At 35.8% G+C, this 288,358-nt stretch overlaps 6 protein-coding genes and 1 long non-coding RNA gene across 7 annotated transcripts; 4 read left to right on the top strand and 3 right to left on the bottom strand.

Annotated features, from left to right (window-relative positions):
• The first annotated feature begins 149,041 nt into the window (after window positions 1-149,041).
• LOC128992923 (trichohyalin-like) lies at window positions 149,042-150,501 on the top strand. Its single transcript, XM_054416668.1, has 2 exons — window positions 149,042-150,262; window positions 150,442-150,501. Exons 1-2 carry the CDS (start codon window positions 149,042-149,044, stop codon window positions 150,499-150,501), a joined length of 1,281 nt encoding a protein of 426 aa, XP_054272643.1.
• A 118-nt stretch (window positions 150,502-150,619) lies between these two features.
• On the top strand, window positions 150,620-154,776 carry LOC128993294 (uncharacterized). The gene has a single exon (XM_054417089.1). The coding sequence runs from the start codon at window positions 150,620-150,622 to the stop codon at window positions 154,493-154,495; it is 3,876 nt and encodes a 1,291-aa protein (XP_054273064.1). The 3' UTR covers window positions 154,496-154,776.
• Window positions 154,777-168,031: 13,255 nt separating this feature from the next.
• Window positions 168,032-205,197, top strand: LOC128992417 (glutathione-specific gamma-glutamylcyclotransferase 1). Its single transcript, XM_054415984.1, has 3 exons — window positions 168,032-168,317; window positions 179,303-179,338; window positions 202,642-205,197. The coding sequence occupies exons 1-3, from the start codon at window positions 168,150-168,152 to the stop codon at window positions 203,170-203,172; spliced, it is 735 nt and encodes a 244-aa protein (XP_054271959.1). The 5' UTR covers window positions 168,032-168,149; the 3' UTR covers window positions 203,173-205,197.
• Window positions 205,198-224,728: 19,531 nt separating this feature from the next.
• Window positions 224,729-235,310, bottom strand: LOC128991532 (AP-3 complex subunit mu-1). The gene is made up of 10 exons (XM_054414497.1): window positions 234,998-235,310; window positions 233,352-233,536; window positions 232,772-232,884; window positions 232,538-232,659; window positions 231,243-231,402; window positions 229,457-229,570; window positions 228,474-228,644; window positions 226,731-226,889; window positions 225,813-225,863; window positions 224,729-224,969 (listed from the first exon to the last, which is right to left on the bottom strand). Exons 1-10 carry the CDS (start codon window positions 235,030-235,032, stop codon window positions 224,835-224,837), a joined length of 1,245 nt encoding a protein of 414 aa, XP_054270472.1. The 5' UTR covers window positions 235,033-235,310; the 3' UTR covers window positions 224,729-224,834.
• Window positions 235,311-237,804: 2,494 nt separating this feature from the next.
• LOC128992922 (aquaporin-like) lies at window positions 237,805-242,891 on the top strand. Its single transcript, XM_054416667.1, has 6 exons — window positions 237,805-237,946; window positions 239,368-239,648; window positions 240,315-240,458; window positions 240,789-241,007; window positions 241,642-241,722; window positions 242,883-242,891. Exons 1-6 carry the CDS (start codon window positions 237,805-237,807, stop codon window positions 242,889-242,891), a joined length of 876 nt encoding a protein of 291 aa, XP_054272642.1.
• A 939-nt stretch (window positions 242,892-243,830) lies between these two features.
• LOC128991944 (vang-like protein 2-B) lies at window positions 243,831-266,448 on the bottom strand. Its single transcript, XM_054415242.1, has 11 exons — window positions 265,722-266,448; window positions 259,418-259,532; window positions 258,070-258,277; window positions 257,184-257,441; window positions 256,778-256,929; window positions 254,923-255,008; window positions 254,383-254,503; window positions 252,207-252,381; window positions 251,548-251,756; window positions 249,038-249,160; window positions 243,831-248,693 (listed from the first exon to the last, which is right to left on the bottom strand). Exons 1-11 carry the CDS (start codon window positions 265,868-265,870, stop codon window positions 248,598-248,600), a joined length of 1,692 nt encoding a protein of 563 aa, XP_054271217.1. The 5' UTR covers window positions 265,871-266,448; the 3' UTR covers window positions 243,831-248,597.
• A 3,144-nt stretch (window positions 266,449-269,592) lies between these two features.
• LOC128991466 (uncharacterized) lies at window positions 269,593-284,599 on the bottom strand. The gene is made up of 3 exons (XR_008490654.1): window positions 284,502-284,599; window positions 273,210-273,448; window positions 269,593-269,684 (listed from the first exon to the last, which is right to left on the bottom strand). It is a non-coding gene; the product is annotated as an uncharacterized LOC128991466 (long non-coding RNA).
• Window positions 284,600-288,358: the final 3,759 nt, after the last annotated feature.

Genomic DNA, 288,358 nt, shown 5'->3' with positions numbered 1-288,358 from the left:
ATTGGAACGCGGGGAGCCGCTCGGCGACCATCTCGGCATTCAAATCGCCTTCAACACCGCTTGCTAGACTGTGCTGTCCTTGCTCATGAGAGGATCTATGAGTTATATAGGAATTCTTACTCAATGGCGGTTCTTGCATTCGGAACCCTGAATACTGGGAGTTCTTGAGTAGTTAGACTTTACAAATCAATAACTCCTATTCAACCAAAATAATAAATACACATTTGCATTAGTCATGTCAATCTCTTTACGACTAACATTTAAAATAAAATAATGGTGCTTCGACCAAACCAGATTAATGTCAACCTTTAAAACTAATCAAAACCATCATTATGTATTCTTAAAGGTCTTGCATGGGGGATCTTAAATACCTACTGACAGTTCTTGTCTAGCTAGAGTGCTTGCGAAGCTCCAGTTCTTCTACAATAAGGGTTCGTGTGTTCTCAGAGTTCTTGATGAAAGTACACTTAAATAAAGTTAGTTCTTGTATGGTTGCGGTTTTCGTTTGGTTAGTGCTCTTGTCCAGTAAGAGCTTATGTATTCTTAAAGTCATTGTACAATAATATTGTATGTATTCCGTTTGTGCATGGAGTTAGTGTATGAGAGAACTACTTATGTACTAGTAGTTCTTAGAAGACTGGAGATCTTGTGCAGTAAGGTTCTATACAATCAAAGTGCTTGCTCGAGAGTTCCTATGTACTGGGATTTCTCGTGTGGCAGACATTTATTTTATTTTTTCAGCTTATTTACGTAATAGTTGGCCTTTTATGATTTTATTTGAAATGAATGGTTCGTACCCTGGTCTTTTGACTATTTAACGTCAGATCTTCTTGTTAGTTAGCATAATTAACTGATAGTACAATGAAAAAAGGGAATCTGGATCTAAAATCAATCTTGGTACTAACGAAACAATGAACTTCATATTTAAAGGCGAGCACTTTATAACGTCTTATAAAACCACTCGTTTACCCAGACAGTATTCTTCTTGTATAACAAGATTTGTTTCACAGTAAAGATTCGTGTATTCTTCTATTGCATGGGACTTCCTATACACTGGCAGTAGTTACAGTGATGGTTTGTGTATAAATGTGTGTGTAATCGAAATCGTTGTATACTAGGACTTCGTATACAACCTCGACATTTACAGAGGCACAGTCGAGACAGTTCATGCATCAATGTCAGTGCGACATACAAAGGCCCCCTGCCGCCTTATATAGTATTTGAGTGTTAATATAAGTTAATACATTAGATTTCTTGCGTGCCGTGAGTTGATGTACAGTATGCTTAGTCACACCATATATTAAAGGAGTAGACAGCCTAAACTTGTATTAGGCCTATATACTATATATAGAAGAGTATTCTTGAAAGCTTGAATGTACAGTATTGTGTAAGGGATTGCATTTGTACTGGAATTTCATTCATAGGATGGATCTCAAATGAATAGTAAATGATGGGTTGCAATTTCGTTTATTCACTAAACTAATAGAACAGTTAATTTGAAGATACCATATAACTACTATTAACGTTGTTTATTCCAATATCCTTTTTAAATTTTGAAAAATTGTTATACAGGTACGTACACTGTGTAAATACTTAGTTTAATTACTGCCACTTTTCATACAGGTAATGACGTAATCAAAAGGAATAGAATAAACTTAAAAAAATACGTTTTAAAAACGTTCTTAAACCATTATCAATTGTTAATTACGACAACATAAGTGAAATAATATTCAGTAGGAACGTACATTACAAAACGTTTCCCCATTTCATCCAAGATTACTTCAATAATTCCTGTGGCAAAAACAGCGAAGAAAATGGTCCAATTTCGTCTGGTACACGTTAAAGATCTAATTTCCCAACGTATTGCTTTGAAGTTTCTTTTCGACTCTGGAGATTTAATCTGTTTTGTTTCATTGCACCACGGTTAAATATAACTCCAGACAACAATCCGACGCTATTTAAACACGTCTCCGCGTACAGTCCTTAGACATTCAGGAAACTCTGGATTGGTTCCGTTGCTGCTATCTTTGAACTTTACTGATACTGCGCTTTACAATGTCCAGCGTTGGGTTAGCTCACTACACTTGGATATGCTTCTAGTGCTTTCAACACTGACGACATGTATAATAAGCTAAGTTTAACGTAAGAATAACGTCAATAATAAGTAATAAGTTTAACGTCAATCATCCCTATCATGTAATGGCTCTGAAATTCTCCAATGAAGTAAATGTCCAATTCAACATAAAATTGTCCAGATTGTGGCGAAGAATGATGTTATTCTACGATTCTACTTAATAATTCAGCGATGTCTTATAGCTGTGAAAATAACTTAACGTTTGTCTCTCAGACAATATATTAGCACCACTACTTTTTGCTAATTATATACAAAAGTCATAAGTGGTTCACACATTACCATCTTTTTATTATGATCGCCATTTTTCCTGTCGTGTTCCAAATCCTTCATATTTTGACCTCTGTCCCCAGACCATCCAAGTTTGTATTTTAAGTTTTTGAAAATTATTTTATTGATTGATTTCCATAAAAAGTTAGTTATTGATGCCTACGAAAAGAATAACTGAAATCTTTACACTATGTTCTTTTTCTTAACTCGCACATTTCAGAATACTCTTGCTTAACACGCCGATACATAATTAATTGATTGATCCAATTAAAATAGAATATGGTTGTGGTTTCTTAGGGTTCACCAAAGAAGAAGACCACGAATCAGTGCCCGTGGAACTACACTCAGTAAGATTAAAATTTAATTCTTTATTAACCTTTTACCATGGAAAGTTAACTTGTTAATAGCAATCACACCTGTATAAGAAAATACTTATAATCTACAAGAATCATTGATAACACTAGCATCTACTATCACTAATTTCTGCTAGCTGGACTTGTTTGATGTGGTGTATCATAACCCGTTGAAATGTATGCGTATAAAGCTACTATTCGTCCCGCTAAAATGATCAGCTTATCGACTTATAGCAGAATCTATTGATTTTTCTCTTACTTTTCGAATCTGTTAGTTGTAGGTAGTAGCAGTAGTTAGTTACATGTTGTTATTCGTATTTGCTGTTACATGATAGATCTTAACTACTTTAATTGGACTCTTTGTTTGCAATATCACAAAATCTACCATCGACTTTGTTACAGTCAAAAACTACAAAAAGAAAAAAAGAAAAATGTTCCAAAATGTATGTACAAAAGTCTTTTAATAATATAGTACAGATTTTACTCGACTTTGAGCCAAAATATACTCGTTTATCATAAATTGAATGCTGTAAATACCCTTTAAAGAAACTATAAAGAGATTACTGTTGAAAAAACAATAATAAGTTTACTAGAGGAGAGGTTGGAAAAAGTAACGACCAAGTGAAAACAGATAAACTGTATAGTGATTGTATAACAACCTTCACCGAGGGAAGCCACAATGATCGTTCCCAAGACGGTGTTCATTTGACGATTGGTCCTGGCTAGCATTTCTGAGGGGCGGAGACCTACAGGATGAACGACTGCACGTGCGTTACTGATGTTGGTCCTGGGATCCTGAGGAGCCATTAGAGTGGACACAAATGTCCAAAGGTTACTTTATGACTGGAAATATGAAGCTTGAACCTGTAGTTAATATTGTATTTATTGCGTCCTTTGAGCAATCACAATCTCGAAAAAACAGTCTAGTACAACAACCTACTGATTCAGTCAGAAAACAGGCATGTCACGGGGAAGGAATAGAGTTTACTCAGTACTTCACTTAATAAATTGACTTTTGTTTCCCTAGTCTGTGGTTTCAGCTTCAATAGAAGAAGAATATAAAACAACGGATTTTTAAAAGTGGATGGTTAATGGTATTCAATAATAAGTTTTGTCCGATAATTTCTAAGACACCGATAAACAGGGAGTAGTTTGTAAATGATAAGTAATTGAGTAAATGAGTGTAACACCTTCCGTAGCTTTGATACTGTCTAAGTCCAGCTTTTATGGATAGGATGGTAATGGATATATATGGACATGCCAACTGGGTCTAATTTTAAATCGCAACAGCTTTCAGACTTTTCTCTGCAAGAACGCGGCTACAAAATTATTACTGTCTGCAACAATATATCGGTGTTAAAAGTGGAGATCAGTCAAGGAACTATGTCCTTGGTGTTCAGGAGCACTTACCATATTTCTGAGGGTGTAATTTAATTTTGTTTAACGAAAAACTAGATCAGATGTTGGCTTGTTTTTAGGTAACGTTTAGGTGCCGTTCTAGAAACGTTGCAATAAGGTTACTGAATTGTTTTCAAGGCAATTTTTACTATTTCACCAAACCAGTGGTGAACTAATCTGTTTGCCTGATCTGTTATATTGCAGTTGGATATATTAAGGAATATTGGTAAAGGATGCAGCTACTAGGACCACATTGGTTTCAATGGTTTGTGATGTTTAACATATCAACAGTAGTCAACAACAGTGCGGCACAGCGGACGACTGAGGAAATACAATTACAAATTGACAGAAACAAGAGGCCGCAAATTGAGGTGGGAAACGTGTGACGTCACTTCCGGGAACACTAAAACGTTAATTTCGCTTGCCAAATTCCAAATTTGCTAAGTGGGTCAAATGTACACAGAATTTGCGACTCATCACTGTGCTCTTAATCATAACCTAGTTTTAGGCAATTTAATACGTTCCAACGAAACTCAATCATTCAAAAGTACTTGATCAGAGTTAAATATATAGGCTAAAGATATTTTTGTTCGTTATTACTACAATACCGGTACTTAAACAGTTTTATTACATCTTTGTTACAACTTAATTTAATTAGTTTAGTATCCAGCCGTTATGATTCATAAAGTGTATTCATGAAGTTATTTAGAAAGATTGAGTTAAAATAATAATCAAAGCATTTTGAAATTGTTGAATTTTTCACTCCTCATTGTTTGATTTCTGTAATGTTTTACATATGTAAGTTCTTTAATGCAAGTTTTACGATACATTCACCTTTAATAACACCAAATATTCAAATATGTATAACCTTTTTTTGGACGCCTAAAACAAACTTACGCTTCATCCGCAGAATATATTCGATCATGCTTTAAAGTTCAATTTCAATCTCAAATTAAATCAGTCTGTAAACCTATATTACCCACCTGCAAGATGTATTAGCAATACTAACCAAGACCCGCGCGTTCCCACATTCTCCCGCGATTTTCGCAGACATCCTGAATTGCGCGGCATTCCGGGAGTTGTTGAGAGCGTCTGGAGCGAGATACTGTCCGTAAACTGCGATTTGAATGCTGCATGTAGTGCTCGTCGGCGCGGAACTGCACGCGCGCTGACGCTACTTCTTCTTCTTCAACTTTGGGGGCGTCGTTCGAAGTACTTGAGACGCCGAGGCAGAATATATAGAACCAAAGCTATCAGACGGGCTTTGTAATAGCCAGCACATACAGAGAAGATTATGTGGATAAAAATAGACATTGATTAACGCAATTGCTTCGATGATTATTCATTTGCATTTTATTCTATGCTATTGCATTGACAGTAAATTTTATTCGATATCAGAAAGTAGGAGAATATTGTCAACATTATTATTTCAATTAGAACTTTTGCTGTATGTAAAATCAAACTGATTGATCTGACGAACAGTTATCAAATGATTTTTCTTCTCTACGATGCTATAAGTTTCCCTTGTAGTCTACGTAGAATATATCCTACAACTCGATAATATTCAAAGCCATATTCAACCCCGATGTAGCTTTGAGTAAAACACAATTGATAAAAAGAATCAACCTTTCAAAATGGTACGTTCACCTGGTAGAAACAGGAATGAATTAGGCAAATTGTTTGGTCGGCGGCGGCAGGAGGCCTTTGTATGTCGCACTGACATTGATGCATGAACTGTCTCGACTGTGCCTCTGTAAATGTCGATACAGAACTGATCAGCTGATCAATCCGCTACCGTAATTACCGAACACAACGTTGTACTGGCTTGTCACCTGTCTCAGACCTCTTGAGACAATATAGTGGGGACGAGGGGACTTGGCATCACAGAACGCTTTACTGGCTTGAACAATTGCACATTTGCCGTCAGTACTACTAGTTCATTCTAATTTGAACGAAATACAAAACTGGGTACTTAACATGGACTTCCCCTCATCTCTCACGCACTTAACCGTTCAAAAACTTGCAAAGTTGTCTTATATTTCCTGCATTATGCAACAGTATACGAGGAAGTACTGAAATGCATTCTTATCACAATGATTCACAACCATATGTGCTTTACTTATCTGGTAGGCGTGCGATATCTTCTATAATGGCTTTATTGGCCATTATCCGATCACATAAATGCATATAGCTTTAGCAAGACACTGTTATCGTATTTAGTATTGCCATGTGTCATACAAAATACTGCAATATATACAGCTATGAGCACAATATGAGTTTGATCAAATTGAAATAGAAGTTTTCGAATATAATTTATGGTCTTGTTTGAAACTCTGGTTTTTAATCTGAAGGTTTGAAGGAAAACATATCTTCGTAAAATTATCACTTTGAGTGGTATTTATTTCAAATGAACGAATTTAGTCTAAATAAATTTGTCCACTCCATTAAATACTGCACTTTCAGCAAAGTGTTTTTCCATTGCAACACAAATAAGTTTGGTCAAACAAGTTACACTGAGATAAAGACTATAATTATCCTTAAAAGGGTTCAGGGATGAATGTGTTGTCCACTTTAGAAAGCAGGTGAGAGGAGCGCTTCATCATACAAATGAGACAAAGTTGTAGATGAGCCAACTCATTCATAGAGCGTCCCCAGCATGACCGCCTCTGTTGTTGACCACATTTATGATTGATGGCCGATTGTTTGCTCTCCACTGCTTTCGCCAATCCAAGTGGATGAGTAGCCACATTACCACATTATAGTGGCCGCAGTAGCCACTGGAAAATCACTAGGAAGTAGGAACATCGAATCCAGAATTACCACAGAGATATTAGGCGAAGAAAAAACTTATGCTGTAGTTCATTAGCAACAAAGACGGTAGCATAAACTGAAGAAGTAGTCTTTAAGGCAGCAACTGTAACATCACTGGTATAAGTTCGTACAGTAATTTTTTTTTTTTTGTCCTAGGACGCTAGGCACGAGCCTGGGATTGTTTTTCACATTACTTCAGGCTAGACCTAGGGGTTGCGGCATTATCACTTAGATAAAATCCATTGGTGACTTGGCGGGGATCGAACCCGGGACCTCACGGACCGAAGTCCCGCGCTCTAGCCACTACGCCAGCTCGCTCCCCAATAGTAATAGCACGCTTGATATTGTATCAGCCAAACATGTTTCATTTACTAGCATCATGAGTTATGAGTCTCGTCGTTAGTAGAATCAACACCAGCATCCTTAGAGACAGGGTCACAATCAATAGAATTAGAACAATTCTCAGTTTACTTGTTAGAGTTAGAAGGTTTTGCCTCTATTCTTCCTCTGGACTGTTTTTAGTATGGCTCTATATGTTATTAGCATAGTGTGCATGACACAAAATTATAAAGTCGTACACGTCCCGTGAAAATTCCCTCAAGTCACTAAAACTAAGAATCTCCAAGTCTAATCCAGTTTAAAATATAAGTCAGAGTGCAGCCAGTGTTGTCATTCACAGGCTTCACTTTTGAGGTGAATTGATGTACCTTTTACTATCTACTATTGTAGTATCAGTATTATCAACAATCGCAGCGGTTTCAGAAGTAGTACAGTAGTAGAATTAGCAGCATCGGATCCTCTGCCTACCTGGAGGCTCTGTCAAATAGGGCCGTTGTTGGTGAACTTGGTACTCTTTAAAATGTCGAAGACGACGTAAGGCGTAAACATCATCGTTACGATTTGTCCAGAGTATTCTACGCACCTAAAAAATAATCTTTGACTTGGATGACAAAATTCCAGATCCTGTGCGATAAAGGCTTTAATCACACTTTGATCTACCATGAAATACTTTGATAAAGATTCTAGACCATAACTGAGTGAAGGAGGTTTATTAATGAGTAGTCTGCTTAGCTAGAGATCGACACAAAATGTCCAGGCTATATACATCTACCACACATGCTGGCCAGCTGTATGCGTAGATGCATTTTTACTCATCGCCCTAAAATAAAATCAACAACAGCATCAGTTCCAGCAGTAGCAGAAGAATCGAAACTATCAGCGGTTTAAGCAATAACAGTACAATCATCACTATTTCTCGGCAGTAGCAGTAGGAACATCACTTCAGTATAAGCAGTTTAAGAACTTGCAGTAGCAGTAGCAGTGATCTCAGACCAAGCCAATCATTACAGAGTCGCCCAGTCAGAAAGCTCCCATCATCACTAATGTCTCTCTTTGTGTACACTGCCCTTCTTCTTCCATTGTTCCACGCCCGGGGAGTCAAACGTTTTCTTTCTACTGAAGACGTCTTTATGCATTTCCTCGCAGTTGCATAGCTTTGCGTTTACTGTTCACTGTTTGGTGTTTTTGCTATACAAGTTTAGATGAAAACACACACAGTGCAATCATTTGGAATCTTTGTCCTTAATACCCAAGTAGTAGAGTGCCTCAAAGATGTCATTGGATGATCTATTTGAATGAATTTACCATTCTGTTTGAATGCCATTTTTATTCATTTCCATACCTACATAAACACAGCTAGTCCAAAATATTAAATTGCTTGCATTTTCCAAAATTCTTAAATTGAAGGATTTGGGCAACTTGGAGCATAAAATCATCAGTTTATCTAAAAATATACGATATCCTTAAAATCGTATAGAAAACCCCCACTTAAGCGCTCCTCCGCTTTTAAATACCGAATTCATCACCTTAGAATCGATCCACTAACCCCAAAGACCACCAAATACCATTCATACCAAATTCCATTGCCAGCTTCACAGAGGGATTGGACCTTCCCGTGAACTTGACATACCAGAGGAGTTGTCAGGCAATCAGGTGATCGCGACATGTCGCTGTCAGGACTTAACGAGGCGACTAGGCAGGACTGCGTCATTCTGATCCTGTGATCCTGCCTGACTCATCCTGAACCGATTGATCATCTGATAGAGACGTTAACTCCGCTAATTGTAAGGTCATGCTCGAGGACGCGGCGCATCCTTCTTGAAAAGAGAATCAAGTGCTTGGCAACATTCCGATGAAGTAGTTTATGCTTTAGATATTCTTTAGAGTCCTTGGGGCCTAGACGTTACACTCATCAAACAGTTAGATAAGTAGGAAGATAAATTCTAATCCCACAGTGCACTATAATTTAAGCACCAAATTTGTGATTAATATCTAATATTTAAACTAACTATCAACAACTGTTCCTCGTTCATGCCTTATTGCCTACAAACTCATCTCGTTACTCAAAAAGTGACGAAACCCCCACCTCCAAACCCCGTCTGGTCCAATAAAGGACAGTTATAGCCGCGTCAAAGTAAATTGTTTTCCGGTGGCGAGGGTTGGAGTTTGGCCAGGTGCCATCACACTTGTTACATTGTTGCTTATCAGCTGATATTGTTGCAGCAACAATGCTCTATCAGGGGTCCAAGTGTGAGTGGATTGATCATTGTTGTAACAGAAGTTGTAAATATTTGGCATTTGAGTTTGTGAGTTTTTGGTGGACATTCGTTTTCAAGCGGTTTGTATTTGGAAAGGGAGAAGAAGTGAACACACGTGGACTGTTTTTATTTTCTAATCATCGTTCTATTGTTGTTTGTGATGTCAATAGTATTAAGCGAGCATCATACATTATGAAGTGGGATTCATCTCAGACGAAAAATAAATGCTTCATATAGTGTTTGTAGAAGTTAACTTTCTCAAAATATTCCAATTGGGTCTGTAGCATAGGTTTGATCCGTCTGCAAATACTTTCATAACAATATAATTGAATCTCAGTTCAATTTATCCTTATATTTTTTAACACTTATGTAATTTATTTGGGACAGGGAGGCAACTAAGGCGCATTTTAACCCGTGAAAGGAATATGAGTGTGTAATGAGTGAAATTCATATCTTTTTTTTTACTGACTACCATAAGCTGTTTCTTTATCCGTAACTATTTTATTAAATGCCCTTTAATTAAGGTCAGATGGGTTCAGTTGTGGACTATAAGGTAATGATTTTCTCTTGATTTGACTTTATTGAACGTTATAATTTTTGCCACATTATGATTTAAAACTGTACAAAGTTACTTAATTGTTCTACCAGAGTGAGGACACTGATGATTCACACTGTATCCATTGCCCATTCACAAGGGTGTGTAGCACAGCACCATCAGAGACATTGTATAATGAGGACTACTCCAGCACCTAATGGTCGTTTAGTGAAGAGCAAAGACGCTTTGTAAAGCTACACCAATTACTGTAGCTCTAAACATTTCAGATGGATACTTGGTAGTCATTAGTGATTTGGGCACACAGGGTACAGAGGGTTCTATGTCTATTGTTACACTTTGGCTAAGTTTTAAGTGTGCTAAAGTAGTTTGAAAAGATATTTAACTATATATCTTGTCAGACTTGGAGTTAGACGTTTGGTTGAGAGCTTTTGATAGAATATGAGAATTCGTATTTAAACATCTAAGACGTTTTTGGTTATTTAATTCAACGATATGAGCTCAAACTATTTTGTTCAACGTTTGAAAGTAAACATTTTTAATCCCTATACCTTTACTCTGTAATGTCACTTTATACCTTCGACTAGTAAGAAATAAATATGTAGTAGTGAATTAATATAGGTTTTAATTGACCCCACCAATTACCCAGTTGTTCTTGAGGAGTTATTGATGCACGATGGATATAAGGAACCGAACAATTTCTTGCCCCATTATTATTAGCATCAGAAAAAACTTCCATTTAATCATCCTTAATTCTATTAGGAAACTGTTGTATTTTACAATCCAAGCTGTAAAAAACAATATTAATATACGATAATTGTTGAGAACTGTATAACAAAATGTTCCTTGTGAGATTATGTTACTAATATTGTCTGCATAAACAAATGAATAAACTGTTTAATTTGATTTCAACGCACTCAGTGTTGTACCAGACGTAAACGTAACTTTCGTCCCCAGCCCATTCATAAATATTGGAAATTTATACAAAGAAATGTGTCTTAACAATAGTTTTATTGTAGTTTCTTATGTGAAAATTCGCAAATAGCCTAAATTATCCGTGGGCGCAGTAAAGCAGCAGGAATATTTTCAATCATAATTGTAAGAGACTAGCATGTCCCATTACAGTTTATGCCCGAGTTATAGCATGTTTCACCCTTTTCTCTCGCCAGTTCCCATCTGTTGGCTGAAGGAGTCCCCACAGCACAATGAGTCATTACAGTTTCAGCACAGTCCCAGCTGGCAGACACTGATACTCAATCCAATCCACTTCGGTTATTTTTACACCTTCGTCAATAGTAAATGGTCTGGAACCGATGCGATCTGATGTTCGCTTGCATTTATTCTATTTTGTAAATGTTGTCATCTATTTTTATTGGTGATCGCCCATTGTCGGAACTGTATCTACCTCTCTGTACAGGTCTTGTCGAATTTGCATTAACTAAGCTATATTATTATACTAAAAGATTAACAATTAATTACAAACTAATCTGATTCTTGACGAAATATTTTACTTTAAAAAAAGGACGAAGCTACAAACCATGTATAGAATAGCTACATAGCTTTTGTTTATTTTTCTATATCTGCACTTGATTGTTACTGACTATACGTTTTAAATGGCTCTCACGAGACTAAGTACGGCATTTACCTTCTCCAGCACTTAAAAAATTGACCTGATTGATTTATTGATTAATTTGAAAAAAAATTTATACTGGATTGATTTGATTTAAATTAAATGTGAATATTGGAGTTTTTATTATTGTTTTATTAAATTTCCCTTTTTGTACATCCTCTTATAAACAAGGCAAAAAATTGTGTGAATTGATGTTGAACAGCTTAAATTGTGTTGAACAGTTGATTGGTTTATTATACTTAAATTGGGAACAATCCAGATCCTCAATGTTTGAACAGTTGGTGTCATTGTTAGTGATAAATTAACACCACTTTTACGTTCGATATGTACTCTTGGTTCCATATCAAACTTAAAAAGTGTTAGTTCATCACTAAAAACGGAGTTCAGGAAAGATGAGGTCAATGTAAGTAAAGGGTTTTTGTAAACAATATCATAAACACTAATTTTCCTAACGCCGTAAGCCATAAAACAACAACTATTTGTTTCGTAACCTAAGTAAACCTCCTAAATAGAAAGTTACAACTATTAACTCTTAAACTACAGTAAACAGTAAAGCAGACGAAAAAGGTAAGCATTAATTTACTAAACGCTTTCGCTCCAAAAACATCAAATTTTACGAAACCAACATCGCTAGAGAAACTGTTAAACACTCTCTAATGGGCAATCTTTGTAATTCTTTTGTTTGTAAACGGTTAACGCAGTTTCTGGGATGTAAACGGTTGCAAACCATTGTTGTACTCGAGTAAACCACCCAGCTATAACTACTTGCTGGATGAGACTGAGATATCCGTGTGATTCACGTAGATCAGTGAGTTACTGTTGGGAACTGCACGTTGCAGTTCCAGATACCAAGCTGTTATTATTATCCGCTCCAATTGTTACAAATTATCTGCTAGTTATTTGAAACTACCTGCAGTTGTGTTTGTCGATTTCTGCTATAATTTTATAAGGTTTTGTAAGTTTTCTTCGTTAATTAATTCTATATTCGCGAAACCTTGGATCACTAAGAATTTCGATTGTAAATGTAATCGATTGTAAATGCAGATCGTGCATTGACAATTATGAATTTTAAAAGTTGTTCCGGCAGCAACGTCAAAAGTAGATGTTCATAAAGATGAAATAATTGATTTAACCATCACTTGGTCACAAGGCACATATCTACTTGAGTTTTTTAGAGTTGACATTATACCATTAGGGTAAAAAATAACCTTATATGGATCGTTCTCTGAAATAATGACGACTTGTAGAGGGTCATTATTTTATTCTGTTAAAAAAATTATGCCACTAACGTTATAAAAGGAAGTGAAGTAAGCAAACAAAAATGAAATAATTACCAATCGAAGGAAAACAGTCTACTCTCAACGGGCTTATCCCAACTCCGCGCAGTGGTCAGAAATCTGTCAAAACCGTCTGTCCAACTCGATCACTGATAAATTGCACCTCGACAGCTCTAAATATGCTCCATAACTCAAGTAAATTCTTAACAGTAATAAACGCAGAAAATCATTTACTTTAATTATTGTGGGGAAAAGTGTCCACACTCCACAACCACTTCCTTGCGCACAATCAAGGGGGAGTTTTTCACAAAGCGTTAACCGGTAAATTAGTTGTTCGCCGTGTTAGGGTGTAATGTTGTCTCAGGATATTGGAAACACGCTTCCGAAGTATTTACAGCAACACGAGACACGCGTGTCAGACGTGTCGGTGATCAGAGGCGCCGACCAAACAAACACCACGACTAATCGCTCACATTTACCCTATGTTTTAGTTGCGGGAAATAGTTTTGTATTGCGACAATGAATAGAAATACTATATGGTAACAAATTAGTTTAGTAAATAATTGTATAAGTACTTTGCAGAATAGTAACGAGTGATCGGATGTAAAAAAAATCCTCTAGGCTAATTGCTCTTGTATGTACGTAATGCAAACCTTAAACGATCAATATTATTGACAATATGATTGACTCAATAATATTGTCAAGCCAGACAAACTGAGCTGTCTACTTCTATATTGTTGTCAATATCCTCCTGTGAACTTCCCGTATTAATGGCTAGATTTTAAGATTTATAGATTTGCATCAATATCGGTCGTCAAACCATCAATCTCGGGGCGGTACTCTCAATAATATTGTCAATATTCTACAATATTGACAATAATATTGATTGTGCCTTTACGTTTCGGAATCAAAGTACCCTATTTGTGCCCTATGTTTTAGTTGCGGGAATAAATAATTTGACATTGTTATTTTGTGAGAGCATTTGTTTTCGTAATAAATAATCACCTCCAGTTAGTTGTACACAATGTATTAGTTGTGAGGGTAACAGTTTTGATTTAAGTGTTAGAACAAAATATACTTATTTTAAAATATTAACTGTAGTTAGTAGTAATTTGCAGAATAATATTTTTGAAGCCAGATACAGTTTAACATCTTGACTAATCTAATTTTTATTCACATTATTTACCTCCTGGATAGAAAATTTATACAAAATAAAAAAGTTATGCTACCTACCTTTTACAGTTCATCTGTTTACTGTCGTTTCTTATAGTTTCCCGGCGAATATGGTTTCAAGGCCAAATCTTCCATGTTTGCTGAACTCTTCAGTCTGTATTATCCAACCATTCGGATATTAACCACAATCTTTAACATGTAGCCTAGCTCACCTGTCACTGTTTATGTTTGTTTGATCCTTGTGGGAACCACCCCGGGACTAGGCTGCACGGAAAACAACTTTCACAGCCGCCTACAAACAATCGGCGGTGACCAATTTGTTTATTTATCTCATTAGTCGAAAGGTCGCCTAATTCATTTACATTCAATTATCGATTCAGCTGTGAAGGATGTTTGAATGGACGGGCTGGATCGGTGGGAATAACATGCATAAACCAAGGCGCTCCGGATCATAAAGGACTACTCTCTCCACATGAATTTAAATTGATTAGTTTTACGACTACGAGATACTACGGCCAGGCTGTTTGTGGTTTTGGTGAATTTGAATGGGAATATTTGGGTGGGAGCTTTTGTCTAGAAACTGTTTCTGTGTTAATTTAACATTCAGTAACATTGAACTAGCCTTTAAAATGTTTAAGAAAGTAACATGGTGATTTCTTTTGCTAATTTAAAATAACAACTAGTAACTTGAGGTATACCTAGACTAAATAATTTGAATAATGTTACAGTATCATTTTTGTAACCGTTGTTCTTGCCCGCAATATTACAAATAATTCAGTTTTTTAGTTCTTGTCACTGGGAAAATAAATAAAGGCTAGTTAAATAACATCGTAATAAATGTTTTACAATGCAGGGATAAGTCAGTAAAAATAACAATACTAATGTATGAATACAACCCCAGAGTAACAAGACGTACGTGGTTGTCGATTAGTTAACTATGAAAAGTATATGAACATTGATGTGTTGTAAAAAAAAAGACAAATCAATATTTCTCTGACAGGAGCACATAGAGCAACAAACACACACTGGAAATTTAATCTAATCTTTATATTAATAAGCAATAATGTTCCTATAAAACATTTTTTCTCAGGTCGTGTTCATCGCAGGAAAATTCTACGTATACTGTTAAAATATATATTTTTTGTAGATGTGCAGAATCCTTTATAAATTAAAATAGGCTCAAAAATAAGCACAAAAAATGGATCTAAAATTTAAAAAATTACATGGGCCCTATAGGTTGCCATGCTGTTGACAAAATAACAACGAATTATGAACAGAAAATCAAAACAAATAGAAGAAATTTCAATCACATTTTTTATTTACAGTGTGGGGTAAAAATAGACAAGTCTGTACATTACATAGGTTAAGAAACGGCCGTGTGGTCCTAACTTTGCCTGAATAATTAAAGAATCTTTTATTTAATTATGTTTTTTTTTCATTTCATTTCATTTACATATTTTTGGTCAAATTTTTAACCACTGGAAGACCTCTAGTTCATGTTGAATAGCTCGAAAATTGCCTTAAATAAACATCTACTGCAATAACAACAATGAGACTTCAAACAGCTGATCATAATGTAACAATGTATAATGAACTGCCTTATTGAACAATATGAGATAAACACATTGTTCAATGAAACAGTGCGAACATCAATTGCACTACATTTTGATGACTGTCTTTGAAAAAATAATTCCTATTAAAACCTATTTTGCTAGCGAACACAATACTAAAAAACCGTAGAGAAATAAAGAACGTCCTAAAAACCAAAAAAAGGGGATCTATATACTTACGAGTCCCTATTTTATCAATATCTCTCTACAGACTTCCAACTTCCTAAGTTTTTTGCTGCAAAATTCCAAAACATACAAATGCACTCCGACAGTTTTGCTTCCCATAATTCAATCAGCTGGCGGGAAGGGGAAGGGACTTTATCGTTGACACTGACAGGTCCTGAGGGACTCCCGGGACAGTGAGGAGTCCTGTGGGAATGGCAGATTTGTGGACGAGGGGAACACTTGGTCTCTCGGTGGTTAACACTTGGCTGGCGTTAACACGTTCAACTTGGAAACAACTCGTCTGTTACTGTCGTTGTAATGTTCTTTTAAGTGGTAGGCTTCCTAGGAAGTAACTACAGTAGTTATCTTGCAATCTGGTTTAGACATCTGTAAAATAAACATGTTAAGTAGTGACTTAAGTATTTTGGTAGGGCAACATTAGACCGTTTTGTATAATATATTTTCCTGTTTATTCTTTGTAGGAAACTACTATGTTGCTTACTAACAAAGTGCGATGTTCTTTTAAGTGGTATTTACTTCTTTGGATGTAAATATAGGGATTATTTGTACCTTATTTCTTTATTTCTGATTTAGTCATATATTATTTGCAGTAAAATAAACATTAACATAATTTTAGTATTTTGATTAATTATATGAACAATCTATATGAATTATCTTTAGGGATGATTATGATATCCCTATAGAAGAAGAGGTTTGTGATTTTTTTATAGATGCGACCAAATGCATTTTGAGGATTTTGATTCCTTTGGGTCACTCGTAAATTTTATTTCGTGGATATTGCTTATATGTGAAATATTATTGGGACGAGATAGGCCTCTGCTTACCATTTTGAAAAACTGGAAACTTACAAAAACTTTTTGGAACATGAATAAAAATGTATAGAATTGTCCAAAGTTAAGATTAGCTGAACAAGAGAGACCTGTATAAACTGCATCATAGTTTCTTGTTAATCATAATTAAGTTTTAATGATTTTGAAATTAACTCCTGTTTGATATGCAATAATTTTGTTTATTAACACAAGATATTAATTAAAAATAACTTCACAAATCGTTATAAATAAAAACTAACCCATAATATTAAACTCAATGTCCTAATGGAAATTCCATTGTAATCAAGAAGGGCCATTTCAACACACCGATCTAAATAAACCGCACGCACTCTTTTTAAATTAAAAACCTCATAAAGAGCGTGAAATTTACATAAATATACACATTTATTTGAGAGGAGACTTTGATTAGAACAGATACATACATGAACTGATTTTCACCCCAACTCTGTCACAATCCACAAAGTTAGCTTGACTAAACTGTATTTATCATTAAGAGAGCGGTTGCCGGATCTGTTGTGTTGATCTGTTGATTTTTTCCAAACGTGTCCAAATGTCTGTTTTGGGCGGAGGTCGCAGCTTCCTGGCAATTGGGCCCCTCCCTGGCGACTCCCAAAAACACGACTGACTTGTGAATGAAAAATACCAGAGTTTGAACTGAATATAGATTTTTCATGGATAGTGTTATGAGACAAAATTGGTCGGTGAATAGAAATTTCTTTAAAAAAGTAACACGATTGTCGTTTATTTTCATACAAATGGTAAATATGTATATGTATATAAATAATAAGATGGGTTGGTTTAAGTTGTAAATTACTTCCATTTAAGAAAAAGTTAATACCTACGGTTTACGGCTATACCACAGACATTCAGATACCATACTCATGTCATACGGGCCAAAAATCAAATACTGTAATAGTCATTCAAAGAATCTTATTACAAAATGCATTAAAAACAATACTGAAAACTACTAAAAAATATTTATATGTAATAAACAAAAGGATAATGAACAAATTGGTATACGAGGTGATTTAATTCATCGCCTTCGTAAAATTGAACAAATAAGTCATTTCCTTGTTTTGCATCAAACTGCAAAATTTTCTTTCAAATCTAACACGTCCTTTCACTCGAGATTCTATTTCGAAATGTTGTCATAAGAATAACTTCAAGTTTTCGAAATTCATAAAATCTTTTTTGGCTAAAGTTATTTTAACATTATTTCATCAGTTAAGCTCTTATTACCATTAAGCTAAACAATCATTCTAAAGACTATCGATTTACGGTACGATAAATCAGTCTACATACAAAAATAAAAAAAAAAACCCACCGGAGTGATTCGCCCTATCTTTGAGAGCAGGCGTAAACCAACCGTGGCTTGGGAACCGAGATCGGATCAGAACGGACGAGCAATGCTAATAAAAGAAATCTATTTAGACGTGGAGGGCTTTATTGATATGGCGCCTCGGCCACAGTTTGGGTAGAGATTCCTTGCGAGCCGAGGACGATTGATACCACAGACGAGGGAATGTGGCCACTAAACTCCGCCTCTAATTTGAATTTATCTTGCGCAAATACTTCACCGGCTTTTGACATCGACGGAGGCGGGGCGAGAACAGAAGTTATGGCCGATTTGGCGAATTTGTTGCTGAACCTCTTTGTGTTACTCCGGACATTTTCTTTCAGCGTGTTGAAAAATTGGTAAAATATCTTATTCTTGAAGTAGTTGAGTGGTCGGAATGTTTGTTTGTCAATCTAAAGCAATTTCTTAATGGTTAAATTGTTGATTGATCAACATTAAAACTTACAGCGTCGAAGCCTTTTGTTCAATTTTCATAGTTTTGGTGTTATTTAATAATTTCATGAGCGAGACATCCCCAAATTGCTTAAAGCGAAAGTCTGCAACCTTAACCTCCCATTACATGGAGAGGAGTTTGTTTTGTTCTAAATCTCAACACAGTAGAATGAACGGTAAACTGTGTACGTGTCTTAAAAGAAATAAATGAAAACGATATTCTTCTTTTTTTAATGTTTTTTTTTTTATTTTGGCAGCAATCTCCTGTTATGACAGATCATTCCAACCCTCGCATAGCGTAATCCTCATGAAAACCTTCCTCCGTGAGGTGGCGTAATTTCTGGATCCTCCCAGGTGCTTTCATCCAATTCACAACATTTTTGACCCTAAAAGAAAATAATCATAGCCTTAAAATTTCACATTCGTCCACTAGGTTTTTACAGGGATAGGAAAACATTTTTTTAAATCTGATCGTAACAATTAGATTGTCCGATAACGTTTACATGTGAATGCCATTTGACTATGTAAAGAGAGGAATACAATGGCAGAGGTTGTAGTAAAATACACTAGATTTAATCTACACACCGTATATTCAAGTAATAACATTAAAGAAGAATGCAAATGAAGATTACTCTCTGCATTAATTAGTAACGCTGCACTACGTTCGCCAATTGAGAGTGCTTCTTCTCTCCGGATCTCTCAAGTCACATCCTGGTGTTGGAGTGACGGGCGAAGATAAGTCTCTCTCTCTTTGTTTTGGTCTGTGGGAATAAAACAGATCTGGTATAATCTATGCAGGAGGATAAAGAGTGTGCAGCGTCATGTCCGATGACGTCATTGCATTCATTACTCCTACGAGCTGCTGCTTCTGACGGACAAAGAAGGTGCAGACTGGGTGTCGGGTCTAGAGGGATTAGAGGTAGCTTTGTACAAGGGGAAGTTTGGGCTTAAGAATTATAAACGGCTATTACAAATTCTGCCATATATCAAAAAGAGATCCCTCTTTACGCTTCTATTAGAATTGTTGCTGCATTTGGACAAAGAATGTGAAAATTGGATATTATGCACAGATAGATTCGGGGGTAGGAAGGTTAAGAGTTTCCTGAGGGAGATTTGGCCTATGAAATCACCAAGGTAAAGCTACAAATATATTACAAATTCAAAAAGGACCTATATTCATTATATGATTCTACGTCCGAAACGCGGCTGTCTGACGGACCAAAAAAAAGGAAATCTGTTGGGTATAGAGAGGGCAGAAGTACCTTCCTCTCTACGGAAGATCTTATAATCTAGATGCTATAAATTATACCTCAGACTGAGGAGAAATCCCTCTTGATTCTATCCATCTACATCCAGAGTGCCGATGTATGTATGGATAACAAGGTGCACCCAATCTGTGTGTTAGGTTACGTTAGATCATATGAGGCTAGCTGGGAAAAGCTGTGCTGAAAAACTCAATACTAAGACTGCTACAAATTCAACTACAGATTTCTCTTGGTTCTACGCTTCTTCGTCCGAAGAGCCGCTGAAGGAAAATGTAGTTGCAGATTAGGTTTTGTGTACAGGGATACACAGAGTTTAGAGATACTTTCTTTTCCAAGATTGCTGCCCTTATGAACTATACTTTATAAGACAAAAATTCATAACCTACTCCTTTAAAGGAGTAACATTTACTCCTTTGATGTTCTTTCATAGAGTAAAATTGAGAACAGAATCAGAACTTTATCACAACTCCTTTGCATATTCTGAAACCAATATTAGATTAGCATTAGACAAAATGAGTAAAAAACCCACACTGATGAAAACCCCCATATTGGTTGTAAGTATAAAACCCCGTGAAAATGAAAGTAGTTTGATTATTTTACCTCTGACATAAGGAGGAATTAAAAGCTTACCCTACTACCCTAAACTATCTTAATGGTTAGGTTAACAGATTGCATTTAAAAAGGAATATAATATATTGAATTGTAAAGTGAGGTTTAAAAACACTCGAGTAAAAAATCTACCAGCATGACAATGTCATACTTTACTTGTACGGTCTGCAATAAACATTGCAATTTTCACCACCCGCAAACCTCATACTGTCAGATACAGCCAAATTGTAATGGATTATTATCGATATGCCCTATTTAAAATCCATAGACCAACCAGGTTCTCCTATCCTCCTTTTTTAAATGGTCTAGTGAAAGCCCCATAGTGACACTAGATATTCCATGTTCTATGTAGAACTTCACCACCTTCGCCATCCTCGTAACTTTCTTTTCTTTCTTAGTCAGAGTTCCAGTAGGGGTGTTGCTGACCTGCTTCGCATATCATGTTCTAGGTAAAGTCTACTGTCCGACTCTTACGTAATGCAGTTATCTACTATTCTAATGATTTTTCCAAAAGATAGTCACTCTTCTTTTTATGCCTTTGCTTATGGACTTAAGTAGTCTATCCACTTTAATTACACAGCTTGTTGATCAGCTCCACTCATTTCTGAGATATATTATAGTTTCAATGGAAACGAGAAACCTACTGCTCTATCTTTTTCTATCAAATGTCTAGTACCAGAACCACAGGGACTTATACATATTTGCGTACATAAAGTCCGTTGCAGAACTTCACCACCCTACTTCCATAGTCAGATACCCAGTAGTATTTGCAGTGATACGCCCCGCAGCCTCAGGCCCTGTTCCCAGCGCATCTTCCAAACCGGTTGCTTCCTCCGTCCGCGCCTAAAGACCTACTTTCGGATTGCGCAAGCGGGCTTTTACGGTAAACGATTATTATTTGATTTACATCCATTCCTTATAAGCCAGGGACTTCTTCGCCGCTACTGTGACCTCAGTCGGACTCGGTGTTGCAACGTCGGTGACTTCAAACCGATCCTGATCAACAATTTTATAGCTCGATTACTGCGACAAGTGAGGGAAAGTAGAGTGTATTTATAAGCTTCAGTTTTATCCATTTACGCTTAATCTGAGAAGGAAGGACACAAACACTGCTCTACAAGCGGTTAGGAATGAGGCGATTCCTTTTGAGTTTCGTTGGACAATAATCTCGTTAAACATAGGCTGGCAATTAACATCTTTCACGGTTTCTTAGGAACGAGTGAGCGAGTTGTGCACAGTGAACGAGAGGGAACAACTGCTTTGGATGTTGGTTTTATGTAGGATGAAGTGTATAATAGTAGAAGATAAGACTCCAGGAGTAAGAATTTGTGGTAGTCATTGCAGGTTTAATTATGGTGAACAATTACGATGAACAACAATATGGAAACCAACATGAAAACCCAAGATAAACCCTTTTGTGTTTTGCCTTCACTTCGGCTGTCACGCCACTCACGGAAACCTCCCCGAAGAGCTGGCGCATTGCCACCAACCATGTTCACAACCATAATTTCTCAATGATAAATTTCAAACGCACTGATACAAAGAAACACAGTGATTAAACACAAAGAGGAATCTTAATTCACTTTCCCACTAAGTGCCAACCGTGAGACTAAAAATAAAATTGAAAAACCCCTCAGAACAAATAAGTTTAATGTCCTTCCAGGCGGGGAATTCTTTGCTCTCAAAAAACTACTTTGCCGATAAAAATATCGCGAGTATGTGGGACACATTTAACATTTGTGTCGGTCCCAGGCATTCTTGAGAACTCGCGTAATCACGATAATTAGCCACGATTAGCAAGTGGGTGGAAGGGGCGACTCCGCCCCTTGGTGGTGGTGGGGGAAATATACTGACATCCGTTTCACCTTTGTTGCGAAGAATGTCGGGAATCTCCCAGCATCCACAGCCACTTCTCCAGCGTTTGGTCGCCTCAAGGTCACCGCTTCATTCATCCGGAGAGTCGCCACTCGCAGAAGTCACTGGCTACGTGGTAGGGGAAGACGTTACTTCTCAGTTCACACTGAATAAAGTCCACTTTGCAATGTGGGAGACAAAGAAACGTATATGGGGATTAGTTATGTAAAAGTTTGCAAAACACTGGTAGTTACAAAGAGGGTATAGACTTGACTACGTAGCAAGGTGTTTGCTGCAATTTTATACGATGTTTGCCAGTGTGATCATAAAGGGGGTCTATTCGGTATACAGTTATCATTGGACAAACTATTTATAGATCTTCCTTTCTAAAGTTAAGCGTTAGGTAGTAACATTTGAACTGTTAAGAGTTCTTTTCCAGAGGAGATAATTTTTGAAAAGGAGATTGATCAGGTTATTTATTGTGTTTCATGTTTTCGATTTGTCATTTGTCCAGCTCTAGCCCAAAACAAAGCACTCTATTCATTCGGTGGCTCTGCTCTAACAATGAAACCTTATTCGGTACTAGAAGGTGTAGTGTATAAAATCCAAATACAAGTTTTTGAACATCAGGTCTAGTCAAACTTTTTTTAAATCTTGCTCACACCAGGGTGTTGTACTTTCAGATTGGCAGATGCCGTGGAAAAGATGAGAATCCTATCAATATAAAAAAGATTTTTTATCACTACCTCTTTTAGTTCATAGAAGATACCATTGTACATCATGTTTATATCTCATATTCTGGATAAAAACACTGCGTGTATAAGCACTACCCCCGAGTCGCCATGCCTTGTTGGTGTTTGTTTTTTAACCGGTCGCCCAAGGCCACCTTGATATCCAGGCGCATCAATGAACAGGTTTTTGCAGGTTGGAGCTCAATCGTTATTGGTTTCGACGGGACTCTACTGGAAACAGATTTCGAGTGGAATAAAGAGTTAAATCGGCATTTTTATTACAGGTAGATCTAAAACTGTGATATCTTGATGATTTATTTACGGCTATGGTTTGAACAATAAACTGTAGATAAGGTTGACAGCTAGCTGATTGAATGAGTATGTCTATTGGTATATGGTCGTGTAGACCAGGTGGTGTGGTGCAAACAAAGTTTTTTAAGATTAAAAAATTATGTGTTAAAACAAATAGTTTTTCAAAGAAGGATATAATGATTTGAAGTAATTTTAATGAAAGACTAAGTATTTGAATGAATAGTTATAGAAGAAGTATAAAATGAAAATATATTTTTAGGAAATGAAATGGTTGTGACTTGGGTTAACAATAATTTAAAGTACGACCATCTTTATTATAGTTATACCGTCTCTTGTTCAGCATGTAGAAAACTGAAAGTGACCACACAAACCATCATTTTTTATTAAAAACATATTTTTACCCTCTCCCCCCTATTTCATAGTATATGAAGAAATCATTGTTTTCGTAAAGAATGTCGAGATTGGTTTTTGAGTGGATATATTCGTTGTGGGTCCCTTGAACCCAAATAGTGTTTTTGAAGTGGTCTCTGTGAAAAAAAGGTTCTGAATATAATTGGAATATGACGATCCCTATAATTCTAATCAAAATCGTGCAACCCCCCAGATTGCTGTAAAAATTACAGTTCAAAAGTTATTGCAACTTTTGTGATTTTCTTTATAATATATCAAAGTTACTCCCACCGCATAACCAAGATAAATGTTGTTGACAAGCTAAAGGGAGAAAGTATGTGTCGGATTGATGACATCGTGTATTTATATTTGTAAATACAATTGAAGAGATTAACAGATAATACCTGTAACCGATGACAAATAACATTACTAATACCCCTTGGAAAATATTTACTGAACAAAGATTTCCTATGCCAATAAGCTTAGACGTCAATATCGAAAAGTCAATGACAGTATTGGATAATCTCTCTTGGATGTTTTCCTTATACCGCAGCACGTTCAAAGTTTTATTACACTACAAAAACAGTCTAATGTGCCTGCAAGTGCATTTCATTTATCCTGGCCTACATCTTGCTAGATTTACTGACCCTGCCGTAATGTTGGCGGCTTGGTCGGGTTTTTGCTGCGCGATGGATGCTCGGTGATCAAAGACTAATAAATCGCCGTACGTGGGAAATACACTAGAGAAGTCAAGCGCCGCCTTCTAGCAATACAGTTACTGACACACCGACCACTAAATGTAGAAATTACCATACTGTAGGTCCACACATCATTCTGTGTGTCCGCAGGCTGGTCTGTCCAGTAGCTCACCACCTACCTAGCGATACAGTTACTGACACACCGACCACTAAATGTAGACATCACCATACTGTGGGTCCGTCCACACATCATTCTGTGTGTCCGCAGGCTAGTCTGTCCAGTAGCTCACCACCTACCTATATAAAGTGATACAGTTACTGACACACCGACAACTAAATGTAGACATCACAATACTGTGGGTCCAGACATCATTCTGTGTGTCCGCAGGCTAGTCTCTCCAGTAGCTCACCACCTACCAACGATCACATCACCTACCTAGTGATACAGTTACTGACACACCGACCACTAAATGTAGACATCACCATACTGTGGGTCCACACATCATTCTGTGTGTCCGCAGGCTAGTCTGTCCAGTAGCTCACCACCTACCTAGTGATACAGTTACTGACACACCGACCACTGAATGTAGACATTTACCATACTGTGGGTTCACACATCATTCTGTGTGTTCGCAGGCTAGTCTGTCCAGTAGCTCACCACCTACCTAGCGATACAGTTACTGACACACCGACCACTAATGTAGACATCACCATACTGTGGGTCCACACATCATTCTGTGTCCGCAGGCTAGTCTGTCCAGTAGCTCACCACCTACCTAGCTAGCAATACAGTTACTGACACACCGACCACTAAATGTAGACATCACCATACTGTGGGTCCACACATCATTCTGTGTGTCCGCAGGCTAGTCTGTCCAGTAGCTCACCACCTACCTAGCGATACAGTTACTGACACACCGACCACTAATGTAGACATCACCATACTGTGGGTCCACACATCATTCTGTGTCCGCAGGCTAGTCTGTCCAGTAGCTCACCACCTACCTAGCTAGCAATACAGTTACTGACACACCGACCACTAAATGTAGACATCACCATACTGTGGGTCCACACATCATTCTGTGTGTCCGCAGGCTAGTCTGTCCAGTAGCTCACCACCTACCTAGTGATACAGTTACTGACACACCGACCACTAAATGTAGACATCACCATACTGTGGGTCCACACATCATTCTGTGTCCGCAGGCTAGTCTGTCCAGTAGCTCACCACCTACCTAGCGATACAGTTACTGACACACCGACCACTAAATGTAGACATCACCATACTGTGGGTCCACAAATCATTCTGTGTGTCCGCAGGCTAGTGTGTCCAGTAGCTCACCACCTACCTAGTGATACAGTTACTGACACACCGACCACTAAATGTAGACATCACCATACTGTGGGTCCACAAATCATTCTGTGTGTCCGCAGGCTAGTCTGTCCAGTAGCTCACCACCTACCTAGCGATACAGTTACTGACACACCGACCACTAAATGTAGACATCACCATACTGTGGGTCCACAAATCATTCTGTGGCCGCAGGCTAGTGTGTCCAGTAGCTCACCACCTACCTAGTGATACAGTTACTGACACACCGACCACTAATGTAGACATCACCATACTGTGGGTCCACACATCATTCTGTGTCCGCAGGCTAGTCTGTCCAGTAGCTCACCACCTATATACCTAGCGATACAGTTACTGACACACCGACCACTAAATGTAGACATCACCATACTGTGGGTCCACACATCATTCTGTGTCCGCAGGCTAGTCTGTCCAGTAGCTCACCACCTACCTAGTGATACAGTTACTGACACACCGACCACTAAATGTAGACATCACCATACTGTGGGTCCACACATCATTCTGTGTCCGCAGGCTAGTCTGTCCAGTAGCTCACCACCTACCTAGTGATATAATTACTGACGCATATGACAGAGTAATTTGATACTCTATTCCTACTGCTTTTTCTTTATTATGCTGCTTCCTCTAGTTATGAAAATGGTTTGGGCGGTTATTTCTGGGTACTTTCAAATGATATGTTCTACATTTTTTATTAATTTAAGATAGTCTTACAAGTTTTCTCTTTTCCCAAAGAATCGTTTTCAAACTATATATCTTTCAAATATTTGCTATCATATTGCTAAATCCATAAACTATAAAACAATACTATATCGGTGATTCGATGTGTTGAATTATTTGCTAATATAAGCTAGACTTTTGTGAATTCAACGAATACAAACAGTTCAAGTGCAGCCAACCTTACAGAGAGACATTGGGACTGGAAACTGGAGGTTGGTTGTTGGTAGGACTGTAACAGAAACAGACTGTATCATCTGTCGGATGGGTGCAAGTGCAGCCGTGAGAAGACAACGCCGCCGTGTCTCGCTCGACCTTGACACATTCCGCCCGCTCGGTTCAACAATGCCTGACCTTTATTCACCAGTTGATCGCTGTTTTCATTTAATCTGGCCGCTCAGTAATTGGGCAATCACCAAGGTATGGTGGCAGCCAGGCGGTCCTCACGAGCTCAAAGAGAGCAATGTCCGCCGCCCACTGTATCCACCCTTACCGCTGGGCAGCAACCTTCATCGCCTACCTTATAAAACCCTAAAACTTGTTTGAAAATTTTCGCCGACTACTGCAGCCACCCCTGCCACTGAGTCAGCAATGTTGCTGCTACACATCTCAGCTACCCTTGCTTCAAGGTTAGCAGCTATCCCCTCCTTCTGCACATCTAACTTTGCCATTGAGGCAAAAGTTTTCTCCACCATCTGCATCTACCTTTGCCATTGAGACAAAAGTTTCTTCCACCCGATACATCTTCACTTTCCACCGAGTCAAAAGTTTCCTCCAACACCCGCATCTACCCTTGCCACTGAGTTAAATGTTACTCCACTCGCTGCAACTACCCTTGACACAGAGTCAAAAGTTTCCTCTAACCCCCTCATCTACCTTTGCCCCTGAGTCGAAAGTTTCTTCCTCCAACCCCCGCATCTACCCTTGCCACTGAGTTAAAATGTTACACCACTCGCTGCAACTGCCCTTGACACAGAGTCAAAAGTTTCCTCTAACCCCCTCATCTACCTTTGCCCGTCGAAAGTTTCTTTCTCCAACGCCCGAATCTACCCTTGCCACAGAGTTAAAATGTTACTCCACTCGCTGCAACTACCCTTGCCACTGATTCAAAAGTTTCCTCCAACCCCCCCATCTACCCTTGCCACTGAGTTAAAATGTTACTCCACTCGCTGCAACTACCCTTGCCAATGATTCAAAAGTTTCCTCCAACCCCCGCATCTACCTTTGCCGCTGGGTCAGAAAATGTCTCCACACTGTAGCCACCCCTGCAACTGATATTATAAGAGAGAGATTAATCTACTATTCAAACTATTAGACAAAACCAATGTAATACTAGTAACCTCGTTGTAGGAGTGAATCTAATCACAAGCTAAACATGAATTAGCTCTACTTCCTCTACAATTTGCCGCAGAAAAGGAAGCTCTTATAAACCAGTTTGCCACTAATGCTGCTCCTGTGTTCTCAGCCGGTCTATGGGAAGTAGGGCCGGCGATCTTTTAATTTGCCATAAACGGGCGAACGGAAGCTCGGCGGATGATTACTTGATAAACAATTTCTGCAGATAATCGGCAGCAAAAACGCTAATTGTGTGGCTCCAGATATAATCAGGACCCGAGTGCTAATCGCTGCTACTGCAGATTACGTGTGAGTTTGTTTACCTTAGGGCTGATGTAGTTAATGTAATTTGTTTGGGAAACTGGTTTGACTAGGTTCGATGCTGGAATTTGAAATCATGAATCGAATAGCCAAGATGGTTAAGGTTAACATACGTAAGTTGTGCATAGTTAATCGGTAGTTATAAACTAGATCTCCTTCCCTGAACTAACAAAAATAAATACGAGGAACATGAAAACAATACACTTGTACTTGAAAAAATTAAACATAGAACCATACAAAAAATAACTGTGTATAAGCCTTTAATTGTAGGTAATGAAAAAATAAAGATTTGAAATAGTTCTATATACTGAGTAATGCATGCAAAAGGAGAAATATGCATCTTGCACACAACGTTTAAAGTTCCACTTCGTTTAAAATACTCACTCAAAGGCATAAAGCACACAAACCTAAGTACTATAATTTTAAGTCAGTGAAAGTCTTTTCAAAGCTATTTACCTGTAGAATTGGCAACCTGTTTACTCGTGGAAGTCACAATCGGCTGTTAAATCTCGCCTTATTCAGCGGCAAAACCGCAACTCGGGAGAAGTGGGTCCTCTCCATTAACAAGGCTATCACTGTGATAACAAGACTGACCTTGGTTAGAAGTCGTGGAAACAGGGTCACCAACTGCAGGAGGGAAGGGGTGCTGGAAAATGGAGTTTCAATTCGCCTTTTAAACGCTGAAATCGGTCGGCGGAACTGATGATGATTAAGATGAAAGAGCCTCCACCGTGCCTCGAGGATTGGAGTGGCACCTCGAACTAGGGTTTACATAGAATAATTTTACATCAAGTGTTAAATACAGTCTTTATTATCCATCCATAAAATTTTATTCGATAACGTAAACGTAGCGATTTTTAAGTATCAAGTGATGAGTCGGTTTTTCTTTTACTACAACACATCAAAGTGCAGAGACGAGGGAACTGTGAGTTTAGAATGGATATCAGTGATAAGTTGATCACCTGATTCTTAAATAATTAATTATAGTCAAAAGTTTAATGATTAGGGGTACTTAATGATTAGTACGGTGTATCTAGACTAACATCGCATCATCTAAATTAAAAGTTTCTCTTTAGTTGTAAATTGTTACATATACTGTAATCATAGTCTTGTTTAGTAATAAGTTATTTTAACTGTTTTTAGCTTCGAAACTGATAGTCAAGATAGACCTACAATACAAGAATTGCCCTTAATAAGATCTAAAATATACCGGTACGATTGAATAAGCTATGTATATTATATGATCTCCGTTAACCTTTGACACTTAATGTCCAAAATAATTAAATTATTTCTGCCAAAAGAAAAAAGAAAAAAATAACTTAATAAATCGTATCCTAGTTAAAATAAATGCGCCTTTACAGCGGAAATGGCAATTGCTTCCCCATTTTCTGAGCGCCGGCAAAGTAAGATAAAACAGATTTATTAACGGGAAGGAGGAAGGTAGACAAATAACGTATAAAGGACATAAAGGATCGCTAAGCCCTAGGGAAGGGTCTGATAGGATCATCCGCTTATAGTGGCAAATTCAAAGTATCGACTAACGGATCACCGAAATTTCACCATTTTGACGTCCCATAATCCTCTTAGGGCATTTTGTAACGAGTCAATCCCCCTTGCAAGTTCAGCGATGATAAAGGAGGGCGTCTAAATGATCGGTGGGGTTTCTTACTTTACTTTGCGAAAAGTTGTATGCTTAGTTTTAACAATGCGTACGTAGGTAATCAAAGGTTGGTGAAAATACTGTAGTATTTCGTTACGTGAAGAGTTGAAAAAAACTATTCCAAACTGAGCTGGATTATGTGTTAAGCTGGAATATTATGTTAAGTACATAATATTTGCCAGTGGTGATGCCATATTTTGGCAGCAGAAAAATAAAAATAAAAACTTTTCCAACTTAGTTTAATAGATTACCTAGAGTATATTCCATCCTACAGACATTGTATCTTAGATATAACGTCAGAGAACAATACGTTGCCTATTTATAATTTTTTCCTTTTTGATTTACACTATAGAAACAATTGAAATAAGACAAACTTTAAATTCTCCTTTGAAGCTTTGCCAACAAAATTGTCGTATTTCGGAAGTTGCTAACAAAAGATCAGGGGATATTTTCTCAAATATTTTCAAAATAAAGATATTGTATCGATTTCGTTAATGAACAAAAACACAAATAAAGGCGCTGTAAACAAATCGCTCCACTCAAAGTTAATCAATAGATCAAAATCGTCGTAGAAACATGAACATGAGTAACATTCAAGTCTAAAACTGTCACCCATCCATGACTATGATGGATACACTCCAATCAGTATCAAAAACCGATGGTGGTTCAAAAGACACAAAGAGAAAGATGGTTTCCACGCATTGACCACTCGTACAATTACAGAGATGGACAAGTGTATGTGAATGTTCAGAGGTTCAGAGTGAAAGGAGATAATGAGATGATGGTACACCATTAATCACGTGACTTGTCAGAGGTACAGAGCCGCTGTGATTGGACAGAAGATAACCTGGTCTTGGACCTGACGGGCTTAAAAGGGACAATTAGCAGGATCGTCACCAGTATGGGCGAGGGTGATTGGTTTATAAGTTATGACTACTTCAACACCTAGTAATCATAATGCAGCAATTTTTGGTTATAAATATACATATCCATACATATACATCTAGTATAAATTCCGTCAATTTGCTTAAATTTTGTAAGACATACAGAACCATTGTGAATGCAAGGGAGTGTTTAAAACGTAAATTGGAAAGATAATCACAAAACTGTTCACTCTTTTCAGTATGCAATATAATTAAAATAAGTGTCGTCAACTAGATAAGTAACTGAAGAATGAATCTATCAAAGGAATGTCAATATAAAAGTTCCATGCACTTATCTTGCATCTCAAAGTGTGAATACAATGTAAGAAAATTACGGTGTTGTGGGTAGATGATGGAAAAAGTAAAGTAAAAGATTATTTAGATATAAATAATATACTGACACGGACTAATTGTTAAACAATTAATATACATGCCTAACACGTTGAATTGTTCTAAATAAATAATACAAATTAATTACGTGTTACTTAATAGCTTTTTCAGCAAAAAATTAGGGTTATTCGTTAAACCCCGATGATCAAAGAACTGAGTCCAGTTTCATTGATGTGAGAGAGATATTTGTTAGGCAGGACTCTGTGGAGATAGGATTACTATTAGATCACCTTAAACCCCTACCTATTCATTACAGTTCTACGTCTTCTTCACTGTCTACTTCCACTAGCAGCGTGTCTTCTCTCAATTGTAGGAACAGCGATCTCGTCAGTCAGATTGTGACGTGAGAGCGAGTCTCGGTGACAATACAAATGGTCCCAGTTTACCTCCTTGAGGTGCTCCCGCTGCGCGCCTGCTCGCTTTTCGTAGCAAACGGACTCTAATCAGATTTCAATTGAAGCACCGTTAATGCTCTGTAATTGTGTCTGGGAACGCATTACTACCTGGGGCCCTAGTTATGGCACTTGCGGGACAAACCATTAGCAAACCGTGATGGGAAACGGACTGTTTTTGACCGTGACTAAACTCTGGAGGGTAAGATAATTGGCGAGTTTATTTAACAACCGTAAGTGTACATAGATACAAGATTTGTAATATATTTTGGATGGTTTTAATTGTATATAAGCTTTGTGGGAGACGAATGTGTACTTTTTCAGGTAAAGTATGTTTCCATAAGAAGGGTGAACGACACTGATCTAAAGATTTTATTTTGTTTTATGGAAAGGATTCTTCAGGAAATTGGGATTTATGTTTCGTGTCATAGTTGTATAATATCTCTTCAGGGTGACCGCTTATATTTGTATATATTTACCAGAAAATGTCCTGTGTCTGTCCTATCCTCATAGTTTTTGGCACAGTTTAAGCCGTTGTTTATAAGTAGGACAAACCTAAGTAGCCTATACAAATTCTACTTTGTCCTTTCTAAGTGTACACACCCAAAACGAACCCAAGGTAATAAGAATCAACACCGGAACATAACACTGGAAATCTATCACTCTCAACCCACCATCTATCACTTCGGAACACCTAGATGTCCCCAAGAAACTTGATACTCCGACACCCGCCCCTCCGGCATTTAATTCGTCCTTGGGGTTTGTAGGAACCGGTCACATGGGGCATGAGAACCAGTAAGTATAATTGAGCGGAGGTGGCGCATTCCGCACCTTTGTGGAGCTTCCGCCGGCGACTCGCGACAGAGAGATCCGGAGGCGCCGCGGACTTGCGTAAGTTGGAGGGTGGAAGTTGTAGAGAAGAAGAGAAGTAAAGCCTTAGAGACAGCTGAGGAGCAGCCAAAAGAGGTACCTTCAAACAAAGAGTGCTGGAGTTAAAGAGCAGCAATATACCTCACACCACAGAATATAGATACCTAAAGGTCAATAGGTATCTATATTCTGTGCTTAGACGCAGAAGATTTTCAAACTGTAAATGATGGCCGTGTCACTACAAGATAACCCCTACTGTACTCCAAAGTTTTGGCCTCCATTTTAAAGTACCATATTCAGGACGATTTGAATCCCACACAGTGAAGTACCATCCTGTTGAATTTGTGTTTAAGAATGTGACCGCGGAAACTTGTCGATGAAGATAGATACCTCTTGGCCCTTCATGATACATACCTCTATGATACCTTGGCCTTTAATACATCAAAATATGTTTTCTGGAAAATAGTGATCAGAGTGTTAAAAGAATACAAAATCTCTAACTTGGGTTCAAATATTAACTTTTATTAGCCAAAGACGTAGAGATGAGGAAACACGTGATGTACTAAACCAAACAACAGCCAAGCACATGTATTGCACTACGTTGGTCCATAGATTCTTCCCTTTGTACACATCACCTGTTACCTCCCAAATGAGCCTGGTAGATCGGTATATCCGAGACTACCAACTACCGTCTTCGGTGACGACTGTCCGTGTCGAATTGGTCACGTGTGCGGTAACGACCGTGACTCCAACATGGCTGCCGAGATCGGATTTAATTCTCTTTCGATTGAACTGTGCGTGACGATTCGTTTTGAATCGGACAAGAAAGGCGATTGTCGCCGAGTGACTGCCCCTGGGCGGTCGTCTCATCGTCTCATCTCGCGGTGGTCCTGCGTCTCATGTACAGTCGAGTGTCATCTCATGAAAATCTAGGAGAGGTGTGCAGCAACAGATGTGTTACGAGGTAACTGCTGGGAAAGGAGAAGAAACATTCATACAATCTTGTTTTGCCTGGAAACAGTGTGGGTTTGTATAAGAAACAATGTTTTAAACAACGATATATCTTTGTATTGTACGACGTTTATTTTTTTCAGTTCACATGAATTCTGGAAAATTTAGATATGCACCCATATAAGGCACTTAAGGCACCCATGGAAAAGATCCAAAGTTCTGATCATAATATAAATTAAATAATGAAACTGAAATACTGAGAGATTAGACAGACGTATTTGTAATTTAGAGATTTGTTTAAGAAACTAAAATAGTTGTAATAAATATAAGTCGATAGCGACACTAGGAGAACTTGTTTGAAATGGAACATCTTATTTCTTTAACAAACTGTATAAACTATATTTAAAAATACATGTTGAACGAATTTTAAGAACACTATCAAATCAACTAAAAAGCAGTAGATATTTATATTTATCTACCAACATAATGTATGATATAGTTTTAACAAAGGTTACAAAGCCAGTGACTGGCGTATTTTTTGCTCCTATGAGGTACATTTCACCTGATAGGACTAATATAATAAACGAATTTGACATTAGAATGAGTAGATAAATAAAACCCCTAATTAATAAAAAAAGTAGGGAAGGGTTGAAAGGTGAGTCATTTACCCATGAGTCATGTCTACTTCAGAAGCACCGCGGCCCCGATAATCCTGCCCAACATTCGTCTTTGTTAGGGGTGGAATAAATTGATTTGACATTATCAAAGATCCGCTGGTGACAAGGGTTGTCCCTGTTTTTTGTGGCCGAAGATCCGTTGAGAATGCCTCTCGGGTGGAACTGGTAGATTTAATTATCTTGTGTTTGTTTTTCACAATTCCAACTGCATAAATACCAACCTTAACGGCCGTTGGAAGGTCTTTTTTGCTTTTTTACCTGATAACGCAATAAAAAGATTACAGTAATTTGGCAATTTCAAACAGTGTTTCATAATTGATTAAAATGTTATCCATTTTATCCATCAGAAGATTATTTTCATTACATTATTAAATATTTTATTATATTTCTATTTACATTGTTGTGAATGACCTATCTACTTGAATATTTACTCTTAAACATCAACGACCACTCTTAGCAATTTTAACACATTTTTTATGATTTATAATCTAATTGTTGTCTAGTATATGTAGATGTTCCTTAAACTAGGTGGCGTTCGCAGAGGCATCCACAAAATTGAGCGGAGTCATCAAGGGTTCATATTATATTTTTTTTGTCTTACTGCAGTAAAAACAGTATTTTTTCATGCATGCGCTGCGGGTCTAAAGTAGCATTTTTAATATTTAGGGAGTAAAAATCGTTTTTAGCCTCTATGGAGTAAAAATCAGCTGTTGTCAACTCAGTTGTAAATTTCGATTGTAAACGATTGCATGTATCGAAAATATGTATCGATTTGTGCTTCGTAATCATTTTAACATATTACAGTCTACAGTCTCTTCCCGTAGCATTTTAGCATTGCAGATACATTAATCCATTCCCAAACTCAACACTGCTGACCTTTACTACTTCCTTCACCACACCCTACGTCGTGGACCTGTTTCCCTCTCTTCCCATAGCATTTTAGGATTGCAGATACATTAATGTAATTGCCAAAGACAGTTCCCACACTCTGCGATGTTAGCCTTACTACTTCCTTCACCATTTACTACGTCATTGGCCTGTTTCCTTCCTTTCTCATAGCATTTAAGTATTACAAATTCATTTATCCATCTGCTCAAACGGTTCCCCCACTCTGCACTGCCGCCAGCCTTTACTACTTCCTTCACCACTTACGTTGTGGACCTGTATTCATCACTTTCCATAGCATTTTAGTATTTTAGATACGTTAATCTAATTGCAACAAACATCCCCACTGTCCGTACTGCTAGAATTTACTACTTCTTTCACAATTTCCTATGTCTTGGGCATGCTTCCATCCCTTCTCATAGCATTTCAGCATTGCAGATACATTAAAACTGCTACAAACGGTTTCCAGTTCCCACACTCCACACTGCTCACCTTACTACTTCTTTCACCTGTTCCTACGTCGCGGATCTGTTTCCCTCTCTTCCCATAGCATTTTAAGATTGCAGATACCTGAATCTAATCGTCATAAACAGATCCCACACTCCGAACAGCTCGCCTTTACTACTTCCTTCGCCACTTCCCACATCGCGGACCTGTTTCCCTCCCTTTCCGTAGCATTTTAGGAATGTAGAGACCTTAATCTAATCGTCATAAACAGTTTCCATACTCCAGACTGTTCACCTTTACTACTTCCTTAACCTCTTCATACGTCACGAACCTCAAGCTAGTGTCGTCATTTGATTATAGTACCTGGGGACCGAGCTTTGCTCGGGGAAAATCATTAGTTCACTCTGAAAGCACCGTAGTATTGGTGATACATAAATCCACACATCTACATCCTACACAATTTCCTACGTCATGGATCTGTTTCCCTCCATTCCATTGCATTTAAAGATTGCAGATACCTTAATCTAATCGTCATAAACAGTTCCCACACTCCGGACTACTCGCCTTGACTACTTCCTTCACCACTTCCTACGTCGCGGACCTGTTTCGCTCCCTTCCCATAGCATTTTAGGATTGCAAATACCTTAATCTAATCGTCATAAACAGTTCCCACACTCCGGACAGCTCACCTTGACTACTTCCTTCATCACTTCCTACGTTGTGGACCTGTTTTTTTCCCTTCCCGTAGCATTTTAGGTTTGCTGATACCTTAATCTAATTGTTATAAACATTTCCAACACTCCGGACAACTCGCCTAGACTACTTCCTTCACCACTTCCTACGTCGCGGACCTATTTTCCTCCCTTTCCATAGCATTTTAGGATTGCAAATACCTTAATCTAATCATCATAAACAGTTCCCACGCTCCAGACAGCTCACCTTGACTACTTCCTTCACCACTTCTTACGTCACGGACCTGTTTCCCTCCCTTCCCATAGCATTTTAGGATTGCCCATACCCTTATCTAATCGCCATAAACAGTTCCCTCACTCCTGACAGCTCGCCTTGACTACTTCCTTCACCACTTCCTACGTCACGGACCTCTTTCCCTCCCTTCCCATAGCATTTTAGGATTGCCCATACCCTTATCTTATCGTCATAAACAGTTCCAACACTCCGGACAGCTCGCTTTGACTACTTCCTTCACCACTTCCTACGTCACGGGCCTGTTTCCCTCCCTTTCCCATAGCATTTTTGATTGCCCATACCCTTATCTAATCGTCATAATAGTTCCAACACTCCGGACAGCTCGCCTTGACTACTTCCTTCACCACTTCTTACGTCACGGACCTGTTTCCCTCCCTTCCCATAGCATTTTAGGATTGCCCATACCCTTATCTAATCGCCATAAACAGTTCCCTCACTCCTGACAGCTCGCCTTGACTACTTCCTTCACCACTTCCTACGTCACGGACCTCTTTCCCTCCCTTCCCATAGCATTTTAGGATTGCCCATACCCTTATCTTATCGTCATAAACAGTTCCAACACTCCGGACAGCTCGCTTTGACTACTTCCTTCACCACTTCCTACGTCACGGGCCTGTTTCCCTCCCTTTCCCATAGCATTTTTGATTGCCCATACCCTTATCTAATCGTCATAATAGTTCCAACACTCCGGACAGCTCGCCTTGACTACTTCCGTCACCACTTCCTACGTCGCGGACCTGTTTCCCTCCCTTCCTATTGCACTTAAAGATTGCAGATACCTTATTCTAATCGTCATAAACAGTTCCCGCACTCCGGACTACTCGCCTTGACTACTTCCTTCACCACTTCCTACGTCGCGGACCCGTTTTCCTCCCATCCCATAGCACTTTAGGATTGCAGATACCTTATTCTAATCGTCATAAACAGTTCCCGCACTCCGGACTACTCGCCTTGACTACTTCCTTCACCACTTCCTACGTCGCGGACCCGTTTTCCTCCCTTCCCATAGCATTTTAGGATTGCAGATACCCTAATCTTATCGTCATAAACAGTCCCCACACTCCGGACTGCTCGCATTTACTACTTCCTTCATCACTTCCTACGTCACGGACCTCTTTCCCTCTATTCCCATAGCATTTTATGATTGCCTATACTACTTCCTTCACTACTTCTTACGTCACGGACCTGTTTCCTTCCCTTCCCATAGCATTTTAGGATTGCAGATACCTTAATGTATACGTCATAAACAGATCCTAGACTTCGCACTGCTACCCTTGACTACAATGTATCGAGTAATCTTAAGTATAATCTTTGCTCAATATTAACAAGTGATGTTTTCCTTTTGTACTGTATTTGTAATTTCCTAGTATACTGTGGGTAGTTGGCTTATTATGAGCACATGCTAAAACTTCAAATCTTTTGTTTACTTTTTACTTGTTATTTAATTCAGCCAACATGGTTACCTAGCAACCCATAAGACTAATGTTAAAAAAATGTGATTTTCAGTTTCATTTTTCTACGGATTCCTGAGAGCTATTTTTAACGCCATATAGATGTTGGCACTCACCGATATGGTATTTATCACCATCCAAAATTTGAAAACGATTGATTCAGCCGTCTAGGAGGAGTTTGCGTATTACGAAATGCATAAAAGTCGACGTATAAGAGCTTCGCTCGCTTCGCTCGCTCCGCTCAAAAAAATACATCTCACTGATTACTTTCCGAATTGATTACTTTGCGAACTGATTATCTTTCTATTATAGTGAATCAAGCAAAAGGTGGTTTAATTATACATTGGATTTTAATATAATTGATGAAATATTACTCTCTATACTTGTTACACATCGTAATACTAACAGTTTATGTTTTTGGCTCACATTGTCTAAAGTTCTGACAGTTCTTAGCTATAATCAATCTCTCATTGAAGTACTATCTCCGAGTACTGAGAGCAATTATACAACGTGAATTCTTTAGTTAATAAACAAAGAAAATGCAATGGAGTAAACTCAAGACTTCAAATAAATTCTTCGCAGTCAAACACTGCAAAACTGCTAGCATATATCTTATTACTTTGCTATTGATCAAACTGATCTCACGGACCACTGAAGAGTCTACGATTGGAATTGTTCAATTATGATAACACTGGCGGCGATCTCTGTGTTCATATTTTACCATCAAACCTCGTAGAAACAATGAAGCAGATGAAGATAGGAGGGGCCAGTCTCGACTGACAATAAATAACACACAGAAGTCATGAGGTTGCAGTATCCCAGCCGAGCAACATTGTTGTATGCCAGGCAGTCTGGAACAGAAATGGAACAAATTAAACTCTATCCAAAGGAAGCGACAAAATATTGGATAGTCAGAATAAATGATACAGCAGTAACAATTCATTTGTAAACATACAAAATTGGAAATAACATTCGTATTTAGAATGTATATCTACCACTTACCATATAATATATCACTATTATAGCTATATCATAATTGATTAGTTTCCTTGATTTCTCCGCGTATAATGGTGAGTAAGCCTTATGTTTTCTAGACCAATGACATTTTTTACGTTTTGAAAGGCAATGTTCCAAATTATCCTGAAGCCTTGGTCTTTGGAGACTATCTTTCATTTAAAGTTTTGCAGATTTTCAGATTTGTATAGATTTTTTTACGAATAAATATACTGTAAAAAGTATCTATACTGTAAGACGAAAAAATCCTTAATTCAAACTTACTTTTTTACTACTATAAAACGATATATACAAAAATAGAATACAACGTTATTCCAAAAAGGTGATTTTAATATGTCGGTAAAACAATGTGTTCATGAAGAAATTTTCATGATCTAGGCATTTCTTGTCGCTCACTTAGTTTATTTAGTGCTACAAATATGGATCACGGTGTCGTCGAAGTCCCTGGTAGAATAAAGTGGCGAAGAGCACAAGATGGGCAGATCACGACCTCCAGGACATTTATTTGCCCATGGGCTGTGGGAGTGAGGGGAAGATCCCAGTAAACAAGGAGGTTTATGGCAACTCTACGGGGTACAAGCACTGTTCAAGTAGTTCTCAAGATCGTGAAATTCTTCTGCTTTAATCGGCTAATTTGAGCTTGATTGGTGTACAGACCGAATGTTGTAGCTAGCATTGATCGTATACCGGGTGAGAAAAAGGTTAAAAATGATAGTGCTATAAAACTTGACACGAAGTTACTGGGCTTTAAAATTGTGTTATCACATTATTTAGTGATTCATTAATAATCAGCATTACAACGTGTCCCTCATACACACATAAAACCGGACCGTCCCCCTGAGTAAATTGTAAATACCAATTACCAGTAAAAAAAACAATTGATTTTCTGAATTTTCTGAAAGACCACTTATTAAATGCCAACTGCACTTGACGTTCTCTGATTATAAAACAAAACAGAAATGGATGGCATTACATCCAGTTAATCCAAAGTCCTTGTCTCGTCATCGTCATATGGAAATGTTGTACCCTTTTCATCGATCAATACTATAGACTTATGAAACCAGCACAATATGCTGATCAAACCACTTTCTACAAAAATGTCTATTTGAGGTCACTTATTTCGCGTTTGAATTTATTCAAATATGAAAATACATACAATTATCCAACCCAGCTAGACAGGTCCGTTCTGCGTTTGTTACACTAACGAACAATACATTCACACGTTATTTCTGCATTGTTGTTATTGCAATTGCTGTTGTCTTGAGTGATGTCATGAACATCACATTAACACATTATTGTTATATTAGTTGTAATGGTTAATCATAGTTGTTTTGAAGGTGAAGGTAATTCTCCACTTTGCAGTCTTTGCTAATAGAATTACAGGCTGTAGGCCTAACGGGAACTTATTTATTCCTACAAAGCGTTGATTCATTTAATCCATTTGCCATATGTAATATTATGTACAAAAGGCATAAAGTCACCTTAGGGTAAATAACCAAGGTAAATATGAGTGTGTAATGGTATGACATAGTTTTGATAACTATAACACAATCAATGTATTGGAGCACCAATACAATATATGGTCAATCAAAGCAACATCATTAACCAAGAGGATAATATTTTAAGCACAGAATTAAAAACGATTAAAACTTGATAAATCAAACTCTCTGGGTAAAATACACATCCAATAACCTCCCAATACACGAACATTCTTGCTTGGTTATGTTACATGATAAAAGTTCATGATTTTATATAAACTCACTTTGGATGATAAAAAAAACTTCTTATCCTGTCCTAAGACCTTGAGTCTCTTTTGTCGTGCGTTTGGGGTCCAAACTAGCTGGATTGTTACTGTCCTTTTTTTAATTCATTTCATCAATTAATTTCTTATTTAAATTTACATAAGAAAAAAAGTAGGCAAGTAGATATAGTTTGTATAATTATTATTTGCAGTTAGTAAGCAAAAATAATAACAATAAAAAAGGTTACAAGGTAAAAACGTATTTTCCAAAAGACCAATAAGGTTGATAAATCAAAGAAGTTTGTTTATTCTATGGTATCAATGAAATATGATAAAACAGGTATCCATGACGTAGCCTCTTTAGGCCCTGATATCCAAGATGGCCGCAGGGGAATGCGAGGACCCCGGCTCGAGGCTCGTGAGCAGAGCTGCACATTACGATCACTGCAGCTTACATTCCGTTCCCACCCGTTCTTGTTCCTTTTGGCACCGATTATAGAATTAGCCTACGTTATCGGGTCATCTCGTGAATAACCGGGTTTTTGACAAACAGATAAAACCAAATTGCCCCGAGACGCGGCAAAATTGCACACTAATGTGGTAAAGAGTGTAAAGAGTCTTTGGTACCTTGGGTAAATGAGTCTTCAGAGAGATTTTATGTCACCCCACTAGATTCTAGGTCTCTAGTTTCTATCCTGGAACTGTTTACACATCACTTCAGGCTAGTCCTAGAGGGTTGAGGCATCATCACATTGTTAAAATCCATTTGTGATTGGCAGGATTTGAACCCGGGACCTTGCGCTCTACCACTAGACTCCAATTTTCAGGGAGTAGTGTGAGCTTGTTTGGGGTGTTGAGCCTACTTTAACTATGATACATTGCAATGGCAAGTTTTTATTAAATCATGTTTATTTTATTGGAATAAGTATCGACAAAGAGATTCGGCTTGTCCTGTATAGAGCACGTGATTTCGATCCTTGAGACCTGGGTACAAATCCTACCAATTAAAATTACCAATATATTTTATCTAGGTCCTGGTCCTGTATATAAAACAAACCACGAGAAGGATAATTCAAGTGAAGTCAACTTTATCCGTGTTAGGGAACTCAATTGTAATAATTAATTATTATTAGTGACACAAAAAAAATGGCCTTAGAGATACTCTGGATGTATCAATTATACCATTTTAGATTATAAAATTAGTTGTATAACCAATAGGGCTCCCTTCTGATTACATAATGCCAAAATTGTTGAAATTTCAAAGGCCCTATATAAATACAATTTTTTTACTAGATTTCCAATACCACTGCAATTAAATATTCTTTTAAGAAATTACTCATTTATTCGATGATGTGTAGTAAATAAGTCACACAACTAGCACAACAACGAGTGGACTTATGTACAAAGTGTGTCGTCGGTCCACTTGTATCCACATGATCGCTGAGTCTCTCTCAGCATTGCAGTTTTACATTTATTGCACCTTGCAAGCCGCGTGTCACACTTCCCAGTTTTACTACCCATAAACTGTGGATGACAATGTTTACTTTGACGTAAGTGAAACTTCACTTGGAGTCATCCAGACAAATTGGCTTTATGTAAATATCACTTTCCAGTCAGCAGGCACGGGATGAGTCGCTTGATGGCAACCGGTCTTAATTGGAAACTCCCTTTACCATGTATTATGTAATTAAACTTGATTAATTTTCCGGACGAAGTTCCCCTTGCAAAGTTAATTGCATTATGTCTTCAGCATATTGAAGCTTCATTTAATAATTTTGTGATTTCAGATTAATTATAAAATATATTCAGTGATGAAATATACACCTTTAATGAGTACCTTATGAAAATAAATTTCAAAATTATTAAGTTTACACTCACACAAATCTTAGTGAATTATGTATTATTTTAAAATAAGAAATATATAAATAACACGTTGCCTACCAGATGTCACACTCCTCTGTATGAAGGAAGACTCTTGTGTGACCTGCTAGTGGCAATGATAAACAAAATCTAATTAAATTACGAAAACGTGAAAAGGTTGGAGGTATTGAATTGAGGATTTCCAATAGTTATAAACTGTCATTCGAATTTTCTGGCATAATATAAAACTCATTAAGTTACATAATTGACCATCTATTAACTTTAAAACAATTTCTAGATCATGACCCTATCCTCAACTAACTACATAACAAACTCATATTCTAAAATGTTTTTAACTCAAAATATTGCTTAAAAAAGTTTCCATAAAAAGAGGGTGCCTATTTGGTTTGACGATTTATACGTATGTAAATTCCAATGAAAACCTCAAAGTGACAATGATTTCCGAGACAACTCACACACAAACAAACAAGTTTATAAAGGCCCAAGCTTGAGACATCAACAGATCACTTCCCGAGCATCTCTAGCCTCGAACCTGTCACGGTACGAGATATAGCCTCGATCAGTTACCCCAATCAACGGTCCTTCCCCCCACTCCCCCTGGTTATTTATTTAACCCTATTAATTACCCCACGAATGTGAAATATCCCAGTTGGACTCACGGAGAGCTCATCCTTCTTGTAGACATTTACAATTATCGACCGTTCGGTACCAGTTCTCTCCTGTACTCTTGCATCTTCTCCGGATACCTCCACTTCTCCTACCTCTTGTATTTTCTCTTTACAGTTCCAAGTTAAGACTTATAAATGACCGAACTATAGACATGTTTATAGTACTAAGCTGTATAACTATGCTTATAGTATTTTTTCTGTAGATTCAGTTAAGTGGAGTATGTACTGTATTACGTTCTCCTGGTACCTCCAGCTCTCTTCCGAACAGTATTTATGGTTCTTTCCTGCAATTTTGTATGTTCTCCTAATAGTTTTAGTTTTCACTTAAACTCCTGAATTTTCTTCTGATAGTTTCCAGATACCTCATGTTCTCCTTGTATCTTCTCCTGATACAGTATTTACAGCTTTATTTTACAATTTTGTATGTTCTCCTGATCTTTCTAGTTTTCATCTGAACTCCTGAGTCTTTTTCAAATAGTTCCAGTTTCCTACTGTTCTCTTGTATATTCTTCTGATTGCTAAAAAAAAAAAAACAAAAAAAAAACAATAAAGTGATTATACCTACACTGCATGATTAACATTATGTTTTTTGCCTACTCATTTAACACTTATTAACTGGTTCTAGTAACTATAATAGCATTTTCTTCAAATAATATAACTTCCACTATAAGCGTTGCTTCTTACTTAGGATTCAGACTTTTTCGCTGATATTAAACCGGTTCTCAAATCGTCTAAAGTATTAAGATTCGTATGATTTATTTTATTTCATGTATTTTGGAGTTGGATATTTGATATCTAATGACGCTGAGATAAATACAGTAATATGCTAAGGTAAAATCTACCAAATTAGGACTATACTGTCATTCTGTCAACGGTTTAAGATAAACTATTATAAATTGCTGATATGTAACAGAAAAACTCCTTCACGTAGTAATAAATATTTCCCAACCGTAACACCACAATCACTCCAGCAGACAATGATGATAAATGATGTACAGTAAATGATGGTGATGCATTTCTAAACAAATTCATTCTTTAAGTAATGTTTAATATTTATTTTTTGTTAGTTGTGGAAAGTCAATACTTCCATAATGCGTGATTCTTAACATTTTTTTCAGATCATAAGTGGGCTTACTAAACAAAACGAGCATGATCTTGTCAATATTTCCCCCCCAAAAACAGAAAAGACCAATTCTTCCAAACTGCACATGACTATTCCTCAGCGAGTCACTAAGTCTGTAAAATCCTCAAAATTTCGCAAAAATCATTGAACCCGGTGACGTAACGTGATGAAGTTGTGTTTCCCAACGTATTGACCGGATGCGCCGAAGTGGGCGATTCTTATACATTTTCGAAATACCAGAATGAAATGAGAGTTTTTCATTCTGTCCACAAGTTAGCGAGATAGTGTCTGGGCGAGACTGATTTACAACTTGTCCTCGACATCAACTTGTCCAGTTTTTGTCCACCTGACGGGTTTATACGCTGCCACTGTGTGAATTGACATTTAGCTTCACCTCTCGAATATCGTGTCCGATGTCTTCTCTTTTGTGTTTGATAAGTGTGTGAAAGGGACCTTTGTTGTCCTGTGGTGTGTATTTGTCTGCATAATTTATCGTAAGCATTTTTTACCATTGAACGTTTACATTTCATGTTAAATAGTCTTTGGATAATCTTGAGGTTGACTTGAGGTGGTCTAACGAATTAAATTTTGAAGTGCAGAAACCTTAATGTCTTGACTGATTCTTGGTACAATATTTGTAATCTATTTAATCATTTAAAAAAAATTAAGTAACTTTCAATAATTTTTTTAGCTTCGATACTGTAGTTTGTTTTAAGCAAAACCTAAAAAAAATATTCAAAAATAATTTTTTGAAATTGAGATTATGCAGTTCCTTCTGATCTGTGCTGAAGTGAGCGTGATTAAATAAAGCTCAATTTATCTAGTGGTTTGCGTTTTATAATAAATATTGAAATAAAATCCGTTAAATTTTCATTAAGTAGTTCTAAACTAAAATATAACTGTGTATAGCCAATTGAACACCTAATACACCATTGATGAATTTGAATTACTGTATATCATGTTGCCATGTACAACCTCGATTCCAACAGGCGAACCACGCTACCAGTTTGACTTTTAAGGATAGGTTTCGTTTATCTGATTGAAAAACACAAATTTAAAATCAAAAAAATTCAGAAAAACTATATTTGCACTAAGTATGGTGAAAAAATCTACATCGAAGAAATTGAATACATATAATGATTTTCCCAATGCAACCCTACTAACTATAACACGTTTTACAAAAAACTTTTTCTACATTTAGAAAAATTATACAGCCTAATTTATTATGTATTGGTTGTATTCCTGCAGTAATTTCATATAACATCGTCATAAACGTTTACTGCCTTAAACTTATTATACATTTTTCTTTAGAACACAGAGACAAGAAACAACACAATAAATGTGTTTGTTGAATCATGCATGATATTACCTAGTAACAAAAACAGAGATACGTACGTATATTGTATATATTCTAGCCACGGCAGACAGGCAGTTATAGCAGAGCTAGTGTTATTGCTCAGCCTGTATAAAGAGGTCGGACGTGACTGTAATGCTACGAGACTTGTACAAGACCTGCTTAGTGCTTGTAGTTCCTGTAGGACCTACAATACTGTACTATCAAATATATGTACAACGGTTAATCAATCAATCAATAAATATAATTTAACTGTTTGTTGTTACATTTTGTTGAAGTCCTCCCTCTGACCCTTTGACATCCTAGTTCTCTAGGCTCTGGCCTAGAATTTTTTCATTCACTTTAGGCTAGACCTAATAATCACAAAACCTATTATAAACACCTTTAGTGATTTGTTGGATTTGAACCTAGGACCTCAGTGGATCACCTGGAAGCCCTGCGCTTTACCACTAAACCTGCTCATTCCCACTAGCCGGTAAAGTAAATATTATTAACTAATACAAAAGTTGCTGTGTTACAGTGTACCAGCGTCAAGTCATGTACATTACAGAATGAAAAAGAAATATTATGCAAACATAAATGTATATTTACATGTTAAGAAATTTCCCTACACAGAGCTAAATCCAAGGTGGCTACAAAATGGGCTATGTATAAACCTGACTTTAAAAGATAAATAAAAAATAAGTTTTTTGCATTCTCTATGATAAAAAGTTTTAACATAGGTTGCAGCCTTAACGTTTTTTTATCCGACATATACGACACGTAAAATGGTAGCTATAAATCATTCATCTAAAATTCACTCTTAGGATATGAATTAACACTGTCGGAAGAAAATTAAATTTTATGCAGTCAAAAACTTTATATTCCATAGGATGTTGAGCATGCATCTTATAAATATATTAAAATGAATATACAAAAAATAAGCTGAAAAAGAAAACTAGTGTAATAATCTTATTGTATTTGAGTTATGTCAATATAGATGGACACTGAGAGCGTAAGTTATGTGGGATTGGACAGAAAACACTCAATTTAAAATTACTTTGGGATGACGGAAACGTTATAGTGTAAAACGCACCAAATAAACCAATTTGCCCCTTTCATCAAATAAAATTTGAATTTCAAATAATCAACAAACACTAAAGAGCAACTAATCATATTAGTCGGTATTGAATAATGAAAGGTTCAAATCAGTATTCAGAGCGATGCGATCGATAAACAGATCAATTAAACCCATTGATCCGACGCGGTGCGGTAATCAGCTGCTCCGGCAGTCAGCTGTTATTAGATCAGCTGTTTGTAGATCAGGTGTTGAGCGGTGTTATCACTCAGTTCTCACGGGTCTTATCTGCTTTCTCCGCATTAGTGATTTCACACTGAACGTGGAGACTGCGACGTTGGAGCGCACTGAAGTCGTCACTCTGCAGTAGTCGAGGTGTTTACTTTGTATGCTGGGTTGGAAATGTAACGAAATCCTTTGGTTAATTGGGGTTATTAGAAAGCTCAGTGCATTACCAAAATTAATACAATACAATATTAAAACAATAACTTTATTTGTTTGATTATAAATGGTTCTGTAAACATTATTTATTTTACTTAAAACTGAACATACAAAACTTCTATTTTTTTAATATCTTACAAAATTCATTTTTAAGTATTTTCATATTTTGAATACTTGGTGCAGTTGTTTAAAAAATATAGAAAATGGTATTTAAGCACAAATATACTAACTTAAATAGTATTTGCTGTCTTCTTTATTATAATTGTCAATTTATTGTTATGAGTGTTGTGTATGTATAGTATCCAAAAATAGTTAATTTCAAAGTTTGTATTCACCACACACCGTTTGTCGTGACAACATGAAACTACAATGTAATTGAGCTAAACAAGAAAATAGAATAAAAGTGACACTGTAATAACCATGTAAAAAAAAGAGTAAAAGTAAAAAAAAAAAGAATGTCGTTTTTTTATTTTAATCTTATTTCAATAATAAGCTAGCCTGTCTTGATCGGATCATCAACAATTATTTGAGCAATATTTTTAATAATTTTAAAAGCTCAAACTGTTATGACATGCACGGATATCTTTATTATTCTCTAGTCACTCATTTGTTTTAGATAAACAGAAGTACAATAGACAGCAGTTGTAAAAATAATCAGCAATTTGATTTAAGTGTTGTGCTATTGAGGATCTTTGTCTTTTAAAATCTTTGCACTTTAAGTGCTTTAGATGCAACTGGTCGTCATGAAAAATGTTACAATCTCTAGTCAAAACGCACTAGTTTTTTATTACGACCCAAAATAAATAGGAATATTGAGTGGTGTTCAACACAGTGCAAAGATTTTATAGGATCCTCAATAGCAGTGTAGCAGTATATCCTCAATAGTAATATTTTTAATTACTTTAACAGTTTCAACAGTTATGATATGCGCAAATATCTTTAACATACCCGCGTCACTCTTTTGTTTTAGATAAACAAACAATATAAATCAATTAATTGCAATACTTATCAGCCATTTAATTATAAATGCGTGCTATCGGATGCTAGGATCGGTACCTGTAATTTGATCTCACAACAAATATTTGCATTATTTCTATTAACGGTTCGGTACAACTATCGAGTGTAATTCTTAATCGACGTGATATTCATGTACAATCTCATCTTGTGTCAATAACGGTTACGGAACATCCAATTCAATTCATACAACCATGATTCTTATCCGATATTCCGGTTCGATAGATCGATAGTCGTATCTGCTCACGTCGTGGCTCATCTCCGCCTAATTGGTCCAGACAAAACGTCTCTTGACAATTTGCTGCGATGACGCTCGCCCGGCAATGCGCTCATTTGTTCATCGTTTCGTCTTATTTGGAAGTCGTTACTGCGCGGCGCGGCGGCGAGTTTTTGACGAATTTGTGCTGCATACGCTGCAACTTCTTGGGATGGGAATTCCTGAAATTAAGGTTATTTGTTAAGGTGACGAGGAGTTATTCAAAACAGAATTATGTTTGAAGACGGAAATTTTTAGATGTACAGTTATTTTAATTTTTCCAACTGATTCTGTTAGCGTATATACGTATGCAGTTAATCAAAATTCAGAGAAAATATCAATTAATAATTATTACAAAGATAATAAAAAATGATTATGTCTAATATAGAAAATATCATTCTAATGTGGATTGCATACGATTGCTTAGTTTTATATGTGTTCTCTCTTCTTTTTACTCTGATAGCAAAAGGGGGTTCTAACCATAGATGAAGTCTTCATCTATGGTTCTACCTTGAAAATAAAACACAGATAAAATCCATCTCAGAAACCGAGTGGCTAATCATAGTGGAGGTTTAAGGGACATAATGTAAATTACTAACCTCCCAAGGCAGATATTCGTGGACAGCAATCTGATGAGTTGATAAGACTTTATCGTACTCGTTACCTTAAGTACAAACTCTGCGTTGTATCTCAACTCTGTAAAAAACTGTAACGTACTCAAAGAATGGAATAATGATGATGTCAGGAGAATATGCATACAGTAGTTATAGAAAATAACTGGAACTATTAAGGGAAGGTACACAAACACAAGAGAGCTGTAGTTATCAGGAGATGGTATACAAATACCAAAAAATCTGGAAATACAGTATCAGGATGATTTGCAATATTACAGGAGGGAAGAAGAACTATCAGGAGATGGGACAAATGGGATGTTGAGAGATACCGAAAACCTACCTACCTATAACAAACGATACGAGGTGTCATACATTTGAAGCTAATGACTAAAACTACCAACGATATGTAAGTAAATGGTTTAGTCGAGCGATTGTGGGAGTGTGTGAGTGAGCCAAAGCTCTCACATGCCACATGTCAGACGTCACGGCCGCTCACCAAATGTATCGATCACGAACACTCGATTGGTAGCGTCTGTTAATCCAACCGTCGTTTACTAATGTCAGAATCGTGTCTGACTAACGAATCACCGACGACCGGCATCACCGCCGCCTCCCGCCAACCCGCGCCTTTCTAATCACCGCCCCCGCCAACTACGTGGAGATTAGGTGGTGTATGTGGAGTGTGCTGGGAACTTGCAAGATGATCTACAAACTTACAAACAAATACACATGTCTGTGTTGACTCAGACTATGGTGTAGAGGTGTATGAGTAGTAGCGCTCAAAGATTTTGCAAACATGAGTCAAAGCATATACAGTAAACGTTTTTGTTCGCACCCAAAAGAATCAGAAAATTAGGTGGTGTGAGTGCACAAGGTAACTTGCTAGATGATCTACAAAGTAATTCAAACAAATGCACATTATGGCTCGTGCGTAAGGTGAAGAATGTTAAATGTATGAGTGGATGGACGCTTAAAACGGAAACATGAGTCAAAACATAATAACAGTACAGCCTTTGTTCGCACTCAAAAGAACCAGAAAATTAGGTGTTCAGGTGTTGGTGGACGTTTCATAATCACACAAAAATAAGTAAAAACTATTACATGTTTTATTAGAATCCATCATTGAACATCCATGGTGTGATAAGACTAAGTGAGCTAAAGCTCCCACATACCACATATCCAAAGATAGAGAGGTGGATGTGTAGCATTAGTTGAATCTTAAAAAATGACAGGTCATAACAAAGCCATCACAAACACAAGTTATATAAGATCAAACATAACGCAAAGATTAGCTGACTGGTGATCTCAAAAAATATTTATTCAGAAGTCAACCCGTTTACAAGTTTTTGCGGTGGCGTTAGGTTGTACATTATTGACTGTTGGAAAGGGTTTGTGTACCGACAAACACTGGACCTGCCTTTGTTTGGTGTTTGCTCTCAGTTGTCAGGCGGAGAGCCCTACACACTGGACCCGTCAAGCAAACATGAATATATAACAGCGGCTTCGACAGCCACATAGACTTGCTGGACCGGCACAGTGCTAGTAACATTGTACAGGACAGTTGTGGTGGTTTCAGGAGGAAGGGAGGTGGATATAGGATACTAGACTTTACATGGATCACTAGTATTAGTACAACGTGGACTAAACTAATTAGATTAAGCTAAGAAAATATAATTACAGAAAGAGATAAGACCATGAAAATAATCAACTGTGATTAGACAAGTAGGCATATGGAAAATAAATATTCTGACGAATCAGATTTTGCTAGGCAAGGTAAGATAGTTACGGGGAATGATATACAAGACGTATGAAATAAGACGACCTTTTATCACAATAGCTTCTCAAATAATATTTTGCGATTTCACATTAAAGATCCTAATAAAACAGTTAACAACGTATAATTATGTGGAGTATAATTAACAACCAAGATAGTATTATAGTTAGCAAACAATATTAATTTAAAATTCTATAACCTTAATAATTGCACTTTTCTGGACATTACTTTATCATAGGTGCTCACCTTTAACTTAGGAATACTCAATACTGAAGGAATTATCAATACGTTTTTACATGAATAGGCTGATGATTATTGAACATACTCAAATTATTTTTTAGATAACTATTATCTTTATCGTATAGGTAAAGCTATAAGCTTCATTGGATTCCTCTGCAATCAATATAGTATACTTCAATCTTGAACTGTCAACAGGTTGTATGAGATATACATTTTTACACTATAAACAATCTATGCAGATTAGTAAGGCATACCTATCTCAGCAATGCATAATTTCTTAGGAAATCAAATACACACATGGAGTTTCTACCACGTGGATTAAAGAAACCTTGGATGAAACGTAAGTTATTCTCCACTTTCACGCATACAGATTGCCTTGTATCACACATCTACAGCATGTAGCATGTAACGTGCGGCATGTAGCGTGTATCGTGTAGCGTGTACAGTGTACATGCCGCCGCATACATAGGACCACCTGGAGGTTCATATCCATGTTCGCGGAAGCGCTCCCACACATTTGTCAAGGAACAGTCAACCTTTGTTTGACTTTGACACATTGTTTGCTACTGTTCAGCAGTTGACAATCTGCGGCATGGATTCGCTCCGCTACCGCACGACTCAAGACTCAAGGGACTCACGGGTGGTAAAGACTTGATTTGATTTACAGCTGTTGGAAGTGTCAAACGACATTGATGGATTGTTTTGGAAGTGACGTGGGTGTTAAAGGTTGAAATTTTGAATGGAATCCAGCCGGCTCTAGAGTATTGTAAAATAAAATTTCATCGCCATCCGATAGCTATCTGAATATTAACACTCGTTTATTGTTTCATGGACTCACATACAAAAACAGTACAATGAAGTTGGTTCTGTTACACCCTGGTAGTGGAAGTGATTCATACAACTGAAAGAACATCAGTGTTACATTTTTGCAGTATATCGCTCATAAAATTTAAGTCTTAGTAAGTAAGGATAGCTTTATGGTGGTTGGATTACAATTCTCTTGTATCGCCAATTTACTTAAAAAAAAATATTAAATTAAATTAAATTTATTTTATCTTAACCCTGTACAGCCCTCTATTACCAACACTCCTAAAAACTCTCCAGCAACCTTTACATGTGTTAATAACCAGCTACGGAGTTGCCACTACTCAAACAAACAATTCTCTCCTTCCATTTACACAACCAAATATAACCTCTAGCATCCCTACCAACCCAACAACATCCATACCCAGCAACAATTACATGTGTTAAAGACCAGTGATGCCACTGCTCAAACAAACAATTCTCTTCTTCCATTCACACAACCAAACCTCTAGCATCCCTACCAACCATCACTCCCAAAAACTACCCAGCAACAATTACTGTACATGTGTTTAAGACCAGTGTTGCCACTACTCAAACAAACAATTCCCTTCTTCCATTTACACAAACCAATGCAACCTCTGGCATCCCTACCAACCATCACTCCCAACAAACATCCATACCCAGCAACAATTACATGTGTTAAACACCAGTGTTGCCACTACTCAAACAAACAATTTCCCTGCGATTACACCCTAAACACTGTGATAGGTATGAGCTTTAATGAAATAGAATAATGAGGCATAAATTGACCGGGGTAATGGGAACGGTGAGTGAATGGTAACGGTAATTAAGATGGGTGATTTGCCGACAATGGTGAGTCCCACGGCCCCCGGGTGTGAGCCTAACACGCAGAAGCTACCTGGCTATCGCGACTCTATCAAGGTCAAACACCAAGTTGCCAGAAACTCTACTTTCGGAGGGTTTAAGGAAGGGTAGTAAAATAACTTACGGTAGTTGTATAGGTTAGGTTTTGTGGGATTGAGTTAGGTTATATAGGGGTTGCGTCAGTTGCTCAGTCGGTATTGCGATGGACTTCGAATCCAAAACAGTAATAATTTAAATTTTCCGAGACACCACTGATAATTAATTTATCATTGTACCTCATTCTTGTACTGTCCGTTATGCTTACTGTGCTTACTGTGTGTATGTTACTGTGCCTTTAATTTGCACAATTTATAATAAAAAATTATACCACTTTATGATACGTTACTTGTTGTTTGGTTATGTGAGGTTACGTTAGGTCAGATTATCTGACTGTGAGATTTTATCGACCCTAATGGCTTCTAAGGATTCTAAGCTTCTGTAGCTACTTGTGAAATCGTGTCCCTAGAACATAGCTTGGCTCCTTGGTAATCATTATTTAATCAATCATTATTAAGTCTAATTTCAAATTACTGTCTGATCTATTATAAACAGTATTGTAAACTTTCATAGACTGTTACTGTTACCATTCTTAAAAATATAATTTCTAACAGTCAACTTTGAGTATATCGTTCCACGAGCGACCACGAGTTGCAGGGTAATTGTTTGTTTAGGTAGTGGCAGCCCTGATCTTGACACAGCTGACAGCTGATTGTTGGGTCACGTGATGCTCTTGACTTTGACACCTATCCGCTAAACTGTTCATCACCACAGCCATCGTCACGTCAGCTCTAGTTTTGAATGGGGACAAACTGTTGCTCTATCAACAAACCCTCAGTTTCAAACTTCCAAATAAATTGCTCTATTAAGAATACCTGAGTTAACATAACTCTTTGAGCGGGGGTTTCTATTTTGTAATCTGGATGTATTTTGAAAATGTAAATTATATTTCCCGGTACTGATGTTGAAATATACATTTGCATATACTAAAGTTAATGTTTATCGTTACTTATAAAAAAATGATTAAACTATTTTAACAGTATACTAATTAATTATTAATTTTAAAAATGGATTATTTTCTTAATAACGTCACAGTTGCCAAATACATAGAAATCTCTAGAAATACCACAACTACTTATGTTTTCCGAAATCATTCTGTATCTTAAAGAATTTGATGTGCACAAGATACAGAAGCTAACTTAGTAAGCTTACTTATATTATTTATAAGTAATATTACTTAGTAATATTATTTATAGAACTTTTCTCCTAAAAATCCTTAGAAAGGTTGCTATGTTTTATGAAAGCTACTGATCATGGAAAATTTTCAAAACCGAATAATATTAATATCTATTCTCATCCAATGAATGATGTATGGAAATGAATTTCAATATTGGTTACTTATTTAAGAGACACTGTTAACAAGAACTATGACGAGAAGACTGATAAGGTAATCAGGAAACACTGTAGTATGCACAGGTGATTATTGCAACACCTTTTAATTTTTCTTATCATTCTTGAACGTTGATGCCATAAGTCCAATTTAACGTTAAACCCCTATCCTCTACAGTAACTCATATCTCTGCACCCCATGACGTCATCATGAACATGTCACCTACCGTGTCTCTGGAAGCACCGTGATCGTCTGATGATCAAGCGCATCACTTGCACTAACCGAGCACGACGCTCATAACAAGTGTGTTTTATGTGATATTTTCTATCTGCCGTTTAACCAATGGAGTATGTAACGACCTATATCAATAGGGAATTTACATATCTGATGCAGATGTAGCAGAGAAGCGCAATAGTGAAAGTGGCGCATACCGTGTCACCAAGGAATGCGGGACAGCAGGTCCCTGTAGCTGCGGGGCTGAATATACTGGCTTGATATTGGCATACAGAAAAGTGTAGAACACGTTAAATTATAAAAATATTTACTTGAAACTAATAGCGTGGATAGGATTCATAAAGTTATAGGAGAAGATGTGTGCATATCTAGAAGTCCTGGCAGGGGCGGAAGCTCAACAAAGAAATTTTTACATTTTTCAGAAACAATCTTAACTGTTTTAGGTATACATATAATTGAACAAAGCAAAACATAAGTTACGAAATAAACGGTAATTTCCAAGAATTTCCAACCAGTTTTGTCACACGATTTTGTATTCTAGACAACCTTTCAGGCTCAACAGTAAAGTTGAACAAATGTATTATTTACATAGCAAGAAGCTTATATAGTTTTGTAAATTAAATTCATGGCTAGTCGCTATATTCCTCTCAGAGTAGACATACAAAAATTCAAGCCAGTGACGCTAACTGATAATACAGACATATGCATAAGACATTCACGAAATGAGTTGATTTTGATAATCTTTTTGTACGAAAAGAATATTTTAAATCACAAGTCTTTTGTAGTCACATAAAGTAAAATCTTCAAAATTCTGGAAAAGATCTACACTTAGGAAAAGCTGCTTCTAGTTCGAATCAGTTAAATGTGTTTAGAAGCATGGTTGGTCAAAAGTACTGATGATTTTCGATAAACATAAGAGCAAGTGTTGGATGGTAACGTCTTTTAACTTGTAACTTGTTGCTAAGCCAGCAACACCATTTAATGGCAATGAATTGGTAAGAAATACATTCGTGTGTAATTGACTAAACAAATTAATACCGATTCTAATAACATAACCAACCAATTTTCTGACCACTTGATAGAAATTTTCGTGACAAAAAAATTGCAGTATCCTCAACTCATATGGTCAAGATTTTAAGTTTTTCTTCCTATTTTTAAATCCAACGTTCTATTCTGCAGGCTCCATAGTATATTTTGACACTTTTATGACACCTCAAAATATATTTAGACATTAATGATCTCTGTTAAAGGTCTTTAACGTCGAGACTTTTATGTCCAGTAAAAATAGCAAATGGAGACAAAGTTATTCTATAAATTCTCTGTGTAAAAATGTGTCATCGACTTTACACTAAAATTGTATACAAACCAATATTCATAATTCAGCAACATATTTGGCATTGGCGATTATGTTATCTTACGTGATTTGTTAGCTATTGTGTTTCTCTACGTGACTGTAAAAATCCTTTTAAATATTTTCCTACTGCATAAACCAACGAACAATACGAATAAACAATGGAAATCCTTCATACTCAAGGTCAGGGGTCCAGATATTAAATTCGGTTTAACCTTGGATTTACTCAAACATAATTCAACTTTTAACATAATTTTACTCGATATTACAATAATAATGATGTTTGCGCATTTTGTTATATAACATACCAACATACCGTAAGAAGTAGTATAACTACTTGTGTTCCACACACAAGCTAAAAACACGTGAGATTTCTAAAAGAAAGAAAATATATTGTCATACACTAAAAAAATTTCCAACTAGAAAGCTTTTCTTGAACTTAAATCTTTAATTTATCAAGACATCCAACGAAACAAAAATTATATCCTACAAATAAAAGGTTATTATTATGTTCTTCAAGTACGCACATCCTACCGATAAGTTTGCAAGTTATCCAATAATTTTCAAAGAATTTTATGGTCAACGAGAATTTTAGTTGGTTTTGCGCAGTATTGTTTAGTTTGCAGAATATCTCATAAGGTACTCGTATTATCATGGTATTAATAATGTGACAACAACCCCAACTAGGTGCGTATTTTAGGTATAATTTGAATTCAAGATGAGAGTATAATGATTGAAATAAAATATTCCGAGGTAGAAAGTGAGTCTTTGATCAATGTAGCTCTATTAATCACGTTTTTCTTTAGCCATATGAGTAATTCAAATAAAGTCCGATTTCTAAGGTCAGCTGTTGAAGGGCTGTTCCTCAGTTCCCCGTTATACTCACACATTTGCATGTCATTCTCCAGTTTTCAGTTATATCTCAATCTCGCAGGTTTCCAGTTTGTATATTGAGTGTGACTGTACAGGTCCGAAGTCCGAGGTTTGGGCCGCGCCGGTGCGAATCGCAGAGCATGTCCCGCAGATGCTATCGTCCGATTACGGCCAACCACGCTAATTATCGAAGAATGCAGCATCCTCCAACTGAAAATGCAGTTAACCTTTTCCCAGAGGTCTCACGAGCTCGACGGACCCGCAATTAAAACGTCGACCCTGACTGAAGGGTCCAGAGCACTGGCAGTGGTGAGGTGGCTTACCGGCTTTGGGAGGGCTTTTTATAAGGTATTTTTCGTTTTTTATTTTGACTGAATTAAAGAGAGAAAATTATTTGTGTTGTGAAGAATAACAATTCCTTTTCAATGACAACGAATCATAATCTATGCTTTATGGCTTTGGGATTTTTGTACAGTTTTGTTCTTCGAGGATGACGTCTACTCAGTCTTACAACTGGAGTACACGAAACAAATTTATATTTACTGATGACTATGACGTGGAAAAAATAAAGAGTGCAGTTTTGGAACCTTACTGAAAGCCAACAAGCATTGCAATCTCCGATAAGGACCTTCTTATGATTATATTGATCTAAAGAAAATCTTAATTTGAGTACTGTGTCATATGATGATACACATTACCTATATCACTTGAGGGATATGTGGCATGATAAGAAATACATTTTACCAAACAAGAAGAAATCCAAATCCTCATAATTCTTTATTTACATTAAAAACAATTGTCAGGTAGTATAAACCTTTCTCGTTCAGTGGAATACTCTCATTTTACTATTCGTTATCTCAAACAATACTGACGCCATGAATTATTAAGAAACAGATTCAATGAGGGAAATTAATACTCATCGTGAAGTATTTGTAGAGTACTAATAGAAATATCCATAAATCCGTTCCTATATTCTATACATCACTTAATTATCACATCATGAAGTCACAAAACTACGACGTGTCTTCATCACCGTTATCTGAGCATCACCTTCAACTTTGTCCCATGCCCGAGGGAAGCGCGGGTTACTGTTTAATTTTTACGATCCACTATAAACCTTTATAACAGCTCATAAGCAGCAGCTTTGCGCTGATGATTATCTTGACGACATCTTGATGGCGGTGGATTGTCGTCGTCGTAATCGTGAAGGCAATGGCATTGTTGTCATCACCTTCGCTACGCTGTCTTCAGGTTATATGCAGAAGCGACAACCGTTTTAACACTTCCCAGTAGTCTGAGGTCAAACTTCAACGAACTTCACTCGTGTTTTTAGCCGAGGGATCACTTCAAACAGTATTACTGCTCCGTAGGTGGTAACTGCATACAATTTGTACATAAAGATTAGGTAACTTTAAAATAACTTCCAAAGCTATGTTTGTATTATTTTTGGAATTTTAGAACGTAATTGGAAAAATGAAACTAATAAAAGTAGTTTTGATTCAATATCATCAAGCTACAAGTTAGTGTGATTTCTTTATGATTTACTATGACAATAAAGGAAAGGATGGTTTTAGGTGGGTAAGTTAGGGATGGGATTTTAAATCACAAATCACATACGATGGACTCAAGTGGAATAATTCATGACAATCTTGAATATGGAAGCATTCTGTCAGCTAAGAGGGAAACGCTTACAGAGTTGATGGTTCAACATACCGCTACAACTAAAAGCTTCATGAATATCTTTGCCATTACTTAGTCATCACTAACCTTTGCATTGTGTTACTTAGTTGCTTCTCCTGTGATGGTGATCGATTCTCTATCCTTGTCGGCTCACTGATTTATTTCCTCGTTTTTAGCGACTATGAATAGTAAAACACATGTGCAGTGAGTTGGTATAAAACTGTGATGGAAAAGTCAAGATAATAGGTTTGTAGGTAAAATTTGTTCTAATAAAACGTTCTAAGAATAAACCTGAGTTAAGTAAAGATCTTTTGAAAACCTTGCCTAGAAAATAGATTCTCCATTGATAGTCTTTATCCACGACTCCTCTTTTCGTCATAAACTGGTCTTTGTTATCCCTCAGTGTTTTTGGAATGGTGAGTTGATAATGTTAAATAGCTCTCTGAAAGAATCGTAAATACAACCAGAAATGAGTCATTAAACAATTTTGAAAGTATAAAGTAATGTGGAATTATACCTTTTTTAGTAAAAATAAACATATCAATATAAGATAATTATTTACATTTTTCATTGGCTTGATGCCGAAAAGTACATTTTTCTAGTGGCAGGCACAACTAATTCATTTGCAAATTGTTTTAGATGTGTTCTGTAATAAACCTTCTATAAATAAATCCATCTACCAATTTATCAAACTGAAGTCAACACACACTTTACCAAAGTAAAAACTAAGCCACCTTTTAAACTCCTACCTCGGCCACTTCGGGACCTTGAAACAAGCCTTGGAATCGTACAATAATCACAGGTCGATGAGAAAAACAAGAGGTGCACAAGAGACATTCCAGAAGCCATTGTGACTGTCGGACTGTAGAGCTAAAACAATTTTGGACCGGGTACAATGGTCTCGTCACGGTGGGACTGCCCTCTCAGCACCGAATCATCCCGACCATTTCTTTATATTCTTGTCACTCGTAGATCCGTGTCGAGCGTGAACGTGCGGTCATCCATCATCCTTCATACTTCAACTCTCCAGGATCTTCATCCAGAGAGTCTGAAAAGGTTCCAAACTACGTTTTCAGTTTGGTGGTAAATCACAGTTTTTATATGTATCATCTTAGGCAGCAAGCTTGAATGGCTTTTAAAATCATGTTATTCCTCATGTCATCCTTTAACTCTCCTTCATACTTAAACTCTCGAGGATCTTCATTCAAAGATTCATCTTTAGAAAGATAAAAGGCTACAAATTATGCTGGTTTTCAGTTTAGTGGTAAATCGCAGTTTTCATGTGCATCATCTTAGAAAGCAAGCTTGTAGCCTATGGCTTTTTAAACCAGAATCCTTCAATATATAATTGTTTACGTGGAAAATGTAGAAGGTTCCAAATCGTTCAAACTGTGTATGTCTCAATAAATATTTGATGGGCGGAGATTCAATTGATAACAGAACTGGTAGGGTGCAAACATATTCAAGTTTTCGAAGGTCTTGAATTATTTAAAAGAGCTTTATGTTGAAGTTTAGACACTGAACCTAACGCCACTAGGTTGGATAACTCTTTGATCCTGAGCGAATCTTATCTTTGACGATAAATACACTACCTTGAATTCGGCCTTCTATTCCAGTGTTAAACGTGTTTTTCAATTAAAAGAACATAATTCGATCTTGCCACAGACTGAGTGTGCTAATCCCTTTACAACCCTAATAATCCTTTATTTTCTATACTCATACGGTTTAATCATACGAGACGTGCTCATAGTTTTCTGTAAATAATAACATATTTTGTGCCACTGTATACGTTCGTAGTATGAGATCCTTAAGTAGAAAGTATAACTTCAAAGGTATAGGCTTTAGAACACTAGACAAGAAGCTCATTCATTTGTTGATGTACTAGAAAATGGTGACGGCTGGTTTATATACTGTTGGCATGTCTATACTTCCGTATCTATGTGGACACAGTATAATACTTACTTAAATGCAACATCTTCGACGAACTTTGTCATTTAGTAAAGCTATATTCTATAATCAAAATAAAAAAAAAATAAAAACACAGATGACGTTATACCTGAGGGTAAAGATTCTATACCGGTAATCACGATTTTGCTAGGTGAATTGCGCAAACTATTTCCTTACCGGTCCTTGATATGTTGAAGGTGTGAAACCTAGGAATAATCGTGATACCAAAATCTCCGAAACGTTATCAAATCCCGAACGTACCTAGGAAGAATACTGATATGCCGCGAGGTCGAACCATTCGCCGACGACAGTTAGAGATTTGCATTAAGTCACGACCGAGTCTATCCCTGCATTCCCGACACTTCTACTTCCGGGTCATCCCCTACTCGGAGCATCTTGCTCCAGTTGTAACGGGGGCGTTGGAATCACAGTTTTAAATTTAAATATTTCATTTATAAACCAGACAGTTTCATGAAAGAGGAACTCTTCAGTTGTATGAGGTATAGACCCATGGTATAGACCTGCACTGTGATGACATGTCCACTGGCACGTTACGAAAGAGGCTTTCATGTTCAAAAGATGAATAAGGGGTCACATGCATACACTTTACGTAACTCCTACCAAGGCTTTCGTCATCTCGCCCATGCAAACCGTACCAAGCTACAACCTCCATTACGCATTGATCTCTAAATTATGCGTCACATCCATCTTCTTATCAAAGTTTAGGTTATTTCATTTCTATACATATAAGCTTAGAATAAGTTTGGCTGGAGTAACAATGCTATTTTCATTGAACAATACATTGTTGTTAAATCCTAATTCTTCGATGTTTTTAGTTGCGTGTTTACGCCATTGGTAATTTTCTCACGTTTGTTTAGTGGTTCAGTCCAAACCCTGGACTATCTAACGTAAAATGGTATCTGGGTCGAGATACGATCATGATTGGAATAGAACCAGAGATCTTTCAGATTTTAAGGTAGGCACTGTAACTAATTACAATTTAAAGTAGTTTAGTTTAGGAGGTACGTATTGAGATCAACGGGTGGTACCAACACCTCGTACCGACGTAGAACCCAAAGCAACATGTTATCTAAATCCATTATCCTTCATCCAAGAAATGCTCCTGTGCCACATTATCTATGCAAAATTAAATCAAAGACCTGAACAACCAGTAGATTCTTAATATGAATTACAGAGCCGTAATCTACGGCAAAAAATTAAAATGTATACCAATACGTTAACAACTGCTTCGAGATTGAATTAACTCGTAGATCGAAGAGATCAGTATGTTTAATCTATATGAAGGAATAATAGATTATTTTTATCTGGAGTTTCACGATGACTTCTCCTAAGGCCTACTCACAATGTTGTGAAGCAGAGTTGACCAGCCGCGAAGGCCGTTCTTGTTTTGATAGCCCAAAATCTCGCCCCCTACCTGCCCCCCTTCACCCCCCGCAAGGGTGTAAGATGACCAGCTTCCGGCCTCTTCTGCACGGACTTCCGCCCTGCCTTTGTAGTGCTACCCCCTCCCGGTCCTTCCTTACACCCACACTTATATCACGATAGACCCCCTTTATTAGCTGGGATTTAGAAAATCCTGTTGAATTGAATAGTTCAAAAGTAAACCTGAAATTTTCTAACGATGAACCTTACTCAAGTTATAGCACGCATGATTGATGAGTTCGATGCGTCATATGGAAGGGACTATAAGATAGGGTACCGGGAACTAAAGTCTAACTTAAACACAGTCATGACTGTAGTACAATCTTAAAACGTAGCTTTGACTTAGGATGTTCTAACGTTCTGCTAGTTAGTTCTACTAGTTGAGGTATACTGTTTAATATACATACAATATTACTATGTATCTCGAGAAGATTATACCGTTTATACAACCCTGTTAACGTCTGTGAGACAAAGAGCTAGTTGTTCCGTCGTAGGCGATGTTTCAACATGTGACCTTGTGATGAGCAGACTGTAGGAAGTACGTGAGTCAAGCTGATCTTTGAACTCTGCAGCTGTGACTCAGCCGCGCTGAACGGCCGACGCAGCACCGCAGACGTTATCAGCAGCCTCAGCAGCAGCAGGTGTCGGGAATACCTCTGAGATTTATGTTGAATCTGTGAAAGTAATGAATCATCATTGATGACGCAGGAAGGTGAAATATGACTAGTGTGGGAAACGCAGAGTTTTAACATGAATCATATTTTGATTCAAAAACATTTCAGAGGGGAAAATTTTGGGGCGGAATAGAAAATGTGGAGTAAGAGATTGTGGCGGTATTGCATTGCATGTATTTTCTGATAAGTTACTACCAATCTGTTGAACCTTGTTTTTGTTGTATAGGGTGTAATGCAGAACGCAATGTAGATTCTTTGTTTGAAGATCATTGTTCAAAGAGCTTTTTGGCATAATCATTACTAGAGAAGGTTGATGTGATTTTGATGAAGCTTAAAGCATTTTCAAAATGTGTTTTATTAATTATTTTGCTTCGGAATTTAATGAAGATTATTCTACTACACTGTAACAAATTCGCAATTTATTTGCAAAGCTCTTGGTGATAGCTCTAAGGTTTTTGTAAGTATTTTTACCCAAACTGTGGCAGTGCAAAATTAATAGATGAAACCACGCATATCCCAGCAACAAAACAAAAAACACCTTCATCCTTCCATCACGACTACTTTATGGTAATGAACACACAGTATAAAAACTGCTACTGTAAAGTGGTTCACATAATCTTTTAGCTGCAAAAAGCCCACGACCTCGTCCAATTCTCCGACCAGCTCTTATCAAAACCACTACTGAAATGGAGAGCGACGAAATGCTTGTAAAATGTCATAAAGTCGTCTCGGAGGCATTACAGCCAACTAATAGCCGCCATAGTGATCTCCGGTTAGTCGAGACTAATCTTCTCCATTAACAGACTAATTACCGGGGTGTAAGGCTAACTCGCGGTCAGCCGTTAGCCGCTCTCGCCACGGCCAGACTAATTGGCAATGTTTTTGGCTGAATGATGATTAAAGCGTCTACAGCTCATTGTGATGTTGATTAAACCATTTGTCGTCGACGTTAATCATCACTCATTCACAAAAAGTGATTCATTCATGAAAGTTTGACTATTGTTTATCACTGTTGGCTTTCTTGGGATTGATGAAACAATTGTGGCGGGATTGTCTTTGTGTTTAATTTTTAACGTTTTGAAGGTACAAAATTATTCGTTAGTTTATACACTGGTGTTGCGAGTTAGTAAAGAGTTACCACAAAGACACAATTTGATTTGAAGGAATCTGTGCAACTCAGCAAAACCACATGAGTAACTATGATGTAAGGGCATAGACGTACGATTGTGACTTTAAATCCAATTTAAGATACAACACTCATTAGTTTAACAGACCCGACGTTTCGATCATTAACGAGAGGAACCTAGAACATTACAAGATTAGTATGGCATTTAAAAGGGCAAACAATTAATAAAACTGTTAAACCAAATCATTTTGCACTAATATGAAACCAACATGCCCTTATTAAAAAATTGCATCTTTTGGTTTATGAATATTTTTCACTTTTTAATTTTTTTAACTAACTACAGGTAGATTTTGGTTTTTAAATTATAATGATGTTAGACATGCAATGCCCTTTAAAAATTACTTGCCTCATTGTACAAAATCTAACTGGTCAAAGTCTTCTGAGAGGATTAAACAGGCGACTGCGTCGTTTAACGAGACACGCTGATTATGCACAGTTTACACATCATTATACTGCATTACATGGAATCGAGACAGGATAAGTCAACAGTGTTGTGACACACGATTACATGAATCGTGGTAATTGGAATCAAAGCAATTTTCAGAGTGTACATATATAATATTTCTTTTAACATATCCTTCGTAAACAAAATACATTCGTATTTTTTAACGAATGCGTATTTACTGTAGTAAACACTTTTTAGACGATTTATAATAGAATACTTTCTCAATTCAGACTAGATAAAGAAATCAGATACCCGAAATGCAGTTTTCAGTATGGATAATGTAAAACTGAAGACATAAGTTAGCGTACTATGTCGTAATAAGGGTTTTTATACACTATCACTCAAAAACTCTTTCAGAATGAAAATGGCTTAGTTGGTTATGAATAACGACATTTACTCCTTATCTTTTGGGTAGGACTATTTTAATTCAAATATCTAAAAAAAATCCGGAAACCCTATTTGAGAAATCAAAGATGGTGGACTAAGGAGATCGTACTTCTGAGATACCCTTAAGGTTCGATTACACCGGGTTATCAGTTATCACCTCGTTAAATATAATAGCCCTATGTTTTCGCCACACTCTTTCGATAATTACTATTTAAAAAACTCTGATAATTGCAGTCCTGTCTGCAAATTTCATCACCATTTATCGGGTTTGGATTTTGAGCGCACTTCAATACAAAAATATCCAAGTCCACTAATAATTGTGCATAAGCGACAAATAGATTATTCTTGATTATAGTGGAGGTTAATAGTTGTACATGTCGTAAGTCTGGTTATTTACTCGCTGGCAAGTAGCTTGTATACTCTGTGTAATCTAGTTATAAACGAGCTATATCTAGTACAGTATTCTTTTTAGGAGGGCTGTTTTCAATAGCCAGTTGAAGAAAATTCGATTTTACTATTATTTTTCTCATTCCCTAGAAAACGTTAATTATTTGGGGGCATGGATTCTCCAATTGCCGCAAACTTACAGGCGAGAGGGTAGGTCAGGGAAAAATGTAATGTTAGCAAAGTAGAACAAAGAAAGTAAATTCTGTTGTTGTCACTATGCCACTAGGTAATTCAACTAAACTGTTTATATTTTGAAATTTGTAAAAATAATTTAAAACCATGGAAACCATGCATTACAGCTACATCTTATTTATGGCGATGAGTATGGGCTGCATACAGACTGATCCGCGGTCAGAGGGTAGTTTTGGATCATTCAAACTGACCCGGGGGTCTGGTAGGTAGATAATAGGGTCGCTTGAAACATGTGATCTGACCCGCGAGTCGTTGAGGGAGGACGGGAAATTCTTCAGGCTTCTACGGCGAAAATAAGTTGAGCAACAGACAAAGTCTTTCCTTGTACAACCAGTAATATGATTTAGCCTAAAAGCTTATTTTAGCAATTTAGTTCATTTGGCTTAAATATTGCTATCGTTTTTTTTTTAATCTTTCACTTAGTAAAAACTAATTGTTATTTAGTACAAACCAACAGAAATACATCAGTAATAACTTACATTGCTATAGGGTTCTATTGAGTGATTATAACTTACGCTAAGTTTTAAACGAATTTTGAAGGTTTTTTGTCATTTTAATCTTTGTAAGCTGAGCTCAGTGTGTGGTGAATGCTTCGCCCCATAGCCAGGCTTAAAGCGCCTATGTTAATCCTATAGAATGCTGACACTTAGATTATTACTCCATTTGTTACAGGGTTCTTTATACTATCCTTAAAAAAAATACATCGTTTGTTGTAAATTATCATTGGTGCCATTTGTTTTGTTTGATGTTGCTTTCTAAAATTTAAAAATATAGGCCTAGTTTTTTTTATTTAAGTTTAGGATATGGTTATGTATTTCTAAGTTCTTGTAAGCTTTTTATGATAACAATATATTTGTTATTAAATTGGTACGTTTGATACTTCCAGAAAGTAATTTGATAATAATGATGGAAACAATTAGTAATATGATTTATATTTAATTATTAATACACAAGTTATCGTATTACTTTGTAATCATAAAAAACTAATTCTATTAAATCCCTTGCGCACAATGAAAGTGATGTTTTTACGTACAAATATTTAGTGCGAATTCCTGTTTCTTGATTCGTAATTCGAAAAATAGGTTTACTACAAAGTACAGAGTTGGCTTGTGTCTTTGACTATTAATAATACAAAAAATCAAGTAAAAAATAGTTAGTCGCTAGCGCATTATGTGGCTGGCTCACACAACTACGTTATTTTTTAACAAAACACTGGCTACAGAGCTAGTCCATCCAGATGGGATGTCTACTTCAGTATCCAATAGTCAATGCTTGTAAAAATTTGAGTCATATTACGTAAAATATATTAAATCTATCAATTTAATTCCGTAAGCGAATCGGTCCCCATTAAATATCCCGAGCTACGTAAAAGGTAGAATGGATGTTGAGGATTCATTTTAAAACTCAAGGTCCAAGGACTGTGGGAACAAATTATATCAGAATATCAAATATATCAGAAGTGTCAAAAACTACCCATGCTCTACACCACAGGCCGTCAGAGATTCAGTAATTTTCTAATGGAATGGTAATCTGTGCTACTACAGTTTTTCGATAAGCTGTTTTAAACATACCAGCTGAAAACATTACGTATTTGTGTTTATTGTTTTTAGTGTTCTTTTTTTAGGTTAAAATGTTAATGCGGTGTTTAAATGTATCGTATTGGGCGAAGACTGCGACTAAATGTGTAAAAAAGTGTGCATTTATTTTAAATTTGTACACATAACTATAAAGCAGTAAGTAATTGCTGCTATAGTAATACCAGAAACAAAAGAACCCTCGGCCGTTTCGAGCCGCGCAGGTTTCAATGGTACGGCCCACCTACCTGCGCGAACCACGTGATCTTTTCGTTTCTGCGCAGGTTGTTTTGTTCGTGGTATATCTATATGGACCCCTAGTTGTCTATATTGTATTGACAATATGTTTAAAAGACTAGCGGCGAACTACGCGATACCCATATCAAAATACAATGGCGATTATAAAGTGATTAGTAGTGGGAGGAATATTTAATTCTATTCAAGACCTTCATACCAACATTGTTTGGTGTGTATATTAATAAAAAAACAATCCTGAATGATAAAATGCTGTAAGATAATCTATAATTTTAATACAATCTAAACAAAGCTGGGATATTCTTTCTAGAGCATTCCAGATTAACTACTATCACGCACTTCCATAGTTAATTCATAAAGCTATAAGACCTCCTAGAATATTCCAGATAATTTTAGAAAACCATGAAATAATGAATAAAATATAATATTTTCATGTACACGCATATTGTAGGTCTACGTTGCCTTGTCCAAAACACTTTTTTTTACCCAAACCATGTGATAGGATGATTTATATAGGAAGAGGTCATACACAGGTACACTCACCGTATAAGGAATTTGACGTCTTCTCTGTAAAAATGTCTTGCGTAACGATGTCTATTTGGGTGAAAATTCCGAAGACTCGACCCGGTCGAGACGATGTATGCAGTTTGAAAAAACTTGATATTGCTGTAAGATGTTGACTTGAGTGTGAATATTAGGATATAATAGTATTAATTTTATGTGTTAATCATTTGTATAGTTACTTGTACTCTAAACCGTATTGAACGCTCATAGTCATAGCACTAAGAAAGACTTAAGGAATTTCGTAGCAACTCTCAGTAAATATTTGCAGTAAAATTGAATATTTTAAAAGTAAACATTTGTAGCCAGAGATCAACTTCTCTCTAAAGGTGCGTTACGATTGCAAGGATGGTTTAGTAACGTGTATACGAGATGCTGACAGACAAACGGATATACATACGATTTATTTTATATTTTATTTTACGATTTATTTCTATTTAGCCTATTTTATTTTATGATGATAAGATTATACGTGATCCAGAACTGTTTACTTTTTGAACGCAAACCAAATTGCAATTAAGAAAATTAATTTAATTCCGAAATGCTATCCTCATTGAATACAAAACAATTAACTGGCAACCTTGATACAAATTTAATATGTTAACTTTTTGCCAATTGTAGAAACCGTTTGATATCGAAACTTATAGAATATTTGGACGGAATTGAATACACACAATAAACTAAATAAAATAACAAACTAGGCTAGCTATATTAAGCCAAATCAATTAAATTGCTAAAATGAGCTAATATGCTAAATCATATTAGTGAGTATATAAGAAAATACTAAGTCTATTACTCAACTAATTTTCCCGTAGAGGACGGGGAGAATTCCCATGCCTCCCTCAACGACTCGCGGATCAGATCACAGGTTTCAAGCGACGCTATTATCTACCTGCCAGACCCCCGGGTCAGTTTGAATGATCCAAAACTACCCTCTGACCGCGGATCAATTCGAGCACACGCTGAGTATGAACATATTCAACTCAGGGTGAAAAGTGAGTAACATTCTTAAAACAATATCTAGCGTAGGTTTCTAGAGTATGATATCCTAAAAACCTCATTGTGTAGTAACTGTATGAAGTATTGTACTATTATTGTTACCAACCGTAATTTCATTAAATGAAAATGGTTAAAATAGACGGGCAGTGTAACTGTCAACTATTTAGGAATCATATTTAATTTCAGTGTCATGATAATCAAGACGTTTGTTGACAAAACGTTATTTTGGTATCTTTTAAGTTGTAGGGAAAATGCCTGAATCAGTGATGTAGTCTGTGAGACGTGCACGTGACTAATAGAGTTTATGAACCAGTCATGTATTTTTCTACCCTCGTAATAAATAGGAGATTAGTTCATGGTTCCTTATTTGCACGAGTCGAACCGAGGCGCGTCTCGATCCTACCCTTGCGAATTCTTCGGACATGGGGTTGACAGTTGCTTTTCTGTCCGTTTCCCTTCCACCATCATGTGAAATGGTTTTCAAGTTGGCATATTATTATCCTCTCACTTCCCTGAGGAAGTTTGAGGATTTCAGACAATTCAGTAAAGGATTAAGCCTCCAGTTGCACACAAAGAATAACAAAAATAATAACAAATATGTATTGATGAGAGTTCATGTTCAATAATGAGATCTAAGAACTTGATTTTCATACTTTCAGTAGTTTTATATGTATACTGATCATAGATGTTTTGCAACCTGGTTGTAAGCTAATTTGGAAATTTTTTTAAATGATTGTCGATGCAAATTACCCAATAAATATTATTAGAAATCATCTCAGTTTAGACCACAAATATAAAACTGTAAGATTTGAGTTGTTTGAACAAAAACTCTGCAGAGTGTGCTCATATCAACAAGAATTGTTTAACATCTGGTAGACATAAATGAAAAGTAGCATTACCAAAACAAATATTAAGACTCTGACTATAAAAATGTTCAAATGTTCAAATAAAATTTTAAAGAAAATCTTTAACGTTATAAACAGAAACTTTAATGAGATTTACTTACTCTATACTGTAATCCTTAGTAGTCGGGGGAAATATTGAGATATGTTACAGTACTGAATCTGGTGTATTTAGTTGTTGATGTTTGCTCATCTTTTACCAACTTTGAAATAATAGTAATTGAACTGAACACTTTATATGGAATTTATTGCTTTTGTAATTTGATACCATAACCAAAGAGAAAATAATGCTGTGACATTTCCTTTATAATAGAGAAACAAAGCTATAAGTGACTTTTTTTATTAAGATTACAGGGACGCCTTTATGCATATGGGAACCAAGTGCCAAATTATAAAAAAATTAGCTGGTGCTGCCATCTTGAAGAACATACCAGAATCTATACCCAGAAAAATTCCCATAGTTGTATGACTTTTGACAGAATTATAAAAAATAATATAAACAAATCGTGTTTCTCTATGTGGGATAGACTATTTTGCAATACGGAACCAAGCGCCAACAATTTTCATCATCCATCATATTAAAGGCGGCCTATAATATTCCTTTCTCTGTGTGGGATAATCTATTTTGCATTAGAGAACCATATGTCAAAATTCTATTCACTACAATTTGTAAACACAACCTAAAATAACCAATAATTTCTATTATGCATAAAGGAACCAAGGAACCATGCATGAGGAACCAAGCGCCATTTGGGCTGTATCATTGTATGTAACTATTGAAACATTCACAAATAAGCGTAAAAGAACCAAGCGCCATTTTTCCTTATATCAGCAACAAAAACATAAATAATTTGTAGTTCTCTTGATAAATAATTACATATATCATAACTACACACATCTAAACCATTTTTGATGGGTTTGGGTTTTTTTATAATTTAGGACCCATGTTAAACTTTGACTCTTAATTTCTCATTTTCACATCTGCGTCGCTTGGTTCCCTTATGCATAAAGGCGTCCACAGTAAAACTAGCTAATTTGACTAAACTATATTTTTCCCCAATCGAAACTGATCCTACAGTATATTGAAATAAAGAACAAAATTACATATTGCTTTATTATTGAAAAAATAATTTTACAATATAATTTTGTGTTTTTGTTTCATCACTTCACATCAATAAATGGAGTGCACGAATCTCTGCCCATAACAAAAGGAAAATGTTAGTGCTGAAATTGTATAGAAGAAAATTACGAGAAGCAAGAGAAGTGAGGTGTTGGAAATACTGGAACAGTACAACAAATGGAGAAAATTATGAGCAAAGGCTAGAAAACCCAAAGAATGTGTCAAGGCAAATACAATAACTAAACCTTACTAAAAACCATGAGACCGTGATTTTGCAATAAACTTTCAACCGTTTTATTGTTTGGTTACTTACAGTATCCTTTAGGTTTTAAGTTTCATGATGATTGTTGTTACATGAGTTTTTACCTTAGTTCTACTGTAGTACTGTATAGTGTAGTTTGCTGGCTCCCCACAAGCAGCTTCCTCTGTCCGCGACCTGGTTCTCACCAGAAGTGGGCGACCACTTCGTCGCAAATTTGAAAACCAAGGTAACAAGAATGCGGTGAGCACCGAGCTCTGAGGAGCTGCGGTGCAGTGAAAGTCCGACCTTTCCTCGCATTTCCATACGCCACCTACACAGCCAGTTATTATAATGCGCGGTTATTATGGATGTTTTTCATTTAATAATGCATTAGGCGAAATCAATCCACGAAAAGGTTACGGCGCTTTTGACAAATGTGACAACGCTTTGCGAACGTCACGGTGTACGCGTTAGTGAGTTGGTGAGTTGGTGAGCTCCTTAGATTCATTATTATTTTTAGAAGATTAATTCGTAACAAAATTTTTAATTTTCGGTCAGAGTACTCTGGTTTATTATTGATTGCAAATGAGTGAATCTAAATAGGTAAACTTTTGATAACTGTTCCGTATAGTAGTTATGTTATCGCTTACTTTCAAATATTAGAATTTTAACCTCAATTTTTTTTAATACTGTTATGACAAATTATACATATAAAATGATTAAATGAAGGCTCAATAAAGCAATGGGGGAATTGCGGCACCATATTCTAACTGAATGCATCGAATTTTGCACCTTGTTCCTCGAAGCCTAAGCGAAACTGCTCGAATGATGGAAAGCTGGCTTTGGATCCTTAACCATCCAATAATTTGGGAGTATGGTTTTCTCCATTTAAAAGCCAGGGTATCGCTGTTCTCCTCTGAAACGCTTCATATTCTTTGTTGGGGACTCCTTCCGTGGAACATATTAACGGTGTGAAGCTTCCTTATATTGTATTGAATCGATACAGAGTTGTATCGATGTTTAGTCAGAGAACAACTCGTAGGTGACATCAGTAGTCCCAGACCAGACTCCCAGGACATGTTGCGACAGAGGCTCGTCTCCCAGGATCTGGGCCAGGACCAGGACAGGTGGAGGTAATTATCACAGGACGTGACTGGCAGCCGTGAGCCGAGGATGGGATACAGCAGAGTGTGGTACACATCTGGACATTGGCGAGATGTTAAACAAAGCCTGAGGATGCAGAGATATACCGTGCATTGAATTTATTGAAAATCATAGGGTGCAACTGTTTTGTGAGAAGCTTGTTCTCAAAGGTTAAGTAAACTTGTACAAACTCTGATAACAAGTTGTTCAAAGGTTTATTGCGGACATTTTCCATCACGATGGTAAAAAACAATAAACAACGTTTCGGGATCTGGAATCTGATCCCGTCCTTAGGTGAAAAAACTTAACTAACACATTAAAACTAACAATTCACAAACGCCCAACCTAAGTTGGAATAAATAATGACTAAATAAATAAATGACTTATGACTTATCAAAACTTATGACTTATGACTTACACTACAGAGGGTAGCAGCAAAAAATATGTACTTCTAAAAAATATGCACTGTTTATTATGAAGTATGATAACATATCGTAACAAAATTAATTGTTGCAACAATGTAATATCTGTGAGCTAATCAAATGTTATAACCACTACGTGTAACCAATACTTATCAAATGTTATACCTATACGGATATTCAGTATGGCCTTTGAAGAACCACTATTTCGTTTCTACAAAAAAATACCGATTAACTGATAGATTGTCAGTCATATTACATTGGGATTCTATTCTTTATAGTTGTAAATGCATTATGTCATGCTATGTATGCTCAAATTTGTTGACAATTTGTAACAACTTTCTCAAAAAGGTTTATTACGGAACAAAAGCACAAATAGCTTATCCGATTTCTCGTCTCATGAAGCTTTAAAATCAATTTAACATAAATGTTAAGATTTTTTATGATATCTTAATAAATTAAAATTTGTCTGGATAAAATCTGCACAATTTTAATAAATTGATTTTTAGGTGATACCTGTATACTTGTGCATTTTGCTGTTGCCGTTACTTCTCTGTGAATGTTGTTATTCAAACGATATTTTCTTTCGAAATTTGTATGCATGATCATCGTGAAACCATTTTAATTCTGAAAATTCAAGTTTGCTATGGAGATTGACCAATGGATTAAATGAATGAATAAGTTACTAAAGTACTAAAGTATAATTTTGCAAATTATTTTTTTGTATGAAGTACCTTTAACCACCGTTTTTTCTCAGAGACACCCCCCAAAAGTAAACAAATGTACATAAGATTTTGCCTTTCTCTAGTTGTTAGAGACTGTTAATTCCTACGTGTCCTATGTTCATTAAACTCAGTGTGATAATTTTAGTAAATTTAAATCTTCTAATTAACTTACGAACATAACCCAAAAGGCTCGAGTGTTAGTAAATAAAACAGTTTAAACAAACAGCAACACGGTGACTAAGAATGGTCAACATCCGAAGAATCTCCCTACAATGATGGCAACTCTCCAAGCCTACAATGGCAATAGTGCTGAGTTGTGGGATCTTTAGCAAATTGCTACTATCTACATACATGACTTCACTACGGAACTGAATAAGTCTGCAAGATAGGGAGTTTCGTGCCTTTATGGGCCATTGGGTTCTATGGGAACTGTCTAAGATGCAAATTTAGTGGTCATCTTTGAATGGCAAAGGATAAGTGTGGGTACTGTTCGTCACTGCGAAAACCTACCATTTGCTAGTGATCATTAGTGTCTAGTCTTTAGTTCTTACTGTTCTTAAGGAGTTTGTTGTGTTATGTAATTGTATTTTTGAGTTAGTTTTCAATTTGGTTAGGACTTTGGTAAAATAAAAATTAAAAGTAGGGTAATGACATTTTTTGCAAAAGCCTCAGGCAGTGCTTTAATTTTTAGAAGTTTGTACTGTATAGAGTACTTGTATTTTAGCGAATTTCCCTATAGGGAAGTAGCTATTACCGTAGGTGGCACGGTAAGACCTAGACCCGGGACCGATTTACTTTTTCATTTTGATGTCCCCAGAGGCCAAAAACACCATTCGTTCAAATTTTTATATATGTATATATACGTCCGTGAACGCGATAACTTGAGTAATTTTTGTCCGATTTTGATGAAATTTGGTTTAAAGGTGTAAAGCGGGATAAACTTGAATGAGTTCGCGAACCAGCACGATCGGACCATGGGAACGGGGCTTTACGGGGGGTTTTATAGGGTAAAAATTGGTTTTTCTCACTTTTGACCCTCAAAACACAAAATTTCCCGATTTCTCTTTAGACCTTTTTAAAGAGCTTAAAAAAACAAATAATTTAGTATGTAAAAGTATTTTTGTTTGATTGTTAGTAACGGAGAAAATTAAAAAAATTGTAAATTTAAAATTCCCATGTTATTCTTATGGAGAATATTGTCAAATGTTGTAGTTTGCTTGTTTATGGATATATTTTGATCAAACTTGGCAAATTTATTTATTTTGTACTAAGCTATCAATATTTTACTCAAAAACACACTTTATTAGTTTTCTTGTAGCAGCAAACCTAGGTACTCGTTAAACCTAATGTTTTTAAAATATATTTAACTGAAAATCAATTCAGACAAATGGAAATTCGCTTAGTCGGCAGGTTTGCTGCGGCGGGGGTATTTTATTTTAAAAAGGATCCATTACCATAATATACGATTATTTATCAAAAATCTATGGTTAAATCTCCCAAAAGCTCTGTAATGTTTTACATCGCAGCACAGAAAAAGGACGGATCTTTCTTGAGATATCAGATTGATCTACTTCACCTCAAGATCAATCTGATTACCTTTGAATTGCCAAAAGATTACTTTTAGGCTACCACTCTGATGTTAACAAATGTATCCCTAATTCCTTCAAGAAAGAAGAAGCAAGAAATCTCAGTGATAATGTACTGTTAACCCTGAAGATCGTAAAGCTATAGAGGATGAACTTTCCACACATACCTCACAACAATGTTCGCCTATCACCCTTGACATCGCCTGAGCAAGACGATCAGGAGCGCTGCCAACATGCATGTGCTGAGCGCTCATAGCATTGTTTTATGGCAGAGATAAGCGTAGTTAAAGTATGGCGCTTTTACCCGCGCAACATGGTCTTGATGAAGCGTTTCCTGCAGTCAGCAGCTTCGACTGATTGATGGCCACGGTGTGGGGTCCGCAAGATTTGTACCCACTTGGCCGATGTACTCATTTGTTGACACGGGGAATACTAGCTGGGGAAGATAGTGGAGACGCATTGCAACTCGGGATTGGAGAAAGGTAATACAAGTTGTATGCAGATAACCGAGGACTCCTCGACACTTGATCTTGACTAATGCATAGAGACGGGGGTGCTCACTGGGCTAATGTGCACTAAGGGAAATTTCGTATGCATACAATTGCGGTTATGACTGTTAAACTTTATCATTACCAGGGGTAAACGGGATTTGATGCAGTACAGTATGAGGTCTTTGCATTGCAAGGAAGGGCTTACTGAATAAAAAGCAACACAAAATGGAGTTAGGGAATTGAGGCGGAGAGAGAGAGACGATAAAGTAAGTCAGTTCGGAGGTGCTAACTCCTTGAATCACAGAGCCAGTCAGATAATGGTTACATGCGCAAGTTTAGAAACTGATAGAGCAAGATTGTAGGAATGGTCGGTAAAAGAACTAAAGCTGATGGAGAATGGAGCGATACAGTTCCACGAATTCGCTGCTTTATTAGTCTTTGATGACTAATGAGCTATGAGTCTACTATGAGTTGGAGCAAACTAGGAGAGGAACGGTCAGTAGAGGATAACTCTGGAGCGGATGGAGGATGGGACGATACAGCTCCATGAATCACAGGAGCTGCTTTATGAGTGTATGAGTCTAATGAGCTATGAGTCTACTGACTGTTGAAGCAAACTAGTAGAGGAACGGTCAGTAGAGGATAACTCTGGAGCGGATAGAGTATGGGACGATACAGCTCCATGAATCACAGGAGCTGCTTTATGAGTCTTTGATGACTAATGAGCTATGAGTCTACTGACTGGTGGAGCAAACTAGGAGAAACGGTCAGTAGAGGATAACTCTGGAGCGGATGGAGGATGGGACGATACAGCTCCATGAATCACAGGAGCTGCATTATGCGTCTTTGATGACTAATGAGCTATGAGTCTAGTGACTGTTGGGGCAAACTAGGAGAGGAACGGCCAGTAGAGGATAACTCTGGAGCGGATGGAGGATGGGACGATACAGCTCCATGAATCACAGGAGCTGTTTAATGAACGATTACATGTTGGCCGTGAACCTAAGGCCGGGTACGTGTCGGAACGCGGCTGGGTTTCCAATTAAGATTGTTATTTGTTATCGTCTCCTCCCCCACGATCGGCCGAGGTTCGCGCAACACTTGTTCTTTCGCGGACTAAATATAGAAGATGATCCTGCTCGGTGCAGCGTACAGGCATAGTGAAGTCGTGAAGTCACTGATGACTGTAGGCACAGGTTGACGGATGACACAGATTAGTCATGAGATCCTGAAAATTCCTGGCGAGAATATGTTAATTCATGAGCTATTGTATTTACTTGTCGTTCTATTAATTTATGTTTGAAGTTTGTGTATCTATTTATTGTAGTTACGTTTGAATAATTTTCATTTAGTAGTAAAAACAACGAAATGTTGCAGAATCATATGTGGACGATTACGTTCAAAGTAATGAGTGAAAGAATATGTTAAGAGACCAATATCATAGATTAACCATACTCAAGTATGCACGTTTCTATTCTTCAAAATGAAGAACTCAATTCTTAAAACTTTTATTCAGCAAAACTCAATATTATCATTATACCTTATTGTATTCAATCTCCAAGCTGGAACAAGATTAAAACCATATCCTACCAGCAAGTTATCATTGGGAAACTCTAAGAAAATATATAGCGTGGTTAAATGCATCCCTGATCAAACATTATCTTGTCTTAACTCACAGAAAAAACACGTTCCCCTTTTATTTATTTATTTATTTGTTAACGGATGCACCATTTTTACATGTAAATACAATAATCTTATATCAGAAGCAGAAAAAAAATCACAGGTCAGTACAAAAGTAGTAAAAAAAAACTGGAAAACAAAACTTCAATAACAAGACATAAAAAGATAAATAACAACTATAAATAACAAACTATAAATAACTAACTATGAATAACAAACTATAAGTAACAACTATGTTTTACTAGTTTTACTAGTTTTGGTTCTATTGGGGGATTCCCATATCTGATTAAGAATAATTGAGATTCCCGTGGGGTGAAATAAAATGAATTTAAAAAATATAATTCCTTTTTGGATTCACTAGCTATATGGAAACACTAGAGCAAATAATACTAACAAACTTTACTTCTACTCAACAAAAATGGGCATTCGCGAATGGCGGAAAATTTCCATAATCGTGAATAGAACAACTTGGAGTTGTTACAAACAAACTGAAATAAAATCTTATATTTGTTCTACATATGGAATGGCTTGGAACTTGTCGAGATCCGCCCTTGAGTGTCATAACTGTGATCCTGGGAAAGTAAAAGTCCTGCATAAGTCATCGAATGCATTCAACCCAAGTAAGGAAGAGACTATTGTCGGCTGCACGGCCTCATCGACTCGACCTTTATCATACCATTACGGTGTAATTGTTATGTTTTATTCAACCGGTCAATATTGTTATCAGTTACTTATTGTCCAGATTTCCCGCGCAATTAGCATAATTGGCGCGTATAACAATGAGGCTGTTACCCGAAAGTGGTTCACCCACGACGAAGGTTATCCGTTTCATTTTCGTTTGTTTAAAGGTTATTCGTGAATAAAACCTAGTTACGTAATGTGATTGATTTTTAAATTGTTTGATTAGCATTTAGTTTTAGACGAGGGAAAGTTGTGGGCGCGGCATTCGGCCTGAATTTGAAATTTCGGTTTTGCATCCCTTTGTATAATTTAGATTTATGAGTTTCATGCTCCATTAATAATGTTGGGCAAGGCTCTTGTGATTTCGAAAGGTAAAACTCCACGCATGTAACGTGTTAGGCGAATATTGATTTGAAAGAGTCATACTCTCAGTATGATACGATAATTAACGATAAGAACATGTAGTAGATCAAGTATGTTAGGCTAAGAACTATAGACTTAATTTTTCATAAAAAATATTAAAATGTAATTAAAACTGTAGTATGCTGTTGACATGAAGAACTTTGTCATAGTGACAAAGTAATTTTGTCTACAATATAAATAGCTGTTCATAAATAAATGTACATTCGTAAATAAATGTATACCACTATTAGGCTGATCCATGATGTCTCAGATACAAGTACTTCAACAACTGGAACTTTCCAAGTGTTAATTAAAATCATTGCAAACCTATCAATTTCCAACAGAGCAAGAAATCCAGCGCATTTTTTCTGCGTGGTGCATGAACTTATCAATTTTGTTTGACAGTTCATTAACTGTGGTTCACAAAAACTAGATTAACACCAGTTGCCTGGTAAATAACCGGCATAGCTGAGGTGCAGGTTCAGCTCTGCGCAATAGACATAGTAGTGCAGTTATAGCGCAATAGTCATTGCTTATAGTCGGTATGTAGTAATTAATCACTTGTTAATCGTAACACACATTTATCAACATTTCTCCCAGTTGCGAAATGGCATTGGGTGGAAATGCTAGGTTAACATGGGCATATTGTTGAAACCCAAGGTATTAATGCAAATCAATAATTGAATCTTATCAGAGGTTTTTGACGATATAGCTTTGTAATCGATTCATCAGAATTCGTTACTGTATCTTAATATGTTAAATAAGGACAACTTTTCCGAAAGTTTCCCTTGAAATTAAACGAGTATAGCTCTTGATCCCGATTAAATGTAAGATACGCTTCAACATCTAAAAGATTAAGATCTTGATGGCATTGTTGTTTTTGATTTGTTTTTGTTGACAAAACCTAACCCTTGACTCAAAAACAGTTTAAATCTGATCATATCCAAACAAAATCATGGCTTTAACTATCTGTGTTGTAATATCAATCAAACTTTTAAAACATATAAATTCCATAATCTGTTTCACATTTCTACAAAAATATTTACGTGTTAATTTAAAATCTTAGTTTTATCATAGAATGAAACATCACTCTCTTCCTTAGATGGGATGACCACATACAATATTTATCTAATAAATCAATAATTTTCTCTACGCTAGAATACATGGCCCCTGGTCAGAATTTTTTAACGCCTTCTTTACTGAGCACACGAAGCCCTCATTAGAAAAATCCAAATTAACTTAATTTAAAACAAACTTTTGCAACATACTAACTCCATAAATCAAACAAATCCACCAAATTCAAAGGTGCGAAGGGTTTCGAGAAGCTGTTTGCTCATACAAGGAAACTGTTGAAAAGGACACGTGCCGCGTCAGTCCTCTGATGAGATGCACGCTCAGGTCCCAGCTCAGGGATAGAATGCGCCGCGGCGCCCCTTGGTCACGTGTGAAGTGCTGGAGTACAGCTGATGGAAACTCATTGTTGCTGGAGTTGAAGTTCAGAGTGGAGTACAGAGTACAGCCGATTGAATGTAATGGTTGCGAGATTTGGAGTACAACTAATGGGAATTAATTGTTGCTGGAGTTGGAGTACAGCTGATGGAAGCTCATTGTTGCTGGAGTTCAGAGTGGAGTACAGCTGATTGAATGTCATGGTTGCGAGATTTGGAGTACAACTAATGGGAATTAATTGTTGCTGGAGTTGGAGTACAACTTATGGGAGTTTATTGTTGTTGGAGATGGACTACAACTTATGGAAGCTCGTTGTTGGTAAGATGGAGAAAAGGGTGGAGTATGGAAGCTCTTAGTGTAGAGTAAAACAACTGACTTAAGATTAATTGTTGCTAGAGTTGGAGTGTAAAGAAAAGCTCAACTGATGGAAACTTACGAGTAAAGGATGGGCATGGAAGCTAATTAATTGATGCTAGTGGTGAAGTATAAATTACAACTGACTAAAGATTATTGCTACTAAAGTTGGAGTGTTGAGTGGAGTACATCCACAACTGATGGAAGCTCATTATTGAAGTAAAGTGTGGATCAAGGAATCTCATGGTTGGTAGAGTTGAAGTATAAAGTACAACTGACTAAAGATTACTGCTGCTAGAGTTGGAGTGTAGAATGGAGTACAACTGATGGAAGCTCATTGTTGAAGTAAAGTATAGAGAAAGGAAGCTCATGGTTGCTAGAGTTGAAGTATAAAGTACAACTGACTAAAGATTATTCCTGCTAGAGTTGGAGTGTTGATAGGAGTAAAGGTGACGGAAGCTTCTCGTTGCTAGAGTTGAAGTAAAAGAGTATGGAAGCTTATTGTTGCTAGAGTTAAAGTCTAGAGTAAAGTATACTGTACAACTGACTAAAGATTATTGCTGCTAGAGTTGGAGTGTAGAGTGTAGTAAAGCTGATGGAAGCTCGTTGTTGGAGTATTGGAGTAAAGGATGGAGCAAGGAAGCTCATTGTTGGAGTAAAGAATAGAGCAAGGAAGCTCATGGTTGCTAGAGTCGAAGTGTAGAGTAAAGTACAACTGAGTTAAGATTGTTGCTGCTAGAGTTGGAGTGTAGAATGGAGTACAACTGACGGAAGCTCATTGTTGGAGTAAAGGAAGGAGCAAGGAAGCTCATTGTTACTAGAGTTTGAGTGTAGAGTAAAGTAAAACTGACTAAAGATTATTCCTGCTAGAGTTGGAGTGTAGAGTGGAGTACAACTGATGGAAGCTCATTGTTTCGTAAACCGTTACCTGCGGTCACTCTCCATCTGCTCCACTGCATTTCCAATCTGACTGGTGATTGGATCATCTGCAACTCGACCGCATTTGTGGCGACAGCACACTAGCCAGCATAATGTGTGGGGATTTACTGTGCTATGCAGCCTGCTACAAAATGATGTAATGAATCACAGATTTTGTCAACTTTGTCGAATGGTCATGTCTGAGTAAGACTACCATGTGCAGCTTTAGTTACTAATTGTCTACAGAGTCAACTTTAGTAAGAGATGTTCTAAAAGGAGAACCATTATTCAAAGGTCTGATGATGAAAGTAGAAAAGAAGTTTGAGGGTCACGCGGTTTCGTGTTTACGCTTTTACTCAAATGTGTGCAATGTGCATAGGTTAAAACACTCTCTTGTCTTTACTGAAATAGAAAGATTTACAGGGAAGAGAAGCGAAATAGAACACAGAAATAAAAGAATAGATTTTCTAATCTATTCTTTTATTTCTGTGTTCTATTTCTATGTTTCTATGTTCTATGTTTCTACATGGAAGCACAATTTATTCGGAAAATTATTATTTTTTAAGTGAAATGCTTACAAGTTTTAATGGAGGGACTCAATTAACTAAATGCACACCGGTTATATTCCCACATTACATAAAAGTGTTATGAAAGCTTTGGCTATTACTGTACTTTCATAAACAATCAAGAAGATATTATTGAACATGCACACTTCCAGTCAACCTTGCAAGTTCTGTAAATAGATTGTCTGGTTTTAGACACTGTTCGACATTTTGTCAAAATTTGTTTTCTTGCAATAATTTGATTGGAGATAATTTATCTGATGCTAAGAGTGGTTTGATGTGTTGGAGATTTAATCTAAAACTGAAAATAGTTATAATGGGAACCTATTAACAATGACTTTTCCATGGCACTGTATTTTGAATAGTAGCCAAGCAAATTATGCAAGACTAACTTGACATCTATTTATCTTTTTAATCTGAATTTAAAGAGTATCCAATTAACTAGATTATCGTCTCACGATTTTTTAAAGAGATCTCCAGCTCATTAACAGCCCACTCACTAAAGAGACCTTTTATTACTTGTTAAATGAACCTGAGAGACAAATTGTCAGGGTTTGCTGTGATTGCCAGGGTTTGAACGTGACCTTATAATTGCAAGCGCTGCGATAGCATTCCTGGTTGGTCTATGAATATTTTAGGGAATAAAGAATACTGGAAATCAGTGTAAAACCTCTTCTATGGTTCTACAATAGCATGTGCTTATCAAACCAACTTACAATCAAATTTGATTTAAATACAGTAATGAAAATATCTTAGATATTCCTAGCAATAATGTAAAGTAACCTATGTACCAACGTTACTAATACAACGTTTATATAACCTTTGTGGTTTGCAAATTGTTGGAATTTTTTTGCAATGCAGATATTTGAAGCAAGTTATTAGAACAACACCTGAGAATATAACTACCCCCGCCGCCGCAAACATGCAAACCTGCAGGGTTTATAGGGGGTTTTATGGGGTAAAAATAGATTTTTTCCATTTTTGACCCTAAAACACAAAATTTCATAATTTCTCTATAAACCATTTTGTATAGCTTAAAAAATTAAATAATTATGTACATTGAAGCGTTGTTGTATGCCCAACGGTTACGGAGATAATTTAACAAATTGTAAATTTAAAATTCCCATGTTATTTTTATGGAGAACAAATAAACTGTTTTAGTTTGCTTGTTTAAGGATATATTTTAACATTTGGAAATTTTTTTATTTAATACTAAGCTCTCAACATTGCAATAAAAAATCCACCTCAATATCTTCCCTGTAGCAGCAAACCTTGGCGCTCAATAAATTAATGTTATTTAAATAGGAAATAAATCTGACAATTTTTAGGGAATATTTTGGTAGAAATCCAGCCAGGTAAATGGAAATTCGCTTAGTCTGCAGGTTTGCTGCGGCGGGGGTATTTATATTTTGGAAGTACAGATTTAATTGAGTTACCTGTGGTCGCACTCACATTAGAGTTGGAGTTGAACACTCCTGCAAGCGTCGTAAGGCCAACTCTAAACACCGTAAGCTAGGTTTGTAAACACTGAACGTTTGAAGCGAGACTGTGTTTATCTTTAGTTGTTTGTCTGCAGATGTCAATGTATGGGAAGTGAAGTGAAGAGCTTTCTCACACCTTAATCGGACTGTTCGTGTTTATAAACTTTCAGTAATTCTCATTGCAACATTGATTGTTTCTGTATTTGTTTACATTGAGTTAGGCCTACATTTCTATTCTATGTAAATTTGTAATTACTTAGATACAAAGTTATGGTTCCGTTAAAGTTTCCGCATCAACATTATGGAAGATTTATTTCTGTTTGGGTATTGGGATATTCGTACTCAGTTAATAGTTTTAAAACGCATTAAGATTAACCCAACCGAAAGAAAACAGCTTACAACTGTGGGAAGGGCTTAGTTATTTATATCCTTACGAAATACTTTTCTCAGCATAAACTTAGCATAAAAGATAATATTAACCTGGATTGATGGGTCTTAAACTTGTATTTACTTATATCTCTGGAAATGACTAGCCATTGTATTGTGGACTTAAGTTGTAGCTACTTTTAGAATAAAACTTCCGACAGAGTGCGAATATGTAAATACCTCATACCTGTACTATCTTCTTTCAAATACACCAAATGTTTCACAATCCGAACGGACAGTTTATTGTAAGCTATAGCATTTTATACCACATCAAGAAAGTAATCACAGTGCCAACTGAGGGAGAAATAGAATGTCGTACCCTTGCACATCCTGTAGGTAGCTCATTCACCGTGTTACGGTATTTTTTAAGAAATTAGTTAAATAAGTTATACAGCTATATGGTGGAATGTAGCACTTCAGAATCTAAATGTCAATCCTTATACACATGAAGTAATGGGATAAACTTTTAAAAGGCTATGCTGGCTGTATCACTTTTGTTCCGCGGTTGAAGACTAATTTCTTCACATCACTTTTGTTCCGGGGGTCAGCAGGTAGATTTCGGGACCGGCCGAAACATCACTTTTGTTCCGCGGACATCTCTCTTGTTCCGCGAGTGATGGGGCTTTCCTCTCCCTCCCCCAAATCCTCTCTTTCGCACTCCTCCTAGCTATTTCTTTTATGCCGGCTTTAAAACCCGTTATTATCATTTTTTTCCCAAAGATATGAATAATTTAATCCAACCGAACCTAACCTAACCTAAGAAAAAGAATTAGGAGGACAGCGAAAGAAAGGATTTGGGGGAGGGAGAGTGCAGGGCTCTCTCTCGCGGAACAACAGAGATGTCCGTGGAACAAAAGCGATGTTTCGGCCGGACCCGAAATCTACCTGCTGACCCCAGATCAAAAGTGATGTGAAGAAATTAGCCTTCAACCGCGGAACAAAAGTGACACACGTGCTAGGGCCTGGTAAAACGGCCCCTGGCTAGAGCCTTCATAGGATGTGAAGGTGAGACATAAAGTACCCAGTACTTCAGTACTATATGACTCAGTGAAACCAAACATCCACACAAGGTTAACGCTTCCAAACATCCTCCTCGAACATCCTGATCGTGTATCATGTATCCTGTATCCTTCAGGATACTTTCACATCAGATCGTCAGCTGTTGGTAGTCAGCAGACATCAGCTGATGTGTCTGCTATCGTGTGGGCGACGTCACGATCACGTGACGAGACATCCTGTAACTTGAGGACCAGGAAGACATAGTACTTGACCTTTGCAACTTGTATACTATGTGTCTCATGACTATCAGTAGTGGAGCAGTTTTATATCAGGAATGGAAAAGATCCTGAAGCTTACAGTCAAGAGAACACAATCCGTATGAGCCAAATCGTGTAATAAAACCTGCATACACACTTATTGAAAAATAATGTATACGAAAATCCCTATTTGCTTTGATTTGGGTGTTGAGGAACATTTATACAATTTTAATAGTCGAACACCATCAACTAACTATAAGCTATGCGAGTTTCCATTTTTTATGGAATTGTATTCAACATGTTCATATTACAAGGAATGTTTCACGTAGGAATATTACACAATAATTGGGAACGTTTCTGCTAAGGGGAACAAATTAACTAATATGGACGAAAAAACATTATGTATAATCTTTGCCATATGATAGTGAAGTGATTTTATAAGCTATATCCAATATCAACCCACCTTCAGTAATCAGTTTATCCGATTATTAGTTTGTACGGTCTTATAAAAAACTAGTGGCTTGTAGGGACATAAGTCCCTAAAAAGCTCAAATGTAAAACAACTTTTTGCAATACCGGTATTTAAACAAACTCAGAATAACATTATCTATGTGTCAGAATAGGCATCCCTACACCATATCTTTTGTGTAAAAACCAGTTTGTTGTTCTTCTTTGTTTGCTTTTGTTGATGTCATTTTCAATAAATAATTGGAATCACTCCAGTGGTTTAACATGAAAAGGCAGCAAACATATCATTGTTTGTGAATAAATACTGGTTTACTAAGGTAGCTTTGGTCTTGTGGTTAATGAGGATAAATAAAAGCCTCCCTGTTTGGAATTTTAAAAATTCATTGGAGGTTCGCCTTCAGATGAATTGAAGACGCCTGCAATTTCATCTGCAGTAGGCTTATTATACCTACGACGATCCATATTTATCCTGTCTACAAACCTAAGTTCTAATTCACTGTCACCTTGTACAACCATTTCTTCCGAAGCTCTTTTGTAAATTTGTGCAAATGGATTTTCTAATAGAATTTCAGCTAGTTTTGACAATATTTCAGGTTTTTAGTCACTATTTTCTCGACGCCTATGACGAATTTCTGTTGTTGTTGATGTGTCAATAATGTACAATTGGCCATACACGGGGTCTTCATCATGTTGAGGTAGCAAATCTGAGATTGAACGATAAATCTATCCTTGAATTTTGAAACAGTATGGTCCTTTTCCTGGAATATCTTTCTTACTGACTGAAAAATAAGCAAAAGCCATCGCACTGTTGCATTGTCGAATGAATTTATACAGTTGTGGGCTCTCTTCAAACAAACTTTTAAGTTCTACATTAGTTTTTGACTGAGGAAGGTTAATAAGTCCGTTATGGCAACATGTCATAAAATGATTATTCGTTAGTTCTTCTCTAAAATGAAGAGCACTACATTGAATGCACTCTTGGTCCAGTAATCCTGCATCATGGATCTTTACATTTCTCTCGTCTACCATGGGTCTCCTAAAAAGGGGTTGTAACATATTTTGATTAAGTTCGTCATTATCTACTCTTGCTCTCCTACGCGCACTGTCATTCCTATGAACAGTTCCCCGCCTTTGCGGTATTCCCCTGGCGTTCATATTAATTACAGTACTTATAATGAAAAGAATATATATCCAGCAGCCTACATACCAAAACATCTTGAATCCCTAATGATTTTATAAAAAGTATGATCGAATATGATTACTCTACGTTGTATATTCACTGCACTAAAAAAATTTACTTACGAAGGAATGTAAATACACCATTTTAGAACCAATAACATTTATAGGTTATTTTAGTTGTATATATTTACACAACCTTAACCTTAAAATGTGTAACATCATTTAAAATAAACTTGAACATATGATTTAAAAATAAAAACAAAACAGAAGTTAGATTTAATTTAGACTCTTTGATTATTTATACAGAATATTTATTCTATGTCGTTTATTCCATTAACACGACAATAACGTAAAAGCATGAAAAAATGAAACTTGAGTATATGATTTAAATATAAACAAAATGAATTTTCCGACTAATCTTCAATATTTCAGTTTTATTATAGTATACATTTCATAGTTGACTGGCTAAAAGTAAACCAAATGCGTGTATTGATCACTGTTTTCAAATCTGTGGCACAGCTGTTTTAATTTCAAAAGATGTAAACAAATTAAACCCCATGTTGTTTTAATGGGAAAAGTTTTATTCTGTTGCGAATTTATGGTAAAAAAATAAGAAAAATGAATAGTTTTCCCTCAAAATTCACGTCAAGACCTTTAAAATAAGACCCCTCCCATCCTTCTACGGCCATCCAGTCACTCACAATTTCTTTACAAAAATTTGACTTACGGAATTATATATATAGATACTACGGTAATGTAATCGCTATAGGGAAATTCCCCCAAAAAATAGGTATTTACTCAGGGGAGGTATAGAAGAGGCTACGATGACAGCTGTGGGCTTCTCATTAGCTGAGGGAACGCCATTACCGTAACAAAACGGTCGGTAACCGTCGGCCTCGGTGGTCTAATGGTTAGAGTACCGGGCTGATATAATGAAGGTCCCGGGTTCGAATCCTGCTGGTAGCATTAACTTTTTGTCCAAGATTTTTTTATTATCAGCAAGTTTGGTTGGTTTGGTTCAGTTATTACAGTTTTATTAAGTCATTATAAAATTTTAATTGAGCAAATTCTAGTTTTATTTAATAAACAGAATTATTTTTCCGATTACTAAACTTTTGTTATATTATTTCTTTATCAGCAAGTTTGGTTAGTTCGGTTAGGTTATGATAGTTTAATTTTATAATTAAAAAAATATAAAATTGAATTTGAGACATTTATAATTTTATTTTATGAACAGAACTATTTTTGCGATTAGTAAACCTTCATTGCCAAAGTGCTCTCTACTACAGCGCTGTTCACGGAGGAATTTTGAACTAAATGCCTCATTCGTACCTCCCCTAAGTCAGACCCCAAAAAATGTGTTTTACGATTTTGTGAAAAAAAACAGATTATAAATCTTAAACAAATTTTTGTCATTTTTTGTAACTGAAGTACAATTTTGAAGAACTCTGAAAATCTGGAAAACAAGGAATCCCTTAATCTAGATATATGATTTAACTATGGTTTTTATAATTGCGTAGAATATTTGGTTAAAATCACACATATTTGGCTTAATCCTAATATGTGTTACAGTTTGTAAAAATCAACCGAATTAGTAAATATCTATGAAACAAATCTCTTAGTTCTAGAAGGTGTCCCATAGCCAGGATGAATGCCCTTGCCATAATCATCTTATTTATGAAACCAAAACTCACCATAACCCAACATACTCTTAGTTATGAATTGATTCAAAATTATACACATTTCATCATACTATTCCAACAGTTAATAAACATCCAGCCCTGATAACAAATGTTAACAAATAGTAATGTTTAAATTGTATTCAATGCACTTCAAAACTATTTGTTGTCCTTCTGCAATTCAAAATTCCCAAATTCCTATCAGATTGTAATGTTGTTCTTAGTTCTGGAATTGCCACATCTGGAGACTCGTGAGATCTGTCCAGTTTGAGGAAACTCCAGATCGTATCTCAGGATTACACTGACTGAGTCACAGAAATAGCGCCTCGGGACAGGGTAATCCAAGACTGGAGGTCGGCCAAGGGAAATAAACATCTGCGAGTCGAGGGTAGGGGTTGGGAAACAACGTAACAATACACGTGACTGTTAGATAAGAAGTCATTTCAACGGTAAGATCCCGTAGGAACCTTTAAAAGGTAGACTTGATAAGGCATTGAAAAGATTTATCTGGAGAAATTTTTACTATTTTGTTACACCTCTACATCCTACAACCCTTACAACCCCCCCCCCCAACCAACCTTACAACACCCTACAACCTCACAAACCCCCCCCCCCCTTACAACCTTTACAAAGGCCCTAGGATCTAGCTCGGAACTGTTTTACACATACTTCAGGCTAGTACTAGAGCAACGTGGCATTATCATACGGATACAATCCATTGGTGATGGGTGGGATTTTAACCCGAGACCTTGGGCTCCAAAGCTCCTAGCTCTACAACTAGACCAGCTCGCTCCCTACAATAGCTCGATTTTATCTGAAGGAATAAAATCGACAAGCTTATTTTACACTCAGGTACTATACGAAGCCACAGAGAAGTACCTCTCTGACGAAACCTAATTGAGCCTTCCCCTTGTGGACGTTCTTACGAAATGGGGTGAAATGTTCTTTCTCTTTTATTTGGAAATATTTAATTGAAATTACTGCAATACGAAGTGCTACTGAGATACGAAATACATTGACAATACTCCATGTTAGGGTCTTACAACTAATGTTTGTGGGCAGACTTGATCATTGGTGCATTTGGAACGAGAACAAATAGGGAAAGGTGATTTAAATTTACTGGTTTCCTGTAAATTATTTTAAGGTATTTAGTACCTGATGAATTTTTTTTTGTGTGGAGAAAAGTGAGTAAACTAATGCATACGTAATTAATTTATGTGTTTATTTATATATTTTTATCGTCATCAGTGATCGTTTTCTCGCAAAAACGTTCGAGTTGTCTGACACAAAGAATTGTTTAATAGACTTGTACAGGGAATCATTGATAAAATTAAGATAACTGGTTTATTAGTCTACGTTTAAGATTAAATTATGGTTGGATTTATAAAGGCGACCAATAATATTTTAGTTAGTGTAATTAAACTACAGTACCGAGAATACCACTGCGTTTCTTTAGCTGAGGATTTGTGATTGCGATTTTGAGTAACAACTAACAACCTTTTTACATATTAATCAACGTTTTTGACATCCCACGCACCCTCTATAATCCATACAGTGTTGTGACACACATTTCGACAGATGCTAAGTAGCGACACAAGTTATGTTCACCATTTGTCCAAGTCGTCATTCACACGCGTGAGTGAGAAAGAAGACAAGGTCACAAGAAATGAGATCTTCACTCAGCTGTTCCTTTCACCCAGATCGGCGATAAGACATCACCCGATCGTCCCTGCATTTTGATTGGCCGAGATCAACAAACATGTTTGCTGTTGCAGTTTGATGAAACTTCGTTACAATTGTCGCAGATGTTATCAATTTGATCGTACAATTTTGCTTCGCCTCGAGGTTGAAAAATAAGTGAAAGGATTTAGAACGGTATTCCACCTGCGAGAGGATGACCACTGCTTGTATAACTGCGACCTGGATGTAGGCAGGTGATGATAGTGGTTTGCGACTCACCTACAATTACGCTTTATAGAGGGATAAATCAACGTAAATAACGGCGACATGTCATCACCGCGTAGAAAGTACGCGGGACGTCGTGCGCTGCCACGGTACATGTGTTTACAAGCAAAAACTAACGTTGCAACTGACTAAAGAAACAGTGCTAGATGGAGTATTACTCTTGAGACAATAGTGAGTTTTTCAGGAAAGTAACAAATACATATTATAATTGCTAGGTGAGATCATACGATTTCATATATACGAATTATTTTATAGGTTCATATATGGCTAAGATAATTTTTTTAGACAGTTTTGTGTAGAAAATAAATAATAATAGGTATCACTGTGACATTAATCGGCAGAATCATTTTAACAAATGAATTGAAATTCAATCTACATATTTTTCTGCTAAATCAATTTGCAATTATTTAGAATACATTTTAGTGATAAAAATCTGTGAATGTTCATAACGACGAGGTTGCAAAAATAGTATACATTTTTTTCACAAATGTGCACACTGAGAATGACCACGGATAAATTAGCAAAATAGGCAAGGCAAAAATATGAAAGCTTCTTAACACCACAGTTATTTGGCTTAATTATCGTACTTCATTATAAAAAACATGAAAGTATTACACTACCTTCCCCTCTTAAGAATGCATCTTGTAAACAAAAATAATTACACTAGCTGGAAGTAAGTGCAAAATGAAAACTCCCAGGATGTGTCAAATGAAGTGGTAATAAACACGACAACAACGTGTATGAAGTGTTCCTCTCTGATCACTGTGATTTGTACTTCGTGACTGTCCCGGTATCGGTACCATCACCGTCACCTCTGAGACACTTATACTTCTACTTTTACCTTCTACACCTGCATATGGTACCCAGGATGTGTCAAATGAAGTGGAAATTGACACGACAACCACGTGTATGAAGTGTTCCTCTCTGATCACTGTGATTTGTACTTCGTGACTGCCCCGGTATCGGTACCATCACCGTCACCTCTGAGACACTTCTACTTCTACCTTCTACACTTGCATATGGTACCCAGGATGTGTCAAATGAAGTGGTAATTGACACGACAAACACGAGTGGTACTCTCTGATCACCATGATTTTTACTTCGTGACTGTCTCGGTATTGGCAGGCCTACTATCAGCGTCACCTCTGAGACACTTCTACTTCTACACCTGCATATGGTACCCAGGATGTGTCAAATGAAGTGGTAATCGACACGACAACAACGTATATGAAGTGTTACTCTCTGATCACAGTGATTTGTACCTCGTGGACTGCCCCGGTATCGGCATTATCACCGTCACCTCTGAGACAATTCTACTTCAACCTTTTACACCTGCATTTGGGGCCCAGTATAGTATGTGTCCTTGACATTCTGGAATCTTCAATTTTCTCTTATTATTTGAAGTATGGCTATGAAATTAACATTATTAAGTCCGGAGTTTGATTTCCACCACCAGACTTATTTTATCGTCTACATATCCAAAACAGAATTTTACCATTAAAAACCTTCGACTTATTTTAAAATTTACTTTTTCTTTGTTTGGGTACAATTATTAACAAAATCTAATATTTTACCCATATTTTTATCTTTCTTCGCCCTACTTTTTACCTTTTGCACCCTCTTGTTTATCCATTTCTTTCATTATTTTGCTGTGTAATTTTTTTCAGATGGACTTCCATCAAGATCTGCTACAGTACTCCGTCTTCCCCGGCATGCCATGCACTGTGGGAGCGACTCCCAGGTCATCATGGCGATGCCAGGTGTCAAGTCGTGGGGAAGGTGGACTTTCTCTGTAATTCGCCAATATGAGTATGAGGTGCAACTCTACGTGACGCCGGCGTGAAGTAGGTTGGATCTAAATTATCGACCAATCTATTTTTTGCATCGGAACTTTTCGAACGTGTTACTTTGATCTATTGAAGTTTCGAAAAATAATGTGTACATAGATCTAATTCATTATTTCCTACAATTTTCGTCACGTTTACAACTAATTAGTTAACTCGGGGTATAACATTTCGAACTCTATTATTTACGAGTATTATCCACAAAAGGCGAAAATAGTTTCCCGCCATTACCGCATTCCCTACACGACAGCTCCTTGTTACTCCGTGTTTTACGCGGGTCGCACAGGGTGGTAACACTGATCACTCACGATCAGCTGATCGCTGGCAGTAATGGCGGGATTGTTGTCGCAGCTGACAGCCGAGGGAGGAAAAACAGCGGACAAGTGGTAAATTGAAAGCGCTACAAGATAATGACGGAGTGGGAGAGATAATGATGTAGCAAGTTAATGATCAATTATGGGATCCAGTTGACAGGCGTGATTGCACGATTAGTCGTAATGAATGGTTAATTACTGGACCCATAACGGCCGTCTTCTCGCCTCGGAGATGGTGCAGATTATGATAGCTTGTTGGGATGCCCACAATTAGTTGACACTGAATGTAAATTGTGTGGTTTCAATGTTGTTAATAAGCAAGTTAAAATAATAGTTAAGTTTGTGATTGGTTGAAATTTTTTTAAAACCTGTATCGATCCCTAATAAAATTGACTCAAATTGTTTATATTTATTTTGTGTTGTAAACCCTTCTAGTCTGTTAGCAGGTTATGTCTTGGTCTCATGCTGTTAAAATAGTTTGGAAAATTACTTTTATCGTTAAAATCTTAGTTTGTTGTGAAAACATCAATCATGTAATCATCTTTTCATAACAATATTTACCGAATTCGCCTGGCTTTTAGTCGATGAAAGGGCCAACAACACAACGATAAATCTCAGACTGGATAGATTAGACGAACAATAAAATCTATTAGATAGCAATTATGGATTTGGAATTAGGAGTAAAGGAACGTTTCCTTTGGTCTTAAGAGATCACTTCACGTTCTTAGACATAAATGCCCATTTCTGTAAATCCCCAATACAGAAGATCGTGTGTTTCACGATTCAGCCCACAGTGGGATTTTCTTTGGTCAATATTTTACGATTTGGAAACATATACTCGGTGCTTAACAAGAACACCTTGGCACCAAGTTCCTCTTCGCCAGTCCAGTTGCCAGTTGGACCTGTACAAGGAAACGTTCCTATTTTATGCAAACCCCGATTGCCATCTGTCCCTTCATTTGCTCGGTCCTCGCACCGCTAACAGTGGTTTCCCCACAAATAACGAACCGCGGTGAGGTCTCTCATTAGGAGAAACATCTGTTTGTACCCATCTGATTCCGCGGACACCTCGAGCTTTCACCAGCGTGACGCTCTGTGACGCTAACATAACGCTTACGTCACGCGGGTGTCCATCCGTCATCCAGATAGAGATATTCATGCGACAAGTGGAAAGTGTAAAGCCTGGCTATCGGGATGTGGCAACAGTGGGAGGTGTAAAACATACGTTCAAGGGGAATACACAGTTGGGGAATTGGAATTCTGGAGAAGCCAAGACAAGCAGTAAGAATATGAGGTGTAAATACGGATGCTAAATATAAATACAAAGTTGAGAAATTTGGAGTCTTTAGACCCCTAGATGAGAATACTGGTAGAATAGAAGAGTAAACTCAACAAATTAAAACTATGAATGTATAGCTTAGGAATTTGAAATCTGCCTACACCAAAAAGAACAATAGTCGAGGAAAAGTGAGAGGATAGACTGTGAAATGTATGAATGTTAAAAATTGAAAATTTGGAGAGACCAAGACGAGCTATTATTTAAGAATTGGAATCGAGATACACAAAAACCGGCAATAGTTGAGGAAGAGGAGGTGCAAACATACGAAGGTAAAAGATAAGTTGACAGTTGAGCTATTGAAATTTGCAAGATACGAATGCGGTCGAGAAAATGGCTAAGCAAAGAGTTGTAGAGGAGATTCGTAGTTTCTGCTGATAAACCTATCATTATTGTACCTGCAAAGATGAAATTTAACGATTCCATTTAGGTAGGCCTATAATTTTTTACGTTACGTAAATGGAAATTTTTCTAATAGGCAAATCATGCCAGGATAGTAATGTAATACTGTTTTATCTATAGTAGACTTTCGTTTTAATCTCAACATGATTGGTATAAGAAGGTGGTTTAAGTGAGTGAAAATTGATCTGTTATATTTTCGTTTTAGTCATGTAACTGTCTTTGAATTGTGTTTCGATTAATTTACCACACTCAACGATTATTTATATCATTCTATAAAAATTTGGGACTTCTGTATTGAATAAGGCTATGTACCAATTTTGATATGTCATAGATTGAATAAACAGGTTTTTAATAGAGTTGTATTTTTATGATGAGCACGAAAAAAAACCTTTGTATTTTTTTAATTCTAAAATATCTGCAATATTCTTTCTTGTTCCTTTACAAAACTATGTTATCTTTAATATTTTTCGAAAAAAATACTAATCTACAGTAAAAATACTAGGAACTTGGCTCAAAATTGTCATTTGATGCGAAGTTCCGTCACAAGTGTTATTCGTTATTATGTTTTACAACTATTTCTTAACAATATTAGTGTCTTGGTAGATTAAGACCACGTTACACAAGAGAGAAAGTATAGAAGATACCAAATCAGCTTAGATGTAACCGGAGCATCGGTAATCCCTCCGTAATAAACTCGTTGCGAGATAATGTAGGTACTGTACCACTAGAGACTGAGACGTCACTTCCACGACTGTGATCAGCTAGCTATCAGCTGTGACTGTGAGGTCTAGTTACTCTCAGCCTGTATTGGCCTACTTTGTAAGATAACACATTTGCTGATGTCATCATACGGTTCTTATTTTGTTTGAACGACTTACACCTTGTGGGGTCTAATGATGAAAACAGCTCTCTGATTAATTTTGTTCAATTTGCCTTTTCATTGCCATGCGCTTACGTCGATTTTATCTTACTATGTAGCCTGCTCTATTGCAAAACGCACCTTCTCTGATTAAATTAGGTAAATTTATCCTTTAAAGTGTAATAATATAAGTGTGTTACATATTATTATGTGAGTACATGTTATGCATTATAGTTGTCCAACTCGAAGGACCAAAGTATTGGTTGATCACCTATTTAAAAAATGTTAAATATCTTAATAATAAGATGTTTAGATTTTGGTACATAGTTCACGAATAATGATAAGAAGTCAGTATAGGGCCTTTTTTAGAGGGGCGTTCGGCAATTAATATTACAAATAATATTAGATAGGATTGTATTTACCAGTTATGCCATTCAACAAAAGAATATTCACGTGTACGATGGTATTTTACTTTTACTCTATGCCTATTAATACATTCTTTAATAGTATAAAATATATTATATCTAGTTTGCTAGTCTTGAAACCTGAATTTTGGCCCGAGGGAATTTTTGTAAAAGAGTTTGAAGAACGTCGTTCAGGCAGACAAAATAACGTAATTAGGGAATACATTAGGGAATTCACTCCTAGAAAACCTGGTCCTACACATGTGAAGCCTTTTTTAGGTCAATAGTTTGCAAAGATCGTGTTGAGTCTACTGATTCTGAAATAGACTGTGTCAGGCTTAACCTATGTTTGATTAATGTTCAGTGTTTGCGGAATAAGACAATCGAACTTGAATTATTATGCTCTGACAATCAAGTAGATTTCCTTATGGTCTGTGAACATCAGTTGCTTGAAGATGAAATTGAATACTATAAAAGTATTGGGAAGTTGGAACTAATTAGTAGTTTTTGTCGTACGTCTGCAACTGGAGGCGTGGCTCTGTACTTCAATAATAGACTAAATTACTCTGTCAAGCCTCTTGACCTCTCAATGTACAGTGTAGAAAAAGAGGTTGAATTTTCTGCTTCAATTATTACAGACTTGTCATTGGTGGTTGTAACTATGTACCGATCACCAAGCGGTAAAATGGGTAATTTCTTTGATATACTGGAAAAATGTTTAGTATTTTTGTTGACATTAGGGAGGTATGTGATAATAGGTACCGATCATAATGTGAACCCTGTCTATTTCCCCAGTGATGCCAAGGACTTCGAGAACCTATTGCGAAGCTTTGATTTGTACGGTGTGATATCCGAGGCCACTCGTGGTGTTGCTCCTCTAGACAATATATTTACTAACATGTGTAAGACTGATTTTAAAGCAGGTGTAAGCAGAGATCAGGTGGCTGATCACAAACATGTATTTATGTACATAAACCTTCACCGTGTACATAAAAATAGTCTTTGTTCTGGAGACAAGTTTGTTGATTTCAGATCTTTTAATGACGATGCAGTACTAAATTTTACTGAATCGTTGCAGTCAAGGGCTGTTAGTGGCTTACACTTGGCCCACACTATGTTTTCTTCACCCGAAGACTGTTTTGAGTTTTTCCTAAATAGTTTTAAATGTATTTTTGATTTCTGTTTTCCTCTAAAGAAAAAAAGAATCTCACAGCCTAAAACTAAATTGCACGCTACACCTAGCAAGATTGGTTGGTATAATGAGGATTTAGCTCATCTGAAGAACTGGATCATGCTGGTCCATGAGCAGTCCACGAGTCAGCCTGAGTTACTGCCCTTGGTAAGAAGTCTGCGCAGGGAGTATCGCCACGGTATTAAAAGCGCAAAAATTTCTGCAAACGTTGCTTTCATCACAGGCTCATCCAACCCATGTAAGGCAGCTTGGAGTTTGATTAATCACAGCAGACCTCGACCAACGGTGAACTTGGAGTCGAAGTTCTCAGCAACTGATTTTAATGTATTTTTTTTATCCAAAGTGTCAACGATATTGTTGGGAAACTACCTGATATACCTTTTGTAGATTCCAATTTTACTGTTAATATTCCCAAGGTAAACACAAGTTTCTCTTTCCCTCCCACAAAACCAAATGATATTGTAAAGATTGTTCACAACTTCAAAGCCTCTAAAAGTAGGGATGTTTATGATTTGTCAACAGATATTGTTAAGCAAGTTATACACACAGTTGCACCTGAGCTCACAATTCTGATAAATAACTGTCTTGCAACTGGTTGTTTCCCAGATGCCCTAAAAGTAGCTAAAACAGTCCCAATTTATAAAAAAGGTCCCCGTGAAAGTTTGTCTAGTTACAGACCTGTGTCTATCATACCTGTTTTTGCCAAAGTTATGGAATCTGTAATGTTCTCTCAAATGTATTCCTACTTTGAGGAGAACAATCTCCTAGTTCCCTCACAGTTTGGCTTTAGGAAAGCCAAATCGACAATATTAGCTGTAGAGTCCTTGGTGTGTGAAATTATCAAGTCTTTTGAGTCCAAAAAGTCAACACACGCAATTCTTTGCGACTTGTCACGTGCTTTTGACTGCATTCCTCACAATGCCCTTCTGGTAAAACTTAAATTCTATGGTCTAGGAGATGTTGCCCTCAAAGTGGTTTCCTCTTACCTGTCAAATAGGAAACAAGTTGTTAGTTGGAATGGGACTTTTTCAGAGAAAGGTGATGTGCTCCATGGTGTTCCCCAAGGCTCTATCTTGGGACCCCTCTTATTTTTGATTGCCATCAATGATTTGCATTACCATGTTAATAGTCACATTATTCTATTTGCAGACGACACAACTTTATTTTCGTCTGATAAAAACTGGTTCCTGGCTCAGTCAGCAGTGCATGACTCTTTGGCCTTGGCTCAGCAATGGTTCATTTTAAACAAATTAGCTCTTAATGATTTGAAAACCCAGGAAATAACTTTCAGCCTTTTGCCTAATGTACCTGAAAATTTGTCTGTAAAACTGTTAGGTTTTGTACTGGATCCCAAGCTGTCTTGGGAAGGTCACATAGATGTCCTGTGTAAGAGACTTAGCAGAGTGTTGTTCCTGCTTAGAAAGCTAATGTCTGAGCTTCCAAGGCCAACAGTTAGGCAGGCCTACCATGCTTTCTTTCAGTCTATTTTAGCCTATGGAACCAGGCTGTGGGGCCATGCCACTGGTACTCAGAGAATTCTTTTAATTCAAAAGAGAGCTGTTAGAGTAATTTCAAATGCTGGGTACCTTGACCATTGCAGACCTTTGTTTGTTGAAAATGAAATTTTGACAATTGTAAATGAGTACATTTTTCAGTGTCTGGTGGCAATAAAAGCCAGACAAGACTCTCTTCATGTAAATAGCGATGTACATAGTTATGATACTAGAAATAAGTTTGATATCTTTGTACCTAGAAATAGGCTTCAAAAATCATTGTGTTCTTTTCCTGTTTCAGGCATTAAACTTTTCAACAAATTGCCCCAATGTACAAGAAATTTACACACAAAAAAATTCTCCACTGTTGTAAAAAATTGGCTCACTCTAAATCCTTTTTACCACATATCCGAATTTTTCAACTGTGACAAAAGCAATCTGGTGGTAACCATTTGAGTCATTTTCAGGTACACCTGCATGGTTTGTGCATGTTTTCTTGATTTGTTTTTTGACTAGAGATTATTTATTTGAATTGTTTCTTGATGGATTTGATTTTGCATGTTTTGTTTATTTAAATGACGAGCCTATTGTACTTGTTGTATTTAATGGCAATAAAGACTTTGACTTTGACTTTGACTTTGACTTTGTAGGTCAAACCTTTATGCAGGTAATCACCAAAGATCAAATAAATTATTTGAGACAAAGACATGTAGCTGCCAATTCATTCAGTTGAGTCCAAATAACAAAACTTCACATACAATAACTCAACCAGCCTTATCCTTCTGCTATCATATTCGTAAAAACCACCAACGCACAACTTTCTCAGGCTGTTAACACATAAAGTATCGACTGCACAAACAATCGCTTCTACCCATTATACAACCCACAACACGTCCACAGATCCTACAATCGTAATCGCGGCGTAAAACAATCGCGATTACACATCACAATCGGATGTCGCTACAATCACAATGGCGTCGTGATATCAGTAGGTGTTGTGGGGAAGGTTGTGGTGATTAGGCGAAAGCGATCACAATCACAATATCTGAGTGGGACGGTTTTAATTACCTTTGGAACAGACTCGCCCCCAGGTGAAAGGGATTGGTAAATCAGCTGGGTAAAGTTCATTCGGGGGACGGGGGTGAATGACGATATTTCACAGGTTGTCGCGAAACTCTTAATTTATTCCTAGTATGTCATTGTAATTCAATATTATCCCACCTTAAAATAATTATAAGTTGTGAATCTGTGTTGTTGCTATAAGTTGTCCAACAATTTAATACATTTCATGTCATCTGGCAACTATAAAAGTACATTTTCATCAAATTATGGAATATTAAGGGTATCAAAGTTGTTCAATTTGAAACTTAAACATGAGCGTAAACCTCAGGTTGACCCCTCCCATTACAGCATGTAAAAGAGATTATAGCCACGTGCTCTGAAAAAGGTATCAAACATTGTGCAAAATAAAATTAACACTCGTAAAATGCTGAGTATTCGAGGTGAAGTAGGCTTATTATCACACCCTGAAAAAAGTTATTCAAACTAAATATTTTAGCAAACTTTTCCAGTTGCACAATGCACTTTCCTGACGTTTCCAACCTGAGTTTAAGATCTCCGCTACCTCTGCGGATTCTACAACTGCCAAATATACCAGGCAAATCAGTTGGGTAAAGTTCACACAGAAGACGGGGGTGAATGATATACGAAATTTCACAGGTTGTAGTGAACGTCATAATCTATTCCACAGTTCGTCATTGTAATTTGATTTTATCCCACCATACGACGAAAAGCATTCCGTTCTTTAGAGAAAGACTGAGGCACATGAAAAAAACAAATAATGTGTTACCAATTTACTCATTGAGCCAATGTTGTTTAAAATATAAGGCTAAATTCTTCTTTATTATAATCCTGCTTGTATAAAGGGATATTTTTTATAGTTATCGTTCATTTTTTTCAGATTTGAGCATTACTTCTTCACATAACTTAATTGTCCTAGTTGACACGAATGAGCTTCTAATTTTGCAACACCTCAAGCAAAATTCACTGATATAGGTAATCATATTCTATCAAGAAAACACATTTGAACCTGTCTAATAGAGTTTACATTTTCATCACCAACATCGTTAACAGATAACAACTGAAACATCGACTCTCCTGCATCTACATTCAATTCAATCCTAAACTTTCTACTTCCTACTTATCGCAGTTTAGTTGGAACAACCTGTTAAGTAAAACCAGCGATAAACGTAGCGTTTAAACACTGATCAGCATAAGTACCCGCATGCGAGGCCTGTGATTTACAACAGTATCTGTGCGTGGGCTTCATGAGCTCCAGCTGATGTGTGTGTGTGTGTATGGACACAATACTGTCGGGACCTGTTGTTACACACACCGAGTAAGGATATATTATATAATTGCACTATGGATACTTTTATATATACTACAAACAGGTAGTGTAAACAAAATGATCGTTTAAGTGAAGGAAGTTCTCCAGCCGGAAAAAGATCTCGACTGACGATGTGCTGACTTAAAAATGTCAATGTGGCCTTAAACTGATGATTAGCATTTTTATCTAGTGGCTTTTGATATCTTATAACGTTTTAGACGGTTAGATTGTAGGAAACTTACTAAAATATATATGTTAAAAGATAAATTATTGGTACGTTAGTTTTAGGCATCAGCAAACATCCAAAGAATTGTTCTATGTTGTTATTTTATTATTATTCTATTAGAATGGTTATCTTTGAATGGTGAATGTGTGTATAGTTTTGTATTATGAACCAATGTTACTTTTTGGTTTATTTAAAGACATGTGAACGTCTCATAAGGTGCGCTACTATTTAAGTTACAGTTTTTCCAATTTAGCTCCTCAATATAGACTTACTAAATTCTATATTTTTACAGTTTCCATGTTGAAAAATGGTGTATCAGAGATAAATCACTACACTATAAAAGCAAGGTTCCATTGTGTTGTGAAATTGTATCCTATAAGTTAAAACTATACCATTTCATATCACACTATACGTTTTGTTTGGTACTTTTATTTTTGTTCTGTTACATTGTGCAGAAGCTTAGTAACTTCATATCCTTGGAACAAATTTGCTACTTAACGTCTAAAAAATGTTTAAATCATATAACTCTCATTTCATGGGAGAATCCTAGTTTTATGTAAATTATACTCTAAAATTTACAAGTGGTCTTAGAAAAACATTTATTTAAATTAATCTAGACTACTCGAAAATTGAAAAGACCGCAACCAAGAGCTGGATTTTACCAAGGAGAAACGAAACTAGCCTAAGAGGTAGCTTGGCATCACATGAGTGTGCAAAAAACCGTTGGTAGTGCAAAGCAATTACTTAATTACTGGTAATTCCTGACAATTACAATTACTCGTAAGCGCAGCGAGCGTAAGACAATGCTCCATCAAGGGGTTCCAGTACGGAACCACCACAAGTGTTGTCCTGGAAACGGTCCAATGTCTACGACATGACGTGGGGAAACACCTACGGCCATTTTTGGCATTTTTACGAGGAAGGGCTGGACTAGATTTTATTTACAGTCGGTAAAGAAAGGTCAACTGCTTAAGGAATATTTAATTATTGGAAAAGAACGAGTATAGGTCGTAGAGGTCCTTTATAGAATACTTGTAAGTAAAGTATAACATTTATTTGTTTTGAGAAAATTAAGAAGTTAAAAATAATTATGTCTGATGTTGTGATTTATTCTTGTGGTATATATATATTCTTTATTTTTATTTATAGTCTAATTTATTAAACACTTTCACCTTTATGTGACTTTGCATTAATCAGTCAATGTACCATTTTCATCCTCATATTGATTTATAATTTGTTTTGTTTCTCTTACCCACATCCACATATTATGTATTTGTAGTTATGTTCACCATACATTTAAATGTAATGTATTGTTAATTTACTTGAGGAAGCATAAATCAAATGTAAAACGAGCTTTACAAGAATATTTGAATACATGAATAGACCTGAATAGGTAAGGGTTCAGAAAATTTCAACATTAAAACTGATAGATTGCTGTACAATTGATGATTAAATTTATTTTAGCCTGATCATACGAAAACTAAGATAACTAATTGTAGATTTACGTATTAAAAAGTAAACGAAGCGAAGAATTAAAGAAGCACAACTGAGGAGATCCATACAGAGGAACAATATAGAAGACATTCGCAAAATGTTTATTTTCATTACTGTCGAGCGGCATTTGTGCCGGCAGCAAAGTGGTCACGTCTTCTATTTGTACAACAATCGATTGTCAATGTGATCGATAGTCGATCGTGTGGCAAGTGACTATCGATGATTCGTGGGCCTCCTGTCTTGTAAACGTGAGCACAGAGTTGTGGATCCAACAAAATAACTGCAGACCCACGACGACGTCCACGTCTGTGCTGGATATACAATGTACATTGTTATGGTTAGGATTCTTATACTTTGTGGGCTGATACATAACTCTCTATCAGTAAAAAATTGAATAGTTTGGCCCCTTTATGTTTCAAAATAGTTGAGCCGACTTGTACCGAATAAGCTCGTTAACAACCTGTGTTATACAATTCAAACTACTCAAGTGCCACTTCCAAATTATAACTGTAGATCTCAATGGTATAACCGTACTAACTGTGGATTAAATAATATGTTGCAAATATGTTTACGTAGTTGCCATACGGTGTAAAATACATGTAACCTCATACATTTCACACCTTCTGACAACTACATAAGTAGGATTTCATCGGATAGTTGAATATTAAGGTTATTAAATTAATTGATTTATTTATTTTGAGGGTATCTTTCTACACATTGTAATATGCGTAGACCTCAGGCTTTATAACTATCACAGCATGAAAAATGATCATAGACGCGTGCTCAAAAAATTATTTAACGTTGAGTTGTTTAAATTGATTCAAACTCAATACTTTGCGAACTGTTCCCGTCGCATAATGCACTTTCCTGGCGTTTCCAACCCGAGTTTCGGATCTCCGCAACACCCACGGATTCTACAACTGCCAGACTCGGCTAGACACCAAGCCGTTCCGGTGTCATCCTCCCAATCATCTGCGACTTTCTCGGCTCAACTAAACGATTTGCAGGTCGAAGTTCACAGAAAGTCAGGTAAATGGAGAAAGCCACTACCGGGCTTAGCCGGGTCTCCTGTAACACTTAATCAATGGCCGAGACTGTACAAGGAGCCACAAATAACCAGGAAGACCCTCGACCGGTCCTCAGTGAGGTAAGTCTACACAAATCACCGGGGATTAAAGGTACCTCGTTAGTTTATGATTTGTGAACAATCCGGTTAATCATTTGATCAATGGGTATCCGATTGTGAAGCTACTTTGATTTACAGTCAGCAGAATGGTGTATTACTATACACTATCGACATTGTTGGCAAAATTTGTTCAGAACTACTTTTAAAATTTTGTGCGTCAGAATTTTCCATTGTGGTCAACTAAAAACCGTCTTCAACATAATGCAGTTACGGTTAGAGGATCTTTTCAATTTTTTTCTGAAGTACATATTCTGGAAAAATATTTTAGTTTGACGATTCCGTAAAAATTTGGATTGAATTAACAATTTATTGATTGAACCATAACAATTGATTACTGTAATACTACATTTTCATCTCTAAAAAATAGGCTGAATAAACATACACTAATGAGGAGTAAGCTACATCAGCAGTTTTCCGTAACGATTCCCACCTTAGGAATCCCTGTATACATGAAGGAAATTGCGCAAATAAAATTAATAGCGCGAGTCTATTGCATAAAACACGGGCCTGGGTGACCGCTGCCTTTTATAGCTAACATCATTAGACATGTTTAACTTGATGATACCTTGCTAGGCCGGGTTGGCGATGTGCCAGATGATGAGCCTGTAACCATGGTTGTGCCGAAATGTGGTGAAATGTGTGGTGGAATGTCCTTGGAAAATATAGTTTATGGGTAGGCTGTGCTGTGTCTCGTACGGTTCCCAAATTGGTGTATTTATTAAACACGAATGGTCAAGGAGATCAAACAATAACAAGATAATTGTGATGAAAGTACGTATTGGAATGTCCTTTGAAGATGTAGTTTATTTTTGGAGTTGGGAAATTTTCTACAGTTACCGTTTGTTGTATTGATTTAAATTAAAGACACAACAAATAAACCAATAAAAAATAAGAAAAGAGTAAGCGTGTAATGAGGTGTTCAATAAAGATGTAAAGTAAATAGGAAAATTAATACAAAAAATACATTATTTGGTAGACAGAACAAATTAAACTGGTACAATCAATTAAGAGAACTCAGTTTGGATTATCATGTCATGTTAAGCGCTCAAGTCGCCCACCCTTCTCGATATCGTTGATGTAGCTTACCGACAACCTTGTTCGAGGCGTATCGTAAAATAATGTGTTTTGACTAGGTACTGTGTAACATTATAGATATGGAAATTACAATACGAGGGGTTTTGTGATAGGCTGATGATGGAAGAAATGTTTAGAAAATGGTTGGTGAATAATATTGGAGTAGTTTATTGGTTTTATTAACGATTTGATGGCAGTATTGACTGACAGGAAGTGGGAAAGAGGTTACAGTGATGGATGTCAAACATAACAGACTGAAGACAAACAGTCGGAGCTTTCACACAGTCGTCTTGAGTCGAGGTCACACAGATGATTCAGAGTCAAGCTCACCATTCATAATACCTACAGAACTACACGGTGTATGGCACTATAGTTTATCTAATTGTGTACGGATATTTTGTGTGTAATTGTGAATGGATATTTCACAACTACATTAATCTGAAATTTATTTTTGAGCATTGTGCCTCTCAAATCGTAGTTTCTTTGGCAAATGACCTCAATCTGACAATACATACTGTCAGCTACAGTATGTATTGTACATATTAATGATGTATACAATACTTTACAATACATATGTATTGTACATACATAAGTACATACTAATAGCCTTAGTACCTGTATTTTTTATTTTTAAAAACTTTTTAACTGATTTATAATATTCTAAAATAGAGCGGTCAAATAGGCAGTTGGCCCTAAATACATTCGAAGTAAATTAAATTTTGTTCATGTACCCCGTTGTTTTTCGTTTAAACTACAAATGTAAACCAATCCTTAAAATGGAGCATTTTATTTACTTGATGCACCTTCATGCCCAATGTCTTGATTGACAATAAATAATTATTTACATTGTCAAATGCTTGTGACGTGTCCATAACAGTTCCAGTGTCATTAACACCTTTAGCAACGGAATTTTGTTTTCACTATAACGTGAATGCATCTGAACTTCCAGCCCAGAAACCACGTCATTGTCAACATGTCCTGGTCTACTTATAAATCAAATCGATCTGCTAACTGCTTTTGCATATAACGTTGAGATTTTTTTGACGTATTTGAGCTGATACTGGTTGGTATCCTAACCTAATAGTAACCTATCGTAAAGTATTTATCAAAATAACACAAAAATGCGACAGCATACACAGTTGCAGTCACTGCGTCACTATGAGAGCTATATTTCATTAGGACGTGTGACATTAAAAACACCTCAGAAAACTGCTGCAAATGGGTAGGAAATCCCAGACATCCAGGCGGAATGCTAGCCTCTGCTGTGCTCGGCGTTCTTGTTCTAATCCAATAAAGTAATGTCGCGACACGCAATGGATCAGGTGGATTACACAGTTGCGAAATAAACTAACTTTCAAATAACAACATGACTAACGAGCACTGTGACACTGGGAACTGAACCATCGAGTCTTACCTCGAGAGACGGTGGGTATTTGAGGTATGGAGCTGGTAGAAAGTGTCGGAGTAAGTTGTGTTAAGTATAGTTGTTTTCACTCTCATGGACCTGGTACTTGGACCTGTATTGAACATAACCAGTGTTTCCAGACAGTAGTCATGATTGCGTTTAGGAATAAAATAATGTTCCTACTATAGTGGTGTGGGGTGAGATTTGAACACCTCCCGACAAGATGTGGTTGCATTGTAGTTTGCCCCAAAGATAAATTGCTACTCTGACATTGGAAGCCTAACTTTACGATTAAGATACGATGATTTCCATGTAAACCTTTGAGTTGTAAGGTGCGATCAGCTTGCTCATATACAACTAGCTTATTACTAAATCACGCAGTATGTAAAAATGTACTTTGAGCGTATGGCCTCGGCTGGTGCGTCCTAGGACTGTTTTGGCACTTGCGTAATTGCTGACTGAGTGTGGAGACTTTTTTTTGACATTTTGTTTTAGTTTTATCAAAAAGTATTGATTTTTTGTAAATAATGTGTTAAATTGTGTATTCTATTTCATATTTATAATTATGCATGCAGGTTAAGTGTAAGAAAGGGCCATGTGGCCCTAACTTTGCCTGTTGAAATAAAGGATTTTCATTTCATTTTATGTAAAGGCAAATTTAAGGTACCTTCCCTAAAACTGATTATCCTCTGATTGAAAACATACTTTGTGGTCCGATTATAATTTACTTTGGAAGGCTAAGTATATTGTGAGATCACCAATCGTATTATTCTTACTCATTTGTAAAAAGAAGTTTAAAGTTGAGTATCAAAGAACAATACAGATAGTTTTCAAAGATGTCAAAACGTTACTCCAACACTCCAACAAACAAAGCACGTGGAAATGTTTCATGATTACGGTAAAGTTATTGAAGTTTTGTCTCTACTTTCAGCATGAAAATGTTGCAAAATGTAAATGACCCAATCTTGAGGTATGCATGATTTCATGTGAAAAGGATTTGTAAAAGCATGAATGCAATAAAATGCAAACGTATACACAAGTATACTTCTAAAGTAGTCCTCCGTCCTCCATCAAGTTTTATTTCAACCCCATCCCATACCACCCAATGTTCAATGCTAGTTATCAAAGGTCCTCCCTAAATATAAGGTATGCAAACCCCGAATTAGGTCTCAAGAATTAAGAACATACAACAGCAAGCTAGTAAAAAAATGAAAATCATACAGATACAAGGTCTAACTCCTAAAATATTATTCCGCTATCCAGTTTTATTTCATCCACATCCCTATCTGAATGTTCTTTGTCGCCGGTTATCCACAGTTCTCCCTGGATATCCCATATGCACACCACACGTATGGTCCAAGGGTCAACAGGGATAAAAACCACAAGGTGAGGATGTAACGTCTGAATGACTTATGGCTGAGTTTTCAATCGCTGGCCACCTCATTAGTAGCAGCATCCATCATTCTCTACTAGCCTTATAATTTATGGAAAACTGGAAACTGCGGAATATAAAGAAGTCTCGGGTGCGCGATGTTCTCAAAGCGCCGCGGAACCAGTTCCACGTTCACCTGCGATACGAATTTTCTCACGGTAGGAACGTTTTTTTAGGAACCACGGTTATCTCGATGGGTTGACAGTTAAGGCTGGTTAAGTTAATTATGCTGTAGAGATGTAAGTGAACCTAGTCAAAATGTAGATGGTTGTCTGAGGTTGTATCAATGACTTCAAGGTGTAGAGACCCTCTTACAAAAAATGGCAGAAAGTACTTCTTCAGTGTGAAATAACCGAGTGGTTCAGGCTAAAAGTAAACATTATCAAAGCTCGGATGAGAGAGTACACCAGATTAATTCAGCAATCGTCATTTTTAAAGTAGGGTGAAAATATATTTCAGATGTCAGCTAGTAAATCAATAGCTTTAGTCTTAAGCTGGAATCTATTACGATGACAACAGATAGACTACTGTTAAATGTATACCTACACGATCATGTCAAAGTTTTAGTCATTTTCAAAATAAAAAGAGCACCGACGGAGTTTGGTGCAGTAAAAAAGTTTTCTTTTCCAAATACCAATTTGAATCATTCAAAATTGGCAATGTATAGAACTTAAATAAGAGTACATCTTGTTGGAGGCCCTCCAACAATTTTCTTAGAGTAAAAATATGGTTAAGCTGGTACATATAGATGGGATATACACTTCAGTATCCAAAATAAATGTTATTAATCACTACTACTCCTCTCAAATATGATTTAAAATAATTCCTCAAAAAACTCGACGGGATTTGGTCATATGGAATGCACAAAGAAAAATTCTCTGCATTCAAAAAAAGAAAAATGTTGACGAAGTCGAAGATTAAATTTTTTAGTACAGCGTAGGTTATGAAATCGATAATATTTCATAAAGGTAAGTTCTCATACAAATTTTCACATTGAAATTTTAATATTGAGGCACGTCAAGTATTATTAAGAAATAAAATTCAAACGCGATATACCACCATGTCCACTGTCATTATATCTATTTATATAGCACTATGAATTATTCACACGGTCATCCTCATCGCAAATCATGCATAATGTCCCATTAAGTTCTATACAATAACCGGTTATTAGACTGCCTGGGGCATTTTCAACAATGCTGAGTGTATCTCCCTACTACTCAGAGCATAGATCAAGCTCAGTAGCTCAGTAGCTGAGTAGCTCAAGCAGGCATTAGCTCATCTGTAGCCAAGGTCAAGGTCGAGGGCATGGTCATTGCACAATATGAGAACATAACTCTAATGACCAGGTAACTTCTTTACTGCCATGCGAGAACTAGGCGAGGGATGCAACTCGAGTTGACTGTTGATGTGATGATCCTTTAGGTTGATTACGTCATATAGCTTGGGTTGGGGTGGATTAGGTAGTGTAAGTGTTTGTTTTGATCATGCTATTTACTTTCACCATTCTTTCACGAATGTAAATAGAAATATAACTTCAAGATCTTTTTTTCGGAATCGTTGAACAATCATAACGGCTCCAGCTCGATCAATATCCGACACATATAACGTTTTTTTTTCTTTGTAGTAGTCTCTAACTTTTCTCTATGGTAGAGGACATATATGAATAAGTCTGTCACGGCTAATGAAGTAGCCATGGCAAAACATAAAAACATGAAGTTTGAACAGCTTTCCCTAAAAGCGTTTAAGTACTTCCTGTCGTGATTCCCCGTGGTGTACATATGTAAAAAAACTTTTCCATTGTTGGCAATTTACTGTTGCGTCAATCAGAAGGCAAACAAAATATCTGTTTAATTTCGCACCATTATTTTTCATTCGTTACACCCGGTACCTTCAATTGGACCACGCAGGGAAATTAATTCCCAACGGCAAGTGGGAACAGCGTTTCTCCCGGTACTAATTCCTAAACGTCGCATCTCACTCGTAGAAAAACGGACAAGGAGATTGTCGCACCGCTACAAACAGTTAAATGGACAATGAGGAAGCGCCGAGGTAACTAGCTAGCCATCACATTACATACAGCATAACAGCATAACTGTGACGCATGGAGCGCATGGAGCGAGCATTCGTGGGAAACGGGTGAAATGGAAACTCGCAGAGCTAATGAGATGAAAACCGCGGGGAAAACTGAGGGAAACTCAGTAGGGAGCTCTCACTGTAGCTTCGGTGGCCAAATTGTTACGTCATTGTTAGCGATGGTGTGTATAGGTGTCTATAGGTGATTCTTCATCAGATTTGTTAGGTATAGCTAATAGAGTTAGATGAAAACCACTGGATTAAAAAACTCAGGATTTTTTTATTGTGATCCAAACTTGTGATGTAATATTTAGACTAAACGTAGTCATTCACTTTGTATTACATTAACTTCAGACTGAATTGTTTGTTCCTTTGCATTGGGAATAACTATTAACAAGCTAAGTAACTCAACTTTTTTTACCTGTACGTATTTCATTCATTCAAAACTGTATTTTTTGTGTCCATTTTGATTTATATTTGTAAAATGGAGATGCCCGCTGAAAATAAATAAATAAGTAATTGATTATCACTGGTTTAACAAAACATATAGTCTTCTAGTTTGTTAGGTCAGGCTAACGAGATAAAAATCCCCGTAAAAACTAGGGAAACTCGTACAGTGTGGAGCTCTTGCTAACTACGTTTTTACCAACTTCTGGTACACAATATAATACACATGTATGAATTACATGTACAGATTCACTTTGTCACTAAATATTCTACAGAAGCAAAACTGTTTCACGTCATTTCCAACAAGTAAGGTATTACATTAGAATTAATTTTTAGTTTCCCTCGTTAAGTCTTAAGCGCGTACAATGAACTTGTGGTAATTTAATTAAAACAGATTTACTTAGTTTGCAAAGAAATTTCAAAATACTTGAAAAAAATATAGATTTTCATTCTTAGGGCCCAAGGAATTAAGATACGATTAGGTTTTAGGATACACCTTTATAAATACAGCATTTAAAATTACTATAATTCAAATAAGCTGTACAGCCCTGTCTCAGAGGGTTAAGTTTCTATCTCATGGTGGTTTTAAACTTAAACTTAAGCAATATTTAATAGGTGAATTATTTTACAATGCAAGTGATTTTTTTACATTAAACAGTGTATAAAAGTGACAGTTTGGTTGGTAACCTATCTCTAATTAGAAAATTTTCCAACTTCATTAATATCCAAACATAAAAAGCGAACATTCCTAAATATTGTTTGCTTGAAAGCTATCCGCTGATATGCAAATAAATAGCGGTATTGTGAAATGGCTGTCAGTAGATTTTCACATTCGGGTTAATGGGAGAATATATCAGAATGATGGATTGCTCCGTTAATGACATAGCTCTTATTTAAAAGTAGAAAACTACATGTTTCTGTAATTTAAGATGATAAACAGTATATTATAGGTAGGACATTACATATATGTGGTTAGTTATACTGACATACATGCTTTATCTCAAATAAAAAATCTCTACTAATAATTGCGTTGCCATTATTGCACATGTAATTTAAATAAAATACCATTCGCTGCATTGTACCACAAGTTCAAAAGTTACAATTTCTCAAAGGTCGAACGAAGTAAACCCCAAATGACAGTCAAATTTATAATTACAAAACTCGAGGCAAGAATACTCCTTCATTAAACACCAGAAGATTAAAGTTTGAGCATTCGTCGTTACAGACTTGTGAGAATCCTAATATAAACCCAGTTATTGCTAATAAACTAAAACAGTGGTCATTTAAATTCTAAAGTAAATTTCTTTCGAAGTCCAATGTTCAGTACTCAGTAAACGAGTTAGTAATGATAGGTTACTAAAAAAAAACAATAGGCAAATTATTATCATTATTAACTAACTATTTTACAAAAGTTAAATCCCTGAAACGAAAGAACCGGACATGACTAACATAGTTACAGCATCGCCCTCAACCTTGGAACTGCCTTGCATCATGTACATCATCAGTAGTGCCAACAGCGACATGACTAACGTGAAATATGATGTATCAAAATACCTCAATATGAACAATGACTCATACTTCTGACAAGGACAGAGATGTTTGGAGCTGGTTACATGGGAAACGTTTCCGGGCCAGGGTAGAGTCTTGTTAAGAGGGTAAACTTGTACACTCTTACATTGCTTAATGGAGAAAGGAGCTGATTACAAACATTACTCTATGTTTACTCTTAGGGTTTTACGATTGTCAAAACATTCAACAGGATTACAAAATATAGTGTTTTCGAAATTGTCCACATCAAGAACCTTAATGTCAAAGCCCAGTCAAGTCTGCACAGCGTCCTTAGTAACTGGCTTCAGAATCAGCTTCTCGCAATTATTTCAGAGGGTTTCGTTTAGGATTTTACTATAGTAAACCTTCAAGAGGACTACTAAATATCAGGTTCCGAAATTCCCCACATTGTCAAGGTTTTTGACGGCAATGGCCTACGACTACAAGACTCGCAGCTACTCTCAAGTCCTCTCAAACCTTTTGGTTTGGGATCATCAAAACCTAAAAGAGAACGTAAAAATATCGTGTTTCCAAAATTGTCCACATTGTTGATATCCTCGATGTCAATGGTGCCACAGCTACCTCAGTGGCTGAACGATCAGTGAAGTGTCAGTTAATTGCAGGTCCAAATTGCAGACATCTCTGGACCATTATCGCCCATTACCCGGTGACATTACTGGGTGAAGGAACCCATCCCAGCAGCATTAGAGGCGCTTTGTCTCAGCGCGGGCGGGCGAGCAGAATGTCTACAAATGGTCCTCTTGGCTAAGATATTTTGCTTGTCCTCAAAGTGGTTTCTTGTAAAGGAATAAGTTCACCTGCTGCAAGTTCATAGGCGAGCAGAATGTCTACAAATGGTCCTCTCGGGTGAGATATTTTGCTTGTCCTCAAAGTGGTTTCTTGTAAAGGAACAAGTTTACTTGCTGCAAGTTCATTTAGGTGAGCAGAATGGCTACAAATGGTCCTCTCGGCTAAGATATTTTGCTTGTCCTCTTGTAAAAGAAACAAGTTCACTTGCTGCAAGTTCATAAGCGAGCAGAATGTCTACAAATGGTCCTCTCGGGTAAGATATTTAGCTTGTCCTGAAAGTGGTTTCTTGTAAAGGAACAAGTTCACTTGCTGCAAGTTCATTTAGGTGAGCAGAATGGCTACAAATGGTCCTCTCGGCTAAGATATTTTGCTTGTCCTCTTGTAAAAGAAACAAGTTCACTTGCGCAAGTTCATAGGCGAGCAGAATGTCTACAAATTGTCCTCTCGGCTAAGATATTTTGCTTGTCCTCAAAGTGGTTTCTTGTAAAGGAACAAGTTCACTTGCTGCATGTTCATAGGCGAGCAGAATGTCTACAATTGGTCCTCTCGGGTAAGATATTTTGCTTGTCCTCAAAGTGGTTTCTTGTAAAGGAACAAGTTCATTTGTGCAAGTTCATTGGCGAGCAGAATGTCTGCAAATGGTCCTCTCGGGTAAGATATTTTGCTTGTCCTCAAAGTGGTTTCTTGAAAAGGAACAAGTTCACTTGCTGCAAGTTCATAGGCGAGCAGAATGTCTACAATTGGTCCTCTCGGGTAAGATATTTTGCTTGTCCTCTTGTAAAAGGAACAAGTTCACTTGCTGCAATTTCATTGGAGAGCAGAATGTCTACAAAATGGTCCTCTCGGGTAAGATATTTTGCTTGTCCTCTTGTAAAAGGAACAAGTTCACTTGCTGCAAGTTCATAGGTGAGAAGAATGTCTACAATTGGTCCTCTCGGGTAAGATATTTTGCTTGTCCTCTAAGTAGTTTCTTGTAAAGAAACAAGTTCACTTGCTGCAAGTTCATAGGCGAGAAGAATGTCAACAAATGGTCCTCCGGAGTAAAGTATTTCACATGTCCTCAAACTGTTCTTTTGCAAGTTTTTTATATAACTAAGCATTTATAACTAGTTCTATATATAACTAAGCGCGAAATGTCTACCCTCGAAGTGATGACGGAAAAGCATTTGTTCGGTAAAATTCATAATCGTACCATAAAATTAATTTTCTCAAACTGAAATGAATATGTTGTCTGTGTGTTGGCATTCCTTGCCATTTTTTGTTTGGCCTTTTCATGAGTAATTAAATACCATTGTGCCACTAATCTTTGTTATTCTTGACTGGTTGTTCAAAAAGTCGGGTTAAAAAATATAACAAAAGTAATGTTATGAGTGTCAAAAAATTTAAAAAAATCTATTAGGAACCTTATTCAATCGTCAAGGGACAAAAATTAAGTATTTATTCGTTGACTACATTTGAATTGTTATTTTTCACACCACAAATAGATGCAGTATATTAACACGCACGTAATCTCAAAACATTGACATCTAACATATTGTATGATATAATTTGTAGTATATATAAATGGAGGCTGACTTGACAGAACTACCCCTCAAGCGACGGTGGAAGGTGGAGATGGACGGATAAGGGATAAGAGAGGGAGAGTAAACAGTGGAGAAGTCGGTGGGAAAACGGAAGCAAGGTGACAAACGGCGTGAGACCGGAAACCCCGGATAGACAAACACACTTGGTACTGATTATGAGACAGGGTCAGGCCGATTGAGGCCAGCGACATGGAGCAACCCTTTGGACCAATGTTGCAACTTTGTAACAGGTGGCGGTGCAACTCCAACGGAACGCTCCGGGAACTGTCTCTGGAACTTTATCATGAAACATGTAATAGCCCTTTTCTGCGTGCAACCCTTTGGACCAATGTTGCAACTTTGTAACAGGTGGCGGTGCAACTCTTTCCAACCCGTTCCATAGAACAGCTCCGGGAACTGTCTATGGAACTTTGTCATGAAACATGTAACAGCCCTTTTCTGCGTGCAACCCTTTTAGCAGGTTTTTGTGCAACTTCGCCAGGAACGGCTCCTAAGAACTTTATTTGAAACTATTTCGTGGAACAGCGACTTAAAGGAACCCTTCGGAACTGTGTTGCAACTTCGTAGCAGCTTAGACAGACGTTTTATCAAGTAACAGATAACTGTCTCCGATTGAGCAACAGCTAACAGCTCCGTTGAACAGCAACTTGGAGCAACCCTTTTGGCCGGTGTTAAACGTTTGTTTCAATGTAAAACGCCTTCATTTAGTTGTTGATCTTGTGGATTACACGAATTCATCTTAGGTAAAAATAAAACACTGTAGGAAATGTTGAAATGTACCTATGTAACCGGATCACGCATGCCTTTTGACAGGGAACACAGCGGAATGAATGTTGGTTGAATCTTTATTTTTTCATTGATGACAACGCTTTTATAGACATACCAAGAACAAAACAACCTGCGCAGAAACGAAAAGATCACGTGGTTCGCACCGGTAGGTGTGGCGTACCATTCAAACCTGCGCGGCTCGAAACGGCCCAGGGTTCTTTTGTTTCTGGTATTACTATAGGATGTGCTTTAGGAGGAAGCAGACCGAAACATTGATGCCATTCTCTCCAACATTTGCAAACTGCAATCCAATTTGCAGTATTTCTTAACGAATCACAACCTTTTACCGCTTTCACTTTTAAAGTGCTTACCTACAAAGTGGAAATGGCAATTAATTGAAATGTTTTCAAATTGTCAAGTGAAACGTGTCAAAAGCCATCTTGCAATACCTGTTGATTCAGCGTTGTAAAATTACTGTACAGTACCACCAAATACGGGGAGAGAACTTGGATGTCTATGGTTGTTTGATGGCGATTATCTTTCCTTAGAGGTCTAGTAAATTTAATGTAAAATTTCACAAATTTTGCATAAGTCTTTTACGTTAATTTTTTATGCTTTCAAAAGCACAAATTAGCTCAGAGAAACTAATACTGGAAGTTGAAAATATTAAAAATTATTTTTAACACTTAATTTGAGTTCACACCCGAGTATAATCTACCAACTATAATTTACACAAGTATAGTAAGTCATCTCATTATAGTACACAAATTATTAAGTAAATTTCCACATGACAGTAAAACACATAAAATAGATTTTTTCAAGCCAAACTAAAAAATGAAAATTATAATTTACATCAATTATATTTTTTAATATTAAAACTAGTGATAATAAACTAGACGCTAATAATATCAACAACTATCAAGACTTTAAATATCTAATGGTTTGCACCCCACCCTGACATTATTTAAACCAAGGGTCTTCTTAAATTTATTGTTTTCGTCATTTATTTAAAACAAATAATTGACGCTGCCAGTAAAATATAATACTTTTCATGTTAAAGTAATCAACAAAGTATCAAAGTTTACAACGTTTTCATTCAGTTCAGTACTTACTAATATTTGTCTTTGAATTGTGTTTGTACTGTTGAAGCATTAAGTTACAGTACACACAGAGAAACATTTAATCTGCATTCTCACTTTGGCGTAACCTAGCATGACAATCTAAACAAATCCTCCCATTTCACTACAGTAACACAAACACTATGATAAGATAATCTTTATTCATACTTGGCTTAAATTACCTACATTCGTATGGTCGTCATTTCAAAGTAAGTATTAAAGTTCTTGCATTCCTAGTCAACAGTCTAGCATATTGACTCTGTCTCATCTTATTGCAAACAGTTATCACTGACTTATAACTGATAAACCTGTCCCTTTAACTGCACCATACGCTATTACGGATATAAACAAACGCCGTCAGATGGGGAAAGCAACTAGGCATCTGAACAGGTGGCATTCCTCGGATGCAATACTAGCTAGCAAAGCTCGGCCACCGTGTTCATAAAACATTTATAGCCGTTGTTCATATAATTGACCATTAGAAGATCGTTATTCAACCGCAATAAAAGTTCCTCAATATCGATTACCTGTGTTCTTTGTCTTTATTAATCCTTGTGAAGATAATTAAAATGTTGAGAACGAGTGTTTATCGTTGGAAATTGTCATGCTTAGTTACATAGATCTGTTACTTTACCACTCGAGATCTTAACGAATAATACCTTGCACCACAGATTACAGATTAGTGCACTCTTTGTTCTGTGTTGCACATCTACAGATTCCTATAAATGTATCTATGGAGTGCACATATATTGATCCATCACAAGAGGCAAATGTACAATAACTCCGTTAATATTTGTCACAACGTTAAACTCTACGGCTATGGTAAATAATGTTCCTTAATCCTGATGATCTCCGAGTTATTTAAGATTAAATAAAATCCACAAAAAAGCAACAGAATCCCAGTAAAGTTGTAAAAGATGAAAACTAAATTTTTTTGTCATTCAACAAAGGTGGACTTGTTAAACTTTGTTTAGAAATAACAGATGAATTGACAGAATTTAACCCTCACAATTGCCAAAAGTTTCCACTAACATATTGCAATATATTTTCAGACCCCTAAATTAATAATTTAGTCGTCTAGTTTTTTTTTCTACAAAACTAAGTTAAAAAAATAATAATTCACTATCAAAAGTATAGTTGGAATACAATGCAGTAAAATTCAATTTTATCTTTCCAAAACACGATTACCTCTAATCGTCAAAATTTGGGGCGTGGGTTAAATTATTTATCTGAATTAATTCTAATTTTACGAATTTAAAAAATGTAACTAAAATACAATCGTATCTTTAATTAAAATTCAACATTACAAAAAATTTATATTTTTCACATCAACGCGATGACAGAAAATTAGACATTTTTCATAATTAAGTCTATTAGCAAGAACTATTGTTTTTAATTTATTTAGCATTAGATTTTGAATATAAAAAAATCTTCATTCCAAATTCAAATTGAGATACTTCACTATTAATACTAATTATAATATCCGCATCATCGGTTTGTCGAGAGTCAAATTCACACTTTGAACTATGAGAAGGCGAATTCCTGACCCCTCGTCACTTGTGACCTTGTATTTGTGAAAAGCGACAAGTCAATCAGACTACACAAGATATAGCGAGGAAGACAAGTGTACACGGTGGTTTGTAGCTGTTTTCCAAAAGTGGGTTAAACGGTTCCATTGGCAGTATGCAAATGCACAATTGGTATGCGCGACGCGGCGTGCTGTGCGGAAACGCGAAAAATGTCATTCTCCATAATTGTATTTAAATGTTTCTACCTGTAGACGTTGAGTGGGTGTTTGTGAAGACACGCACAATTTGAATCCTGTGTGTGTTAGTTCTCACAATAGTCAAGTGTTAAAAAGCTCATTTAGAAGTATACAAAATGAAGTATATAAAATTGAAATTTGAATGAGCTGAGATGTTGCCGTTGTTGGTTTCTAAATACCCTGTATGAACTGTAAATAGGAGTTTTGAACCATGTACTCGTCAGGAGTCTACGGTAGGTGTATACGGGTTATAGCACTCGCCTTCCAATCGGTAAATCAATGGTTCGTTTTCAAGCGAGATTGTTTTCGGATACATGTGGTTCCCTTCATAGTATGGTTCAAGCTAGAAGCACAAACATCGAAGTATGTAATATACTTCGATGACCACAAATCAAGGAATCCTTGTAATGTGTTAGGGTTATGGCATAAACTTAAACATTCTCAAAACACGAACCGTCAAAAACCTTCTGTTAAAACAATTCTAAAATTAGTTAGATAGCATTTTGACTACGAACTAACACTTTGAAACAAATTACCTCTATAGTATATTTTAATTGTACATAACAGCATTGTATTAATATTTCACACAGCTGCGCCACTTCATTATCAGCTGTTTCCACACATGCAACAATTACTATGACAAGCAATCAACCGCAATTCCTCTGCATTTTATTTGCGTGTATGATAATTTCGCTGTTGTACCTATCTAACTTTAATTTTCTGTGTGTTAGCTGACACTTCAATGCCAATAAGGCACTTTTATCATTCGGTAGAACTCGGTTAATATGAGAACCAAATTATGTTGCGTATCGAATAATTAAAGTTGATTGGGCTTGCCCTTGCTGTCGCGTGTCCAATGTAGAACCACGCAATGTCACTGTCATACGGTTTTATTTTATTACCTCGACCGGCATCAATGTTCAAAGTGAATTTCGGTAACTAAAATTTACTCGCGCAATTTTAGTCAGACAGCTCAAAATACTATTTTTGTTCAGAACATGTTTTGTGGTCCATCGACAGCCTTAGGTATTTCTAAAGTTACTCAGGTGAAAACTTGGTTAACTGAAAAACAAAAACACAATACACCTACGTAGAAACGATTATCTAAACAAGTAACATTAACTTACCAACAGGTGTCTTGTGCCAATGAAACTATCCGCACTGATAGCATGGGCCAGACTGTCCTATTGAGAATGTATCTGTGTTATCTGTCATCCATTATTATTGATGATAGAGCTTTTGTGTAAAACATTAATCACCTAATTTCAAAATGATTATTTTCTTACAGTTGTTTTCTAACTGCGTTCTGGCTATTCATGCTTGATATGAAGTTATATACCATCCATCTTTCACTTTACAGTCTTAAAGCAGATGAATCGGTTCTAGTTCCTTGCACGACGAGCTGCATATGGGCCGACAATGTTTTTGGTTTCCATCAACTGCGTTCATTCTTGTATTTGATTTTACTTACATATTGACACGCACAAGCCTTTAAGATTCCCTTAAAGATCATAAGAACTGTTAAAAAATTACCTCTCAACTTAAAAATACGACTACATTTACAATAAATACATTACATTATTTTGCTTTTAGTTTAGGTATTTGTTGACATAAACTGTTGTTGAACATAAGCTGCTTCAACTAAAGGTTCATTGAATGATTATTTAGTTTAAGACCTCCATTATCTGCAGTAAATAAAACCTTCGAGCAAACACTGGAGTGCTTCGTATTACAGAAAGCAAATTATTAATTTATACACTATTTCCAAAAAATTATATTGATCACCATCGTTCACAGAAATTTCAGATTCGCCAGTGAATGAAGACTTTCAAGACTAATCTTGTGAATGAATCTCCACAACGCCGCGGCGAGGTCTATAAATATGATCCGACCGCGGAGAAAAAATAGCCTCGAACCATTAACTTGGATTGTGGACATGAAAGAAACATAGTCTCGTCATGACTGGTTAAATATGTTTATCTTCTCAGGAAAAATATCGCTCCTCACATTATAGAAGATTACTAAAATTTCATCGGAGTTCGCCGGTGCTTACTTTCTACGGTGTGATAATTTTTGTAAAAGTGTTACTGTTAGTAGCTTCCCGCTTTAAGTTTATGATAAAGAGTGTGGTTATAGGATTAGAAGGGTTCAGTGTGCCAAAATGTTGTCGGTGAGTCGAATCGGGTTATCCTGGTTTAGATGTTTTGTTACGCTGGTTTATTTTCCTTGCGCATTAAATTCACTCCTACATTAACATAAAAAGGTAACATAATATCAATTACTCCATCAATGCTCATGTAAATAGTATTTTGGGTGAAAATAAATTATTCTCTATGCTTAAACAACTACGAATAATGTGACATTTTAGTTATTTTAAAAATAACAGAAAACACAGCTTTGAATGTTTTCTTTTCTAATCATGATGTTCTTTAAACGAGTTTGATCGGACGGAAAATATGTACCATCGCAAATAGCCCAAAACTCAAAACAATAATTTATACTTTGAAAACAAGCACACGGCAAGTTTTAAACGATCGCCAGATTCGATTTGTGCGGGGGGCGCGGCGGCCGTAAATTTCTATTTAGTTATGGCCTACGACCCGAGTTGCATCTTAATTTTCCTAATCGTCCGGTAAATTCTATTTATTCGGAATGCCGTTGAGTTATTTGTGAAAGTGGCGACAAGTGGAATAGCAATTTTGGTTGACGGAGAAAAATGCAATTCTGATGATAAACTGCCCGACCCTCGCTGTCCCGGACCCCGTGATTAACAGCTGTTCGGTGGGTTTTTCTAAAACATAAAAAATATCTGCAATCATTTAATTAAGTTGATCCAGAGGGTTTGCGAACAGTTGATTCGTAATAATTAAACCAATTACCAATACCGCAAAAGCTGCCAAATTATTTGTTTGGTATTTTATGAGGAGTAGGTTTTTTGTGGAGCAATTAAGTGTAAATTTAATTAGACGTTAATAACTGGGTGATAATTTTTATTATTGCCTCTAATTGTGCAGGGCTTCATTTTAGAGTTACTGTGGTTTTCAGACCACTGGGTTTTTTCAGTATCAAAGTAAATTCAAACGTTGTTGTGTTTTGACTGGTCAATTTTCAGTCAGGACAAATTGTACTATTAAGACACATGTACACCCCTTGAATAACAATACGAAGGAAATATCTGACTCTGCAAATATGTGCTATAAAATTATCACCCAACGAAGAAAATATCTTTGTATTCTTACCTTAACAATTGTAATAAAGGGCATTTTATGTATGCATAGAAAAAATAACATATGTAAGGGAACGCGTAGGCTTAAGAAAAAGCTGGTTAACGAAAATTATCAGGTCAATATTGGCTCTAGTAATACATTTTTTGAAAATAATTAAGCGAAATTATCGAATCAGTAACTGTATCCTCAATAATTGTAAATAAGAGCACTGAAAAAATTCGATGAAACAAATGCATATTTATGAAGGGACGTGTACAAATAGTTATGTGATCATTCTAATTGTTTTTACTCTAGTTATATACTTCCAAAAGGTTCACTAAGAAATTTCTGGAAATAACAGCTACGCAAAGTCATGATACAACAATTAGCTCAACAGCGAGGGAGTTCCACACACCCCCTCAGTATTGTTGCGGTCCAGCTGTTTTGTTTCCCTAACAGCTGTTTTTGCTCATTTGTTGCGACTAATTCCGTTTCGCGTTCTGTCAGTCACTCGATTATCCGCCCTCCGCTAAACCCACAATTTAAATGGTGTCAATTTCTCACTTCATCCCTCCCGGTAATTTTCACCCCTGTTTTGTAAATTGGATGAATTCATCTGGCTATTTTAGGGAGGAGTTGAGGTGTTTCAAAATAATTTAGTGCCATTTATTTAAGATCCCATCGTTTACTGTTTAGTCTAAGACTGGATATGCATTACAGGGCCAGAAAGGGTAATTTTTTTAAGTTTATTGTTAAAATTAACTAATTATTTTAATCTTTAACTACTAGCATTATTTATGTAATACCATTGACTATACACAGAATATACTATGCTTCATATGTAATGTTAAAACTTGAATCCAAGAAAATAGATGAAGTTCAGGACCATCTCAACGAGAGGGTACTAGTTTATTGGGTTAATGTTGATTAAAATTAATGCAGTATCATAGCAAACAGTTGTTCGATTTATCACTTGAAAGAAATATTCTGTGTATAGTCAATGGTAATAGTAATGATCTTTAATTGGTAGGATCATTTGTATCCACATTTTTAATCACAGCAACTTTGAGTGAGTTGCTATTAACCTAAATCTGTTACAGTATTATGAATTAAGATAGAGAGAAATCCTGAATTTTGTCTAGGGTACTGTTAGTAAACTCTAACGTTTTGTGTTTTGCTTAGTTTTGTACTTATAACCTGGTTACTAATAACTTTAACAATAAGCGATGTATCATGTATTATAGTTAACATTTTAAGGCATTCAACATTATTTTAATAGTTAATGTTAATTAAAATATAGTATATTATAGTCCTTAAAATTCTAAACAACAACCCTCATTGCTGTAAAAATTACGGTTTATAACGCATTGGAACCTTTGTGATTTTCCCTAAAAAAAATAGCGTAGTTTACTCCCACCGCTAACGCATGATAAGGGTGTTGACAAGCAATTGGGAGAATTTTATGTCTTAGATTGCTGATGACAGTTTTTTTTTGTGTTGGTAACTCATCGGGCGAGCTGATGTCCACTGAATTGTATTATATGTTTTTAAAAGTGTTTTTTTAGTGCTTCTTTACAAAATTAAATTTTATCTCTTGATTCGATAGTTTTACTTACTTATAAAAGTTTTTAAATAGGTTAAAACACAAGATACATATGGTAAACAAATATCGCCCGCTATATGAATAGGACGGAACCGACATTAAACATGTCTTCATCTTATCCATAAGGATGATAAATATACAAGGTAGTATATTTAACTATGTATGTGAACTAGATATTCCGTTAATATGAAAAGTTTTCGCTTGTTTAAGGATGACAATAAACATAATCGAATTGATTAAGTCACCGTCAGAGAATAACATCCAAACACTGATGTATACAGTATGCGATATTTCACTGACCTTTTTACCATGCCATACTGTAAGGACACCTTCCTTTAAACTACATCATCTTTATGCAGCACAAGTTATCTAATCATTGAATAATAAGAAATTAAATAGAATTTCCAATGTTGAGAAATCTTTGAATAACTGGATACACCTGCTCTAAACTGATTAGATGTCTAAGTCAGCACACTAAAGTCGATGGTTTAGTGTAAGGTTACGACTTTCCATGTCTTTACTCCAACACATGAATTCATTTTATAGCATCTCCATACAAACCTTCTCGTTTCCTGTATTACAGTCACATCACACAGTGTAGGACGTTCCACACGAGGATGGCTCCGTCTGGAGAAAGTGAAGACGCTCCAGTGAAAGTTGCATCAGTCCCAACATCGGCCCACACCGTGTGTTATCACTACTGATATGGAGTAACACCCCCACCACCCCCATCTGCCTCCGCACTACAGCGTTGTTAGACTGGGAATACGTGAAAGATGCTATCTGTGTAAACATTATGTCATAAGTACCACTCACAAGACTCGTCTCCCTTATTTCAACTGTGGTACCGGACTACCACTACGATTGATAGCTATAAATAATACTATTGTACTATTATACTAACACTGGATTGGTCCAATCCTTAGGTAGCTGAGGTTCACCAATTTGCTTTCTCAAAGCTTAGCCAATGGTGTAACGTATTTTGAGTAAACACAAAAAGTGTGCTTACGTATCATGTCCGTTAAAATGAATAGAATAAAATTAGATTGTTAATATTTTGTTTAAATTTTAAGGAAAAAATATGTGCATATTGAGTTGACCTATAAGAATCCAAGTCATTGTACAAACATCTGATATTAACGAAACAATCTTGCATAGTGAGGGATGGTTATATGATAATAAAACTGAATTTTTTTTTCTCTTAAGTTCCTTTTATCATACTAATCTAATGACTAAATTCTTCTGCAATTAGTTAAAAAAACTTGTGTGTTTAATTTATGTATTTTCATAGGCTCCATCCAATTGGAACAGATGCCAATTAATTTTTTCTTCCTATTCCAAAAGCCACACCTTAAAACATTCAACGTCCACAGGTCCTTAGACAAATATTTTTAAAACAAAAATACCTGTGTAATAGTCGAACACATGAACTACCTTAGTGAACAATTTCAGCCCAGTAGTTTTTTTTTGCGTTTACACTAACAAATACATATACAGAATCCCCTGTACATTAAAGATGATATTATTAAAAGTTACCAAATAGTTTTCCCTGACATTTCTCCAGTGTTGTGTGGCCAACGAGTTTATATGTCACCCATAGACTGCTCAGTATGCAGTGAGGGTAGAGAGCATCGTGTTATTATACGTAATGAATTAGAGGCGGGGGAGGAGCCCGCCTGGGACGTGAGTGCAGCTCAGTTGACCTCTAGATAGGCCTCTCATAGGAAACTGTGTGAGCCGGCAATGTGAAGAAAATGTTAGATTTTTATTGGAACATCTCATGGCATAGGGGATTACAATCGATCAGTAATATGAGACAGCAAGAAAATACAAACACATTTTGAGTGTAGCGTTGTGTGGCAACTCTGCGCAAGCTTCGTGTTGAATATGATAAACTTTTTTACCAGCCAGGACCACTGATGACAAGCCAAATGATCAAGAAAACCTGAAAATCTTTTCAACATGTATCGACAAAACAATTACTCTAGTCAATGAGTTAGTATATAGATCCTAACACACATTACGTAGAAAACATGAAATCAAATAAAAGGCAATCGCGTTGACTAGCTAAATTTATTTTTTGTGAGAACGTATCTTAGATAAGGAGCTATAGTGTGATGAAACATGAAACATCACATTCCTTATTGAATTGCATGCTTAAAGCATTTCGTGAGTATTATGTCCGTTGATACATTCGATTTCTAAAAAATACATTTGGTCTGCAGTAAGTTAATTTTGAAAATTAACTAAACAACTACATAAAAATCGAATTAAATAAATGAACAGGTTAATTATTACAAATCAAATTAAATATAGAACAACAAAAATGTTCTAGTCTATAAATTTAGGTTTGGTTACCTTGAAACTTTGGTTTTTTATACAGCTGATATAACAATGAATTGACTTGTTTTCGTGATAAAATATACTCGCATACCACAAACCTATTTAAGTGTTCTTTATAAACATATAAATAATTGAGAATGGGAATATTTTGTTTATTTTTATATTCTTTGATGAGACCTATATTTGGAATAATTGACCAAATAAACTTTTTTTATCACTTCGTAAACTCATCATAATCACCTAAAAAGCATGAATTAAGTAGAGAATTTTGTTGTTGAAAGTACTGTATCACTATGGTCGGTGTTATGCAATGTGACATCGTACAATTTGGGTCCCCAATTTCTCATGAAGACATGAATGCCAAGGAGTCTACACAGCTGACCTATCCTACCTTGCCTCATGTCAGCTGTTTGCTGTTTACGATAATGCCGACAACCGAGGTCCTTATTTCGTGGGTAAAGTGCATGGGAATAATGTTTGCGATTGAGGATTAAAGAGAAAGCGCAATGTTTTACGTGCAAGCAAGCTTTTTCACAGCTCAAATAAGTTAATCTGACAGGTACAACAAGATTTCTTGGTTATTTAAATTAACTGAGAATAGCTCATCCTTCCATACGATAAAGGATTATTGAAGTAATTTTCCATCAGAAGCTAAATAGAAGTTTTGTGATCTTAATTAACATCTAAAACAACCAAAAATGAACTTCAAACAAAGAATGCCATATGAAATTGTAGGAAAAACACCATTGCTGTAATAAATTAACAATGGAGTAACCATTGTTTTGAAAACAAAACCTGGGATGTTCCCTGTACTTTTTTAGTCTTAACTGTTTGACCAATTAAAATATTTATTATTTTATATTTAAAATATCTTAATCAAGTAAATATCTTAACAAGAAGAATATTCACTGTACGGTACTTTCCTGTTAAAGGGAACATTCATTAGTATCGATGATTTTTTCTCGATATATCGATATTAACAAATTGAAACATATCAGCTGACAACTACGACAAATGTTGTTCAGTATCAACAAAAATTAATGAAATGAAACTGTTCTAAAAAAATAACCTAACATAACTAACCAAACTTGCTGTAACATTTAAATATTCCGTGAGATATATCGAGAAAAAAATCATCGATAATAATGAATGTTCCCTTTAACAGGAAAGTACCCACTGTACTAATGCTTAAAAACGTCACACACATATGTAAAAACGTCTACATGTACAGTATATGACCTTTTCCATAACGTCCCAATTTACATGACCAAAGGACTTTGCACTCGCCACTTCAGAACGATTCAAACGCCTGTTTTCTTCTTTAATCTTGCTCGCCTGATTTAGTTCTGTTGCAGACCAGATTTACTGCAATGACTCAGCCCTCTTTCTTTGTCGATTCGTTCCGAGTTCGCTGTTGTATTTGAAGATTCTGGAATTGCTAGGAACGGTTCGCTTTTATTTCCAGTGGTTGTAAAAGCTTTTAACCTGATTCCAAGCTACTGTGTCTCTAAAGAACTTCGTTCTCACAGAAAATTATTCCCAGGGGATCGGCTTGGAACCTATGAACATCCATCCATCTATGTATAGAAGAGATATTTAGGCCTATGTCCAAAGGTTTTATATGAGTTTTTTTTAGTTTTAACGGTTATCAGTAAAACAGAAATCCGTGATAATACTTCAGGATTCGGAATTCCACATTAAGCATTAGTATTAAAATATGTTCAACATAACAAAAAATATGCATGACAACTATTGTGATAAATTAAAAGGATTCTCAAGATAGCACATCACAGTTAAGAAAATTGGAGTAAAATATCAACTTAACGTGATGAACTGAGAACTGAGAGGTTGAAAGGAGGACCTAAAAGTTCTTTTGGAAAAATGCATTAACAGTTTCAATACAGTAGTATAAAGTGGTTGATGAACACCTACTCCACAATCTTAATTGTTCACTTATGCGCCAACAAAAAATGTCTGATTCTGTAGAGCTCCGAAGGAAAAAGAAAACTTCAATCGTCAGATTTTGGAAGAACATTTAGAAGAAACGCCAAGACATCAAGAAGACTATCCAAACAAAACAATCTGAAAACCTCAAGCTGTACATAGTTCAAGCTGAACACTCGCAAGACCTTCTAGTTCTAGCACAAGTGTGATATTTGTATGTGAGCTGGAGGTCTTGAGATTTTACATTAATCCTTGCAATTCCCAGTTCAAAGAGTGGCGCTTACCGCTCAGTTCCCACCAATTAACAGGTAGAAAGCGCATTCCATCTAGTTATTGTTGACCGCCATATTGTTATTGTTATATGACAACATTCAGCATCACTACTGCGCTTTCTATCAACCTTATTTTCACTCTTGATCCACTTTTGTGGGTTTCTTTCAGTCATTATACGTTTAACAGCTGATTATATTGTGCGTTACTTTTCCTTTTGAAGTTCAAGAAGCAGCGACCAACAAAAAAAGTACTCTCCGTATATAATGCGTAAAGACTAGGTTAGTCAGCCACTTATTTTTTTTATCAGAATTTTTTTGACAATCTGTTCATAAGAATATGAGAACATTAAGTAGAACATTTAGGGAAAAAATGGCAAGAAGCAAGCACCTGTTCATCAACAAGTCTTGCCAAAAATTGTATCAATCATTTAAAGATTTAAAGAAATCTGTAGCTCAGGTCCAACAACACTTTTTAGGCTGGTAATACACTGACTATTGTCCAGCAGATTAACAGCAAGACTGTTTGGATGATATCCTAATTTTTCTTGGTAACTTTTTGCTATAGTCTGTAATTTCTTCTTTCACTGATTTAATTTTGAAGTCATTCCTAATTGTAGTGTTAGATACGAACCATGGTGCGCCAATAATTCTTCTCAGCGTCTTAGCTTGAAATCGTTCAAGAATTTCGATGTTGGATTTGCTCGAGGTCCCCCAAAAATAAATGCCGTATGTCCAAATTGGTTTGATCATAACTTTATATAGGTAGTAAAATTTATCAGCCAATGATAATTATTAATTCGTGAATTCACAATAATTATGATCTTAAGAAAAAGATTGAAAAGTTTCTCATTATAGGTCTACGTATGATTGTCATTTAAGAAGGCCCTACTGTACTGCTGGTGTCTTCAAACCCGTGCTTTTTTTAAGCCGATTCCCAGACTATTCGTTGAATCAGCATTAAATCGTCTTTCCAATTATTGTTGTGCTATAAACAAGTTGGTACAAAATAAGAAAGTTTTGTCAAGGGACACATTTTAAATGGGGTTTAATCATGAATTCTTGTTCTGTTATACCCCTACTTGGTCTTCTACATATTGTTGTCTTACCTGTTGGTTTATACAAATCAGGCACACTTATTAATGGCACAACCTAAAACCAGGTTTATGTGTGTTAATGAAACATTTTGTAAAAGTTTTCAGGGTTTATAAAAACAAAATCACAGAAAAACAGCTCTCTTTTAAGTTTTTGATTTTCTTTTCACTCTGTTATTTTCATGGATATTGTTTCATGAAATCTGATAGAGATTGTCCATTAAATTTCTTTCTTTTTAACAAGCGTAAACGACAGATTTATACAAACTATAAAAGTTTATTTATTTATTTTATATGGTGTAGTCCATTTTTAGAAATATCATCATGCAATCCAAGATGTCCCAACTATAATTGCGATCAATAATAAATACAGAACGCACTTGACTAAAGTTATGTAAAGTGTGTGGTTTAATCTATGCTATTTAACTTAGTAACGATCTAGTACACTGAAATTACCTGACTTTACTTATAATATTTAAGCCATCTTAAGCCTTCCTTTCCTCCTTCTCTTCTATAAGAAATTATGAAATATTTAAAGTTCCTGAGCTAATAGATTTTGACCGAAAGGAAAACCTGTCCTATAACAGTTTCAACACGACCTTTCCAGAAAACTTATCATCTTAACAAATTTTTGTTTTAATCAACGGAAAGTGCTCATCCAAGATCCAAGATGGTGTCGACCTCTATATAGAAGATGCATAACTAACATGTCGAAACGAACCTAACCAACCTGCCTTGAGGTGCAAGTTATGGGGGCGCCATGCCATGGTGAAACTTTCCCTGCGACGTTTGCTTCGGAATACATTTTGGGTCGCATAAACATCAGCCTCCCAATTTCGATATATTATTAGGCTCGGGGGACAATTTTCCTTAGTAGCAGGCATTGAATATATGTATAAAAAATGTCTTTGTGATCAATAACGTAATTTTAATGGGGGATATCAATGGAGAGGTGATTTTATTGTTAAATTGGAGATTTAAAAAGCTGGGATGAACCGAACTACACTAATCTTAGGTTGTCACAATTGAACAGATTTTCTGACTAAATTTGCTTTAAGTTTTTGTGTTGGTATTGAAGGTACACCAGCCAACATAACAAAAATCCTTAAACTGCTAACACCTTTTTGGTGAAATTAAGAATGGTAAAATCGTAGCATTGCGCAATTCCCGGCCACCATATATTCAAAAAAGTTAAATCAATTATTTGTTATCAGACCAGTTTTACAAAAAGTATATTAAGAGCTAATTAAAGTTTTAAAGACCTCTTAATAATGAGTTATTGGTACACTAGTGGTTTTTCCTACTCTTTTTAGGCCCCTTTAGGAAAATACTAAAACTAAAATATATATCAATCCTGTGTGCATTCAATATTCAATTGGGTGTGTACCTGTGTACTGTAAGTAGGTTTTAAATTTGAAACGTCAATACAAAATAAATTTTACGACCCTTAAATACATTAAACAGCCTAATCAAGTTCATAAAACTGACATAAACCTAAACACATGTCAAACTCAACTAATACCATAAAAACGTTACGAGCAATAAAAACTTGTATCCAAAATTTACACCGAAACAACTTTCCTCCAAAAGGATGAAGCACCGTGTCGAAATCGCGGTTTAAAAGCTCAATAAATACAGGAATCGGCAACTGTAGAAAGTAGCGGACCGGCTTTGGCAATAAAGATGTAAACCATGGACCATCGAGAGGCTAATGTAGGCAAAGCTGCATGGGCAAACCATAACGCCTTGTATGTTGTACTCGTGTACAATTTGTACGGACTACCGCTGAATAACCGTGTCCTAATGGAGGGCTGGGAGTCCATTTGACTAATAAGTTGGTAACATCAGTTTTGCAATGTTTATAGGAAAGTGTCGATTCACGCGTGCGTGTGGGTGGTCAATGTGGTAAGCGCTCTACACTAGTGTGTACAAATGTGGTTGAAATGTGTTGAAATATGATGATTTTAGTCAAAAAAACAGTTTGTGTGAAAACTAGTTGATGTTTTTTCAGCGTAGTTTTACTAGTGATACTTCCAAAAAGATGCCATAAAATTATCGTGTAAAAGAAAATGTCATGTTTTGGTTTTCTGGTAAACCAATAGTCGATTTGTGAACAAATGTGTAGCTCCACGAACAATTAATTTTCTATGTTTGCAAGGGAATTCTTTAAAGCTAACGGAATTCAACTACGAAAATAAGTATAGTGAAATGCAGCTTAGGGCATAGTGCATTCATATAGGTTGGGAAGTTTTCCACTTAATATACTGCAATTTTTAAATGATGATCTGATTAAAGTTCCAGTTTGTTAATTTGTAATCTGATGAAAAATTTTAACCAGATCAAATATACTTATGTTCTTCAATTCCAATTGTAAAAATACTATAATAAATACAAATTAATTTAAACTATGATCATCATACACCAGTTAAACCACCATCAGTACAAATAACGATGTAAATACGACAGTTTACAGTTGTAAAGACCAGGAAAATAGTACATTTAACAAGGAAACATAAGAGTTCAATGCGGATCTCTCTCTTTTAATGTTTTTTTGAATATAATTAATTTTGAATGTTGGCTCAGTTATCAGTGTAAATATTTATTGTTCTTCTACTGGTATTCTATGTTTATACAGTATTTATTTATGAGATATTTATTGATTTTTTATTGAATTATTTATTGCATGTTAATATTTATATGATTATTTATTTGCCTAGTTATTAGTAAAACTTATTTACCAACCTTGGTTATTTTGCATGTAATTGTATTTTGTAAATGTATTTTTTGATGTACCCCTTGAGGGAAATCAATAAAAGGATGATGATGATGATGATGATGATGAACAATGAAAATAGCCAACCAAGCACGCTTAAGAAACTATATATTTTGTTAAAATTACTATAGGACATTTGACAGTTTTTAATTTTGTCCAATCTCAATTCTTGCTAGAAGATGTATTACACATCTGACTCACCAACTACCCCTATCAAAAAATATAAATTACATTTTCCTTTTGAATAGTAAAAACTGTGTACATAAAGCTTGACCCCCACATGGTTTCTTAGGAAACTCCTCAAAAACCTGACTGAAAAATTCTGTTATACGTTTCTTTTTATACCGACTATTAAAGAAATACGTCTCTACAGAAAATTACCTTTTTATCGAGTTTTTCAATTTCACCCCACCAGGCTAAGTTTAAGACAGGCCTACAATAAGCCGCTTATAAAGGGTTGTCTTCTTCATCCCTACCCGATCACCGGGGTGTCCACAGTCTATCATGCACCTGTAGCTTCCTGCTCGCCTTCTGTCCTGGGTTTTTGTCCGATATAATTCTTCGATGATTTTAAAGGAAGGCCTTTTGTCTGAAGTAGGTCTACAACTGTTCTAAAGCTTTTTTAACGCCTCGTCCAGTAAAAAAACTAAACCGGGTCCCATATGGGGGAGGTGAAGAGAACACAATAATTAGATCCTTATACAGTTAGTTTGATATGGTTTTTTATTCTGCGTTTGTAATGTGGAGGACAGAAAAATAAGTTAAATTAAATAAAATGAATTAAAAATATTATAGTCTACCAACCAGGGAACTTTTTGTAAAATTGAACTTATTTAAAAATAATTTATACGGTGATTATTTTATTATGCAAATTATTAAATGCAACCTAAAACCATTTGATATTTTCTAGCTTAATTAACAAGCTGTTGTAGTTTTGAAAAGGAATAAATTACAACAAATCTGTGATTCAAATAAAATTCATGAAAAAGTTGTCCACGCTGATAGTCAACAAAAAAAAGAATTGTAATACAGTTCTAGCTTTGACTACTGATAAAAGTCAATGGTTCTAGTTTACCCTCACATTGATAATATAATATGTTAAAAAAGCCACTCAAGGGTAGAATGGCACTTTTTACAATACATTTAGCTTAGGTAACGTATTGGGTATTTTTTAAATTGAGTCTTCAACTTGCAAGACTCGTCATTATGAGGTATTAAATTTTTTCTTTTAAAACTCATTTCCAAAGTACATAGTCCCATTTGAGTTTGAAATTCAACGTACTATCAATAAAATTAACATGTTTGTAGCGTTGATATAAACTTTCATTGAGTAACAAATACACATAGAATCTTGAATAAAGGATGTGAAATAAACTGATTAATAATGTTCTTTGACAGACCCATTACAATCGACTTTAAGCAATATAATTAGACACTTGGTTTTGTCTCCACTTAATTTCAAGCTATTTTACAACCTTGATACTACCGCACCTTTGATCAAACGTATTGCTTCTATTGAGTAGCCACATAAAATCTCTTATAAACCTAACTAATTTATATAAGTTTCTCAAACAAATCCATTACAATAGACCCTAAGCAATATCGTTTAACAGCATCGATAACGTAAGGAAATAACGGCACTTGACAATAGCGTATTGCAACGCTACAACAATGGACGATATACTTGACCTCTAGTTAAACTACCGACATCTATAACGTCCTACAGGACATCTTATCCTGCGGGACTCCTGTCCCAGGGGACATGGGAAGTCCTTGGATGTATTTATGTCAGCTGGTTATCCACGATCTTCGTATCTTGGCTGAACAGATTTCCGCGATCACAGTACAAGTTATCGTGTATTGTCTCCTGACGTGGGATAAAACTGCCGCTTTACGCTGTATTGATTGTGTATTCAACTGTATGGTTTTTTTGTACGGTTGTAGTTTAGATACTGTTACGTTGTTAACCTTAAATCAATGCAAAACCTCTAACGTAAACAGTATGGTGTGGGAAGAAATGTTTAATCATACATTTGAAAGGAAGATTTCAAAAGGAGAGGATGTTGAGTTTAAAGGTTAGAATGATATTGGTGTTTCTATGTTGTTTCAACTAATTTAATGCACACTAGGAAAAGTGCCAAAATGGATATATACTTGAGATCTTGTAACCTATTTTTGTTCTACATATTAACAGTATTTGAACAATATACATTTTGAATAGAACTGTAAGCCGTTACCTGTGAACTCAAAATGTTATTGATTTATTGATTCCCGCTATATTTATTGATTTACCCATTATGAGTGTATATTTTTTAATCTATGCTAAAACCTGTAATACACGATGTTGATGTAAATGATCAGTGTAGTTCTATTGTTAAAATCGATTTAATTTCTGTGATGTATAGTAGTATCGTATTACTTCATTTTTTGGACCAACACTACCTTTCTCACTGTAATAGTAGTTTTTACTAAAGTCAGGATCAGTTGAATTATGTTAGTATATAATTAGGCTATTTTCTCTAACTAGCGATACCGTATCACGCTATGGCAATTATACGATAAATTACAGGATTATGAGCTTATAGACAACGTCTAAAACATAGATCCTATCATATGGTCTAGATAGTGCCTTGATCAGTTTACTAGTCAACCTTTTGAACATTTTGTGTCCCCTAGCCCAATGTGAGTGTGCGTGAGTTGGTCACCTAACTCTGATTCTGGCCATGCTGTGTCTCCCAGCTGTCCACATCCACTGTACACTTTACTGTTTCAACAACATCGAACCATTGTGCTGGTTTACGGTAACATTTCACTTGATTGTTTTAGGGAACAAAGAAAAGAACTTACATTATAAATTAACTTAAAATATGACAAATTTCAGCGGTTTATCATTTTAGTGCACCTATAACTTAATTTCGGTGGTCTATTATATTTATTGTTTGTTGTAAGTTATTGTTTCGTAGATCACTTTAATATGGTTCACTGTGTGTACACAGTTGGCTTCCACCAAACGCTTTTAACTAATCAGGCTGGAAAGTATAGCATACGTGATCTTAGTAGGCTTTTAAACGTTAAATCCCATTATTCCCTATTAATCCTATTGTTCTAGAGCCATATCGTAGCTAAGCGTTGACGTAAAAGATGATTGATCATTAAGTGCTATTCTTATTCCAACTGCTAATAGATCTCCGTCTTCAACACTCCTGTATATATGAAAGAGCAAGTCAAGCTATTTCTCTTTCGCCGCCCATCATCAGTCCTCACTGTTTCAATATTTACGACGTTTTCCATCCTCAAGTGTCGTCACAGTTTATGGATTGTTTGCAGTAAAGACAGGCGTGACGACTATTGTGTCGTGTTGACAATCTATCGCAATCCAGGCTAGTCATCAGAATCTATTAACCTTACAACTGCTACGATCTCTACTAATTGACAATTTTATCGTTAAAACAGTTTTGTTTGAGTTCAATCAGAGTTTGAAGAAGTGCAACGTGAAAGCAGTATACAGTAGTTTAAAGAATAACTTGGGAAATGTGTTACCCGTTTTACCATTGAACCAAGTTATTTTCTGACATAAGTGAAACAATTACCTATACAATTTCATAAACATTCTGTAGGTGCTTTTTAAAAACTATCAGACGAATTTGCTTGGGAAACCCAAATCGTCTTAAAAGTGTATTGCTAATTGTACAGACATTAAGAATTTAACAGCCTTTGTTTATTCATGTAATTAAAAATTTGATGTTACTGTACGTTCCACTAATCTTCTACTCATGCTATTAATTAAGTACCCTTTTACCTACGTTTATATACATTTGCATTGTATTTTATGTTCCTGATATTAGTTGGATATTTTAGAAAATATAATCGTGCAAAGGTTGCCATTAGATTGAGATTTTCCAAGACCAACATGGATTTCAGTATGTTTGCACACCAAATGTTGCATCAGTATTTTTGTAACATTGAGAATGTTGATTTAATTTGCTCTGTGAGCAACTCCCGATCCAACCCTTGCCTCCTTTACTCTGTTTTCGCGGTATATTAAACAAGACGGTTATTTCTAGCGGCGCTGCTTGTGGAAGGGTTGCCACTCGACCGTGAACATACAAACAGCCCAACTGACTGCCACAACCAGCACACTTTTAAATCCAAGTTTTTAAAAGAATTTTAGAAAAATACTTAAACTACGTTTTCATTTTTCGGCATTTGTGTTGAATTGAAATCCAATCGTTTTGCCTCATGGCACTTTTAAATTGGTATATCCATTGCTTTTATTGTCGATATTTTTAAGGGAATATGTCACTATTTTTAATCCTGGATAACGATTATCCATTCACCGCTTCTTCTCCCAGTTCAATATCACATAGATTTTTTGGTTATCAGATAATTACTATACACGACACGACTCAAAAATCAATATTTTAATACTACTTGCAACATTTGTGCAATTGAGAAAAATGTCACTTTTAGAATATAGCGTGCCCATCTTTTAGAGTATATTTTTATGGACCGAATTGTTAAAACATAATGAAATACTTAGGAGTGGTTCCATTTACTAAAACGCGCTATCATATAAAAAGTGTATGTGAAAAGGGCGAGTTTCTGCTTTGACTTTTCTTTTTAGTTGCCCTATAAAATAGTTTGTGATTGCTTATCCATATGGTTAACTTATTAAACTACAATATTAGATACTACAACATTAAAACATGTTAGAATTGTTAACAATTTTGTACAAATTCTTATCGTAAATCCTACAATTCACCCTAACAGATTCCTCATTGAAGATGCTCCAAGGAAGAAGGAAATTTCACAGATTTATTCACCGCACGACAACGGCTTGCTACACAGAGCAATGCGGAATCATAGAGCACAGAGTATGCGGATACAGTGCATAGAGCAATGCAGAAACACACGCGTGCAAAAGACTAGATTGAATCAGTCGCTTCTAGCCCAGTGACATTCCATAGAGTACGTTGTGGGAATGAACGAACTAATGCGAGCTAGTGGGGTGTAACTCACACGGACTGGTTACTCTATGTTTCCTGGTGAAAATTAACGTGTTGTTGAGGTTGCAGCGTATTATATGAGAAGTGTGATTATGAAATTGTTTTAAACAAGTTTTCTATAAATACAAATTAGTTTACGTAGGTTTTAGATTTGTGCATAGATTTTGGTGGAAACACGTTAGGTTAGAGGACTGTGAACAACAGACAAATAACATCCACCCAAAGGTAATGCCATAGAACTTTAGACACTTAGATAGACATTATATCTTCAACCGACGTTTCGTTCGTGCGAGTGTTTTGTGTCGACGTGTTCGTTATATCTTTATAGACAAGTTTTAGCCTATACCTCAATGGAAGGAGTCTCTCACAGAGTAGACTGCAGTAAAAATACTATTTCCTATATTGGTTTTCAATTCTTCGTATACGAAAGATGTTCATAATTGACATTAGCACAACCTGTCGGTGTCTCAATACAAAAGGACAGTATTCAATTTCTTTTCAAACTGGCTAAAATTTTAACATCGAAATTAATGTCTCGCTATATTCATAATTAAAAGTACCGGTAATTTACAGAAACTTTTACTCAAAACTGGTGGGTTATAAACTTTGGTCAATCCGTCCCGCGTATTCTACCTGAGAATTAATTTCTTTCCCAAAAGAACCAAGACTTTATCTATGAGAGCTACTATCAATACTATCAGCTTTTACCCCTCATGTTCATCCAACCCTTGGCGCTACGACCCCCGAGTGGCGCCAACTCCGGCGCGGGTCGCTGGTCCGTCAGTTGCTGCGATGTCCGGTGATATGGTCCGTGGCAGACGGACGACGGACGACGGTCAGTAATGACTCTATTGGTCCAACTGTTGCCCAACTGCCAACTGACGGCCGACAGCCAGCTGGGCCTCAGACCATCGGAGATCACGACCTTAGCAAGTGTCAGTGACTTACAGGAGGTGTGGGGGATTGGGGGTGTAACAGACAAACGTGATACAAAGGGTTTGCGGAAGGAAACTAAACATTACATCCCATGTTACAATTGTAGCTAGTTTTAGGTTAAAAACGAAGTTGAATTAAACCACCTCCGCAGTATGCTGATTTATGTTCAATTTTGACACCACCCATGAACAACTGAAAGATCAACTTATTGTAACTGTAGCACCTTTTAATCAAACTAAGTAGAAATGAATAAGCATAACAAACAATTTGAGATCAAATTGAATGTTTACAGCAGCTGTCTCAATTGCAATAAAAATACACTAACGCTAGTCCTCAATATAGATGGGGTGTGCACCTCCTTGGTATCTTCAAATCAATGGTTTATCTTATAGTCACAAGGTCTGACTGGAGGAATGTTTTTGACTTTGCAAGTACCGGTACAAAATAATATATCAGAATACAACATTTTCAATATCACCACGTCATTCTTTTGTATGGTGTTGCACGTAGATTGTAGAAGATAGTTTGGCTCAAAATTGTGAACGTTTGACATCAAGAAAACCGATGCCATCGAACATACTCGTATACACTGTATCCATTACATATTTTCTCAGCTAAGTTTCAGCAAAAGGGAATGATCTTGCCTCCTAGGATATTATATGTGTATTTTGTTTTTAAACAAATGTTTAAAAAAAATCACAATCTTCCAAAGCATTACAAGATAGGCCTACTGACTTTATTGTATTAAGTAGAACGATTCATTAGTTTTTATTTTCGAACTTTGTTACCTCTACATAACTACTTAAATTATCAACCATTCTCCTCATATGCAACGTTTTTACAAGTTACTATTTTTTATAGTTTGTCACTTATTCATTAGGCTATCTGAATCACACTGTTCAATTTTAGCTCTATGATTTCGAATCATGAATGATGAATATGCTAAAATAAAGATTAGCTACGATGGCATACATGCATTGTATATGTGTTGTTTTACATTGACATAACCCGATTTTTAACAATAACCTATCTCAACAGTAATCCCTTTGATTTAGATTACGTTATAGCGTGAATCTAAGCAACAGTAAATGGTCTCAGGAATCTTTTTTTTTTGTTGAATTTATTTCAACAATCGGTTCTATTTCAACCTCTATTTCAATTCAAGACCACACAATTAATCTTGACAATACATACTGAAGACACAATATAATTGCATGAACATCTTTAGTCTGACAACGAATGTGTTAAAAGGTAATGTTTTCAATGAATGGTTAACGGTGCCACTGCATAAAAGGTCCAAGATAAGGTAAAGACCGCTACACCTGGCGGGGCCTCAACCCTTTAGAGAACTTTGTCCCACGATCTTGATTTCCCGGTGCGTAGCCGTGTTTCAAAGGCCCACTGGAGGTGACCAGAGCATGTGTGATGTAGACCGTGGGACTCCAGGAGGCCAGGACGAGGAAGGACCGCTAGACTACCTGGTCCTGGGTCCTGACAGGTGCTCTCAGACACATCCTCACATCCTTACTGAGGTAAACAACACAGGGATGTCCGGGGAATTACTTGGAGGAAAAAATAAATCTAGAACAGCTGTTGCTGGAACTCATCATTTCATATAGGTTCTTTGACAGTTTCTAAAGAGCTAAGACTGATAGTGATTATGGTGTTTCATTATTAGGCACTGAAATGGAATGAGTGCATGACAAAATGTATTTTCCATATTTAAAGAAAAATGTAGTTTTTTATGACTCCTTTGAAAAGGTGGTAGGTAGATTATTTTAACCTGTGTGAGAAGAAACAAAATAATTTGTATTATTCGGTTCAGTTTTGACTCTTAATCTGATGGGACCGTGGGAGGAGAAGAAAAACACAGCAATTTCCATCGATTTTGGATAGAAACATCACGGATCCTAAGCTTACCCTATGCAAACCCAAACTTATACCCTCTGACAGTGATAAGGCGAAGAAAAACAATAGAAGACAATTTTACCCTTTGTAGAAGACCACACTAAACCCAAACTGTTCACGAAGTGGATTCCCACAAATTGTACCACACATTACACGGTCCAAATCACAATCACTTAGTTTCGCAAATGTTTACCGTATCGCTACCCATTCTGCGGTCCCGAAACCTTCACATTTCGGCCCGGGGCGGATCCGTGTCAAGGAGTCGCCATTACGCCCCTGCGACATTATGGACGAATATTCTTCGGTAATGACGCCGTTTAGACCGGAGAGTGGGAGCTTTGATGGGAGTGCGTTATAATTTGTCCACGGCTGGCCCGGTAATGAATGCTTCACACTCTTTTAACTCTTTTTCACACGCTTCCCACAGACCGAATTTTGAGAAATAGATTTGCTGTGAGAGCCGATTTTGTCATCGGTGATCTTTAGGAAACCTTTTCAGAACCCTTCACAAAATGTTTGACGGGTTAGTAAACCATATGTGCGTTATCTTTTAACACATAAACCGAATTTTGAGTGCGCTTTAGATTTGCAGTAAGTCCTTTGACATTGATGAACGATCGGATTCCTCTTTGTAAGCACTGCAAAAGTGTGTGAGGAACTGATTTTTCCTATTCATAATATCATACCAAACTTTTCATAGTTGATATTCTGACATTGTACAAATAACTTAAACCTGCAAAAACCCCCAACTGAACTGCTACATCATACACAGTCTAAATGAAAGTAGAACACCCTATATTTAACGTTCTCCCTTTAACATATCTCAGATTTAACCCCTGCTACCGCAACCCTCCAAAACTAATGGAGTTGTCTGCGCTAGTGATTTACTCGCCAGAATATGTTATGGTTGTCATTTCCCGCCATCGGCTGTATTTTAGGCGGGTAAAGAAGGGGGAATATGACTCGCGACTGTTTTAGCCGGGATCACCTGATGAACACATTAGGACTTCCTGCGACTGCTGACGACACCAGGGACACGACGGGGGGGTTGCTGGGGGGGGGGGGTTTGTAGAACCAAGGGTTGATCCGGTGCACGGATTTATGGGACTAGGACAAGAAGGTCCTTCACTATCAAAGGAAACGTTTAACGTCCGCAGATAAGATTTAGGGAGCGACGCGGCTGCACAAACAGTGAAAAAAATGAGGGAATATGTAGTACGTCTTAACACCCTCAGTTGAAATGGAGAGTTAAAAAAGTAGTGTATTTTCATACCATGACTTAAAATAGAGAGAAAAAGTACTGTAATACCCTTAGTTAAAATGAAGAGATGAAAAAAGTACTGTATCTTAACAACCTGATTTGAATGCAGACATGAAAAAAGTGCTGTATGTTAACACTCTTGAGTCGAAATGGAGAGAGGGAAACATTTATTGTGTGTTTATACTATGAGTGAAAGTAGTGCGAGAGAAAATGTAGTGTTTATTTAAACCCTGGTCTAAAAACGTTCGAGGAAAATTTAGAGTACTTTTACATCCTATATTGAGGATAAAGGAAACTTAAGTGTATGTTTACATCCCGAGTTAGTTTAAATAGAGCTGGGCTTTAACCGGAGGCAAATGAAACGAAATTAAAAATATTTCCAAATATTATGATGATCATTTTTTAGTTTAAACTACTAACCTTTATACAACAGTTTTGGGAAATAAATCCCAACGATACGAATGAATTAACTGGAAAACATCGCACTTTGAACCACTGCCACAACATCTCCAGTCGGTTAAGAGCGGCAAGATCGTAACATATTTCACTTTTACTCATAGCTTTCTTCCTCATAACTCTAAACGATGCGTTAGACGCGGCAACAACTTAAAACTGCGGTTTAACTTCTCAAAATACCCCGGCAGTAATAAAAAGTCACTCGATTACGTGTTTATACTTCTCGTTGTGGCAGTAAAAGTGTAGTCACCATCGCAGTCAGCTGTCACCTTGTTGGTGTAGCAACAATCACAGCTGGTTGACGGGAATAGATACACGTAGAGGCAGGCTTATCTCTGTGTTCAAGAGGCCCAGAAATACCCACAAGTATGCAGTGATGGTGTACTATCTTAACATTGTACGCTTCTGTTTTGGAAATGAGTTGGTGCTTCTTAGCATCGTGAACAAGTCAATTCTTACTCGAGTTAAAGTTGCAGTCAGTTTAGGGCTAAACAACAACTCCAAAGCGATTGAGGTAATTGAGTTACGGTATCAATAGGTTCATCAAATAAAAACTAACCAAAACCTAGAGCCTGTTGCTTTAAATGTCGTTTTCTTTCACATACAATATTTGTTGACATGATTAAAACGATTATTACCCTGAGATGACATTTTTTTACAAATCAAGGAAAATACAAAATTGCTTTTAAGATGACTTTGTTCAGAAGAAAACTAAAGGTTGAAAGCGGTATCATGCCTATTTTCCTACTACTTTCTTGCTAGGACAAGTATACCATTTAATGTCAGTTTATTTCATTAGGCGATTATTAACATTTTTTACAGCTTTATTTCAATGGTTATATTAATTTCAAAGGATATTATATTAACATACAAAAAAGCTAGATACATATAGGTTTGTAAAAATCTGATAGTGTACTACAGTCCTTAAATGTATTCTAAAAATTAACTTAGCTAAAAGTGACAGCTGGAAAACAAAACTTACTGTTGCATCTATCATGAAACACAGTTAAAATGTTACCTAGCAACTGAATATTCAATTGTGAAATTAATTGAAGGTTGAAGAAAAGAATTTTGTATCGTGAGTTATAGAATGAAATGTAAAAATATTAGAAATATTAAATTATTGAGGTAATATTCTTAGCTTAGGATGCATCAATGTTGTTAATGTAATTAATTGTATAGATTTTTCAATTTTTTCAGATATGTTAAGTTATACCTTTGACTATTAATACAACATGCCTCAGTATCCAATAGTCAATTGTTATAGGTTAAAAAAATGTCAAGTTAGGTGTCAGAGAATCGAAAAAAGAGGTTTAGAAAGAACAAGAATTATTCGAGAACATGAAACATAAAAGTAGTGATGATGCATTTATTTATTTATCTTGTTGATTCAGCTGTGACAAATTTATGATTTTGCGACTCTGTATGAATCCATGAGGCTCAGCTGGCTTATTTTTGTTAAGTTCTTCTCAATAAATATTTACTAACCTGCATTTTATTAGTAACCACAATAATTATATGTATATCTTGGACAGATAACTAACGATTTCACTGCAAGACAACGGTATTTATTTGTCCACGAATAACTTAAAAACAAGTTAACACAATTTTACAAGTTTTAAAATTACCACTAGTGGTTAATTGTATGTAGCTTATATCTCCAAAAGTGGACAACTATTACATAAGGTAAGTCGATCTATGTTTTCTACATTAATTTAAGAAAAAATAGTACTGTTTAGTAAATATTTTTATTTCTCCACATTCAACCAGCAAATCTTTAAGGGTATCCATACTGAACTATAAGTATAACTTTATTGCTTTACCTTTTTCTAAAAAAAAACATGGTGCTGTCAACATTTAAAGTACCGTAGCAATTAAGTAAGCTGCTAACCATGATTCATCAAAAGTATTTAAATTAGGCTTATAATATTTTATTTTTTATCAACAAAACTTAGGCTTAGGTGTTTGTATTTCTTTAAATATTATTTTATAACCCCATCAAAGCGAAAAGAGCAAGTATTCTGTATGCAAGAAAACTTTTGCAAAATTTTGAGCAAATAATAAAAAGTATACATATGGACAGCTTTCAATACGAAATCAATCATTTAACCTGATTTGCAAATAAAAGTTTGATAATTTGCCTTCACAAATGGTTATCAGTTAAAATTCCTCAAATTAAAGTATATTTTATACCAGAAATAATGTACTGATGGAATCTACATACGAGGTTACAATATACACGTTCTAGAAGAAATACAACATAGAATACTTCAATATACTTCAAAATGTAAAATTTACTATGGGGCTGCCCCCATTATTCTAGTTCAGATTAACTTTACTGAATACCGTGTTGTCTTGAACTTCAAAGAGGTAAAACTCTTTAAAAAAATGAATTTCTCATGAAATGAAAAAAATATCTCATATTTGTGTATGTTTCTTGTGTTTCAGAATTCACTGGCCAGAAGTGATCTATCTTCACACCCAAACAATTTCTGCAGCCATATTATCTACAGTTAAAAAACTGTTCACAAATCTTCGAAAGATTCTCAACACACACACACAGACTACATCAGGGTGGTCCAAAAGACATTTTGCAGTCTCCTCTTAGAGTCTTGTATAGGACTCATTGGGGACTTGTGGTTTGTCTACCTTATGCCTCGTAAACTTAGTTATTTCATATAAAAAAAGCAAAAACATTGTTAATACCATTTTACATATATTTACCCTAAACCTCTTTCAACCTGGAATCTTTTTGGACTTTCTTAAAACTTCATTATTGTGACTACTTGTCTTGACCCGTAGTGTTCAGACCACCTTGCAACCTCCCTGTATCCCTCCCTGTGACATCAGTCACCGTGACACATAGTTGGGTGAAGGAGTTACCCGCTTACGAGCCTGGTCAACATACTTCAAGACCCATTACACCTCAGAATAGTAGTTTGTTCACTCCTTGTGGACCAGAAATGTTCTAGGTGTCAGACGAGGCGACTCACACACTCCGCTTTCAATTTTATCAAAGTATTTCTACATGGCTGCAGATTCAAATAGGCCTTCATAAAACTCAAGGCACAATCCTAGTTATCAGGTAGGTTTTAATGTTTAATTCAGTAAAATTATTATTTAAAAGGTGTAAACAAAATTCTACAAAAATATCTATAAAATATTTTATAGTTAATATATATAGTGTAAATTAAATTAATTCAATACAAAATATTTAACATGTGATAAAACAAAACACAGTAGTTTAGAAAATATAACAGTCAGTTCAAAAGGAAAATCAATGAAGTGAAAACATATTCAATAAAGTTCACAACATCAGTTACAAGTAATAAATTGACGAAAATGATTGATTGATCAGTAAAAATCCTACAAAAATATATTTAAACCCAATAGACTTTTATATAGTAGGCTTAGTTATCAATTATCAATTATTGAAATGGGGCACCCCCTAGGTGTCAATGGCAAAAAATTTAAATCATTGGCGAATTTTGTTTTAACTAAATAATAGCTTTGTTTTTGTTTTTCTAACGTGAAGTAGGCCTATGTACTTCATGTTAATCCAAACTGATTTGCAAAAGGAAATGTTACTATTGGAAAATATCCCCAGTCCTTAGCATACGTTGTAAATCCATTCAAATTACATTTAAAGTACCTAATCATTCTAATGCTGATTGATAAAACCAACATAATACTTTAAACAAACTACCATTCTTTTTCCAGACAAGCTACAAGAATAATCTTCTGATTCCCTTGCAACTTCAGACCAAACTGCCAGAGGACAACTGATCCAGTTCACCTTCATATGATTCTTTACTGAATTAGGTAAATACTCTATACACAAGAATTTCTTAATGAGTAGTCAGTTAGTGTTTAATTTGTGGCCTCAACAAACCGTAAGTAAAAACTTATCCGTATTAGATCATATCAGAACTTGTAAAATTGTGTTAACTCATCCTTCTAAAGAACTAATAATCATTAGACAACTAAACTAGATGTACCTATTGATTTAATCAGACATGAGGGTTTAGTTTTAAAATTTAATAGAAGTAAAGAGTTATTCAAGTTGCTTTTACTTCAATATTCTTTAGGTATTATGCTAACACATCTCTGTGAAATCTAAAATGGGGATATCTGATGGTCAACCAGAGTGTAGGGACAATATAATTTAGCTGCGCCGTCTATATCTTCAAAACACAACACGATCCTCTAAAGAAACCACCACAGCATCCACATCAGAACCGTGCTGCAGTGACATAGCATCTCTGCAGAGTCACATACGCAGTCGCAGGTGGCGGATTTAACGCGTGTTCCCGCCAGATTCAGCTGATGAGACGTAGATGGCGGGTAATGACGTCATCAGTTGGTAATGAGTCGGTTTAACAGCTTCTGCATTACTGAGCCCTGCCTGGAGCTCGCGGCAGCTAGAATAGTAATGTGGAGTGTCGCCTGAGATTGTTAAGTGTGATTGTGTAGAACAAGAGGTGTAAACTACGTGGCAGGAAAATGGGAAATAAAGTAAAGACTATAAAAAAAACTTTGTCAGGTCACAAGGCAGATTTTTTTATTTAAATACAAAAATATAGGAACCCACTTTGTTGACTGCACAACAGTTGTGTTGGCCGTCCGTTCGAGAGAAACCCCATTGGGTTAAGCTAAGTAGGCTCCATAGCTCATTGCCTGGGTAGCCGAGTGGTTCTAGACCTCAATTACACATTTTAATGGCGCTGGTTCGATCCTAAACTAAATCATTTCTAGACATACTGTACATGTGATTTAAGCTATCTAACAAAAGGCTGAAGATAGATTCAAACAATAGTAGAGTTTGGGCCGTTACCTTACAAAAAATAAAAAATACAATTGTTAATGGCAATAAAACAAAAATTCAAAAATTAATATAGTTCGCTGTCGAGCAAATTATTGCACTCTATTAAATTTACAAACTAAAAAAAATATGTAGTAGAGGAGAACAAATCACAATAATTAAATAAGAATAACTGCGACTGTAAATGTGATAGGTTTAAAAAATTAAAAACCGAAATATTGCAAACTGAATATTTTCTGAAGTATTTAATGTAACATGTAATGTAATGTAATATAATATGTGGTGACGAAATGATACCAGTACTTGTAGAATACAAATTTGCACGGTTTGTGCTAGTAAAGTTATTACTATTATTACATCGTGTGATGGCGTGATGATAGCCGGATCTCTGGTCAATATTGACTTTTATTGCATGACAGCCCGTGTCACTGTCACTGTGATTGTTTGTTTTATATGTTTGGGTTTCTTTGTACAAATTGGAAACCATATAATAAATAGGCATTCTATTTGTGTTTTTTAAACGTTCTGATATATATAACAATGCCAAATTTTGACTAAAACTTACATTTATTTTTTTTTATATTTTACAAGCCGTATGTTTTTTCATATCCTCTATAAATTCTCAAATGTTATTTAAAATCGTTTAAAAATAATTTCGTTCATTAAGAAGCGGCTTTATGAAAAATGGGAAGCCTTAATCATATTATTTCTAATCCATATAATAGTCAAGGCAGATTTAATGATTCTTCTTCTTCAGTCTTATTTACAGGAAATAAATTTTAAAACGTTATGCATTTATAGGCTACAAACTGTAAAAATCAAATAAAAATCTAAATCTGATTGCCTGTCAAAGCTAACCCTATTTCATGTTCAATGCGATATGGCGTTTGTTAGTAAAACTATATTAATCTAACCAGCTAAAAATAATGTAAAATAAAAATGTTATAAGTTAGATAAAAATGTTATTAGTTCAGTTAGATTCGTAAAGTGGACAAAGACAGGGAGCGCTTACAAGCGCGAGATACAGTTTGTGATACTGACCGCACACAATGTAGTTTCATAGACAGTCGCCAGGTGTCAGTAGCGTACACTACCCAAGAAATTGGCCTAAGTCGTTCAGTATTTATTTACTTAATTTTTTTGTTTATTGGTCTAACATTATATTTGAGAGCATAAAAAATAAAAGCAGAGATAAGATTGATTCGGACAAATCATTTTTGTTGAATAATGAACAATAATTAAAATAATAATTTTACTTTCTCCCCCTATACCATAGTATATGGAGAAAGTATTGTTTTCGTCAAAATTTTCGAGTTTGAGTTTTGAGTGGATATATTCGTTTTGGGTCCCCCTGGACCCAAAAAAGTGGTTTTCGAAGTGATGTCTGCGTGTGTGTGTGTGTGTGTGTCTGTGTGTCTGGATGTGTACAGAGCTAGGGACTACACCTGTGGTCCGATTTCAATGAAATTTGGTATGTAGGTTCTAATCCGTGGTATCTCCAGGCGTTTTTTTCATTTTTTTGAAATTTGGATTTTTTATGGGGATTTTCCCATAAAAACCCATAAAAAACTGAAAAAATCGGATTTTCTCAAAAATGGCCCGAACGATTTTAATAAAAATTTAGTATGTTGTAGCCCTTTAGATTCTGAACAAAATGGTACAAATCCCATTTCTGTAAAAATTACGGTTCAAAAGTTATGGTAAATTATGTTATTTTCCCATAAAACCCCCATAAAATAACGAAAAATAGGATTTTAGACAAAAATCCGGTTTTGATTTAACAGAGTATGTTATGATACTTACAATTTTGATAGTTTTTGCCATTTTTTAGAAAATTTTATTTTTAATGGAGATTTTCCCATAAAACCCCATAAAAAACTGGAAAAATAGGATTTTCTCAAAAATGGCCCGAACGATTTTGATAAAAATTTTGTATGTTATAGTCCTTTATATTCTAAACAAAATTGTACAAATCCCATTTCTGTAAAAATTACGGTTCAAAAGTTATGGTAAATTATGTTATTTTCCCATAAAAATCCCCATAAAATAACGGAAAATCGGATTTTCCCAAAATTGGCTAGAACGATTTTGATAAAAATTTAGTATGTTATAGTCCTTTAAATTCTGAAGAAAATTGTACAAATCCCATTTCCGTATATTTACTCTCACCGCTTACTCATGAGAAAGGTTGTTGACAATCTTATGGGAGAAAGTATGTGTCAGAATGCTGATACCGTTTATTTACAAATAAAATTGTAATACCATAGGCCTGTACTTTGCAATTTCATGGAATATATCACGAGCACGTTAATTTTTTTAACATGAAAGTAAAGTGTCAATACATATATCTCCTTTTAACTAAAGTAGATTTTTAATTGTTGTTTTTAATTCGCATTATTATTTATATTTGTAGTTGATAAGGTAGTAGCACGTAGGCTATGAAGCAGTTAAATAAGCGTTAGTCAAACTACAGTTTGAACACTAGTTACACTAAATCAATAATTAATTATTTTGATAATACTGTAATTAATAGTATTCCTTTAAATGTATAATGGCATCTATGAATAATAGTTTATCACTACATGTTAGTAGGTATCTTAGGAAATATGTATAATTAATGTAAAACCAAGATTTGTTTAAGTAATCATTAACACGACACGCACTTTAGTTGGTGCAGTCAATAAAAGTCACAAAACATACGAAAGTATTGCTCCTGAGTTGGAATTAAAAAGTCAATAATTTTACAACCACAAAAAGTTATATGGTGAATATAATAATACTTAATCATAAAGTGATATTTGGCACTTAATTTAGTTCCAAACATTTCACGCTTTTTATGAAATGTCTACATTAAAGAGTTGGGTGTAGTTCAATAGTGGTGGAACTCTGAGATAGAAGATTTATTGTGTACAATAAACTTGACAATACAGCCGACTGTGTAGCACAGGTCGTTAAACTGAGTTTATTTTGTCTATCAGCTTTGAAGTAATCTCGTTGTCTATGTCTGCTGAACATTTTGTACTATTTGTTCACTAGAATACAACGAATAATGAGAAATATTTTCAAGTACATAACCAAGATCTTTTGTAAATCTTCTTGCTAAAAAGCGCCTCGTGTTTAACAAAGTGATCAAAATTCAAATTTTACAATGAAATAATTTTAATTAAAATATTTTTGTCAATTGATTTGTACTTTAATTTACAGATTTTGAATGGCGATTTTACAGCTTGTGTTTTATACGTAGCATCTATATAGAACAGTGCATATAAACTTCTTTTTGGATTCTAAAATCTGAAGTTTTTCATGCTCGTTTCATGAAAGTGTCAATTAGTTGCGGTATGGTCAACTAAAGGTTTAATTTCTATTTCAAAGTACATTTCAAAGCATATATCTTATTCTTTTGTTTTGTAACCAGAAGGAAAACAAAAGATTACAAACTTTGTTATACGTTGTATAACGTTGTTATATTAAGTGGACAAAAATGAGTCTATAAATGGGCCGAATTTAGTAAACGAATGATGAATCTAAAAGGGATTATGTTTATTTTTATTAAAGAACTTATTCAACCCCTTACAAACAGAAACATTCTTTAAACGTTTTTCTCTATTTTTTATCTATATAAATAAAATTAGAGTTTTGTCTGTACATTGCTTAGAATAATGAACTTTTTGGTTATTTTTACATTTCATAGGTCAGAGAAACCGAATCAAACCTTATCTCAATTTCTGTCTGTCTGTCTGTCTGTCTGTCTGTCTGTCTATCTGTCATTCTCTTGGTAACGCTAAAATACGCACTTTATTACAACTACTCCTCAATAACTATAGCACTGTCCCGCCTGAAACTTATTTTCCAAATACTATACATATATGAGATGGTTTTAGACGTATTTCATCGAATATGAGACAGTTAGATATTTAACAGTAAACCCTTGAAAATCAAGTTTTTGTCGATTTTTGACGTGGAATTTCTGGAAGAATGTTGCTTTGTTTACAACTAATCATATGCACATGGTTTTAATTGAAATACAATCTTAATTTTGACATTGGCATACAGCTGTGATTAGAAAACGTTAGCCTATTTGAACTCAAGGTTAACCATAGCCTTATCGATTCACACAACTTAAAAACCATACGAAATGTATACTATATTATATAACTGAACACCAGTTCTGCTAATTATAACAATGGGTTTTGTACATTTCATCCATTACCGTACAAATAATTAAAATAATAATACATTAATTGGTTAGAAGTAAATTTAATTCAAATTACAGATTCAATACAAAGTATTCAATATAAAAGTTAAACATTTTAGATAACAAAATTACGATCAGCTGATTGTTATTCTTTAATATCTGTGCGCTACTAACCAGCAAACAAACTTGACCAGTTTATTATTGTTCATTACTCTTTACACCAAAATAAAAGTTATAATAGTTAATAATGTCCTAAATTATTTCACGTTTATAAATAAAAGAAAATCTACTCTTCTTTTAATTTATTTTTTTTTGAGGTAATGTTTTTAAAAAAGTTCATATTCCCATATGAATTTGCATCAATCAGATGTTTCATACTGTACAGTAGAGATATTCGTTGACATAGTGTCAAACACAAATTAAATTTGTTTACAACTAAACATATGGACAATATTTTTGTTGCTTTAGTTGAGAGGTTACAAGTTAATCTTTAATACATTATTTGTTGAAATATTTTCTATTGTTTCTAAATAAATATGTCCTGAAGAGTATGCCTCGCAAGAGAAAAAGCAATTTGGGTAGAAAAACAAATAATGCCAAGAGACAAAAATTGTGTGTATCCACGGAATCAGTTGATTATGATGATTCGGACTCTGATGATGGTGTACATAGCAATAATGAGTCGACAATTTTAAGTTCCGTTGTGGTTGAAGATTATGCACGACCTTCAACCAGTCGAGAGCGTGTCGCCCTATTTAGGTCTCAGCAGAATGAAAAAGAACGTGAAAGCAGGCGAGACACTGAACGTTTAAGATTTAGCCAAAGAATACAAAATGAGACGGAAGAGGAGCGAGAAGCTCGACGGAACAGGGACCGAATACGGCACGTCCAGAGAAAAGAAAATGAGACAGAAGAGGAGCGAGATGCACGTCGGTGCAGCAACCGAATACAGCAAGTTCAGAAGAGGGGAAACGAGACAGAGGTTGAGCGAGAAGCACGTCGGAACAGTGACCGAATACTACACGTTCGGGGGAGGGAAAACGAAACAGAGGAGGAGCAAGAAGCACGTCGGGAGAGTGACCGAATACTACATGTTCAGAGGAGGGAAAACGAGACAGATGAGAAGCGAGAAGCACGTCGGAACAGTGACCGAATAATACACGTAAGGAAGAGGGAAAATGAAACAGAGGAGGAGCAAGAAGCACGTCGGGAGAGTGACCGAAAACTACATGTTCAGAGGAGGGAAAACGAGACAGATGAGGAGCGAGAAGCACGTCGGAACAGTGACCGAATACGACACGTACGGAAGAGGGAAAACGAAACAGAGGAGGAGCAAGAAGCACGTCGGAACAATGACCGAATATTACACGTCCAGAGAAGGGAAAACGAAACAGAGGAGGAGCAAGAAGCACGTCGGGAGAGTGACCGAATACTACATGTTCAAAGGAGGGAAAACGAGACAGTGGAGGAGGGAGGAGCACGTCGAAACAGTGACCGAATCCTACACGTTCGCAGGAGGGAAAATGAAACAAGAGAAGAGAGAGAAAGTAGGCAAGAACGAGATAGAGTTCGGCAAAACCAACGTAGGAATAATGAAACTCCTGAAGAGCGGGAAGCTAGACATATAATCGACAATGATAGGTACCGTCGCACTGTTGAAGAGCAAACTCTACTTTTGCATGACGAGGCGACCCGAGTGGAGGAACTTCGAGCAAGCCAGGACATTGCTGACAGAAATGCCCGTGTTGCCGCTGATTCTGAAAGACATAGGGTGAACAGAGTCGTTGAGAGCGACGCAGAAAGACAAACTAGGATCGCGCGGGAAAGAACTCGGCATGTCGAAAGAAATTTAACAGAATGGCGAGACACACACAACAGTGGATTCCAATATGATCCTTTTACACGTTACAGTGAAGCTGCCAATATTGGAGATTTTGATAAAGTTTGTAGGTTTTGTCACGCTTTGAGTTGGTCAAAGGAACCACGTGGAATATGTTGTGCTTCTGGTAAAGTGTCCATACCGTCTATTTTGGAAGCACCTGAGCCGCTACGTACATGGATATCGGACGAATCACCTCAATCGCGAAATTTTCTTAGACATATCAGGGCCTACAATAGTGCGTTCCAAATGACTTCTTTTGGAGGTAATGAAATCCGTGAAGGACCATATATGCCTACATTTAAGGTTCAAGGACAAGTGTACCATTTGATCGGCTCTCTTTTGCCACCCCCTGGACTTCCGCCGTCTTACCTTCAGATTTACTTTGTTGGGGATGACCAAGTCCAGCTTCAAAGAAGGCAAAGTTTATTTCAAGACCTTGATCATGACATGTTGGCCGCTTTGCAAAACATGCTTCAGAATAATAACGCCTACTTGCTCAGCTTCAAAACTACTTTAGAAACATTTCCTGTAGATTCACCTGATTTCAAAATTGTTATTAGAGCCGACAGACGCCCTGCAGGGGACCACCCAGGTAGATACAATGAACCAACAGTCAATGAGGTTGCTATTTTGATGATTGGGGATCCAAGTGACCATCGAGACATCATTTTAAATTCAAGAGAACAGGGTTTGAAACGAATATATGAAACCCACCGATCTTATGATGCCCTACAATATCCCCTTATGTTTTGTAGAGGCGAAGATGGATATAGTTTCAATTTATATCATGTAAACCCGGTTACTAAACAACCAACCACAAAGAAAACTAGCTCACGAGAGTTTTACGCCTATCGCATTATGGTTAGAGAAGGTGAAGCAAATCACATTCATAAATTCAAACAGCTTTTGAACCAGTACTTGGTGGACATGTACGCTAAAGTTGAGAGTGAAAGGCTGCTGTATCTTCGTACGCACCAAAAGGAACTGAGAGCAGAGAATTACATACACCTTCAAGACGCTTTAAGACGAGACGACAACGTAGAAGAAATGGGGCAAAAGATAATTTTACCTGCCACCTTCACTGGAGGTCCTAGATATATGCATTCTCGCACACAGGACGCCTTTTGCTATGTTCGGAAGTTTGGTCGTCCAGAACTTTTCATAACAATGACAACAAATCCAAAATGGATAGAAATCACGAGTGTAATTGGAGAAAGGCAGTCTGCTCACGACCGGTATGATGTGGTATCACGAGTTTTTCATTTGAAGCTTAACTGTATGATTGCTGTTCTTATGAAAGGCCAGATTTATGGCTCAGTTCGCTGCTACATGTACTCTGTTGAATGGCAGAAACGTGGTCTTCCACACGCTCATATCCTGATTTGGCTTGAAGAATCCATTCCTCCAAATAGAATAGATCAAGTCATTTCTGCAGAGCTTCCAAATCCTGAAACTGATCCTGAACTTGCAGATATAGTCAAGACTCACATGCTGCACGGACCATGCGGAGCTTTTAATGTGCGACAGCGCAAGCTTCCCTGTATGAAGGATGGTCACTGTAGCAAAAGATACCCTAGACCATTTGTCAATGAAACGGCAACAGGAGACAATGGATACCCAACATACAGAAGGCGCTCCCCAGATGATGGAGGCCATCATGTCCTAATCAGAGTAGGTAACGATGAAATCCCTATGGACAACCGATGGGTAGTACCTTACTCGCCTGTATTGTCCCGAACATTTCTAACACATGTTAACGTTGAGTACTGTAGCAGTGTAAAATCTATAAAGTACATCTGCAAGTACATAAACAAGGGCAGTGACCAGGCCACATTTGCAGTAAGTAATGACACAGACGAAATTAAAATGTACCAAAGTGGTCGGTATATATGCACATCTGAGGCGGTATGGAGAATTTTATCATTTCCTATACATGAGAGGTTTCCCGCTGTGTTGCATTTAGAGGTCCACCTTCCAAATGAGCAAAGAGTATATTTCCAGCCAGGCAATGTTCGGGAAAGAATGGACCAAAGTACAACTCTTTTGGCCTTCTTCAATCTCTGCCAGACGGACGCCTTTTCAAGAACCCTCCTCTACAACGAGTTGCCCTATTATTACACATACTCTAAACAAAGAGGTTGGTCCAGGAGGCGGAGAGGACAACCAGTACCAGGACATCCTGACGTGAGACAAGATCCGTGCATCGGTAGGGTGTACACTGTCCATCCAAGCTGCAGTGAGCGTTACCATCTCCGACTCCTCCTACACACTGTTCGAGGTCCAACATCTTTTGAGGATCTCAAGACTGTTGATGGTGTGCTCCATCCAAATTTCCAATCCGCATGCCGTGCCCTTGGTTTACTAGAGGATGATGCGTGCTGGGAGGGCACTCTTGCAGAAGCTGCTGTTTCTGACAGTCCCACCAAGTTGAGGGATCTCTTCAGTGTCTTATTAGTATTTTGCAATGTGAGCAACCCTCTTGAGCTCTGGATCAGATTCAGAGATTCCCTCTCAGAGGACTTTTTGAGATCTGCACATCAAGTCGACATTAACACCACCTTTGAAAACAATCCTATCATATATGACCAGTGCCTAGCAAGCATTCAAGAGACAATCACTCGCATGGGAGGACTTGGGCTCGAAAGCTACAACTTACCAGTACCAGCCATAGATGTCAATCAGTTAAACCATGATTATATCAGAGAGACAAGTTACGACCATCCCGAACTCATTAGGTTTATTGAACAGTGTACGCCAACTCTCAACGAGGAGCAGCGCCAAGTGTATGAGCAAGTTTTGACGAGCATAAATGGACAAAGAAACAAGATGTTTTTTCTTGATGCTCCTGGAGGTACTGGAAAGACCTACCTCATAAAGCTGATTCTCGCAAAGGTTAGATCAAACAGTAAGATTGCTCTTGCTGTGGCCTCTTCTGGCATTGCAGCAACCCTTCTGCCAGGTGGAAGAACTGCCCATTCCATGTTCAAAATCCCAATAAATGTAGAGCATATGGACATCCCGATTTGTTCTATATCGAAGAGCGCTCCCATGGCACGAGTTCTACAAGCAGCCTCCTTAATAGTCTGGGACGAGTGTACGATGTCCAATAAACTGACAATCGAGGCCCTCGACAGAACACTCAAAGATATGAGGAACAGTAATAAGATCATGGGTGGAGTGACGGTATTGTTCTCTGGTGACTTCCGCCAAACTCTGCCAGTTGTAGTGAGAGGCACAAGGGCGGATGAAATTAACGCCTCTATGAAAAGATCTACCCTATGGCCAATAATGAACAAACTGGCGTTAACAAAGAACATGCGGGCCAATATTGGAAATGAGGTGGAAGAATTCTCCAATGTTCTGTTAAAGTTGGGAGATGGAAAGCTGGGTAACGTTGATGGAACTATCGATATACCACCTTCTCTTGGTGTTATTGTTCAAACCCAAGATGAACTCATCGAGAAAGTCTATCCAGGAATTGAAGACCTCCCAAACAAGAGCAGTGCCTGGTTATGCAATAGGGCTATTCTCACTCCAAAAAATGAAGTTTCAACAAAGATAAATAAGAAAGTGATGTCCCTATTCCTAAGCGAGGACAAGACATATTTGTCGGTGAACACAGTTCTAAGAAATGATGACGCAGTGCACTACCCGGCAGAGTTTCTTGACTCGGTGACAGCACCTGGACTACCCGCCCACGAACTTAATCTTAAAATTGGTATTCCCGTTATGCTTCTAAGAAATTTAAACCCTCCTAAATTATGCAATGGGACTCGGCTTCGAATTCGAAGTCTCCAGCGAAATGTCATAGAAGCCGAAATTCTAACAGGCTGTGGTGCGGGAGAAGTGGTGTTTGTCCCCCGGATCCCCCTCATCCCAAGCAACTATCCCTTTGAGTTTAAGCGCCTGCAATTTCCCTTAAATCCATGTTTTTCCATGACGATCAACAAATCGCAAGGTCAGACACTGTCAACAGCAGGGATTGAACTAGGTGACGCGCAATGTTTTTCACACGGACAGCTGTACGTGGCGTGCAGCCGAGTGCGATCGCCAACCAACCTTTACATACATGCCCCAGGCGGTCGAACCACTAATATAGTATATGAAGAGGCATTAAGTTAGGCAACCTTTTAATTTTTTGTGTTTTTTGTTTTTCTTCACTATTTAATATTTATTTTCAATGTATGTCATTTGTTGTTTTTGAAATTTTGATATTGTAATTTCGCTGTGACAAATGTTAAGCGCTTCAACTCTGCTATCTTTGCCAACTTTGTTATTTAAAACTTTCGAATATTTTTTAAGATTTAAGTTTTTTAATGTATTTTTATGTACTAAATTATGTTAAAATAAATTAATCATTGTTATTACAAAAAGTTTGTAACCTTATTCTTGAATAAACCCGTACGAAGAACGGGTACTCACAGCTAGTTGTCTAATAAAGATGAAACTTACAGACCAATCTAAAATGTATGGTAAATGCGTCTCTTTCTATAGAGTAGTAAGGGATGTAACTTTCTAAAGAACATTGCAATGTTACAGTTCCTCTCGCGAAACAATTTCAACGCCCGCATCTAGACGAGCTTGGGTAGATCTTTATTTCGATCTGTTTAAAATTCGATCTGGGAAGACAAAACCACAGCCACAATGATCACCAGCGAGCTACGTGATCTAGAACTCGTGACCCTTGACTGGATACGGAGAGGAAATCACAATGGCACTGGAGAGAGGCTAGTGATCTATATGGATATATAGGGAATATCAATCTTTGGCTGGATTTGATATACTAACTGGACACTGGCTTGCAGTCCGTGGGTTGTAACAGTGTTAGTAAAACATACACTGACTCTTCCGTAAAGTTATGGTGATAATGAATAATATGAAAAGTGGGTTTAGTGACTCACAGTATGATCCAGGAGAAAGAAATAGTTTACTGTAATCAGTAATAAAGCTATGCATGACATTTCACTTTATTCTACATCTATCGTCCATTCATTTGGTTTTAAAGGTCCGGTAGCGTACTTGTCTCCATTAACAATAACATAATATTGAATATAGAATAAGGCTGTTATAAAACATGAAGTTGAAATATTATAAAATTGAATATTACTATAATTATTTTCCTTCGTCCATATTTTGGTACTACCTGGACGAATCCTCAAACTGATTGGACCATTGGACGTTTTTATTTTTCAAATCAAGGGTTGATGCATTATGTTCTAGGATTAGGTTATACGTTAAGTAGCTAAAACACTCCTGACGGCACGCGTTCAAATGTTAAATATGACATATTCGAACGAGTTTCACATACAGGGTGCCATTGAGTTATATTTTCTCTTTTAGTTTTTCTAAACGTTCCAAAACGTACAACTCGTTACACCCGACCTCTATAATCGAACCCAGACCACCGTGAAAACCGATCCGATTAATCGTTTCTCCCACGAACACTGAGGAGTTGGAAGTGCGTGTAGCGCGGAGGCTAGATTTGTCGGTCAGATCTGGAACTTCTGGATGTTCCCAGGACGTGGAAGCGCAGGACACGCGAGTCGGAGGGCGGAGACTAGAGGTTCAGGACGATTAGGAGGTGCATCGCGTGGTCAGGGTAAGACCAGGAGGAATCGGTAATAGGAGATTTGTTAGAGGTCAAAATACGTGTTGGAGATTGACGTTTGTCTTCTGCTACTCAAACAATGCGAGGAGCTCTAGTTGTATTCCATGAAATCTCTGGAAATTTCGTTTCGAGGATGTTTATTGTGTGGTTTTACTTTAAAATACTGAGGCGCTGATGAAAGATGTTTCATAATTATCTAACTCAACCATTATATTTCATCACTTAAATTTACAAGTTGTCTTAAATTGTTTCTGTTAAATGTGTTTCAATGGTCAAAACTATGTATTGCCACTAGCCTCTACACACACAACATGGACAATTATTGACAAACATAAAACACAAGCTTTAAGTGTTACAGAAATAATGTATAGGATAATTAAATGTTGTTTGTAATGTTTACCTTAGCACTATTTAACACTGTGTGAATCCATTTTATTACTGTAAGGATCCAATATCAGGAGCTAAAAACTCGAAAATTTTGGAAGATAAATGCATTCTATCTCTGACAAAAAAAAACTTAATATTGTTGTCTTTTAGTTTATGGTAATGACTAAGAATGTATGCTTATATTACCAGGAGAACTACCAGGAAACATAAAAAATAAATATCTAATATTTAAATGAAACACTACAAAAGTTATAAGCAGAAAAAGGCAAGCCACGATTTATTTTTGCAAATACTTCAATAAATGAAACAGGCAACTTTATATTACTCCAATAGGAAGCCTAATTACTTTCATTTTTAAATATAACTAATGCATTTCCTTTATGGTGGTGCAGCCCAGCATTATCGGTTATCAAAACAGGTTTTTTTTTTAGAAATCCACAAATATCGAATAAATGCATACACGTATAAGTAAACCTATGAACTATACAGTGGCGTACAATGGTTCTAATTCAATTGAGATATATTTTGGACAGCGTTTTATAAGCTAAAGGTAGTGTAGGCCTATTTAAAACCTGGTCAGAAGGCACAATTACACTTCCCCTTTACGAATCCATTTGGTCTTTAATTGCCATAATAGTGTTCCTAGCGTGGTGTTATCGTTTACATGAAAATTGCTTGTACTCATTATAAATTGAAATACAAGTGTGCGACACATTTACTCCACAATCAGTGCCAAACTGAAGAACGTTAAGACAAAGTGATAAAAGGTCAGACAAAACTGATAAACAGTGTTACTTAGAAAAATTGAGATTGTGATGTTATTTAAATCACGGAGAATGTCATATCAACGTACTTTGCTTTAACACATGTGATTCTTTCAAAATATTCAACGTTGAAAATAATCTTTTTAGGTTTTACGCATATTTTGACCCTTTTACAAATAATCTTTAAATATTTACTAGAGGATTTTAAAGGATATTAAAATTAAAATCAAGAGTATGTAAAACATGAACGTTTTTGGTACCCACGTTTCAGAAATATCATTGAAATAGAAATCTAAGAACTCTATCCGCAATGATATTTTTTATCAAGCTTTAACTGACATATCGTATAATTAATAATTAACGAAATTACCTACAGCATTGCCAAGTGGCTCCCATCCTATTGAAAAATAATAAGCCTGTTTATGTCGACTAATAAAATTCACTTTTATTTAAGGTTAAAATTTATATTTTTTGTATAAAAGAAAAACCTAAATATCAGCACTATTATACCCTTATAATTCTCTATAAAATTTGGTTTTTTAACCTCGTTTTTGTTGCAGCAAACAGATTCCAACATAAAATTTTGAAATTAAATTTTTGATCAAACATAGTTTTGTTGTAAACCAGAGGACAAGTTATTTTCATGACTATATCGTTTTCTTTGGGTAGAAGGGGGAAAAATAGTAATGAAAGAGTTTGAAATAGTTTCAAAGAAATCATTACCTACATGAACCGGTCGGAGCTAAATATAAAATATTGTCTTTAGATGATCTATAAGAATGATAGTATTTTTTATATCTAATCCATGCTATAACCATAGTTATAACAGAACTAGTATGACTCTCTATGTACTCTATGTATATGGTACCTATTAAAAGCAATAATAAATAGATAAGTTAATCATATAACTAGAAAACATTACTGTTGTAGCATGTTTGATTGGAGCCATCACTGTGCATAATAAATAACATGCCTGAATGCTGATTTTTTTCACAAGTATTTAATTAGTTTAAACAGCTTTACTAATAATTTATTTTTGTAAAAAAATACAACCGACTTCAAACGCTCTAAAAAGAATGAAATAATTTCAATAAAGTAAACTTTTGTATTAGGCAAGCTCACGTATTTTAAGTCGGCGCGGCTCTATGATGATTTTTGATACAAAATTGAAAGAGGGTGTCCATATTGCAGGTGACTATCTATAACTAAAGGTGTTAATCTGCATGTCTTTTTCATAGTTATGCGTTAAGTGTTATTTTATTACCGTAATCAGAGGTCGGCATTATAGTGGTATTAACGAGTATCTTTAAAAAGATTATAACGCATTTAAATGTTTCTAACTTGGAAAATTAACGTTTTAATACTAAACTAGCTTCTTTTCCCTATCATAATATCAAACTAAATTATTTTCCTATTCATATAGAACATTTGTGTGTGTTATTTTCATAATGCATTTATTCTAAAGTAAACATAAAATCCAAGAAAATATTTCTTTTAATATATAAACAAAACAGTTCAGTATGTTTTTTTATATATTTATGTTATCCAGCTACAATTTCTTGATTTTCAAAATACACACACAATATTTAATTTCAATCATATTTGCAGTTTGAGCTGCACCGACTTGAAATACGTGAGCTTGCCTAATACAAAAGTTTACTTTATTGAAATTATTTCATTCTTCTTAGAGCGTTTGAAGTCGGTTGTATTTTTTTACAAAAATAAATTATTTCATGATTTTTAGTGACTGTATAATTTTTTATGTATTAATTACTTGAGTTTTTTTGATAAGCAAAACTGTTTGAAACAATCAAAAGTACCACAGAACAATCATTATTTTAAAACTGCTTGAGTCCCCTGTTCAGGTAACATAATCAATGGGTATGACAATAAACATTTTTAGATATTCCTTAAGAAAGAAAGAGTTGTCCATTACATTAGGCCTAATGAAAAACTAATTGTCTTTTCTAGATACATTGAAATGACAGACATCATCGTTTCCCGCAATCGGTGTACTTCAAAAGAACATTATAAAAAGAAATACAGTAACATCTCAAGCCTTTTGGAACAATATGAAAGTTATTCCTCAGCCACCAGCACTAAGAAATCTCTCAAAAGTGGAAAATTGGTCGTTAACACATATAGTACCTTTGGAAAATATTATATGAAAGATTGGTTCAGCTAAAAGTGGTGTAAGTCATGTAGGGGGTTTTGTTTGCTCAAGATATAGCCTAGACGAAATTGTAAATATCTTCCTCTAGGACTTTCCGAAGCAGGCATAATAGTATTGATATGATATAGTAACTGGGTAGAGAATATCAATAAACATTCCATATCTGCAAATGCATGTTAAGTAATTAAAATATTTAACACTTTTAAAACAATTGACGATTATGCACTGTCACACTTCTTAGGTCGCGTAAGGAATAATTGCATTTAATTTATATTTAGACCTGTTTTACGAATGCTTTGGTTTTCACAATACACCTTTATTTGTCAATATCATACAGCTATTCACTGATACATATATGTTTTTGTAAGTCAGAATATTCAATACTAATAAAAACAGAATTACTGTATACATAAATCAGGTCAAACGTTAAAATACATTTTTTATAGTAACCAAAACAAAATGCATTTTTCTCAATGTAATTCATTTAGGCTCCATGGCAATAAATAGTTTATTGATTAATATGAAGCAACTGTTTCATGAAGAATTGTCTGTAGCTTCATTTAAATGGTTTCAACTAACAGCTGTAGGAATGTTATTATTATTTATTGCCTTCTCTGCACAAATGTAAACAATCTACACAAATGTAAACAAAATAAATGTTGAATATTTAAGGTTTTCAGAATTTTTCACCGAAACAAATATTATACTTAAACATAATATATAAGGTACCAAAAAGAAACTCTCCTGGTTATTTTGGTGGTGGAACCACACTGATCGGTAAAAGAATCACATAGAAATTGGTGAACATACATAGAAAAAAAAACATCGCCACAAACAAATTGAGAACTTCCTCCTTTTGTTGGTAGTGGGGAAGTCGGTTAAAAAGTACCATAGGCTAACCAACACAAAATTGACATTGTAAATTTTGAAGCTCGTTTTTCGCGTCTAGTTCATGTTGGTGACCGACGAAATTTTTTTTCTATTATTTTAAGGTTAATTTAATTATTTGTGCCCTACTGTTAGATTATATAACTAGGGGACGAGATATTGTTGATGATAAGATCATTTTATTTGGTTGAACGAGGGTATAAATGACTGAAATAACGAGAAACAAATTGTAAACAAAACACGACCTCTAGTGCACCGGACGGAACTGAAAAAAATTGCTTCAGCTGTTCCGTAAGGATGGAAAATTTACCAAGGGAGTATGTTTTATAAGTACCCTTAGCATGGAAATCAGCCATAACCAATGCACATAACCACTTCACATCTGCTCCACAATCCAATAACTCCCACAACCTAACAAGAGCTATCAGCTGAGTTTACACATGTACTTATCCTTGTCACGTGACCCACGCGCTGGAGATCCCGACCGTGTACTCCCAGACACGACGTCCATGACGGCGACTCCTCCACGCATGTTACACCCGAGACATCTGGTCCACGACGTACAGGAGGTTGTGATCAAGCCGTGATGTGGCAATTAGGAAGTTGGACCAAACCGCCAGCGCGTTGTTTGATCATAATTAGTCATGGACGGTTTTTTGCAATGCAAAGCTTGTCGTTTTAGGGTGGGTTCTCTGTAGACGACTTTAACAACCTAAATGGTGTACAATGTAATGTTTTTATTATTACTATTTATGTGAGGAAATAGGTTCAGAAAAATATTTACGAACGTTGAAACACCTAATTCAACAGTATGCGCAAATTTTGCTTGGGTATTTTTTATGATTACCTATGTATATATAATAGAGAGGTTCTGTCTTATTTACATTCAGATATAAACTTAGAGCTCTGCAGCGTTTCAGATTTACTGTAACCTAATGAGATTTTACTCGTGTATTTTGTGTGTACCTAAATTCCGTATGAAATTGGAATGTTTAAATTCTGAATTTAGTATTCTTTATTACTTATTTGTTTACGAATTCTTACCGCTAAATGTGTATTTGGTGTTAGCAAAGCGACTCATTTTATAGCAAGGAAATAAATGCAGATTTCGAAAATCTTACGTCTGATAGCCTAACTGACGTTTATTATTTGTCGAAACATGTATTCATTTTATTGGTTTATGTTTCCATTAATTCTACCCTCCCGCATAGTTAAATTAAGTAGGATTCCCTGCAAGTGATACTATGTTGATGAAATTGATCATAGAAAATACCCCCGCCGCAGCAAACCTGCAGACTTAGCGAATTCCCATTTTCCTGATTGGATCCAAACTAAAATGTCTCCTTAAAAATATCACATTTATTCCCTATTTAAACAGAATTAGTTTAATGAGTACTTAGGTTTGCTGCAACAGGGAGGGTAAAAAGATTTTTTTTATGTAGAATATTAAAAGTTACTGTGGTTTAGTAAGAAATTAATGTATTTTCCAACTTTTATCAAAATATGTTCATAAACAAGCAAACTACAACAGTTGACTTATTCTCCATAAGAATAACATGGGAATTTTAAAATTACAATTTTTTGGAATTTTCTCCGTAACAATTAGGCGCATAATAATGCTTCAATATACTAAATTATTTGTTTTTTTAAGCTCTACAAAATGGTTTAAAAAGAAATTGCGAAATTTTGTGTTTTTAGGGTCAAAAATGGGAAAAACCTATTTTTACCCCATAAAACCCCCATAAACCCCCGTTCCCATAGTCCGATCATGCTGGTTCGCGAACTCATTCAAGTTTATCCCGCCTTACACCTTCAAACCAAATTTTATCAAAATCTGACAAAAATTACTCAAGTTATCGTGCGGATGGAAACATATATATATATATATACTAGCTGTACCCGCGGGCTTTGCCCCGTTTAACTTCACAAGTGAGCTCGTTTGCGTGGCTCAATCACGTCCTGGTTGAAGTTCGTTCGCTACGCTCACTCACCTTTAGCACAGACAATAGAAGTATTATATTGTCTGTGCCTTTAGGTTGGAGCTCGTTCGCTCCGCTCACTTGCCTTCAGGTTAGCTCGTTCGCTACGCTAACTCGCTTCCAGGTTGAAGTTCGTTCGCTACGCTCACTCACCTTTTGGTTGCAAATTGGCTGTCATTAATTTAAAAAAATATTAGTGCTGCACCCTGTTGGTAATCCTTGTAACTTAAATGCTATTGAACATCATAGAACAGAACCAACTTGTTTAATTGAAACAGCTGTTAGATTCAATAATTCCTTTTAAATATGAAAAATCATAAGGTTAACATGGGAAACTCCAGAGCCACTGGGGCGGAGCCCGAAAGCCCGATCAGAATAAAAACTACTTAGTTTTCCTATTTAATGCCCAAAGAATCGGTGTACCGAATTTCAGCCTCCTAGGTAAATGGGAAGTGGGAGAATTAGTGATGAGTGAGTGAGTGAGTGAGTCAGTCAGTGAGGGCTTTGCCATTTATATATTTAGATATTTGAACGAATGGTGTTTTTGGCCTCTGGGGACATCAAAATCAAAAAGTAAATCGGTCCCGGGCTTAGGTCTTACCATGAGACCTACGGTAATAGCTACTTCCCTATAGGGAAATTCGCTAATATGGAGTGTTCTACAACTAGTGCGCAGTTTTCTATATAGTTTTCAAAGGGCTTTTTACTCTTTTACCAAACAATTTCTTTCCAATGCAAATCTCTAACATCTATACACACAGAACATCTCAACAACCACAAGTCAATACCATAATTGCCTCCGAATGTAGGGTGGATGCGTGCACTGCTCCGTGCCTCGTACAGTAGGCCTACCATCGACCTGGTCTTGTAAAGCTACGCAGTCACTTACAATAAGTTAGGCGTTTCCAATAGCAAGGGTTACAGAACTATACTACATTGTACCGGGCTTTAGTATCTTGCCCGGCATTATAGTCAAGATCGTATGCACCTTCCAATATGGCAAACCTAAATGTAGGCTAAGTTTGATTCATAATTGCGAATTTAAAATCACTAGTGTACCTGTTGCTCGAATTCGCTCTCTCGCTTTTTCCATTGTAATATTTACGCCAACCCAAATTCAAATAGTAATTTAATAACTATTTCATTTCAACCAAGCCAGTAAAATTTTGTAGCAAACTGTTAAATTAGCAAACTTATTGACTGTTTACAATTAACATATGTTCTTCATGTTGGTTGTAAAGACTTTTAATTTCTGACAACAGCTGAAGTTTCATAACAATGTTTGTTTCCCATGTTTAACTTATGGAGAAATACGAAACTTTAAAGGGCTCCAGGGCCTCAATCTCTAATTATTTCCCTAAAAAGATATTCCTGCACAACTTCACGTTACGCCCTTTCCAATGACACCAAAAACATGACAATCGGTTCAGTAGTTTCGGAGGAGTAATTGTCACAAAAACCCTGCTTGCGTATTAAATAAGTAAATGGATTACAAGTATACGATCAGCTGTTAACACTGGTATTGTTGTTGTGTACCAACCTGTTAATCCTGTAAAACTATAGCCAATGAATTTAACTCGTCAAGCTAATATTTTGTTAACAAAACAAGTTGATTTTGAAGAAATTCCACTAAAGAAACGTTATTTGGAGATCATCTTGAGTTAAGTAAACGTTTAATTTTCTGAATAAATATTCGGTTTGGAAGGTAAACTGTGCGATTTAAATATAAGGTGTTATACTACTGACTACTTGGTCATTGGATTCATTTTATTTAGTGTAAGATACTAAAAACAAAACATAATATCTCTGTGTGGGTTTTCTTTAATTATTTTCTAAGTTTGGATAAGTTTGTGTACTAATCTTGTTGCGTTCTGTACTTTTTCTGAGGACGGGATTAGTTTAATGATCCCTAATCGTTAACACCCCTTGTCCCTTACTAAATTGCGATCAAAGATGCCTCAGTAATCCCTAAACCATAAACTCACGATTTCTAATAATAGTAATAAAATATACACTGAAACCATTGTGATTTCTACCTACTGTAATTACAAAATGTAACGAGAAATAGCATCAAATCACATTTATGTTTTCATAAATAAACAAAAAACACACTAGATAACCATATTTATGTTTTACGTTAAAATAGTTTTATATTTATGTCATGGTTCAATCAAATTCAGGGTCAGAAATTTATAATATCGTCGTGAAACTGGCCTTGAGCATTCACCATATGTTTAAATACACGTTTTCAATTCACGAGCACGTAGAAGACTTCCGTAACCCGTGGTGACGTCACGGGAGACGTCTTGATCACGTGACGTGTGCTATGAAGCCTTGTCGAGCCAAACTATTATTGTCATCACGTTTTGAAGCTATTCCCTGTTCAGACACATGTTCGGGAAAGTGGCCATACACCTTTACCACTAAATGTCAGAACTGATCATGTAGTGGCGTTACTGAATTATCATTGTTAGTATCTATATATATAAAAGGCAAAGCCCTCACTGACTGACTGACTCACTCATCACTAATTCTCCCACTTCCCACTTACCTAGGAGGCTGAAATTTGGTACACTGATTCTTTAGGCATTAAATAGGAAAACTGAGTGGTTTTTATTCTGATCGGACTCTCGGGCTCCACCCCAGTGGCTCTGGAGTTTCCCATGTTAACCTAATGAGTACTCATATTTAAATGGAATTAATGAATCATAACAGCTGTTTCAATTAAACAAGTTGGTTCTGTTCTGTGATGTTCAATAGCATTAAAGTTACTAGGATTACCAACAGAGTGCAGCACTATTATTTTTTTAAATTTATGACAACAGCTAATTTGCAACCAAAAGGTGAGTGAGCGCAGCGAACGAACTTCAACCCGGAGGCGAGTTAGCGTGGCGAACGAGCTAACCTGAAGGCAAGTGAGCGCAGCGAACGAGCTTCAACCGTAAAGGTGAGTGAGCGTAGCGAAAGAACTTCAACCAGGACGTGTGAGCGCAGCGAACAAGCTCCAACCTAAAGGTGAGTGAGCGTAGCGAACGAACTTCAACCAGGACGTGATTGAGCCATGCGAACGAGCTCACATATGAAGTTAAACGGGGCAAAGCCCGCGGGTACAGCTAGTTAATGAATAAATGTGAGTTAACTACTCTCTACTTGTATAACATAATAATTATACTATTTTACGAATCAGGATATCGTAAGGAAATAAAACGTAAATATGAAGCATGTTTTAACCAGGAACCTTGTGAATTTGTTACATGGAGCTGTGTTTGCTTTATACCAATATAGGGACCTACTCCCCGGGGGGTATTTTAGGGTAGGCTATTAATAATAGTTTTCAATTTAAAATGGAAATGGTTAGTTCTATTTTAAAACGTTTTTATTGGCTCGCTTTCTTGTCTGGTACAAATTTTGAAATCAATTGTATACTAACTTCCCGACGAGCTAGAGACTTGAAACTTGATACGTAGCTCACATGGAAGACAATGCAATATTATATCATTAAATTTTCATATTTCCCTTGGGCTACGCCCCATGGGCTTGTTTTTATTAAATCGTTTTCTTGCAAATTTTGATACTTCCCGATGAGCTAGAGACTTGAAATTTGAAACATAGCTCATAAATGGATGACAATACAATATTATATCATTTAATTTTCATATTTCCCTTGGACTACGCCCCAAGGGCTTGTTTTTATTAGCTCGCTTTCCTACAAATTTTAATATCAATTTTAATAAACGAAGTTTCCAATGAGCTAGAGACTTGAAACTTGAAACATAGCTCACAAATGGATGACAATGCAATATTATATAATTTAATTTTCATATTTCCCTTGGGCTACGCCCCTTTGGCTTCCAAATTTTCCATGTTTACATTTTAAAAGAATGTAAACATATAAATTAATTTAAGTCAGCTGTATATACTTAAATTTGACAGTTAGAAGAGCAGAGGTTAAAAGGTACAGGTTCTGCTCCCGAGATATTCTAAAAATATAAAACAATCATTTCAAAGTAAAGATAAAACATCTGATTACAGATAATAAGGTTTTGGGTTTTGGTTATGCATAAAGAGGCTATATAAAATAGATTTAACATATTTACAAATTAAAGACTAAAAACTATATAATAATTTATAAATAAAAATACTTTTTAAAAATAACACGTTTTTAAACGCACTAAAAAGTATAAAATAATGTATAAAATGTTGAGAGAATAAATACTTGTAAGATTTAAAACGAAAAAGTTCAATAGGTGAAGATAATTGTAAATCAGCGTGCGCCCCACGTTTTTAGTTTTAAATCTTACAAGTATTTATTCTCTCAACATTTTAAACATTATTTTATACTTTTTAGTGCGTTTAAAAACGTGTTACTGTATTTTTAAAAAGTATTTTTTATTTATAAATTATTTGTTATGTTCTCAAAATATTTTCCGATCAATTAACAAGACTTTTGAATCGGTGAAGATAATTCGATAATCCAATGACTACTGCTCTAAGAGTTACATTTTTAAAGTTTTTCAACAAATTACTCAGAAACAAAATTTAATCTTGTATAAAAATAACTGTACTGTTAGTTTAAAAGTATTTACATAACCTATTATCTGTTTACAAGTACTTTTTTACCATATCAGCAGGTCCAAGCGTGGGTTCAAATTACTATATTGTGTGATAAGTAATCAAGCGAATTGTACATTCACTCCTGTCCTCATTTAAAATATCGAATTTCTACGTTCTGACACATGATTTCACATCACAGGTCAAAATAATTTTTATTTTATTTTAAAAACATTCGACTGTATCCAAAATTGTCTAAATTGTAGTGCTGATTGATCGGTTACGTACTAAATGTTTCTTCGCAATTTCCAGAGGAAGTTCCAGTTGCTTTTGAAATATCATAATCACGGTACAAACAGTAGTTGTAGTTTTATATACTAAATAACGACTCAAACAAAATATGAGTGTAATTACTTTCTCATAAGCATTTTCCTACAAAAGCCAACGCATTTTATAAGTACAGTATACAATTTTGTAAGGCTGCTGTGAATTTTTAAGTTCTGCATTTAAGTTTGCGTATTTTAATTTTATATTGATCCTATTTGTTTAAACTGTCAAAATTGTGAGTACATCAGTATATTAAAAAAAAATTGAAATGATGCCTTTTACACAGAAATGTAAGGTGCATCGTTTCGTTAGACTATGAAATGTAAATAAATTATGAAAGAAGCCACTTCACTTTATAGATGTTTGCGCTTTAGTAGTGCTGGTAGAGATCTGGTAAATAGTAAATAGAACACGAAATATCCTGGATGAATGTCCTCAAATCTTGCCAATCACCATGTGTGTTTAGTGTTTTAAGATAAGATCACTAATTAGTTATAAAAATAAAAGTTCAAAAGTTTAGAACTGAAGAGCAACTACACATCCATTGGCAATTGTTGTAAAAGGGGGGAACTCTCTTTTCATTGGCCAATGGAGTTTGACTTGTTCTTACTTACTTGGAAGGCAAATGCTTGCTTCCTGATTGATGTACATTGAAATATGTATTGGAGTTGAGTTCATTTGTCATGTAATATCAATTTAAGGGAACTATTATTTGAGCCATAGCTTGGTCATAATTTGATACGGTGGATTTGGAGTCAATCCTGGACTGTTTATCAGCTCCGTATCATCGCACTTTTAAAAGATCCATATCATCCACTGATTTCACTCTACTAGCAGAGAATAAAAACTCTCCTTCAAAAATTACTCTCAACATTCATGTTCTACCCAAAAGCTCATTTGGTTTCGCAAAATTTCCCGCGCAATCGTAACTGGGTCGACGAAAACATCGGTGACGTTGCGTCAGCCGTCAGTTCGGCGCGTGGCCGCTCGGCGCGCTGTCGCCGTCACATCAGCTGTTCTGGTCGCGGTGGCGAGTGTCGGAGTGGTGTTTGCAAACCGTACCTAACCTTTGAATGTATTGAGACCAGTCAAACGTAACATGGATGCTCGGAGGCGGTCGTCTAACAGCTCGTTGTGGGTGTTCGGGTACGGCAGCCTCTGCTGGCACCCGGGGTTCGAGTTTGACCACGCTGTCACGGGGTTTATCCGCGGGTACGCGCGCAAGTTCTGGCAGGGGAACATCACGCACCGCGGGGTCGCTGGGAAGGTGAGTTTGTTTTGCTTATCACTTGATAACAGTTTGTGGAGCAGTTTGAATTTACAACAATGCTATGTGGAGTTTTCACCGTTTTTGTTCCTGAAAAAGACATTTTATCTCAAAAGATTTTAAATATTAGTCTCCAGAAGGAAGATATCATGTTATAACTTTGGTAGTGTAAGTTATTCGCACATAATTGGTTGTTTTATCCCCAAAAAGAAATTGAGCGCTTTTGACGTACACAATATCAATGTCCCTTGTGGACGTTGTGATGTGCATCCGTTTTTCACCTTGTTCTTGTCGTGTCAACACTGTAACGATTTCTTTTATCATCGAATTTGTACTGCTGCAAACCGTCGTTTGCTTTTAAAGTTCTCGTAATTTATGTTTGCACGCCTATACCCTAGGTGTTAATTTGTTAACTTGATTAGTCCCCTGACCCTCGTGGTGTGTGCTGATTAGATGGCAATATTGTACATAGAATATATTGTCAGTACAGTGCTGACCTATGTTTGTCTTTATTAAAATCATTTTATACAAATTAATTAATTAAAAAAAGTTACGATAAGAACTGACAATAGAAAACACCGTTTCCAATATGTTTTATCGCTGCGGTACGGGATCGCTGTTCTATAAGCTAATAAATCTTCCTACGTATTATTTCCAATTTACTGGCTGTTAAAACACATTTGAAAGTCTCTCTAATACACTTTTCATACTGAATGACAATAAGATAATATATGTCGTGTTGACAAGTTTACTTTATTAATATGGGAATTAGCTGTCTGCTCTGCTTACTCCATACGTGAAATGTGTTTTTGTTAACCAGCACGCTAGGGATCTTTTTAACTAGAATGTTTACGTAATAAAACCTCTCCAGCCCTTGAGTGTAGTTTTATGAATGGAAGCCACCCCTACAAGGTTAGGCCTATTCCAAAAAGATCGATCGCAGAGGGAGTGGTGTGGCGGCGCTACCCCCAATTTGAACCTAACTGTAAAGGGAGAGTGAATGTGAATGGGCTTAAGTGCGTCCCATCATCCCATCAGAAAGAGATGGTCATTACCTCCCCATTATATTGTTAAACAGTTAAACCCTTTCGCGTTTAACTAATAATCGGTCGATTTCCAATTTTGACGTGATAGTTTTAACAATTGTGCTCTAAAGTGTTACACTATTCAATTTTACCTTCCAGTTAGGTGAAACAAAAGTACAGTTTGATTTATTTTATCCGTACGAATCTCATTATCTCTTACATATTATAAATCAGCTGTTTACATTGTTGCATCGTTGTTGCTTGTGTACAGTTTCAACCAATCATCGCAACACATACTGGCTATCAAAAGCTTGTACTAAAATGGGTACATCTTACCTTTGACTTTTGGGCACTCAATAGATATCCCATTTATGGCCCATCTGTAACCAAATTTTTAATAAAAAAAAAATAACACATTTGATTAAGTCCGTCTCAGAGTGTGCTACAATTAAATAAGTATTTTCCTCCCTTTAGTTTTAGCCAGCTGTAAGAGTTGAAGTGGCATAAAATATATCCCAGCTTTGAGCGTTAATTTAAGTTTGTCTAGGTAATAAACTATTTCGGGGGCCCAATACAACTTATGTATATTCTATGTGCACATTAATATAATAAGCTTTAAAGGCCTAATCATATTTATTTGAAAAAAAAACATCATTTTTTGCATATTTTAATTTATAATGAAAATGGGAATGCATGTCTAGTAATATCTATATAGGCTACAAGAATCATATTTCTGACCTGTCCAGTATCCAGATTTGCCTGAAGACGTAATAGACAATAAAGTTTTTTTTCAGAATTTCAACCCATACAAACACGATTTCTATTGTACACTTGTATCACTCTACCAATAAGGTATCAATTTTTTCATATAATTAAAGCTATTTAGGCCTACTTAATAAATTTATCCCCAGCCTGAAACCCAATACAGTAGAACCTCGATAACAAGCCCGCCGATAACAAGTCACCCTTGATAACAAGTGTAATTTTCAAATACCCTTCAAAACTACCCTATGAGAGTATTGTTATCAAGTTTCTACTGTACTAACTAGTAAGCCCCTGTGAAGGTCATACACTTCAACAATCAGTTAGTTGCAGTTGTACTGTATTCAATAGAAATGTTTACAACTACCCCGTGTTCCCAGTTTTCTCCAGCTGCTGTCTTTGTCAGATAAGACGCCCACTTTTCCCTCGTATCACTGTTATCATTGTTATCACCATAGCGTGACGACCTCTGGGCACGTAGAGAGGTCACGTTATCTCAAGTCGGGGTTATCTCTGCTTTTAGCAAAACAATTAGCAAAAACACTGTCTATCTGAGTCTTTATAATAAACATTGTGAGTAAATATTTTTTGTATAATCAGTTTCACTCTTAGGGGTCGTGAAGAGTCCTGGTACTTACTACAAACTTACAAACCAAAAATGAAAATGTACTCTCCTCTAATATGTACCAAATGCGTAATACCCAAACCTAATAAAATATAATAAAGCCTGAAATATAACCTCATAAAGTGTGTGTACTATACAGTTTTCTTTGCCTATCGTTGACAGTAAATATAACACGATAACAGTCGGTATCATTGAATGAGAGTCAACAATGCCTCATAACAGCTGACTGTTTGTCATCAATAATACTAGTTACGAATGATCATTTGAATACTCTCGTATAACGAATGAGTTAATAAGCAAACATAGACTGTTGTTTGATGGGGTTACAAGTTCAAACAATCGTAAATGTTCTATCGTTCAGTAGTCTTTATTAACAACTTAGTGCAATAGGATCATCTGAGACTAATTGTCAATAAAGTAGTTAATACAACCATAGACAAACATAAATAAATATAGACCGTCAGCGGTGCTGCTGTTAGCATAAGTTCTGGCGTTCACCGCTGGGAGCGCTGTGTAGTTGTGGCGCACGAGATACGTAACTACACGGCGCTCGCAGCGGTGGACGCCAGAACCAGAATTTATGCTAACCGCAGCACTCCTGACGATCTATATTTAATTATATTTGTCTAGGACACAACATAATTTCTAATAAATTAGGAGAGAGGTCCTGACTGAAATCATGTATCACAACAACTTGCTTGAAACGCTGCGGATTGTATAAAATTTACGCAGCGTTTGAATGGAACTCGTCAGCATGTCGCACTTGCGTCACTGGCCAATTGCCAGTGTGTCATGTGACATTTGACATGATGTCTATTGCTTGTTGGTTGGTAACACTGGTAGACCGCAAATACGATCAGAACTAATTGAAACCACCCGTGGACCAAATAAACACAGCAGTGAATTCGCTAGCTAGGCTTACGTTCGTAAGCATCAATAGGCCTAATTTGTTTGTTTATCTTCTTGAGTTTATTTCATTAATGTTAGTTGGACATGACCATTTTTATCTTTAAAATTTCTCCGGTTAGTATTTTTACATGTTAAAAATGTCTTTAAATTATTGATGAAAGTATCTGTGGAATTCAGTTGTAAATTAATTTCAAAGTAAATTTGCAATTCACACTGTAGTTATTCCGTTTGGGTTTTGTATTAGGGACTTGTTCCTAACTTACACTAACGTTCCATTAAACAGTCCATTGCATGAATAGGAAAGATGTAACTAAATTGTCATTGAGCTTTAAACACCACCTAAACGTTATCTGACGAAATTCAATTACAAATGGTAACTGATTGGTCGATTAGTTAATTTTAAATTATCATTTTATTACTTGTTATGGCATAAAACCTTAATTAAGCTTTAAACATAAAACAACTAACTTTTTAAAGCATAACAACAAACACCTAAAGCCATACCTCAAACATCAATGTTGGCAAAAATATCAGGCTGTAACTACATCTTCGCAACATTTTTGGATCATTATTTAAATTTACTATATCGGGTTAGAACAGATTCATTCTACTCTTAAATAAATCAGACAAAAATCTAATCAAATATACGACCGTTTGCCCTAGAATATTTATGTCCAATAACTTGATCATGGCCATGTCGAAACTCAATGACCTCGATGAACTTTGACGCCATTTTGCAATTTGGCGGCAACATTGAGGCTGACGTATCATCTTGACATTAATGTGTAATTATTTCATTGTAAGGCCGAGACCTCGTCTGTAGGTCCCTAGTTACGAGCCCGGCAGTCAGTCATTCATAGCTTTTTATTGAGGAACGCTTACAAACAAAATTGTTAGTTTTAACTAACCAAGATTCGCAAATTTTTGTTCAATTAGGGTCAATTTTGTAGGCTATGAACTATTACTTACTTTATTTACTTTAATAATTTATTATGAAATAAATAAAGTAAAAATAAATAAATAAAACTATTTATTTATACAAACTACACTTTATACTTATTTATACTATTATTATTATTATTATTATTATATTATATTATTATTATTATATTATATTATTATTATTATTATATTATATTATTATTATTATTATTATTTATACTACTTTATATTTATTTATATAAAACTATTTATTTATACAAATGAAAAATACTACCCCTCTTACTTAAATAAACAAAAGCTAACTCCAAAGACTTTTCAAACTATCATTGTTTTACAAACCACAAAAAACTCAAGACCGAATTAAATTAAAAAACCTAAATAACCTGGAGCCAATTATTGACAAACGATTCATAATAGTGACGAATTATTTTTTTTTTATTTTTCCTCTAATAATACGGGTTGGAAAATGTGTGTCATATAGGACGTTAGACAGGAAATATAAATAAAAGGCATATACATGAACTAGGGAAGTTATTTTTACAATGTATATATAAATTATTTGGTAAAAATTGTTTTACGTACTAGTGGTTTATAGTTTGCCTGTGAATATTTGTTCCAAATAGTCTATCTGATGTCAAAAATATTTATATTCAACTTTTGTTTGCAAATGTATCTTAGTATTCCACTATTGTTCCTTTGTTACATAACGTGTCTTCTCTACATGTCACCTAACTGCGTAGAACTTATGTAACTAATTTAGTATTCATCAATATGCCCTGAAGAATTGTCAACGGTGTTTACATATGCAAAGAATTTCCGTCTAAAGAGTGCGATAAATTCATACTTTATTTGCAAAAGGGTTATGTCACTTTGGCAGAAAGTTATTCATCCATATTCAGCAAGTTGTAGTGTTTAACCTTGAGACTAGTTTGTCCACTCAGCATATCGCTGTGTTGTGTAGTGTGTCTAGCCATCGGACTGTGGTCACTGATACTGAGAATACATTATTTTATAAATTAACCTACCAACAGATTTTTCTTCTCGTTAAACACAATTTTTACCTAATGCTACTTACGAGATAAGTTTTCGTTTTACGATTATAACAAATGAAATACACCTGCAAGAATAAATCAAATATTTTTTTTTTATTAAAAAAGTTAAACAGATTTTCATTTAAAGTGTAAAAACAGGAATCATCAATTTTGTATTGGCTACAAACCATATAGGAGTATACTAGGTGTATTAGCTATACTGTGCTCTCTGATTATCTAGTCTTCATTACTTAGATTGAATTGCTCTTCTTGGGCTGGCTATTACTGTGGAACTGATGTTTCATTAAATAGTTGTATTGCTTTATGTTTTCCACAATTTACCATACAGTATTGCCTCAGGCCAATAGGTCAGAGGTATTTTAGATGATGTTCAAAGTCATTGGTTTCTAATACGAAGTGTTTAATGCGTTCAATTGTCTGAAGTGTTTATCCTAAAATTGGAAAAGTTTAATACATCATTGTAATGATTTCCTGTGGGTGATTCGTAAATATTTTATTCAACGGTAAACTAGGTAGCCGTTGTCTGCGTGTTTGAGCCCATTTGCTGCTAAATGTTATATGACCTTGGGCCCATAAAATAGTCATGAATTGATGTTAATTGATATTATAATCTTCTTTTGCTTATTAACGTCATTGACCTAATCGCCTGAGTAAAGTTGCTAATAGTTAACCAAAGGTCAAGAGATAACGTCTGCATCTTCATCCTTCAAACTGGGTATTGGAGATATTACAAAATTAATTTATACTCGCCAATACGCTATAATACTAAGTATTATAGTAATTTTATCTGTACATATAAAAAAACCTTTTGGTCGGTTTAGCCTCGTATTGTAAGATATATCTTGAAATAAATTTACACAAAATTAAAAAGAATATCTGTTTAAAGGAATGCGTTGTATCTCACTTTAGGGATATCGTAATCATAATTATTAATATTTGGATTCTGAAGTAGAGTAAGTCATTATATCTGTATACACACTCAATAACCAATGTTTACATTTAAATGGAACATAGTTTGGTGATACCTCTGAGAGCCAACGTCATAATTCTTTATTAGTTTCTGATACAGCGAGAATTGATGTGACGTGATAATGTGCCACAGCTTACAATAAGTGGTCCTTTCAATTTGACTCGGTAAAAAATTGGTGTGATCTATAAAAATCAGTAATTGAAAATGGTACACTCTGATTTATTTTACTACGTTCATTTGCCCCTGCCTAAAACTGCCTACAGCGTTATCACGGAAATTAGACATACACTTCTCCCTCTATAAAATATTATTTGTTCAAGGGCATTACAGTATGGGGTGCGAGCTTGTTTAGTGGTTAGAGTGCGGGACACCGGTCCCCGAGTTCCCGGGTTCAAATCCTGCCAAACCGCCAATGGGTTTTATCTAATAGATATTGCCGCAACCCTAGGTCTAGCCTGAAGTAATGTGAAAAACAATCCCGGGATCGTGCCTAGCGTCCTAGGACGAAAAAAGAAAGAAGGTCATTACAGTAGGCTACATACAAGTACTTCATTCAAAGTTGAATGTTGGCTCTATTTTTGTTTACCTACTTATTGCAATCCAAACTTACTTTTGCTGATGATTTCCCCTTAGGTCCCGTTCGAGAACAGTACATGATTATTTTTTGTACATTCTCTAGTTTTTTACCACATCGTCAGAATCCTCGAGTGTTTCAAAATAAAATGAAACACCTAAGTAATTTAATTTAAGCGTTCAACCCGCCCAAATACATCTGTTCAGTTACGTAGAAGTGGCGTGTCGAGTGAAACACTAGGCGTACATGAACAGCCGCGGAAACTGCCGACGTTCGTGACAAGAGTTATCTATACAAGGCTGGCTGAGATGAAGAAATTGTCCAACATTTAGTGGCAATTGCTTCCGAGTTAAACACCGTTGAACAAGTAGTGTATCCTCCGAAAAGTTAGAGCCCACTGAATGGTTCCATACACATATTTCATAGATATGAAAATAAGTCAAATGTATGAAATTATTCTACATCATGGTTAAATTAATGAATTCAACTCATGTTTGGCAATTTGAATGCATAAAACCTAAGAGAGTTGGATGATTGTGTGCCATTTAACTATACCGAGCACTATGGCATACTAAATGTCAGTTTACCAGCTACTTTGTTGTGATTGGAAACGAAATTGAGCGACAAAGAACTATTTTCCCTGCGCACATAATGGAAATTCCCAGTCGACTTCCTGCTTGATGTATTAGAAGCGACGTACGGTATCGGAAATGGTTGTTTCCACTCGATTGATCGCTCAACTTTGCCGAACTGCACATAAGGGTTTGACAGCGACGGAAAAGTTCGATGGATGGACAAACAGTATGGAAAATATAAGTAGCTCTGGAACTTTAGATAGGTTTTGAGACATTGTCCAGCCACATGAGCTAATCACTCTAAGTAACTCTCAGTTAACTATAATATAACTAGAATACTTGTTATTCTGTAACATATTAATTCAAACCATTGTTCATTTATTTTGTTGTTTGTAAACAGTTGTTGATAACATTTTCTCCCAATACAATTACCAATAATGTGTACTTCACTACAGCAGTTTGATGGTAGTGTTTTAAAGAAATTGCGGGTTTTATTGTTTTATATGAAATAGTTTGAACACATTGAGAATTAGTTTTTCTCCATTGTGTTATTTATTGGTATACCTATTTTTATGCTTTGCTGTAATGACCAATATATCGTGTGAATTTTTTCTCATGATCCTAAAAATTATTAACTTTTAGAACGCAGTAGTTCAGCTACGGCAGAGTTATTTATCTTTACAATCTCCACCAAAGACTATAACCGAAGTTCCGAATCACAAAACCATCCCGACCTTGTGACCACCCTTGATTATTTTCGCGCGGAACGCAGACAAGAGATTCGCACGTATTTTTAGAGAGCTCTCGCGCGTTTATGACCCGCCTCAAAATAAAACCGCGGCAAGCGTCGGTTATAAATTAGCTGGTAATGTGACAGCTACAAACAAACAACACTGGCTTCCTCGTCCGAAACGAAATTTGGATTTTTTGGAGACGAAATGAGTTTTTCCAAACATTTCTCCCTACTGATTCACATTATGTAATTTTTATCTCATAGCCTACCTCATATTGTCTTCTGGCTTGGTTACATTTCTGTTGTATATTTGTAAATAGCGTACAATAAACAAAATATTTGCTATAAAACTTTCATTTGAATACCGTATTCGACTATAGGTGAAGTACACACTATACAGGTTTGCTCGATAATTTTTTTTATCCTAATAAACCCAAAGTAAATTACGATGTAATTTGAATATAATTGTATTTAATATTAATGAATGTCCAGTAGTAGAACAATGAATTCTGGTTTAAGTTCTTCATAAACTAATTTTTTCGTTTTTTTTTTATTTGTATAGTATTGGAACAAAAAAGTCATGTAATTAAAAAAATAGATAGACCTACCAAATATTTTTCCTACAGTCACCTGACAAAGTGTGCTTCCTTGCACTGATTATAGTACAGAAAGTTGCTAATTGATGCATTTACTTACTTTTGCCGCATTCCAACCAAACAACGCAAAACATGGTGCTTTTATTAGGCACGTAATCCGTGTTCGTGTACGCTTGAAAATAAGTTGGCAACACTTAAAAATATTACGACTACGATCAGCTGGTGCAGTGTTTCCCCATTTCTTTCAACGCTTGGATTTAACCTACCCTTAACACGTTAACATCTTCTTTGATTACTTTATTACTTTACTAATACAGCGATGTTCTCTGTGTCAGCATTTAATTGTAAATTTAAGTGCATTGAGTGGATGATCACAATTTGAGAAAATTTGGTACTGACAAAGATCAGCTGATTCTTAAACCAAAGCCTCAACAATTCTATGACCAAGGACAGCTGGCATCCAGTTTAGAATCAACGAAAGACATTGTCAAATTGTGGATATTTATAGGGATGCACTGTGGATTCGATGCTCCCTGGTGTGGATTAACGTCCGCACTAGTGAGTACTACGACTATCCGCAGTACTATCCTGATAATTAGACCAATTCGTAAATTACAAGGAAAAAAATGTGGTTCGGATTCCACCATAAACTGTAGGTCCCTTAGTTGCCATTAGCTGTATGGGCTATTAATTAACAGCTGTGTCTAAGGAACATGTCGGCCTTAGTCACTAACAAGACTACAAGATCGCGCCACTCATCCTACACTCATCCTTTACTCATATTTGGGTTAAAATACGCACATAGTGGCGTCCCCATCTTAAATAATTGATAATTGATAATTGATAATTCACGTTTTAACAACTAAAATTAACTAAACCTCAGCCATGACCTTATAATACACCATATAAAGCACCAAAGTATAATCAACTTAGATCATTGAAACGATCGCAACGTGTGCTGTCTACAAATACAATTAGTCTTATGTAAAAAGTGTTTAATAATCAACAAGCAATTAGTAAATAGATTAATCCAATTAGCATAAGGGTGTTGTTCGTGTTGTGGATGCACGGAACACGCAGAACACGCTACACGTCGTTGTAATTAATGTTGATATTGCACAAACCTGAATTTTAACATTTCATACAGCTCTGCCACCAGATTAAATAATATAAGAACTCTTGTTTAATTTCACACTTTGCACTAGGAATGTGCCGTGTCATACTCAACTTTTTATGACGGCTTGGCAAAGTATTTGTAGATGCATTTATTTTTACACAAAATGATGAAACACTTATTCTACTTGCTACGTCAATTCAATTGTTATCCTGACTATTTACATTATAGTTCACTAAGACAGCACAAAGCCATGATTTTAATTGATATGATGGAATTGTCACTATAATAATATTGGTACACAAAATAAAATAAAAAAATTGATTGATTAAAATAAAAATCTGTTGGAATGTGAGATGGTTCACTTCTTATATTAAATCAGCGTAAAACAATTATGTTAGAAGATTCAAAGAATATATTCATTATAATGTCTCCTGTCTGTTAGAACAACTACATATTCACAATCCTAAACTGTCTTTATTAATTTACGTGAAAAGATGTAAATTTAAATATACGATGCACTTATGATTCACTTATTTTTCCTACGGTTCACTCACCAAACTCATTGTTAAAATATGAAATTGAATTATTTCAAAACTTAATCACTTATAAATCTAGAAGTTTCCTATTTTCAAGAGTGATTAGGAATAATTTATCTATTTCGATTCACAACTAATAACAATCGTGTAAATAATTATGATAAATTAATGTGCTTGTGATGATATATGATTAATGATATCAAGTAAAAACCGCTCTTATACTAGCTTGACTGTAGAGTATTGTGATTCGTAGAGGAATGTTTATTTGTCTATAAAGAATTTTAGCTATCTATTCATTACCTCGTAATTTTAAGTCTTATTTTACTTATAATTAAATATTGTAAATTAATTGGAATTAATAAAGCTTTCTTACTAATATGTTCATATAATAACATTCCTTCCAATCTTTGAAATAGAACCAATTTGGAAAAGTGTAGGTAATGAATGAAAATGTAATCTTACTCCAATCCTGGACATACTCTCGCTGTAATTTATAAGTTTAGAGGCCTTTCAGAAAGTGTAACAATTATTTTATTCTTTTCACTTATATTTTATGTTCTTTTTTTCAGCCAGGAAGAGTGGCGACACTGGTGGAGGAAAAAGAGGTGAGTAAATTCAGGATGCAGCACAAAGATTAAATCACTAATTTTATAAATCCTTCTTCCACTTACGCAAGTAATAATGCTCTACTGAACACCAGTAGTATATACAGGGTTAGGCTAAAGTCTGGAACCCCCCCAGTTAACTCTTTTTTGCGTCGCAGTAGGAAAACCAAACGCGGCACATATTTACAACATAAGAAATTGCACTTTTTCATCAAAGTTACAACTTTGCCCCAGCTCCCAAAATTGGGTATTTTGGGGGCAGCCCCAAATTTTCAAAAGTAAACACCTATCATGTGACCCCTCATTTTAAAGGGTTTCTCAAGACAAAATAAATGGCACAAACTAGAGGTCAATATCGCACAACTAATCAAAATGGCAGTCATTTTAAAATATCCCCTATTAACTTTTTAACAGGTTATAGCAGGAAAACTAAACTCAGCATTCCTTTATAAAAAAAGAGAACTCACCTTTTGGTAAGTATTAAAATATTAAATTTTTAAAGTTAACTGGGGTTGTCCAGACTTTATCTTGCTTGCTCATCTTAAATAATCAAAATGGCTGCCATTTCCATTAGGGGTGTGATATTGACCTCTGGTTTGCGCCATTCAATTTCTCTTGACAAACCTTTCAAAACCCTTTGATAAAATATCACGTTATAAATGGTAAACACTAAGATAAATTCTCCATAAATTGGGTAAAAACATGTTAAAAACTGTCAAGTAATTCATGATGAAATATCTATATGGGAGTGTGTGAAATTTACGTTTGTAAATTGTAACTAACTTGCTCCCTGTTAACACTAAGTATTTTAGTTCACGAAGTAACATCAAGCAACTGGAAATTAAACCTGAAACATAGTTTGTGTTGATAACCCTTTACAAATCTTCTAATTACGGGTTCCTCTTTAGGTAGTACTTCCAAACATTATGTGTTAACGTATTTTGTTATGTTATCAAACTGAAAGCCCACATGAAACTTGTGGCACCAGACTAATAAAGACTTGGCCAGAGTTGGGGCGAGTTGTGAGTGTGAAGATTGCATGATCGGTCCTCTTATCAAGATGTCAGGCGCGATCAAATGATCAACCGTGTGATACAACCGACGATCTTACATCCTGCTTGCGCAGTTTGTACCGCAGCATGAGATAAATAACTATAGGACACTCATTGAAATTACACTTCGTGTTCACTTACATATATTTTGATAAACCTTGAAGCTTAAACCATTGGCTTAATAGTTAAGCTGGGAGGGTTGTAGTTCCATGACTAAACGGGAGGGCTGGAACTGCACTCACGGTCACTTTGAGCCTTTCTGGGGGTACCGGAACTGCACTCACGGTCAGTTTGAGCCTTTCTGGGGGTACCGGAACTGCACTCACGGTCACTTTGAGCCTTTCTGGGGGTACCGGAACTGCACTCACGGTCAGTTTGAGCCTTTCTGGGGGTACCGGAACTGCACTCACGGTCAGTTTTTAATTAGCCTATATCACATTGTGCAACACCATGATTGAATTGATTAAAACTTATTAAATTAGTTTGAAATATATTGAAAAGTTTTGATTAAATTAATCTAAACGTCAAAAAATAAACTTACAACTGACATTGTAAAAAATACACATATATATGTGCACAGAAAATTCTAGCATAGTATTTACGATAACATGATAGGCTATATTCTTATTATAACGAAGCTTCTTTTGTAAAGGTTAGGCTAGGTTAGGTTAGGTTAGGTTCGGTTAGGTTAGGTTAGGTTAGGTTATGTATTGTTGTATTTATTGGGACAGACACTAAAACGTGTATTAAATAAAGTATTGGATAAAGTAAGACAGAGGACGGAATAAAGAGATGACTAAGGGGCTAGCGTTCAGCCAGACCGATTTTTGACCGTGAGTGCAGTTCCATATGGCTTAGGAGGGCTACCCTTCCAACCCTTGTAAATTCCTTTGACCGTGAGTGCAGTTCGTTGTCAGCCGACTAAACTGCCTGATCTGTCTAGTGTCAGTGAAAATTACTTTTTTTTGCCATGCCGTTTATCAATTGAAAAATTGTGATATTAATTTTTTACTGCTAGACTCAATACGGAAGATATAACATGACAAACCATGCATCAGATACCGTTGGTTTATACTGAGCTCTAAATAATCTAACAAACATGCATTCATCCGAACAATAAGTAGCCCTTATTTCTCTAGGTACAACTTCAACTTCAACGCATGTTATTTACCAATCACGAGTTTTTCTATTTTTAGAAAAGAATACTCAATGTCAATAACTTCCTGTGATATCAAAAGTGAAGTATATCGCTTAATTGTGTCAAAACATTGCAATACACACTTTCCCGGTGTGAAGTCTATTCAGCTTTGTCCTCCGAGTGTGTGGCACTATCTATCGGGCTAATTTTGCACACACGTGTCTCGCAGAGTGTTCGTGTATGTTAAATCTCGAGTGGTAATCATCGATCATGTTAAGCCTTCTCTCGACCTGTGTTGACAAGCAGATATACAATGACATCGATTGTGAATACTGGTTTGATCTGCTTTATATTGATCGATCAGGCGTTTGAAATATTTAAAGAGAAATGCTCATATTAAAAGTATTTCAGATATGGGAAAACATGAGTATTTCTTTATAGAAATGAATTGTCAATGGATTAATAAAAAAGAAACAAGGTATCTTTCACACCGTTTTGAATCCATCCTTTTATTCCTGACTTCGTATTACTGACGCTGGGGATAAATTTAAATATATTTACCAAACTACAAAAACATCTATCGTCATTGTTGCAATCTGATATCGTTGAAACAATAGTTTGTATGTAATTTATACTATTTTAGTTATCAATTTTTAGTGTTCGAAAAAAAATTGTTTTAAGGAATTAGTCTAATATGTTTGAAACTGTAAAGTGAAGTAAACAATAATCTTCCAGTTGTTCAACGATAAATACAACTGAAAAACATACAAAGTAAACAATACAAGAAGTTATTCATTGCAACTGTTGCGGTCAACAGTATTGTTTAACATTAAACTTATTAATTCAACCAAACACTTGATTACATTTTCGATTAGTCTTACGCTGTATTTAATAGTTTCCAAATATGTATAAGAATGTTTTGTGTCGTTCACTAGTAAAAAATAACCATCGAAACCGATATATTTTGATTCAATAATCCAATCAATGCAAGTCTAATTGATTCGTCCACACAACGTCTACACGATATCACAGAAAACATACTACTATACTGTATGTTTTCTGTGACGATATCTATAATTTGTTTTCTTATCATCATATTTGCCATTTTCTCTATTCTTGTTTCCGTTCTTTTACATTTCATCCGTCCATCTCTATCGCATGATTTGCTGGTATTCGCAATGTTGTGGCACATCGTTGAGAAAGCCACCACAGCCGTCCTTGCTTTCATACGTAGTAATTTGTATTTCGAAATCATGCATTCGTTTTACGTAAACGCTCACATCTGTCTAGATCCTTTGATTATTTTGTGGTCTGTAGGAAAATTTGGCTCAACTGGTTGATTTTCCCATAATTCTGCCAAGCTACAGTTCCATCATTAACTGGCTACTGCTGCTCGATACAATGGACCATCATTCCAAAATGTATTGTAAATACTATTTAGACAGTTATTAAAATTTCTTAGATAAATCGTTAAAAAGGATGTATAGTTGAAATGTACTTGAAATTATTTCTGAAATGTTATAAGTATTGCGAAACTGGGTTAAAATGTTGTCGCTACATAGATAGTTGTATTGTCAACTGTATTCCAAGGCTGATCTTGTTCAGTAGGCGGTCATCTACATAACATGGGGCTCAACCTTGCACAGTATAACACAGTCACCAGTATTGTATAATCTTACTGCTCTATGTACTCAGGCTTCAAACATACATAAAATTAACTAAACAATGTCTTATCGAGATAAAGCTTAATGCTACCTCATATAATAGGTAGGTAACAGTTACTTGCTTGATACTTAGGTTGTTTAATTTGTGAGCTTTTTGGAATATTAGACTTGATACAATACACGACGCTAACACGTCAAGTTGCATATTTAGGGCGAAGATGAATGTTCAATATTGATATGACAGCGGTGCAACTCCTTATCAAGATCAGCTGATTGCAGAACCATTTACTGAAAGTCCAGCAGCTTCAAAATAACTAGGTTCAGATTCGAACCACTGTTAATTATCTGACTTTTCTCATTATCAAACTGGTGAGCTTAACGGGCGAACGCTATTTCTGCTTGGCAAGCCAGCTATTCTAGAACACTGGTCAGAAAGTGAAGATAAAACATGATGTGACATGTTCGATGGATTTTATAACCGCTCGTGCATTCAATGTAGCGTGAACAAGTTCGAGGGATGTGTAGTGTTAAGTGTACTCGAGTGTAAGCTTTTACAGCGACTGGCTGGCGGATAAGTTCTGTAAAGGCTTACTGAGTGGAAAATTCACATAACATTGAACAATCCTATACATTTTCTCTGATACATTTTAAGGTAGAGAGCTGTGTATAGTGTACAGCAATATTTCTAAAATGCATTAAATTGCCCTAGTGTTTGTATCTTATTGGGGTTTTAGCACAATTCTAAACAAGGTGGTTTGACTTAAAGCAGCAGTAAATACAACGCATTTATAAACATATCCGGATGCTTTTCCTTACTTTACAACAGAAAGTAAGTCATCAATTGAAGGAGGTTGCAAAATAGGAATTAGTTGTAGGGACCAATTGAGGAAGTTGTTTTGAGGATGTAATATTTAAGTTATTATCTTTCATCACGATTCTATTTTGAAAAGTTTTTTTTAAGTAGGTAGCAGTGAAATCGTGTGTTTACATAATAAGCGACTGGTTGTCTTTCTACATTTTCCGCAAAGAAATCAAGACACCGACAGCGGAAGCTGACAAAGGAGGAATAAGATCTTTAGTGACCAAGGGATGGGAGTTAGAGGGGTTCACAAGTCAGGGGTCATGGAGCACCTGCGTCTCGAGGGGCGAAGACCTAGAAATATCCAGGGGTAAATCACCTGCCAAGGAGCAAAGAGCCGTTAGATGAAAAATAACAGCTGGTAATAATAATAATAATCAGCTGATCCATGCGTCATGATATGTGCGCCTTGGGAGAACTTATCCGTGGGTGTAACGGATCATAGTATCTTCTGTATTGATACATTGAAACTGTTAAATGAAAGATTGCACTTACTTAGTAATGATGAAATGTATTTTCGTTGTGTGTTAGTATAATAGTACATGATATTCGTTGCGATCTATCGTGTGATTCAGTTGAGGAAATACAGATGTTTATCGTAAGATACACTTACAAAGTTAGCAAGTATATCAACGAGTATTCTGAAACCTGATTTACATAGATCTAGTTATTTTATGTGGGAAAACATTTCACGACGGAGTGCAAAATCCTATTTCAATATGTTAGGAAAATCAGAAAAATACTTCAATACTTAACTCTACTTTAAATGGAAATGGCGACCATACAAGAATGATTTGAGCTGATTGTAGGATGAGAACTTGTAGTCTTGTTACTAACTAAGGCCGACATGTTCCTCAGACATGACTGTTAATTAATAGCCCATACAGCCAATACTCGTATAATCAAACTTACTACTTATTCGAATCTGATTTAATTTCAAAACAATCTACCTATTACCTACTTATACCATTAACACATTAACCACTAACGTAACTCTAATGCTATACATTCCCATTGACTCATTCCAAACAATTTTATATCGTGTACAATCGAATGATTACTTAGTCGCGACACAATCGCATACCAATCAATCGCAGTGCTATCATTGACTGCTCGGGACCTTTTAAGCGGCCCGGAGTTCGTTGACAGATATCAAACAATAGGTAAATGAAGTTGTTGAAGAGGTTGGACAAACAGTTTGATGGCACCAATAACACGCGGTTGGGAACGTCAAATATTGACTGTCAATAGCAGACATTCCAATCAAACTCTCCACGCCGCGTCGCATTCCACGCTCAAATGGGGATTGGAATCATTTTTGTATAATAAACTGGTATTGTTCTGTTTTGTAATTGTTATCACGCCTAATAGTTTTCTAATAATTGTCACCTACTACTGACAGGTACTCCTGATTCATTGTAATTGTAGTACACTACTATTATTAAAACCAAAAGATTTCTAAATTTTTCTGATACAACTCCTGCTCTTTTTTAGCGTTGTCTAGATACCAGTGTGGTATTTCTCATTAAATAATCATAAATAAAATGTTTCGGTACGTCCCCCAAAATGTAAACGAATCCAAAGTTGTTAGTAAGAATTTGTAAGCATCTTAAAAGTGAGATTACTAAAGTTTCTTCGTCGGTTTTGCAAAACATTGGGAGGCACCATGTGGGAGAAAATTAGCCACTATGTGTGAGAAGAAAGTGGGTCGAACTCATAAAAACACAATTGGCAAATGATTCTGGCGGCGGGCTGACCAACTACGCACAACCTTACAAATGTTCAGACCCAGGGGCTATTGTTGGGGTGAAACTTAAGTCGGTGCAGGAAATTTTGAATAACGAAGACGTTAGAAAATTATATTACGCTAAATGGACACAACGATGTAGTTCTTCAGAATAGTTATTTCTCATTAGAAGAAATAAAAAGTTCTATCAAAGGATTTGTACGTGAGATTGTGTGGTCAAATCAAACCTCACATAATCTCAGGGAGCGACGGGCTCAATCCTCGGCACATCCACAAAAACTTTATTGACCTCTTGTGAAATGCCATTGGCGTAGAAAAAAAAACTGTGGTTGTCAAAGAAATAAGGCGTGATGGTATACAGAAACTGAAAAAGATTAAGGGTTAACATTTTTTGAATGTGCTAATGATAATAGAGAATATCAAAATAATATTATTTTAAAAGCAAAAGGAGAAACTTTGCAGATCGTAAAAAATCTTTATAACTAAATTAATCTGGCTTGTGAGATATACTTTATCGTATTGGATTACTACCCTAGGAGAAGTTAATGTTTAATCCTCTTAGTTACTAACTTAGTCGTCCCAGCTGCAAAATTGAAGATGAAGGAGTGATTAAGGTAATTTAATCTTTTTTATAAAATAACTCGATTACATTGAAAACTATCCCAAACTGAGTCACGTTGATGTTACTCTACAAATTCTTTGATCCCACCAACACAAAATTTTACTATTCCTCATCCATATCTGAACTATAATGCATCATAAACTGAAAAACTCTTAACCGGTCCGAATCAAATCTAAATGAATACAATTTGCAACTAAGTCGCTTTAAGTCTGGCCCACCAGCCAACCGGTCAATCCAGCTCCATTTATCTCAATCTCAACGTTGAATTTCGTCTACAATTTGAAACAAACAAGCCAATTTCCCGCCGGTTTTGGCACATCTCCCGCCGGATCCGCGGACCTGTCGGTGTTGTTGTTGTGCGCGTAGTTGGCGAAATGTCAGCCACGTGTTGGGAGATGCTACGTCAAACATTCCGAATCTCCGACCTCGATGTGGCTTTGTGTTTTCTGGGTGGTCAAGCATACATCTTGACCTGGGATTACATTTGAACTAATAAAAGAAGATTCGGCAGTTTACGAAAAGCAAAAGTCGACTATATACTCGTGCTGTCAACGATGAGATATCTAAACTTCTTCCATTTGGGAAATCACAAAAATTGTGTACAGGAAACTCGTTAAAAATCAAACGTGAGCTTATGAAATCTTCAAAACTAAAAGATGGGGGATAATTGAGGAAATCACTTAATATGCTTGACTGTGAATTCAGAGAGCGATTACATTGATTACCTTAGCAGGTGATTGTTTCTCGCATGTGAGCAACAAATATTATCTACCTACTAATATTTCACCTTCTTCAAGTGTAAAACGCTCCTCCTTCCAATCATTTTTTATTCCTGCAATTGACTGGACTCGTTTCACATACAATTTTGGCTTTTACAATTTCAATTTCCACAAATGTTCTAAATCATCTTCTGATCGTTTTACGGAGCCCCTATTTTAAAAGATAAATGTGGATGAAAACTATATCTAACAGGGATGTTTTAGACTGAATAATTACTTAATTAATATTTCAGAATCGCATATTTTTAAATATCGCGCTCTCAAGAAAATAGAAAATCTTAGAAGTCATTCAAATTTATGATCACATTCAATATAAGTCCGCTAACCTTTTAAAGAAACAAATAACACCGTGCCGAAGTTCAATAACTGGATCTTTAACATGATACTTTTCCTTATCACACGTAAACTAGTCAATGACCTTTGCTTCCTTGTTAGATCTGTCATTTGTTGCTGCCAAACTCTCTCATCCTCGAGAAACAAAATATCTTTGTTTTCAACACATTGTCCACTGTTTAGTGTTAAATCAAAAATGTAACAATATATTTAAGTGCCTCGCAAAGGTTAAGTTTCATCATTCAATCAACAAACACGAAATCAAAGGTCTCTAGTAAGTTGATAAGACATCACTTATCAGTTTCTTGTGACACTGTAACGTAACCATTTATTTTTATGTGTTCATTCACTTTATCACTGTTTATAGCAATACTTGTTCCAATATATTATTTAGCGGAGATATTATTTCCCCTACCTAATTCCCAACTGTTTATCCAAAATTGCGCATATCCTTTAGCTCCCCAATTTAAGAAAGGAAGGGAAGCTAATACATTTTGAGTATTGTGTTTTATACCGAACAGTCCGTTTTACACTCTTTGCTCTCTTAAACAAAAATCATTAAAATCAAGAAAAATAATCAGGCATTGTTTATTCCTGTACACTTTAATTTTAATTACTCTATCTATTTAGCTAGAATTTGCGATGAGAAAAAGGTTGTAATTTATCCATGTTTGCCTCCTGGATTGATAATGAGTAAATGATAATAATAGGTTAAATACCTTGTTTACGTCCTCAATCCAAGTCGTCTTTTATAATGACTATAGTTTCGGGTCCAACAGCCCCATTGTCAAATTTTCTGTCTTGTTAATTACTGTTGATAGCATTGGTCACCGTTGAAGTTCACATTACTATTGTAAGTATTAATCGTAAGTAGCCTACTAACTGCAATTATTCTTTAAAACTTTGAAATTCATAAGACTGGTTTTGTAAGCAGATCAATTTTTTTGTATGCCAGAATATGAAGGTTTCCATTAGAAATGTGGCTTTTGTTATTAAGTTGAATAATACTGCATTAATCTTTCATATTAGTTACATAAGTGAATCGTACTTGCTCATAGATCCTCGTACAACAAGGCTATGTCCAGGAGCCGTTTTACCTTCGAGGTTTATTGGTGGGATTTGAACCGAGGACCTGGGGATCGAAGTTCCTTGCTCTACCACTAGAGCATTCAAACTCGATGCGCAACATGTCCCAGTACGTTAACTATCGACAAATTGAAATCCACCGATGATGTATTGTAGCCATTATATAATTGTTGAGCTAGAATATGGGTGATATCTATAACATTTTACTTTATATTTGAAGGGCCACCCTTCTAGTATTCTGGTAATATTTACCGTCTTTTTGTCCTAGGACGCTAGGCACGAGCCTGGGATTGTTTTTCACATTACTTCAGGCTAGACCTAGGGGTTGCGGCATTATCACGTGGATAAAATCATTGATAAAATTATTGATAAAATCCATTGGTGACTTGGCGCGGGGAGCGCTCTAACCACTACGCCAGCTCGCTCCCCCAATATTTAACGTCTAGTGCCATTTTGAACCATCACCAAGAAGTCAAGGGAAAATCAGAAAATTATAATCAACCTCCTGTTCTCATACGTTGACTGTGTGCAAAAAAATACATTGTGAGACCATTTCATGATTTCCGCACTAAATTGGGTAATTTCTACAATAACTCAAGAAGTATTTAAAGTGCTACCCTCCTAGTATCCTCGTAGTCTACGTCTCGTTACCAAGAAGTCAAGGGGTAAGAGGAGAAGTTACGGGTCGCGGAGTACGCGGCGCACGCCCTCATTGTCGCGGGGCGGCGAGACATGCGATACACGCGCCGACGAGGGTGAAATTACAGGAGGTCGTCTTACGCGTGGGAACTCCGGTCAAAACAGCAGAGTGGGTAGCGGGGCTGGGCGGAGAGGGCGAGGAAAGCGTGAAGAAGCGTGGAAATGGGTAGTGGAAGAAAGGCCAGAGATGGAGGAAAGGGTAAAGAAGTGGAAGTGAAAGATAGAAGGTATGAAAGGTATGAAGCGATGAGGGGGATACCAAAAGAAAGACAAAAGGGAAAACAGAAGGAAGAGATGGATATTTTAACTGTAGGGAAGGGAATGGAAACGTTCAGAAGAAATTGAAGAAGCTTGATTCTGAAAAATATAAATTGATTGTGCACACACTTAGAAGAACCGCTCACTGTAAGCACAATAGGCCCTAGACTGAAACTTGTTGAGTAATAGATGGATGGGAATTCGCAAGGAGACATGCAGAATACTAGGGAAAGGTAGAAGTTGAAGTGACAAGAAATGGAGGAATACAATGGGAGTAGGACGAATGAAAAGGGTGAATGTGGAAGGTAAAATATGAAATTGGAGGAGAGATATAGACATAGTTTAAACAAGCACGAATACTGAATTCCGGTACATAGTTGGGGACCAAACAATGACAATCTACGGATGGGAAAGAATTAAAGAACTTGGAGTGTAAACTAAATTAAACCAAAATGTCGGAGACTCTGTGTAAAAGGTATGCGGAAAACTTGTTGAAATTCTACTATGTAGACTAATAATATTACGAATAATTAAGTTATTGTATGAAATGATAATTTTGAGAAAATGTATGGTCAAGAGAAGGGCAACAAGTTAAAGATACTCGAATTTGTAATCAAGTTCAAGTTTGGAGGATTTTAGGCAGGATAATAGAGTTCATAATATCAGCTACAAGGAGATATAATATATATATAAATGTGTTATTTCTGAAGATATATAAATGTGTTAAAAACGAATACTCTAAATGAGAATAGAAACATGAACAAGTGAGTCATAGGAAGCTGTGTTGTTCGCGGCCCAGTAAAGTGGATGATTTGTCAATAGAGCATTCTTTAAGTGTCTAGCCAAATCGTGATGTTTAAACCCTTTCCAAGAGGGAAATCTCCTCTCAATCTCCGTGTAGTGGTAAACACCATGGTGAAGCAGGTAAGAGGTGCTCGCCCGTATCTTAGGTACGCATCATCCTGACGCGTGCGCCCAGACAATGGTGATTGTTGTGGAAGCATGTCGCGTGTCGTGCAATGTTCAATGTTCACGCACTTCCTCAGCGACGTTGAACACGGCCATTGATCACGACCAGACGCTTCATTAGCCTTTGATGATATTGACGCTGTTTGAGAGGATGTGTCGCTGCAGAGTGTAGAGGTTGCTTTTTTAGTGCTCGTGACGTGTTCTGTACTATCTTTGACCATGGGAAATTCGGCAGTAGACGATTCCATTCTCATTTTATATTTGTAGACATGTCTATAATAAAAATCAACTTAGTTCAACCAAGCTACCGACAGAATGCGCTGCTGTAAATGCTGATTTCTGTAGCATATACCATTTTGCCTTGCTTAAACTGAAAGGACAATGTAAACTGTAACAGATCACATCAACTATCATAGTATCGAAAAACAAAGTATTTGTGACGACACTTGCAGATGGAGAACGTCCTAAATATTGAAGAGTGGGGATAGATGATTGGTTAAGAAGACAGCTTACTGGATAGAAGCTTGAGAATATACAACAAGCACAATTTATTTCAGTATATACAAGAAAATAGAGTATACAATTTTTTAAAGCAAGCCAAACATGTTAATTTTGTTTTTTAGCAAATGTTAATATTTAGAAAACTATAGCACATTTTATGTCACGTCGACTATCACAGTAATCAAAGGGAAATATAAAATGTTGACAGTAGCACTGGGAGACTTGGTTAAAACCTCATTTTATGTTTAAACGAAGAACTTTGCAATATGTACATAGTATAAACGGAAATGTCTACTACAGTACTTAAAAGTCAACTATGTCACAAAAACTAAATTAAATATTAACCCTCTCGTTGGTACATTTGGACGTCAAATGTATATATTATAATTCAAAAGTCTTACGATACTAGGGGCTAAATGTGATTGGTTTAATTGCGTAGAACAATATCATGAAAAATCGCCAACAGTTATAATTACTGCACATAATTATATACTTTTTATATTGTCCATCTACGTCAATGGCATTTGTTACGTTTTCTATAAGGGCCCTAACCCTTTTCCTAGTGGTAAAACAAAACACTAATATAGCCTAATGTTTGAAGTAGGTAATCTACTAGGCAACTTTGACAAGCGTATGTTACATCTTTGACTCAAGCCTCTGATAAGTCCTTATTGCGTGTGTACAATTCGCTGTTAAGGCAGCACCCCAAATCTCTAGATAAATGTTTTTGCAGCTCTGCTAGGGCCGTATATTTACGATGTACTGTAAACACACATTTGGTCATTGGTCGAAGTTTTCACGCCACGAAACCCTCGCGTGTCTACTCGTCTGACCTTAAGATATTGATAAATATTGCAAATAATTTGCAAAACATCATTTTGGTCGCGCCACTCGTTAAATAGATGATATAGAGCTGGCGGAACAGTAGTGTGCTTATCAGTAGTTCTCTGATCCGTTTAATTGGCAATAAATCAAATCTTAAGATTATAAACACTTCTCGATGTTGTGACTGAGGACCTTGTTCTCTTAATTAAAACGTTTTAGAAAAACGTGGTTTCGCATGGCGTTGTTTCAAAACACTTTTGGATACTAGGAAATCGAAAATTGCCCTCATATTGGTGCGCATTTTGCCACCCTATGGTTAAATTCTGAACGATTTTTCGTTTTATGGACACTACCAGTTTACTTAGTCAACTGAAATTACAAAATAATATTATTGCAACAATCTTATCTATAACGATTTCATTGCTGCAGAACTGCTATATAAATAAATCATATCCATTCTTCATTACAATAAATCCGCCAACCTCTTGAAGAGAAATAACAGATGAGAACGTTCTAATTCGAGATGAAACTATCATTCATTACATTGCTGACTACCCAATCGGAACCTATTTCTAGATCCGAAGTCGAATGGGTTTCTTTATTATTGCATGTCTATTTTCATTCGTAAAACTTCCCTTAAGTGGAGATTATGTGTTTATGAATTGTCTCTTAACCACCTTCAAAGACCATATGCAATAATGAGGATACAGGACCAAATGTTAACTCCCTTACTCTACATTCAGACTTGGCCTCAAGAACGCCAGCGGCAGATGTAAAGGTGTACCACATTAACTTTGCCCTTGGCCGGAAGACGGTGTAAAAATAACCCCATAAAAGGGTTATGGGGTCGTATGGGGGACACTTGTGACGATGTAGTCAGCGGAAGGAACTGAGGCTGAGGGTGAGATCCGGACGTTGTATTTATATCTCAAAAGATGTCCCTCAAACCTCTGGCAACCGGCCACACTAGTACAACGGAGAACACTTTCCTTTGTCTAAAATACTGGTGAGAATTCGTTGGCTGTCTCTGACAATTTGGAATGGGAGTGATCCAACTTCCATTAGGTTAGGGTAGGATATATATTTCATCATTTCCAATTAAATTACCATCCTACCCTAATTCTACTTTGTGTTAAAGGGCATTTTTAAGATGTTAAAGGGCATTTTTTTAAGATTTAATCTTATTAAATCTTAAAACGGTGAAATTAAATCCTAAATCTTTTGTAGCTGTAAAATTTTAATAACTTAATGTTCTTGCATAGAAGTTATCCAAAAGTTTATTTAAGAGCTTCTGCTTAAACTAATTAGGTATTTGAATCAATATTGCTTATAATACAAAATACACAGGAATAGCAGTAATGTAGTATAGCCTAGTTATGTTCCAACATTGCAGGTATGGTTACACCTATCCATTTGAAATTTATAATTTCATATTTTAATAGCCAAATAACAAAAAAAATGTTTTTATATTACAAGAGAAAACAGTTTATTTCTATATTTTTCTTCCTCCAATGTTAATTGCAGTTATCATCTAAAGTTCCAGTTATTTGTAGTCGGGTTAAATACTTTTCCTACGAAGTATATATCTTATTTTGTAATCATCTTTAATTGTATTCTTTATTGGAATTTTATAAACCATCTAACTAGGCCGATTGAAAATATTGAAATTTAGTTAAAAGTATTTTGTTCCTATTAATATTTTTCACCCTGTAATCATACAACTCATTTTGCAGTTATTAATTAATTATAATTATGATAAATGATCTTAGATAAAATTAGTCCATTATTAAACTTTTGAAATCTTTGAAATTGTGGAAGTTGTTATACTAAAGTAATTTTGCTCCTTTTAATCAATTTTATCTCCAATATTTTCTTACTTTATTTTAAGTTATCTATCATTGTACTCGTAAAATTGTATTACAGTGAAGGTTTTTGTTTTTAATAAGGCTAATTTCTTTTGAAACAGCAACTTAATATTTTAGTTCTCATGCTAGTTTTTAGTTGGTATAGTGTAATAGTTGTCTCAACGGTTGACTGGGCAGGTGACTGGGGCTTGGCCGATGCAAATTTTTAATAACTGTGATGATGACGGCGACGGCGACTTCCATTGTCTTGAGCTACATTCCACAGATCAATACATTAACTTTTTTAATTATCATTTAAAGAGCCTGAAAATATTTCACAATAACATTAGAAGCTTTTCCAAAAATTTTGATGAGTTTTTAGTTTACTTAGATTCTTTTAATACCAGTCTAGATGTTATAATTTTTTCTGAGTGCTGGCTTGGTGGGGGAGAGGTGGGGGCGAACATCGACGGGTTTGACACTCACATGACTACCACTCAACGCAACCGCAATGATGGTATCATTGTGTTTACTAACAAATCACTATCAGCTACTGCACGACAAATAACTCTGGGGGACGTTCATGGGTTGTCACTGGACTTTGTGTACTGCAACAAGAACTTCAATTTACTTGCACTTTACAGAACATTCGACAGCAATCCAGTACAATTCACTAGTGAACTTGAGACTTACTATCAGAACTTAGATAGAAACAAAATGTGCATTTTTATGGGTGACATGAATTTAAACCTTTTGAGCAAGGATATACTAATTGACCTATACTTAAGGCTAAACATCCCTGAAAAAGTTGTGTTTCTGGCCCGATAGATAGCAGCACCTCTGCGGCAAATTTGCACCACTTATAATTTCCATATTTATTATCAGATTTTTGTTTTATAAACGGTTTTGTAAATGATATGAATAAGACATTCACGCTATTTTGCTAATTTTTTTTAAAATTTATTTACAAAAAAGTTTTATAAAGAATTTTTTTTGCTATAATTATTTTTTTTTAATCGCAGGTAGTCATTTTGTAAAGAGAAATTTTAAAAGAATTTTGCCGTTTTCAGATATTAATTCGGCCAAATGGTTGTATCGGAATCCTTTTTTAAAGAAATTATCATTATTTCTCTCGCGCTCCGGTCCCCTCCCCCCTCCCCCCTCCCACTCACATAGCGCAGCTCCAGTGCCAGCCGCTCTGCCCGGCCCTGCAACGCGACTGTAGCTTCGTCATCTCACACACACCTCACATTCATACTCTGACCGGACACATGGACTCTTGATTTTAACAGATACTAGTTTATGATTTAAAAACAAGTATTTTCTGTAAGTCGGAAAGAGACAATAAAATTGAAGTTTTATCTGTACATTGCTTAGAATCATGGAGTTTTTGGTTATTTTTACGTTTCATAGCCTAAGAAAGCCTATGAATAAAGCCTATCAGTAATATATAAAAATTGAATACTTGTGTCAGGCAATTAATATTACAGTAGGCCTAATCATAAATGTTGTTTCTTTAACTGAGAATGCTCATTCCGATGACTAAAATAGCGAGCTGTATTAGCGCTAAAACAGCATTGCGAGAGTTGGCGCAAAACACTCTCGCACTCTATTTTTTACGTGTTCTTTCTGGACTCCAAAATAATAGCTTATGCTATGAAAATGATAAAACATTAGTGAAATATTTTTTCGTTCTACGTAGGGCCTACGGGAATCTTGTAGTAAGTTGAAATCTTATATTCTGAACAGGAGTTGGTTTGCATATTTAGTGTGCATTTTGCATTAAAAGAAGGCCTGTAATTGAAAGTTACTTTTCACACAGGTTAAAAGTAGTTCAAATACTACCTCAACCTCACTATTGCACACTTTATTCGGGTTGAAATTTGCATTAACAAAGGTGCTCTTGTCTTTTCCACGAAACAATGAGAAATAAGGACATTAATGCGTTACCAACAGACATACAAACAAAAATACAGAATTGAATTAGGGGATTTGCTACGCTTTAACCAAAGCAAATTACAAACAAAGTAATTATTTGAAAGTTTTGATAGTGTCATCAAATTTTATCATAATCGTTTTTAGGCCTAATCAAACTGTAAAATTGGTGTAAATCCGTTGGCAAATATATAAATAAGTAAATAAATACACCTCCAAGCTTAAAAAATTCATGATGGTAGGCCTACGCAAAAAAAAAACATTTTCACTAATGGTTTTTCATTTTCATAGCATACTCTAACATTATGGAGTCCAGACAGAAAACGCAAAAATTGTACAGTAAGACATCAATTTAATTTAATAAGAAATAAGGTGCAGCACTAACGATAACTATAGTTGTAAATAGTAATGTGTTTGTACGTAAAACTGTTTCTTACTACTACCAGTGGTTCTAAGGAAAAGTAGCAGCACCAAAAACCAACGTTTACATTTAAGAAAAGAACTATAGTAGGCCTACTTACGACCAATTCAAACTGTCCCTCTAATTAAACTGTATTATAGGTGTTAATCCGTTGGCAAATATAAAAATAAATAAATACACAGGCCACAAATTATGTAACATGTAACGTTAACAACGTAAAGCTTTAAAAACTCACTATATGGTTTTCTCAAAAAAAAAAAAAAAAAACTTTCACTTGATGTTGTGCAGTTCAGAAGTTATTAATCTCCCTTGGTTTTACATTTTTTAAGTTTTCGAAAATCAAAGTTATTTTCCATTAATAGTATTATTTGTAAGCAACTTTTAATGTTAACATATTAATGACAGTTTGAAGAAACCACCGTTATCCAAACAAAGGTTTCTTAAGATTACGTGATCTCTAAACGATAATCGGTACATATATCTAGCAAACATTCGGAGGAAATGTGACAAAGAACGCACAAATCAGGGGTTTCGGACGTTAGTAATTTTGCTTCCTAAATAGGAAAAGTACCGACATCGTTGTGGAAATGTAAGTAAGTAGACACCAAAAATGGCAGCCAGTGGCACATTGGAAAAGTGAGTTTAGCTACATCTGTACCGTTACGACCACAGCGAAATCAGAAAGATCTTCCAAGATCGCAGGAACATCCACGATCACCCACTGCAGTTCTGTTTTTATACTTTGCACTTTACACAACTGTCTTTGAAGCGCCGTCAATGAGTGGAAACCTGTTTTGTAAGCAATTGGTGACGATGATAAATAAATGTAAGTTTCCCAGCACTAATATACAGCACTGTTTCACAGTATTTTCCCCGGTTATCAAAACTCAAGAACAATCGTTGCACTTGCGATTAATTAAACCGGTTAATTAAGGCACAACCAAGGCCGCACAACGTTTTTAATCTAACTTGGTTTGGATGTGCCACGATTACTAGAAAGGATGTGCTAACAAAACTTGATCGGAAATGGTTGCGGTATTTGTAAACAGCTTTTAATGTAAACATATCAGTGACAGCTAGAAGTGAGAACTAATCCAAACAGCTGATCGTTATTTCATAAAATGTACTAGTAAACATTGGGAGAAAATTTGACAAAATTCGAACCAAATTGGGTTTTGATGGTTCGTTATTTTGTTTTCAAATGTGAGTGTGACCTTGGAATGAGTCACAGCGGCCCTGTCCTGCACCTGCTTCATGTCTCTCTCGCGTTTGTTATACAGTAATTACTGTAAATGTTTAAACAACGATACCGACTGAACCAGTCAAGCGATTTTAAAAATTTAAAAAGTAAAATTAATTAAAAATTATTGTCATTAAAATGACTACCTGCAATTTTCATTTTTTATTTTGTAAAACAATTATTTAACCAGAATTTTTTTAACCAGCAACTTAATTCAAATTTATTTTCAATGGCGTGAATTGTTATCTTATCCCGTTCACAAATCAGTTTTCAAAATGAAAATCGGATGAAAATTCCGCCAATAAACAACAACACAAAATGACTCCATTTTGGTGCTGCGACGTGGTGGCAGAATTTGGAACTAAACCTGGGATGTTTAGCCTTAAACAGTTTACTTGGTTCTGGACTTGTACAGTGTGTGGACAGACCGACTAGAGTTACACAGGACACTGCCTCCTGCATTGATCACATATTTGTGCGTTACTGTGACATGGCTGCTGTGCGCGCTGCTGTACTGCACACTAGCCTCACCGACCACTATGCCACCGCCCTCACTATACATGACACTGCATACACTGACGCACACACATTTAACATTCGCACTGCAACCGGACCTTCTCAAACTTACCTTGATCACACCCTTCTCACTCAAAATCTCTCTCAGACCGACTGGGGACCTGTCCTAAACTGTATAGATATCAATATGTGCTGTGAAATGTTTTACAAAAATCTAGATTTTGCCTTACAAAATGCAAAAAAACCTATAACTTCAAGATCATCTAGACGTAAAAGAATTAAACCATGGATTACTGACAGTTTGGTAAAATCAATACGTACTAGAGACAAATTAAGTAAATCCGCTCGTCGTGAACCATTTAATGATTATCTACAAACTTATTATAGGAATTACAGACAAAACCTATGCAATCTATTAAAAAGAGCCAAACGAGATTTTTACAGGGAAAGATTGTACCAGAACAATAGGAATCCAAAATTGTTTTGGGGACTGATCAATGATCTTGCTGGCAGGCCACGTAATAAAAATTCATTTCCAATTGATAAATTTATTCCCAGCATGTCTCATGATACTCAAGCCGCAAAACACGAGATAGCAGATGATTTTAATAATTTCTTTGCTTCTGTTGGAGTAAATCTATCGAGGCAGATAGATGCGGGTGGGACCCCAGTGGTTGTTGACTCTGACTACAGACTGGACTCTACTTTCACATTGCAAACTGTTTCTGCACAAGACGTACTACGACACATCTCGGAGCTGCGCGGTGGCTCAGCTCCGGGTCTGGACGAAGTTTCGGCTGATTTACTTAAACAAAACGCACTCATAATTTACATTCCGCTGCTACACATAATTAATCTATCTCTACTGACTGGTATATTCCCGGCTCAATTCAAAACTGCAAAAGTAATTCCTTTATTTAAAACAGGTGATCCAAAAGACAGTAACAACTTTAGACCAATCTCATTGTTAAGCGTGTTTTCCAAGGTGTTAGAGCGTATTGTCAAGGAGCAGTTGGTGGAGTACCTTCATAATAACAATATATTATCTAATTCACAATTTGGGTTTAGAAAAGATAAAAACATCTCTGATGCACTTTTTGAAGTATGTAAATCTATAAATAACTCAATGGCAAATAACAATCGTTCTATGTTAATTTTCTTAGATTTAAAAAAAGCATTCGACTCAATTAACAGAAACTTGTTGATAACAAAATTGGAACAGATCGGTGTCAGAGGCACTGCTCTCGCCTGGTTCAAAAACTATTTATCTGACAGACATCAAGTAGTTTCCATTTGTGGTGTGAATAGTGATGCGAATTCAATTGAGTATGGGGTTATTCAGGGAAGTACTCTGGGGCCTATACTTTTTCTAATCTATATAAATAACATTTCAAAACTGAACCTAGATGGTGAACTATTTTTATTTGCTGACGACACATTAGTTTTGTTAAAGGGTCGTTCATGGGAGGATGTCAGGTCTAAAGCTCTCCGTGACCTCTCACTTCTAAAAAAATGGCTAGATCAAAATGTGCTCTCACTTAATGTGAACAAGACTAAATTTCTTCCGATATCACTCAGTACAAGCACTGATTATAGTCTAGACAATTTGAAGATTCATTGTTGCGGCGACCATAACAGTATATCTTGTAATTGTGAATACATTGAAAAAGTAGATTATTACAAATATTTAGGTGTTTATTTTGACTACCGAATGAGGTGGTCAGAGCATGTAGATTTCTTAAAGAAAAGGATTCGTAAATACATATATGCTTTTAATCAACTGAGTGTCATTTTGGACGAGGAGGACGTAAAGAGAGCTTATTTCGCTTATGTACAATCCTTGATTTCATTTGGTATTATCTGCTGGGGAGCATGCTATCACACCACCTTGGAACCCTTGAATGTGGTCCAAAGATCAATTTTGAAAGTAGCTTTTAGAAAAAATAAAAGGTACTCCACTGATGCGCTATTCCGTGAGACGGGAGTATTACCAGTCAGACATATTTTCATTCAGTTTCTTCTTAGTCACACATTCAAAAACTCAAACACGATCCTTACAGCAGTCACACATCAACACTACACAAGATATTCACACAATGTTGGAATATCTGTCCCTCAGCTACATAAGTCAGTTCTAACTACCAACTGTTTTTATGTTGCTCAGATTCTATATCGAAATATAATTCAAAAATATAATATTCAACACATTTTTAGTTTACCCTCAATACAGAAATTCAAAAAACAGATGCTTGTTTTACTGCACACGATTACCAATGAAGAGGCCGAAACTTTGATCAGACCTAACCTTACTTGACCCTGACTAAACAATCCTTGACCCTTCGACCCCCTCGCCCTCTCAATGTCTCCTGTCTTAGATTGCACTGGCTTTGGTTGTCGTCGCCGACATTCTCTTATCCACTAAAAGATCAAGTTAAATTAACAAGGCTTAAAAACCTTCCCAATTTTAGTGTGTGCCCTCAATTTGCTTAGACTGATAACAGCCAGGCCTACGCACAGGCACCTGCCCATGTAGGCCTATCCCATAAGTAAGGCAATTTTATTTTATTTTAGAAATATTGTACTGTTAAGTTGTATAGCTACTCTCTGTTTTAGTTTATATTCTTGGGATAAATAAACGTTTTTCATTTCATTTCATTTTAGCAGCCAACGGATTCTGGTCAAATATACGGATATGATCATAGTTATTAAAACTTATACATCACATATTAGGCCTAGTATTGCAGCAGAGTATTCTAAATTAAAAGTATCTATAGAACTAGATGGTCTGTAACAAATTGTTGTAATATCACCTGATTACAAGAATACATTGTTGATAATGACCATTGTGCATATGCATTGGAATGGCTCTTTACCACTAGACTTGTACTGGAAGGCGAAAGTAGAATCGAATGTTGATACAGAAAGAGTTAAATACTACTATCGATGTAACGCTTACGAAAAACATAACGCAGAAATCAACTGGTCGATTTGCATAAGATAATAAACTTACCTAAAATATAGTATTGAAAATTGCTTTTTTTAATAAAGCTGGAGATTTTACACACCTTTACTTCTAATACTTTCAGTTCATCAACGTTTGGGGAGCGAGCTGGCGTAGTGGTTAGAGCGCGGGACTTCAGTCCCTGAGGTCCCGGGTTCGATCCCCGCCAAGTCACCAATGGATTATATCCAAGTGATAATGCCGCAACCCCTAGGTCTAGCCTGAAGTAATGTGGAAAACAATCCCAGGCTCGTGCCTAGCATCCTTAGAACAAAAAAAAAAAAAAATACATTAACGTCGATCTTTCCACTATAATTTCAAAGATCCTACAACTTTAATAATACATTTTCTCAAGCTGTATACGGAATCTCCCAGGATTTATGCTACAACTGAACAGTTTCGATATCTTAATTTTTGAAACCATACATTTAACTGTTGAGTAATTACGATGCTAGAATCAGCTAACTTGACTCAACGCGGAAAGCTAATGTGCTGACAAAACACGGGCTACAATTAGCCCCAATGTCGGTGGTTCGTTGGCTTGGTCACTTGGCGAGGTCTATTTTGGGCTTCATAACATCCCAACTGGAGCCAAAACTAAATATATATCGCTAACGTGTGGCATAATTTTCCGGCATTTGAATCGCAGAAACTTTAATCTTCCTAAAATAAGATATTCCGACCTAACAAAGAACCAACACAACATAACGCAAGGATCAAGTCCTTATAAGGAATTCTTGTTATGATTTTTTTTCATTTTTAATACGCCGAAAAACTTACTCCTTACAAAGTATACTAGAAACACTGTGTTACGATATGACACGGAGATAATGTTGGTTGACATAGACTTGGCACTTTGCAAAGGTGATGTTAATGGTGTGTGTAACCATGTTAACAACGACGTGTGTTGTTGTGTGCGTGTGTTAGTCAACTGTGGTGTCAAACTTGGGCGACACACTGTGTTTGTAAGTACTTGCATTAGAGACTCCACGCTGGCTGCGAATCAAAACACTTCAAGTGAATCAAAATACGACGCCTTGACATACATTGATTGAACATTGGGACTTTGTAGTTGTTTTTTTACAAAGATTACATTTAACGATTTATAATGTGTAAAAGTTTAACAATTAGCCACGTTCATGACCTTCCAATGAAATACTTTGCAGCAGCAATGTTATATGACTCGAATAAAAAAGGGGCCTGGGGGTTGGGGCTCCCAGCGAGCCAAAAGCGAGTTACAATTAAACAGCCGCTCATAGGTGTTTTGGTTTGATTTGTTACATTTGATGCTTTTAAATATTTAAAAAAAAATTTTGTCAAATAACTAACGTTGGTCACACACAGTTTCAAACAATTTACTTGCTACTATCTAACGACGCCTTTTCTGTTGGACATCTTTAATTGATAGTTGAATGCTAAATAGCATCTTTGGGTCGACAATGGACCCCGATTTAAATTTAGCCAGCAGTTTTCAGATTTGAGTACGAGCCTAACGAACAGTGAACACTACTACCCCAATTATTTTAATATCTACCCCAGAACAATTGATGTAAAGCGAAATAGTCAATATCAAGGTTATTCCTTTCCACACTGTTTCGCGGTGCGTACCATTGCTGATTGCTCCCAAAAGGTTCCGGAATGCACTTATCCGGAACAGTGTCCTTAGGAGTAATACATTTTGAGTTCCTGAAGCAATGCCTAGATACCCTCTTTCACACCTTTAGAGCCTTGCCTTCTCATTACTGGCGGACCATTATTGCTGTGACCTTACTCTATGTTTCGTCAATCCTCTAACCACCCAATGTTTGTTGCAGGGTGTCGTGTGGGGCAGAGCCTTCCAGTTGTCCGGTGAAGCTGCCATCCCGTACCTCAACAACCGTGAGTGTGTGCTGGGCGGATACCTGACCGCCATCACCACCTTCTACCCGCGACCAGCCGAAGATGACGGGCATACCATGGAGCCCTTCGCCGCCCTCGTGTACATCGCCACACCTAGCAACTGCCACTGGCTGGGTGATGCTCCCCTCAGCGAGATCGCCACTCAGATAGTGTCCTCCAGCGGGGCCTCGGGACACAACGTCGAGTACCTCCTCAGGCTGGCGTCCTTCATTAGAGAGTTCATCCCCGAGGCGGAGGACAACCACCTGTTCACTCTGGAGTTCATGGTGAGGACGAGGATAAAGGAAAACAACATGTGCATCAAGAGTCTGATGGGAGAAGACGTGTCTCCGCCTAAGAGTCCGGAGAGAGAGATCGTGGCAGACGAGATTCAACCCATCAGAGAAGACTCCTTCGAGTTCACCTCCAGGGTTCCGCCGAAGAAGCTGCGTTGTCTCAACATTTGAAGAGGTGTGGAATCACACGCGGAAGACTTCGGTCAAAGACCAATGTTTCACGCACGTGTCGCAAAGGCACAAGCTTTTGGTGCCTTCGTATTGTCCACGAATAACCTAATAAAACGGGTCTTGCGATGACGTTTTTGTTGCGAAATATCGTATCACTAACCAACATGATTGTGATGTAAGGTAACTGACTCAGCCAAATATTGGTTTGAATATTTAAAAGATCAGTGATAGTTATAGGGGAATACAGGGATAGCACAGAACTTGGACAGTGTTGAATAACCTTTTTATAAATATTGCATTTATAAAACCATACAACTTTATAAATAATAGCTTTATCCGCAGCATTATCGTTGAATACCTTTTTGAATAAAGTTCGCTTTCAAAATCGGCCATATAGTGAATATTTTTGTAAACAGTGAAATTTTCAATACGTATTTTGTTACAAATGGGAATACTGTAGTTGTTAGTATACATGGTCTGCATTTCACACTTGTAAAGAAACATAATTTAATTTGTATTTGTTTGGTCTTGAATTGTTTTGCTCAATAATTAATGTTAATTTTTACTGCGAGTCTTTATAAATAAATGTATCTTTTTCTCAGAACTTTAAATTTATATTTTTTGTAATTTATCTATTGATTTGTATGTGATAATATGATACAACTTATCAATTAATTGAATTCAGCATCTTTGTGTAAACCCCAACATTAGTTGAAACAAATGTTACTTTCAAAAAGATAGACTAAACTAGTTTGTTTTGTAATTTATCATTACGTATTAAAAGCTATTGTGATCTTATTTTAAGCCCATAGTAGCATCTTTTTAATGAATTTGTAATTGCAAAGTGTTATTACTTAAGGTAAAAGAGAACAATTATCTGTGATAATCTGATTAACACAAATTGATTGTCCAAAACAATATTCTGAGAAAATTTCTATCAAAAAAATTTAGTTTAGTATACTTTTTCACATGGTTTATATAAATAATAAATTATTGACTATGTTTTACAATTTGTTGTAATTTTATAACCTATCCCACAGAAACCAAACTATTTTTTTCTATATTGTTTACTCAACTATGCATTTTAAAAACAATTTTGGTCTCCAAGTCTAAAGCAAAACCTTGGAAATTTGTCTAGGTATTTGTACCATTATAATTTTATTTGGAAATAACTATAGTATTTATAAGTCCTTTTTTCAGTTTTTAGTTAGTTATTTATCACTGCAGCTTTTATGCACCGAAATGAAATCTTTCACAATTTGAATTCAAATTACACAAAGTACTTTATGTGTGATCTTTATTACAAAAACTTTAAATTTTAACATATTTTAACCATTTTTAAAACTAAAGAAGATATTAGTTTCTTACATTGTTATTTTATTTTCTTTGACTTTACAAACTATCAGCAAAGTATTTAATTGCATTAGCATGAAAGTAAAAAAAAAACCTGAAGCCATGATGAACATTTTTCAAATCATTCAGTAGATCTTTTCAGCAGGTCCAATCCAGGCACATGCTGAATTGTGTAAAGCGTATGTTAAATAATAACCTTAGTTTATAAGTTTGTTTATGTTTACAATATTTTTGTTAATATTTCGTTACAAATAGTGTGTCAATGGACTTTATTGTCCTGTATTTTGTTAACCTTTGCTAACTTGTGCTTTGAACTTGTCGTTGATTTAATCTAAAAATAATATGGGACTTAACGTTCCTCAATTAACAAGGTCATTAACTCGTCTTTGGTGATTAACTAATGTCATTAACTCAATGTTGGTGTTTAAAGGGTATAATGACCTTTTGTTATTTGTATAGCTGTATGATAAAATCCCTAAGGGATTTGTTTTCAGATTTATTTCTATTCTATATTTTACTTTTTAGGGTCTATTTGTATTTTAATTGATTACTAACTGTATGGTGACCTAATGGTCCAACTTGTTTTGTTTTGATTATTGCAGTGTTTCATGAAGTGAAATGCCTGTATGAGGCCTCAAGGCCTGATTAGAAAATAAACTTATACTTTTAAAAGGTGGTATTTAATTAACCACCTTATATTTCTCTACATACTAGAGGTCGTCCAGTAGTCAAAAACTCTAGTACAGACTTCTCTATTTTCACCCTGCGTTGTAAATATAAACATGTGATTGGAATTTCTTCCATTTGTTTTGATTTTATGTTTATTCTGCGTTGTTATTTCGTCACCAGCATGGCAACCCTTAAGGTCCATTGTAATTAGGAAAAAAAAATTCATTTGTTGTGCTTATTTTTAGCCTATTTTAATTTCTGAAGGAATTCTGTACATCTACAGGAAAATTTCCCTGTGATGCACACAAGCTGAGAAAAAAGTTTTAAAGAAACATGCTTGCCTATTAATATATATAGATAGATACAATTAATTGATATATTTTGTATATGAACTGATTTAGATGAAAAAACAATGCAACTAAGCAAATTTACACTTCTTTCCAGGAAATCGCATGCTCTCATGTCTAAAAGATTATAGGTTTACACAAATGTTAATAGATCATAACATAAGTTATCTTTTCGCTGAGGCTGACTTGCAATTTGTTATTTTTTTATTTAATTTACATATGCAGTATAACAAACCTTGAAGCACGTTTCAAAAATTCAGCTAACGAATTAACCAACATCGAAATGTATTCCCTTTATTGCATTTGAAATTTAACAGTTTTATTATTTTCTGTTACCATACCCATTTTATAATAGTAACAGCAACTGTGGTTATTTTTAACGACTACAACTAACAGCTCAATAAGAAAGTTTTACCACCACAAACTCTATTTAACAAAATTGTATATGTCTCTATTCTATTTAGTTACAAACTTAAAACAGAAAAATACAAAATTAAAAAAAATATATAAACCCTTTAAATCATAATTCATTATTGACTGTCTGAAACGGGATGATAATGAATTAAGTTTAAAATTTACCATCCAAACCAGTACCACTGCATTGACTTTTACCATGACAAATCGTCGATATTTATTAGTTTGTATGTACGATGTCCTACGCCTTCTTCTTTGAGAAGAAGGAGATTTCACGGTATATAGAAATCAATGGGAAGAATTGGAAGAGCCCCAAGCAGGGGGAATCTTCTCCATTCCAAAGGAGGGGCAGATGCTAGAAATCAACTGACGAGACACCAAGATTCTCTTTTGTTAGATTTTTTGTAAAACCACAACTTTTTACGAGGATGCGAAGGTAAGGGATACGCGTGTCTTCGTGAAGTAAGTTTATTCCTGCAATACTTTTATTCAAACTTGATGGAAATTCCATTTAGGGCGGCTCCTTGATTACCTTGTCACTAAATGGTACTTTTAAAATATTTAATTCCACTAGGCCTGAAATATTCGATATCTCGTAGTAAGCTTTGACTATTTTGAAAAATTTTGACATTTTGGATTAAACTGAAGAGGATTTTGTAAGCAAAATTTAGAGGCCTTAAATTAGAGGTAGGCCTACATCAAGTTTCACCCCATTTTAAAGGTTTTTATTAATGAAGAAACTCAGCGAAACCCATATGCCTATTCCTCAATCCAGTACAAAATGGTCTTCATATAAAATGTTTATCAGCTAAAGAAAGAAGAACCCACCACATAAATGTATTTTTAATGCATTGTCGCCATCATGTCGTACCGGGTTATGATAAAAACCTATAATTTCCGATCATATTCTTCTTTTATAACGGTCTTTGAAATAAGGTGTCACACAATGGACTTTAAAAAAATTTTAAGCTGTCCCAAAAATATCCCGATTTGGGCTTCCGGGAAAAATTGTTTTATCAACCAAAAAACTGCCTTTTATGCCATAAATGTATGTTGAGTTTGAGCCAGTAAAACCCATTACGATGTTAACAGGGTTTGTGCATACTTATGCATAATCCTGTATATCAGTTTATTAAATCTAACTGCAGACTGTTATCATTATCTGTTAAATATCTCCACATATTTGGAAATGTCTAAATATATTGCTAAATATTAGTTTTACATTGTTGAAAATGCACACTGAAAAATTAGCAAACACACAAGTCAGCTGGTTTCTTCAGACTCTACCCACCTGTCAAATTTCATCCCCCGGCAAGTTTTGATGACGCCCCATTCTGACGCAACCTCCACCCATCGTCTTTCTCCGTTTTCCCGAGTTGTTTTCTTCGCCGGCACCTGGCGTGTGCTCCCACAGTCTCGGGTCACCTGCCGGCTTTGGCTTTGGGCTTTTGGGCTTCTTGGGGCTTTTTGTAATGCGCCCGGCAGCGGCACGCGTAACACTGATGTTCCCACGCCCCCACCACCACTATGGAGAGGGGGGACAGGTGGCTGCTACAGCTGATGCTGTGATTGGAACCTTCCTGATAACACGGTCAAGGACCTCCGATAATTAACTCACTCGGTTGTCTTTGGTAGACGAAGAGAGAAGAGGGGATAAGAGGGTCCATCTTCACTGGTAGCGAGGATTTTGGATACTGCATAGACTCCTTATCCTATTATAAAACGTGAAGGATGAACTGATGTGTTTTATAGGTAAGCCTAGAGAATTGTTACGTTGATAAAACATTTTCTGCATTAATTTTACATTACATATTTTTATTAGGATAAAAAGTTTTAGATTTGGTGAAACAATAATAAATAAACAGGAAACATACATTTAACGGACTTATACGTCAAATGTGTTTCCAGATGAACAGAAAGATATCATCTCAGTAGTCTCACCATAGACAAATATAATTAAATATTTTTGTTTGTTTATGGTCTCACAGACATATATACTTCTGCGGTATATCAATTGAACGATAAAGCTGATAAATCTATATGGAATATGGGAGTATAAATAATCTATGCTTGTAGCGAACGTTTTTGAAATCACCATTGTGTTACTCATGTTTTTAAATTACAGTAGTTAGATTTAGAAAAAGACTACGAACTACCCAAGTAACAAAATTTCGTGGTAAATATATTACACTTATATATATTTCGTTTTTAGAATTCAACTTCCAATGTCCTTCTTTTGGATATTGGTTTATATTGGCAGAAAGTATTTCGTCACCTTGCAATATCCTTGGAAGTGATTGTATTCCAACTTATCAACATCAAATTTTGAATCTATGGTCAACCAGTCAGTGTCAAGGTTGATAGGTAAGTATATAATTGTAACTCTATATCTTAAGAGATAAAAATGAGTGTTAGTATAATCACTACAGCCTATGCAGCAAATAATGTAAGCAATAAGGACACTTGGTAGGTTTTACATTATAGTCATATAGGAATGGTCAAAAGTCTTACTGTGGTAAAACACTAAATATTTATTTTATTTGGATACTTAGAAACGGCTTAATTCTTCTTTAACTTTAAAAAATGTAGACCATTGTTGTACATTTTAATTACTACAACTATTATCACAAGAACTTTCAAAGACACAACGCCGGCCAAGTTTCCTCCAGATCGTGACACCGAGTTCGCATAGCGTGTTTGAATTAAAGGAATGTAAAAGTTGAACACCGTACCGTGGTATAACTGAAACTTAAGTACGGGCGTTTCAAAGTTGAGTGGAGGAATTGGAGAATAACTCATCTTAGTTTCCGTCACATCGTTATTAGCATGTTTAATGCTTTGTGCCTTTGTATCCAGTATAATCAAGAAAGTTTGAATTGGAACATGCAATGGCTATTCATGTAAAATTTTAATAGTAGATGTAATAATTAGTTTGTGGATGAAAATTTAAACTGCGAAAGCGGTTGAAGTTGTACAGTATATTTCGTTATTATATAAAAACTAGGTACTAGATTTGTCTTTATAAGATTTCTTTTATTTGATTTTTAAATCATTTTAATGTTTTAACATTTTAATGTTTTAACATTTTAATGTTTTAACATTTTAGTGGTTTAACATTTTAATGTTTTAACATTTTAAATGTTTTAACATTTTAATGTTTTAACATTTTAATGTTTTAACACTTTAATGTTTACCATGGCTTTTTTCGCCAAACTACTGATCTTGAAGAAGTATTGTGAGACTTAATCCAAGTCTTCAATAGCGCAAACTCAAAGTCAATATACAACACTGTTGATATGACGACAAAATGTTCACTTACAACAAAATTCATGAGTACTGAGTTCAAATCTGTAACATAGGTACTATTAAATAAAATTTGTACTTTTATGTACAAAAGGCAATGTTGTTTGGCAATAATTGGCCTCGCAGGATATGGATTAATACGAATTAATCTTATGGAACCACGCAGTACATGTGAGTTTTCATATAAATGGAAGAATATTGTATCTATCCTTACTGTAGCTGAATACCAAGAGTGAAAACAGTGGTTCTGCTATGAAAACTACCCGTACTAAATTAATCATTAATCGATTAGCATGAACAATTCTGTAATGCAACTCATACATCAATCTAATGAAAACGCATACGACATACGACATAATTTCTAACCATCTCGCCACACATCGCTTAGTGTCTACAGTGGTGGGTAGTGTATAAGGGATGGTGTCTGTCTACTCATCTAGTAATGATTATAAAGATACCAGGGCCATCTGCCCCACTTGACCTAGCCGCCACGCCGTGTCTAGCCTAAGCTCCCTGCTACTACCTTGAACTGCTACTAACTCCCTGCTACTACCTAACTCCCTGCTACTAGCTCCCTGCTACTACCTAACTCCCTGCTACTAGCTCCCTGCTACTAGCTCCATACTACTACCATTGACTTTATATCTACCTACTACCTAACTCCCTGCTACTAGCTCCCTGCTACTAGCTTCCTGGTACTACCTAACTCCCTGCTACTAGCTCCCTGCTACTACCTTCAACTGCTTAGCTTATAAATCACAGCAAGTTAAACTGTCACTTATTGCAGATTAAAGGTGTAAATAGCTTCTCGATTCTCAATTCCATATAATACTTTCTCAAAAATTTACATTAGATATTTACTCAAATACAAGTAATGATTCTCAAATACAATTAATAACTTATCAAATAAATATTGAAAAGGTGTGTTTAAATAAATGTATAGCGTATATTTTAAAAACCAAGTTTAACATCAAGTCCAATTGGGTTGAATAGAGACCTAGTAGGCTATCTAACTGGTTCTCCAGCATAAATAATCACGTAATTACACCACATCAGTTCCAAACACATTCCAACAACAAACAAAACAAAATGGAACACAATCCCGCATAACTCACACAAAACAAACACAATAATTTACCTGAGCGCATTGAATACGGGTATAAATAAATTAGGCCAACAATAATGTGGCATAAACAGGCAATAGGCCCAACTGGGCCTCGGAAACCGACTTATAAACGGCAGCAAAACACGAACAGACCTACATAACTTATAATCAAGTCGCAGGTCATTAGAAGGGCATCATTCAAAGAAGCTTCCGCGACAAAAATAGTGCGACAAAACCCCCTCATTAATAAAACTCGTCCGAGTTATGGATGGGACAAGGTGCGCTCAAAGTGAGTCTACTTATATATTCTATATTAATTTCCCCTAGCACTTCCTCCAGTCGTATTTCACAATCAATTTAGGTGATAAAAGTTTTTGTCGTTGAAGGGTTAACAAGGTGGCCGCCAGGTGGGTAGGGTGTTTGTGGTTTATTTATAGACGCTGGGAAGTTGGTGTGTAGGTGAAAAAGAGTTTGGCGGTATAAACTAATTAGTTCTTAATTACAACACGTTTTAGGTTAGATTTAATCCAAGCGTTGAACGAAATGGGAAACAGCTGATCGTGTTGCCAACCTATTTCCAAGCGTACACGGATTAGGTGCATAATAAAAGCACGCTGTTTTGTATTGTTTGGTTGGAATACTGGTGTGCGGCAAAGTAACTACTGTGTGACAAAGTTAAAAGTGTGCGGCAAAGTAAGTAAATGCAGCAGTTAGCAGCTTGTTGTACGATAATCCGTGCAAGGAAGCCCACTTTGTTGGGTGACTGTAGGAAAATGCTATTTGGTGTCTTACAATACACGACTCGGTAGTCTGGCCTTACCGTCACCCAAATAACTAAAAATATCAATCTACATGTTCGAAACAAAATTCACCAATACGAAAACCCCTTAATAATTCACCATAACCTTCGGTAATTTATTTTTGGAACCCCAAACCCAGTTTTATTTTTGGAGAATTTCTTGAAAACGTTAAATAATCCTGGATATCGATTCCAAAGCCATTTCGAATTAGTCATTGGTCTAAGATATGCCCTCTAATATTACGTTAGTAACAGGATAGATAACTCCCTAGCGAACAAAATCAATCACCCAAAAAAAAACTCCCATCGATGTGCAAACCCACAATTCACGGTAAAGTTAATTCCATTTACAATGAATACTGTTTAGAGTTCACACATTTCTCTGCAGAAACCTCCAGTAGTATTATGCAGTGGTATCGTTCTGAGCCAATGTGGCCGAATCCCCTGTCACCTTGGAACAAAGACGTTTTGACTGAGGTTTGACGAATCGTAATGTGGGAAGTTATGGAGCCGAGGCTCTCTCAGGGGCGGGCAGATGTGCGGGTGAGGGTGCAACACGACGGAAGTCTGAGAAACCTTCCCGTAGCCGCACTTCCGCCTTCGCTGCACACTGCACACTGCAGAGGCCTTGACCCGAGGGTTATGGGTAGTGGTGTTACTGAAGAGAACTGTGCAAAATTCTACATTATCGAACACGATTTATAAAATAAAGAGGTTAAATACTTGCTGTACAGCTGGTGATCCGTTTTTCAGTCTGCGGCCAAGATTTAGAACCTTAAGGGTTAGTTTTTCAAGTTCTATGCCAAGTGGTTGAAAAAAATCATCCTCATCCTTGGAGTTGTGAAGAGTCGTCAAATACTCGACTTATTAACACTTACACGAACATGAAAACATTTACAAAAACAAAACTTTTGCCAAATTGAAATACTGATAACGGTTACGTAGTGTAGCCGGCAGAATGTGAGCCATAACTTTTAAGTTAACAACAACATGTAAATGTTATCGTGTTTGTGTAAGTGTTAAATGTATTGACGACTCTTCTAATCTTCAATGTTCGGTCCAACATTCGGTCTAAATTGATTTTCTAGTGGCAAATAACAGCTATATGTAGATTCAGGTTCACTCAGTCTATAACTTGGCAACATTTTGATTATGATCTTTGTTTGCTATACTCTGGTAGTTTGTATTTAAAGCATTACGTACTTTGAATAGAACCGTATTTAGTATACCCCCAATACAATAGCGAGTGTTTTTTGAAGGGGTGAAAAATGTTTGAGGGTGTTCAAAGATGAAGATGCTGGAAACGTAGGGAAAAGGGGGAGAGCTTTTACGTCACGACGATTCGTGTTTTCATTAGTATAGGTACTATGCTACATCCAGGCCGAAACATAATAGTGAATCTCCTACTTCCAACTGAAGCTGTCTTCAAGGCTGCTGAAGGCTGCTGATCGTCGTGCTGATTGCTGAGCCCGACCTTGCTCTGTGGTCTAGACTTGACGCTTCTTCTTTTTACCTCTTAACGAACATTCCTGCAGACATTTGTATGCGCGGCGACACAAGCCTGTCAAACATCCGGCATCCGATCGACGCTACTCAATCTTGATGGTTACTGAGTGTTCATTAATAGTCCCTTCCTTTCTTTACAATTATGTAATATAGTTAAAAATCTCGATTCGTTGATGGTTGGCTACGAAATCATTATTTATTTACCTGGCATTTTGTCTTAGTGGTAACGTCTTGAACATCGCTGAGAGACCGGCTGACTACTACACTCTCACTCACTTCTATCGCCACTGGCTTATGTAAAACTTACACTAAAAGTGAATAGTGACTAATAGTCTTTAGGTTATCATACAGATAAATAATCAAACCTGAGTTAGTAAGTGTTCGTCAATAGAATAAACAAATAAATGTTAAGTGGTGGAATACAAAAAGTAATAAATGAACAACAGCTAAGGCAAGGTTCACTGATCATATACCATTACAAAGAAACTTCCATTCAAAACTCTGAAGGTTTAAGTCCAGAATGAACCGTTACTTCATCAATCATATAAAATCTCAACAATACTTGTCCAAATGGGAGATCTTGTATTCATTGCCCCCAAAAGCCAGGGGTGATTTCATATTCCGATAGTCAAGGTCAGGTAGGAACATTGTAGCGCCCAGTGCACCACCCTGTGAACGCCCTGCTAGCGGCAAAAACGCATCAGTTGCTTCCTGGTAAACACCAGCTTCTAGTGAGCGTGTGTGTGTGTTTATGTGCGTGTGTGTTAGTGTGCTGTGCGGTCACCGAAGCGCCCTTAGTTTTCTCACGGAGGCGCGTTCACAAGTTCAGAAGCACAATAATTTCGTAATGACCAGTGAAATAACACAGTAGCCATTGGCCTGAGGCTGGTCACTATCACTTTCGTTGGGTTGCGTGCCGACAACGGTTGGCGTGATAGGCCTTAGGCCGGCTTCCCAGACGGCCGTCGGCCTTGGGCAACCATGAAAGGGAAAGGGTGCGCTTTTGATCGAATTATTTCATTCGGTCAAAAAAATTTAAATGAGTGGTTATATAACATGGATAGACAATGGACACTGGCTGTGGTAAAAATAATTTGTAAATTGGATGTGGTTTTATCATGATATTACTCCTAATCTGATAGTTTTGTGGCTAAAGCGTCAATCAACCAAATAATAGTTTAGAGTTTATGAAAAAAATACAGCCCAAAACTTATTCCTACAAATATTTTATTAGACATATGACAAAACAAAATTCAGACACACGCCAAGATTGGTCAGTGTAGCAATGAACAAAAAATTCAAAGATCAACACAATTGGATTTATGACACCCGAGCAAATCGATCTAGAATTCACTTTTAACTATTTAACAATTCACTGAGGACAAAGAAGGTGAACTAATATAGGATTATCAAAACTATTGCTTATCATTTACAGTATAACATTTACACAATTTTAATTTCCAGGTTAATTTTAATTAATTGGTTAATTTTCCAGGTAAACAGGTTCTAAGCTCAGAAGATTTATAGAGTCACTAACCTTTTTTAAAGATTTTTTCAAGTTTATGTTCAAGTAAACTTTTAATATTTCCCTACAATCCTTCCTGGACCTTCCAGAGCAGCTCGCCGTCTCCAACATTACTATTACCGATACCACACGGAGCGTCGCCACTTTTTCCTCTTCGATTGGACTGGAATTTCATTGAGTCGAGATCGCAGAACCGATACGAGGACATAACTATATCGTCGATGGCTAAACCTCGGATGAATTATACATACAAGTAGACGCCAGCGACCAGATAGTTCTCGGAATACAGAGCGATCCTTCGATAGTTCGCTGATTGCAGCGCGTGCTGGCGTTGGCGTTGTCTGCGCTTCTCAATTAAAATAGTTCCCGGTCGAGGACAAGCAAGAAGCGACTTACCGATTCCAACGAATCGAAAGGTTAAATCAAATCGTTGCGATTAACGGACTACCGCCGAAGAAACAGTGACCTTTGAAGGTTAGATTTTTGAATTCCATTCGTCGACACGGTTCTGTAATTGAATTACTTTTTGTTAAATCGCAGAGCAGTTGCCAAGGACATTGGTTGAAAGAGAATGGTTAAAAAGAACGGCAATGTCAAATGTATCTTGCGAAAATTTGGATTTGTTTATATATTACTCTCGGGGTCCAAAAGAGATTAGGCATGGAAGAATGAAGTAAGCATATTATAAACCAGGGGAAAATAAGTTAGAAGGAGGATATGAGTGTTTAAAAATAGAGGAGGTTTGAACTGTCTCGCTCCATTCTACACACATCCTTCGTCTCAATTGATGATGATGATACCTAAATAGCCTACAGAATTTACAGCACTAAAATATTCCCACATAATGTGTTATTTCCAATGTCGTATTTTTTAAATGAATATTTCAAAACTATACTCCTATAGCCTATAAATGAGCTAGATTTTCCAATTTTTTCTGGTACTCGTATAAAGAAAGGCTTTGGTAATGCAATGTTTCTTCTAAAACTCAGTCCAAGTCTTTTTGTTGACAGGGCGATCTGGAGATCTTCCAATCCATTCAACTTAGCGGAGAAGACAGATATATAGTCCTGCGATTTTGGCTGCGATGCAATGACTATTAATCATCCAATTATTTATATATCTGCCTATTCAACCAGAATTGATTTGTTGTATGTCCCAGAACCTTTCTTTCTTGTATTTGGAGGACCAAGATTATCTTTAGAACAGCAGATTGTATTCTATGACAATTTTCTCTTTCATTCCATTTTCATCAATTGTGCAGTAAGTTGCAAAACAGTGAGTCAAAACTATATAATCGACGACTCTCACTTCCCAGTAAGTGCTAATGGACAGCTGGAACGTGTAAATCAATCACGTGACCAGGTGAGGACGGAGGACCGACGGACTGAGGACCGCTGTACACTGAAACAGCGGAACATTACTGTCCGTGTCCAGCCTTTGTCTAATTCATAGAACACTTCCAACGCATTGTCTAGGTGATAAATAGGTGCTACTGTTATACGTGCTGTCGAAAAGCCCGCGTTCCCACCCGTTCCTCTTAATTTACGGGAGTAAAAAAATACTGTCCTAGACAAATGTGTCACTGGCAAGCACCATAATCAATCTCACGGTAGAGACATGGTGTACACGCAAAACATGTAACAAACTTGTACGTTTTAATCAGTCTATACACTATCCAGACTTGGGATGGAGACTGTGACTGTTTGCAGATTATTTGTAGGTTCTAAAACCCAGTCTATTATAGTCTTCATAAAGTTTACATACAGCGTACTAAAAAAAGGTGTAGATAAATCGCGTGTATACAAACATTTGGCCTAATGTAGTGGAAAAGGTGAGTGGTCATTGTACATAATTCATCATTCAATCTAAGTCAACTCAATCTAACAAAGTACTAAAGAAATTGTTTAAAGAATTGGATGAAATAGTTGTTTGATCGGGTAATCAACCGTCCTGTCAAATCCACTGATACATGTAAAAAATGTAACTAAGGCGTTAAATGGAAGTTTTCAAACTTAAAATAATCTGCGTGCACAATTTGATAAGATATTACTATTATAATAGACATTCAGCTAAAACACCTTTAAGGTTAGTTGTTAACAGTCAGTGTAAACGTTATCAACTGAAACACACTTACAGGCTTAAACAGGCAAATTGGAAAATAAACGACTGAGTCTTCTTGCACTATTCGTAGCAAAAGCATTATCTAAGGTCACTTCGCATCCGACAATTCAAATCATGAAAACTCAGCAGATCGTATTACTATAATCCAGCGATGAATTAGGTCATAATGAAAGACTTTATACTAGGCAACCCTTTTTAATGAACTTGTATAATTCTTTGATGTGTCTGCCTAATGTTTTGCACTGCGTTGCTCTTACTGAATGGCTGAATGGCTTTGTTTTGCTTGATTTTTCATAGCTTGATATTCTCATTTATGTAGCCTGTATAGATAAATGCATAGTGTGCCACTCTACTATATCTACCGCATGCCGCATGATGTAGTTTTGTGAATAAAGATGGACTTGTCAATTGATTCTGTAAGCTGAATGGTCAAATAAATTTAATCATTGTATATCCTTTGAAGAACTCCACTACAACAACACAAACAACTCATTTCATTCATACTTTCTTGCACCAGCTTCATAACAAAGAGACCAAGTAATCTATAGACACCTACATCCTAATCAGACACCTATATCCTATATCCTAATCAAACTATAGGAACTAGTAGTTAAACAATTTGTTTAATCAAACACGCTATCCGAGTACGCAGGTGAGGCGACCCACTACAAGGATACCGGATACTTCCTGTGTCTTATGAATGAACCCCTTCCCCTCCCACACTACGCATACACCGTCATTCATACTTGGTCCATTGTTGTACTTGATATGCGTCAGTCACTATAGGACAAGCTATTGTTTTATGCCGCGGTTAAGTTAAGAATTCCGGCGGCAGAGTTGGGATTGAAAATCATGGTTGAGAGTTTGGGAAATTGTTTGTGACTAAACAATATTTAGTGGGAAATTATCAAAATGTTGTGTTACGTTACAATTGGTGAAATAACAAAGAGTGTGTTGCCATAGTCTCAAGGGTCTCGAACTTCGGTGCAAGAAGAACGGTTCGATCTTAATACTTTTAGATCACCGGCAACAACAAGAGTTTTATGGATTTTTAACTGCTTTCCCCTAAAAGAGTTTGTGCACTGGTGTAGACACTAAAAAAATGATACAAGAGTAACATACCCTGACATGTCTCGTAAGCAAGTCCGTATGTAAGACACACTAAACCTAACCCTGAGCAATAACACACTGGTCTGTGATATGCAGATGCTGCTAATCATTATCTTCATATTATCTTTGTTCATATAATTTTATTAAATCGTTTGTACGACCATTAGCGTACCTACCAAAAAAGAATGTTCATAATTATTCTATTCACTATAGTATAATTTAATTCTCTCAAAATGGTGTAACTTTTTACTAATTTTACCAAACAAAAGTACAGAGGTGAAGTGAGTTTTTCAGTGTTTAGTAAACTTCACTGAACAGTAGAGTCGGGTACGGGGGAACTTTAACTTTGGATGTTGGATTTAAGCAATATTTTGACTAATTATATGCTACCATACTAGTATACATTGTAAAAAAAAAAACATTGTATAACCTCCTAAGTTGTTATCACAAAGAACTCGAAAGTAACATGTATAGGTTCCATACTGAATGAAGCCGTTAAGAAATTTGAAGTAGAAAATCTATACAAGTAAAAATAATCGTGACAGCCCAACAAACATAATTTGTGTTTTGAGTGTAGAGATCAATTATTATAATTTCAACACCAAGATGAACTATGATGTATGATAGACCATGATAATCAAAATAATTATCAAACTCCTAGCTGTGTCCTTTCAAGGATTACGCAAAGCCTTCGCCTTGGAAAACGCAACTCGCATAACAAACACGTGATGAGGCATTAGTATCCAAGTAATGAAGACAAAGATATAAAGTCAATTATGCTACTTAATAAACAGTATATAAATACAGTAATGTAAGTTGTCGTTCCGTGGACAAGATCATTTTCATAAAACTGTTTGTCTCTTGTTTACAATATGACTATTGTGTTGTTAGACAACCAACTGAAACAAGCTGAACTAGAATTTGTTTACATTTATCTTACAAACAAGGAAAAGTAGTTGTAATATGTAATATTCATTAATGCTTATTTTAATATATTCGTTCATTTACAGCATATTTACAATAAATAGGCCTACACAGAGTTGACATTCAACATGACTTACCTAATGTTGTAAAGCATTCTCACTGCAAAATAATTACGTAACTTTGCTAATTAAGTGTCAGCAAATATAACACTCAAATATAAAACATCACCTTTACAACAATCGAGTCTTAACATGCAACAAGAGCACCACTTCAGCAACTCAGCATCTATGAATCATCAACAGCTGATTGACAAGTGTACCAACATATCAGCAAAGATTTAACAACCCGATTAATAATTAAGTATTAGAATATAGTTATTTGTGCAACTAGTGAGAAAAGTGAGCAATTGACTCACTCGAGAGAAATCCTTACTCACGAGCCGTAGGCGAGTGAGGAATGGTTTCTCGAGTGAGGCAATTGTACTTTGAACTCGAGTTGCACATTATACTTTTCCTACAGTTACCATAAAACAAATAAATTTGTGAAGAAACATAACCTATTTTTACATAGAAGTGAACTTTTAAAATAACATTTAATGTGAAGTGACAATACAACAGTACAACAGCTGACCAGCTGATTGTTAACATTGTCTCACTCTAATTACTTTGTCTCACTCCAGATTTGCAACGTGAAGGCACGAAATAGTGAGCACGTAACATGCAGGCAACGTCGTATGCGCGCGAAATATGTTGGCAGCACTGGCTGTAAATCAGCTGGTCAGCTGTTGTACTGTTGTACTTGTCACTTCACATTAACAATTATATTAAAAGTTCACTTCTGTGTAAAAATAGGTTATGTTTCTTCACAAATTTATTTGTTTTATGGTAACTGTAGGAAAATTATAATGTGCAACTCGAGTTCAAAGTACAATTGCCTCACTCGAGAAACGATTCCTCACTCGCCTACGGCTCGTGAGTAAGGATTTCTCTCGAGTGAGTCAATTGCTCACTTTTCTCACTAGTTGCACAAATAACTATTTCCTCCAGTTACCTAACAATGCACATGTTCTCCCACTGATTTGAGAATGAAAAGTGGCCAATTCGCTCATCAGTGACTCTAATTACTTTGTCTCACTCCAGATTTGCAACGTGAAGGCACGAAATAGTGAGCGCGTAACATGCAGGCAACGTTTTATGCGCGCGAAATACGTTGGCAGCACTGGCTGTAAATCAGCTGGTCAGCTGTTGTACTGTTGTATTTGTCACTTCACGTTAAATTGTTATATTAAAAGTTCACTTCTGTGTAAAAATAGGTTATAGTCGGGGGGCAAACTGTATTCCGTGGGATTTTTTGTGAAGGGAATGTGCGACTATGTGGAATCTCTTTATTATATGTCCCATAATGGTGTAGTACCGGGTGTTTACCCTCAAATTGCGGGGTTTGGTTTTTATGACGTCTTTAATCCAAGATGGCCGCCATGTGTGACATCTATTCATTAAATTAATAATAACTCTTTCCAGAGTAAAATAATCGAATTTTAATCTATACCATTGAATTCAGCTCAAAACATCAAACAATTTGGTGTTTTGAATCATTGCTCTAAGACCATTGGTTACCGAGATATTGAAGGCGGAAAACACAGAACATTGTCCCAAAGCAAGACCCCACTACCCCCATGTTATCCTTATGGTGAAAAAATAAAATTGTATATCTAGCTTATTACTCAGCATATCTTAATAATAATTGGTATGTGGCTTCATTTAGTAGAGATCTACTTGATTATGGCCTAAAATCCCCCATTTTTACATTTCCAAGGCAACAAACCTGCATACTCACTTCCCATGGTATTCTTATGGTCAATATTTTTGCATGCTTGTTCATGAACATACTTTGAGAAATGATGATGTGTGGCTCCATTTTAATTATTTATTGAAGCATTTGCAATTCGTTGAGTATACAGGTCTGCTGCTACGGGGGTATTGTAGCTATAAACAAATTACAGGTATTAGAAAATCAAATAAATTAGACTATAGTTGAGAGGCATATGTAATTTTGTAGGATTTTGAATTAAGCAATTGTATGATTGTTGGCAATAGATAGGTAATGACATGTCTGAAAGTGTGGTCAAGCTGGTGTTTTTGGCCGCCATATTGGAAGGATCTTGGATCCGCCATATTGGATATTAATAACTTTTTTTATGCAATGCTAGTGTTGTGACACATCATTATGAACTAGATTTTCACGCTGATTTCAATGCTGAAATATGTTTTTAAATATCTTTTTTCGTTTGGAAGAGATATTCAAATAAAAACTCTCCCCATACATTTCTTACGGACGTTTCGTAAGGTCATGTTACAATTTTTAGACGTGGAACCTCTTAGTCTTATATGCCTCATCACACATAATTTACTTTGTACTTACACCAAACAAATGTTGTAACCCTGATGACCAGCCCTGTATGTCTTTAACTGCTTTAACCAAAGACAAATTTCAAAATAAAAATAATTATTAATGTTAAATAAAGGTCCATGATTAATTTTCAATTAGTCAGATTTCATTTAGTGATTAATACAATTTTAAACCAAACATTTACTGAGTAATTTGAGACTAGAATGAACCTTTTGACGTATTAATAACCCGAGATATAAATCTTTTAATAAAAACTGATTTGGAAAAAGTTTAATTTAATATTGTGTTGTGGTTCATAGCTCAACTCTAACTCGTCCGATTTTAATGATCGATAACTTAAATAAAAGCTCTTACATCACTGAATACTTTAAGACTAGAATGAATTACAAGCGATAATAAGAACTTGATATATGAGAAAAATAATCTGAAAAAAAATCAAAGTACGAAACGTCCGTAAGAAATGTATGGGGGGGGGGGAGTTTTCATTTCAATATATCTTCGAAACGAAAAACGATATTTACAAACGGTTTTCGGAATTGAAGTTAGCGTAAACATCTAGTTTATAATAATGAGTCACAACACCAGCATTAGATTTAAAAATTTGTATTAGTATCCAATATGGTGGATCCAAGACGGCGGGCCAAAAACACTAGCTAGGCCACACTTTCAGACAAAACACCCGGTAGTACACGATTCTATATGTCATTACCTATCTATCACCACCAATCATACAATTGCTTAATACAAAATCACAAGAAATTACATATGACCCAGAACTATAGTCTATTTTATTTTTATTTATTTTATTTTATTTTTATACCTATAATTTGTGAGATTTTTTTATTGCTACAATACCCCCGTAGCAGCAGACCTGTATACTCAACGAATTGCAAATGCTTCAATAAATAATTAAAATGGAGCCACACATCATCATTTCTCAATGTATGTTCATGGACAAGCATGCATAAATATTGACCATAAGAATACCATGGGAAGTGAGTATGCAGGTTTGCTGCCACGGAAATGTAAAAATGAGGGATTTTAGGCCATAATCAAGTAAATCTCTACTAAATGAAGCCACATACCAATTATTATTAAGATATGCTGAGTAATAAGCTAGATATACAATTTTATTTTTTCACCATAAGGATAACATGGGGATAGTGGGGTCTTGCTTGGGGACAATGTTCTGTGTTTTCCGCCTTCAATATCTCGGTAACCAATGGTCATAGAGCAATGATTCAAAAGACCAAATTGTTTTATTTTTTGAGCTGAATTCAATGGTATAAATTAAAATTTGATTATTTTACTCTGAAAAGCGTTATTATTAATTTAAAGAATAGATGTCACACATGGCGGACATCTTGGATTAAAGACGTCATAAAAACCAAACCCCACAATTTGAGGGTAAACACCCGGTACTACACCATTATGGGACATATAATAAAGAGATTCCACATAGTCGCACATTCCCTTCACAAAAAAACCCTCGGAAGCTGGATATGTGCAGTTTGCTCCTGGACTATTATGTTTCTTCACCAATTTATTTGTTTTATGGTAACTGTAGGAAAAGTATAATGTGCAACTCGAGTTCAAAGTACAATTGCCTCACTCGAGAAACCATTTCTCACTCGCCTACGGCTCGTGAGTAAGGATATCTCTCGAGTGAGTCAATTGCTCACTTTTCTCACTAGTTGCACAAATAACTATAGTTAGTTTGTAACCATGTATTATTATTGTGGTTACAGAATATTCACGATAGCATTGAATATTTGTATACGTTGAATGATTTAAAATGTTAATTTGTTCCCTAAACGATTGATACAGCACATACTTTGGTATATATTATTAGACAACTATATATATATATATATGTATATATATATATACTATATATAGTCTATATATATATACTATATATAGTCTATATATATATATACTATATATAGTCTATATATATATACTATATATATATAGTCTATAGTTGTCTAATAATATATACCAAAGTATGTGCTGTATCAATCGTTTAGGGAACAAATTAACATTTTAAATCATTCAACGTATACAAATATTCAATGCTTTCGTGAATATTCTGTAACCACAATAATAATTGTAACAATAATTGCTAATGTATTCGTAAATATATTTTCATTAATTGAATGATCTTAAGTGCTAGAGTAAAACTAAATGTTTACCAATGTCGATTCAAGACAAGAAGCTGGACATTACGGTGAGAAGGGGGACGCAACAATGGTCGGTTGCTTAGCAACCAGCAGGTGTACTGATTTGAATTTTGAATACACCGACTTTGTTTATTTACTTCGCCTTCAGTTACAACGATACCTTTTTCACATTGCTATACTACTTTTGTATGTTTTACCATAGATAAAAGGACTCCTTTTATATCTACGGTTTTACGTGCAAGCACTACGGCTACAACTTTGTCTATACAATGTACTAAATTGAGGTGTATGTCTGTCTTTCCATTACACAATAACTACTGGAAATCGACCATATTAATTTTAGAAACTTGATTTGTAGGACAAGAAAAAAGGTCTTTTCAACTAGCCCTAACTAATTGAAAAAACTTTATTTGAAAATTTTAAAAACGCAGAACTATAGATTGGTATTTGCACTACTATAAGCCGTTTAGAGTGCGTAGCTATCATTATTGGTTAATTCAAAAACTGTAATCTTGGAAACCTCTGCAAGCGCTTCTTGCGGCACTGTCCAATGCTGCAACCATTTGCAACATAGCAACTGACGCCCGAGCTGAGGTAGAGCGCACCCTTAAAAAGTCTCTTATTTGCCTGTTGCAAGTATTCAAATAATAATCAATGAGAAATGGAATCAATACTTAATTACATGTACTGTAAAGTGCTTGACCTTTTTTTTACAAACTCCTAATTTAAGCGTCAAATTTAAAAATAAACCTGGTATTCTCAAACATAATCCTTTACCTCATTAAATGTCATTGTATTCTGTACATTTGGACACATAGGCTACCTAATTGTATGGTGAATTAAATTTCATTGTGAATTAATCAAGGGACCTTAAATAGCTGAAAGATTGTAAATAAGATGATATATTATTTGATATTTTACACCAACAAAAATAGTAAAAAATGCTCAGGACATTCCTAGAACTCAACACAAACAATGAAAAAAGAGATGAGCTGTGAAAAAGATCATGTCCGGTTTGAGTGTTCTCTGCTACAAATCAGCTCTTGAGCTCCAATATATCAGTGACAGAACCTTATTGCCAAATAGTGTTGTAAAATGTGTCATGTACATTTGAGACAACATGGATTTATTTTTAAACTTTTTAACAATTTATTTACGTAGTGGCTTTACATCCTAGCTCTGTCACTGTGGCAAAAATAACTCCTTGTGTCAAAATACCTCGATTAGGTGTAGGGCCTATGTACTGAAATTCATGTTTTCATTACATGAAAATAGATATTTAAGTTTATGAATCCGAAGATCTTACAGATGAGTAGGTGTAAACTGGGTAGAGTGTTGAATGGATAAGATGATTAATAGCTCTGTTTAGCAGAACCATTTATTAAAGTCCCAATGATAAATGACATCTGGGTCCATTTAGGAGCAGGATACATACAAGGGAGGAGAGGTTATGGAGTTAGGACCCCTCATTTTAGAACTTATGAAGAGTTTTAATATCTGGTTCAATTTAGATATATTTTTTTACAGAAAAATGTATTAAATGAGACCATTTTTTTAATTTCTAACAATCACTAATTGCCAGGTCCAGTATTGATAATTAAAAGTACTTCAAAGCAGCAAAACCAGTAGCAATTCATCAAAAGCATCAAAAGTAGCAATTCAAAACCAGTCCAAAAACCCATCAACCAACCAAGCTCTACCATCCTTAAAATCAAAATCATTAAAATTTAAATTAAATTTGACTTAAATGCAAAAACGAGGAAGTAAAAGGTAAATGAATCATTTGAATAAACCTTAATAGCAATATATCTTTTTAAATGATCATATACAAAATTGTTGAATGGTAGTTGAAGGGCGAAAAGGTGGAATGATATGATGACTTGTCTTGGAGACTTTACATTCTGATCTGGAACTTGCCGGCTTTGGTGATGTACTTGACTCCTTTGAATGGTTTGTACTTCTCCCCATACATGTCCAATCTGTTGACCTTCAGGCCAGACACTGCCAGCTGATTGATGGTGAACTTAACCTGCAGACGACACAACATTAGATTATCATATTGTGACCCCACACAAAATCAAATAGTGATATCAATTTTACTTTCTCTATAAATGACTACCGCAAATCTCACAGCTCAAAATCGGCAGGTGATGTTAAGCTCTAACTTGATACAAGATTACATTTAAGATCACTATAATTAATCAAAATAACACAGTACTTAGTTACTTTGTTGTACTACTACTTTGTTTTAAGTTCATTTTTCGTGATGGTGAGTTTACATCATCTAACAAGTTATAGCGGACATTTTAAATTATGGTTTATAAAATCAAAGTTTTCAAGACGTTTTGGAATCTGGAATCTGACTAAGAAAATGTAAGTCTACATGTATGTAGTTTTATGTGTTCCTATCATGTTGTAATGTTTTAGGGCTTTTATGATTTTATTTTTACGATGTTTGTATTTGACTACTATACTGTTCGGGGGTGGTTTTTATTCTGTTGGCCAGCTTATCGGCTTGGTTTAAATGCTATTCTTGTAATGTTTTGTATTTATCTCACCCGATGAAGGAGTCAGTGTCCAGATCCTGGAACGTTGCGAAAACTTGTTATTACAGTACAAATTGTTATAGGAAATTTCCGCAATAACCTACTAGATAATACTAGGTAGTTTTACTTTATTAATATCTGAATCAAGACTTTTTTTACATTTATCTTCTCAATACTTCGGAGGTAAAATGATCCTCCGATTTATAGTGTTATGTGTTATGTTAAATTATTATTTGCATCTTTTTAAATCTATTAACAGTCTCAGACTATTCAAGTGAATTTGTTAAGTTAGCTTTCCTTATTAAAGTAAATATAAATTTACTTACATTAATTGTAGGATTTGACTCCACTGGTGGCGCTCCAGATTGTAAATTGATCTGAAATCAAAGAATTTCAATACTAAAGGGTGTCCCAGTAAGAACGCCGGATTTGAGGAGCGTCTTATCCTTATCTGTATTTCAATAGGAATTCCCAAATTATCAGCGATGTTACCCGTATTAGGTCCCATTTGTAGTCATGAATCGCTACACGACGTAACAACGCGTGGTCATAGTTAAAGTGCACTACAAGTACGGAAGCTGCGCACTATTTACGGCCGGGACAATGCACCAAATGATCCATCTGTCCGAAGATTGGTTTATAAGTTCGAATAAATTGGCTCAGTTCTATACTGGGGATATTTAAAGTCGCTTGTTTTCGCCAATAACCCTCAAACAATCCAAGACTTGAAGGAGGAAATGATTCGTGCCATTAATGGAATTCAACAGGAAGTGTGTGAAAAAGTGATGCAAAACTTTGTCAAGAGATGTCGAGCTTGTCAGTATTCAGCAGGTTGGCACTTACAAGACATACTACTCAATTACTAATCGGAGATATTATGCTTTAAGATTCATGTTTCATATTGTAAATTTAGCGAGAAAATATATGGTTTGTTAACATTTCAAATCCGGCGTTCTTATTGGGACACCCTTTATATTGGTCATGGAAAAAGACATCGTTTGAATAACAATTTAATTTCATATAACTTTATTCATTAAAGTACAATACATAAATACATGAATGGTGTCAAGAGTAATTTAACAAATCTAACTTAACCTTACTTTACTTTACTTAACAAGTAGCTTTAATACTTCCGATAGACAAAAGCTCATGGCACAAATTATTAAAAGATTTATGCCAGTTATAATTATGGTTTTTATTAGATAAAATGCAATAATAAAATTATTCACTGATGTATAACATACCGAGCCGCGGATGTTGGGCAGTTTATTGGTGTCAATTCGGCCGACGTCCCAAACCAGTACTCGACTGACAGGGTCAAACGAATACTTGCCTTGCGACGGGTTGAGAACACAGTTGAGAACTGCCTTAGGCATGGGGATCTCTATGACTACGTTCTCTACCTGGAAGATGAATGAAAATGTAGATACAGCCGAAAACAAAAGAACTTACAGTAAAAAATGAATCAGCTGATTTTTCTTATTAGATACTCTTTGAGGTAGCTGTAATCTTATGAAGTTTTACAGTCTTGTACTACATGTCTCGACACTGATAAGTTATGCATCAATAGTAAAGAAAATTATGAACTTAAAAGTAATAGGCTACTTTGATTGAGTAGCCTAAAGTACTACACTTTTCAAGATTCAGGCATATTTATTAAAATATAAAAGGTTTAATTTACCTGTTGCGTCAATTGATCCTTAAGTTATGAAATAACTACGGCCGTTTCGTACTGCTAAACGAGTACATCTTCAGGTTGTCTACGAACGTTAAAATACGGCCTTCTCATCCGTGGATGGAGTCGTCAGCACATTTAGGACACATAACACGAACACATAACGAAACATTAAAATATTTACAATTAAAAACTTGGCCAAGTAGTCCGAACACGAGAGTTGTGTAACCGGTAGGTAGCGTTAGATGATAAGTCATGACTGTAGTTATACTGTAGATACTGACTGTAGATTTTTTAACAGTCATGACTCATCATCTAACGCTACCGGTTACACAACTCTCGTGTTCGGACTACTTGGCCAAGTTTTTAATTGTAAATATTTTAATGTTTCGTTATGTGTTCGTGTTATGTGTCCTAAATGTGCTGACGACTCCACCCACGGATGAGAAGGCCGTATTTTAACGTTCGTAGACAACCTGAAGATGTACTCGTTTAGCAGTACGAAACGGCCGTAGTTATTTCATAACTTAAGGATCAATTGACACAACAGGTAAATTAAACCTTTTATATTTGCATTACCTTGATCCAGAGGCTAACCCATCATGAAATATTTATTATCATTGATCCATTACAAAATAGACATAGGCAAATTCAACCAATTTACAATCAACATTACACTGGCAAACATACATAAAAAACAATAAAATCTAATAATCCTCAGTACTACCGGGACTAACGTACCAAAAAAGTTGTCTACAGAATAAAATGGACGGTTGGCAACGAGCCATAAACTTAAGATGAGTTTGAAGTGGCAGTGGCTCTAAAAAAACATTGATATTTATTGAGACTTTATCATTATTCATTTACGACTGGGATGCATCGTCCTGTAATCCAGCTACTAGGAGTTCACAAAATGTGGATATTTATAGGCATGCACTGTGGATGCGATGCTCCCTGGTGTGGATTAACGTCCGCACTAGTGAGTAATACGATTATCCTCAGTACTATCCTGATAATTAGACCAATTCGTTAATTAAGGAAATGTGGTTCGGATTCCACTATAAATTGTAGGTCCCTTAGTTGCCATTGGCTGTATCGGGTTTAATTAACAGCTGTGTCTAAAGAACATGTCGGCCTTAGTCACTAACAAGACTACAAAATCGCGCCACTCACTTTTCACTCATATTTGGAATAGTGGCTTATATATGCACACAGTGGCGTCCTCATCTTAAATAGTTGATATAATTGATTGATATTGATATAATTGACCATAGTCAGAGTGGACTTGCTTGAGTAGCCTACACTCACTCACCGTACGTCCGATGGTCTGCTTAGGTCCCACTGTAATGTCTAGCCGCCCGTCCTTGAAACTGACGTTATGTCTGACGTAGATAGGGATTGCGACAACACTTTGTGACCCGATGTGGTACGACATCAATCTCAGGTTACCGTCAGGCGGGATGAACGATAGTATTCTCTCTAACTGCAACACCAGACAATGTTAAGTTATTTTAGTTCTGTTCCTGCTTAAAAAGTACAAGTTTGAGTATGTAAATACTAAATATAAATATATAGGCTACATACCATTGCCATGAGTGGGTTACTGCACAGAAAAAATAAATGGTTATACAGTTATATAAATTTAAAATAAAAACTTCACAAATATTTTCAGAATTTTTAATTTCATTTTTCCCCAGCTACGTTGGAGTTATCAGACACATCTCAAAACTTATGATTTTTTTGTGATGTGTCTGATGATGCCAGGCCTCAAAAGGCCTCATGAAATTAAAAACTCTGAAAATATTTATGACGTTTTTATTTCAAATTTATATTTATTCCAATATTATGTTATACAGTGAATTACTTTAGTTATTACTATATTCTAGCCTTTGTACAAAAAAATTAAAACATTAATGTACTTCTAATAGTTATATAAATTTTTAGTGTTTAACACACACAGGTAGGTATAACTTTCTATTCCGATAGGATTTGAATAAATCTAATTTGTTTCACAAGTCACAACTAATGTTTTGAAAGAAACAGATTTTAATGATACCAACTTGTTACTGGCATAGTACTTGATACAATACTCAAAATGGTACAATACTTGGTTACAACATAGGGGGTGTTTACTAACGCTTCCCGCACGATAGGCGGATATATCCGCTAGCATGTTGTGCATAGCGAACGGTAGGCTGATTTATCCGCCGATTAATACGACAGTCATTGTTATAGTTGACAGTCTATAACATGATTAATCTTCATAAAAACGTCATTTTATTCAACGCATCTTACCTCCCACCGTTTGAACCGAACACAAGGATGAAAGCTGACGTCATCAAACAGCCGAGGATTCATAAAGGAAAGAGTCAAATCTGGCATTCCACTAAGCTTGATACAACAGTCCACCTAAAACATGTACACAATGATAATAGGTTCATCTAGAAATCACAGTAACTTAATAATAATTGGATTGTTTATTGGTTCTAGAGGAACATTATCAACATTTTTCGTGAACTTTTGGAAACAATATGATTTGGACAGATCCTTTTTGAAAATTACTATCCATGAAACATTAAGAGGTTCATTGACTATAATGAGAAATCATTTATATAGCAAACATCAAAATTAATCAGTCTTATTGCAGTTATAATCCTTCAATATTTTAAGTGTATATTTTTTCTGTGTCATTGGCAACCTTATTTTTTAAGGCAGACGTGTTTATTTTTATAAATAAATTCTTTTCTCTCCATCTATAAAATACACTAATGGCCCTCCTTAAAAAACTAGGGTGGGTCTAGGATACAGATAATGTAGCCAAACCAATTTTGCATAGGATAATAAAATAATCCATAACTAGTCCTACTATATTTTAGATAATGGATCCGCCAGGAAGAGTAACTGACTTTGGAAACTCAACAATGATGTGATTTCATTTTATCAGTATTACTATTCAGCACTATTTTTTTAGAAATTTAGATACTGAAAGGCCAACTGGAACTGAAACCTATTGAGAGCTATGACCTCTGTCCATTCTACACCATTCCTACATATCCTTCAGAGACAGTTATTTTGTTATAGCAAAACAAAAACAGTGAAGCAATATGCCACATCAGCAATCCTTTATCATCAGAATATTTTTTTAATGTCCTAAGTAATAGTTTAAAATTTGTTTAATAAAACTAGAGAGAAGGAGGGTCTTTAAACAAAGTTGAAGCACGTTTTTCTTCAAATCCTGCTTTGTGGACATCAATTGGTACTATCTAGAAGCTTAGGTCCTCTCCTTTTGAGATTTTGCTATTGTTAAAAAGGCAAGGTAAGAATTTTTAATGCTATTGACAAGTGAATGTTTGGGTTTTAAGCGCTACCACATTTATAACCTGTAATAAGAACAGAAACCGCTTATCCTGTTTAGCCACATATTTATGTTATACTAGCTGTAACCCGCGGGCTTTGCCCCGTTTAACTTCTTAATTTTCAAGATTATCTCGTTCGCATGGCTCAATCACGTCCTGGTTAAAGTTTGTTCGCTACGCTCACTCACCTTTAGGTTGGAGCTCGTTCGCTACGCTCACTTGCCTTCAGGTTAGCACGTTCGCTACGCTAACTCGCCTCCAGGTTGAAGTTCGTTCGCTACGCTCACTCACCTTTTGGTTGCAAATTAGCTGTTGTCATAAATGTAAAAGAAATAATAGTGCTGCACAATGTTGGTAATCCTTGTAACTTTAATGCTATTGAACATCATATAACAGAACCAACTTGTTTAATTGAAACAGCTGTTAAGATTCAATAATTCCATTTCTCATAAGGTTAACATGAGAAACTCCACAGCCACTGGGGCGGAGCCCGAAATGATTTTTGAAATAATAATATGCCTATATGTTAATCGGGAATGTGAGCTATCATCATGCCAAATTTCAGCCCAATCCGACCAGTATTTTTCGCGTTCACTTGTCACAAACATACATCCATACATCCATACATCCATACATCTAAACTTTCTCATTTATAATATTAGTAGGACTATGAGTAAATGATAAATTAACAAACTTATTTAAATTTTAGTGAGAAAAACACTCACATAGCCTTGTATCTCAGCAAAGACGGTAGACCCAGCGCGGTCGATGATGGCATCCACCTCCTCTACAACATCAAAGTATGCCTCGTTGTTGGTGTACTTGACACCCGTCCGCCTCCATGGCACATTGGACAACTGTCCGCTTGGCAGAGTGGCGCTCACGCTGGAAAACAGACCAACTTTAAGTAGGTGTAATGTTAGCACTGAAAGTAGGCCCATGTAAAACATTATTGTTGTAAATTATATTTACTATGAGGGTACAATTTTCTTTACATCCATTCAGATGATTATTGAAATGCTTAATAGGATGTTACTTTTAAGTAACAGTATTGTGATTTGTGACTACTGAAAAGGGACTTAGGAACGGGACTAAGCCTCAACCCTATCAAAGGATATTACACAAAATTAGTTATGGTACATAAAACTAACAGTTCATAACAATCATCAAAAGGGGGAAAAAATCTAGATGGCTTTTGAATCCTGAATCTAAGAGTTAATTTTTGGCTAGAGAGGCAGCTGTTTGACTACTAGTTGAGTCACCTTACTTGATACTTTGATTCCTTCATCGGTGACCGACAATGTCGGATAGATTGCGTAGAATATAATGTTATAACACTACTACATACGTATAATAAACATAAAAAGAAACTGACTAGGCTGCGGCGGAATATAACGTTTGGGGTAGGGGGTCTCTCACGTAACTTCTAGGGGCTCTTCCTACAGCAAGTATAGTTGTCTTTTCAACAGGTTATTACGAATGGCCGTTTTAAAAGATGCTGCTGCTCATCTCCTGCACCGCACCTTCTCCGGTAGGGTGTTAAAAAGCCTTATATAAAAAGCATTGCGGGGATAGCTCTTCAGGGTGCGTGTGAGACGATATCATGGCATATCGAGGTGTAGGGCTTGTCGAGTGCCATATTGGTTGGTGGTAAAGCTCTCTCTTGTCAAACAGATTGAACATTTTCATTCAGTAGAGTAAGGATGTTCAACACATACTGGCAAAAAACTGTGAGAATGTCCACTCTTAAAAAAAGACCTGCAATGTTCTGAATAATTGGCTGACATTATTATTCTTACAGCTTTCTTCTGTAGAAGTAAGATGTTCTTCACTGCTGACGAGTAACCCCAAAATACCAAGCCGTACATAAGATGGCTGTGGAATAGAGCATGGTAGACAGTTACCAAGTACTGCCTTGGTATGAGGTTGTTACCATTTTTACCGAGTTATGGTTTTACAGCCTACTCCTGATGATATTACAGTTTGTTTCTGATAATTGGCAGAGAGCTGTAGAACTTACTTGGACTTGCCAGTGACAGTGTTTGCGATGGTCCTTAGCAAGTTAGGTGGTTTGATCAACTCCTTGAGAACATTGGACTCTGTTGCCAGGGGGAACCCGTTGTCTAGCATCTCATCTAGCAGCTACAACATGATAAAACATTACAATCTGTAATAGTCCTATCTAACTCTAAAAAATTTATACCTTAACATTAGCGGTAAACTATAAGAAATGTTTAACAATAAGGGAGCTTACCTCGTAGACAACGACATAGTTTTCTTTGATGATCGATTCTGTGCATTCACTAAAATAGTCGTCAAATGTGTCAACGACACGGTGAAGAAACTCAATCACGAATAAAGGCGGCACTGAAACATATATAAGAGTTGATCAAAACTACAAAATATATTGGAGGCTGTTTGTAAGCTAGAAGAAAAATAGATACAGTAGGCCTATAGCCAAATACATAGGCTAGTTTGAAAAATTATTCTAGCTAAGACTGCGTTCATCAACTTTCAATGCTAAATTCATTAAAAGTGATAGACTACTCAATATTCTATTACCATCACACTAGCCTATGTGACTGGGGCATGTCTACAGCTACCTAGTAAAAGCTGCTTGAAATATCTAGATATCCAGGCTTAGCTTCTTTGAATATCATCAACAAATTAACTAGGCCTAATTAAATAAAGGCTACAATGTAGTCTACATATTTATTTAAGCTTATTTTGTACTTGGAACATTTACCTACAATGACAAATTTTGATGATGTAAGTGATAATAAATTATAAGAGAATCTATTGATGTTTCAGAAGTTACTATTAGGCCTACTTACCTTCCGTCATACAAACGGCAACAAAAAACATGCAACATCGATGTATACTGATAAGGTAGTGGTGAGGAGTAGCAATGACTGGAGGCATGTCTTCAGGGCAGGATACTTTCCTTTGCTCATCAAAGAAATAATCACACACCGATCGGGATATCACGCTCTTCCAGTGCTTCTCCATGAATAAATCTCTGAAAAAGAATATTTCCTTAGCAAAAATCTTGGAATGTGCTAATCTTATATATTAAAAAAATTTGGTTTTTCTTTTCCGAGTTCGTTTGGCTTTTCTAGCCGACCAATTTTCATGATTGAGGTCTCAAATTGAAGGTATTCACGCACAGATTTGCCATCAAGCATCGGCATATAATTATCAATAGTCTCACTCGGTTTATACGTAAACGAAATTTGCTCTCCATGTATTTCTTATGGGAGTTAAATTTTGTTTCTCTTTGCCGAGTTCATTTGGCTCTTCTACCCAACTGATTTTCATGATTGAGGTCTCAAATTGAAGGTATGCACGCACAGATTTCTTATCAAGCATCGGCATATATTTACCTACTGTATTACTAGACCAAAAAAACATAATTTGACTCATTTTCAAATTCTTACTTCAATTTAAGATGTATTTCACCAGTTACAATTACATAATCCTGTAAATTTTTGTTTAAGAACCTTGAGTGAAATACCGACTTTTATTCTAGCTATTAATTTATTCAAATCGGACGAGTTTCAAGCAAACACAAGGTGAACAACCAACACAATTTTATTTCATAAGGTTTTTCTATGATTAAAACTCAATAGCTCCCAGTATTGTTTATGTTTTTTTATACGTTTTAGATTCAAAATTATCAGTAAATTATTAGGCTTTAATTTGAGCTATTGATTGTTTGAATCAGTTAAGGTCAATTTACTGTATTACCCTACTCAATCAAAAATCATTAATTTGAATATTTCTCGGATATCTATTACATATGTATTTTAATGCTGCGGAGCAGCATGGGTCCTCTAATTAAATTGTTTTTAACATTATTTATCTATAGACCTAAATAAAATGACAGTGGAAACATTTCTGAGATGTTTCTTCACAAAGAGCTTTGTTGAGATACTTAGTCTAGGACAATTATTTAAGGGTTAGTACAAACAACCATTCAATAAATTTAATTTTAGGAACAATTTTTATATCAGACCCAATTAGGGGTTCAGTTACAGTTAACCATAAGTATAGCTAGGACGAATCAATAGGCTATGGGACAATTGATTTGTCGTAAATCAAAGTTCTGCCTAATTTTGTCTGAACATTAACTTAGCTTTTACTTGGTAGGCTTACAACAATCGTAACTGAAAGCACAGAAAACGTACTACTATAACCCAGAATGCCAACCGCATGGTAAAAAGCATTAAGTGTTTTGAGAGAGCTTTGCCTGTCAATTCGTAGGCAGCGCCACCAGCGTTGCTATGCTATTGCATGGCAACGCTGGTGGCGCTACCTACGGATTGACAGGCAAAGCTCTCTCAAAACACTTAATGCTTTTTACCATGCGGTTGGCATTCTGGGTTATAGTAGTACGTTTTCTGTGCTGAAAGTAACTTAGCCTACTTGGAAGACCTAAACAGGTCTTACTCATAATGAATGAATTCTATGTCAAACATACCCTGATGAGTTAATGATGAACAGGCTGTGAATCATTTTATCGTACTTAGTCCTTAGGAAACCTTTTTCAAAACAAATTAAAATAGGATTTCACTGAAACATTAACTTAGTTTAAAATACAGTAGGGTAGATATTAGTTCATATCATAAACAAAAACAATTTATGAACTTTTACGACTCTATGAAAAATAAACTATGAACTTCTCCATTGCGTCCTAATATATAGCCTAAAAATAATACCAATTGATTTTATAACAATAATTAAAATGGATATTGACTAATTAATATAATTAAATAGCTTTTTGCTTAAATTAGTTTACATAACCTGCAAAACAAATATGACAGGGTGACGGGTGACGTTTATGGCTGACAGTGGTAAAGTTAAACAAAGTAACGAAACAAAGAAACAGCTGGTAGAAAAGTCAAAGACTATTGAAGTAATAACAATTCTGGAGCAAATTTTAGCATTGGTTCTGATAACGTGAATAGCCAAACTATACGTAATACATCAGATCAGTCTTTTGCAAATCAAGCTAATTATTATTAATTATGATAGAACAATCAATGATAATAAAATGAATCTATACATTCTATTCAATAAGAAAATTATACCTATACCTTACTATAGAATAACCACGGTACGGTATAGGGCATGGGAGTATTTTTATCTATGATCCTACTTATGTCCAAAACATTATATGTAACCATTTTTTACACGACTACTATGTACGTGCTATTACTCATCAATGTAAGTTAGTAATCTTCTGTATTAGTTGCTTTAAATTAAATAAATGATTCTTACTATAATGAAACCGCTGATCTTAGTCAGTAACAAAGCTACACAGGTCATCACACACCATTCTACACTCATCCTTCACTCATATTTGGCTTAAAATACGCACCTAGGTGGCGTCCCCATCTCAATGATTGATGATTTATGATTGATTATGTAAATTTAAATTCTGGAAACATTTTTGCTTATTCGCTGATGATACGCTCTGAAGTTTCTGTTCAAAATCACAGAGATAGTGTAGATATGAACTCGAAGAAAGTTTTTTTTGCAGAACTCTTAGATTCATAGTAGGTAGTTGTTCAAGAAAAACTCTACTAAAGCCGGCTCCCGACATGCTGAATTTCAACCGACTGAATTTCAGTCGTGGTTAGGCGTTCGACCCGCGTGTGGGCTAAAAATAGTTTATTAATATATAATATATTAATAGGTATTAATTAATACCCTGAAGAAGCGGAACGTTGTTTTGAGTTCCGCGAAACGTCGGACCTTGATGCCGTGGACGATTTTGTGTTGTATATATGTGTGTTTATGTGTTTTGACGAGTCCCGGACATCACAAACAAAAATAAAGGTGAGTGAAGCCCACAAAAATTTACCTGATATTGTGTACCATTGTGGGGGTGTAATCCTTTTCTGACCTTAGAAGAAAAGCAGTCAGGGTGCAATTTCTAGTTCTTTGCTTGAAAAGAACATCGCTCAGGCAATACTGCCTATATCCTCATCATAAATTGTTTTAACTATGCTCTCTACCAATACAATCTGTGAACCTTAATTCTCATTTAAAAGAACCTAAATCAATATCATCACATTCAATATTAAATTTACTTCCTAGCAATTCACCACTTATAGATTATTGCCATCTCACTCCAAAACACCCTTTAAAGAGAAACTCATTACAACAACATTTTCAATCCCTCACCACTCTGCCTTTAACTGGAGCTAGACATGAGCAGCTTTAAAAGGCAAATTACAATTAACCATGAAGCCAATTATTGGATTATTCCTCATTAATATTTAACAAAATTAAAGACTCATATTCCTCTCACATATGTGCTAATTCTTGTAACCATCACACTATAGTAATAATTATACCGTGTGTTCAAAAGTCCCGGATCGGCTTTGTATTTTTTTAGATCTTAAATATTGATCTACAAAACTTAGAACATGTTTCTTGGACACAAAATACTATTTTAAGATGTATATTCAGTAACCCCCTACCTCCACAGGGGGGCGGCCCGCTAGAAATCAGAAGAAAATCTTAAATGTAAGCATATAGGTTGATAAGCACATCAAACTAAAGGTCTTTGTTAGTAAAACACAATGCCGCAAACCCGAACACAAACGGAAAACTGAGTAAAAAATGTTAGCTATTCAAAGATGCATTAAATTTGCATTATACTATTATGAGCTACCTCCACAGGGGGCGCCCGCTAGAAGTTGGCAGAAAATCATAAACGTATGCATAAGTCGATAACATCAAACTAAAGGGTTTATTTAGTACAATAGAATATGCCACAATTTGAGCTCGAAAGAACAACTGAGTATAAATGGCAGCTGTTCAAAGATTCAAATTGGCAGATTCAAGAAATCTTTGAACGGCTGCCATTTTTTGACTCGGTTACCCGTTGTAGTTCAAGTTTGCGGTATTGTATTCTACTTGTAAAGACCTTTAATTTGATGTGCATATCAACCTATGCTTACATTTAACCCTTCCCGCATGGGCAAAATCATGACATAGAACGGGAAAAAATTATAGGAAAAAATAAAAATTAATTTTCCTTATTTGTGTTTTGTTATACATTAAATAAACACAATGGAACACTTCATACTGTCAAAATATTTTTTTTGCTCGTTTTTAACTATGCGGATATATCCGCTACCCGTCCGCGGATGAGTAGAAAAGCAGCGGATATATCCGTCACCCGTCTTTGAAGATATGACCATGACAACGTTAGGCAATAAATAAATAACAATATATGTAAACAATAAATAAAGAAAACGTAGTGTTGAGCGTGAAATGTCAAGGGGGGGCGTAGGAGAGGTGGAGGGCGCGAGGGGGAAGGGGAGGCGTGAAAGAGGGGTAGGCGCAGAAGAAGGGAGTGCGGGAGATAGCGCAGCCATGGAGAGAGCAGTGGCACCTTGGTACCGCGAAACATCTGGTTACTGCTCAAGCACCTGCCAGTCTGTCTGAAGAGAAGGCAGATATATCCGCTTCCCGTCCGGAACATCAAAAACCATAAGCGGATATATCCGCCACCCATCCTTTATCGTCAAAGACTTAGGCGGATATATCCGTCACCCGTCTGGGAAGGCTGAAGGGTTAAAATGTTTTTCTGACACCTAGTGGGCCGTCCCCCTGAGGAGGTAGGGGGTCACTGAACATGTGTAAAATAGTAATTTGTGTCCAAGAGACATGTTGTTCTAAGTTTTGTAGGTCAATATTAAATATTTATAAAATTACAAAGCCGATTCGGGACTTTTAGAGCACCCTGTATACCCTTCTCCACCCATTACTCGGAGTGTATGCACATGTTGAGTTTGGCTTAGGGCATCAAGGAGGGTTGATCTGGACCTAGTTATTTGTCACACTCACACATGAGTCAAGTGACAAACAATGTCAAAATTAGTTTTTTTCCTATTGCTGATTTTGATTCAGCACAGTTAGTAAACTAGAAAGGCAACACAACAAACATACTTTTAGGTTTTAGAAATAAGTAGTTAAGAAGCAGATAAAACATTAATTGATCCTGTCAAAAGTATCAAGATACAACATATGAAGTCACAACAAATTTTATACACACTGCTGCCGACACAGAAGTTAATTGAAGCACTTTTATAGATAAGATACTAACAGGTTGACTGGAGTATTGGATGTCTATTGTTACTATTAATTTTCCATCAGGCAAAACTACATAAAGTTGATTGGTTATGGTATTAAGTAAGTAAAAAATATTTTTTTAGAAATTAGAAACGCACATATTTTAAACAGATTATTGTAAAAGTGTTAATCGTAAAACCAATCACTGTCTTCTATATTGCGGATTGTAGTTAAAATTATTTTGGCCACAATCTATAAAAACATTAAACTGAATAAACAAATATATTTTGTAAATATATCTTAAATACCTATGTTTTCTGAAATTGGTTTTGCTAGTCCAACCAACTGCTGTTAAAAATGTATAAATCACTGAGAAAAAAGTACTACCGTTTGTTTAAACAGAAATGATCTTCTAGTTTTTAATAATACTTCAGTACTTAAATAGAGTGGGTCAAGAAATCAAAATACAATATTTACGGTTTCACTTAACAAGTACTGTTTTGCTTCTACAGGGAGGACAAAGTGTGTTGTTAGTAAAATGCTAATAGCTTAGTATTAAATAAATCAATTTTCCAGCAAGTGTTTGATCAATATCTTTATAAAGAAACAAACTACAACGATTTACTTATTCTCCGTAAGAATAACAATGGTGATTTATAGATTTATAGGCGACCCCTGTTATTTCTGTGACGATGGTGAGCGTTCCCACACTGAAACATTTTTACCACACCACTGCTGCAGAATTATAAGGTGTATATACAGGCAGACCCGAATGGTTGCTGCTGAACTGCAGACCTAGATACACTGCAGAGCTAAAGTCAGCAGTGCTGATGCAGGACAATGTAATATGTACAGATAGACACAGATTGTTGCTGAAGGACAGCAGTCCTATCATGGAGCTCGTCCGCAGTGCTGTTGCAGAGCTGATAGGAACTGCAGTGCTTTTGTGGCTGGCAACCTCCACCTGTGCTCAGTTCCCTGGCAACGGGTCTACTCTGCAAACGTCTCTCACTGTAGGAACAGCTGTCTCTGTGCTTGTGTTTGTAAGTATAATGGAGAGACAGATATGCAGGGTTTCCCAGTACAGTAGCATAGTACGGTAATCACACTTAAAAAAGCTGTCATACATAACATTGTGATGTGACCACACTGATGACAATTAAATGCAATTAGGATAATTTTTTTAAAGGAAAGCCAATCAGCTAGTAAGGATTTTTTGAAAGGGAATACAGTTCAGCTAGCTTACCTGAGAAAATTAGAGATCAGGGGCTAATACACACACAAAACATAACACTTATATTTTGCCCTGATGTTGGACTTCTTTAGAGATTACCGGTGAGGTCGAAGAGAAATAATTTCTGTTATCTCTTTCCCTCTTTTACAAACCCTAAACTATTTAATTATTTTTTGTTCAGGGGGAAGATGAATTAAAGACAAATAATAATTATCATTGCTGACCTTTAACAAAGCCTCCCATTCCTTTTGACAGCAGTTGCTGAATAGTTTTTAGACACATTTATGCAGAATTGCTCTTCATCCAGAAATTTATCATCTCCTCTTTTTCCTCTCATTCTCATGTTTCCTGTATTTCATCTTCATTACTTTTTACTTCATCTCCCTGGTAGTTTTGTTTTTTTCATGATAAATGATTTTGGTACACTTTAAGATCTACCTATTCTTACGAACATATTATGTACTGTCTACTCTAGGCTCTAGGCCATGTCAGTGGCTGTCATATCAACCCAGCTGTCACTGTGGCATTCACACTCTCAGGTCGCACATCAATTGTCAGGGCTTGGTTGTATATCCTTGTTCAACTCCTTGGAGCTGTGGCAGGCACGGCAGTTTACATTGTAAGTACATTGTTAGGGAGTAGCTGGTCTAATAAGTATAACAGAACAGAACAAAAACTTTTTCATCAAAGGTCAATAAAAACCTTCAACGTGATAACACTGTGACTCACAGATTCAAAACTTAATTAGAAAAAGTTCTAGAGAAAGCAAAAATCTGTCAAAAACACAAAAAATAAAAAAAATCTTAGTATCAAAAACTTGGGGAGGAATTGCAATTTTAGAACAACGCTCTGCTCTGTATGAGTGACTCATTCAACTATGTTCTTTTTGAACAAATTGGCTAAAGGTCAAAGAATGAAAAGTCTATGCTATTGTAAAATTTGTGTTCAGGTGACCACTCCCTCAGCATTGCGAGGGGTGGGTTTTTGTTCTACTACGGTGAACCAAGCCAAGGCGGTGTCCTGGGACCAGGCTCTTGTGGTGGAGTCCTTCTTGTCCGGTGTCCTGATCCTTGTTATCTTGGCTGTGACAGACAAAAGGCTGGCATGTCCTGCGAGTTCAGGACCTCTCATAGTGGGACTTGCTGTTGTGGCTGACTTCCTTATGGGGGTGATTGAAATTACCATCAAAATAGCTTAAAGAATACTCTAACAAGTGTAGTGCAGTTGTTAAATATCGAATAAGTTAGAAGTTAAGAAAGGCCAATTGGCTGATTAGGATTGTTATATACAAGGATAGAGATCAGATAGCTTACCTGGTAGACAGAGTCCAGATTAGACTAGGTAACACACATAATTCAACACCGAAAACTTAATATTTCGTTCCAGTTAGGGACTTCATCAGAAGGCAGAAGAACTTTATAGAGGAAGAAGATATTTTTATAGAGTACGGATAATCTTGCAAACACATCTTATCAAGTGATTTCAAACTCAATTCTGGGTAAGAATACAAAGGAAGAAGGAATGGAAACTAACTTACCTAAAAGAGAGATCCAGAGGTAGTTAAAAGCACACAAAAATTCACAACACTATAAACTTGACATTTCGCCCCTTCAAGATTCATCAACCACTCAATTTATTGTTCATTGTATTGTGAACTTTTTTTATGTTTTTAACTACCAGTACCTGCTCTATACGTACTTACGTGCTTTATCCAAAAAACTAATTCTGGGTAAGAGTAGTCCAAGAAGAACTTATAACGAAGCTTTTAATACTATAAACCATATTTTGCTTTCTTGTTGCAGTTGCAGTACAGTGGGTGCAGTATGAACCCAGCAAGATCTTTTGGACCAGCAATTCTGAGTGGATACTCCACTAATCAATGGGTAGGTTGAATCACACTCACACATAATGAACAGAACCAGTAAACTAAACAAAGAGGATATAAACAATGAGTTTTGGAGAGGTTAACTGTAAGAAAGGATGAGGTCCTAAATTCACCTCAATAAAGAAGAATTTTCAATATTTTCATTTCCTTTCAAATGATGTTCCTGGCCTGAATAATAGCAGTAACATATGTTTTAGACCGTTTCATCTAAGCAATGTTAAATAATGTTTACTTTCAGGCCAGCATAACATCATTTGTTTATGATCCATACTGGGTCTGTTCTAGCATTCGTGGGTTGAATACAAAAAAACATATTAAAACACAGGTTTGTCACTACACTAATGTTTAATAAACATAAACACTGCTTTAATTGTCCAAACATCTTGATTTAATTGTGTTTTAAGATTAAAATTTTATAGTAAACTGGCTCAGCAAACTGATGATTACGAACTTCCATTAGCAATAGGGAGCATGATTTAAAAGGGATAATCACAAAATTGGAATACTTTTGAACCATAATTTTTACAGCACTGGGGATTTTACCATTTTGATAAAAGTTAAAAGACTTAGACTATGTACTAAATTGTAATAAAAATGGTTAGAGCTGTATTTGTAAAAATCTCATTTTTCCGTTATCTTGTGGGTTTTATGATACAACTATTAGAAATTCTAATTTAAAAAATTATAAAAAAGGACTTTTCCACCCAAAACTCAAAAATGTTGACAAAAACAATAATTAACCATTTAATGAAATATGGGGGGTAAGTCAACAGCATTTTTTTTAAGTTGGACGGTTGAAACTTTAGTATGAGTTTATTTAGTTATGAAAGGAATAGTAATGGTTTAAAGTTTAAGCTTCACCAAAATCTGTTGTTTACCCATCTTTTTTCCAGGCTTTATGTTTGATTCCAGATATTTGGGGTTGGACCGATACTTGGGTCAATATTTGCTACAGTGCTCTGGTGCTTTGTCTTAGCTCCAAACAAATAAAAAAGGTTTATTTGGTACATAACAGATTGGTGATGAACTTGTAGCTTCACAATGAGCTTTATATTTGCAGGAAATATGCAGAAGTAGTGCGGTATAAGATGAGTGAATTATAAGACCCTCACTTTTTTGTTGCCAAAATGAGTATGTGCTATTTTTTTTTTTTTACAGGTAGATTAGATTTTATATGAAGATGTTTAAAATTAGGCTAGTTATTAAAAATATTATTACTATTAGTAAAATTATTTGACCTAATGGATTATTAAGACACTGAATGTGTTAGCAATAAAATATCTTTTTAGCTATAAAAAGCAAATATCTTGTTTCATGTGTTTTTGTTGTTTCCTGAATCACTGATGATATATACAGTATGACAAGAATCCTTACTATTATTGAATGTTGTATAATTGAACAGAGCAAGCAAAGCTCTTTGAGATCGGACCTTATGCAAACTATGTAATCAATTACCTCAATAACGGCTGAACATATTTAATCCAAACTTTCCAGGGTCATTTTGACAAAAAGTGTTCATGTTATTAAACAAACAAATTTCAATTTGATAATGTCTGGACAGTTTAAAACCAACATAATGTTTTTAGCATTAGCCTTATAAGTTGCCACGATGGTTACGAGATAGCAACGTGGATGTAAACAAAGAACATAGCATATGCTTGTTAGGTTGTTAGCAAACTAATATACAATATGAATACAGCACAAAGGAAAAATCACTCAAGTAACAACCTTTGATAAAAAAAAATACAGAGTAAGTGTTACAGGACATTTGGAAACTACCCCTGTATTTAAGAGGTACACACTAACCAACCGTTGATACTATCTTACTGTTATCTGCAATCTTAAAATGTCATGGGAAGGGAGGGGAACAGGTCCGTAGGAAGTGGTGAAGGAAGTAGTAAAGGTGAGCAGTCCAGAGTGTGGGAACCTCAAAATTAAAAAGTAAATCGGTCCCGGGTCCAGGTCTTACCATGAGACCTACGGCAATAGCTTATTCCCTATACATAGGAAATTCGCAAAAAGAATATATATGCAACCTTCTAGGGATGAAAAAAACTCGTATATGTACACATACATAGTTTATTAAATTAATAAATGCTACACTTATTGTCATTTGCCAAATAAAAAAATGTATAAACAAAAACTTGTATAAATTATCAAATAAAAAAGAACACACATACTATAACAAAAAATACAATTTACATAGTACTTATATAAAGTGAATTAGGACTAAAACTGTTAAGTATTTGGCTTTAGACTTTATCAATAGTTTATAACCACACTAAAACGTGTGAACAAAACTTATAAACTAAAGTACAATCTCAATAATACATATGACACAAACCTATTGAATTTAACCTACCAAAATAGTGTCATTAAAATACTCTTTTATTAAACAATAAATCATTTTTATAGTTTCAATTATGCTAAATATTCCTTGTTCTATTAATCTTAGCTAGTTTTGGATAACATACTGTTTGATTAAGTTCTGTTGATTGAAGTTAATTTTTGAATCAAATCACAAATAAATTGACGTTTTTGTTTAAAGATTTGAACATAAACATAGACATAAACGTAAGATTTTGCTCTTCAAGAACTCAAACATAAAATGTATTCAAATACCTTGTAAATTTGAAAAATAATGTTCTTTTAATTATTTTATTTTTTAATAATTTTTTGTATTATTGAAGGTTATCTGTGTAAAAATTGTGTCATGCATTGAGTAGCATTTAAAAGATGTCTCTAATTTTAATCAATAAAAACTGTTAGAAATTACCTGAACTAATCTAGTTTACTTATTTGGAATGAATAATAGCATGTTTTTCCTAACAACTGCAGATTTTGTCAACAATAAAGTACCGTTACCAAAACCTAATATTTGGAAGAAGAAATTACCTACACATGATGCATAACAAACTTGGAAATGTTACTGGACACAAATTAAAATCTATATAGTAGTTTAGTTTAAAGAACACAGTTTAGTTTCCTATGATTAAAATTAAGGACCTCTTTTTCAATTATTTTTTTATACTATATGTATAATGGCAGGGAATAATTTAATAATCAGATCCTTTAAATAAACCCAAATCTGTTTATTAAATGTAAATGTAAATGTTTATTTGAAAACCACGAGTATCAAATGGTATACAACATTTCCTAGAGTCATTCTTCTGAGGTAAATTATGAGGTTATCAATTATCACTGGATTTTAATCAGGAATTTAAAAATATTCTTCTCCCTTGTGAAATAAGTAGGGACGGAGCTAATTTATTCAGGCTGAAAAACCTTGGGTATTAAAAATGTAGATTAGAGAAATATTTGTATCAAACTTTAAATATCTTTCGTACAATTTTATAAATTACTTTTGGCATGTTGAATCTTGTTGAGTTCACTGATATTAGAATTACGTATTTCACACTTTAAAGTCAGAAAAACTGTACACTACGTATTACATAATTCATAACACACAGCACACTATGTTAGACTCACAAAACTTATTTGTACTTTACAAGTTAAGAAGCGATAAGTACGCAGTAATCTTGCAATAGACTCAATAAACATTGCAACAAATATATCAATGTTTACAATAAATTTAATAAGCTTTTAATATAATATTTTATTCTATTTGACAAGTTACGTAATAAAGCCAAAAATATTTCATATCTGTATGTTATTGCTAACACTTACACAACAGTCAAAGGCATTTCAACCACAGGAGGCGAATATTATTTTACATAGAATAGTGATATGTTAAGTACATATTTAAGACATATTTACAATTCTATGATATGAACTGTATTTTATATACAAAAATTATTAAATTTATTACCTGTCGTATTCACAATTCAGTTTAAATTTGTAATACGATTAAATAATTAAATGTACAAAAAAACCGTAAAACATAATGTGTAAAACGTAGTTCAAAAATATTAAATAATCTTTATACTCATCCTAATTGTTATTGAAAATAGTAGGAAAGATATTTTTTTCATTTTATTTAGAAAGAATGCATAGTAAAAAATGAAGAGGAAAAAATTAAATGTGAATTTGATCTAACCAATGTTCACTAATTTCTAAGTTATTTACAATTTCCTAAACATTTGAGTTTCAACCTTTAACTATGCTACTAAAATTCTAGTTTTGGTAAGTACACTGTTTTACTAGACAAAGTAATACTTGTTTGTGAGCTGATATGCAATACATTTAAAAAACTAAACCAATTTGTTACATTCTTAAGTAAAAGAAATACATTTGACAATTTGTGCATGGACGTGTGACAATCATTGTGCCAGCAAGATTGGATATAACTTACTAATTTACAGCCTAAGCTAAACAATACATTGTGCCTGAGTACATAGACTGTAGTTAAAAGTATGTAAATACTAAATAGTTAAAAACAAATAATACTAAATCATTCTACAACTTTTATTGAGTCAACACTTAAAGAGTTTGCATTTTAATTTTGAGATAATTGTTGGCTATGCTATAACTACTAGTTCAGTTGGTCATTTTAACAATAATATCCTATTGAAATTTCTATGTAGTAATTAGAAACAGTCAAGAATTAGTAGAACTTGCAACACACATACACTCGGAACAAATTCTTGATTTTAAACACACGTATAAAAAATAATACTTTAAAACCCCATAATACTGTTAGTAGCAATTACTAATGAAAAAAAGTTAATTATAGAAAAGTTCTTGTATAACTTGCAAATTCCAAAAACGAAGATGCAAATCAATTGCTTAAAAAAATATCATAAATGTGATGTATAAAACGATTTCAGTCTTGATAGAGATAAAATTAAGGAATACTAAATAATATTATACCTTGTAAAAAGTTGTAACACAATAGTATACAGTTTATGTGTATAGAATAGCTAGGTACAGGTAGAGTATTTTGATAACATCTTTTAAGACGTTGAAATGTTTGCTAAGAGGAATAATTTGCTAAGTGGGAATTATGTATTTCTAAATTTTACATCTTAAAGTGTGTTTAGTTTTCAATACTTATACAATGGATTACATTTATCTAACACCTCTCATTTACCAAATGAATCTTTGTCCAAAACCAACAGCAAATGAAGATATTCATTCTGGTGGTAAATTCACAATATAGGAAAGCTAACATTTAGAGATAAGAATTTATATCTGCATAACGATAACTTTACTCCTATATCAATTAAATTATATCAATTATTTAAGATGGGGACGCCACTATGTGCCTATTTAAACCCAAATATGAGTGAAGGATGTGTGTAGGATGAGTGGCGCGATCTTGTAAACTTGTTAGTGACAAAGGCCGACACGTTCCTTAGACACAGCTGTTTATCAATAGCAGATACAGCCAATGGTAACGGAATCCGAACCACATTTTTCCCTTGCAATTAACGAATTGGTCTAATTATCAGAATAGTACTGTGGATAGTCGTAGTACTCACTAGTGCGGACATTAATCCACACGAGGGAGCATCGCATCCACAGTGCATGCCTATAAATATCCACAATTCTTGACCTCCGAGTAGCTGGATTACAGGAAAATGCCACAGTCCCAGTCTAACTCTAAGTTCCAAGGAATTCATATTCAAATGAAAGTAGTATACAGTATACAAGTATCCTACTTGTGGTGTTTGTGGTACAGAGAATGTTTTAGTAAAATATTACAAAAAATTATTTTTATTAAAGCAGACTTTATTTCACTGTTGGTGTGTCAAAATAAATGTAGGAAGTACATTCTACTTAAATAATGTTTGTTTGAAACTGCATAACAAATTTATTTACCGCATACTTGCTTTATGCAAACAAATTTAAATTCCCACTTTGCAAAAGAGTAAACCAACTACAGAAAAACAGTAGTGTCAAATATACTTATCTACAGAATATCTATGCTATGTCAATTTCCTAGAGTCTAGACCAACTACAGTTTACGCTCTTACTTACAACAGTTACAAAATATTGAGTATTTCATTGAATATCTTTACGGTTTGTTCAATACAACATGCAAAGGTCAAACAATTGACACATATAAATTTGATTGCACAGCTTATAAAACAGGTTTGCTTAAATTATAAGGACACACAGTTATGATTCACTGAGAAAGCACCGGGGAAATCTAAAACTTATGATAAATTCAAATCGTGTACTAAAATAAACAATAGCTTTTTGAATAGCTTTTCAGTGGCCTTGAGATATATTTGATTATGTTAAATATTTCACACAAGACTTTGTTGAAGTGTCAAATAAAGAAATTTCAAAAATTCCAAAATTGTTGACAAACAACCAGTGCAAGCAACAGCTACATTCACATAAATTGGCATTAATGTATTTTGAAAAAAAAATTATACCACACAATACTCAATTTGGTAAAAATAAAAACTGATAACTAATTGTGGAATATTATCTATTTTTGTGCATTACCTACATACAATAAAACAACAACTAACCACGTACATATAATTATGATTTTTAGGGAAATTTGTAAAATCACCTGATAATATGGAAAATATAGGTAATATTGGTCCATACTATGTATTCCAAATGTCCTGCCAACAACAAAATTACATCAAAGGAACCAAAATGATCCTTTTCGAATTCCTAAACTAAAGTTGACTTTATCAAATAGTTAAAAATAAAAATAACTACTATGCTAAGAAAATAAAAGTTGATCCAAAACATGTTACCGGTAGCTAGACTTACAGGGATGTGCTGGTGTACAGAAATAAGTGGGCCGTCATGGTGTCTATTTAGAACTAGGGTGTGATGATGGCTAGGAGTACTGTTGTCTCATGGTACCCATTCAGTACTGTGGTGTAGTGGTGGCTAGAAGTAGTGGGGTGTCATGTCTATAGAGACATCACCCCCGCGAGCGTGAGGTCAGACGGACGTCTCGGAGTTGAGCCGCAACACAAACTTGTTGGACTTTGGGTCAACGACCTCTTCCGACAAGTGGAAGTGTGGCAGTTCCCTCACCTGTCAAACACGACAATGTATTCAAGTAAAATACTATTATTGTTTGAATTTAGGAAATTCATGCGAAATTCCTATTTCTGCTCTCATTTCAAAATGCTTGGTATTATTATTTATTAAATTCATAACCTTGCCCCGATTTGGAAAGTATTTAAATCTTGATAAGTTGATGCTTATTTTCCACAACTTAAACTGACCATAATTATTATGATCCATCCATAACACAACATAAAAAGGAAGATTTAAACTGACAAACAGAATTATATGCCAAACCATAAAGAGTTTCCATAAATAACACAACGAGTCAGTGCTACCATAATATGTAGAGTCTATAGTCTGTGGTTTACCTGACACAGCAGCGAGATGTCGTTCTGCCGCAGCTGAAACACAGTGTTGGGTCCCAGCGGCCGAGACAGCAGCTCGTCACAGATCAGCGACCACGACTGGACACTCTTCTGCTCCTTTTCATTCTGATAACAGTACGTATAGTGGATTAGTCATACCTGGCAATTAATTGGACTTGTCTACAAACACCTTAATCCATTACACTGAGAGCATACTATTATTTATGCAGGTAGTCAATCAATCAATCAATCAAATCTTTATTCAGAACGTACATAACTGCACATGAATGCGTCATTGTTACATTGTTGTTACATTGTTATACACACATAATGTTAAAAAATTAAAATAAATAGTCTACTCATAGTTTAAAAAATTCCTCTTTACTATAAATAAGCCCCGTTCACACGGGGCGAGTTTACAAGCTACACGCCGGCTTTTTTACACGCAGCTAGTGAAATAGCTCAGTGTGAACGACGTACTCGCTCAAAAGCTGCTTGTAAAAAAGCTCTGGAAAAAGTTGACGCTGCCGCTACTTTACACGCCAACTCGCCAGCTTTTGAGCGAGTAGGCGTGTAAAGTAGCCCAGTGTGAACACAGTTGCTTGTGCTTGTGCGCTTGTTACTCAAAGATGTTGGAGGATTTGGTTCAAGCCAGCTACTGAGCGAGTGGAAAAAGCATCGTGTGAACGACTACAAGCGCACTCGCTGACTCGCCGGCGTCTTTCTACACGTCTGCGAGTTGGCGAGTGGACAAGCTCCGTGTGAACGAATACAAGCACACTCGCCAACTCGCCGGCTTCTTACACGCTGGCGTGTAGCTTGTAAACTCGCCCCGTGTGAACGGGCCTATAGAATTAATTATTAGAAATGTTTTCAATTTTCTTTTAAACATATTCATACTCAGCTCTCTCCTAATGCTATCTGGGAGGTGGTTGATAAATTTGATGCCAATATAATCTGGTCTTTGTTTAAATTTTTCTTTTTTATGCTTTTTAACTGTAAAATTTTGTTTGTTCCTTGTGTCATGCTCATGAATGTCCTGTTGTCGCTGTAATTTTGATTCATTTTTTTTCACATAAAGTATTGTTTTGTAAATGTATAAACTATAAACTGTTAGAAACCCTAAATCTTTAAAATAGTTTTTACAAGAGGCCTCTCTTTCTAAATTTAGCATGCATCTAATAGCATCCTTCTGTAAGCATAATATTCTTTTTAAGTTATAGTCGCTAGTACCCCCATAAATTTCTAATCCATATGATATATGTGAATGGATATGAGCATAGTAAATTGTCTTCAGTGTTTGCTCATTACAAAACGGGCGAAGTCTATTGATAATGAAAATTCCAGAGCTTATTTTCCAACAAACATTATCAACATGTTTGGACCAGTTTAATGTATTATCAACTGTAAGTCCCAAAAACTTTGTTTTTTCTTCAAAATTATCAAAATTGGCTTTATTTTTTAAGTTTGTGCAAGAAAATTTCACCAATGATGTTTTACTTCTATTTAATAAAAGATTTCTTTCATTTAGGAAAGTGTTTACTACTGTTATGGCCTCTTTCATTTTTTGTTCTGCTTCAGTTTTGTCTTTGTCATGGATTGCCATGCTAATGTCATCTGCATACAGACATAGTCTAATATTATCAATTTTATTCGTCAAAAGTTCCTGCATACCTCCCAGATAACACAAGAATAAGAACGGCCCTAAAACAGATCCTTGAGGTACCGAGTATTTAACCTGTCTTAACTTAGATTTAACATCATATTCATTTTTGTTGTCTACAAATTTAATGTTAACATACTGTTTCCTCCCTTCTAAGTATGACTTAATCCAGTTTAACTCTTTACCAGAAATACCATTACTTTCAAGCCTATTGATTAATGTGGGATGGTGAACACTATCAAAAGCTTTAGTCATATCTAAAAAAGCACCAACAACACAATTGTCTTTATCTAAATTATCTAAAATATCTTCAATAAAAGATATTGAAGATATAGTATTAAAAGGGTTAATGCTACATACGCTAGCCACAACCTTAGTCATTGAAATAAGTCCCAAAAAGTAAAATCACAAATATATTGCTATTTAAACAGTTATAGGTAATTAATTTGTTACTACCTGTTAACAAAATCCTGTTAATTAATTGGAAAAGAAAACTAACCTGTAATTTTTTTTTGTTTTGAAAATTTCTTAAGCACGGCTTCTGATATGTCTACGGCTTGATTTTAAACGGAAACAAATTAATTTGTATAAAAGTTCAAAATGATAAGCATATTGTATGAATTAATGGGACACCATACCAATTGAGCACTAATATGTGCAGAAAACCAATTAACCTAAATCTATCAAAATCTGAACACAACAAATAAAAAAAAAAAACTCTCTTCACAGATTTAAATCCAAAGCATTAAGCCACTGATGTCCTACTGGTGTTGTGCCAACCATCTTAGACTTGAAAGATCATGTGCTTAAAAGTTTTGAGGATAACATTTGGATGGTGGTTGTGACTGACCTGCAGTACAGGAGCAGGTACTAGGAACGGCTCCAGGAAAGCGTGCGGAGACAAGTCGTGAGACAAACACGACGCCAGATGCGACAGGATAGACTCCACCGTGTGGCGCGGCTGTTGTCTGGTCACCCGCAGGTACTTCTGTAGAGCTCGCGCCAGCGACGGGAACACTGCTTGCGCTGCCTCATGAGGGTCCATTGGAATCGCTGGGACTGAAACAAACACAAGTTGTAGTGTGGTATTGAATCAATCCTTATCAAGTCAAACCATCAACCTTTACATTTTCAGCTTGAAGGTAAAGGTGAACAGTAAGTATAACCACTAAGCCACCCAGACAGTTACAATTTTCATAGACCTAGATACTGGAAAACTACAAAATACAGTATTACCATAGATTTATTATATTTTATCTGGGAATTGCTGCAACCAGTGTTTGATAACTTTGGCAATGAATTTCATTTGTAACCAATTACTTTTACGTACATTTTTGTGTAACAACTGAAACCTGGACCTGTGGACCTAAATTATTCATCTAGCATCCTCATTATTTTTCTTAGGATTATAATTGAATATTTTTAGTTTTTACAAAGTTTGCATTTGTCGCTAAGGTAAAAATGGAAAATTTAACCAAATTTCAACACATGTTATGTAATTACAGTCACCTGGCTCATTGTGTAATCGCTTGATGTGAGTGAACGCTTCCTCAGCGGCCGTGATGAGACGAGCTCTGCGCTTCTTAACTCTCCGCTCGTAGTCGTGTTCCTCGTAGAACCTCTCATTGTGACTAGAGTCACGGCGTCGCGCATGAGCCGTCAACATCGCACGGGACTGGCTGTGCTGCAGGACATAAGTGTGACATCAGAAGTACATTATATAGAGAGTGACTATAAGTATTTTTTAATAATCCCAGCAAAACTTTGCTTACTTTTTCATCAAGAGTGTAGCAAATATATCACAAAAGTGTAAATTGAAGACTTGGAAAATTTCAAACCTTTTCTTTTCTAGGCAATGTTGAAATATGCAAAAATCAAACCATTATTTAAAAAAAGATGCTCATGAAATATCTAACTTTCGACCAATTAGCTAGTAATCTCAAAGTTGTTAAAAATTCTCAAACTGGCGTTCAGTTTTTCCTGGACCTCTTAATTTAATTTTCTATACAAATTATCTAGCGGCTCTTAATTTAATTTTCTATAGGCCTACAAATTATCTAGCGGCCACAGTAAATTCCAGAATAACATAATTTGCCGATGACACCAGGGTGTTAGTCAAAGCCCCTTTATTGCCCTGGTGACTATCATATAGGGATGGACGAGTCCCGAAATTTTGGGAAATTTTCGGGAAAAAAATATTTCCGATTTTCGGGACGGGATTACATTTGATTCGGGAATTTTTCGGGACGGGATTTGGTCTGATCGTCGGCAATTTTGCCGCTTCGCGAGTGACATTAACGCCGCTATCGCGAGAGATGTTCCGCGAACGCAGGAGGCGAAGTCATTTCGACGATCGCGCCGTGACCGCGGAGTCATACCGACGATCGCACCGTGACCGCGAAGTCATACAGACGAGCGCGCAGCGACCGCGAGTTATACCGACGATCAGGCCGTAACCGCGAAGTCATAACGACGATCGCGCTGTGACCGCGGAGTCATACCAACGATAACGCCGTGACCGCGAGTCATTCCAACGATCACCCCGTGACCGCGGAAGCATACCGATGATAGCCCCGTGACCGCGGAGTCATACCAACGATCGTGCCGTGATCGCGGAGTCAAAACGACGATTGCTAAGTGGACGCAGAGTCATACCGATGCTCAAGCCGTGATCGCGAGTCATACTGACGATCCCGAGTCATACAAACGATCATGCCGTGACCGCGGATTCATACCAACGATAACGCCGTGACCGCGAGTCATACCGACAATAACGCCGTGACCGCAAGTCATACCGACGATCACCCCGTGATCACGGTCATTTTGACAATCGCACCGTGACCGCGAGTCACAAGTTTCTATAGGTACCTGTAGATTGTTGTAACCAAAAATTTTTTTGTATTTATGGATCAGTGCCACAAATGGTAAAAATTGATTTCTTTTGTCTTTTTTGGCAACTGAAATACTCAATACTTTCTTTTTATGCACAGGAAAAAATCCCGTCCCGTCCTGAACTAAAAATTCAATCCCGTCCATCCCTATAGGCATCTGAACATTTTAATAAACTGGAACTATGGTTCAAACAAAATGGTCTTCATCTAGACTGCTCAATAATGCACTTACTTCATTTTTGCAATCCACTAGTTAAATTCAGAAAAGGTAACCACCAGCCTGGATTCTGGGGAACAAATTAATTATTCCAAAACACTAGATTTTTTAGGTGTTGAGAACATCAATTTCAGGTAGCTAAATCGTTAGCGAAAGCTTTGTTTGGATTAGGGGTCATCTTCAAAACAACAGGACTAAATGATGCTTTAATAGTTCAGCCCACCATTCCTATTTATGTCTAGGGCTTGCGATGGCATTATTTCTTGGAGCAGTTGTTTAATTCTTCAAAAGCAGAATAGGCCCTCAACATAGCATTTTACAACGTGTTCTCGAATCGCATGTTCCACACGGGATATTTCAATATGCATTCTCTGTATAGAGGGTGTTGTTTGTTTTGGTTGATTTGAAAAACGAATATGCGACCTGCACTGCTCCACTGTATTTTTACACTAAGCCAGTCTAAACTTTTTATTCCGTTAAACATCAAGAGCATCATCCGTTGTAACCATCAAGGTTTCAAAGCAAGAAAATCGGGGAGGCGTTCCAACAGACATTTTCCCTGTGGTGTACAACTTACAGGTATTGAAGAGTTGTTCATCCCGTCGACGTCGTAGAACTTGAAGCTGGACTGTTTGCGACTCTTTGACACAGGTATCCTCTCCAGGTAAGGGTTGTAGATAGGAAACTCTGTGTAGTACCTGTACGTGCATGGGATATTTGTTAGAATATGACACCATTTTATTTTGAAAACAATAGCAACACTCCAGTAGACAGTCTAAATACGTTTATAGCTAAATTGGTGAATTCTTAATACCTACCACTACAAAATAATCAATTTGAGATGTGAATATTATTTATGTACTGGCTGTACAATGAGGCTGTGGATTATTTAATCTAGTTCAGCATTCTCATAGAGAGAAGTAATTTTGTCCATTCAAACCAGTACCCAGTTCTCTCATATTGTTAGGTTTTTGATCTATCTAGAGAAGAACCAACTGATTCTATGTAAGTTAGTCAGTAACAAGGTTAGTATCTGTTTCTTTCAGCGCTCATTTTCACCTTGAAATGGGAAAACATTTCCTTTTCTTAAGTGACTTAACCATTTTATTATCCTCACCTCTCCAAAACCCAGACTGCAGCTCGCTGTATGCTCAGCTGACCAATGGCATATGCTCGACTTTCTCCATCAGGACTTCTGACAACCTACATAACACACAAATTATCATCACTCATGGACCAACTGATAGTACTACATGCATCTAAATAAAAACTGAAATCTCCAATGAAGCTTGGTTTAGTAAAACAAAACAGGAGGAAACCCTGCTAAAAACTATGAATGCGCAGAATATAGGAGCTTTATATAGCTATAGTGGAATAGAATACAGAATAGGACTGGCCTCTGAGGAGGTAGGGGATGCGGCGTTGCCACTTCGTTCTTGGCTGGTGAGCTGACTTTCACCTAGAGCCGGGGAGCGGGCGCGGGCATCCCTCTGACTCTGTCTTCCCACTTGTAGGGCAGTTTAACACTACAAATTATAATTTTTTTTTTGCGGTATTGGTTAGTGTTGTCATGTTTATATCACATGGAAGATACATTCATCCCTTACATGATTATGGATAGATTATTTGCACAATTAATGACTTAAACTGCTACTAGATTTAGTTTTTGAAAAATATATTAACATTAACATACAATTAATAAATATAAAATGAAAATACATTTTATATAGGGTCACCTTTACAAGTCTCTGGAAATATGTTGCCTATAGTCAAACGTTTGTCAACCCCAATTTTTAAACAAATCACTGTAACAATAAGAGCAAATGAATACATACGGTCCAAAAACTTTTATAGCAGTTCTAAAAATCTTGTAAATTGTTGCCCTGCTTATAGTTTGATACATAAAACAAATTAACATGGAAATGAAGAAGGTAAAATCTTCCATATTAAACATTTACAGCGCAATAGTTTGGTTGTGTTTAGGAAACGAAGTTGGTCAATGTTTAGGAATTACCCCAAAGCTGCCTTTCTTTGAACACCTATTGTGACCCTCACTCCGTTAATCTTATTATTGCCACTCGAGTGAACTTAAACTTACGGAGAACAGGTAGCTCAATAGTGACGAAGACATTTCTGTAATATTGTGATTTGACAAAAAAGTCTGTTAGTTTTATATTGAATTTAAGAAAACTGAACTAACGTTTACATACATTACGTTATGTGTTGCATTCATTAAAATAGTCATACGATATATTCACTCTTCTATAACAAAAAAAAAAAAAAAAACTTCTAATGTAGGTACTCTAGAAATCCTCAAAAAACATACAAGGTAAAAAGGGAAATAGATAACATAACTGCCAATTTATTGCCAAAATGACATAACTATTTTTATTAGAAAATATTATTACATTGCACTGGAAATTGTTACATAAAAATATTTACAAAAGAAAATATTGACGTATGAAACTTAAATAAAATTTTTAAGGGACAATGACATTTTTATATAGGCCTATCAAGATATTTGCATTACGTAAATGAACACCACGTCCGACGTTACGATATCGCAATCGTTTCACGTGTACTCGTGGTCGTCCACGTCGCGTACTGTTGTCCGTATTCATTGGGCGAAACACAGTTCATAGACGAATTCTTGACAAAACATGAGAGTATACTAGAAACGCACAGGTCGGCTATCGGGCAGAGACTGAGTGCGTGGCACAACTTGGCAACAGTGGACAGTTTTCTAAAAGCTGATTGGATGCCGCATGCCCCGCCCCACCCGACTCGAACTGGTTTCGGTCCTATTCTGTATTCTATTCCACTATAGTACTTAATGACTGGTGAAACACAGTCATTGAGCTTAAGTAAACAATAGAACGACAAACTAAAATATTTGTAAGTTTATATTTTAAAGTAAGTAAGCAATCCATGGTACCTTTAAAACTTAAAATAACATGTAGTAATGAAATTACCTTGATGTAGTACGTAGGTTGTAAGTGTCTAATCTCTATCAACACCACAGCTAGGTAGTGTATAAACAACAGAGTGTCAGTCAGACTGGAGGCGTAAGCTACCAACGCTCTGTACTCCAACACATCCTCGCCCGTTACAGAGGCTCTGGCACCTGATCATACAAACAATAGTAATTTAGATGATGATGACGTAAGTTTTTTCTACCATATTATTGGTAGGCCTAGATGTGATTCTGTATGGAGTTCAAAGAAATATACCGGTATTTACGTTTTCTAAATATTGAATCAAGTTCTCATGCATGAAAATGAAACAAAATTTGGGTTAGGGAATTGAAATTCTTACCAAATAAAAAAAATTATATGTGCAAAATAAACTAATTGGAGAAGAGACTACTAGATTACACACCTTCAGTGATCTGCACAACGTAGAAGAGCCAGTATGAGAAGATGCAGACGGTGACTAGTAGAAGAACAGTGGCTCTGAAGAGGAATATTCGTGGCATAGTGGCTCGTGGACGGCGTAGGAACACTCCCCAGGCACCGGCCGCCAGCAGCACCAGCTTGAACACCAGAGACACCAGCAGACCCTTGCACTCGGCGCCACATGCTAGTAGCTGCTGGCGCTGTGCTAAGGTCAGGCTCGGCGCCATCGATGGAAAAAACCCTGGAAAAATATCTCAATGAGTAGGCCTAGTCCACAAAAAATCTAGAGGTGTTTTTTCTAACATGATACCTGTAGTTCTATGTTTTGTTATTTGAATATTTAGAAATACCGGTAAATATTTTAGTTTAATGGTTTAGGAACGTTGTTGAATTTCTTTAGTTACAATTCTTAAACCTTAATTAAGTCACCGAATAACCATTGTGGTAAACTTTTGTACGCTATGGGTAGTCACTAATTATTACATATTACGATATAGTATTACCACTAAATTGGAAATAAATTACAATAAAGATAATGGATTCACAACTAACTTACCCAAGAAAAGAATGGCTACTACTTCATCAGGACCACCTTTGTAGGGATAAAATATCACATTTAACTGGTAGTGAACTTTTTGCTTTTTGTGTACTCTTAATTGCCTGGAACTCTTTTCTTGGATGAGTTACTTAGTTGTGTTTCCATTCCTTAATTTTTAACATAGAACCAAGATAAAAATTTCCTTAAATACTTGGGGAGCCTAGCTTTATAAAAACTTGTTAGTTTTGCTTGCTTGGAACATTACACCCTACACATAATTATTGTTAACAATCAGCATTAAACCAACTAATTTACAGTAATCTAAACCTACCAAGTTTTGGCAGCACGACCATGGCGAGGGGTGTGAGGAACGCTGCCACAGACAGCACTACTGTAAGCACAGACCCGACGTAGCGATGACACAAGAACGTCAAACCAGTGTCGGGGTCGGAGGGCCACAGACTCACGTCGTCTACTGACCCTGACTGTTCAGACGTGTTGCCTGTCACAGCCGTAGTGTTCTCACCCCAATTCTCATCCTAGAATAAATCGTAACTAAAGTTTAATCTTCCTTAGGCATCAAAATAAATATGCCTGTTACCATTTACTGCGCAAAATTACAGTGCAATCTCGCTAATCTGGCAGTAAAGCAGTATTGGTGGTGTTGAATTACCAATATTTCTGGATAAGTAGATGTATGGGTAAAAAAGTACAAAACTATACAAAATTACGCTGAGATTTAATAGAAACTAGTTAAAGTATAGTTCAACAAAGTAGGACGCAAATGTACAATTTAGCAATTACTAAATACACAATAAAACGTAACAAACAGTAAGCCTAATCTGGCTCTAGAACAGTAAACGGAGGATGGATACAGCACAAAATTGAGAACAAAAATGAAAATTAAAAGTGCATTTTCGACTTGGGGAAAATCACCTGATTTTAAGGTTTTTCTTGCATCAGCAGATTTCTCACTAGGTATATTCTTATAAAACAATTCAATCTTGTCCTTTTTGTTTTTTATCTACCTAATATGTATTGTTCCACGACCGATGTTGTATTTCTTAGCCAAATGAGATAACTTTTCACCTTTCTTGAAAAACATTTGAGAATTTCATGGTTTTTATCTAATGTTAATGTTTCTCCGACATCGCACTAAGCCATCTTTAACAAAATTTAAAACTTGGAAATCTCGTGATAATACACACAAATTGGACTATGTAGCCAGAGCCCAAGAAGGTGAGCAACTGACGGTGCAACATCACAGTGAATCATACAAGAGAATCAAATGTAGAGACATGACACCAAAAAGCATTGACCCAACCCGATGTCGCTCGCACAGTGATGTACCGTGCGACTGTAGAGTATAAGTAGAGTTTAATACCAAGTAGGTGTTTAAGTAGCTTATGATTAAAATTCGAGGTAGCCTTAAAACAAATTCATCCCTGTTGAATGTAATAAAACAGACCAGTAGAAGACTAATAAATAATAAACACTTTGAAGGAGAATTTATCGTACCGGTAGCGTAGCTTTGTTTGAATCACAATACGCAACCAATTTGCAACCTTAAAACGCAAGATTTAGGGTTCCTGTTTTAGGTTATTAGGGAAGTTTTTTTGTTTAAAACCACCTTTGAATCCCAAGAGAGTGGTCTACAGGTTTAAAATGACTCAACTTACCTGCGGTAGGATTTGCACTTCTATCACTTCTTGCCCATCTCGATTTTCATCAGCCAAAGTAACAGACGTTTGAAATGGGGCCATTATATCACCTTTGCGTTGACCTTTGTTTGTTCTGTAAAATATTGATAACTGGCTTTAGTTAAATTTAGTACCCTAAGTTTTAACCTAAGTTAAATTTTAAAAATCCAAGTAGCAAATATTTAACAAATGACAAATAACTTAAGTTAGGCCTATATTGAATTGTTTTGTTGTATTTTAAGTTAAAAATTCCATCTCAGTAAAAATCCTGTCTAAATATTTTGGATAGCCTAAGAGAAAAAAGAAATTTGGTGTAACTTAAGTTAATTTATGACAATTAGTCTGATATTTAAAACTAATTGAGAACATAATTAAGTCCTTGGAATTTTCTCTATAAAACAATTGACTAGGTTAGACATAGGGCCTCAACTTACATCGCTTGAAAGGTATCAAATTATTTGTTTCAGCAATGAAGCAAAATAAATCAAATAAGATTTTAAAAAATCAGCATGACCTAGGTAATAGCATTTATAGTAGCATGCCCTACTTAGCATTTATATCAAAGGTTATCTAACAAAAAACCACTACTGTAAGTGGTAACACTTTCCCCGCCAAGTCAGCAATCCAAAAAAGATAATAAATCATTACTTTTTCCGCCAAGAAAAACAATGTAATGTATGTAAGTTTGGCAACTTGGCGGCAGACTTTTGCTTGGTTTTTTCATTAAAGTTACGTTCGTGGATAATTTCACAAATCAACTTCTCTAATTAATTAGTCCAACTAAGTATAATAATTTCGAGGTAATCAGTAAATATAAAACCATCACTATTATGATTTTATGAAATGTGGCACAAATAAGGTCAAATTTTGTAAAATAAGCTCTCACCTAGCAATGTACTAATGGGAGAGATACTTGCTCAATGAAACTAGTTTTATGGTATTTTTTAAAGTGATCGAGCAAAAGTCTACCGCCAAGTTGCCAAACTTACATACATTACATTGTTTTTCTTGGCGGAAAAAGTAATGATTTATTATCTTTTTTGGATTGCTGACTTGGCGGGGAAAGTGTTACCACTTACAGTAGGCCTAGTGGTTTTTTGTTAGATTTTATTTATTTTTGTAGAAAATCAACAGTTAAAATAAAAATCCTCTTTTCTCTGATATATAGACCACGGCACAACTGTCACAGGTCGACACCTCTCTTGTAGTCTTCGTAGCGGTTGGGAGCAGGAAGAACATATTAAAACAAACGAATAGGGATCAGCTAACACTTTATTACTTAAAAATTAATCTTTAACAATTTCATCGATTAAAAATAACACATTACAATTTACAAATCAAACCGCGACTGACCGAATAAACTACGAATTACAGTAATGAATTTAAAACGTACACAGACTTATAGAAGAAAGGAGTAAGAGTAAAAGAAAGGGCACGAGACCGCGCGCGCGGACCCGACCTTAAGGACCCTACATCTCGGCGCGATCTGACGGCTTCAGCGTCGTTAGAGCGCGAGCATCAGCGTGGTCACATGACCACCGTCAGCCAATCAGCGCACGCTGAGCGCTCAGCCCATGATTCAATTGTCCGTCTGGTGCTGCGGCCAAACGATCACAACAGGCATTAATGAAACTAATTGAAACGAGTCTGGAAATGTAACATTGCTCATCGCGACACACGTGCACTTCAAAGTCAGCACATTCCAGGGTGCATCCGGCCAAGCCACGACGTCTGGTTAGGATTATTGTAGGGTTACAAAGTAATGAAATGAATTGGAGTATGAGTTTTAAGGTTCACTTGGAGACTTATATGAAGTTAAATAAAATACAATATTGCTAATTACGGTTGACACATCAACCTAGCAAATATTCGGTGATAACCAACGGGCCAGGTTTAGGGAGTAAGGCCAATCAGCTTAAGCTCAAAGTTAACAAATGACAACAAAATGAGGCAATTATGCAAGGCCGTCACACAACTACATCTCATTTAATTTCAATATTGTTTGTGTCAATAAATTCTTCATTTTTGGTCTTATCTGATTTAAACCGTTAAAAAACTTTTTGACACACGTACCAAATTTACTATTTAACAATCCCCCTGGGCTTAAACTCAGTTTCAAAGTTCATCAATGGTCATCTTGAACAACATAAAATGCGTTGGTGTTACATAAGTGTTCTGATAATTAATCCCGTATATCTAAAGACTAGTGTAAATTGAGCCCTTATTATAGAAGTAAAAATATAATCAAACAGATTAGGTTTGTTAGAAATAGCATATAAGACAAAACAAATATTGAAAAACTCATTTATCCTAAATTTACATATCACTTTTTAATTGCTTGTTTAACATACGTAGAGTGATTTTCCCGATTGTTTTATTTGTTTTAGTGTATCAAAACATAAAACAAACCTTAGTACTATAGTTCGGCCGCTTAGAAAATGACCTGCGCGCTAATGCAAAACCAATGCTGGAGGAGGTCGCTTTCTAAGCGGCCGAACTATAGTACTAAGTTTCAAGTTCCAAGGTTTCATATGTTTTGATAAGTAGTATTAAACTGTTAAAATGACGAGCTGCTGTACCAGTGTACTATCGGTACACTGCATTTTTCAATGGAAAGTATCGGGGAATATCACTGCTCTAAATAATTTTATATAGTAAGTAGTTCAAATCATTTGGTATACCTGAAAAAATACTTTATAAAAGTTTTAAAATAATTTTTCAGCTGTTCCTATGAATTTCTCTAACATTTAAATTAATTGAGATTTAATCGCAGCTGGTCCTTCTTTTGTTTTGATTTAAATCCCATGTTATTTAAATGGGTCAAAATCGTACTTTGAGGGCATGCCAAGGGTTTATGGGTCAACGCACCGACTTGAGACCCTCAAAAGGCACATCTACACGTTAAGGGCTTTCAAACAACATAAAAAACATTAAAATTGGGCCAGTGGTTTGGGCTGTAGGTCCGTCAACATTCAAGGAGGAGGAGAAGGAGAACACGGAAAATTTGTGAATTTTCAAACTAGTTTTTCTTGGCTCAAACACAACCGTTTTTTAAATTCTTTTTTTATTTTGTTGAGAATGAGTGCCCCTATCCAGTAGATGAATAATTATTTTAATAGATTTTGTTTCTTCAGAGCTATAGACGAGTAAAAAAGCCACTTTGTCACGTCATGTATATTATACACTGCAGCAGCTGTGTACCGCTGGGGGACTTGGCGGGGCGGAATGCTGCCGCGTTCTTAATCAATGTTTTGTTGATTCTAATTTATTTAAAGTGAATATTACACTCACACTAAGTTACTGGTTATGTTAATAGGTAAAGTAAATTAAAGTAGGCCTAAGCTATTTTATTAACACAACAACAACTTATTTTGGGAAACAAGAAAACTGCCATCTAAGTTAGTCGCAGAGAAAATAAATGTTACTAATGGCGGGCAAGATGGGTTAGGAAAACCAGTTCCAGTAGTCCAAGCGGTATTTGTTTACTTTAGGGGTTTTTAAAGAGAAAAATTGTTTTCTCATATTTTGAACACTTTTTACATTTGGCACTTTTGGGGCTGACGCCTATTTCACCCTGAAAATCGCAAATAATGCTAAGAGTCGGAGTTTATTTTCATTTTTTTTACTTTTATTAATGTGTTTTACCTTTTCGGCAACTGCCGCTTTTAATTAGAAAATCAAGTTTTAATAAATCATAAAAATACCAAACTTGCTGTAGTTCTAACACTTTCTAACACTCTAAAGTTGTGTTTGATGACAAAAATGGTAGCCTATTTGGGGAAGGCAGGTCAGACTTTATGCTGATTTGGGGGTAGCGGATTTTTATCCCGCTGGAATTTTACCCCCTGGGCAAACGTGACGTCACAAACCAGGGGGTAAAATTCTGGGGGCGAACTTTTGAATTTCGCGACATCAGCTCGAGGGATTAAACGCAGAATTAAGCATAGCCTATATTTTCACGGTTGTGAATTTAGTCAGAACACATCAAATTATAAAAACCTAGAATGTACGGCCCGGATTTTTACCCCCGGAATTTTACCCCTGGAATTTTACCCCTGGAGTTTTACCCCTGGATTTTTGCTTCGGAATTTTACCACCAGAATTTTACCCCCTCCGCCAGATATATAAATTAGTGAGAATGATTAATTATCTTCCTTCAGTTTTAATTTAATAGTGAACATTTTATTATTATGTAGGTAGCCTACGGTATTTTAATTTAGGCTATTTTTAACATTAACTCATTGAACAGGTTTTTAATTTTAATATTCGAGTATCAGGATTTGATCTTTGAAGCCAACTGTTGGTTAATATGATCAAAATAAAACAGCGAATTCTGTTTACTTAGTTGAGATTGCAAAATAAATATATAAAGATAGGCTACTAGGCCTAAATAATGAAATGTTTACAATTAATTAAACACAAAATAAGAAAATCAATCATTCAATTTCTAAATCGGCCAGGGGGTAAAATTCTGGGGGGTAAAAATCCAGGGGTAAAATTTCAGGGGGTAAAATACTGGGGGTAAAATTCCGGGGGTAAAAACCCAGGCCCCCGTACATCTTCAGTTCCGTTGTCTAAACGCTAGTTGTATGGACAGGGGGTAAAATTCTGGTTTTTATCTCTAGGCCTAATCTAATTAATCACACTCTGAGCTCTGATTAAGTAACTTAATTTTCATTAGACTTCCAAATACGCGGGGGTAAAACTCCGGCTGCGAACAAACTTTTGGCCACCCAGGTTACTAACTTACGTCATAGTGACGTCAGCTTTGCCCAGGGGGTAAAATTCCAGGGGGATATAATTCCGACGACCCCTGATTTGTGACTGCATTAACTTAAATAACTTAGGCCTAAGTCCTTTGAAGGTAGACCTACTTAGTTTAGATTAGGCTAGGTCAATTAAAATGTAGGTTTAAAAAGCTTATTGTGAACTAAGTTTTTTAATTCAAGCATTCTTGAGGCTGCACTTTACTTACTTTATGTCCTGCACTCATTCGAATGAAAATATCGATTAAACTTATTCGATTGTTTCATTCAATATAGGTATCGTTTGGTTAGCCAAACGATATAGGTAGGTACCGTATCCATCAATATTTTCATTCGGTTGTTTGTGCCAACGAATAAGTTATGGAAGTCTACCCCAAAAACAGACTGTATGTAATAGGGTAGTGTCTATTACATTTATATTTTGGTTTACTAACTTTATAACCTACCTAACTTACATTTAACCTTTCTACCTTCAGGTCAAACCTAACTTAATAAGACTTATAACAGTCACGAATCAGCATTTTAAACCTAGAGCTGGCACTAGTGTAACGCTGTACTGGCATAGGGATATTATTGATTATGTAATACCTATCATTTTTAAACCATCATAAAAATTAGAAATAGAAACATAACTATGGATTGTTATATATCATTTTGTTCAGAAGAAGACAAAGAACAATAATATAACTTAGGTGGTTTACATAGTTACCACAAAAAATTTTTTAGTTTTTCCAAATTGTAGGCCTAAGGTAGGGCCTATTAATTTTTGGCTGCACTTTACTTGACGTCCTACACTCATTCGATTGGTTTTTTCGATTCAATATTTTCATTTGATTCTTTCATTCGATATATTGTTTGGTTAGTTAGGTTAGGTTAACCTTACCTAACTAACCAAACGATATATCGAATGAAGCAATCGATTAATCGATATATCGATCGATGTTTTCATTCGAATGAGTGTAGGACGTCAAGTAAAGTGCAGCCTAATTTTTTTATAAAATGTTTTTATATTCCGTCGTATAGCTAATTGCATGTAAGACTTAAGTTATCATCATAAGGTAAATTGTAAAGTTGTGGTAAATTTTGTGCTGATTCCAAAAATGAGTTTATATAGCCTAGCTTATTTTGTGTAGGCTATTTTGTTTGATAGCCCTAAGTAACTTATTACTATGTCGATCGTACCCCCGCGCTAGTACCAAATAATCATCCAACCCAGGTCATGTACAAAACCGTACAACTTAAGTATAGGCCTATAATATATAATTCCAGGGTACTCTGGTTTGTATTATTTAACTTATTTATTACAACAGTAGCCCTAAAAAGTTAACAAAACTATAAAAAAAATTATATATAGGCCTAAGTTAACTTAACACCTGCATTGGCGCCGTATATCCGGCGTTGCCATTTCGGCCGCGGCCGTATATCCGGCGTTTGCCAGCGCTAGGGTTAAAGTAAAGTAAACAAATACCAAGCCTAAAACTGATCTAAACTAATAACCTTACCAAGGCCTAACATACCTGTTGCTTCTATGTGAATGACTGCGGTGACTAGAACGATGACCATGTGATCGAGACTTTTTTGATCTTGAGCTTTGTTCACTCAGAGCAGATTTAACAGACTCAGTCTCCATTGCTCGATTAATTGAACATTCCAAAAGATCATACATGGGTTGTGATTCGGAGTTCTGTGTATCTTCATTTATCTCTTATTCATGAATTTTCTTTTAGCCTGATAAAAATGTAGCCAAAGGCTACCAGTTAATATTCAAAATAACATTTCCAGCCAATTCTTCTTTATTCCGTAGTACTTCTCAGGAACTATTGTAACTTAGCCCTGGGAGGCTAATAAGAATGTCTAGCCTATGATTAGCCAAGCTCAGATTACCTTAAAGCTAGTTGCCGTAAAGCAGGCATAAGTTAGAACTAGAATGCTCAAAGAGAAATGTCAAATATGCAGAAATTAAAATACAACTTTAAAGCTATACGGTAGGCTAGGTTTTCTTATAAAGCACAGATACATTCACTACGAGGAGAACGCTGTTAGGTAGGCTACACACACTGAGAATGAAAAGCTAACACAAACACAAATAGCTGGGTAATAGACTTAAACTGTTGAGAAGTATGAATTTGAACTATTACAGAGTTAAACACCAATCAAGGACATAAAATTAACATTTCAACCAGAACTATAGACGGCAAGCAATATTAGTTTACAAACGTCAACGTCCTGTATCCGATCCCGATGATGCCCGAACCGAACGAAATGTCAATTTTCCTTTTCCTCCTTCTTCTTCATTGTAATTATAATTGACATTATTAACATTCCATCATGGAGTAAGGGACACCGAGTAAGGAGTTAGGGTTGCAATTAAATGTATACTATAAATTAAATGTATGTATAAAACACAATAGTTTTAACAGTGATTTAATTTTTATTTTAAACTAGCTGGCCCGACAGACTCCGTCCTGTCCTAGTGGTTTTTAGTGATGTGACGAGTTGAGTTGGCGAGTCGAGTTATATTGTTCTTCGAATAATGTGAACATGAAGACTAAAATAGCAAACGATTTCAATAAGTTCTTTACATCCACATCAGTAGGTTCTAAATTGGCCAACTCAATCAATGCAGCTGGGGCTCCAGTCGTAAACGACGCTGACTTCTCACTCGACACGAATTTCACATTCAACACGGTCACACACGCTGACATAGAACGTTACGTCCAGGGTCTGCGCGGGTAATATCTTCATTTCAACCCTTGAAATCGGTTAAACTCATCTTTTTTGCTGGAAATAATTTATGATTGTTAATACCAAGTATTCTTGATTGAGGATTATTGTAATGTAACTGGAATGTAGGTCTTCTATCATTATTGGGACGATTAGAGACGACATTTTAATACTGGCCTCAATAAAACCATTGGATACAGAAGATTTTGATTTAACATCTGGCTACAAATTTAACATGGGGATGGAATGTCTAGTTGTATTGATAGTCAGAGATAAAACATAGGCCTACGAAAAATGTAGGGCTATTTTAATGCAAGACTCAAATGTAAATCACCTTTAAAAGACTAAAATTAACTGAATTATCAATCAAGTATTTCAATGTGTAAAAACGTAAAAACTGCAAAAAGACTAACTTATTGAACAATAAAATAAGATGGCTGAAATGTAGGCCTAAACATAAGTAATTTAAACATCGCATTCAGCTGATTTAAGTGAAAACAGAATAATAATAAAAAGGGAAGACATGCCTTAAATATACAATGTAGATAATATAATTAGAAATTAGTAGCCTACTTATGGACAGGCCTAGACCGGGCCTAGACAATTATCCATACCGTGGTTAAAAGTGTACTTCTATAAGCCCATTGCGTACTACTGTACAAGTAGTGTACTGTAGAGTTTTACCGGACACCAATCAGCTGATGATACTGTATTTGGATGGCAATGAGTGGTTATCAAAAAAATAACCTCTCTTAGAGATTACTAGCTGTTACCCACGGGCTTCAACCCGTTTGACTTCATAAGTATTATAAAAAAACTATTGATTGGTTATAACAGAATACAGCATTACAAACAAATAATCACAACAGATTTTAATGAGGTAATAAATTGAAAGAATAACATACAAATAAGAACAGCTGAGGTATTTTTAACATTAAGTATATGGAAAGTTCTCTTTGGAAAGCAATTATGACCTTGAAAGGCAATTAATGAAAAAATGGATAATTTTGCGCAAGGTTTCTCGTCATGACGAACATTTTAAGTACATGGTTTATGGGGGTGTGACTTGTAGTTTTCTCAAAAGTTCTTGGGTACTTTTGGCTTTATATATAGATGAATAGTTTATATGGGATAGGCTACTGTTATCAACATTTGAAATTACTAAATTGTTACCAAATTACTGTTTCACAAAATGCAGATTACATTTTCAGCCGAGCCATTAAAATGAGGGTTTGCCGAACAATTATTAATATTACAGAATAGTATTTAATGATATACAACTTTTCACATTTCATAAATTATATGTTAGTTTTGCTATGGTCAAAGGTCCAAATCCAAATGTTCGTTTCTTTTGGTTTTTATGTAGTAATTTGCTAGAATCATTGACTTTATATAAAGTCAATGCTAGAATACTGTAGATGGTTTGATCGTTTCCCCGTTTAACCAACTATTCCTAAAGATAAATTTATATTGTGCAACAAAAATAAACAACCCGATCACCTACCTATAACCTACACTTTACCTTCCTAATCAAGCCTTACTTCAAAACACTTAATGTGGTCACGAATACTCATAAACCTCGACCTATACCTTCCCCACATGCCTAAATTAGATCAGTGTTCAATAATCTGCGTTTTATTAATAAGTGTGATAACTTACTTCTCCGTCGATGTAATTCAATATAATATAACCTGTGAGGTATTATTAGATTAAATATCGATTTCGATGCGGTTCGATATATCGCTTATTAAATCCTGATTTCTAGCATTGGCTGTTTCTAATCAGCTGGCAACACAAATAGGTGCCCAAGAGTAAGTAGGTTATATATCGATGGTGTGGCCCGGCCCCAGCTTTAAGACGGATTGCATTTATGACAAAACTTGATTATACGTATAAAATGTTTAGTTCAAAATTACTCAATCTCCTGATAACATCTTTTACAGTAGGAAATAAACTGCATTTTCAAGTGAAATAGTGTGAAGGCAAACTCTGAAGATTAATATTTTTGTATACAAACAACTTGTAACATAAACATTTCAATGACAGTTAGAAACCAGCTGTTAGTTAAACCACCACTAAAACGACTTAAACTCGTCCGTCGGCTGCTAGACTTTTTGAAAATTAAAACTTAATTTCTAAAAAACTGAAAACTTAAACTAAAATTATGGCTTTGACATTCCCTAGCTCTCAAAATTATCTTTCTTTCCATACAAAAATCATAAAAATCCGTCAAGTGGTTGATTCAGAATCGTGAAATAAAAACACCTTGTCACGTTTTAATATATAGGATGTATATCATGTCTTTCTTTATAGATCCCAACTATTGTTAGGATTATTAAAATAACGAGAAACTAAAATCTTTCAAATAAGAAAGTTCAAGCATTAATGTGAAACTAAACTTAAAACACGAGCATCGAAACGAATGTTGGAATTTTCTTTTGGTGGCTTAAATTTATTTTTAAAAAAATCTGGCAATCAGTAAAGATAATAAAAAAGTTTTATGAGTAGAGGTGTAAATAAACACTGAATAAATCATTCACGAAGTTTAATAACTTCACTTTGTTATTTATAATAGGTCAACAACAGTTTAGAAAATCGTTGTTGTCGGTTTTGACACCCCTGGGGCAGCCTTGGAACGCATTTGTGATAAGGCTAGAAAGCTTGTCCTTCACAATATCTTTGAACCTTCCTTCACTGTGGCGTCTATTGTCTGTTGAAAATCCACCCAATGTCATGTACATACTAAGATTACTTTCCTGTAAAGAAATTGTACAATAAGTTGAGAAATAACACAGTAAGATACTAGGCTAGGCCTAATGAGAAGACTGAGAAAATACTGACAGGTTAAAAAAGTAAAAATGTGTTTACTCTAAAAGGATAAAAGTCCGCTGTAACTTGATGCTGACTTTTACTAAACATTTTCTTAGAAAAGTACAGCGTGAGAATGACATTTGGTAACTTTCGAACGATTAAATCGTGTTTAAAGGTCAAACAAACGCTAATAGTCCGGGCAACGAATGCCCAAAAAGAATTCGGAACACAATTCCTTTCTTCACAGAATCGTCTTTCGTGTTAAAGGAAGTAAACTCTTAAAATATTAGTTGAACCGCCCGTAGCTCTTATGCCATAGAAAGAGGGCTTAAGGGTACTACTTTTTTCGCTAAAATCTCTGAAACTGTGCGTTCTAGCCTAATGACTGATCTATTTTAAATGAAAGCCTATTAAAAGATATTTTGAAATAACATATTTTATAGTTTTCGTGTTATCTGCTACTGAAAAATTTACGTAACAATTTACAGTATTTGCTTTTTGGAAATGCAGCATTGATTTTCATTTGCATTTTTTGTTGCCAATGAAGCCGCATGACAATATGAATGAGACCCCTCATTTTAAGAAGAAAAGACAGCTTCACTACAAGCTTTGACTTGTTGTCTTATTAATACAACAACTGTATCCAATAGTCGAAGCTACAAGTATATTCCACTACACCTAACATTCCGAAGATGTATTAATATATTGAACACTTGAAATTCATAATGCCGAGACACTGAGACAGCTGACATCCGCATGTCATGGAATCAAAGCTATGCAAAGAAATATTATTGCAAAATTAACAGGGTTATTCATTGGCACAGAAGTACGGTATGATGACCGACGCGACGTGACGAAGGAGAAATAAAACTTACACAGCTTTAGGGTGGGCCTCCTTTGAAGTAAGAACGTGTCTTCTCAACAAACAGAAATTAAAATAAAAAAACACACATATTTAATTTGCATAACACTGATGAAATCGCAGAATTGTGTACCACAAAAGATCCACTAATACGATTTTAATGCTATTTAAAGACTCTTTCAAATGCATTCTTTACATTATATTCATCAAAACGAAGAGAAACCAGTTAACATAGGAACAATCACTCCTATGACGAACGGTATAAGAAATATTTTATTCATTTAATGATCAACCATATTTTGTAACTAACGCAATAGTCATTATTGTTTCTACACCTATTTATTACTCATTAAACAATGCTAAATGCTCACATTTTTTTTTAATTTTACTCTTTTTGTTGCAGTTAGAAGAATTGCCGTAAGCCTTTAAAGCAACCGTCGATTTCGACGGGTTTCACCTAGTAATAACTACATCTCGTTGATTAACTCTCATATTATAGAGACGGTTGCGGTTTCCTTCTTTCTACCCGGCCAGTTAATGTTCGCCGTAGAGGCATTTCCGAATATGATACTTGAAAGTCACTTTAAATTTAAAATAAACACACACAGTAAAATAATCGAAATTTCAATAAACAAAAAGTAAGTAGCCTATATCATAATCGGAACAACACATAATCAGTGCAAAATAGGACTCACCACCACTGAGAGCTAAATTTGTTTATGTTATCATTTTTGAGCCATGACAGGTTTATGAATTAACTAGAAAAATGTAAACAATAGAACCATAAGGTATTTCTGAACTTTCTAGACTTTTCTTTTAAACTTTTTAAACCATTCCTATGATTTTAATAAACAAGAAAATGCCGTTAACACATTTTTAAGGTGCGGAATTCACTGAAAATTGAAGAATATACGGACTCAAGGTTGAAGTTCGTTCGCTACGCTCACTCACCTTTTGGTTGCAAATTGGCTGTAGCATAGCCGTCTCTAGTAATACTAGAGATGGCTATGGCTGTAGTCATAAATTTAAAATACCCCCGCCGCAGCAAACCTGCAGACTAAGCGAACAATTTTTTGGAATTTTCTCCGTAACCATTAGGCGCATTATAACGCTTCAATATACTAAATTATTTGTTTTTTTTAAGCTCTACAAAATTGTTTGGAAAGAAATTGCAAAATTTTATGTTTTTTGGGTCAAAAATGGGAAAAAACCCATTTTTACCCCATAAAAGCCCCCATAAACCCCCGTTTCCATGGTCCGATCATGCTGGTTCGCGAACTCGTTCGAATAAATGTAGGTTTACACGTTTGTACCAAATTTCATCAAAATCGGATCATTTTTGCTCGAGTTATCGCGCTAACGGACATATATATATATATATATATATGAATTTGAACGGATGGTGTTTTTGGCCTCTAGGAACCTCAAAACGAAAAAAAATCGGTCCCGGGTCCAGGTCTTACCATGAGTACTACGGTAATAGCTTATTCCCTATATGGGAAATTCGCTAAAAAAAATATAGTGCTGCACCATGTTGGTAATCCTTTTATAGCACAGAACCAAATTGTTTAATTGAAACAGCTGTTAAAAAAATTCCTTTTATATATGAAAAACCATAAGGTTAACATGGGAAACTCCAGAGCCACTGGGGCGGAGCCCGAAAGCCCGATCAGAATAAAAACTACTTAGTTTTCCTATTTAATGCCCAAAGAATCGGTGTACCGAATTTCAGCCTCCTAGGTAAATGGGAAGTGGGAGAATTAGTGATGAGTGAGTCAGTCAGTCAGTGAGGGCATTGCCTTTTATATATTTTGATGATAGCCCTTCATTTTTCGTAGGCCTATGTTTTATCTTTGACTATCAATACAACTAGACATTCCATCCCCATGTTAAATTTGTAGCCAGCTTTTTCATCAAAATCTTCTGTATCCAATGGCCAATGGTTTTATTAAGGTCAGTATTAAAATGCCGTCTCTAAATCGTCCTAGTAATGGTATATTTTTTCACCCCAAGAAAAGTAAAGAACACATGTGATTGGAATTTCTTTAATTTGTTTTTATTTTCCGCTTATATTTAGTTGTTATTTTCGTCACCAGCATGGCAACCCATAAGGCCCATGTTAAGTTTCTTGATTTACAATTAATTTTTACAGCTTATTTTTGAATCTATTTTAATTTATAAGGGTATTCTGCACATCTATTGGCAAATATAGTTCGAACAGTATGCGTAGATCTCTGAGATGCACACGAGCTGAGAAAAAAGGGTTTAAAGAAACAAACTTGCCTATCTATACTTACTAGAGGTCGTCCTGTGGTCGAGAAATCTACCAAAATATGCAATGTACAGACTTCTCAATCCCCCCCCCCCCTACACTGTAAATAAAACATGTGATTGGAATTTCTTCAATTCGTTTTGATTTTCTTTTCTTGCAGAGGATAGGCTACAGTGAGAATGTCTTGCACGGGTCGGCTAGCGCTAGATCATATACCTATTATGTTAAAGCGAACATACAACCAGAATTTCAGATTTTAGCGTGTAGGGATTTGATCATCACCAGTTAAACTCATAACTTAAATTATGATATAACGTTCGACATTAAATCAATCACCTCAATTGTCAAATCGCCCAGTAATCCTTTAACGACATCGTCGCATGTGTCCCAGTGTCTGTTCTCCATATATACTCTTTCCTGAGACAGTTCTGCACCAATTGATTGACCAAACCTTGGTTTTGATTCCAGTATTCATCTGTTAGACTTTCAATCAGGTTATTGTTTGTCACATCGTTTTGAATTTTTGAGCCTATATGAGACGTCAGTCCTCTCTTCAGATTCTGAATTTTCCCATCCTGAAATATCATATTGATTAATAAGACGAATAGTTTTGTTATGTATTACTATTTATTGTTATCAAGGCAATGAATAATTTATAATAGTAGGTGTATTTTTTTATGAAATGAAAATACTTTTTTATTGAAGTAAAAATTAGGGCCACATGGCCTTTTCTTACAGTTAACCTCTTATGTAAATATAAACTAATTAATATATTTTACCTAACCCGCCATGTTAAACTTTCCTATCCCAAGCGTGATGTATACTACTTCTTTACTTCACGAGTGATGAAAACTCACTCGGTGAGGTAATGAAACCCATTTAAATAACACTGGGTGCTTAACTTAAAAAATATACCTCCATGGAGCCAACGACGTTCAACGCTAGAAATCAGCTGTGCGCTTGAATTTTATTTATTTTATTTTACATTTCAACGGACAACTCCATTTTTTCAGTTTTGAACAATAAGAAAGAAAGAACTCAAGATACTGACGAACATGCATATAAATGTTTAACAAAAATAAATATGCTTAAATATGAAGTATATATGGCAATGACAAATGACAAAAGAATGAAAATGAGAATGAAAAGAATTTTGCAATGTGTAAAATTGTGGGGTCCCCTTCTGCCTTCTACCTTTTTAGCGAATTTCCCTATAGGGAAGTAGCTATTACCGTAGGTCTCATGGTAACACTTAGGCCCGGGACCGATTTACTTTTTCATTTTGATGTCCCCAGAGGCCAAAAACACCATTCGTTCAAATTTTTATATATGTATATATATATATATAAATATATATATATATAAATATATATATATATATATATGTGTGTGTGTCCGTGAACACGATAACTTGAGTAATTTTTATCCGATTTTGATGAAATTTGGTTTAAAGGTGTAAGGCGGGTGTACGGCGAATGAGTTCGCGATCCAGCATGATCGGACCATGGGAACAGGGTTTTATGGGTGGTTTTATGGGGTAAAAATTGGGTTTTCTCACTTTTGACCCTCAAAACACAAAATTTCCCAATTTTCCTCTAAACCTTCTTAAAGAGCTTAAAAAAACAAACAATTCAGTATATCAAAGTGTTTTTGTACGGTTATTGGTTACGGAGAAAACTAAAAAAATGGTCAATTTAAAATTCCCATGTTATTCTTATGGAGAATATTGTAAAATGTTGTAGTTTGCTTGTTTATGGATATCTTTTGATCAAACTTGGCAAATATATTCATTTTATAATAAGCAATAATTATTTTACTTAAAACACACACTTTATTAGTTTCCTTGTAGCAGCAAACCTAGGTACTCGTTAAACCTAATGTTATTTAAATAGATCAATTGAAAATCAATTCAGCCAAATGGAAATTCGCTAAGACAGCAGGTTTGCTGCGGCGGGGGTATTTTTTTTTTTTTTTTTATAGCAATATTTATTGAAGGGCAGATAAGGGGATTACAATGGTCCCTATGGGTTACATGCAGTTTAGAATGATGTTGACATACAGATGCATAACAAATGTTGTATAGTAATATTACATTTGAAACAGCTAGACAGTTAAGAAGTTATTCAGAGTGAAAATGTCTTCCCTCCGCTGCAGCATCTCCTAGACAGACAACTCATGCAGACTGGCGATCCTCCTCTTGAGCACTGGTATACTGTCCAAGAAAAAGTCAACGACGTCGGCGACGCTATTACCAGATCTCTGAAGTCGGTACATCGTGTCGTTTGCTGCATAGTTGGTACGATGTTGCTGCCTAGCGAACAGGTCTCTGGAGCGAGTGGCTGAAGGGGTCCTGAACAGGATCTGGCTCAGCATATCGGGACAGTCGATCGTGCCGTTAAGGATCTTTGACAGCAGTACAACGTCGGCTGAGAATCTGCGATCTGCAAGAGTTTGGAGTCCCAGATCACGAGATACTTCCTCGATGGGAACCTGACGATAGGGAAAACCGTTCCTGACACCCACCATTCGGAGAAATCTTCTTTGGATAGACTCTAGTTCCTCTATGAGAAACTTCTGGTGGGGGTTCCATGCTGGAGAGCCGTATTCAAGGATTTGGCGTACCAAAGCGCAGTACAAAGTCTTTAAGGCCGTGTCGCTTAAGCCTTTTGAGAAGCGGGAGACAAATCCGAGCATTTTGTTTTGCTTTATTGTTATGTTTTGAAGAATTTTCCTAACCTAGTTTTTGTTTGTAAATGAACGTTTCTGTCACAAGATTAGTGAAATGGATAATGAAAAATATTGTTCGTAACCTCCTGTATATTGTCGGGTCAGGTAAAATCTTGTACGTTACACGTTACGCAAGAGCTTGTTTAGGAGAATTATGCGTCCCTGCGTTATGTAAAAACGCTCTTACTACACTTGTAATGTAAATAGCTATTACAACACGTTTTTAAAATAAACAAAATTATAACCAAGAACTAAAGTAACAAAATGTTTGTCCCTAACATACGCATCCACACACGCATTCACTCTCTGCCACACCTAGGCCCAACACAAGCCATCCTGCCATAGCCACGGCCGTCCGATCGAGGTACAATTTAAATAGTACCACCATCGAAGTAGACCTATATAACACAACGACGTTGTTTTATATACTTCGATGAGTACCACAGACTATAGAATATGTAAAGGTTTACACTATAGTCTGTGGTAGTACAAACTGACTACCATGTAATAAATTGTGGATATTTATAGGGATGCACTGTGGATGCGATGCTCCCTGGTGTGGATTAATGTCCGCGCTAGTGAGTACTACGACTATCCGCAGTACTATCCTAATAAATAGACCAATTCGTTAATTACGAGGGAAAAAAGTGGTTCGGATTCCACTATAAACTGTAGTTCCCCTAGTTGCCATTAGCTGTATGGGCTATTAAATAACAGCTGTGTCTAAGGAACATGTCGGCCTTAGTCACTAACAAGACTACGAGATCGCGCCACTCATCCTACACTCATCATCCTACTAATATTATAAATGAGAAAGTTTGGATGTATGGATGTATGGATGTATGTTTGTGACAAGTGAACGCGAAAAATACTGGTCGGATTGGGCTGAAATTTGGCATGATGATAGCTCACATTCCCGATTAACATATAGGCATATTGTTATTTCAAAAATCCTTTCGGGCTCCGCCCCAGTGGCTCTGGAGTTTCCCATGTTAACCTTATGAGAAATGGAATTATTGAATCTTAACAGCTGTTTAAATTAAACAAGTTGGTTCTGTTCTATGATGTTCAATAGCATTAAAGTTACAAGGATTACCAACAGGGTGCAGCAATATTATTTCTTTTACAATTTATGACAACAGCTAATTTGGAACCAAATGGTGAGGGAGCGTAGCGAACGAACTTCAACCTGGAGGCGAGTTAGCGTAGCGAACGAGCTAACCTGAAGGCAAGTGAGCGCAGCGAACGAGCTTCAACCTAAAGGTGAGTGAGCGTAGCGAACGAGCTCCAACCTAAAGGTGAGTGAGTGTAGCGAACAAACTTCAACCAGGACGTGATTGAGCCATGCGAACGAGATAATTTTGAAAATTAAGAAGTTAAACGGGGCAAAGCCCGCGGGTTACAGCTAGTTCATTCATATTTGGGTTAAAATACGCACTTGATAATTGATTTACACTGCTGTAGTATGTACGCTTTCTGGCTTTCATCGCCACTATTAGTCTGGAGCGGGATTCTGTCATTCTGACTAAGGGAGTGTATTTTGTATGATTCTATGCACCTGATAGTGGAGGGTAGGGAGTTTTAAATTCGACATGATGTTACTGTAAAAGATATATTAATACCCCCGCCGCAGCAAACCTGCAGACTAAGCGAATTTCCATTTGACTGATTGGATTTACACTGAAATGTGTACTTAAAAATATAAAATGTATTCCCTATTTAAATAGAATTAGTTTAACAAGTACTTAGGTTTGCTGCATCAGGGAGGGTAAAACTGTTTTTTTTTTGTAAAATGTTAATAGTTAGAAGAAATAAAAACATTTTCCAAATTTGATCAAAATATGTTCATAAACAAGCAAACTACAACAGTTGACTTATTCTCCATAAGAATAACATGGGAATTTTAAATTTAAAATTTTTGGAATTTTCTCCGTAACTATTAGGCGCATAATAACACTTCAATATACTAAATTATTTGTTTTTTAGAGCTCTACAAAATGGTTTGGAAAGAAAATGCTAAATTTTATGTTTTTTTGGTCAAAAATGGGAAAAACCTATTTTTACCCCCATAAAACCCCCCGTAAACCCCCGTTCCCATGGTCCGATCATGCTGGATCGCGAACTCGTTCGAATAAACATAGGTTTACACGTTTGTACCAAATTTCATCAAAATCGGATCATTTTTGCTCGAGTTATCGTGCTAACGGACATATATATATATACATGAATTTGAACGGATGGTGATTTTAGCCTCTAGGGACCTCAAAACGAAAAAAAAAATCGGTCCCGCGTCCAGGTCTTCCCATGAGTACTACGGTAATAGCTTATTCCCTATATGGGAAATTCGCTAAAAACTAATTGTCTTGTGGCGAGGAATTTGGAGAGTTGATGAGCAGAAGTTGTCACTATTTAATATTATTATTTGAAGTTTTCACCGCTGCCAAGCAACTATTTATCGTTATTTTTGCTCATTCTCAAAATATTTCTTCACATAACCTTAAAGTTGTGTTGACTGTTTAGTGTGCATTATTATTGTGGTGAATAGTAATAGCGAAAAATTATTTTTTAGTACTGTACGGGGAAAAATAACGTTCGTACCACAGGCCGAAATGTGTTTGAAGCTCTCGACCGTTTTAAGTTCTTGACTACGTCTTGAACTTAAAAAACTATCTCGAGCCAGCAAATCCTAATTTTTCCCATAGGTACGAAATGTAGTTTTCCGTCATAGTGCAACAAAGACAACCGTTTTAATACATGCGATACGGGTCTAAAGTACTCCCTAGGGAGTAAAAGGCCATTTTAGTCCCTAGGAAGTAAAAGTCACCTGTTAGTTGTACACTCACCGCATTATGACGAAAAATTTTGTTCATCACACGGGCAAAAGTGTCTGATAAACCTTCGGCTTCGATTAGATCATTAACACAGTAACTTGAGCTCGGGTCAAAAGGAGTAACTTTACCCCCTAGTGGTGAAATATACTAATTCGTCATATTGCAAAACTGCAGCAAAAACTGTTGTTTTAATACATGCGTTGCTGGTCTAAAGTAGCATTTTAGCTCCCTAGGCCTTTTAGTCCCTAGGGAGTAAAAGTCAGCTGTTGCAAACTGTTGTAAATTTCGATTGTAAGGTATCGTATTGATCGAAATTATTTTATCGATTTATTTATTAATACTTAAATACATTATTCTGAAATTGCGACCATACGAATGTAGGTAGTTTAAGCCAAGTATGAATGAAGATGAGTGTGGGACGAATGGCAAGATCTTGTAGTCTTAGTGATTAAAGACCGTCTCACACGTAGCAATGAATACAAACCTTTCGGCGCGAGCGCCGCGGCTAAATTAGTGGTGCGATGCTGAAGCCATAAATCTTGTAAGGGTCGGCTCGATGAAGCAGAACAAGGCTTATCCTAACTCCGCGCGGTGGTCACTTCGACTATTATTAATGTTTATTTATTAGGTTTAGGTATTCAGATTAAATCAATATTCTTACCAAAACTGCTCTTTGTATGACAAATGTAGTATGTTAGTTGATTTTGTCAATGCAGTTTAATTTAAACGAGCTGGTGGCCCGTCCTACGTACGGGAATCGAGTTGTTAATTAAAACAGAATAATTCAGAACATCTAGTTTACAAGCGTAGAGACAAATTCTGACAGTTTAAAGGGGAAGAACACCTTATAAACAAATGTCACGTGACCACCTATTTCTTCCATCCGAATATATACCTAAAATATAGCTATGTGCATTTTAAATGCGACAATTTTACCATAAAACTGCATTTGTGTCAATTTGAAAATCTTGAACTGAGATTGGCGACCGATTCACACTGGTTTTGAGTAGAGTAGCTACATGCCACCTCCAATTGCATATACTACTTGTGTACTTGCCGTACTTTATCTTACCTCCGTGACCACTGAAACCTTATGAGGATTCTGGCCTCCCATTCTCTTCTTTCACCTGCCTCTTCTAATCTAGATCACAGTCTGAGGATGCATTTCATAACTTGGTATTTCCCGTCTATGTTGTGGTACTCCTTGGAATATACTTTTAAAAGTGTATGTATCTCCTCTCCTCCACGCAGGCCCATCCGAGCCTTTTACTTCTGGAAAGCACCCCTATATTTGGGTGTTAACACATTTCTCTTAGCTCTCTGTTATTTTTTTTATCGAACGAGTACTTTTTTGTCAAATCACCGGCCGCGACGAGTGACATCCAAGCCACAACTAGCTAGATAATTTTTGTGGTCTACCTGACCTTTGTCCATTGTATTGTCTTGATCCTTGGCTAATAGGATGCGTCAGTGTCGCTTGGGTCTCGATTATTTTGTTGAAAATTAAATTGGAGCTGTGGTGGATTTGATCGTTCATTAAATTGTCAGCATCTTGTTTTAATGACTTGTAGATGTGAAACTCTTCTAATGTATCTAATAAAAAGCCTTTTTTGCAATAGCTGAGAATGGTAACATTTTCGTCCAATTTCCCCGCTCTATGGTCGTTTTCGATTATGTGTTGGGCGAATGTAGATTTTTGTTGGATAAGTTGGGGATTTGGTTTGTGTTCTTTCAACCGGGTTGTAAATGACCGACCTGTTTGGCCTATATAGTATTGTTCACATTCACCACATTTTAGCTTATATACACCAGTTTTTTCCAGTTTCCCATTGTCATTGGAGGGTTGTCTTATAGTTAGAAGGCGTTCTAATTTATTGGAGGTTCTAGGAGCGGGTAATAAATTGTATGGTTTTAATTCTTTGTTCAATAGGTTATACAATCGGTGGCCATATTCGATTGGAATGTACTTGAGGGTCTGTTGGTTCGAGTTTAGATGTTTGTTTATGTTTTTATTTCGATGCTTTTTAACCAATCTATCAACCATTCTACTTTCATATCCATTGGAGGCTGCAATATACTTTATGGTGTCTAATTCTTTTTCATAGTTCGTAGGTGTTCCAGAGGCGGTGAACCATGCTATTATAAGCCGCTGTTTTGTGGCTTTGGGGATGGTATGAGGAAGCGTGTATCGTCTGAGAGGTTGTGGTAGGCTTTCTGAAAATGTCGATCTCAAAACTGTTATTATTTTTCTTGATAGAAGGTCGAGGAAGTTTATTTGGTTGTTACTTTCTATTTCTAATGTAAACTGTAATTTCGGGGCTATGTTGTTCAGGTGGTTATTTAAGATCTGTAGCTGTCAGGCGTTCCCATCGAACAAGACCAACGTGTCATCAACATATCTATGGTAGAAAATGATTTTACTCAGATGGTTGTTTTTGTGAGAAAAAATCTCTGTGTTTTCGATGTAGTTGAGGTAGATTTCAGCTAAGATGCCAGATAACGGTGATCCCATAGCTAACCCTTCACTTTGTACATATGGTTTCCCATTGAATGTGAAATAGTTTTGTTGGAGTGTTATCTCAAGTAGGATTATCAGTTCATCAATGGCTTCGGGCTGTAAAGTTGCATTTTTTTATCAGTTTTGCTTTGACAATCATTATAGTTTCTTTAACCGGAACGTTAGTATATAGATTGACTATGTCGAAAGAAGCCAGAATGCAATGGTTGTTTATGTTTATGTCCTTTATCTTATCAATGAGTTCAAGGCTATTTTTCAGGCTTTTATTATTGTCAAACACATAATGTAAACGTAGTTGGCGTTCTAATGCTTTGGCTAATTTGTAGCTAGGTGCAGTTGTATAGTTGACAAGGGGTCTAGGGATGTCCTTTTTGTGGATTTTGGGAAGACCTTTAAGAGTAGGGGCTTTTGGGTTCATGGTCTTAATGGATTTTACAATGTCTTTGTCAAACAAAACCTTGACTTTGTTTAATGCATTTTTTATGGCTGTGTTATAATTGGTTGTAGGATCCTTGTTAATTGGTTGTATGTCATTTGTTATGATAAAATCGTTAACTTTGCTAGAGTAATCGTCTTGGGGCATGATTACAATAGAGTTGCCCTTATCAGCTTTTAACATAGCGTCATTTTGTGTTAATTTTTCTTTTATACCTATTGTAGTTGGAACTTCAGCATGTTTTTGGTTGACTATTTGGGATTGTGATTCTCTGTCATGACAATTCTTTATTTTCCTGTTTACTAAAGAGCGAAGTTGGTTACGTGAGTCTGAGTCTTCAATAAATTTTATGGCTGCTTCAGCATTAATAAGTTCGTCAAAGATTGAGTTTTTTGTTTGTTTGGGTATACTGTATTTAAAACCTTTCTCAAGTAGTTTAATTTTGTTGTCTTCAAACATTATGTCTCTATAATTGACTACTCTAGGGTAGAACTTAAAATCTACCTTTAAATTTACAGTAGGGGATTTTTGTGTAATCATTAGCTGGTTTAACTTTTGTTCTTGTTGCTTTTTCTTTTTAATTACTTTTGGAACAGTTCTGTTTTCAATTTTCGATAGTAAACTATTTATTTCAAGAGGGTGGATTGAGTTGGCTATTTCAAGGTATTATTTATACATCAAAGTGTTCAACATATTTTTCTTAGCATACAATGATTTTATTTCCATTTTAATCCATGATTTCTCAGCTAAATGTTTTGCTTTTTTGCAGCAAAGGTATTTGACTTTACTTTTATCTGAACATAATTTGGTATTAAATCATGACGGAGGCAGGTTTTGTTGAATTTGATGTTTCAAATGTTGATGTTGTCAACATTACGATTCTTTGGTCAGTGCCCAAGTTTCTGAATCATACAGTACAACGGGGATAGTGATGGTATGGCGTGAATCGAATGGTTTCTACTGCTCCCTGCAGCTTATTGGACAGTTGTATAAAGCCCTATTACACAAATTGACGCTTTCAACACTAACCAAAATTTTGGTATGCCAACATACTCACATTCAAACATACAGAAAAATAAGTATCAACACGTAAATCTTATATCCTAAACGATTAAGCGCTGAAAAAATATTCCCCAAATATTTGTTGAAATTTGTATGGCATAAACTAAATACTTACACAGATTGCATTTACTACAAAATTTGATTAAACGCAAGTGTTTGAGATGTTAAGTTTAAGTTTAGTCGCGGTCGCGCGCGACTCGAGTGGCCGCGCATAATAAGGCTCATACAGTAGTTTGTTTTGAATTAGCTGTTTGATTAAAATAACATTCATTGGAAAAAGAACTGGTCACATTTTGATGGAATTTAAAAAGTAAACGCGCTAGTAAAGCTAGTTTTTTTTGTTTTTTTTTTAGGGAGAGGAGGGAAAATGCTTTTACGCACACAGGTAGCCAGCCTGTAGTGTGAGACTCCTGAAAATTATCAGACTACTCACTAAAAAACCCCCTCTACTCTGTTGGACACAGACCTGGAATTGTTTGTCACATTACTTCAAGTCAGGCCAACATGTGACCTAAGCCCTCAGGGCTCGCACCGTTTCTGGCATTTAGATTCTTAATGACCTACACCGCATCCCGGTCAAGGTCGATCTTGCAGTTATACTGATCTTGCAGGGTATGCAGTTATACTAAAGCTTTGCGTTTGCAATGGGGGGAGGACACAGTAAGCGAAGCGATTGAAGCTCTTATACTACACTTCTGCTTTTGTTTTACAAATACTCCTCCTAAATGGCTGAAGCAATCTTCACCAAATTTAGCACAATCTTAGTAACCGACCATGGGAAGGTATAAATCTGAAATAGTACGAACCGGACTACAGGGTTTTTCTCTACGTGAATTCAAACTTTTGGAAATTTAACATGGGCCTTATGGGTTATTTCGTCGCCATGACATTATTTGCATGATAACAATAAAAAGGTAAACAAGAGTCGCAACATATGTTAGTCGACGAATCATCTAAATAGCACATTACAAATACCGTACAGAGAAAATAGGAAGAACAATCGGATTAATATCATTGAGCATAATTTACTACAAAAAGAATAACCAATAATTAATTATGGTCGCCGGAATAAGGCTGAAGCACCATTAAGTTTAAATAATCCAAATAGCCATTCCATTTATGTGAACCAAATCTAGGCCTACATACAATTAAGTTTGGAAACTGCAAGTAGACTTTCCATTATTATGTGAACTACTGAACTAGGCATACGATTCAATAATGCAGACTTTGAATTAGGAATTCCATAAAGGCGAAACAAATGTACCACTGAGTTTGGATTGGATACTACAAGTAGACATTCCATTGAGGTAAACCAGGCCACAGACAAGGGAAACAAGACCAGGCGTACCATCGACTTTGGATCCTGCAAGTAGACAATTCATTTACGTGAACCAAAATGTACCATTGGGTTTGGATACTGCAAGCAAACAATTCGTTTACGTGAACCCGACGTATCATTGACTTTGGATACTGCAAATAGGCACTCCATGTATGTGAATCAAATGAACCATTGCTTTGGATCCTGAAAGTAGACAATATTAATTTACGTGAACCAAATGTGCCATTGAGTTTGGATACCGCAAGTAAACAATATTCGTTTACGTAAACCCGGCGTATCATTGACTTTGAATACTGCAAATAGACATTCCAATTAAGTGAAACAGACGTACCATTGACTTTGGATAATGCAAATAGGCATTTCATTTATACGAACCAAATGTATCGTTGACATTGGATATGGATGTAATTAGACATTTTAATATATGAGAACCAGGTGAAACATAGACTTTGGTTCGTGCAAGTAGACAATTCATTTACGGGAACCAAATATACCATTGACATTGGATACTGCAAATATTTAATATCATAAACGAGGAACAGCTGTAGCATTGACTTTAGAAAAGTAGTATTGGATTAATATGCTAGCTCCGCTCAATATTGCAAGCAGACAACTGCATTGTACACCTAGTTTATGCTTTACATGGTTTACTAAATAGATTTATCAAGCAACGCTCTGTCTTCTGGTGCTACATTTTAATACAGTAAATATTTACCGTCCGTTGGACTTTGGGTGGTGGAGGATAGTCAGCAGCCGTCAAGTCAGCGCCTGCAGCTGTAGACTCAGGAATATTTTGCCCAGCAAATACCAGAACGAACAATAAGGCGGTGATCATCTTCATATTCTTGTAAAACTGCAAAAATATGTTTTTAATAATTTCATCCTGCAATCCGTAGCACGTTGATAATGACAATAAATACCAAAGATCCCCATCAACACAAAACTTGCAGACTAAGAAATTCTAATTATTGCTATTATATCCTGTACATACAATCAGCTGATAATATTAAATTAAATGTTATTTGTTTATTATGAATGCAAAACAAACAAAAATAAGACTTCAGTAAGAGTTACTACATCTTTACATTATGAACCTTGTTAAACTTGTTAATAAATAACTGTTCTTAAAGTTGGTGTTTAATATACAACAAGCTGCTATACCCGTGCTTTGCAACGGGAAGAAAATGTGACCTAGAGAGCTATTAAAGTAATCCTGATGTGTGTTTTAAAATACGGCAACTTTATGATTTAGTTTGAAAATATAAACTGATTTAAAAGTGTAAACCTGCTTACTTTCAAACCCCTACTTTTTATGTTAATAAATCCAAAAGAATATGACAACATACCTTAGTGTAGCAACAGCATCAATTGCTTCATATTGATGCTTCACGAATGACATGTTTTACCATAATTCTTCAACTTTAGTCAAGCCTCTTTACATTACATTTAGCTTACTATATAAATTACAAAATGAAACTTTGCGCAATTCTATACAAAACGTATACAAACTTTCTTTAAAACCAAACATAACCCTCCTAAATCTACATAAAGCTTCACAAAAATCTTTTCCTACAGTCACCCGAAAAAGTTGGCTTCCTTGTACTGTTTATAGTACAGAAAGCTGCTAATTGCTGCATATTTATACTTTGCCGTACGGTTTATACTTTGTCGTACGGTTTATACTTTGCCGCACATCAGGATTCCAACGAAACAACACAAAACAGCGTGGTTCTATTATGCACGTAATCCGTGTACGCTTGGAAATAGGTTGGCAACACTTAAAGATAATAATACTATGAACAGCTGATTGACTGTTATAACTACGATTTAACCTGTCATTTCTTGTTTATAGTTTCGGTATTTCTGAACTTTCTGGACTTTTCTTTTAAACGTTTTTAAAACATTCCTACGATCTTAATAAACAATAAAATACCTTTAAAGCATTTTTTTAGGCACTGAAACCACTTCAAATTACAAAAACATAGGTACGGAACTATATTCTCAAAACGCTTAGCACATTTCTTGCCGAGGAAGAATAGCGGAGTGAGACGGACCGCGGGTACTACTTTCTCTAGGGCACCATTTGTGTTGCCAGCTGAACCTAAAAACGTGTTGTATAGTGTTTGAAAGACTAATTATTTATATGCTTTATAGTGACTGTAGGAAATAACTATTTCCTACAGTCACCCGACAAAGTTGGCTTCCTTGTACTGTTTATAGTACAGAAAGCTGCTAATTGCTGCATATTTATACTTTGCCGTACGGTTTATACTTTTCCGTACGGTTTATACTTTGCCGCACATCAGGATTCCAACGAAACAACACAAAACTGCGTGGTTCTATTATACACGTAATACGTGTACGCTTGGAAATAGGTTGGCAACACTTAAAGATAACGAGAGGTCGTCCAGTGGTCGAAACTCGACCAAAAATATGTAATGTACTCACTTATCTATTTTCACCCCACACTGTAAATAAAACATGTGATTGGAGTTTCCTCCATTTGTTTTGATTTTCTGTTTATATTTCGTTGTTATTTCGTAACCAGCATAGCAACGCATAAGATCCATGTTAATTTTTTCAAATTTTTAAACTCATTTTTTGTGCTTATCTTTGAGCCTATTTAAATTTATAAAGGGATTCTGCACACCTACAGGAAAATAGCTTTCCAACGGTATGCGTAGATTTTCCCTACGATGCACACGAGCTGAGAAAAAAGGTTTTAAAGAAACATGCTTGCCTATTAATATATAGATAGATTATAGTGACTGTAGGAAATAACTATTTCCTACAGTCACCCGACAAAGTTGGCTTCCTTGTACTGTTTATAGTACAGAAAGCTGCTAATTGCTGCATATTTATACTTTGCCGTACGGTTTATACTTTTCCGTACGGTTTATACTTTGCCGCACATCAGGATTCCAACGAAACAACACAAAACTGCGTGGTTCTATTATACACGTAATACGTGTACGCTTGGAAATAGGTTGGCAACACTTAAAGATAACGAGAGGTCGTCCAGTGGTCGAAACTCGACCAAAAATATGTAATGTACTCACTTATCTATTTTCACCCCACACTGTAAATAAAACATGTGATTGGAGTTTCTTCCATTTGTTTTGATTTTCTGTTTGTATTTCGTTGTTCTTTCGTAACCAGCATAGCAACGCATAAGATCCATGTTAATTTTTTCAAATTTTTAAACTCATTTTTTGTGCTTATCTTTGAGCCTATTTAAATTTATAAAGGGATTCTGCACACCTACAGGAAAATAGCTTTCCAACGGTATGCGTAGATTTTCCCTACGATGCACACGAGCTGAGAAAAAAGGTTTTAAAGAAACATGCTCGCCTATTAATATATAGATAGATAGATAGATAATACTATGAGCAGCTGATTGACTATTATAACTACGATTTAACCTGTCATTTCGTGTTTATAGTTGCGGTATTTCTGAACTTTCTGGACTTTTCTTTTAAACGTTTTTAAACATTCCTACGATCTTAATAAACAAGAAAATACCTTTAAAGCATTTTTTTAGGCGTGGAAACCACTTCAAATTACAAAAACATACGGAACTATATTGTCAACACGCGGAGCACATTTCTTGCCGAGGAAAAATAGCAGAATGATACGGCCGCGGGTACTACTTTCTCTAGGGCACCATTTGTGTTGCCAGCTGAACCTAAAAACGTGTTGTAAAAGTGGGTAAGGGCATCTAAAGACGGCCCCACCAACGTTCATTATGAGCAACGCACTGGGCAGCGTCACTGTCCCCAGTACCCAGTGCGTTGCTCATCATAAACGTTGGTGGGGCCGTCTTTAGATGCCCTTACCAACTTTTGTACCATTCCGTCACTTATAAATGTTCTCGCCATACACCTCACTAATCTGTCGATAAATTTTAATGGCTTTCACACCTTCAGCACTTAAAAATCTAATTACAGCGCGCACTTCACAGTCGGCGGCAGTCTCAATTGGCGGCACCATTTTGAATGCTCGATACCGGATGTAAACACGGCCGATTGTTGTCGAATTTCCGGCTAGGGCTTGCCAATAGATGCACATATACAGCGAAAGTGTCCAAAATGCCAATCGCAGCACTGCAACGGAGAATATTAAAAACGGTACTTACTTAAAAAAACATGCCTCGTACAATCAGCTGATAAAATTAAATTAAATGTTCTTTGTTTATTATGAATGCAAAACAAACAAAAATAAGACTTCAGTTAGAGTTACTACATCTTTATATTATGAACCTTGTTAAACTTGTTAATAAATAACTGCTCTTAAAGTTGGTGTTTAATATACAATAATTGCCAGAACGGATTTTCACTAAAATATCTCCTTAAAGATTTCATATTTATTTCCTAGCTGCTGCTGTACCCTTGCTTTGCGACGGCGAGGACACTGAGGAAAAACATTCGATGTTTATAAAACTGTTGTTTGAAATAGTTACACATCCACCTTTGGTTTCAGGAACAAAATTTAATTGGCCCTCTTGGTTTGAAGAAATGCCTTTCTTTAAAGCTAGGCTAGCCTATAAGGCCACCTAGTAAGAATTATATGATG

This window comes from Macrosteles quadrilineatus, unplaced genomic scaffold, assembly GCF_028750875.1.
Source record: "Macrosteles quadrilineatus isolate MER2022 unplaced genomic scaffold, UCM_ALF_1.0 Scaffold_4__1_contigs__length_99947679, whole genome shotgun sequence".
Taxonomy (NCBI): Eukaryota; Metazoa; Arthropoda; class Insecta; order Hemiptera; family Cicadellidae; genus Macrosteles; species Macrosteles quadrilineatus.
This window is presented reverse-complemented; position numbering and strand designations above follow the sequence as displayed.

Excerpts from the sequence above, each read along its gene's own strand:
- LOC128992923 (XM_054416668.1), top strand. The coding sequence starts at position 149,042 with ATGCCTCGCAAGAGAAAAAGCAATTTGGGTAGAAAAACAAATAATGCC. Across the intron at positions 150,263-150,441 it reads CTGATTCTGAAAGACATAGG|GTTTTGTCACGCTTTGAGTT; the intron begins GTGAACAGAGTC and ends TAAAGTTTGTAG.
- LOC128991532 (XM_054414497.1), bottom strand. The coding sequence starts at position 235,032 with ATGATTCACAGCCTGTTCATCATTAACTCATCAGG. Across the intron at positions 233,537-234,997 it reads TTCATCATTAACTCATCAGG|AGATTTATTCATGGAGAAGC; the intron begins GTATGTTTGACA and ends ATTCTTTTTCAG. Across the intron at positions 232,660-232,771 it reads ACTATGTCGTTGTCTACGAG|CTGCTAGATGAGATGCTAGA; the intron begins GTAAGCTCCCTT and ends ATCATGTTGTAG.
- LOC128993294 (XM_054417089.1), top strand. The coding sequence starts at position 150,620 with ATGACTTCTTTTGGAGGTAATGAAATCCGTGAAGGACCATATATGCCT.
- LOC128992922 (XM_054416667.1), top strand. The coding sequence starts at position 237,805 with ATGTCAAGGGGGGGCGTAGGAGAGGTGGAGGGCGCGAGGGGGAAGGGG. Across the intron at positions 240,459-240,788 it reads CAGGCACGGCAGTTTACATT|GTGACCACTCCCTCAGCATT; the intron begins GTAAGTACATTG and ends ATTTGTGTTCAG. Across the intron at positions 241,008-241,641 it reads TGGCTGACTTCCTTATGGGG|TTGCAGTACAGTGGGTGCAG; the intron begins GTGATTGAAATT and ends TTCTTGTTGCAG.
- LOC128991944 (XM_054415242.1), bottom strand. The coding sequence starts at position 265,870 with ATGTATGATCTTTTGGAATGTTCAATTAATCGAGCAATGGAGACTGAG. Across the intron at positions 255,009-256,777 it reads AACCTACGTACTACATCAAG|GTTGTCAGAAGTCCTGATGG; the intron begins GTAATTTCATTA and ends TGTGTTATGTAG. Across the intron at positions 252,382-254,382 it reads TGAACAACTCTTCAATACCT|CACAGCCAGTCCCGTGCGAT; the intron begins GTAAGTTGTACA and ends TATGTCCTGCAG.
- LOC128992417 (XM_054415984.1), top strand. The coding sequence starts at position 168,150 with ATGGATGCTCGGAGGCGGTCGTCTAACAGCTCGTTGTGGGTGTTCGGG. Across the intron at positions 168,318-179,302 it reads ACCGCGGGGTCGCTGGGAAG|CCAGGAAGAGTGGCGACACT; the intron begins GTGAGTTTGTTT and ends TCTTTTTTTCAG. Across the intron at positions 179,339-202,641 it reads CACTGGTGGAGGAAAAAGAG|GGTGTCGTGTGGGGCAGAGC; the intron begins GTGAGTAAATTC and ends TGTTTGTTGCAG.